Source organism: Balaenoptera acutorostrata, chromosome X (genome assembly GCF_949987535.1).
Source record: "Balaenoptera acutorostrata chromosome X, mBalAcu1.1, whole genome shotgun sequence".
Taxonomy (NCBI): Eukaryota; Metazoa; Chordata; class Mammalia; order Artiodactyla; family Balaenopteridae; genus Balaenoptera; species Balaenoptera acutorostrata.
Window position 1 is genome coordinate 128,785,612 of NC_080085.1, and position 288,358 is coordinate 129,073,969.

At 47.1% G+C, this 288,358-nt stretch overlaps 4 protein-coding genes and 1 long non-coding RNA gene across 25 annotated transcripts; 3 read left to right on the forward strand and 2 right to left on the reverse strand.

The window, feature by feature from the left end:
- Nucleotides 1-511: 511 nt before the first annotated feature.
- On the reverse strand, nucleotides 512-1,371 carry LOC130706326 (melanoma-associated antigen 8-like). Its single transcript, XM_057537716.1, is given in 2 exon segments — nucleotides 512-1,181; nucleotides 1,183-1,371. Coding segments are annotated over 2 exon segments (786 nt in total). The 5' UTR covers nucleotides 1,299-1,371.
- A 10,779-nt stretch (nucleotides 1,372-12,150) lies between these two features.
- Nucleotides 12,151-12,936, forward strand: LOC130706327 (melanoma-associated antigen 10-like). The gene has a single exon (XM_057537717.1). It carries the CDS (start codon nucleotides 12,151-12,153, stop codon nucleotides 12,934-12,936), a length of 786 nt encoding a protein of 261 aa, XP_057393700.1.
- On the reverse strand, nucleotides 12,825-24,246 carry EOLA2 (endothelium and lymphocyte associated ASCH domain 2). 15 transcript variants are annotated; one of them, XM_057537910.1, is made up of 8 exons: nucleotides 23,881-24,055; nucleotides 23,171-23,242; nucleotides 22,065-22,159; nucleotides 21,499-21,628; nucleotides 20,615-20,895; nucleotides 18,117-19,799; nucleotides 17,064-17,199; nucleotides 12,825-15,506 (listed from the first exon to the last, which is right to left on the reverse strand). In XM_057537910.1, exons 4-6 carry the CDS (start codon nucleotides 21,564-21,566, stop codon nucleotides 19,576-19,578), a joined length of 573 nt encoding a protein of 190 aa, XP_057393893.1. In that variant the 5' UTR covers nucleotides 21,567-21,628; nucleotides 22,065-22,159; nucleotides 23,171-23,242; nucleotides 23,881-24,055; the 3' UTR covers nucleotides 12,825-15,506; nucleotides 17,064-17,199; nucleotides 18,117-19,575. The 15 variants fall into 15 exon arrangements, with proteins under 15 accessions (XP_057393893.1, XP_057393896.1, XP_057393895.1 ...); XM_057537913.1 differs by lacking the exon at nucleotides 12,825-15,506 and having other exon boundaries at nucleotides 15,571-17,199; nucleotides 18,117-18,299; nucleotides 18,990-19,799; XM_057537912.1 differs by lacking the exons at nucleotides 12,825-15,506; nucleotides 23,881-24,055 and adding an exon at nucleotides 24,112-24,246 and having other exon boundaries at nucleotides 15,573-17,199.
- On the forward strand, nucleotides 16,786-18,287 carry LOC130706328 (heat shock transcription factor, X-linked member 3-like). Its single transcript, XM_057537718.1, has 2 exons — nucleotides 16,786-17,259; nucleotides 17,709-18,287. Exons 1-2 carry the CDS (start codon nucleotides 16,786-16,788, stop codon nucleotides 18,285-18,287), a joined length of 1,053 nt encoding a protein of 350 aa, XP_057393701.1.
- A 599-nt stretch (nucleotides 24,247-24,845) lies between the features above and the next one.
- LOC102999910 (uncharacterized) lies at nucleotides 24,846-212,209 on the forward strand. 7 transcript variants are annotated; one of them, XR_009006617.1, is made up of 14 exons: nucleotides 24,846-24,969; nucleotides 25,864-25,921; nucleotides 26,590-26,743; nucleotides 27,292-27,537; nucleotides 27,829-29,781; nucleotides 31,300-31,377; nucleotides 79,910-79,957; nucleotides 106,324-106,450; nucleotides 109,335-109,499; nucleotides 109,612-109,698; nucleotides 118,690-118,886; nucleotides 210,751-210,854; nucleotides 211,206-211,376; nucleotides 212,087-212,209. It is a non-coding gene; the product is annotated as an uncharacterized LOC102999910 (long non-coding RNA). The 7 variants fall into 7 exon arrangements; XR_009006616.1 differs by having other exon boundaries at nucleotides 24,852-25,921; nucleotides 27,829-27,881; nucleotides 28,371-29,781; XR_009006614.1 differs by having other exon boundaries at nucleotides 24,852-25,921; nucleotides 27,745-29,781.
- Nucleotides 212,210-288,358: the final 76,149 nt, after the last annotated feature.

Below are 288,358 nucleotides of genomic sequence, written 5' to 3' on the forward strand. Positions count from 1 at the left end.
TTTTACAGAATGACAGACAAGAAGGATAAGAAGCAAAAACTCACTACGATTACTTTTATTTTTCTAATTCTTCCCCCATCTATATTACTGCTAAGTACTTTCACATTACCAGAGCAGTTCTGATTCCAATTCCATGTTATCTGCCTCAGGGTCACAAAATGAAATGGGAGATTTCCCAATCTCTTTTACAAAACAGCAAAACTCTGGTTCTTAAACTGGGTAATTATAAACACATTCTAATCAAAGTCATTCACAAAGTTAGACACTGAAGCTTGTTTAGTCTTCCATTAATACGAATAACATTTGAAAAATTCCTAAAGAAAACAGATGATATTCCATGTCATCATACACAACAGGAACCCAAAGATGCTACACACCATGTTCCCCCCACTCGCAGGGGCCCTCACTACTTGGAAACTCGACCGCTCTCTCTTCAAACTCAGAGTGAAGGACCAACCTCACTTCCTACCACTGAACTTGGGCCTGGAAGGAGCCTGGCTGCTGCTCTGGCTCAGGCCCCCTCTTCCTCATCGCTCACACCCTCCGCAGACGTGGGATCCAAGGTATTGACCCTGAGCAGATGCTCCAGGACCTGCCACTTGCTGGTCTCCGCGTAGGCCCGGGGACCCCACAGGAACTCGTAGCGGGCGGGGTCGCTGTGGGGCACCTGCCAGTATTCCAGGTAGCCCTCCTGCACCCACACTTTGGTGAGGAGCTCCCTGGGCTCCCCGTAGATGGAGTGCTCCCTCCCTGCATACACCCCCATCACGCTAAGTGCTTCCCAGATCTCCTCCTCAGGGGCGCGTTCACAGTACAGGGCGATCAGGCACAGGACCATCACCAGGAGGCCGGCCTTGGGCATGCTCTGCCCATCGCTCAGCACTGCATCACAGGTGAGGCCCAGGGTGGGGACCAGGACGTACGTGCACTCGCGGGGGTCCACCTCCTTCACGTCCACACCAAACACCAGCTGCATGCACTCGCAAGCTTGGCTGAAGACCACGGGGAAGTGGTCCCGATGGTCACCGAGGACCATATTCAGCATCTCCGCCTTGCAGATCGGCTCCTTGGTGCGATACTTGAGGAGCAGGAACGCCACCAGGTCAGCCATCAGCACAGTAAGTGCCTCCTGGGGCAAGGACTCGGCATAGGCGGAGAAGGAGGGGGGCGACGGGGGAGGAGGAGGACGAGGGGGAGGCGGCCTCCTCGCCCGCAGCCCCGAACACCTGCGCCTCCACGGGGCCCTGGGCCTGGACTGGGGCCTGAAGGTCAGCCTCAGGCTGGCGCAGCTCGCTCATCTCGACCAGGGCCCTGATGACTGGGGTCGGGCCGCCGACGGGAGTCTGGGCAGGGGTGACAGGTGGGGACCACGGACCTGGGGGAGAGAGGGGGTGTGAGCGGCCTCGGCGGAGAAACGCACCCTGGGCAGCTCTGACAAAGGCCACTTACAGGGCTCGCCTGGAGGGGTTCCCTCGGGCATCACAGGGGCGCTCCTCCTGGGCGGCCTGTTCCCTGCCAACCTGAAGAAGGAAGCGAGGTGGCCCCTCAGGGTGCAGCCAGCACAGCCCCAGGTGCCGACCGGGACTGAGAGGGCTGTGGGGAGGTGCGGTGACTTGGGCCTTGTGGGGTCCCCTGTGTTCTGGGACGGGGAGCCCCTGGGTGCACACTCAGGGCACACACCTCACCTTGACTCCTGGCGCTGCCTGGGCCTCCTCTGCTCTGTGGCCTGAGGACATGTGCCTCAGACCTGGGCCTTCGCCTCCCGGTTCCTGGAGCCCCTGTAAGGGGAATGGAGGGCGCACCTCGGGTGTAGGTTGTGCCACAGCCCTGGGCCCCTCGGTGCTGGTAGGAGGGGTGGGCCGGACTCTGTGGGCCCCCCATTGTTCCGGGGATTGGGCTCTCCTCAGTCCTCTCCCGGGGTCCACACCTTGACCCCGGCAGATCCTGGGACTCCTCCCTCTGCTGACCTGATGTTTCCCCTCAGACCAAGGTCCTCGCATCCTTAGACGCCTCCATCCCCAACCACGTGGCAGAGGTGAGAGCCTGCAACGTCAAGTCAGCCCTGCCCGGGACCTCCCAGGGCTGACAGCATGGGCGAGCTCCTCTGAGGTCCCCTCTGTCCTCCCACAGGGTCCTCACCTTGACGCCCGGCAGGACCTCGGATACCCCCCTTTGCCCACCTGAAGCCCTGCCCCTTACCCCAAATCCGCACTCTCTCTGGGACCCGGATGTCAGGAAATGCTGCCTGGGGTCATCCCGCCCCGCTGTTGCCCAGGGCTGACCACACGGATGGGTTTCTGTGGGCTCCCCTCAGTCCTCCCTCAGGGCCCTCACCTTGATTCCACGCAGGACCTGGGATCCTTCCCTCCGCCCACCTGAGACACCGCCCCTTATACCCGCTCCCCAGTCTCTCCGCGGCCAGGATGTCAGGAAGTACTGCAAGCGCTCATCGCGCCCTATGGCCTCCAGTGCGACCTGGAGCTTCTCGATGCCTCATGCAGGGGGCCAGAGCCCCTCCCTGGACCCCCACAAATCCATCTGCCATGGCCAACAGCCTCCACCGGATCACAGCAGCCCCAGCGCCTGCCCCTCTCAGCATCACTTACGCCCCTCGTGGCCAGGCGGCTCCTCCCCGCACCCTCCCCCACTACATCCCCCCATACACCCTCCCCCACCCACCACCTGCTGGCGTTCCGCTCTGGGCCCTGCAAGCCGGGCGCCCCCCCATGCTGAGAGAATTTGGGAGAAGAATGGATGAACACAGCGAGACGCTTAACAAAGTGTTAGAAAATATAACAAAGAGCCATACAGAGCTGAAGAATACAAGAGCTGAAATGAAAAATACACTAGAAGGTACCAAGAGCATATTAGATGATGCCGAGGAACACGTCACCCAGCTGGAAGGCAGAGTAGTGGAAATCACTCAAGCTGAACAGATAAAAGAAAAAAGAATTTTAAAAAATGAGGACAGTTTAAGAGACCTCTGAGACAACATCCAACACACTAACAGTTGCATTATAGGGGTCCCAGAAGGAGAAGAGAGAGAGGAAGGGTCAGAGAACATAATGGAATATGAAATAGCTGAAAAGTTGCCTATCCTGGGAAAGGAAACAGACGTCCAGGTCCAGGAAGCAGCCAGAGTCCCAAGCAGGATCAACCCACAGAGGACCACATCCAGACCCACTGTAATTCAAATGGCCAAAATTAAAGATAAAGAGGGAATATTAAAGCATCAAGGGAAAAGCAATAAGTTACTGACAAGGGAAATTCCATTAGGCCATCAGCTGCCTTCTCAGCAGAAATGCTGCAGGCCAAAGGGAGGGGCACCATATTTCAAAAACGCTGAAAGGAAAAACCCTACACCCAAGAACGCTCTACCCCGAAAGCCTGCTGTTCACATGTGAAGGCGTGATCAAAAGTTCTGCAGAAAAGCACAACTAAAGGAGGGCAGCACCATGAAACCAGCTTTTCAAGAAATTTTAAAGGGACTTCTCGAAGCTGTAAAGAAAAGGCCACAGTTGGAAATATGAAAATTACGAGGGAAAATGTCATTGTTCAAACAAATGTACAGTAAACGTAGAGGAAGCATGCAGGAAGGGCACATGACAGAAGTAGTAAAACCATCTGTATCCCCAAAAAGTAGATGAGGGATATGCAAAGCAAAAGGATACATGATATCCAAACCGTTAAGCATGGGGGAGGAAGTACAAGGCAGTGTTGTGAAAAATGCATTTGAATTTAAGAAATCAGCAACTTAAAATAACCATATGTACAGAAACTATATATATATATATATATACACACACATATATATATATATACACACACACACACCCCATACGTACATACACATATATAAACATACAGCATATATATATATATACGCTTGTGTATGTATGCATACATATATCCACACATATTTAAACATACAGTAATGTGAAATATTAGAAGCATTCTTGTGAGGGACAAGTCTTAGAAATATTTTATCACCTCTAATTTTTGAAACTGCACTGCAATAGGGAGCCAGAGCTATGAATTTCAAAATAAAGAAGAAATACGTAAACGGAAAAGAACTAGTATTTCGTGTTACCACATGATCAACTATCTCGCAAATTCAAAGGAAGGTGCCCATGGAATACTCAAATGAATAAGGGATTTCAGAAAAATAGAGGATGGAAGGTCACCACCGCCAAATCAAGAGCCTTGCCGTGCAAGAGCAATAACTATTTAGAACATGTATTAGAAAATGCCTCATTTTAAAACGGCAATAAATTTTAAAAGTTACCTAAGAAGACGCCTAACAAATATGTAGACGAGGTCTTTATGGAGACATTATACAAGTTTACTGGAAGACTCAGGTTCAAGGGTTCCTAAATAAAAAAGCAGCATAGCATACCCAATGATGGGAAACGGTATACGGCGACCATGTCGATCCTCCTTGTTTATAGATTTACAGAATTAGTGCTATAACTTTATCTGCCAAGATGACAGTCAGTTTTGAGCTTCTGTCTTCTGTTCCCATGATAAATCCTAGAAAACTATAGGAGGGAGAATGAAAGAAACTATATCTATCTATATGTAGATATAAAATATATCTATATAGATATAGATATATAGATAGAAAACAGATATATAGATATAGACGGAAATAAAATGTTCTCTCACCTTGGCTCCTGAGGGGAGCCAAAGTGAGGAGCAGCGGGAGGACTGCGGGGCTCCTGGGACCCAGATCACGGTTGGAAGGTGGGTTGTCCCTGCCTTCAGCCCTGGGAGGCCCTAGGGCGGCATGAGCACACGTCCGGACTTCAACATCCGGGTCCCACAGAGACTGGGGACTTGTGGTGAGGGGTGGCGCCTCAGGTGGGCAGAAGAGAAGCCTAGGGCCTAGCAGGACAGAAACGGAGGACCCTGAGGGAAGACTAACGGGACCCTGGACCCCAGAACAAAGTCGGCCCTGGAAGGCCAAAGTGTGAGATGAGCTCTTGCAGCACTACCTGACATCCTGGACTCAGAAAGGCTGGGGAAGGGGTGTAAGGGGCGGGGTCTCAGAGAGGCTGGGGAGGGGGTGTAAGGGGCGGGGTCTCAGAGAGGCTGGGGAGGGGGTGTAAGGGGGGGAGATTCTGAGAGGCTGGGGAGGGGGTGTAAGGGGCGGGGATTCTGAGAGGCTGGAGAGGGGGTGTAAGGGGTGGGGTCTCAGGCGGGCACAGGAGAGAATCCCAGGTCCTGAAAGGAGTCAAGGTGAGAGCCCTGAGGGAGGACTGAGGGGAACATGGACCCCAGAACAGTGTGGGCCCTGTGAGGCCACAGGGCGGGATGAGGACGTGCAGCACTTCCTGACATCCGGGTCTCAGAGACGCTGGGGAGGGGGTGTAAGGGGCGGGGTCTCAGTGAGGCTACGGAGAGGGCATAAGGGGTGGGGTCTCAGGGGGGCACAGGAGAGAATTCCAGGTCCTGCAAGGAGTCAAGGTGAGGGCCCTGAGGGAAGACTGAGGGGAACATGGATCCCAGAACAGTGTGGGCCCAGGGAGGCCATAGGGTGGGATGAGCACGTGCAGCACCTCCTGACATCCGGGTCTTAGAGACGCTGGGGAGGGGGTGTAAGGGGCGGGGTCTCAGAGAGGCTGGGGAGGGGGTGTAAGTGGCGGGGTGTCTGGTGGGCCCGGGAGAGAATCCCAGGTCCTGCGTGGAGTCATGGTGAGAGCATTGAGGGAGGACTGAGGGGAAGCTAGGCCGCAGAACAGAGTGGGCCCTGGGAGGCCATAGGGAGGGATGAGCACGTGCAGCACTTCCTGACATCCGGGTCTTAGAGACGCTGGGGAGGGAGTGTAAGGGGCGGGGTCTCAGAGAGACTGGGGAGGGGGTGTAAGTGGCGGGGTGTCTGGTGGGCACGGGAGAGAATCCCAGGTCCTGCGTGGAGTCAAGGTGAGGGCCCTGAGGGAGGACTGAGGGGAACATGGACCCCAGAACCGAGTGGGCCCTGGGAGGCCATAGGGCGGGATTAACACAGGCAGCACTTCCTGGCATCCGGGCAGCACTTCCTGACATCCGGGTCTCAGAGACGCTGGGGAGGGGGTATAAGGGGCGGGGTCTCTGCTGGGGGGAGGGGAGAATCCCAGGTCCTGCAAGGAGTCAAGGTGAGGGCCCTGAGGGAGGACTGAGGGGAACCTGGACCCCAGAAGAGAATTGGCCGTTGGAGGCCATAGGGTGGGATGAGCACGGGCAGCACTTCCTGACATCCGGGTCTCAGAGACGCTGGGGAGGGGGTGTAAGGGGCCCGGCCTCAGAGAGGCTGGGGAGGGGGTGTAAGGGGCAGAGACTCAAGGAGCCTGGGGAGGGGGTGTAAGGGGTGGGGTGTCTGGTGGGCACCGGAGAGAATCCCAGGTCCTGCGTGGAGTCAAGGTGAGAGCCCTGAGGGAGGACTGAGGGGAACATGGACCCCAGAACAGAGTGGGCCCTGGGAGGCCACAGGGCGGGATGAGCACGTGCAGCACCTCCTGACATCCGGGTCTCAGAGAGGCTGGGGAGGGGGTGTAAGGGCCGGGGTGTCTGGTGGGCACGGGAGAGAATCCCAGGTCCTGCGTGGAGTCAAGGTGAGGGCCCTGAGGGAGGACTGAGGGGAAGCTAGGACCCAGAACAGAGTGGGCCCTGGGAGGCCATAGGGCGGGAAGAGCACGTGCAGCACTTCTTGACATCCGGGTCTCAGAGACGCTGGGAAGGGAGTGTAAGGGGCGGGGTCTCAGAGAGGCTGGGGAGAGGGCATAAGGGGTGGGGTCTCAGGCGGGCACAGGAGAGAATCCCAGGTCCTGCAAGGAGTCAAGGTGAGGGCCCTGAGGGAGGGCTGAGGGGAACATGGACCCCAGAACAGAGTGGGCCCTGGGAGGCCATAGGGCGGGATGAGCACTAGCAGCACTTCCTGACATCCGGGCCTCAGAGAGGCGGGGGAGGGGGTGTAAGGGCCGGGGTCTCAGAGAGGCTGGGGAGGGCGTGTAAGGGGCGGGGTCTCAGAGAGGCTGGGGACGGGGTGTAAGGGGTGGGGTCTCAGAGAGGCTGGGGAGGGGGTGTAAAGGGCGGGGTGTCTGGTGGGCACAGGAGAGAATCCCAGGTCCTGCATGGAGTCAAGGTGAGGGCCCTGAGGGAGGATTGAGGGGAACATGGACCCCAGAACAGAGTGGGCCCTGGGAGGCCATAGGGCGGGATGAGCACGTGCAGCACCTCCTGACATCCGGGTCTCAGAGACGCTGGGGAGGGGGTGAAAGGGGCGGTGACTCAGAGAGGCTGGGTAGGGGGCATAAGGGGTGGGGTCTCAGGCGGGCACAGGAGAGAATCCCAGGTCCTGCGTGGAGTCAAGGTGAGGGCCCTGAGGGAGGACTGAGGGGAACATGGATCCCAGAACCGAGTGGGCCCTGGGAGGCCATAGGGCGGGATTAACACGGGCAGCACTTCCTGACATCCGGGCAGCACTTCCTGACATCCGGGTCTCAGAGACGCTGGGGAGGGGGTATAAGGGGCGGGGTCTCTGCTGGGGGGAGGGGAGAATCCCAGGTCCTGCAAGGAGTCAAGGTGAGGGCCCTGAGGGAGGACTGAGGGGAACATGGACCCCAGAACAGAGTGTGCCCTGGGAGGCCACAGGGCGGGATGAGCACGTGCAGCACCTCCTGACATCCGGGTCTCAGAGAGGCTGGGGAGGGGGTGTAAGGGCCGGGGTGTCTGGTGGGCACGGGAGAGAATCCCAGGTCCTGCGAGGAGTCAAGGTGAGGGCCCTGAGGGAGGACTGAGGGGAAGCTAGGACCCAGAACAGAGTGGGCCCTGGGAGGCCATAGGGCGGGAAGAGCACGTGCAGCACTTCTTGACATCCAGGTCTCAGAGACGCTGGGAAGGGAGTGTAAGGGGCGGGGTCTCAGAGAGGCTGGGGAGAGGGCATAAGGGGTGGGGTCTCAGGCGGGCACAGGAGAGAATCCCAGGTCCTGCAAGGAGTCAAGGTGAGGGCCCTGAGGGAGGGCTGAGGGGAACATGGACCCCAGAACAGAGTGGGCCCTGGGAGGCCACAGGGCGGGATGAGCACATGCAGCACCTCCTGACATCCGGGTCTCAGAGACGCTGGGGAGGGAGTGTAAGGGGCGGGGACTCAGAGAGGCTGGGGAGGTTGTGGAAGGGGTGGGGTCTCAGGCAGGCACAGGAGAGAATCCCAGGTCCTGCAAGGAGTCAAGGTGAGGGCCCTGAGGGAGGGCTGAGGGGAACATGGACCCCAGAACACAGTGGGCCCTGGGAGGCCATAGGGCGGGATGAGCACTAGCAGCACTTCCTGACATCCGGGCCTCAGAGAGGCGGGGGAGGGGGTGTAAGGGCCGGGGTCTCAGAGAGGCTGGGGAGGGGGTGTAAGGGGTGGGGTCTCAGAGAGGCTGGGGACGGGGTGTAAGGGGTGGGGTCTCAGAGAGGCTGGGGAGGGGGTGTAAAGGGCGGGGTGTCTGGTGGGCACTGGAGAGAATCCCAGGTCCTGCATGGAGTCAAGGTGAGGGCCCTGAGGGAGGACTGAGGGGAACATGGACCCCAGAACAGAGTGGGCCCTGGGAGGCCATAGGGCGGGATGAGCACGTGCAGCACCTCCTGACATCCGGGTCTCAGAGACGCTGGGGAGGGGGTGAAAGGGGCGGTGACTCAGAGAGGCTGGGTAGGGGGCATAAGGGGTGGGGTCTCAGGCGGGCACAGGAGAGAATCCCAGGTCCTGCGTGGAGTCAAGGTGAGGGCCCTGAGGGAGGACTGAGGGGAACATGGACCCCAGAACCGAGTGGGCCCTGGGAGGCCATAGGGCGGGATTAACACGGGCAGCACTTCCTGACATCCGGGCAGCACTTCCTGACATCCGGGTCTCAGAGACGCTGGGGAGGGGGTATAAGGGGCGGGGTCTCTGCTGGGCGGAGGGGAGAATCCCAGGTCCTGCAAGGAGTCAAGGTGAGGGCCCTGAGGGAGGACTGAGGGGAAGCTAGGCCCCAGAACAGACTTGGCCTTTGGAGGCCACAGGGCGGGAATAGCACGTGCAGCACTTCTTGACATCCAGGTCTCAGAGTCGCTGGGGAGGGGGTGTAAGGGGCGGGACTCAGAGAGGCTGGGTAGGGGGCATAAGGGGTGGGGTCTCAGGCGGCACAGGAGAGAATCCCAGGTCCTGCGAGGAGTCAAGGTGAGGGCTCTGAAGGAGGACTGAGGGGAACATGGACCCCAGAACAGAGTGGGCCCTGGGAGGCCACAGGGCGGGATGAGCAAGTGCAGCACCTCCTGACATCCGGGTCTCAGAGACGCTGGGGAGGGTGTATAAGGGGCGGGGTCTCTGCTGGGGGGAGGGGAGAATCCCAGGTCCTGCAAGGAGTCAAGGTGAGGGCCCTGAGGGAGGACTGAGGGGAACCTGGACCCCAGAAGAGAATTGGCCGTTGGAGGCCATAGGGTGGGATGAGCACGGGCAGCACTTTCTGACATCCGGGTCTCAGAGACGCTGGGGAGGGGGTGTAAGGGGCCCGGCCTCAGAGAGGCTGGGGAGGGGGTGTAAGGGGCGGAGACTCAAGGAGCCTGGGGAGGGGGTGTAAGGGGTGGGGTGTCTGGTGGGCACCGGAGAGAATCCCAGGTCCTGCGTGGAGTCAAGGTGAGAGCCCTGAGGGAGGACTGAGGGGAACATGGGCCCCAGAACAGAGTGGGCCCTGGGAGGCCACAGGGCGGGATGAGCACGTGCAGCACCTCCTGACATCCGGGTCTCAGAGAGGCTGCGGAGGGGGTGTAAGGGCCGGGGTGCCTGGTGGGCACGGGAGAGAATCCCAGGTCCTGCAAGGAGTCAAGGTGAGGGCCCTGAGGGAGGGCTGAGGGGAACATGGACCCCAGAACAGAGTGGGGCCTGGGAGGCCACAGGGCGGGATGAGCACGTGCAGCACCTCCTGACATCCGGGTCTCAGAGACGCTGGGGAGGGAGTGTAAGGGGCGGGGACTCAGAGAGGCTGGGGAGGTTGTGGAAGGGGTGGGGTCTCAGGCAGGCACAGGAGAGAATCCCAGGTCCTGCGTGGAGTCAAGGTGAGGGCCCTGAGGGAGGACTGAGGGGAACATGGACCCCAGAACCGAGTGGGCCCTGGGAGGCCATAGGGCGGGATTAACACGGGCAGCACTTCCTGACATCCGGATCTCAGAGACGCTGGGGAGGGGGTATAAGGGGCGGGGTCTCTGCTGGGGGGAGGGGAGAATCCCAGGTCCTGCAAGGAGTCAAGGTGAGGGCCCTGAGGGAGGACTGAGGGGAACATGGACCCCAGAACAGAGTGTGCCCTGGGAGGCCACAGGGCGGGATGAGCACGGGCAGCACTTCCTGACATCCGGGTCTCAGAGACGCTGGGGAGGGGGTGTAAGGGGCGGGGTCTCAGAGATGCTGGGGAGGGGGTGTAAGGGGCGGGTACTCAGAGAGGCTGGGGAGGGGGTGTAAGGGCCGGGGTGTCTGGTGGGCACGGGAGAGGATCCCAGGTCCTGCGAGGAGTCAAGGTGAGGGCACTGAGGGAGGACTGAGGGGAACATGGACCCCAGAACAGAGTGGGTCCTGGGAGGCCATAGGGCGGGTTGAGCACGTGCAGCACCTCCTAACATCTGGGTCTCAGAGAGGCTGGGGAGGGGGTGTAAGGGCCGGGGTCTCAGAGAGGCTGGGGAGGGGGTGTAAAGGGCGGGGTGTCTGGTGGGCTCGGGAGAGAATCCCAGGTCCTGCGAGGAGTCAAGGTGAGGGCCCTGAGGGAGGACTGAGGGGAAGCTAGGCCCCAGAACAGAGTGGGCCCTGGGAGGCCATAGGGCGGGATGAGCATGGGCAGCACTTCCTGACATCCGGGTCTCAGAGACGCTGGCGAGGGGGTGTAAGGGGCGGGGTCTCTCCTGGGGGGAGGGGAGAATCCCAGGTCCTGCGAGCAGTCAAGGTGAGGACCCTGAGGGAGGGGTGAGGGGACCACACCCTCACCACAAAGAGGGGGCCCACAGGAATCCCTCCTGCCAGCCCTGGAAACCCCCGTGGGGCCCGCACGCCAGCCTCCTCATCCAGACGGCTGGTCTCGGCCAGGGGGCCTTGCTCCATGGGACTGGCCTCAGGCCCTGGCAGGGGGCATCGTGAGCACTGGGGAGACCCCTCCTCACACAGAGTACTTGGAGCCCAGCCGGCCCTGCCCCCTTTGTCACCCGTGGGTGTCCCAGAATAGGTGGGTACATTGCCCCTCACTTCCTCTTCTGGCGTCTTATGGAGGTGAGGCCTTGGCTGAAGGAGATGGGTCACAGTCAGCAGAGGGAGCTGTCCCAGGCCCTGCAGGGTGTCAAGGTGGAGACTGAGCCGACCGCCCATCGTCCCAGCACAGATGGACCCCACGGCGTTTGGTTGTCCCTTGTGAGCCCTGTTAGCCCCTGGGCACCATGGCCAGATGTGGAGGTCCTCACGCCCTTCTTTTCAGTGCAGGGAATGTGTCTTGAGAATTTTGCCTCAGGACAGCAGACAGAGGGCCCAGGCCCTGCCAGGGGGAAGGGGAGGCCCTGCCCTGAGTGAGCACACAGGGGGCCACCCACGCCAGGACAGTGGGAACCTCACAGAGTCCGGCCCACCCCTCCTGCCAGCACCGAGGGGCCCAGGGCTGTGGCACAATCTACACCCGAGGTGCGCCCTCCATTCCTCTTACAGGGGCTCCAGGAACCGGGAGGCGAAGGCCCAGGTCTGAGGCACGTGTCCTCAGGCCACAGAGCAGAGGAGACCCAGGCAGCGCCAGGAGTCAAGGTGAGGTGCGTGCCCTGAGTGTGCACCCAGGGGCTCCCCGTCCCAGAACACAGGGGACCCCACAAGGCCCAAGTCACCGCACCTCCCCACACCCCTCTCAGCCCCGGTCGGTACCTGGGGCTGCGCTGGCTACACACTGAGGAGCCACCTCGCTTCCTTCTTCAGGTTGGAGGGAACAGGCCGCCCAGGAGGAGCGCCCCTGTGATGCCCGAGGGAACTCCTCCAGACGAGCCCTGTAAGTGGCCTTTGTCAAAGCTGCCCAGGGTGCATTTCTCCGCCGAGGCCGCTCACACCCCCTCTCTCCCCCAGGTCCGTGGTCCGTATCTGTCACCCCTGCCCAGACTCCCATCGGCGGCCCGACCCCAGTCATCAGGGCCCTGGTCGAGATGAGCGAGCTGCGCCAGCCTGAGGCTGACCTTCAGGCCCCAGTCCAGGCCCAGGGCCCCGTGGAGGCGCAGGTGTTCGGGGCTGCGGGGGAGGAGGTCGCCTCCCCCTCGTCCTCCTCCTCCCCCGTCGCCCCCTCCTTCTCCGCCTATGCCGAGTCCTTGCCCCAGGAGGCACTTACTGTGCTGATGGCTGACCTGGTGGTATTCCTGCTCCTCAAGTATCGCACCAAGGAGCCGATCTGCAAGGCGGAGATGCTGAATATGGTCCTCGGTGACCATCGGGACCACTTCCCCGTGGTCTTCAGCCAAGCTTGCGAGTGCATGCGGCTGGTGTTTGGCGTGGACGTGAAGGAGGTGGACCCCCGCGAGTGCACCTACGTCCTGGTCCCCACCCTGGGCCTCACCTGTGATGCAGTGCTGAGCGATGGGCAGAGCATGCCCAAGGCCGGCCTCCTGGTGATGGTCCTGTGCCTGATCGCCCTGTACTGTGAACGCGCCCCTGAGGAGGAGATCTGGGAAGCACTTAGCGTGATGGGGGTGTATGCAGGGAGGGAGCACTCCATCTACGGGGAGCCCAGGGAGCTCCTCACCAAAGTGTGGGTGCAGGAGGGCTACCTGGAATACTGGCAGGTGCCCCACAGCGACCCCGCCCGCTACGAGTTCCTGTGGGGTCCCCGGGCCTACGCGGAGACCAGCAAGTGGCAGGTCCTGGAGCATCTGCTCAGGGTCAATACCTTGGATCCCACGTCTGCGGAGGGTGTGAGCGATGAGGAAGAGGGGGCCTGAGCCAGAGCAGCAGCCAGGCTCCTTCCAGGCCCAAGTTCAGTGGTAGGAAGTGAGGTTGGTCCTTCACTCTGAGTTTGAAGAGAGAGCGGTCGAGTTTCCAAGTAGTGAGGGCCCCTGCGAGTGGGGGGAACATGGTGTGTAGCATCTTTGGGTTCCTGTTGTGTATGATGACATGGAATATCATCTGTTTTCTTTAGGAATTTTTCAAATGTTATTCGTATTAATGGAAGACTAAACAAGCTTCAGTGTCTAACTTTGTGAATGACTTTGATTAGAATGTGTTTATAATTACCCAGTTTAAGAACCAGAGTTTTGCTGTTTTGTAAAAGAGATTGGGAAATCTCCCATTTCATTTTGTGACCCTGAGGCAGATAACATGGAATTGGAATCAGAACTGCTCTGGTAATGTGAAAGTACTTAGCAGTAATATAGATGGGGGAAGAATTAGAAAAATAAAAGTAATCGTAGTGAGTTTTTGCTTCTTATCCTTCTTGTCTGTCATTCTGTAAAACTAAGCTATCTCTGTTTAGTTGGATTTGCACGGTGATTTACGAAAGCATGAAAAACTTGATTTGAGTAAGTAAGCCCCCTGCTCTCCGGCTTATATATTCGGCAGACCTCCACGGAGCCTCGGCTCTCTGGAAGGGCCTGTGTTAGTAGCGGGAACGCTAGGAAAAGCAGGACACACCCACACCTAGGGGGATGGTCTAGGAGCCGCAGTCACATGAGGAAGGTGGTGAGACGTCCCCCAAGTCCCACAGAACAAGTCAACATGGGACGAGGCGGTGGGGCTCCAGGAGCGAGCCCTGGAGTGTAAGTGCCCTGAGCCAGGGCAGTTTGGGCCTTTGGGAAGCGGGGCTTCCTTCTGTGGGAGGTGATGGTGATGAAGCTGCATGTTCTCTGACATGACCGGGACAAGAAACCGCCCAACCAAAGGCCAGAGGAGAGAGGGGAAGGGTCTGTGATCCAAACAATATGAGAAATAACTGCCAGTCATCAACGTTCCCACAGACGCCAGGTCCTGTGAGCTGCTTTACGAAGCTCACGCGCATCCCTGCAGCCCCTACAAGACACGGCTCGTCACACCCACTCGCTTCACAGGTGAAGAACCTGAGGCCACGGGGCTTGGGAATCTTCCCAGGGTCACGTGCTGCTAAGTGACGGGGTGGGGACCAGAGCCCTGGTCTGACTTCCTCTCGAGCCCACGCTGCTCCCACCCACCCCCGGCCCGTGGCCGACCTTCTGACTGGCGACTCATTGCTCTTCTCGGTGCTACACGGTGTCTTTCAGTTGACGAAAAGCAGGCCCAAGAAAGGAAGGTGCCGAGGAGAAGCAGAGGCGGTGCGGGGCTGGTCTGTGGTTTGCTGAGACCCGCCGCTGCCAGGCGCCGGCATTTCTGTCCAGTGCCGGCTCCTTCCCGCGTGACGGCGCCCCGTCCCTGCTCCTGCCCTGGGGCCCTCCTGCCCAACGGGAGCCCGGCCTGCTGAGCTGCTCATGGCTGAGCCACGGGCAGGGAGGGACTGAGACTGCCTGGGACTGACTGTAAGGCCCCAGTGCCTACCGGGACAAGGCCCCTCCAGGAGCCTCCTCAGATACTGGAGGGAAGTGAACGCTGGCAGACACCCCGAGACCCTGGCGGCAGCGAGGGAGGGGAGCGGCTGGAGGGCCTCTGGGCTGGGGGCATCAGGGCGCGGAAGCCAAGGGCAGGGGCCGCAGGGCGAGGCTGGGAAAGGCAGGCCTTGGACGTCACCAGGGCTTGTGCCCGCCCAACTGAAGGGTCCCGAGACCCGGCTGAGAAAGACCCCCACGGTGCACACAAACCCACTGCCGGGGCCTGGCTGGCACCTGGGAGGGAGGGGGACCAGGAAGGAGGCAGCTCCTACGGGACCCAGGGGGCGAGGGAGGGCCCGAGGAGGGCGGCAGCAGGCAAGGCCACACAGGCGGGCCCGCCCAAGGAGGCCCCAGCCTTCGGGCCCCTTCCAAGGAGCCACCGACGGCCTCCACTGAAATTCGCAGCCTCCGAGGTCACGTCCCTACAGGAGGAACTGACCTGAAAGAATGCTTTGTAAACCACTTTAGATGCACAAAGACCAGGGAGCAGGCCCGAATCTAGGCCTGGGAGCTCCATCCAGGATGCCAGTCCTTAGGCTGAAAGGCACCTCGGGAGGTCCTCTTCCACACCCTCTTAGCTCTCCCCTTTCAGAAATAGGGCAGTGGCGCTCACAGAGGGCAGATGACCCTGCTTAGTGGCAGAGCTGGGACAGGGACCTAGGATCCTCGCAGACGGGCCTCTCCAAGGTGCCACTCTGTCCCCTCCATGGTGGCTATGAAGGACAAAGTCGCCCACAACGGACAGAGAACGCGCATCGCCAAACCCACCATCCTATCCTCCCACCTGCGGTGAAGACGGACGACTCTCATTCGGGTTTCGGTGCGTCTGACACCCAGACCCTCATCTATTTCCAAATGCACGTGGACAGGGGCTTCCTCCAGTCACGTCTAGGTCAGCAAGTAGGAAATTTCCTCGAGAGTGAGTCCGTGTCACTTAGGCCCGTTCAAAAGCGTCTAAGCTGAAAGCAAACAAAATCATTCTATGTATCCTCAAGGTAACAGCGAGACAGGGCCCTGGGGGTGGAGGTGGAGGGGGGGCAGGGGTGGGCGTGGGGAAGGAGAGCAGGGCTGGCCTGGGAGCGCACCAGTGAAATGCTCGCTTTCAATGGGACAGGCTACACGCTGAAGCCCCAAATCAAGTCCTTCAAAGGGCAAGTACCCACAGAGACCCAAGGTGGATGTGGGAGGCCAGGATCGGGGGCAGCAGAAGCCAAACCACCCTACTGCGGAAAGGAAACAGGGCTTTCGAGGCAGCCTCCAGGGAGGCTGGATCCGACGGTCTGGGAAGGCAATGGGAAAAGGACACACGCAGGTGTTCCAAAAGTGAGCACTCTTGGGCCACGAGAAGGGCTTCTACGGGAAGAAATGGACGCTGAAGACAATCCCTCTGTGATCCGCACAGGGATGAGGTCTGGGGCAGGCAGAGCTCAAAAGGAGGCTCGATGCCCAGCGGAGGGCACGTGGCTATGCCCTCCCACGCGGCATCAGCGGCATGGGCACGGCTGTGTCTGAGGTGCTTGGGGAACACTCGAGTTGAATGTGAGGTCACGCACAGCCCTACTCTGGGGACAGCTTGACCTGGGAGGCAGGAAATCAGGACTCTTTGTTTGGGCCCGTCTGAGCGGGACCGACCAGCTGGCAGGATCAGCTGCAAGCGACCAGAGCCAGAAGGGGGATGGGGGGGGTGGGCACCGGCTCAGGCTAGGCCAACCAGCCCACTAGGGACCCCCATCTTCTGGGAGGGACAGTCGCCAGGGGCCCACGTGATCCCTGTGGTCTCAGTGGCAGCCAAGCTATGCCTCGCCAGGGCCTGGCCCTTGAGCAAATCGGAAGCCAGCATCAAGGGATGGGAGTGGGGACAGGATCACGTTTCTCAACCCATCCGGGGCCTGGCCCCTTGAAACAAGGTGCCTGGCGGCAGACGGGAGGCTTTCCCGGGAACTTGAACCATACTTTTCGAGACTTTTAGAAAAAAAAGACAGATGCCGGGGATCCCCCACCCCGTCCCCATCCCCTCCCCCACACTTGGCCAGGGCTCCCTCTCCAGACCGCCTTTGTGACATCACGTGACCAATAAAGAAGACTGCGACTTAAGTGGCTGTTTGCCCCACTACCGAGATTCTAGAACCTGGCGGACAGTATTTACTGGGCATCCCCGCTCTGGTCCAAGGCATCTGTGCCCTGAGAGTTCAGTGATACGGTCTCGGGTGGAGAATGCTCCCAATCTAGACTGGCTCCATGGCTAGTCAGAGTAGCGACGAGCTGTGTACAGTCACGCTGGGCCCATCGGCTGACGCAGAGCCAGCAACGTGGGTCCCCTCTCGTGCGTCCCCGGATCCAAATGTGGACTCAAGGGAGAGTTCGGAGAAGCAGGGTGACCAAGCCGAGAGCCCAGATCCTGGCTCCCAAGACAACCCACCACCACAGGGCCCAAACAACGGTGTGGCCAACGAGAGTATTCTTGAGCTCTCCTTCCCAAGAAAGCTCTGGAGGATGGTGGAGGATCCCGCCTTCACCTCTGTGCGCTGGAATGACGAGGGAGACACGGTGATCATCGAGCAAGACCTCTTCCGCAGGGAGGTTCTTCGCCGCAGAGGCGCAGACAGGATTGTCAACAGGGACAGCTTGAAGACTTTCATCCACAAACTGAACCTGTACGGGTTCAGCAAAATACGCATGACCAGCCGCCCTCCAGGGAAGAAGAGGCTGATGGTAAAGTAGGAAGCCCTTCCGTTGCCCATGTTCTCTTGTTATTCGAACACATTCCGGGGAGGCCAGATGGGCCACGTGCCGAACGGGTTTCATTTCCGAGAATAACTTACTTCACGTGAGAAGGTAGTTAAGGAAAGATGAGAAGGTAGAGCCCGTGGCATTCAGCCACAGCCCCTTAGAGAGAACCTGCAGGTGTGCCTACAGACCCTCTCGAGAGGCCACGAGATGTCAGGTAGCCACCGTAACTCCTCGACCGAGGCTCGCCTCGGGGAGCTCTAGGGAGCGCACACTCTAGGGCCGAATAACCTGCCAGGAACTTAAAGAGACCTTTTCTCCATAGTCAGATAAGACCATTAATGGTGGACCAGGGTGGGGGTGGGGGGCGGCGTGGGGCGGGGGTGGGAAGGAATGGGTATTTTCTCCCAGAATGGCTAAAGTGATTCGTTTCATTTCCGATCTACCGCAACTCCAACTTTCAGAGAGACAAGTCTCTGCTCATCGAGAACACTGAGAGAAAAGGCAACCTGGGAGCAACTGCTCAGCCCGGGACCAGAGCAACAGCCCTAAAGAGAAAGAAGCCAGTGGCTGCTACCAGAAGCTCCCCACGAATCCATTCCAACGACTCCACCACCCAGAAGAAAGCCCCACGTGCTCAGGGGCCCAGCGGTACCCAGTCTTCGCTGTTCTCTAGCATGTGCTCTACGAGCGGTGGGGCGGGACGGGCCAGGGAAAACCATCCCCCCAGTGAGCAGGGAGGCCCGAGTGGGGAGGGCACTCCCTGGAATGTCACTTCTGTGCCCCTGGCTACCGCCGGAAGGGACGACGCCAGGGAGCTGCCCGCCAGCCCCACGGTTTACCCGGCTTATGGCTCGGAGATGCCTGTGGACAACGGCTGTTCCTCCCTCCTGCCGGCGGCCCTTTCTGCCTTGTCCCCGAACGAGGTCCCTGAGGTGGATGAGGAGCAGGAGGGCTCCTCAGATTGCAGGTGTGCTCTCCGAGAACAGTTCAAGGACAACTGCGATCCCTGAGCTCGCAGGCCCCTGGGAACACACGAAAAGCCCCATCTCATAACCAAGAATCTGTTTTTGTCTCTAATAAAGAAAAGCCAAAGTCCACAGGAGTAAATACAGAATCGAACGAGAATTGCGAGTCTTGTGTCCTTTCTAACTGTCTGTCCTATTCACACATCTCAGTGGACGGGCCCGACGAGGCTGGAAACCCACCCCCCCGGCAGGTTTGGTCCCCGCCGTCCCCTTTCATTTGAAGCAGGAGCATTTCCCACGCTCAGCCACGGACGTGGCTAGGGAGCGCTGAGGCCGGCCCAGGACAGGCTGGCCCCTGGGCCTTGCCTGCCAGTCAGGAGGCAGCACAGCCTGGCTCCTGACCTCAGGGGTGCCACCTTCCATTAGTCATGCATCCTGAAGCAGAAGGGGCTTCCTCCTGGGTCCCCCTATGATGCCAGAAGTTTCTGACCCGCAGCTGAGCGTGTGTCCAGCCCACCATCCAGGGGCCTCCCAAAGAGACCCGCCGGAAAGGAGGGCCACCCCACCCACCAAGGGAGGCGTGCACACTGCCGTCTGCCTCAGAAGAGACGGGCCGTTCCAGCCGACACCTGGGGGAAAGCCCAGCACCCTCAGAGGTAACAACCCCTAGAAAGCTTGCTAACAAATGACCCCAAACCCCACAGAGAAGTAAGAGATTTCCACAAAGTGAGCACCAGCCCTTCTCACTTGGCCATCAGAGCTGTGTCTAGGAGCCTGTCTTCGGACGTGAAGTGGCCAGGCAGCACGTCTAACACACACCCTTCGTGAGCCAAGGGACACTTTACAACAGGGCCAGGGTCACCTGCAAGGACAGACCGCGCCCTGTTTCTGGGCCTGCGGTCCTCTCCCGCGTGCACGAGGCCCGCCACCGGCCTTCCCGCATTGTTCGTTCCCCAGACGCGGTCCAAACATCTGGGAGTTCTGACCAGGACAAAGAGGGGAAAATGCTAACCGGTCCTCTCAAAACACATTTCTCTCAACCACCCAGAATCAGTAGGGCCAAAACGAGTGGCACTGCCATCTTTTCCTAAAGGTCAAAGTCCTCGAGACTCTCGCTGAGCCCAGAGCGGCATCCCACGAGGAGAGTCCCAAGCCCTGTCCCTGTACCAGGTGGGCACGTCTGCTTCCGTGAGTGGCACGGAGCGGGCAGCGCTCCCCAGGGCAGGGCCGATTCAGACCGAACCAGACGTGCACGTCCAGGGCGTGAAGGCGAGTGGACGGTGGCACGATGAGCTGCTCTCTCGGTCACCTTCCTCTCGAGAGCCCAGTCTGGTCAGGCCTCCTGCCCAAAGGGGATCAGGTGCTCGGGGATGTCCACCTGGAAGACGTCCTTCCCGCCTCTCCTGGGGACAGGCTGCAGCAGCCAGCGGGGGTTGGCAAGCGCGGTCAGGTACTTCTGCCGCAGGTTGGGCAGCAGGGCTTGATTCTCCAGCTCCGCAGCCTCGTTGGGACCTAAGTTTTCTGGGCACAGCGAAGTGTCCCCAATGTCAACCAGCCCTGTGCACAAAGACAGAAGCACACAGATGGAGAACAAGGTGATTCAAAGTCATGACCGCCAGAGACTAAGACCACATCGTCGAGGGGACCCGGGGTGAACTGGGTACCTCTGGCTGAGCATTTCCCACCTGCCAACCTCGGTTCAGGGAATTCGGGGCGAGGCCGAGGGAGGGAGAGAGAGCAATGCAAAGGAGAGGCCTGGTGCTCCACGACCCCACCAAGGCCCAGGCAGCTCCCAGCCCGACCGCTGCAGGCAGCAGGTACAGGTCAGGAGGGCCCCGGCCGCTGCTGCGGGGAGCCTACGGGCAATCAGGTCCCTGAGCGACTCACCGGGGGCCAGTGGTTGATGCGGGACCTCCACCCCCACCCTGGGGGGGTTTAGGGGACTTCCTCAGGATGCCGCGGGCAGCGGGGGTGAGGCAGGCGCGTGAAGCCGGGCGGGCAGCCCGAGTCCCCAGGTCCCCCTCACACGCAGCTCTGGCTGCCGTGCTGCCTCCCGCGGGCTCTGCCACGGCGCGCACACACACGCGTGTACACGTGCGCGCGCACACGTACACACACGGAGACGAGCACCACGGGCAGAGCCGTACCCGCCTCTGCCTCTCAGAGCACAAAGGGGGACTGAGGCCCAGAGTAGCGGGGAGGGGACCTGGGCCCGCCGACCCCCAGCCCAGGGACCTTCCCGGCCCCTCCGAAGGCGAGGTGCCTCAGGAAAACTAACCCTAACCCCACATCGACCGGTTCAAAAGAAAACGAGATGCCAAAGCCCCGGGTGAGACCCTGGGGGGCAGCCCCGGGAGGCGATCGTCACTTGCCGGCTATCACTCCGCGGCCGAACTTCTCCCCGTCCCGCAGCAAGGCCTGGATCTGCGCGGGGCTCATCCCCAGCCTCTCGGACAGCAGCTCCCTCCAGGCCGCGTCCTCCCAGTCCCTGCGTGCGATGTGGACGGCCAGGGTGCGGTGCCGGTGGCCGCTCAGCACGGGCCGCCACCGCGTCTCCAGCGTCTTCACCCCATTTAAGACGAAACCCGCATGAGGCTGCCGGAAGGACAGGCAGCCGAACTTCATCTCCCAGAGCTCCCAGGGCCTCACGCGGCTGCGGAAACACAGAACCGTAACGGTCAAGGAGCCTGGCGTGCCGGCCTCCGAGCTCATGACCCGTGGGCCTGACTTCAGCCCCGGGGGCCCCCCGGGCGCCAGCCCCTTCCATCCGTCTCCGTGCCGTCAGCTGACAGGGGGTGCCGACCGGGGGGATCTGTCCATCAGATGGACTCCGCGGGGAGCTCACAAGGGAGGCCCGGACGGCGAGAGAGAGGCGTGTGGGCAATTCCACGACAGAGGGCACTGGGCCCCGGGCGGCAGAGAGGAGGCAGGGCGGGCCCCTTGGCTTCACAGCCCAGTGGCCGGGCTCTGGCCCTCTCCCGGCTCAGACGGGGACAGTCCTGGGCCTGGCTTCTCCCCTGCCCCCGGCCCCGCAGCTCCCTGGCCCTGCCACTGCCCATGCTCTGCAGATCCCCCATCTTACCCCAGGGCTGCTGAGTGCAAATCCTTGGCAACCAACCTTGGCTCGGCCCTGGGGATGCCCTGGCTGTCACATGGCCCTGCCAGGTGTCTCTTCCCCGCGCCTTGGGAGACGCCCTCCTCCCACCCCTTCCTGCACCACTGCTTCCACCCCGGCCCGGAGCCCGAGAAAGGATACGTGACGGCAGGAACTACTGGCACTGGTGCACGCTCCGTCTCCACGCCAGGACCTGGGACGGGCACCATCCAGGGGACATAGACTTCAATCCTCAAATAATCCTGGAGGTTACCGTCACCCCGCTCTGCAGCTGAGGAGGCGCCGAGGGATAGAGAGACAGCGGGTGGTTCCAGGGGAGCTGACTCCACGCACCCCCGTCCTCGCCTGCTTTCCTTGTACCTGGGGGTGGGGGGGTGGGGGGGCGGGGGGAGGGTCCCTGCTCACTGAGGACAGAGGAGCAGGGGAGCCGCGGGCCTGAAAGTCAGCCAGGTCACGGCACCGCACGGAGCCTCCACTTCCACGTGGCTGTGAGGACGGGGGACGAGGCCGCAAAGGCAGCCAGCCCAGGACCTTCCAGGGCTTTCCTTCCCCGAGCAGAGCGGAGCCACGTTTCTCTCCAGGGCCCATGAGGCCCCGCATGCTCTGGCTCCTCCCCCTGGCTGCCTGCTCTCCTCGCCCCTGGATTCACCCCCTGCAGCCATGAAGGCCTTCCTTCCATCCCTGGAACGTTCCGCGTGTGCACCTACCTCAGAAGCCTTTGGAGGGTGTTAGGGGTCACACCGTGCCCCTGAAATTCACGTGCTGGAATCTCAACCCCAAGTACCTCAGAGCGTGAGCCTACCTACAAAGGAAAGGTCTTCACACAGGTGATCAAGGTCAGATGAGCTCATTAGGGTCGACCCTCCTCTAACAGGACTGATGTCCCCATAAAATGGGGCCAGTTAGAGACAGACCGGCACACAGGAGAGCCAGCAAAGCCCCGCGAGTGAGGGGGGGAGGGATGGGACAGATTCCCTCCACAGCCCTCACGAGAGCCACCATCAGCCGCACCTAGATCTCGGGCTTCTGGCCTCCAGAACCACAAGGCAATACATTCTGTAGTTTAAGCCACCCAGACTGTGGGACTCTGACACGACTGCCCGGGCAAGCGATCACAGAGGGTCAGCCCTGTCCTGGACACCTCTCCACGCGGGGGTGGGGGATGACTTCTCCGCTCACGAAACCTCGGGAACACTGCTTCACGTCTGTACGTCTTCATCTGTCCTATTTGCACCGCCCACACGGTACCCCGTCGTCGGCTGCCCCACAGGTTACTGACTCTTCCCCCTGCCGAGGGGGACTCACAGACTGCTTGGCGCTTTCTGCCCCTCTACACACTCAACACGACCACACACTCGCTAACTGAAGCCCCGGGTCGGAGGAGGCCCGCGTCACACGGCACACATCCCGAGACGCTGACACACGCCGGCAAACGGCCTTCCGCAAAGGCTCCCCCGTGTACACTCTGCCAGCCACGGGCGAGGCTGCCGTGCCCTCACGCACTGGCGGGCCCCCGAGCACCATCATCCCGCTTAACCTCTGCCAACCCGATGGGTGACAAAGGGTCGCCCTCCTCACTGCGTTCGGGTTAGTTACGAGGGAGGCTGGCCAGTCCCTGGGGCCTGGCCGTTTCTCTGGCTCCTACTGGGGTGTGTGACCGGACCCCAGGCTTGCCCGCGGTTTCCGCCACTCAGCTTCTCAGCCAGCCCCTTCCTCACGGGCGCCACCGGATCACAACCATGGGGCCCGAGCCGTGCGGGCGGAATCCCTGGGGAGAATCCCTCGGGAAGAAGGGGGCTGAGTGCCCTCCTACCTCTCGACGCAGAGGGTGCCTGCTTGGCGGCCAGAGGAGAAAACACTCTTCCACTTGTCTCGGCGTCTTCACCTGCACGAGGACCAGAGGGACAAGGAGAAAAGTCATCAGCCACACAGCAATGCTGGCCAAGGAACCACAACGCTCTTCTCCTCGGCAGGGACCGGAGACCACCAGGACCCAGGAGGGCCCAAACGATGAGAAGCACACGTGCCGGCTCCCTCAGGGTTGGTTCTGCTCATCAAGGCAACGACCCTGTCCCCGCCCGGCTGGGCCGGGGACCCCACGATGCCTCAGCCCGCAGCACAGAAGCCCATCCCACAGGAGTGACGGTGATCTTACAGCCCAGCAGCTCCCGCATCCAAAAGGGGAAAACGACACCTCCCCTCACACTGCCACGCGGGAAGGATCTGGGGAGCCCCACAGTCCTTGCCCCTCAATGGACTCCTGGGTGGGCCCCAGCGGGAGGGGAGCCGCGGACAAGCAGCTGAGCCCCGCAGGGCAGGGAGGCGGGTGGGGGGTGCCCGCGGGAGGCGGGAGGGCAGGACTGCGGGCGGCGGGTGCGTGTGGACCAGCGCGCATCGCGGGACACACACGTGGAAGGATGGCGGGCGGGGACGGTGGCGGTGGAGGGGACAGGAAGGTGCGGCCTTGGCCGCCCCGCGAGCGCGCCCCGACGCAGAACCCGGGAAACTCCCGCCCGGAGGTACCGTCCGCGAGCGCGGCGGGTCCTGGCTCCTTGCGGGCGGGGCGAGTCGCGGGCGCACTGGGACGGCCCGGCTGCGGCCACCGGGTAGGATGGTCGTTCGCCTCGGGGAACCGGGACCGGTGACACGTGGCCGCGTCCACAAGCGCTGACGCCCCTTATTTCCGTGGTGAACGCATGTACGTACACACGTACGCACGCACGCAGGCACGCAGGTACGTAGACACGCACTTACGAACAATCGCGCATTAGACGCAGGCCCCGGCCGCTAGGAGACAGAGTAGGAGCCGCCAGGCCGTGCGGCGGCGCGCGGAAGGCCGGGCCGCTCGGAGGCTCGAGACCGGCGGCGTGGAGCGGCACCCGGAGGAGGACCAGGAAGTGGGCGGGGGAGCGGGTCGGAAGAGAAGGGGCGGGGCTGTGGCGAATAGCTGGGGAGGAGCTGGGGGAGGGGCAGGGCGCAGGTGGGAGGAACTGGGGGAGGAGTATCTGGGGCTGACGTGTGGGAAAGAGCTGGGTGAGGAGGAGCTTCTGGAGGAGGAGGCAGAGCTGGGGAGGAGTGGGGCGGAGCTGGGGAAGTGCCGGGCAGGTGCGGGGCGGGGGCGGAGCTGACAGGGATGGAGCTTGGGCCCCTGGGAACCCATGGAGGGTGGGCGAGGCCAGCTCAGTGGAGGAGGCCAGGCGGTGTCCTTTTGAGTCCCTTACCTTAGGCGTCTAGTCCGCGCCGCAACAGTCGGCAAGGGCCAAAGTGGCAGCGACCCAGGGTCCTTAGCGACCGAATCCGAGCCTCAGAATGGACCCCAGGGGACAGGGAGCCGGGGGGGGGGGCGGGGGGGAGGGCAGGGGGACGGGGGAGGAAGGGGAGGGGGAGGGCAGGGGGACGGGGGGGGAGGGAGGGGAGGGGGAGGGAGGGCGAGGGCAGGCGGACGGGAGGGGAGGGAGGGGAGGGGGAGGGAGGGGGAGGGGGATAGGGCGGGGCCTCTGGGCTGAGTCTCGCACCTCTGGGCTGAATGCCCAGGCCAGCTCCCCTCCAAGCCACCCTGGGACTGCTGCTGGCCGAGTCCTGAGGGACAGTCTTTATCTGGCCTTTTCTGAGGTGAGAAGAAAATTTCTCACTCGGCTTCCTGTTGCCCCTGGGACCTGGCATGTCCCAAACAAAGCCAACTTCCCCTTCAGAGCTGTTTCCTGTCCTCTTCCTCCCAGTGGTGGGGGGGGCGGGGCCTCAGCCCACTCAGTGTCTCCCACCTGGCTCTGCTCCTCCTCGCGTTCCTTACCGCCGCCCTCCCTCCCATTTCCTTGGTGATCAAGTCCTGTGTCCCTGCCTCCCAAGTGCCTGATCAGAATAAATGCTCCTCTTTCTGTCCCCACTGCTACTGGCTGACTTCAGGCCTCATGACCTAGGGCCGGTGCTGTCACCTGAGTCTCCCCACCGGCCGGGACGCCTCCTGTCGCTCCTCCTCCAGTGGGTGCCCCACAGGCCATCGGTTCCGTGTCACACCGCACATCTGTCCTCGTCAACCCCGGACTGAAAACCCTGCCGAGCCCTCTCCTGTTTAAGCCCCAACACCTCCTTGGTGCCCTGGGAGGGCCTTCGAGTGGCCCCGGCTCTCCGTCCTTGTCGCCCAACACCCTGGGTGCCTGTGCTGTCCCTGCACGCTGCGGGCACGCACTCTGCGGGTCTCTACACTTTGGCACGTGCGGTCCCCGCTCCTGGACCCCTGGTTCCTCTTGTGCTGGCAAGCTCCTGTCCTCCTTCCAGGCACAACTGTAACGTCCCCTTCTCCACCCGCCGCGAGCGTCTGGGGTTCTGGCAGCGCCCTGTACCTTCCTGCTGCCTTCCTTCGCTGGGCTCTTCTTCCCGGGCTGGAGCTGCTCTCCAGGAGTCCTGGGAAGACAAGGACAGGGTCTTACTCGTTCCTGTAAGCCGGGCGCCTGACACAGCTGCTGCCGAGGGAACGTTGGCTCAACGGAGCACTGCTTTCTCTTCCAGCGAGCTGGCCTCCCCTCTCCTTGCAGAAGCCCGAGGGAACAGGAGTGCCGGCCCCGAGGTGAGGAGCGGAGGGTGCCTTCGTGGATTCGGGGCCTCGGGGCTGCGGGGGACCTGAGCGATCAGCAGCTCCAAGTCCCTCCATGCCGGTGTCCCCTCCTCGGCTCCTCGCCCCAAGAGTGGTTACCAGCTGCGTCCAGACACCCCAGAGCCTCGTCGTCGTGCTTTCAGATCATGAGGGAGGGTCCCGTGAGTGGTGGGTGTGGGCTGCTGGTGTTCCTCCCGAACCCCGTTTTTGAAGAACTAGAAGTTGCCCAGCGAGCTAGAGGCGCGTGATAGGTGGCTGCCGGTTGGGGGACAGCTGTGACGGCGCTCCATAAGGACTCCCTTCTCTGACCCTCCCGTGTGTGTGTGTGTGTGTGTGTGTGTGTGTGTGTGTGTGTGTGTGTGTGCTGAGAGGCGGGGAGCCCCAGGTCCCCGGGGCGGGGAGGGAGGTCCGGGGTAGTGGCTGCCAGGCCTGTTCACTGCCGGATGGGCGGGCCCAGGAGGAATGGCCTGGCCGTGTTGCAGGTGGGCGTGGGGTGGTGTTTGGCTGCCCCCGTGAGAGGGGCCCCTTTGCAACTCAGCCTTGATCTTCAGTACAAGTAAGTCAGCGCCGAGCCTTAGAACCATCTGATTTCTGACTTCCCGGTGACGTTTTCTCCACCTGCCGCTTCCCACCCCCTGCAGGAACAACGTCCTGGCAGGAAGGAACGGGCCTGCTCTCCTTTCCCTCTGCTCATCTGGGTGTCAGCCTTGGCCTCCAGCCTGGCCGCTCCCGCCTTCCGCGGCTCGGGGCTCCTGCTCCCTCCCAGCCCCTGTGACTGCACCCCACATCACAGGAGTGAGTCTCCTCCTCAAGCTCTGCTTCCTCCCCAGACGCGCTTCTGTCCCCGCGAGGCACCCCATCTTCCTTTCAGGAAGCCCTTGTCGTTGGCGCCACTGCTCTTTGGGGGACGGTGCCCCCAGGACATCGCCCCCTCTCGGAGCCCAGGGCACCTGGTCTGAGTCCACTTCCCTTTCTGGCCCCCCGCCCGTGGCCCCAGCAGACCTCACTGGCCCTGCGACCCATCTGGGCACTCGCCTTTGCGGCTGCGTCCCCTTCTCGTCCCCGGTGGCCTGGGCCCCTCCAGCCCCCCACCCCAACTGCGTCTTTGAGGCCCGGAGAGGGTTCCAGGTTGCTCCTGCCGCACGTTTTGGGGCGCCACCGGTGTGGGACGGGCTCGACCCAAAGTCTCAGTTTCCCTAGTGTCCTCCTTGGTAGGGCTGGTTTCCTCTCTGAAGCGCCTTTTGCCCATCTTTCCGCTGAGCTGCGTGTCCTTTTTGTGCCGAGTTGTGGGAGCTCCTTTCGGGGTCCGGGTACTAATCCCGCCCCGGTTGTTTGTGTTTCAGATGCCTCCTCCTGCCCCTTGGGGGCTGGTTTCCTCCTCTCTTTGAAGGCCAGCTTTGGACTCCGCATTCGCCTACACCCTCTCCGACCTGTGGAAGTGCCCCAAACGTCAGGGCGTGTCCCGCCGGCCCTCCCGCTGGAGGCTGCCGTCCACTCCCAGGCCCGCCCCCTGGGGCTAGTGGTCCCCGAGGAGACGGTGCCCTGGCGTCCAGCGCTCTGCCCGTGAGAAAGGGCTCCTTCTTGACTGGGTAAGTCACTCGGTCTCAGCCTGGCTTTAGTTCCATGCCCTGGACTCACGCAGGACAAGCCCCGGGGCAGCCGTGCAGCTGCAGGAAGACGGCCGGCGGCCTTGTTTTCTCTGCCCCAGCTCCCGGTTTACCTCCTGCCGCCCCACATCTGGCCTGTTTCTAAGACGTGCTCCCCTGCCCCCGCCTTCCCCTCTGTCCCCTGGGCAGCTCCTGCTGGCCGTGCCCCTCTCCACACGGCCCAGATCGAGGGGTCCAGCCTGAGAACCGCGGGTATTTCTGACTCTGTCTTAGTGACTGGCGCTGCAGGACCTCGGGAGGAAGCTGCACACAGGGGACCCGCAGACGTGAGCAGCCACTTTGCCGCCCCTGCTCGGGGTGGTGCCTGCGCAGGGAGCGTGGCACAGCACAGGGGGACTTCTGTGCGCTTCTGGCGATGCCCCCACTTGCCTTCGCGCTACAGACCGTTATGTCACCTTTGGCTGGGGGCGGGAGATGCTCGGCTCCACGTCTGCGGCACTCCTGAGCCCTCGGGTCTATGTCCTCTTTAGCGTCCTCAGTCTCTGGGCGGATCAGCAACGACCCGGGGCCCAGGCCCCCTCCGCAGCTGGAGGGGGCCTTCCCGACATCAGGCCATGGCCCAGTGAATGGGTCCAGCTTACTTGTTTGAGAGATTCAGGAGTGGGGCCTGGGTGCGGGGGTGGGGGTCTGGAGCGAGTGTTGCCATCCCGTAACCGGGGTTACAGGGCTCGGATGACAGGACTGATGGGCTCTGCGTGTAGGGCCCGTTCAGCCGCCTCTTGACTATCTGTGTGCTCTCTGTGGCGACTTTACAGAGTGCAGAGAGGATGTGAAGAGTCAGGAGCAAGGGACGCCCATAAGGCATCACCTGGAGGCAAGAAGGTTCACGAGTTCACGAGTGGGGCGTGTCTCCCCTGCTCTTTTTCTACACGTTTCTCCCTTACTCGCTGGAGTGCGTGCAGGGTTACCATTGGGCCTTACATCTTCTCACTCACGTTAAGCGTTACCCCAGGTTCTGAAGGATTCCTCGGCAGGCATCTCACTAAGCCCTGCACCTGGTTCTGGAGGATAGTGGATCGCAGCCTCTCCCTGCTCAAGACCAACTGACAGATCCTCGGGAACGGCCCTGCATACCTTGGACCAGTGACAGCCTCTGCTCAGAAACCCCAGCCCAGGGGTCCTCCTGAAGCAGCCGCAGAGACAGAGTTTATTGCGTCTCCCACATCAGGGTCAAGCTGGGCCCGGTGTCCAACAGCCTCCGGCTGTCTGGTTGTCCCGCTTCCCGGTGTTGGGTCTCGCCCAGCGCGGAGCCCGAGGTCCCTTTGGGAGGGGCTGGGGGGGTCATACGAGTGCCTGCTTGCCGTGGTGCTACAGCGTCCTTCCCCCTGGGGACCCGCCACGTCCCTGGTCCGTGGTTCCACGTCTGAGAACTGGCTCAGGGGCAGGACCTGGGCGAGGGATCATGACTTGTTCACTGGGGCGGCTGCCCTCGGCCTCCTGCCGCCCGTCCTTGCTCTTTTGAGTGTCCGTTTTAGACTGTATCTTGGTCGGTTGCCCATCCATCGAGCCCCCGGGAAGCCGTGTTGTACTGACCACCTGCCCCGCTCGGTGGGTCGGGCCTCCTGGTCAGTGGTGGCCATCGTCATAGCCCCTGGTTTCTGGCCGCTCAGTGGCGCCCCACGACCTCTGCTGCAGTCCCTGGGCGGCGGGGGAGGGCAGGGGGTCATCCCTTTCCTCCCTCACCAGGCCTGGCGCGCCCGGCCTGTGTTGTGAGGTGACTTCGCTCTGCTTGGGGGCCTGGCAGTGGGCTGACCACCTCGCCCCATTTTAACTGCATGCTGCTGCTTGTAGCGCTTCACGTCCCACCGCAAATTGGGGCGGCTGGCTACCCTGTCTCCTGGGACGGAGGGCACCTGTGGGGAAGGACTTGGGTCATGTTTGCTCCCTCGGGGGTGAGGCGGGGACACCAGCTCTTTAGGGGGAGGGGTGGGCCACTGCCACAGGCTCAGAAGTTCAGCGACATCTGGGGAGTCCCGGTCTTCTGGGGCTTCCTCCCAGTCTCCCTGGTCCTCGTGTCAAGGGTGCAGGTTTTCCCAAGTGGGCTTCCGATGCTGGCGGGACAGACGTGCCTCGGTTGAACATCCAGCGTCTTTGAGCTTCAGCCACTTCTCTCGAATCCTGGGTTGGACGATTGTCCGCTGCCTGAGATGGGGGCTCCTTTGTAAGGTACTGGGGAGACCCTGGGGCCCCCTTTTTTCTCACTTTGCTCTTCACCCTAAGCTGCTCATCCCCTGTGGTCGGCAAAGCAAAGAAGTCACCTCCCCCTGTGCCCCCCACGTTCCGCACGCCTGGATCTTCTCACCTGCCAGGAAATTCCTCTCCCCCTGCCAGCCCAGCGAAAGTTCTGGCATGAAAGTTCTAGCAGCTGGGCTGTGGCCTTGTGCCCGGGGCTGTCCGCACACCACCCATCCCCGGGATGGGGTCCTCATTGCCAGTGGGGCGGGTGATGACAATCCCGTACCAAGACCCCACGTCATCACCAGCTCCTTGGACCACTCCAGGGCCGGCCGGCTCGGGTTGCGTCCCTCGGGAAGCTGATCCCGGGAGAGAGTTAGTGCCAAAGGCTGGCTGGGGACTCACACCCACTAAGGGGACAGGGAGCAAGCAGGGTTGGGCAGGGTGTCCCTCCAACCTGCGATGTCGACCCGACAGTTTCTGCCAGCCCGTCGGGGAGCTGCAGAGCACGGACGGGCATTAGAGGTCCCCGCAGTGGGCCCCAGTGGTCAGGCCCTCGCAGTGCCTGAGGCCTTGCGATCCACATCGACTGACCGGGAGAACCAGCACCCAGAATTGGTGCCCGAGGGGTGGCTGCGTGCGCACACAGGGCGCCAGCTGCCTTGGCCCGGGCAGCACCTTGCTCTGCCCTGCGGCCGGCCTGGTGGGAGGTGCTTTGGCTTCTTGTGCATCAGACAACCGCTGGGTTGGGCAGGGGACGTGCTTCCAGGGCGTTGGCTAACTGGCCATCTGTTAGCAGCATCGGTGTCAGCGCAGCTTGATGGGAGAGGGCAGATCTGGATGCCAGACATCATAAGGCAAAGCCCACTTAAGTCCGCAGACGTCCGTCCTGTGAGAGGGTCCTCGACTGTGCAGGGACACGGGTGTCCACTCCCCCTTGTGTTACTCAGGGCTGGTGGGGGAGGGGCGTCTTCCAGGCAGACCTGTAAAGCACAGAGTCTGAAACGAGGCAGAAGGAGGGGAACGTGAAGAGCGGGGAACCCCTGACTCAGAGCAAGGGGCTGTGGAGGGCTTCAGAGAGGAGGGCCGTCTGGGCTGGGTCTTGAAGTGAGAAGGGTCTCCTTAGCTGGGAGATGGGGGACGGGACCCCTGGAAGGGCCAGACACATTCAGGGGACTGAGACCAGGTGCTTGTGGAACCAGTTCATGGGAGAGGAGGCTGGGAAACTAGACTGGGTTCGACTCAGAGGCCACCCTAAGGAGTCAGGCCTGTGCCCTGGGTACAGTAGATCGATGCCCTCACTTGCAGTTTTAAAGGCAAACCATTGTTTCTCTCCCTGAGAAGAATTCATCGATTCACTCATTTGGTTCGTCAGTGATCTGACAAACCTTTGTGTGCCTCCCAGGCCAGGCAGCAGTTAGAGAAGAGGGGCACACGGGTGAGTAAGGTGTCGCTCCGTGTGCGGGTGCCTGTCCTTGCCGATCTGTACACGTGCGCCTTTCTCTGCAGGCCGCTTCCTTCTCCCGGCTTGTGATGAGCTTTCCAATTCTTGTTCCTGACTTCAGAAAGAAGATTAGAGAGATGACGGTAGGTCTTTATGTTCTGAGGGTTATTGCTTGGGTGGGGGTGCAGGCATTGGGTCCAGATTCTCCTGGTCTGCACCAGAAGGTTGATTTGTCCCATGTGGCACCCAGAGTTGCCCAGGCTGAGCGGAGTGGCTGCTGCTGATGACCCAGAGAAAGAAGACGTGGTGCGGGTTTGCCCAGAGCAGCTCACCGATGGCCTGAACTGTGGCAGCCTCCAGTGCCAGGAGGAAGTAGCCGTGTGGGCCCCCTGCTTACTGCCTCTGGACCTACTGCACTTGAAGGAGGAGGGCGGGCGGTGAAGACAAGACGATGTGGGAGGGTGACCTTGGTGTGTTGCATCGCCCAACTAGAATGTTCCCAGATGATACTTTGAGGAGGCTTTGGGAAAGGGGCCAGCTTTGTGGCTGAAATGACACTAGGGTTTGACGCTAGCAATGTGCTGCTTGCTCATTGTGCCATCTGCTGGCCAGCTCTTCCAACTTCACCTTTTTTTTTTTAATTTTTTTTTTTAATTTTTTTATTTTATTTTATTTTATTTTTATTTATGGCTGTGTTGGGTCTTCGTTTCTGTGCGAGGGCTTTCTCTAGTTGCGGCAAGTGGGGGCCACTCTTCATCGCGGTGTGTGGGCCTCTCACTATCGCGGCCCCTCCCATTGCAGAGCACAGGCTCCAGACACGCAGGCTCAGCAATTGTGGCTCATGGGCTTAGTCGCTCCGCGGCATGTGGGATCTTCCCAGACCAGGGCTCGAACCCGGGTCCCCTGCATTGGCAGGCAGATTCTCAACCACTGCGCCACCAGGGAAGCCCTCACCTTTTTTTTGAAGTATAGTTGATTTACAATGTGTTAGTTTCTGGTGTACAGCAACTATTCTTTTTCAGAGTCTCTTCTATTGTAGTTTATTACAAGATAATGAATATAGTCCCCTATACTATACAGTAGGGCTTTGCTTATATAGTTTATACATAGTAGTGTGTATCTGTTAATCCCAAGCTCCTAATTTATCCCTCCCCCTGCTTTTCCCTTTTGGTAACTGTAAGTTTGTTCTCTATGTCTGTGAGTCTGTTTCTGTTTTGTAAATAATTTCATTTGTATCATCTTTTAAGTGATATCTTAGAATATTTGTCTTTCTCTGACTTACTTCACTTAGTATGATAATCTCTAGGTCCATCCATGTTGCTGCAAATGGTATTATTTCATTATTTTCTCATGGCTGAGTAGTAGTCCATTGTGTATATATACCACATCTTCTTTATCCATTCATCTGTCGATGGACATTTAGGTTGCTTCCATATCTTGGCTTTTGTGAATAGTGCTGCAATGAACATTGGGGTGCATGTATCTTTTCAAAATAGAGTTTTTGTCTTTTCCAGATGTATACTCAAGAGTGGGATTGCTGGATCATATGGTAGTTCTACTTTTAGTTTTTTAAGAAACCCTCCATACTGTTCCTGTTCTCCATAGTGGCTGCAGCAATTTACATTCCCACTAACAGTGTAGGAGGGTTCCCTTTTCTCCACACCCTCTCCAGTGTTTATTGTTTGCAGATTTTTTCATGATGGCCATTCTGACCTTTGTGAGGTGATACCTCATTGTAGTTTTGATTTGTATTTCTCTAATAATTAGCGACATTGAGCATCTTTTCATGTGCCCATTGGCCATCTGTATTTCTTTGGAGAAATGTCTATTCAGGTCTTCTGGCCATTTTTTGATTGGGTTGTTTGTTTTTTTTGCAACTTCAGTTTTAATTAAAGATGGTCGGTAATAAGAGCTTCCATGGCAGAAAGCTCTATGCAGTGCTTGGGAAGTGTGAATGTAAAAACGAGGTGCTGAAACTAATATGTCAGTACATTGTAAAGTATTTCTTCTCCTTTTCCTCCTCTGACCATTTCTGCCTTCTTGATCTTTCTACCTTTCCCAAGGCATAGAGATGTCAGATACATAACAATGTATATTAAAACAGATTCTTAATGCTTGTTACCATGAAGATATAGCAACTGAGTTTACATTTTCCGTGTGTAGGGTGTATGCCGGGAGCCCAGGCACTGGCAAGGGAGCCCATTGTTTGTATCCCATGGGTCCGTGAGGATGGATTGCCCCGTTTTTTGAGTGGATGTGTGTCCATGTAGCTCATAGGCTGGGCCAGTGCATGGGGCACACAGAGGGGCTGCCAGTGTGTGCTCACGATGTGAATGATGCGATCCAGAGCCTGGGCTTTGGGGCCTGGGGACCTGGGTTTGGATGTCAGCTCTTCTTTTCCTGTGTAGCCTTGGCACTTACTATCTCTGTGTGTCTCTCTCCTCTCCTGAAAACCAGGTGGCACAAAATGCCACTAATGTCACAGGGCTTTTCCAGGGCACAGCCTTGGACGTCATGTCCTCTTCCACTGGGGCTCGGGGTCTGTCTTTGCTTCTACTTTTGCAGGTTAGAGGTTATTCCGGCAACAATGACTATGAAGATTTTTCTTGATTCCCAGGCTTGGTAAATTTCAGAGTTCTCTAACAGTGTTCAAGGGACTATGATGTGTCTTGGTAAAATTCCTTTATGCTCTTTGGAAGATCTCAGCTGTGCCATGTAGAAAATGAGATGATTGGTCTAGAATAGTGATTCTCCAACCTTTGTGCCCATGGGATATCTTAGTCTGGCTGGGGGTTCAACCTCCCAAAGAGATAAGAGGCAGGCTGCTCAGCTGAAGTAAGGCCTGCTCCCCATACCCCTTCTTCTTCCCAATCTCTTCCTGGCCCACTCCTCTTAGAGGCCCATGAAGCATTCCACAGAACCGAGTTTGAAACCCAGTGATCTAGATCTCAAACTTCAGTGTGCTTTCAAATCCCTCGGTGATCTTGCCAAATGTGGCTTCTGATTCAGAAGTTCTGGCGTGGACCTGAGATTCTGCACTTCTCAGCAGATGCCAGTTTATGCCTAAGTGGTTGGTCCATGGATAGCATTTTGTAAAGCAAGGCTCTGATCACAGAATGCCTTTGATCTTTCACATCCTTTGATTCTGAGTTCTTTACTTACTGATACTCTGATTATATTACAAATTGAAAATTTGTGTAGAATGAGTGGTTTCTGTTGAGGGCAGAATTCTCAATTATACAGATGTGGAAACAGACCTAGGATGGAGGAGAAGGATGAAGGAGACAGAATGTATTTGTTTCCCAACTTTGAGTGACGGAAGCATCTGTAAAATATTTTGTAAAGAGCACAATTTGGGTTAAGAAGCTGTTGCACTTTGTTAAGAAGAGTTGCACTTTGGTTTGGTTGCAGTCTGGATCATAAGGAAGTCTCATTTTGACACTTGTCTAAGGGAACTTCTGTCAGAAACAAGTGACCTGCTTTCAGACCCTGGCCGAGGCCTGTCTCCACGCTCTAGGTCTAAGTGAAGGTTTAGAATTGTGGACAGCTGTCGGTGTGTCTGGCATCCATGTGCTTTCTTGATAATCTTAATGATGTGGCACCTAGAAAGAAGCTTTCATGTAAATGGCCTCCATCCTTTCTATCCAGTGCTGAGTTGAGTGCCCCAGGTTCAGTGTTGGTAGACTGCTCTGTCTTCTGCACTCCTTGCTGGGGCTCCTCCTGTGTGTGTCCAGTAGACCAGCTGCTTTACCAGACTATAAAGCTTTGCTTGTCAGTCTTTGTTTCAATTCAGTAAGGTCATGGCTAAGGTGGGGAACCCACTTTAGCAAGGAGACAAAAGCTCAACTGCTAGAGTAGCCAGTGTGTTTAAATGTCACATGTCCTATGTGGAATATGGCAGAAGACCAGAATGTTCTTTGTGGCTTTGCCTGAGCCCTTCGTTAAGAAGGATGAAAGCTTTCCCATGGGGGCAGAGGTGGCATGTGCACCATCTGAGGAAGCGAGGGGAGACTGAATCCCAGGGAGGCTGGATCCGAACACAGAGGTGTTCTTTTTGTGCTCAGTTGGTGAGGCGAACAGTCTAGTAGATGTGTGTTCCAAGGGCTTGTCAATGGGCTTCTTTAGCATCAGGCGGGTGGGAAACAAAGAGGGGGTGTGCCCAACTTCCCCTCCTCCAGAAGCTGACCGTCTGGTGACTGGTCCATCAATAGCTCTGTCAGCGGCCATCGGTCACCCTCATTCCTTCCTTCCTTCCTTCCTTCCTTGATCCCCTCACTCTCTGGTGTGTGAGCACCTCCTTGGCGCCAGGCATTGGGTCTACAAAGATGGAGAAGACAGGGAACTTGCTGACAAGCCACAGACAGGTGGAAAGCACAAGGGGCCTTAAGAAAGGTGTAGCTCATAGGTTCTGGAGTCTCTGAGGAGGGAGGCATAACTTGTGGCCAGGCATGGTGAGGCTGGGGCTGTGGACTCTTCCCCAGAACATTCAGTTCACCACGGTTACCTCTGGAGGGTCTGTGCCTGAGCCTTCCTCAGACACCTTTTACAAAGCACAAGAATCTCTTTTCCCCGTCACCCCTCTCCCACTCGGTTTCCCACCCTTACCCCCGTTACAAAAGTAGCAGTGAGGACTAGAGGAGCCGCAGATAGAATCCTTAAGGAGGAAAAGTTTCTGGAAGAACATCCTGTTCTGGTGTTTCCTGAGCTCTCTTAAAGCTGGGGCCTTTGCTCACATGACAGAAACAGATTTCTAATCCCTCTCCGGCCCCCTGTCACCCCAGCCTCCCCTGTAGCATAACCAGGCTTCCTAAAACACAGCTTTGCCCAGGGCAACCCCTGGCTCCCAAAGCTTGGCTTTCAAGTGCCTGCACCTCTCTGGCCTCAGCTTGCCCGTCTGTCAAATGAGGACAATAAAAATAGTCCTCAACTCGTGGGGTGACGATGAGCCCTCAGTGGGCCCGGGCTCAGCCATCGCTCTGTACACTTCACGAGGCTGTGACCCTAATGTGGCCTTCCTCACAGCGGCCCTCTCCTGCATCCTTGGTAGTGGCCGCGCTGTCCACTCCCGCAGCCTGACTCTCCCGGTCCCCAGCCCTCCACGCTGCTCACTCACGGCAGATGCCCTCCCTCCTCACTTTCTGCCTCCGCCTGAAGCCTCTGAGGCTGGCTTCAGGACCGTTCCTTCTCTACAACCTTCCAGAACCCTGTCTATTGTACTCTTTTTGCGCAAGGTTACCTTGGGCGGTTTCTGTTTTATGTGTGTGTGTGTGCCCTGTTACCCCAGCTAGACTGCAATCCCTCTGAGGATAAGGATCCCACCCAGGTCACCTTGGTGCTGTCCCCAGAGCCTGCCTCTGCCCGAGGAGACACTGACTAGATGCTGACAGATGGTGGCAATGAACCGTTCTGTTTATCGCCACGCGGCGCTCATAGGCTTGCTACCACGACACGCTGTTGTGCTGCTCTGGACTCAGCAGGTGATGAGATCGGCCCTGCCCCAGGGGTCAGCATGTGCGAGGTGGGTCAGCAAGGCGGGTATGTCAGTAATCTCATTGCAGGCAGGACCAGACCCTCTCCACAGAACCATCTGAAGTGCTGTGAGGCCTCAGGAGAGTCCGGGATGAATCTCCCTGGCAGATGAGGAAGGCTCCAGAGGGAGGCGGGCTATGAGCTGTGCACCGAGGAGTGGGCAGGGTTTGGAAGGTAGTGATATAGGAGTCCACTCCCGAGAGGCGAGCTTTCGGTTGGGAGGACAGGAGATCAGAGGCGGTGAGGAAGAAGAGCCCAGGCAGAGGAGTTGGGGCCAAGGTGCCACCCACATCTCATCTCCTTCAGTCCTGGAATCAGCCTGGCAAGACCGGTGCTGTTAGACCCACCGGGCAGATGAGGAAACCGAGAGCGCAGACGCCGAGGGACTCGGCTGAGCTCTCCCAGTTGGCCCGGGGAGAGTTGGGATTCAAACACAGGTGCAGCCAACCCAGGCTCTGTGTGGCCACCAAGCAGGGTGGGGACACAGGATGGACACTCCGAGCCTGGTGCCCAGGCTGTTGGCTGCTGCCCTGAGTTATGCTCCTGGAGTGCAGGGCCGTCCCTGGGCCCTGCGTGTGTTCTTGGCCAAGTCCCTTTGCTACACATCTCCAAGGCAAGGGGCTCAGCCTCACTGCTTTGACCACTTCACCTCCTTCCAGCTCCCATGCAGTGTGGCTTAGGAACTTGGAATCGTGTTGTTCGTGAGCAGGTCCACAGCTTCCTTCAGGTTGTGAGGCGGGCGGGGAGCTGTTGCGCGTGAATCAGGGGTATGCATTTCACAGGGTATACTTCCTGATGGCACCCAAAGAGTCAGCTCCGCTCACTCACCTGTGGCTGGTGCTCTCTTGAATGTAAGGGGAGGCCGAATCAGAGGGGAGGTTAAGGGCCTGCTGTGTGCCACAGCTGTCCAAAAGCACCATCCTTAAATTTTAATCTCTGGTACTGCAGTTGAGTACTGCCAAATCCAGCGGCTATATTTGTCCTCACACTTGAGGGTCCCATTGATGGATTCTCCAGAATGCCCAGGGTACCAGAGTTTTCATCAAGTCTGTCACTTGTTCCTGTGTGACTTCGAAAAAGGTATACTTTACTTTGCTGCCAATCCCTCCCATATACATCTTCCTGCCAGGATAGAGTAGGGCTTGGACCAGGGTCGGTGGGGACATAAGGGAGTGAAAGTGTCATCTGCCATCACAGCAAATCTGCCCTTGCTTTCCTCCCTCTCTTTCAGACATTTCGATGCTTCTCCCTCCTTCCTTCTCCCTTCTTAGCAAAACTACTTCTCAGAATACATCCTATTTGGAAAATGACTGTTATTCATATCAAATTAATCCCAAAGAAGTACTGTCAATTTCCCGCTAAATAGCACCAAGATCGCAGTTTTAAATTGCTTATCCGTTCAGGAGAGGGAAGAGTCAGTGAGAGGCGGCGTGTTCTGAGCCACCCAACTGTCTGCAGAGAGGTGGGCGGGCACAGCTCCTGTGCTGCTGTCTGCACTGGGGTAATGGCGAAGCTAACGGTCCTGCAAAGCTCTGCGCTTCACAGCAGGCTTGCCTGCCAGTCCTTGTGTTCCAGTTCAGGAAAATGCCTCTCCAGATCCTTTTCCTCATCCTAGTATCACGCTGGATTCTCCCTGGGCTCCTGGGAAGGCGTTATCATTCTCTTCGTTTTAGAGATGAGGCAGCTGAAAATCAGAGAGGGAAAGTGATTTACCTCGGCTGGCACAGTAAGCGACCGAGGCAGGACTCAACCAGTCCTTCTGACAACTACACCACTGACCTGCTCCCTGTCCCCGCAGAGGGCGGGGGGTGGAACGTGGGACCTAGAAGGCCCTTTCAAGCTCAGGAAACACTGGATGCTGTGACTGTACCATCTGGGAATTCAGTCTTGACCTATTCACAAGGTTGTCTTTCTCAGCCGTTTTGTTGGTTTCCGCGTTGCTCAATTCGATTGTGTGCTGGTCCAGCACAGTTCTCTGCTGGTGGTTCAAGAAGCCCACCTCCCCTGAACTGCTTCCTCGTCCTGCCCACTCAGTGTCTACCAAACCTCATGCTAGATTTCTTGCCTCAGCCGTGGAGGAAAGACAGCTCTGTAGTTTGGGTCCTTGTGTTGTGTCCCAGTTCAGGCTGTCTTTCCATCCCTTAGGTCACATGCTAATCACTCGTTCCCAGGTGCTTTTGCACGCTGGTTATCTGGAATTCATCCTGATTGCCTTATCTTTGCTTCTGGTTAGGTACCCTCCTCCCTTCTGCCGTGTTATCTGGGTCCCAAGCCTTTTCTCAGTGTTTGGTTCCCCTTCTGTAACTCTCTGGACCAGAGATGCACAGCGAAGCTAATGAAGTTCAAGATCAAGCTTCAGAGTCACTGGCATTGACAGGCCTGGAAGGGGCCCTAGCATTGTGGTATGCGCTAGTCGTATGGTTTGTAAATCTACAAAAGGTATTTCAGCCACAGTTGGTTCAGGGCATCTCTGTTTCCATTCTGCTGTCTCCATCACTCCTGCTCTTATGTTGGGTGACAATACAGTGGCCATGGGCATATTGGGAATCTGGCTAAGGGGACATTAAATTGGGATACACTTAGTTTGGATTTGGAGAGACATATTTAAGGGGCTCCCAACCAATTCTGTACATGTTCCAAGCTATTGCTAGCCGTCTTGTATTGAAATTGCTTCCAGGAATACTCCTGCTTACCGTGCCAATGCGCACGGTACCAGGACAAGAGGTGTGAGGCTGGAGGGAACGCTGTGATGTCACTGTGCTTTACAGCACTAGGTACCAGAAGTATGTTGACAGTGGAGGAGCATCAAGGTTCACAATATATGGAGCTAGAAGCTAGTCTGTGGGAAAGTCTTCCAGTCATGAATCAGATATGTAAAGTCAACGAACACAAGTTCTGTCCTGTCAGGAATATACTCAGTGTGCAGTGTATGCAATTATAAACACAAGATATGTTTATACTCCTGTTTGGATGGGGGTTGTGTGAAATCGCATTCTTCAGAATTCCTGAGATTGTGAGCACAGACGCGAAACAAGACTCCAGACATTGAGTGGTGTGCAGAAGTTAATGTAGCAGGCCTGGGACTGCTGTCCTCAGAAAGACCTGCTTGTAAGGGTGGCCTTCTTCTGGCATCTGGCATCATAGCTCTCAGAGTGTCCCCAGTTAATGGAAAACTGATGAGAATGGCTCACTGTGCTTAGACTGTTTATACATACAGTGTGCTTTAGGCTGGGCCCCTGCTTTCCTTCTGGCAGTCTGGAATTCTCCCAGAAGGTGCACGCCAGGCAGACGCTGCCTATGAGAACAGCCTCGAAGAAAAGCCGTGGGCACTGAATCTGGGCTGCCCTGGGCAGCAACGTCACACACATGTCGCCGCATTTTCTCTGCTGAGGGAAGAGTGTCCTCTGTGTGGCTGCACATGGGAAGGAGAGAGCATAAGGAAGTCCGCACGTGGATTCTTCCAGGCTCTGCCTGTGTCTTTCCCCCTTGTGATCCACCTTTGTGTCCTTGCTACATTGCTGTACTAAATCTTAGCTGTGAGGACAACTATATGCTGAGTCCTGTGAGTCTCCGACTATAACAGAAATGTGGGAATAATATATTACAGAGGTTTATCAGGCAGTTAATTAATAAAAATATGCTTTAGTTTATTGTCATTTTTCCTGAATTTTGAGATATGTCTAGCATTCGTCGACTTTTTCAAATGTGTACTCTATTGTATTTCTTTTCTCATTTTAAATATTTACTTTTGTTCCTGATTTTGTATTGGTAATTTTGTATTCTTATCCTTAACGAGGGCATCAAGTGTTATGAAGCTTCAGGTCCCACAAAACCTGGATCTACCTCTGTCATGGATCCAAGACTTGCTATCTCTTGTTGATTTTGTATTGTCACCTCCTATTTCACGGGTGGGGAAATTAAAACCCAAAGGGGGAAGTCAAACTTACTTGGCAAAACTGGGATAGGATCTAGATCTTTCAACTCCCAATTTAATGCTTTTTTCCCTCCATTCCTTAAAGGGTTTTGATGATTTGTCTGTAAACAATGGCCATGATGCACTGGACATACACTGGATGGCACTTAGGAGACTGAAGCTCTAGTCCCTTCTCTTTCAGTAGATGGATAATCTTGAATGACCCCTTTCTCTTCTGGAGCACATTTTCTCCTTTTGTGAAATAAAGAGGCTGGACTAGGTGCTCTTTAGAGGCCTTTCTCTCTCTGATGTTCCCAAAGATCATCATTCTAGAAATGCTGAATCACAGATCATAGTTGAAACCACTCATCTTCTTGTCCTTGGGTCTTCTCCATCTCTAAAAATGGAAATAAAATTCCCACCTCTACTGGTTGTTGTGAAGCCCCTGGCACCATTCATGATAGAGCAAGTAATCAAAAGTTGCTTCCATCCTTCTATCCAATCAGGAACAAAGGTTTTCTTGTTTGATTCTTGGTCCTTGCCTTTGGAATCAAATAATCTTTGATCAGCAAACCTAAATTTTAAAAAGGAAAGAAAATGAAATATACATACTCTGCTTTTAAAACTTTTTAAATGGAAGTATAGTATACTTTGCAAACAGGGAAAATGCACAAATATTAAGTGAACAGATTAATGAATATTCACAAAGTTAACACACCAATAAGCAGCATTTATATTAAGTAATAGAACATTGCTAGAACTCCCTTGTGATCCCTTCCAAGTCACTACTTCTGCCCAAGGGTAACCACTATTCTGACTTGTAACATCTTTGATTATATAAATGGAATCCTACATTATGTACTCTTATTATTGTCTGGATTCTCATACTTAATATTGTTTGAGATTCATTCAGGTTGTCATGTGAGCAGCATTTCCTTTATCCTCATTGCCATACAGTATTCCATTTTATGACTGTACTATGATTGATTTATCTATTCCACTGTTTGCAGATATTGGCGTAGTGTCCAGGTTTTTGCTAATCCAGATAAAGCTGCTATGAATAGCCTGGTATTTAATTTCTTTGGTAAATATATGCTTCTGTTGCATGTATGTCTAGAGGTGGAATTGATGATTTGTAGGATGTACGTGTGTAATTTTAGCAGATGGTGCCAAGTGGCTTTCCGTAGTGGCTGCAACAGTTTACACCACCACCAGCAGTGTGTGAGCTCCAGTTACTGCCCATCCTTGGTAGCACATGCTCTCACTTAGGTGGGTGTGCAGGGGGATCTTATTTTGGTTTATTTAGTTACATAGAGCAAACTTCTATGGTATACTTTTTCATGACTTCAGACTGAAGCACAAAGCAGTGTATCCATCACCACAGTCAAGGTACAGAAAGTTCCATCACCCCCCCAAATTGCCTGGTGCTGCCTCTTTGTATTCCACCCCTCCCTCATTCCTAAACCCTGGCAGCCACTGGTCTGATATCTATCCCTATGGTTTTACCTTTTCCAGATTGTCAAGTAAATGGAATCATATGGTATGTAGTCCTTTGGGTCTGGCTTCTGTCACTTAGCAAAATGCCTTTGAGATTCATCCATGTGGTTGTGTGTATCAGCAGGTCACTCGTTTTTATTGTTGGATAGTAGTCCACTGTACAGATGTACCACATTTTGTTTATCCATTCACCAGTTGAGGGGCATTTGGTTTGTTTCTGGTTTTTGTCTCTTATGAATTAAGTTGTTATACATATTTGTATACAGGTTTTTTGTTTTCATTTCTCTTGAGTAACTATCCAGGAGCAGGATTGCTGGGTTACATGGTAAGTGAATGTTTACCTTTATAAGAACCTGCCAAACTCTTGCAGAGTGGCTATACCATTTCGCGTTCCCACCAGCAGGGTGTGAGAGTGCCAGTTGTTCCACATCCTGCTGATGCCAGTTGCTCCAGCAGTCGGTATTGCTAATTTTTTTTCTTAGCCATTCTGAGGTATGTAGTGGTATTTCATTGTGGTTTTTAATTTGCATTTCTCTGATGATTACTTATGTTGGGCATCTTTCCATGTGCTTATTTGCCATCCATATAACTTCTTTGGTGAATTTTCTGTTCAGATCTTTTGCCCGTTTACAAAATAGTGGTCCTTTCCTTTCCTTTCCTTTTCTTTTTTTTTCTTTTCAGCAGCCATGAATGGGCATGGCTGTGTTCCAATAATACTTTGCTTACAAAAGCAAGCAGTGGGTCATATTTGGTCTGCAGAAGACCATAGTTTCCTGTTCCCTGTGCTGGACCCAGTACTTCTCAAACTTGAGTCTAAAGGTGCTTATTTTCTTATTGTTAAATTTATAAACTTTATTGTGAAATAATTATAGATTTAGTGGAAGTTGCAAAGAAATCTACAGGGACGTTCCTTCACTCAGCCTCCCCCAGTGTGAACATCTTGCATAACTAGAATATAATGTTAGACCAGGAAATTGACATTGGTGTAGTTCACAGAGCTTATTCAGATTTTATGAGTTACACATGCAAGTGTGTGTTTCTATACAATTGTATCACACATGTGACTTTGTGTAACTTCCACCACAATCAAGGTACAAAACTGAGACATCATTACCATCACTACATGATCATCACACCTCATACGCACCCCTTTATAGCCTCCAGCACTTCCTACCTCACATCCCTTACCTTTGGAATCCACTGTTTTGTTCTCTATCTGTATAATTCTATTTTTCCAAGAATGTTGTATACATGGAATCATACTGTAGTGTGCAACTTTTTGATATTGGATTTTTTTTTTTACTCAGCATAATTCCCTGGAAGTTCATTCAAGTTGCTGCCTGTATCAATAGTTCATTCCTTTTTAGTGCTAGATAGTATTTCATAGTACAGATGTACCATAATTTAACCATTCACACATTTTAATAGTTTACAGTTTTTGGCTATTATGAATAAAGTAGCTATGAACATTCATGTACAGGTTTCTGCACTAACATAAGTTTTGATTTCTCTGTGATAAATGCCCCAAAGTGCAATTGCTGGGACATCTGGTAAGTTCATTTTTAGTTTTTAAAGAAACTGCCAAACTATTTTCCAGAGTGGCCGTACCATTTTGTATTTCAACCATCAGTGTATGTAAGTGATCCATTTTCTCGGCATCCTCACTGGCATTTGGTATTGCCACAATTCTTTATTTTAGCCACTTTGAGACTTGTAGTAATATCTCATTGTGGTTTTCATTTGCATTTCCTGGATGGCTAACAATGTTGAATATCTTTTCATGTGCTTATTTGTCCTTTGTATATCCTCTTTGGTTAAATGTCTCTTCATGTCTTTTGCCTATGTTGTAATGGGATTGTTTTTTCGATGTTGAGTTCTGAGAGTTCTTTATATAATCTGGATACAGATCTTTTGTGGGATATATAATATGCAGAATTTTCTCCCAGTCTATAATTTGTCCTTACATCTCCTCTACAGGGTCTACAGAGCAAAATTTTCTAGATTTGATGAGGTACAGTTTATCAGTTTTTACTTTTTTGGGTAAAAAATCAATTGAGCATCTTCGTGTGGATCTATTTCTATGTCCTCTATTCTGTTCTACTGATCTGTGTGTCTACACCTCCTCTACTGCCACACTGTCTTGATTATTGTATTGTTGATTTTTGAGAGTTCTTTATCTATTTTGGATACAAGTCCTTCTTCAGGTATGTAATTTGCAGAGATTTTTTACCCCCCCCCCCAGTCTGTGATTAGTCTTTTCATTCTCTTAACAGTGACCTTTATTTTGTTTAATATCTTTATTGGAGTATAATTGCTTCACAACGCTGTGTTAATTTCTGCTGTACAACAAAGTGAATCAGCTATATGTATACATATACCTCATATCCCCTCCCTCTTGAGCCTCCCTCCCACCCTCCCTATCCCACCCCTCTAGGTGGTCACAAAGCACCGAGCTGATCTCCCTGTGCTATGCGGCTGCTTCCCACTAGCCATCCATTTTACATTTGGTAGTGTACATATGTCAATGCTACTCTTTCACTTCATCCCAGCTTCCCCTTACCCCGCTGTGTCCTCAAGTCTGTTCTCTACATCTGCGTCTTTATTCCTGCCCTGCCACTAAGTTCATCAGTACCGTTTTTTTTAGATTCCATATATATGCGTTAGCATACGGTATTTGTTTTTCTCTCTCTGACTTACTTCACTCTGTATGACAGACTCTAGGTCCATCCACCTCATTACAAACAACTCAGTTTTGTTCCTTTTTATGGCTGAGTAATGTTCCATTGTATATATGTGCCACATCTTCTTTATCCATTCATCTGTCGATGGACACTTAGGCTGCTTCCGTGTCCTGGCGATTGTAAATAGTGCTGCAATGAACATTGTAGTGCATGTCTCTTTTCTTTTTTTTTGAATTTTTGAATTTTATTTACTTTTTATACAGCAGGTTCTTATTAGTTATCTACTTTATACATATTAGTGTATATATGTCAATCCCAATCTCCCAATTCATCCCACCACCACCACCCACACCCCTGCTTTCCCCCCCTTGTTGTCCATACATTTGTTCTCTACATCTGTGTCTCTATTTCTGCCTTGCAAACCCGTTCATCTGTACTATTTTTCTAGGTTCCGCATATGTGCATTAATATACGATATTTGTTTCTCTCTTTCTGACTTACTTCACTCTGTATGACAGTCTCTAGATCCACCCACATCTCTACAAATGACCCAATTTCGTTCCTTTCTATGGCTGAGTAATATTCCATTGTATATATATGCCACATTTTCTTTATCCATTCATCTGTCATGGACATTTAGGTTGCTTCCATGTCCTGGCTATTGTAGATAGTGCTGCAGTGAACATTGTGGTGCATGTATCTTTTTTTGTTTTTTAATTAATTAATTTATTTATTTTTGGCTGCGTTGGGTCTTCGTTGCTGCGCGTGGGCTTTCTCTAGTTGCGGCGAGCGGGGGCTACTCTTCGTTGCAGTGCACGGGCTTCTCATTGCGGTGGCTTCTCTTGTTGCAGAGCACAAGCTCTAGGCATGTGGGTTTCAGTAGTTGTGGCTCACGGGCTCTAGGGCGCAGGCTCAGTAGTTGTGGCGCACGGGTTTAGTTGCTCCGCAGCATGTGGGATCTTCCCAGACCAGGGCTCAAACCCGTGTCCCCTGCATTGGCAGGCGGATTCTTAACCACTGCACCACCAGGGAAGCCCGCATGTGTCTGTCTGAATTATGGTTTTCTCAGGGTATATACCCAGTAGTGGGATTGCTGGGTCATATGGTAGTTCTGTTTTTAGCAGTATCCTTTATAGATATCTTTCTTCTATTGATTTCCAGTATGTTCTGAAAGCATACTTTTAATGATCACTATTCTTTAAAATTCATTGAGGTTTTTTTCTTTTAGTGGCCCATAATATGATTGATCTTTATGAATGTCCAATGTGCAATTGAGAATAATGTGTTGAGTGGCGTTTATACACACACACACACACACACACACACACACACACACATACACACACATATCACTTAGGTCAGATTGGTTGATAGTGCTGTTCGGGTAACCTATAGCTTTACTAATCTTCTGCCTACATGTTCTGTCAGTTGCTGAGAGAGGAGTGCTGAAGTCTCTGATTGTAATTGTGTATTTGTCCTTTTCTCCTTTCAGTAGTATCAGTTTTTGTCCAATTTTTTTTTTTTTGGCTGCGTTGGGTCTTCATTGCTGCACACAGGCTTTCTGTAGTTGCGACAAGCAGGGGCTGCTCTTTGTTGGGGTGTGCGGGCTTCTCATTGTGGTGGGTTCTCTTGTTGCAGAGCATAGACTCTAGGCACATGGGCTTCAGTAGTTGCAGCACGTGGGCTTCAGTAGTTGTGGTGCGCAGGCTCAGTAGTTGTGGTGCATGGGCTTAGTTGCTCCGCAGTATGTGGGATCTTCCCGGACCAGGGATCGAATCCATGTCCCCTGCGTTGGCAGGCGCGCCACCAGGGAGGTCCCTGTCCAATGTATTTTTAAGCTCTGTTATATATCTTATTTGAGAATTGACCTCTTTATTATGTAATGATCCTCTTTATTTCTAATAGTGTTCTTTGTCCTGAATTTTTTGCTTGTGTTATTATAGCTACTCTGGCACAGTATTTTACTACTATTTTTTCTTTAAACACCCAGTTATCTTTATTTATTTATTTATTTATTTATTTAATTTATTTATTTTTCGCTGCATTTGGTCTTCACTGCTGCGCGCGGGCTTTCTCCATTTGCGGTGAGTGGGAGCTACTCTTTGTTGCGGTGCCCGGGCTTCTCATTGCAGTGGCTTCTCTTGTTGTGGAGCGCAGGCTCTAGGAGTGTGGGCTTCAGTGGCTGTGGCACACAGGCTCTAGGGCGCAGGCTCAGTAGTTGTGGTGCACGGGCTTAGTTGCTCCTCGGCATGTGGGATCTTCCCGGACCAGGGCTCGAACCCATGTCCCCTGCATTGGCAGGCGGATTCTTAACCACTGCGCTGCCAGGGAAGCCCCCCAGTTATCTTTTAGGTCAATTAAATATAGGAAAAATCAATGTATTTTACCTTCATTTATTTCTTTTTAGCATTCTTGATTTATTTGTGGAGATCCACGTTTCAGCCTAATATATTTCTTCAGCCTGAAGAACTTCTTTAAGATTTCTTGTAGAGTAAGACTTCTGGCTATGATTTCCATCATTATTTTTGTTTTTCTGAGAAAGTCTTGATTTCTTTTTCATTTTAAAAGTTAGCCTTATGGAGATAAAATTTACATACTGTAAAATTAACCTTTTTTAAGTGTACAATTCAGTGATTTTTAGTGAATTTACAGAATCATACAACCATCACCCAAATCCACTTTTAGAATTCTGTCATCACCCCCAAAGATCCCCATACCGTAAGTCAATCACCTTTCCACCCCCAACCCCAGGCAACCAGTAATCTTTCTATGCCAATAGATTTGCCCTCTTTGGAATTTCATATAAATTGAATTATACAATACTGAGTGTTTTGCATCTGGCTTCTTTCACTTAGAATAATGTTTTTGAGGTTCATCCGTTTTGTAGCATGTATTGGTATTTTGTTCCAGTATTCCACTGCATGGATATAGCATATTTTATTTATCTGTTTACTAGTTGATGAACACTTGAACTATTTTCACTTTTTGGCTTTTATGAGTAATGCTTTTATGGACATTTGCTTACAAGTCTTTGTGTGGACATATGTTTTCATTTTACGTCATACCTAGGAGTAAAATTTCTGGTTTGTGTGGTAAACTTATATTTAACATTTAAAAAATGTTTCTTTCAGTAAATTAAACTGTTTTTAGAAGAGATTGAATAAACTATTTAAGATACAATATTTATATAATACTATTCATTCTCTATTTCGTTCAAGGTGATGATTTTTTAAAATGTGAAACTACTCCTGTGTCATCAGACTATTATACCTTTTACAGCAGAAGTAGAGTGCACTGTGTTTTACATTTTAAGGAACTAACTGCCAAGCTGTTTTCCAAAGTGGCTGTACCAGTTTACATTGGCACCAGCAATGGCACCTTACATTTTTTTAAAGATATTTTCTGGGTATAGACTTCTGAGTTGCATGGTTTCTGATGAGAAATTTGATGTAATTCTTATTTTTTTCTCTCTATGTAAAGTTTCTTTTTTCTCTGGCTGCTTTCAAGATTTTCTCTTTTGTTTTCAGTAGTTTGAATATATGGTGGTTTACTAGGGCTCTGAACCTCTTGCATTTGTGGTTTGGTGTGTGTCATTTAATTTTGGGAAATTCTTACCCATTATGTTGTCATAAAATACAAAATAAAATAATCTCCCATCCCTCTGTCTTCTGGGATTCCAATTAGACTCATACTAGACTGTTTTATATTATCTTGGATATTCTAAATTTTCTTTGTGTTTCAATTTGGGTAATTTTTGTTGACTGATCTTCAAGTTCACTGATTCTTTCTTTGGCTGTGTTGAGATTACTGGTGAGCCCATTGAAGGTATTCTTTATCTCTGCTACTGTGCTTTTCATTTCTAGTATTTCTATTTTGTTCTTTCTTAGTGTGTGTTTTTCTACTGCAGTTACCTGCTTATATTGCATAATGTCCACCATTTCCATTTGAGCCTTTAACATGTTAACCATAATTATTTAAAATTCCTTGTCTGATAGCTCCAGTGTCTGTGTCATATCAGATTCTGGTTCTGATGATCACTTTGTTTCTTGGGAGTGTGATTTTTCTTACCTTTTTGTGTGTTTTTATTTGTTTGTTTGAAGCCAAATATTGTGTAGGACAGTAGAGAATGAGGTATGAAGTTTTTATGCCTGGAAATGGGCACACATTTCCTTCTGCTGGGTCTTTAGAACAGAGTTTTGAGTTAACCTGGTTAGGAGTTGGATTGGGTTTGAGGTTGTTGTTGTTATGTCCACCCTCAGTGTATGACAGACTTCAGATTCCTATAGTGATTCCTTGTGCTTAACATGAGAGTTGGTTTTCCAGAGCAATGTCTTTTCGACACTGAACTTTAGGTCTTCCCTTTACACTGTGCCTCAGATGGTATCTTTGCATACTCTGTTTCCTCTTCTGTCCCTTTCCCGGTACTATTATGCTGTTACTAGTTACTTGAATTTATTTAGTTAGTGATGTGGGGAACTGGGAGGTGGGCATTTTCTGTTGTTCTGCCCAAGTCTCAGTCTTGGTTGCAAAGTCCACGGTATGGCCTCAGGAGTATGTGGTTCTGTGCCCAGTGTATATTTCTGCCCTTCCCCCAGTAGTAGTTTTTTTTCCCCATTTCCTTCTCCCAGCTGCAGTGAATTTCCACCATTGCCCTAGAGTGTGTTGTCCTTTCCCCACAGAGAAAGGCATTGTTTTCCCTGGGGGAGATGGGGGAAATGCATGGGGTTGAGATTCGTATCCCTCCTGCATGGCTAATGCTCCTCTCTTCAAGGACTGCATCGCAATGGTCCGTTCTTCGGGCTCTTTCTGAGCTTTTCTGAAAGCCCCCAGCAGGATTCGTGGAGAAAGCGCTTGCAACAGAGTGCAGACGCCCCCAGTCTCTGAGGCCCCCAGAGGCTTCCTACTATCCTGCCAGTTCATTAGTGTTTGTTTCTAGCGGAACTCTTCTTACTGGTTTTTGGTAAGCTTACCCCACATAAGTGAGTGCTCACGTCTCTTCTCCTCCGGTAGGGACTGTATCTCCTCAGATTTTGGGCAAGTGTGCTGCTCTGCAAACTCAGCTCTCCAATGCAATAGAAAAATTCATGAATTTGAAGTTAATCTGGCTTATTTTTTGTCTTAACTATGGGAGTGATGTTTCTTCCACCTTACTTCATCCCAGAGTAGAAGATGAAGTTTTAGATTTTCTCAAGCCCACGTTGCTCAGCCTCTCAAACTCCTTGTAGTTACTCATCCGTTGGCATGTACAGAACTCTTCTTTCCTGTGACTTTTGTTCCTAAAATGTTCTGCTGTGCTTTGCAGTAAATACGTGTTGACTATTTTGGGGTATTCCTATTTTCAGGTATTTCAGATGCCATTTTTGTCCCTTCCTCCTCTCAGCAGATGCTGATACTTTACTGTTTCATGGCTATTAGTGGATTATCTCTACCTGGTCATATTTTGGGTTTCATTGGGGTATGTTTTACCTAGTTTTGTTGTACATGTTGTTTATGGGTTTTTGTTCTATTATTCTAGCACTTTATCTGTTTTATGTGAGAGATTCAAATTTAGGGAGATTCAAAACTATGATGCCACGCTGCTTAAAATCTTGCCTTCCTTTTTGGAAAGACACTTTTCCTGGGTTTAAAATTCTAGTTTGACAGTCATTTTTTTTCTTTAGTTTTTCAGTTAATGCAGTTTCAGAGTTTGGTAAATATCTTGAGGGGAAAACTGGCAGAATATTGGGCTCAGTTTCCCCTCTTTCTTTCTACCCAGTGGTCTGCTGGTTTCTCTCCTCTTAGTAGAGGCTCTCAGTTCATGTTCTTACTCATATCCCCACCCGTTTAGCTCATGCCCAGAATCAGCAAACATTCTGAGGAAAAAAATGGCTGCCGAGTGTCATTGCCTCTCTTTTCCAAAGTCCTGGCTGCCTCGTCATGCTCTAGTGCCTTCAAACAGACATTTTAAAATTTTATCTGGATTTCTTAGTTATTCTCGGTGGAAGTATTAGTCTACTACAAGTTACTCCATCACATTCATAATCAGAAGTCCACCTGTTCCCTAAGTATTTGCAAACTAAATTTCTTCATGAACTGCAGTAATTGCTGAAGAGAGACATTTTAGGAGATTCCTTTTCAGATAGATTCATCACTGCTTTTCAAGAAGAAAGGCTCTTAAAGATGAACAAATATGACTGAGACTGAGGGAGACTGTTACATTAGTACATCATTTCCCTGACCTCTGTTTTAGCATGAAAAAGGTAAGGAGTTATTTAAGTTAGTACTGGATTAATTAGGTTAGAAACTAGTTTTTCATAGATACTGCAAAGACAGATATCAATCCTAACTTCTGTACTTTTGGGGTCTGAATGAATGAGGCAGTGCTACTTTCTGGTCATTAGAAGCCCACAGTAGTGCTGCTACTCAAAATTCTTTCCCCTTGGTGTATTAATTCTTCTAGTAAAACACAAATAATACTCGGTTTTCTTCTCAAGGACTCAGACATAGGCACTCGCAATAAATCACAGGGGCCATGTCCTTCTTTGGAGATAGAAGGCTTCATGCTGAGGAATCTACCAGAGAAGAGGAACTCCCTCAAGAATAGAATTTACTCTGCTAATTATTATGCTTTCTGCCACAGTGCCACAGATACCCTTGACTGTATGTTCCACAGCTGTGCAGAATGTTTCAAGAGAAAATTAGATTGTGTCTTCTGCAAGGTCTTCATCCTGGAGGCTCTCCAGAAAGGGTGATAGGGCTTCAGAAAAACAGAAAAATATCTTCTGTTCACAGGTGTTGTATTTCCATAAAAGGAGTGTTTGGATCTTAGCTCTACTATTCACCAGCTGCATGACCTTGGGCCACTGACTCACCTCTGCATAAATTTCCTCATCTCTAAAGTCATTCTAACTACATTGGCTTCATAAAGCTGTTGTGAAGATCAACTGTAATAGTGGGAGGGAAAGTCATTTGTAAATTTCAAAGTGCAGCATACCAGAGATTGGGGTGAGCCCTATTGTTTCACCCCTCCTTTAGTATTCCTCGAGTCCTGGGGCTGGAAGAGATCAATCCCACATTTCATCTAATACAGTAATCTTCTTTTCAGTGTCCCAGACAGATAGCTTTTTAGCTTCTGCATTCAGAGCTCTTTCAGAGATGGGATAGCTTTCCCTTACGCTTGTCTGCTAGCCCATACACTGAGTCCCGGGATACCTGGAACTTCTGATCTCCTGTGACCGAGGAGGGAAGAGCAATGAAGACTTCAGAAGCCCAGAGCTATGCTGTGTGTTTAGTTTTGCCCTGCTTCTGATCTGGGAAACTTGAAGCTTCCTGTTGGGATGTCTAGTCAGCTCTGAAAATGGGTTTGGTTTAATCTAGACCCCCTTCTCTAAACACATGGAAATTCCTAAGGGAAGGCAAGTGCTTGTCCACCCCTCCACAGTTTCTGTGGGTCTTTGGGATGGTTCTTCCCCTGAAAGGTCAAAATCACTTGTGTTTCTGGTAAGAACTGGAAGCATCTAGTGACCTAAGCAGTCACTCTACAGGATGGGGAAGAAGAACTACTTAAGAAGCAGGAGGAACTGTTTAGCACCTATCAGATGAGCTAACAGATTAATTTATGCTGGCCTTTTTTTTTTCATATGTTGTTACTATTCTTGCAAATTTTCGGAGGTTTCAAAGTAGGTTTTTTTGTTTGTTTGTTTGTTTTTTAACTTTTGGGTTTTATTTATTTATTTATTTATGGCCGTGTTGGGTCTTCGTTTCTGTGTGAGGGCTTTCTCTAGTTGCGGCAAGTGGGGGCCACTCTTAATCGCGGTGCGCGGGCCTCTCATTATCGCGGCCTCTCTTGTTGCGGGGCACAGGCTCCAGACGCGCAGGCTCAGTAATTGTGGCTCACGGGCCTAGTTGCTCCACGGCATGTGGGATCTTCCCAGACCAGGGCTCGAACCCGTGTCCCCTGCATTGGCAGGCAGATTCCCAACGACTGCGCCACCAGGGAAGCCCCCTTTTTTTTAAATGTAAAAAATAGTCATAGAACCTTAAAAAGTTATTTAATCTTATTGAGATTGTACATGTGTATTATTTATTTCACATTAGTTATTTTCATCTGAGGCTAAGTGATTTCTTCTTAACATTTGGCCTACATAAAATTAGCATAAACTTCTGCTCTCTGCAAAAAGGCTACAGCAGATGATATCTAGAGGTCTTTTCTGGCTCTAAGATAGGTCTACAATTCTTGGATTCCTTCCTGTGACCCTCTTAGAATGACTTGGACTCTTTTCCAATGTACTTGGGATGGGCTTCTTGTACAGCCTGGAGGCAGGGCAGTAGCCTGCATGGTCTGTCACCTTCCCTTTGGTCTGAGACTCTCTGGTGACTTGTAGGGCTCTTATTTATAGTCACAGTATTAAGTCTACTATTGGAATTCTCCACAGACTGCTACTTGCAGAAGTTCAACCTCTTCGAGACAGTTGCAATAAAAGAACTCTATCAAAAAGAATTTGCTGAATTGTGACTTCAAACAAAACTAGCTTTGTGGAGACAAAATGTACTCCTGACAAGGGAGCCTTATGTTTGTTTTCCATCCTCTTCTCCCAGCACTTCACTTCTAATCTCTCTGCAGAAAGAAACATTTCAACAGGGAACCAAGTTGAAATTGAGACATCTTCTCAGAGTCCTGAAACTCCCATCCTTACCTCAGAAGGAACTCCTCTGTTCACAAGCTAAAGCCAGCCTTAAGTCTGCTTCCTTCCCTGGGCAATTCTGTTTGGATGTTAGATGCACCGCCTTCCCAAGCATTGTGGTCTCTTAATTAAGTTCAATAACATAAATGTCTTTCTGCAGCCTGAAAGAATTTTATATTTTTGTGTTATCAAATAATGTGATAGTGTCTCATAGTTTATTGGTAACATTTAGAATGTTTACTATCATAAGGGGATTTTGGGGTCATGGTCAAATTGTTTTATTTGGGTTATATATGACTCCTTCATTCTGGGAAAACAAAGTTCTTTATATACAGCATGTGTTCTCATAATATACAGGCTGAGGGACTTGGGCGAGAGTAGGGGCATCATTAGTTCTCATTCTGTAGGTGGAAATAATAAAGCGTGGAGAGGCAAACATATTTGCCAAGACAGATTCTCAACTCCATTTTGGGGGCATTCCAGGGTGTCTCATAGGATCTCACAAAATTGCTCTAAAATTCTCAAAACCAAATTCATCTTAATTGGCTTTAATTTTTTAGAAAAAATTTCCAGCATTTTCAGGTAGGGTCAGTGAGTTTTACAAAAAAAAATTTTTAAAGTAGGACCAATGAAACGTCAAAACTACAAAATCATTTGGGAAGCAGTGGACTAGTGGGTACCAGAACAAGCATTAAAATAATCCAGGTCAGGTACTGAGATGTATAAACTCCTGACTCATCCTCCATGGATCTGTATTTCCAAAGGCAATGCGTTATGTGATGGCGCACCTAAAGATGCTTCTCTTCTGGGCAAGCTTTGCACAGCACTTGGGAAGGATCCTAATGGCCTTTTGTGGTGACCTGATTTTTTTCACTGCTAGAAAGGTGAGAAAATATATGTACACTTGAACAGTGAGAATTTTAATTTGGCTGGAGCACAGGCTCATTATGGGGGAATTATGTCAAATATGCTTGGAAAGGTAGGTTGGGGCCACATTTTGAGGGACCTTGAATACTAAACTGAGGTGTTTCAACATTTTTGATAGGCAGTTTGTAAGCAGTGAAGATTTTTAAGCACGGGTTGGAGGAGAAAAGGCCGTATGAAATGGCCAGAGTTAGACTCCAAGACTATTAATATGGCTAGAATGTGTAGGTTTGGCCAAATTGAGACAGTGAAGATGGAGAGATCCATCAGAAACTTGCAATGATCTGGATGAAAGGTGTTATGGAGGTTGTCCACCTTTATTATGAGCTTTGTCACTGCGCTGGTGTTTAAAAGCAGGTGATGGGAATTCCAGGGTGGTCCAGTGGTTAGGACTCCGCACTTTCACTGCCGGGCCCAGGTTCAATCCCTGGTCAGGGAACTAAGATCCTGCAAGCCGTGTGGCACGGCCTAAATAAATAAATAAAAACAGGTGAGGTGTCACCTCTTGAATTCCACAGACTTTCTTGTTATGCTGGCTAAGATTTTGCCTAAACTCTTAAGAAAAAAAACTAAAAAAAAAAAAAAAGCTTTGCCTTGCCTTTCAGAGGTTCAAAGGCACTTACTTGTTCAGAATGTGCTTCTCAAGCTGTGTATAGTACTCTTGGCATCATGAAGTGTATGTAGTTCCATGGAGCTCCACATCCAGTTTGACCATCTCCAGTTTACTGCATTGAAAGAGAGGGCATCACTTCACACAGACCCACTCTGATCAGTTTCACCCATGCATGCTCTCAGATGTGCTATGTGTGAGCTTGAACAGCGGGGCCTCAGTCCATTCTGATGTTGGGGGAAATGGAGAATTTCCCTGTGATGTTTGACAGCCACTATTTGGCTTATATTTGAAGAGGAAAATATAATAATTTTGACCTCAGTTTTTCTACCCCTGAAAGCTTTTTTCTAAGAACACTAGTCAGTGGCTTGGGATACCCAGCAAATATTTACAGGATTAATTTGTTTCAATGAAAAAAAGTTATTTTTCTATACCTTTCATTATATGAACTTTTGGCAAAGGAAATTTCTCACTTTACATACTTCTTATAATAGACAAATTCCATCATCTCCCCACTAAGAGAAACAATGCTGAAAATGGTAGAATAATTCTAAAGTTATGGGAGTAACATAGTATCCACAGAAACCTTGAGTAAGTACCATGAACCTTGACCCTTGTGGTTAATTTGTAAGCCCTTGGCAGTGAGATGAGATGTGTTTTTTCACTGTGAAGCAAAGGAAACCTATCGTGTAACAGGTAAGTTTGTATATCGATGCTATATTGACTTTGTTGCTACCCTGTCCTTACACAGACAGTTCATCTGGTCCCCACTGCTCCAGTTATTGTGATGAGTTGTGTATTTTTATTTCAAAGAAGATCTGTTTGAATTATTTTATTTCTATTTTGACCTACTTTAATCACTGCCCACGTCTGCCCCATTCCACTAGGTGACACTCATTACCCATGAAACTACTTTAGTCATATCATCACCAGTAGTGGGCTGGGTTGTGCTTTTCTGTGAGGATGAAACACTTCTGGGTTGCTGGTATCCTTGCTCTCTACTCCCAAACTAGGCATCAAGATTCTGTTTCATACCTGCCCGCAAAGTCTCGTAAATGTTCATTGGTGCTATGGTAGGCACATGGGCAAGATTTGAGCTAAACCACGGTCCCAGCCCTCCAGAAGCTCGCAGTGTAGTGGCAGGGGGCAGATTGCAGAAGAGCTAGAGAAGGGGGCCATGGCAGGGAAGGAAATGCTTCTGACTGGAAGCTCTGCATGACTAGAGGTTGTGAAGGCCTGGAGGTCCAAGACTCTGAATTGGGCGGCTGTTGGCATAGGGTGAGGGGCTCCCTGGCATGCAGTGGAATGGAGAGACTAGCATCGTTGCATTATTTCACTGGTAGTGCCCCTGGGTTCAACCCTGGAGGCCATGGAGGAAAGCAATGGCTGTGGATGCTTCCTCCCATCCCAGAACTGACTGGGCTCTCCCACAGTCTCAGAGACAGAAGATCAGAGGTTTCCCCACTGTTCCTGAACCAATGACTGGAAATATCTATAGCTCTCTCATTTGGTTTTATTTATCTTATTTTTTAGTTTTGGAAAATTTAAAAAAATACAGAAAATCACACCCACGAAAGTAACCACCACCTACGTTCCTACCAACAAGAATTAACCATTCTTATCATCTTGATGTATTGGTTTCCGAAGTTTTCTGTGTTTATACGTGATATTAATATATTGCCCCTATTCTCACTTATTTTAATCTATATTCTTCCCATTCATAACAGGACCAGTTCTTGGATTCAGTTATGGAATGCCAACATGCTTAGATATAAATGCCTCACAGCATGATGGCAGCAGAGAGTTGTTATGTTGTTCTACATTTTCTTCCCTTGCTCCTCAAATGCAAACAAATTTTTTCTGGAGTTTAAAATTACATTGTAGAAAAAGTGCAAAATGCAGAAAGATGAAAATAAATTACCTGTAGCCCTACCGCTTGGAGAGAACCAGAGTTGATGTTCATTTTGGTATATTTCCTTCGATTCTTTTTTCTATTTATACATAGTTTTTAAAAACTTAGCTTTGCATTGTATTTAATATTTTATAATCTGCCTTTTCACTGAATGTTTTATGATTTAAATGTTCTTCTACCTCATGATTTTTAATAGTTGCCCAGTATTCCATCCTATAGCTATAGCTAGAGTTATGTCATACTTTATAATTACTATTGCTAGACATTAAATTGGTCTCCCTTTTTGGTTATTATAGTAACGTATGTTTTTGTGTGAATGTACGACTATCAGAATAAATTTCTAGAAGTAGAACTTCTCAAAGAGTATGAACGTTAAAAGGCACTCTTTTATTGAACTTTTTTTAATCAAGGTAATATATGTTTATTATAGACCATGTAGAAATCACAGATATACAAAAAAGAGAATGAAAAAGGACGTAAACGTCACCCATATTTTTACCACTCAGATGTAATCACTATTAACATTTTATTATAATCCTTCAGTCTTCTTTTCTCTATATTCTACGTCCTCTTTCATGAGCTTTTTACTTAATATATTCTGAACATTCTTTCAAGTTCATTATTCTACACTTTCAGTGGTTAACTAGCATTTCATTGTATGAAAGTACAATTTATTTGACCAACTCGCTACTGTTAGACATTTAGGTTATTTTTTTCCCCTACTGTAAACAACGTAGAGATGAGTATTCTGTGGCTAAGTCTTTGCAAAAACCCCGATTGCTTCTTTTAAATAAATTCTTGGATGTGCAATTATTGGTTCCACATGTAGGCACATTTTTCAGGCTTTCGATGAGTATTGCTAAATCACCCTATAATAATTGTCATGTTAGAGGTAGAGTACGGGCATGCCCTTTTTGTCTGAATTCTTGAAATCACTGAATTTTTTGCCAATTTGACTGCAAAGAATTAATATACTATTTTTTTACTTTATTATTTTATTTTTTATTTTTTTAACATCTTTATTGGAGTATAATTGCTTTACAATGGTGTGTTAGTTTTTGCTTTATAACAAAGTGAATCAGCTATATGTATACATATATCCCCATATCCCCTCCCTCTTGCATCTCCCTCCCACCCTCCCTATCCCACCCCTCTAGGTGGTCACAAAGCACCGAGCTGATCTCCCTGTGCTATGCGGCTGCTTCCTACTAGCTATCTATTTTACATTTGGTAGTGTATATATGTCCATGCCACTCTCTCCCTTTGTCCCAGCTTACCCTTCCCCGTCCGCATATCCTCAAGTCCATTCTCTATGTCTGCCTCTTTGTTCCTGTCCTGCCCCCTAGGTTCTTCAGAACCTTTTTTTTTTTTTTTTTACATTCCATATATATGTGTTAGCATACGGTATTTGTTTTTCTCTTTCTGACTTACTTCACTCTGTATGGCAGACTCTAGGTCCATCCACCTCACTACAAATAACTCAATTTCGTTTCTTTTTATGGCTGAGTAATATTCCATTGTATATATGTGCCACATCTTCTTTATCCATTCATCTGTCGATGGACGCTTAGGTTGCTTCCATGTCCTGGCTCTTGTAAATACAGCTGCAATGAACATTGTGGTACATGACTCTTTTTGAATTATGGTTTTCTCAGTGTATATGCCCAGTAGTGGGATTGCTGGGTCGTAGGGTAGTTCTATTTTTAGTTTTTTAAGGAACCTCCATACTGTTCTCCATAGTGGCTGTATCAATTTACATTCCCACCAACAGTGCAAGAGGCTTCCCTTTTCTCCACACCCTCTCCAGCATTTATTGTTTGTAGATTTTTTGATGATGACCATGCTGATGGTGTGAGGTGATACCTCATTGTAGTTTTGATTTGCATTTCTCTAATTATTAGCGATGTTGAGCATCCTTTCATGTGTTTGTTGGAAATCTGTATATTTTCATCGCAAAAATGTCTATTTAGGGCTTCTGCCCATTTTTTGATTGGGTTGTTTGTTTTTTTGATATTGAGCTACATGAGCTGCTTGTATATTTTGGAGATCAATCCTTTGTTGCTTCATTTGCAAATATTTTCTCCCATTCTGAGGGTTGTCTTTTCGTCTACTTTATGGTTTCCTTTGCTGTGCAAAAGCTTTTAAGTTTCATTAGATCCCATTTGTTTATTTTTGTTTTTATTTCCATTTCTCTAGGAGGTGGATCAAAAAGGATCTTGCTGTGATTTATATCATAGAGTGTTCTGGCTAGGTTTTCCTCTGAGAGTTTTATAGTGTCTTTAATCCATTTTGCGTTTATTTTTGTGTATGGTGTTAGGGAGTGTTCTAATTTCATTCTTTTACATGTAGCTGTCCAGTTTTCCCAGCAGCACTTATTGAAGAGGCTGTCTTTTCTCCATTGTATATTCTTGCCTCCTTTATCAAAGATAAGGTGACCATATGTGCGTGCGTTTATCTCTGGGCTTTCTATCCTGTTCCATTGATCTATATTTCTGTTTTTGTGCCAGGACCATACTGTCTTGATTACTGTAGCTTTATAGTATAGTCTGAAGTCAGGGAGCCTGATTCCTCCAGCTCCGTTTTTCTTTCTCAGGACTGCTTTGGCTATTCGGGGTCTTGTGTGTTTCCATACAAATTGTGAAATTTTTTGTTCTAGTTCTGTGAAAAATTCCATTGGTAGTCTGATAGGGATTGCATTGAATCTATAGATTGTTTTGGGTAGTATAGTCATTTTCACAATGTTGATTCTTCCAATCCAAGAACATGGTATATCTCTCCATCTGTTTGTATCAACTTTAATTTCTTTCATCAGTGTCTTATAGTTTTCTGCATACAGATCTTTTGTCTCCTTGGGTAGGTTTATTCCTAGGTATTTTATTCTTTTTGTTGCAGTGGTTAATGGGAGTGTTTTTAAATTTCTCTTTCAGATTCTTCATCATTAGTGTATAGGAATGCGAGAGATTTCTGTGCATTAATTTTGTATCCTGCTACTTTACCAAATTCATTGATTAGCTCTAGTAGTTTTCTGGTGGCATCTTTAGGATTCTCTATGTATAGTATCATGTCATCTGCAAACAGTGACAGTTTTACTTCTTCTTTTCCAATTTGGATTCCTTTTATTTTTTTTTCTTCTCTGATTGCTGTGGCTAAAACTTCCAAAACTATGTTGAATAATAGTGATGAGAGTGGGCAACCTTGTCTTGTTCCTGATCTTAGTGGAAATGGTTTCAGTTTTTCACCACTGAGAACGATGTTGGCTGTGGGTTTGTCATATATGGCCTTTATTATGTTGAGGTAAGTTCCCTCTGTGCCTACTTTCTGTAGGGTTTTTATCATAAATGGGTGTTGAATTTTGTCGAAAGCTTTTTCTGCATCTATTGAGATGATCATATGGTTTTTATCCTTCAATTTGTTAATGTGGTGTATCACATTGATTGATTTGCATATATTGAAGAATCCTTGCATTTCTGGGATGGACCCCACTTGATCATGGTGTATGATCCTTTTAATGTGCTGTTGGATTCTGTTTGGTAGTATTTTTGTTGAGGATTTTTGCATCTATGTTCATCAGTGATATTGGCCTGTAGTTTTCTTTCTTTGTGACATCTTTGTCTGGTTTTGGTATCAGGGTGATGGTGGCCTCGTAGAATGAGTTTGGGGGTGTTCCTCCCTCTGCTATATTTTGGAAGAGTTTGAGAAGGATAGGTGTTAGCTCTTCTCTAAATGTTTGATAAAATTCACCTGTGAAGCCCTCTGGTGCTGGGCTTTTGTTTATTGGACGATTTTTAATCACAGTTTCAATTTCAGTGCTTGTGATTTGTCTGTTTATATTTTCTGTTTCTTCCTGGTTCAGTCTCAGAAGGTTGTGCTTTTCTAAGAATTTGTCCACTTCTTCCAGGTTGTCCATTTTATTGGCATAGAGTCGCTTGTAGTAATCTCTCATGATCCTTTGTATTTTTGCAGTGTCAGTTGTTACTTCTCCTTTTTCATTTCTAATTCTATTGATTTGAGTCTTCTCCCTTTTTTTCTTGATGAGTCTGGCTAATGGTTTATCAATTTTGTTTATCTTCTCAAAGAACCAGTTTTTAGTTTTATTGATCTTTGCTATTGTTTCCTTCATTTCTTTTTCATTTATTTCTGATCTGATCTTTATGATTTCTCTCCTGCTGACTTCAGGGTTTTTTTGTTTTGTTTTGTTCTTCTTTTTCTAATTGCTTTAGGTGTAAAGTTAGGTTGTTCATTTGAGATTTTTTTGTTTCTTGAGGTAGGATTGTATTGCTATAAACTTCCCTCTTAGAACTGCTTTTGCTGCATCCCATAGGTTTTGGGTCATTGTGTTTTCATTGTCATTTGTTTCTAGGTATTTTTTTATTTCCTCTTTGATTTCTTCAGTGGTCTCTTTGTTATTTAGTAGTGTATTGTTTAGCCTCCATGTGTTTGTATTTTTTACAGATTTTTTTCCTGTAATTGATATCTAGTCTCATAGCGTTGTGGTCAGAAAAGATACATGATATGATTTCAATTTTCTTAAATTTACCAAGGCTTGATTTGTGACCCAAGATATGATCTATCCTGGAGAATGTTTCATGAGCACCTGAGAAGAAAGTGTATTCTGTTGATTTTATCTGTTCTTCTGCCTCAGTTATTCTGCTATTGACTCCTTCTAGAGAATTTTTAATTTCATTTATTGTGTTGTTCATCTCTGTTTGTTTGCTCTTTAGTTCTTCTAGGTCCTTGTTAAACGTTTCTTGTGTTTTCTCCATTCTATTTCCAAGATTTTGGATCATCTTTACTATCATTACTCTGAATTCTTTTTCAGGTAGACTGCCTATTTCCTCCTCATTTGTTTGGTCTGGTGGGTTTTTACCTTGCTCCTTCATCTGCTGTGTCTTTCTCTGTCTTCTCATTTTGCTTAACTTACTGTGTTTGGGGTCTCCTTTTCACAGGCTGCAGGTTCGTTGTTCCCGTTGTTATTGGCGTCTGCCCTCAGTGGGTAAGGTTGGTTCAGTGGGTTGTGTAGGCTTCCTGGTGGAGGGGACTGGTGCCTGTGTTCTGGTAGATGAGGCTAGATCTTGTCTTTCTGGTGAGTAGGACCATGTCTGGTGGTGTGTTTTGGGGTGTGTGTGACCTTATTATGATTTTAGGCCTCCTCTCTGCTAATGGATGGGGTTGTGTTCCTGTCTTGATAGTTGTTTGCCATGGGGTGTCCAGCACTGTAGCTTGCTGGTTATTGTGTGGAGCTGGGTCTTAGCGTTGAGACGGAGATATCTGGGAGACCTCTTGCGGATTGATATTACATGGGGCCGGGAGGTCTCTGGTGGACCAATGTCCTGAACTTGGCTCTCCCACCTCAGAGGTTCAGGCCTGACACCCGTCTGGAGCACCAAGACCCTGTCAGCCACATGGCTCAGAAGAAAAGGGAGAAAAAAAAAAGAAATGAATAAAATAAAATAAAAGTTATTAAAATAAAAAATTTAAATAATTATTAAAATAAAAAATAATAAAAAAAGAAGAGAGCAACCAAACCAATAAACAAATCCACCAATGATAATACGTGCTAAAAATTATACTAAAAAAACAAAAAAACGGACAGACAGAACCCTAGGACAAATGGTAAAAGCAAACCTATACAGACAAAATCACACAAAGAAGCATACACATACACACTCACAAAAAGAGAAAAAGGAAGAAAAAAATATATATATATAAAAGAAGAGCAACCAAATCAATAAACAAATCTACCAATGATAATAAGCTCTAAATACTAAACTAAGCTAAACATAAAACCAGAAACAAATTAGATCCAGAAAGCAAACCCCAAGTCTACAGTTGCCCCCAAAGTCCACCTCCTCAATTTTGGGATGATTTATTGTCTATTCAGGTATTCCACAGATGCAAGGTACATCAAGTTGATTGTGGAGATTTAATCCGCTGCTCCTGAGGCTGCACAGAGAAATTTCCCTGTCTCTTCTTTATTCGCACAGCTCTTGGGGTTCAGCTTTGGATTTGGCCCGGCCTCTGCATGTAGGTCGCCCTCTGACGTCTGTTCTTTGCCCAGACAGGAGGGGGTTAATGGAGCAGCTGATTAGGGGTCTCTGGCTCACTCAGGCCGGGGGGAGGGAGGGAGGGGTGTGGAAAGTGGAGCGAGCCTGCGGTGGCAGACGCCGGCATGATGTTGCACCAGCCTGAGGCGCGCCGTGCATTCTCCCGGGGAAGTTGTCCCTGGATCACAGGACCCTGGCAGTGGCGGGCTGCACAGGCTCCCGGGAGGGGAGGTGTGGAGAGTGACCTGTGCTTGCACACAGGCTTCTTGGTGGCTACAGAAGCATTTCATGCCCGTCTCTGGTGTATGTGCTGATAGCCACAGCTTGCACCCGTCTCTGGAGCTTGTTTAGGCGGCGCTCTTAATCCCCTCTCCTCGCGCACCCCAAAACAATGGTCTCTTGCCTCTTAGGCAGGTCCAGACTCTTTCCTGGACTCCCTCCCGGCTAGCTGTGGCGCACTAGCTCCCTTCAGGCTGTGTTCACGCAGCCAACCCCAGTCCTCTCCCTGGGATCTCACTTCCGAAGCCCGAGCCTCAGCTCCCAGCCCCTGCCCGCCCCGGTGGGTGAGCAGACAAGCCTCTCGGGCTGGTGAGTGCTGCTCGGCACTGAGCCTCTGTGCGGGAATCTCTCCGCTTTGCCCTCCGCACCCCTGTGGCTGCGCTCTCCTCCGTGGCTCCAAAGCTTCCCCCTCCACAACCCGCAGTCTCCACCCGCGAAGGGGCTTCCTAGTGTGTGGGAACCTTTCCTCCTTCACAGCTCCCTCCCAGAGGTGCAGGTCCCGGCCCTATTCTTTTGTCTCTGTTTTTTCTTTTTTCTTGTGCCCTACCCAGGTACGTGGGGAGTTTCTTGCCTTTTGGGAAGTCTGAGGTCTTCTGCCAGCGTTCAGTGGGTGTTCTGTAGGAGTTGTTCCACATGTAGATGTATTTTTGATGTATCTGTGGGGAGGAAGGTGATCTCCACGTCTTACTCCTCCGCCATCTTGAAGGTCCCCTAATATTCTATTTTAAAATTTACATTTATTTGGTTACCAGTGAAGCTGCATTTTTTTTTTCTATTCTTTACTCTTTTGCCCAATTTTCTGTTCGGTTGTAGATATTTTTTCTTATTTTCTTAAGAAATTTAAAAAATAAATTTAAGAAATTCTTTGTCATTCATGCGGGTTTTCTCCTTTGGCTAGTTACTGTGATATACTGTGTGTCTAGATTTACTAATAAAATGTACTCCTGAAATAATTCCTCTTTCCTTATGGTGTAGTATTCTTTTTTAAAAAATGAATGAATGAATTAATTAATTTTATTTATTTATGTTTGGCTGTGTTGGGTCTTCATTGCTGCGCACGGACTTTCTCTAGCTGTGGTGAGCAGGGGCTACTCTTCATTGCGGTGCACGGGCTTCTCATTGTGGTGGCTTCTCGTTGCAGAGCATGGGCTCTAGGCACGCAGGCTTCAGTAGTTGTGGCACGGGGGCTCAGTAGTTGTGGCTTGCGGGCTCTAGAGCACAGGCTCAGTAGTTGTGGCGAACGAGCTCAGTTGCTCCACGGCATGTGGGATCTTCCCAGACCAGGGTTCGAACCTGTGTCTCCTGCATTAGTAGGCGGACTCCTAACCACTGTGCCACCAGGGAAGTCCTGGTGTAGTATTCTTTTTGTCTTGCTGAGTTTGGTTTGCTGGTATTTTATTTAGGATTTTTGCATCTATGTTCGTAAGTGACATTAATCTTCAGTCTTCTCTCTCTCTGTGTTTTGCGCATGTGTTCACCAGGTTTTGTGGGTAGGATAACTTTAGTTTTATAAAATAATGGGGCTTAGTTCCTTCTTTTCCTCTATGCTGGAAACTATATTTAGAGGACGGAAATTATCTGTTCCTTGTAAATTATAAAGAACTTGCTCATAAAACTATCTGGACACTATTATATTCATTGGAGGAAATGTTTTTAAACAGCACAGGTATTTTCCCCCATATTTTGTACATCTTTGTGATTCTAATTGGTTAAGTTTCCTAGAAAATCATCCATTTTTGAGATTTTCAAATTCATTAGCAATATAAATATTTATTGAGATATAATACACATACCATACAATTCATCCATTTAAAGTGGTTTTTAGTATATTCACAGAGCTGTATATTCACAACCATCACCATGATTATAACAATAAATTTTTATAACAGTTTCAAAACCCCCAAAAGAAACCCCATAGCCATTAGCAATCACTCTCTGTTTCCCCTTAATTCTCCCTAGCCCTAGGCAACTACTAATCTGCTTTCTGTCTCCATAGATTTGCCTCCTCTAGACCTTTCATATAAATAGAATCATATATTGTAATATGGAGTCTTTTGTGTGACTGGATTCTCTCACTTAAGGTAATGTTTCCAAGGCTCGCCCATGTATTAATATGGACTAGTACTTTGTTCTTTCTTTAATTTTTTTAAATTAATAGACTTTTATTTTTAGAAGTTTTAGTTTTACAGACAGTGAACAGATATTACAGAGTTCCCACATACTCCCCTCTTCCCACTCCTCTGACCATAGTTTTTCCCACCAACATCTTGCATTGGTGTGGTTCGTTTGTTACAAGTGATGAACCAATATTGAAACATTATTATTAACTAAAGTTCATAATTTACATTAGGGTTCACTCTTTGTGTTGTACAGTTCTGTGGGTTTTGACAAATGCGTAATGTCATGTATCCGCCATTGCATATAGAATAGTTTTGATGAATAGTTGGAGCACAGGGGATTTTTGGTGCAGTGCAGTCCTTCTCTCCCCCAGAACCTCTAGCAAACCACTGCTTCCATGGCTTTATCTTTTCCAGAATGTCATGTAGTTGGAATCATACAGTATGTAGCCTTTTCAGATTGTCTTCTCTTAGTAATATGCATTTGAGTTTCCTCCATGTCTTGTCAAGGTTTGATAGTTCATTTCTTTTTAGCACTGAATAATATTCCTTTGTCTGGATGGACAACAGTTTATTTATCCATACACTAACCAAAAGACATTTTGCTTGCCTCCAAGTTTTGGCAATTATGAATAAAGCTGCTATACATGTCTGTATAGAGGTTTTTGTGTGGACATAAGTTTTCAACATGTTTGGGTAAATACCAAGGAGCATGATTGCTGGATCATATAGTAAGAGTATGCTTGGTTTTGTAAGAAAGTGCCAAACTGTCCTCCAAATTGGCTGTACCATTTTGTATTCCCATCAGTGATGAACAAGAGCTCTAGTTGCTCTCCAGCCTTCCTAACATTTGGTGTTGTCAGTTGTTTAGATTTTAGCCATCCTAGTAGTGCATGGTAATATTTCATTATTGTTTTAATTTGTAATTCCTTAATTATATTTGATGTGGAGCATCTTTTCATATGCTTATTTGCCATCCATATGTCTTTTTTTGTGAAGTGTCCAGATCCTTTGCCCATTTTTAAATTGATTGTTTTGTTTTCTTACTGTTGAGTTTTAAGGATTCTTTGTATATTTTAGGTACAAGTCCTTTATCCTACATATTTTGCAAATGTTTCTCCCAATCTGTGATTTCTCTTTTCATTCTTTTAACAATGCCCTTCACAAAGCATAATTTAAAAAAAAAAAGTATAATTCTTTTTTTACAGCTAAATAATATTCCATTGTATGGATATACCAGATTTTCTTTATGCGTTTACTAGTTGGTGGACACTTGGGTTGTTCCCTTTTGGCTATTATAAATAGTGCTACTATGAATATTTGTGTACAAAATTTTGTTTGGACATAACATTTTTCATTTCTCTTGGATAGATATCTAGGAGTGGAATTGCTGGATCATATGGCTACTCTATGTTTAGCTTTTTGAGGAACTGCCAAACTGTTTTCCATAGAAACCGCCTGACTTCTCCAAAGCAACTGCACCACTTTACATTCCCACTAGCAATGTAGGAGGGGCTCCATTTTCTCCATATCCTCACCAACACTTGTTATTGTCAGTCTTTTTGATTACAGCCATAGTAGTGGGTATGAAGTAGTATCTCTTTGTGTTTTGATTTGCATTTCCCTAATGACTCGATGCTGAGCATATTTTCATGTGCTTCTTGGCCATTTGCATACCTTCTTTTCCTCTTCACTTTGATATTCTCTTCCATGAGAATTTCACTGATTCCACTGATACCTTCATACAGGTGATTTTCAAATATTAACTTCCACATCTGAGCTTTCTCCTGAGATTGTCTCGGATTCCCATCTGCTTACTAGAGATTAATGTCCCGATTGCATCTGAGAATTAGTATATCCCAACTGAAACTCATCAGCTTTCCTCCCAAGCTATTTATTCTTTCTGTGTTTCTAATTCTGTTATTTATACCATTATTCTTCTAATCACCCAAACTTGAAACTTGGCATCATATCTGGATGTAAGAGAAATGGGATAGGGAAGAGTCGATTCATTACCAAGTTCTATGTTACTTTCATAATGTTTTGCATCTGTTTTCTCTTTATTCTCTCCTTCTTGATCTCTAACCTCTTTTGACTTTCTCAGTCTCTTATTCTCCTGGTTCTCTTACGTCTGATTATTTTATCTCAGGTTATTTTTACCTTAAATGACCTTAACTTTTACCTTAAATGTTATTTTTACCTTAAATGATCTGCCCGTTTCTTGACCATCTTCTGTGATCATTATAAATCTTCTGCCTTGGTTATTTTTATGTACTCCCAAGATGTGAACTATCGTTTATACACTTATAACTCCCAAATATATATTTCTATCTCTGAAATATCTTGACAACTTCAGACACATGTATCCAACCATCTACAGGACATCTCTATTTCACAGACTTCTCAAACTCAGAACAGTAATCCTTTGGTATCCACGGGGGATTGGTTCCTGCACTCCCGTGGATACCAAAATCTGAGGATGCTGAAGTACCTTATATAAAATGACACAGTATTTGCGTATAACCTACGCACATCCTCCTGTGTACTTTAAGTAATCTCTAGATTACTTATAATACCTAATACACTGTAAACGCTATGTAAATATTTGTAAATACAATGTAAATGCTATGTAAATGTTTACCGAAGCATGGAAAATTCAAGTTTTGCTTTGGGGAACTTTCTGAAATTTATTTTTCAAATATTGTTGACACGTACTTTGTTGAATCCGTGGATGTGGAACCTGTGGCTCTGCCAGCTGTATGGTTAAACTGAATTAGTCCCATCCCAGCTGCCCCCAAACTTGCTCTGCCTCTCAGTCGATGGCAATGCCATTCATCTGGGGTCCTTAGGATAGAAATCTGGCCATCATTCCTTTTCTCTCCCTCTCCCCAAAAGCCACACATTTACCAAATCTATTCTATCAGAAAATTGCCCTGAATCCGCTGTTTGTACCCCATGCTGCTTCTTCGTTCTAGCTTTTATCAGCTCTCACGTAGACGGTTTCAGTGACCTGTAATCTGGTCTCTCACCGCTCTCCACAACCCCTTCCACCAACGCGAAGTTATTTTCCAAACTGAAAATTTAGTCATGACCATTTCACTGCAAAGAACAAACAGAAACAAGAACACCAATAGTAACAACAAAATAAAAACGTGAAAACATTTAGAGTTGCCCTGGTGGCTCCGCACTCTCCTGAAGCAGATAGCTCAAGCTCCTCAGCCTGGCATATTCATGTGCTTCCTGCCTACTTCTTTAGCTTCATTTCTCATGATGCCCCACCTCCATCTTATCTCAGGCTCCAGCAATATTCTTCTGGGATGTTTAACAAGTTCCCTCTGCTCAGACTCTTCTTCCTGCCTTGTCTGCCTTCTTCATCCTTCAAAAGCCCTGTCTGGGTGTCCCCTCTTCTGGAGAGCCTTTTCTGAGGCTTCCAGCTCTGGGTTTCTTCTGGACTTCATACAATGTCATATTGCAACTCTTTTGTTTATATGTCTGTCTTCCCCACTAGGCTGTGAGCTCTGCAGGGACAGATTTTGGCTGATTTTCCAGCTATGGAGTAGATGCTCAGTAAATATTTATTGAATGAGTGATTGAGAAGGTCCATGGGCCGAATGTGATCCTGGAAGTCTAACTCCATATGTCAAGTGTGCAATAATATGATAGCACAGGTCTCATCTTTTATTTTCTCTTAGTCAAAGAGCTCAAACCTTGCAATTTCTTGGAGGTAGGCATGATCACCTGGCTGGTATCCAGAGGGAATGCTTGATAAGAACCTGCTTCAGTGAAAGTGGACTTATGCTTTCCGGGGGTCTGTACATAAAGGAAATGCTTCTGTCTCCTCTTTGCCTGGCTCTTGGCATAACTTCTGATAGCTCCCCCATGCTAGGAGTTACTTCTGAGCCAATGAGAGATCAGATTGCATTAAGGGATTGGGCATTATATCACATGCTGTCATTGCTAGATGCCTGCATAGTTTTGGGTTCTAAGAAGCAATTGTTGACTGGAATTTCCCCGTAGAGGATGAACAACTATATGGGAGCGAGTGGGAGATTAGAACAGGTCCAAGACTCTTTAGTCCAAGGATTTTAGTGAGTTTGTGACCCCCTCTGGGCCTGCAGGATACAAGCCCTCAAGAACAGCAGTGTAATTTGGTAGAGAATAGCCCAGAGCTGCTCTAGGATCAAATTCTTCAAGTCTAGCAAATCAATTTGGTTTCCCTGGGCTTTGTGGGACTGAACTTTAAGACTGTTGCCTCTGGAAGTGACGTCGCCAGAAATATCTCAGGGAACCCAGTACTCATCTGAGTAGACAAGCTTCAGGAAGTCCTGGATAAGCCTCAGGAAGTCAGGTTGTTGAGCCCAGTGTAACCTGCTGCATCAGGCTCCACACCCTTTCCCATGGAAACCTGAGCGCAGGTCAGGCAGAGGTCAGTAGGGAGAAGGATTGGGGCTCAGTGACCTTTCTTCAGCGGTGCTCAGCTGTGACTCCTGTGTCCCTGGAGGGTTAGCACTGCCCCTGCCAGAGCAGGTTCTCTGTATGTTATGCTTTCCCGGGCTGCACCTCCAATCTCAGTTAGGCCAGCGCCCTTCCCTCTGGGCTGAGTGACTTTACCCTGACACCTTGGTGAGCCTAATGGAAACTACAGCTTAGTAGACTTTGGTTTTATGGAATGAAATTGTTATTTCTGGTCCAGAGAGACTAAGCAAAAGCTAAAATTGCAGAAATATTTTTGCAATATTGTGTAACAGTTTACAAAAATCTAACTGATTGGTTCAACCTTCACATAACCCAGTACCTGGCACTTAGTGGACATTCACATGTTTGGCGTATGAATGAAACTGGGGATTTATTATCCTATTTTATGGATGTGGGAGCTGAGGCCCAAGCAGGTGAACTGAGTTTCCTAAAATCCAAATCTCCAGTTAGTCAGTGTAGAGCCTCGCTTGAAATCAAGCTCATTTCAGGTTGACATTTACTGAGCACCTGTCACATGACAGGCATTTGCCAGTGATGGATAAACATGGTCCTTGGTTTTGAGGAGCTTTTAGGCTTGCCAGGGAGTCAGACACACAGGAAATAATTTCAACACAATGTGCTAAGTGCTATGATAGAGAACTCTGTGCAGTGTGATGGGGGTTACAGAGGAGGCACGGCTAATCCACTCTGATGAGGTCACGAAAGACTTCTTGAAGAATTGACACCTCAGTTCAGTTTTGAAGGTTCACTAGAGGTTGGCCAAAGGTAGAAAGAACATTATAGGCTGAGAGATCAGTTTCAATGGGGGACAGAGGTATGAGCCAGCATGGTATGTTTCTGAGATCACTGGAATGTTCATTGCTGAGGGTAAAGTGGCAGGAATGGTGACTAGAGAGGTAGGCAGGAATCAGATCATTGAGGGTGTCAACTTTGCCTCTCACGCCATTACTTCCCAACTTTGCTGACTCATTCAAATCACCTGGGGAACTTAAAAAATATAAAGATGTCCCATCTACATTCCCAGTGATCTTCTTGATCAGCTGGGTTTGACAGTCCCTTCTGGAGGCAACAGGAAGCCATTGGCAGGTTGGTAGCAGGGGAGGGACGTAGATCGTCATATTGGATCCCTCTGGTGGTGATCTACCTGGAGGCGGGCGGATTTGAGAGGGCTGCTACTGGAAGCACAGAGACCATTAGGAGTCTGTTGAATTTGTCGAACTGAAATTTCATGGTGAATGGAATAGGGCAGTAGCAGTGGGGATAGAGAGGAAGAGGCAGATCAAAAGAGATTTCAAAGTCTTGGAATCCTTATGATGTTGGGGCAAGGGTGCTGGCGAGGGAGAAAGAAGTGTCTAGTATAATTCTCCAGGTTTCTGGCATGGCTGCCTGGGCAGAGTGTGCTATTTCTGACCAAGATCAGGAGTGGAGGGCGGAGAGACAATGAGGAGCAGTTGATCAGTTCAGCTTGGAACCTGCTGGATTTGAGGTGCTGTGAGACATCCAGATGGGAGGGCCGCTACTGTGTCCTGGAACTCAGGGCTAGAAGCGGATCAGGGCCCCTCTGTATGGGGGATTTAAAGCCACGTGAGTAGCAGAGATCTCTCAGGGAGACTGCATGGAGAGTACACCTTCAATTATTCTACCCCTTTCTGCCTTCAAGGGTTGTTCTCATGGGGAAGCAGAAGCTTTTTTTTTTTTTAACTGTTTCAGCAAGACAAGGCAGAGTAATGAAAATGGCATAAAAGGTGGATTTAGGGAAGCTGAGTTGAAGCCCTGCCCCTGCCACTTCGCCACTCTGTGCAGAATTGAGTCTCTCTCAGCCTCTAGGTCTTCACCTATAAGACAAGAGTCGTAGGGACTTCCCTGATGGTCCAGTGGTTAAGACTCCACGCTCCCAACTCAGGGGGCCCAGGTTCGATCCCTGGTTGGGGAACTAGATCCCGCATGCCACAACGAAGATCCCGCACGCCGCAATGAAGACCCAGCACAGCCAAAAAAATAAATGAATAAATATTTTTTTTAAAAAACACAAAAACCAAACAAAAAAACCCAAAACACTGCTATGCATCACATAGTTTAAAAAAAAAAGATAAAAGTCGTAGGAATGTCTGCCTCACAGGATTATTGAGAAGGTCCACTGAGAACATGTATGTGAAAAATGCCATGTAGAGAACCATAGAAAACATTAGTCCCCCCCCCCCAAGATATTTGGACCAATGTGTAGGAATTACAGGGAGGCAGATTTTGGCCCAATGTAAGGAAAGGCGGTCTAATGCCTTGAGCCTTTGGATGATGGGAAGAGCTTTGGGAGGTGGGAAGCTCTGAGGCTCTGGAGGTCTTTAAAGAGAAGCTGGGTTGCTAGGGCTTCCGTTGAGAGTTTTGTCGCCAGGGGTGCTGTTGCTCAGGTAGTGTTTGAGTTACGAATATACTTCTTTACCCTTCCTCCGAAAACTTTTACACGACTTAGATTGTTTTCTAATTGTAAGAGTAACACAGGTACACATGGTTGTTTCTTTTTCTTTAAAATCTCTTAAAGCCCTGGGTGTTTTGGCTCCTAAGTGGAGTCTTGGTTTATATACCCCTAATAACCAGGTAAACTGCTTCAGGTCTTATCGCATGGGGCATTTATAGACATTTTTATTCTAATGCTCTTTAATGAGGGTTTGGTGGACGCTGAAGTGTGTCTGTGTAGTGTCGTTGGGCCTCCCTAACGTAGACAGGGCGGGCGAGGGGCGGAGGGCGGAGGGGGGAGGGGTGGGCATTCTGATGTCGAGACAATTCCGAATTATACGTTCCTTTAAAATGATTGATCTTTATTACTTGCAAGCAGAAATGATATTATAAACAGCAAGCAAAACATTGCCAAGTAGAGGTCTTGATGGAGTATGCTCCAATGAATAGGTAAAGATCATTTGAAATCAGCACACTAATTATTTATATGCAAATGAATGTTGTCAGAGAGCTTGGAAACAAGTTGTTCTCTGAACTGGGTTAAACATCCCCTAAGAGCTCATGTTTATACTCTTAATTTACTCAGAAACCCATTGTTGCTGTTTTTTTTAATAGATAGAGGAAAGGTAAAATATGCCAACCCATGATTAAATTATCACAAATTTAGCAATAGTTTGACCTGAATTATAGTTTTATGTATTTATTTTATTGCCAGTCACTAGTGTAACACACATTTGCTAATGAGGCCGAATTTTCTTGCTAACTTTCTCTACACAGAGATTATTTCTCTAAATGAAAGGTCTCCACCCAAGCCGTTTGATGAGGAGTTATCTTTCTGATAGTTTAGGTGACTTCCTGGCTCTTTTAAAAACATCACCAAAACAATTGTCCCAAATAATAGTAATTTCACACCTAGCAAATATTCTAGCTAGGAAAATGCTACTATAAACCATATAGAGGTGAACAATTTAAAAAAACCAAGAATGTAAGAAAATGCATTCAGTCCTAATTGTGGGTGGATCCTAATTTCATCTTTTCATTCGGCAGGGCCTTCATGATCTTTGCAAGGCCCTGGGTCAGCTTTCGATTACCCTTTTTCGTTGCACTGTAGCTATGCCAAGGGGTGGTGGAGAGAAGCTTCTAGTTGATCTTTTGAAAAAGTGAGTGTTCAAATAACCCTTGCCTCCGCCACCTCACTCCCTGCCCGCAGTGCTCATCCACGGGGACTGCTGGGCCAAGAGAGAGGGAGGACTCTGTCTGTGGTGGCCTGGACTTCAAATCCTGAGATGACAGGGCCAGGCGGGGCAGCAGGAGGGGTGGAGGATTGAAGAACGGAATATGGTGGGATGGAAGTTGGGAGAAAGAGAGAAAATCTATGAACAAGCCAAAGTGGGGAGCCAAGGAGTATTAGGTCACAAGCCAAACCACAAGAAGATGGGTCAGAGTTAGGGGTAACAGATACGAGGAACAGTGGAGCATAGTTCAAGTCTAAGCCAGTCAAACCCTGCTTGGGCCATGGTGACCCAGCAAGGTGTTAAGCTTTGGTCTGACCACAGATGGAGGCTGAGCAGCTCAATAGCCAGGCTGTTCTGTAAGAGCCTTAGAGTTTACGTTCACTCACCCCTCATAGATACCCCTCTATTCCAGTAAATTACTGCACATGACACACTGCCTGGACACTTTCTCGCAGGCTGGCTTTAGGGGGTGATGGAGTGTGCTGGCAAGAGGCCCGCCGGGAGAGGACAAAGCTCAGGTTTTAGCCAGTCCTCTGCCACTAATTGGCCAGGAAACCTTAGGCAAGTCATCTAATCTTTCAGAGCCTCAGTTTCCCTGTATATAAAGTGAGGCTCAAGGAGGTAGAGACGTACAGTTCACCCATCACTTCTGAGTTCTAAAGCACGGAAAACAATTCTGTGGCCTTTGGCATTCAGCTTGTTTGACTTGAGGGAAAGAAACACACCCTCAGCACTACATCTGAGCTGAACCTCTGGAAACCCCAAGAGTCAAAATCGAACTCTATATAGTCAAATCCTTTCCCCAGCTTGTTTGCCAGAGCCAGGAGTGTTGAAGAAAGTCTGTGTTCTGTTGGGCTATTTAGCATTTGTGGAAATAGCACAAAGCAAGCTGCACAGAGTTCTGCAGATGCAATAGCTTATGTATTGTGTTACAGCAGAGGGCCGCTGTGTTCCAGGGACTCTGATGGGGCTGATAGCCCCCTAGTGACGCAAACACCACCAGCAGGCTGGAGCCCTTTAGTCTTTTGCCAGAATCACACATGGCTCCTTTGCTGAGGGCTGGGGTTAGATTGAGGGCCTTTTCTGAACGGCCCACCCTGTCGATCCCACCCTCGTGAGACAAAAGACATGAGGGCTGCCAGTGGACTTTAAAATGTAAATTTAAAAATAGCCCTTAATTACAAAGAATAGCTTTAGTTATACCTTACTGCAGGCAGACCACACATTTCTGAATGGTTTTACAAACGAGGGAATGGTGAGTAGTTGATGAGCACCGGTGAGTTCTTCACTGGCATGCTGTCCCGCACCTAAATTGTAATACTGAAGCACCGCAGTTTTCAGCCAAATCACAAGCAAAACACATTAACACAGTTTGTTTCCCTTTTAATTGCACTACAAAGAGGAGTCCATCTTTTGCCTTTTTTGACATCTCATCTTAAAAGCAAAAAGACTTGAGCTAAATCTATGTCTATACCCAATAAAGCTTGTTTTCATTTTCTTACCCAGCCAGCTAAGATTTATACATTAATTATTCATCTGATGCATCTTAAACATCCTAGTTAAAACACACACTGCTGGCCAGGCACTGTTCACCCCCCAGCACACTTTTGCTTGCCTGCAAGGAATGAATACTTGAACTGTAAATGGGTAAACTCAGACTTTCCATATGGCGAGGTCAACAGAACTCATGGTGAACATACAAAGGATAGAAAACTAATTATTACTGAGGTTCAGGTAAGCGATTTCTTAGGCATTTTAGCTGTCATGCTGTGGAATAATTGTAAACCCACCAGGAAGGAATTGCAAAACACAGCCTACTTATCCCTTCCCCAGTGGCTATATCGAATCTTTTTTTTTTTCTGTTCTGTAGTTTGTGCCAACCCTCTATTTAATCATTAAAAGGAACGTTATTTTAAGTATTGCTTCCTCAATAACAGTGTTTGACTGAAATCATACAGAATGGTGACTTTGCCCAGAGCGCGACTTCCACATGCTGGCATGATTTGAGGCAATCAGAGCTATTAGTAATGGAATACAGAGTTCCGTGACAATTTTATTTAAAGTTTTGTTTAAGTTAATATTACATCTGACTAATGTAACCATCTGTATCCAGCCAGTCCCATCAGTGACGACATCAAATCGTTAAACACCATGTCACAGGCATCAAGTGCTTTGGCTTTGGTATAATTTTATGAGCATGCCTTCTTGTACTACTTTATTACTATCTTTGAGACATCAGTAACAGCAGCAAATATTCCAGGCATACCACAGAACCCAAGCTAGGTGGGTGTCCTAGCTTTGCGACTAAATTCTTGCTGCTTCTAGGTCTTGGCATGTGCTATTACCTTGTCCAGGAATGTCCTTCAAGTGTTGGTTTAAAGGCCTTCTCGAGAGGTCCCCCCTCTTCCCTCTGGTATTTTTGATCACTGTACCCATTTGTTTCCTTCATAATATTTATCACAACTTAAAATGATAACTATATATTTTTTCTTGTTAATTGTCTCTACTGCGAGACTACAAGCTAGATGAGAGCAGAGACCATGTCTGTTTTTATTCACCCATATATCCCCTTGCCTAGCAAAGTAAGTAGGGACTCTGGATATTTGGGGGAGGGGACTCTAAACATTTTAATGAATAAACGAGACAATGTGGCAAAATTACAAGGAGGCAGGGACCCCGTATGCTGAGGACTTCCAGAACAATCTCGTGGTTGCGGTCGATCCTGCGGAGACCTGTAGGACTTTACAACAGTATACTCACGGGCATGCTGGACATTTCCACCTGACGATCCACAGGCATTTCACAGTCAACGTTCCAACCTTTAACTCATCAGCTTGCCTCTCAAATCTCTTTTTCCTTCTCAGCGTCATAGCTTGGATAATGGCACTGTCCTGCGTGTCATCACCCAAGTAAAATACTTGGCATTCATTCTCCCTCTCTCTCCTCAACCCCAGCACCCAGTCCTGTGAGTGTATCCTCCTGAATGCCACTTGGACCTGTGCTGTCCTTTCCACCTCCATTGACATGACTTTGGTTCGGGTCCTCTCTATCGCTTATTTAGACTCCTGCAAATGCTTCCTGATGGGCTCGCTGCCTCCCTGGTCTTATACCCTAAAGACCACCTCCCTCCCTGCAAAGACTCAAACACTATCTTCTGTCCCTCTTTCCAGAAGTCAGTAAGGACTGGCAATGTGCAGAAGTAGCTGGAGCCTTACTAAGAGATAGTCAAAGATTGCAGATATATGATATCTTCAAGATTAATTTCCTTTTTGTTTTTCTGCTGTGGTTCCAACAGAATAAGCTATTCAAATGCTTTGCGCTTCCGAACGAAAGCACAGAACTGTGCCAGCGGAACACCATAAAGGTTTCCTTTATTTTCTGCTAGCATCTATCTGTGATGGATGATATGACCGTGAATCTTCACTTAAATATGGAATCCTGAAATAATCACAAAATCCCAGAGTGTCAGAGCTGGACAAAGGCCATCTGGGTCCTATGTCTTGAGGCTCAGAGAAGGGAAGGGCCTTATTTAAGGTCACGAAGTGAGTTAACTGCAGAATTAGGACTCAAACCCAGCTCTCTGTATTCCTCAAGTGAGCATTTGGCAGCTCTGTGATCCACTCCCCGGACCAGTGTACTGTGCTGTAACTTCTTTCATCTGAAATTTTTTTTTTTTTTTTGCTTCTCTTGTGCCTGAGTGCTAATCGGTGAGATTAGGAAGAAAGTCTGATCTGATCTTAATAAAATGACTTATGCTTCAGTGATCATTTCCAAAGGGAGCACTTGGGAGCACTAGACGTTTTAGGAGCTGCCCTGGGTGCCTCCATGTGTATCTGTCAATGGGTCCCAAGTAAACAGGGCTCTGGGCTGCCCATCCCCATTTCATACTCCATATGAAGTTTTGTTTTCATCTGTTTTATACGGGCTACCACTACCATTGGAGTGAAGTGACTTCGCGTTGAAAAAGTTTTGAAAACTGTGCCTCAGGAATGCATTGGTGGTTTGCTCCCCCATTTGCATATTCCAATTAAACAATATTTCTGTGGTTTTGTGTTTATTTTTGTTTTTACCTGTCTCTTTACAATGATAAAGGACAGGAAAAACTCCAGGCTTGCTCATGTGGGTGCGGTAATGTGAATATAGATTGTCTGTAACTTGTTGGTGGACCAGTGCCTGAGGCTGAGGTTTTATGATTTCTTGACTACGTGTTAGTGTGGATGGGTCAGGTCTACCTAAAGTGTCCTGCCCTCCCTCTCAGCCAGGGAGTACGTGGGACTGCTTGGTAGAAGATGTGTTGTCTTTAAGAATCTAGTATTTTGTTTCCAGCTTACTTGAATTCCACACCTTCAGTCTTTGACACCGACCACTGGTAAGCAAAGTGGAAGGTCGGACTTCTGAGAGCCAGACATTATGGTGGCATAGTAAAACACTACGTGACCATCCATGGAAGGGGGCGGTTGATATTGAAAATTGATGACATGTGTCACTGTGACAGGTCCCAGGAGATGGCCTCCCAGTTTCTGGCATGGGAGGGGATGGTGGGAAGGATGTAGGGGCTTTGGAGGAGGGACAAATGGTATGTCTCACTTAACTGTTTTCCTTTGGTGCTCAGAGATGTTGACATACTCTTGATACTTCTTGACATGGTGAAAGGCAAGGCCACCCCTAACTTTGGTGGGCCTGGGGCAAGGGCGCAAAATACAGGCTCACTGCAAACTCCCCCTTCTCTCCAACCTCTTGGCTCTGTCTCTTACCCTGAGGGGCCCTCCACACAGGCCTATAGACACCAACCTTGCTCCTCAAAGTGTGGACCCCAGCCCAGAGCATCAGCATTACCCAAGCACTCATTGGAACTGTCAACTCTCAGGGCCTACTCTAGGCCTACTTAACCAAGGGGTGGACTTTAATAAGATCCCAGATGATTCACAAGCACATTAAAGTTTGAGAAGTACTGTTGTAGCCCACATGGTCAAGCTTCATCATCACCGGGTAGAAGGGTAACAGCTGCTCAGTGGCCAGCCCTCGTTCACCTCTCAGGCCTAGGGTTGTGTCCATCTGTGGTTTGGTCCATCCTCAGGAAAGCAAAACTAGGGAAGAGGATTGCCAGGCCATGAACACAGGCTTGGGGCACACGGGCAGGGAATTTCAAGGTCTTGGGTTGTTTGAGAGTGGCATAGAGGAGGGAAGCATAGACGTTGGGTGGGCAAGTCCCCTTGGCCCCATAGATTCCTTGCTCTATGGGCAGTGGTGAGGCTGGAGTGGGGCCAACGCAAGGCCCTGTAAAGTGTGAGGCCTCGGGCAGGGACCTTGTTGCCCCAGTGTAAGAGCGATGCTGTTGAAGGTTTTCCTAAATGTCCATGTGGATGGGGGTAGGGTGGGAGTGGTTCATGAGTCCTCAGGGTACTAAGCCTTGCTGGCTCTTTGTGGTGTGGGGGAGTAGTAGTGGTGGGGCCATTATTGCTTTAAAAGGGAATCCAAGCGAACTGTTCCAAGCACACTCTTGAGTAGCTAGGGAGACACATCTGTTGACTTCTGTGTCGAAGGTATACGGTGGAGGTGCTGCCTCTAGTGCCTAATGACAATTCAATTAGACCAGCTGTCGGCCTCCAGTGGGAGCCAGTTGGATGTGGGTGTAAAGGGCTTTGAACAGCTGCCTCCACACCTAGGATACAGGCAGTTTCCTCAGTGAATTAAGAGCTGGTGTGGTTGGGGTGAGGTGGCCAGTGGAGGGATGAGGATGCCATTTTGTATCCACTGCCACCTAGGTGATGCCACGGTTGTGGGACAGAAGCAGGTCTGAAGTGAAGTCCATTAAATTGCTATCACACCTCAGCTTCTTCATCTGTAAAATGGGTCTAACAGTCCTTTCCCCGCCTGCCTTGCAGAGATGTTGGGTGGCTCTAGTGAGATAATGAACGCGAAAGTGATCTTTTGTCTGTCAAGTGGAGTCCACATGAAAAAAATGATGGTCATCCTACCATTTGCTGTCTTTCCTTTGTGAGTGTGCTTTCCATTGCATATGAGTTTTAGATTTAAGTTGTGCTCCCCTTAGCAATGCACAAGGCTCCATGTAAAGCCATCTTTGCCCCTCTGCCCAATGCCTTCCAGCCCCTTCCAGTGGTGAAGATGCCCTCCTGTGGTTCTCGTCTTTGGAGTTCCACAGGCGGGGGAGGAGGGTTTTGTATTGGCAAACATTTCTGAAAAGACAAATAATTGCCTCTGGAAAGAGAATTCTTTTCCCTTCCAAAAATTCATATTTACTGGTTTAAATTGATGTGACTTTATTTTTTGGCTAGCGCTGTACAGTATTCCACTGAGCAGTAATTACTCCTTTGCTGTTGCAGGAGTTTGCCGAGAGAAGGGAACTAAATCTAAAAGAGTGAATCCATCTGGTACGTATGTTGGAGCTCTCTCTGAGGCCACTGACACTGAAATGTTAATGCTAGATTTTATCTACTGGTATCATTTAGACATTGATATAATGGGAGCTAATGCCCTGGATTGCTGAATCAAAGGCTGAATTCCATTCCCTTACATGGCACTGGATGCCCTGCACAGTGGATTGATGACCTTGGCAGAGCGCAGTGGTGAAATAGACCTTGCATTCCAGACCTGCCATCTGATTGTCAGACTCTAGTTGCCCCGGGCCCGATCACGGGTAGGTGCTAAAGGTCGCAGCCAGAAGACTCAGTGACGTCCAGTGCCTGAAGCATTAAGGACTGACCTTGGCAGGCCAGTAGTAATCCAGCCCACCCCCACCGCTGCCCAGTAGATAACATCTGGAAGTAGTCTGATGACTCAAGTACTAAGTGCGCCTGGGAAGAGCCCCTGAGGCCCGTGGGCGCTAATTAGTCTGCAGTCACCCTTTTTACATTAGGGTGTGGGTGAAGCTGGGACAAGCTCCAGGAACCCACTGAAGGCTGTCCTGCTTGGTTGGGGCTCTGACATCCAGCCTAGGCTTTGCTAGGCCTTTTTCTGGGGTGCTGGGCTCTGTCTCGCTACCTGGCTGCCAGCTAGGGTCCAGTTCAAGTAAACTCTTGTGGGAACACGGTGCTTCTACCTGCCTGATGACTAGTACTGCCACTGCTGCCCAGCCTTTCCTAACCAGACTGCCATCTGAAATAGCCAGCTTGCATTTGTCGTAGTTTTTTGATCTTTGTAACTTGGCGGGCCGCTCAGCCCCCTTGGGGACAGCTCGGTGGCTCTCCAAGTTCTGCCTGCATCTGACCTGTGCTCGTTCTCCTTTTCCTGCTCTCCTGGCATTGAAATCTTTGGAGTCCCCACTATTGCTATGAAAGTTTTGCTGCAGAATATGGGCAATAGTCTATCTTATCCCATAGTCTGGTTATACATCCATGGGACACTCTGGACACCCCCCAGTTCACTTGGGGTGAGCCCACTCACAGTTCTTGCCTCCTCTCTCCAGGAAGCATTAACTGAAGAAGCCACAAGGGGATCTGCCAGCCTCCTATGAAATAAAATGCTATGCGATACCAAACAGCTAACTGTCCAGATTTATTAGCAAAATCTGGCTGCCCTAGCTTTTTGACAATTTTCTCTTTCCTCTGTGGTCCAGCGTGAAAATAGACTCTCCAGGGTGAATTGTCATTGGGAGGAATTTGAAACTGCCGTATGTCACTGGTGCATGGCTGAAGAGAAGCCAACAAAAGGATTACCACCATTTCCCCCCGAAAAAACTATTAGGGAAGGTTATTGATTATTTTCCAAATACCTTCCACCTTCATCAGAGGACATTACGATCATTAAAGAGGTACTGTCATGTATCTTTTTAAAAATAGTTTTCTCTTTTTTGTTTTCTTAATAGTGACTGTGCCCAAGTCCCTCTTTACAGCCCAAAGGTGATGTTTTTTCTTTGCCCATAGAATTTCTGGCAAATGGACTCGAATTGCTATTGCTTCTGTCAGCTGGTGCCTGGGTTTACGTCAAGGTCTTTAGGAAGGCCAGACAAGTTCAATTACACAAATCATTGACTGCTACCAACACGCTGCCCCTCTCTCCTATACTTCTTTCTCTACCCCTGCCTCCCGCCGCTTTCCATATAGGCTTGGAGGTGTCATTTTTCTTTCAGAACTCCAGGTTTTTGGTTAAAAATTACGCTACATGTACATGTTACCAAACTTTTTGGTGACGTCTGAAATCGAGTGGCATTTGATCTATACAGTAACCAGATCTCCATCCTATGTAGATTATCCACAGCATATCTACTTTAAAAGTCCTTAATGACATGTATTGTGCTTAAGCCCTCAAACCAATTCATGGGGGTAAGAGGGAACCGTTGTAGCATTTCTGCCTTGTGCATGTAGTGAATGTTGGTGTTTGGTCTTTTAGTTGACTCCTGGACTATCCTTCGCTGTTGTCATGGACCACCTGGACTTCTGGGCCACTCTTTTGTGTTGAGGGGAGAGGGGAAGTTTTGTTTCCTCTTGTTCTGCATCTGTTTCAACACCATGAGCATCAGAGATCTATTAATTAAGAAAACTATGGCTCTGTTCTCCTGCCAGACTTCTGATTTCTCAGTGCCCAGGTGAGAAACAGAATCCTATCTGGAGTAGTCATTTGCTGCAAGCTCAGAACACATGGAGGGCCCAGGAACATACACTGCACCTTTTTTTTTTTGGAGTTGAAAGGCTTCCTCCTGTCTTCTGGCCACACTGAAGTAGTATTTTGAGAAGTGAGGTTTTCCTTTTTTTTTTTTTCTCTTGAGATCTGAGGTCACTGTTTGTTAGTTTGTTTGTTTAGGCTCTTTAGCTCATATATGGGGTATGTAAGCCTTGATATCGGCTGTTCTGAAGCATCATGTGGAGTAGTATGCTTCAGTTGGTACATTTGTTACTTTAAGAAATCAGCGAATGGTTTGTGGTGCCTTTTAAGATTTGTTTAACACGTATTTATCGAGTACCTCTTATGGGCTACGTGCTATGCTGGGTGCCAGGAATGCACAGATGAGAAGGGCACAGTCCCTACTCTCAGATTGTCTCATAGTCTAGTGGGAGAGAAAGACATACATCAACAAATGGCTGTAGCACTCTGAGTGGGGTAGAAAATTCCTGGTCAAGGCACTGGCATGAGCAGAGGTTGACAGCAGAGAAATACATGGGTTGTTCGCTGAGCCACAAGTAATCTAGCGTAGTGGAATGAGGTGTGGATGTTGGCAGGAAGCTACTGGAGAAAAGACTGGAAGGTAGATTTGGGTCAGATTTTGAAGAGTTGAGATTTTTAGCGTTCAGAACATGTTAGAATCCCCTGAACTCAAGATGTTGGATCAAAGTAACAAGTTTGTCGACATTCTTAGAACTTTTGTTTAGTTTAGCAGGAGGTGGAAGAGAAAGCTATTAACGCTGAAAAACTGGTCCTAAGCCCTAGGGACCATGTGAGTCAGAGGTTAGAGCATCCAGTATGGCTTGGAGCTACAGCTCTGCATCAGTCAGAGATGTATGTGATGTATCTTTAGTTTAGGGAGGGGAGAGAAGATTTGGTCTTGGAAGAAGGATTGGGAAGGAAGGATAGTAGAGCTGGATACTTTTGCACCTACTCCCCAGTCAGAAATTTATAGTTTGATTTCATTATCATCTTGAAATATTGTCATGTCCCAGAACATATGGAAGTCCATACTTAAAAGTCAGTGTGAACATCTCACATCCAATTCAGGTATAAAGGACCAATTTGGTTCATTTATGTGATTCCAGTTCACAAGCAGCCATGACATGATCAAATGACTAGGCTTGCAAGAGCAGCCAAAGATGGAGCCATTTACGAATGCATTGGGCATGATAGGAGCTGTTGTTGACAGTACACCCTGATCCAGGCATATATAACTTACTCTCTGGTCCAAAGCTACAAGTACTATCCCTGTTCCCAACACACCATCTTCCAAATGGGTGCCATGTTATAACAGGCAGTACGGTTGGATTGATGTGGCAGTACACATAGAAACACAGCTTTCACTAGAGGTTTCTCTCTCCTGATGTTTTGGATGAGTTGGATATTTTGGGTGAGTCTCCTGACTCTTCTGGATGATGAAAAGGGCTTCACCATGAGCCATCATTCATCTTGCTTCATCTCTGTGTTACTTTGCTGTGAGATGCACAGGTCTTTCCTAGGCTGCACTGCCTTATTCACTATTGGAGTGTAAGAGGTATTGCTCCTTTACAGAAGCACAGTACAAATTCCTCTAAACATGAGCAGGGAAACTCTCTGAGGAAGAAATATCTCTAGGACGAGGTATCAGGGTCCACTTGGGCAGGTGTCCTATTGTGACAGAGATGCTCCTAGGGAGCCCTTTTCCCCTCAGCCCTTGGAGAAACGTGTACTTTCATGATGATTTTATAATACAGTCTCCAAGTCCTTCTGACGACTTATTCTAAGTATCCCTGATTACTTAGAATCAAAACTCTTCATTCATCCATATCTACTGTTTTTATCATTGCTTCTTTTGGAATTATGATCCTGGGCGTAAAAGTCCTACAAAATATCTAGAGTCAGTGTTCAATCTAGAGGGACCTGTCTTAAGGGTCTCATGGTAATTGAGTTTCTCTATTAAAAACAATGTAGGCTAGACCCTGTTTTCTTCGTTAGGAATTCTAAGCACTGGAGAGGAAATTCACATACAACCCTGCTGCTACCAGTATCTTGTTCCTTATACTGGATCCCCACTCGAATATGCATATATAGAATGGTTTAAAATTATTTTTATCAAGGTAATAGTACAAATATTTTTTTTTAAAAAATCAGGCTTGTAACAACACAGACAACAAAATCAATCCGGCCAGCACTGCTCCCTCTTAAGCCTGCTCCTTTGGAGCAACCACTTTTTAACCGTTTTAGTTATTGCCTGTGGTATTTACCTTCATATTTTATATGTTTTTACTGCGATTACTTGATTCATTATTTTAGATGTTGTTTGTTGACTTCCTGTAATGGTAGATGAGAATCTAGTTGTCTCGTAGTCATGCTTGGCTAGTTTATGCTGCAAACAAACCACTCCTAATTACTGGTGGCTTTATACAACAAAAGTTTATTTCTTGCTCCTGCTACATGTTCACCCTAGGTGGTTAGGGAACCTCTGGCTTACGCTGGTCCTCTAGGCTGATGGAGTCTCCATCACAACACCTGATTCCATGATCTCTGCAAATAACAGGGTGACTACATACCGGCTCTCAAAGCTTCTGCCCAGTTATGTCACAAGTCAGTTTCCCTCATGTTTTATTGATTGAAGGAAACCATAGCGCCACAGTTAATTTTAAAGAAGGCCAGAAAGGGCAGTCCTACCACATGCCTGGAAGGAGATGCCCTGGAATATTTGTGAACAGCCCTAACGACTGCCCCAGAATCCCTCCATCTTCCCTCCCCTATTGCCCTAATATAAGTAAATCGCATATTTCTTCAAAATCGGTATTCAATGTTTATATTATTATAGCTTTGTAAATATTGTCCACTGGTAAGCCAATGCATTAAGCTTACCTGTCCTTTTTTAAATAATATTTTATTTTCCCTAGGGTCAATAATTGCTTAATTTTTATTTGCCTAGTTTTCTTTGTATTTATTCCTTAGTTTCTCTACAACATCCATCAGATTTGTCAAATGGTTCTCAGTATTATTTTCTAAATACTAAAAACTATCAGATAATATATCAATTTTAATGTTTCCTGGAGTGTTCCAGCCTCCTGCTTCAGTCTGGGCTAGTTGCTCTCTAGGCTTGCTGCACAGGTATCATCCTAGGACTTTCCGTCACCAGTTTCATGTGTTTGAGTCCTCATTTTCTGGGTCCAAAGTCTCCCTCTGTTTTGGTTTACTCACTTGTTTTGTTGAGGCACATGCTCTAGTAGATTCCTAAGTAAAGGCGTATGGGAAGTGTATTAGTCAGCTTTTTACTGACTAATGGTTATGCTGTGGTGGTAAATTATTCTAAAACCTCAATGGTTTACACAACAAGTTCTTTCTTACTCATGTCTTCTGTTCTTCATGGGTCAGCCGCAGCTCTCTCTTGGTATTTTTCATTCTTGGACCCAGGCTGAGGAAGAAGCCCCTTTCTGGGAAAAGCAGTTCTCACAGCAGAAGAAAAAGAGCACTGACAAAACCAGTGATGACTCTCAGTGCTGCTGCTCAGAATTGGCACGTGTCACTTCTGTTCACATTTCATTGGCCAAAGCAAATCTTATGGCCAAGCCAGGTGTCAATGAGCATGGAAATATAATTCTCCTAAAGGCAAAATTATATAATTCATCATATGAAGTAGATAGTTTAGCTACATATAAAATTATAGGTTGATTTTTCCCCCCAGAATTTTGAAGACATTGTCTCCTAGTTTTCAATGTTGTTATTTAAAAGTCTGCTGCCGGGCTTCCCTGGTGGCGCAGTGGTTGAGAATCTGCCTGCCGATGCAGGGGACACGGGTTCGAGCCCTGGTCTGGGAAGATCCCACATGCCACAGAGCAGCTGGGCCCGTGAGCCATAATTACTGAGCCTGCGCGTCTGGAGCCTGTGCTCCGCAACAAGAGAGGCCACGACAGTGAGAGGCCCGCGCACCGCGATGAAGAGTGGCCCCCGCTTGCCACAACTAGAGGAAGCCCTCGCACAGAAACTAAGACCCAACACAGCCATAAATAAATAAATAAAATTAATTAATTAAAAAAAAAAAAAAAAAAGTCTGCTGCCAGTCTGTCTCCTAATCTTCTGTATAGGATTTTTTTTTTTCTTATACAGCTCTAGAAGCTTTTAGGATTTTCTTTTAACCCATATTATTCAGAAATTTTATGATGATGTGAGTTGGTGTAGATCTTTATGCATTCATCTTTTCTGGCCCTTCCTTTTGCCCTTTCAATGTGGAAATTCATGTCCTTAGTATCTGAGAAATTTTCCTGTATTATTACTTTAATAATTTTCTCCCCTCTTTCTTCTTTCTGAAATTTCAATTATTTGGATGTTAGACCTCCGTGATTATTCCTCTACTTTTCTTATCTTTTTCTCTCTTGGTCTTTATTATGTTCTACTTTTGGAGAGATTTCCCTATTTTAATCTTCCTACTCTTTTTTTCATTTTGATTATCATATGTTCAATATCCATCAATGCCTTGTTTTCTATCTCTTTCTCATAGCGTCCTTTCATGCTTTATATATATATATATATATATATGAAATACATAAAAATACACATTTGTATATATAAATATATATAAATACATATAAACTTTTCTTCTATTCTCTCATTTTAGAGGCTCTCCTCAAATGTCTTGTGATCTTTGGCTGTCAATTCATATTTAAGAGTTGAGCCCTCAAAAGCTGAGTGGAAGTGTTGGATGGAAAGGCAGAGCTTGCCAACTAGTGGCTTCACTGTAGAGTGATTGGGCAGCGACTGCCTTTTTGTGGGAGGACATCCAAATGTCAGTATACAGGGGAATTTCCTCTAGTGACCTTTACTTATTCAAGGATAGAATCCTTTAGCCTGCCTGCACGTATTTTGGGATTGGGGGTAGGCTGGCTGGGTTCCTGCCATTCCATATATAGACTTTCACTTAATCCCTCCATTTTCTGTCATGTGCCTCATCCCACCCTCTACTATACCCAGTGTTCCTAGTGCCCCGAGTGTGTCTGATCCAGTGTCTTCAGAGACTACAGCTTTTGTTTCCCGGGCACAAAAAGGGTGGATGGAACAGTTGCCTGGCTAGCTGCATGGGATGAAGGAAATGTGGGAACCTACTCCTCCACGTACATATTTTCAATTCCTGTTTTCCTGTATCTTACCCCTAACGTCTGTGGTACCTGGTATTTTTAAGTCCTAAGGCTTCCCAGAATTCTCTTGGGGCTAACTGGCTCACTTTTCTTTGGCATTTCCTTCACTCTTCTAAACTGATACACACTCCTCCACTGACTTCCCATCTTCAAAAAATGTGTTGACAGTTCTCATCCACTAAGGTCTCCTTTCCTGTTTTCTTAGTTTGTGTGGACTTGTACACCTCTCTCTCTTCTCTTTTCTCTCTCTCTCATTGTTTTGTTTTAATTTCTTTACTGTTGTTTTAATGGGGCTTCGAGAGAGAGAGAGAGAGAGAGATAATCACACGTGGTCAATCTGCCATGTTTAACGAGAAGTCAAGCTGTGGTTAAAATGTAGTTTTCTTTACCTCATGCTGAACTAAACATGGCCTTAAAATATACCCTTGATCTTCTAAATAAAAATAGCATTATACTTGGATAGGTGACATGCTTTCACTGCCAGATTTCAAAGACAAACTTGAATTTTGACGGGAATTAAAATGTATTTAGCACTTTCTGACACTGAACATGGTAAATAAGTAAACAAATGAATCGATAAATAAAAAGGAAAGTTGCTATAATGTATAGTCTCAGTTTAACACTTCAGATCCCCTTTTTACCCTTATCTCCCCTGCTCTGGGCCCCTGGAAATGGACTTCTATGGACTGTATCACCCAGGCTTCCTTGACCTTTGGCTTCCAGTGGATTTGGCCAATGGGAAGTATCAGTGGGGGAGGGAGGAGGATTAGAGAGTTGGGAGGAAAGAGAGGTCTGGATATTTATTTCTCCAGCTCCCTCTCTGCCAGGTCACATTTGGCAATGATGGTGTTCCTCTATTTTGTGCCACACCTTCTGTTGGGTTGTCCCTTTCCAACAGCCTCAGTTTTTACCAGATTCTGTTCTCCTTCCCGCTTCAGGACTAGGATGGTAACAGCTTTTCCCTGCTGCTGGTTCGGGCCTGCTGCACAATCCCTTGGTCCCCTTTGCCCTGCCCACACCTTCAGTTATACTTTTTGAATGTGTCCTCTGATTGCTGCCAGGACCCTGGCTGACACAAATGCTATAGTAGACCTATCTCGTCATAGTCCAGGTACTTGTGGACAAAGTACTTCACTTGATGGGTCACAGTTTCTGTATCTGAAAAAGTGCTGATGCGGCGAAAGGTGGTCTGGTCTCTTGCCTGAGAGCCCCTTCCAGTGCTGACATCTGCACTTCTGTATGATGCAGTGGTGGTCCATAGCCAGCTTTAGCTCCAGTTCTCTCTTCTGACTTTGTGGACCACTGTGGATAACCCTGAGTGGTAGATGATCATGAAACATTTTCTTTCTTCCTTTGTGAGGCAGTTTGCTGGAGTAAAAACAATACAGACTTTTGGAGTCAAACCAGGGTTCAAATTCAGGCTGTTACTTTCTTGTTGAATGACCTTGTGTGCGTTACTAAACGTCTCTAAGTCTCGGGTTCTTCATCTTAAGATGAGGGTGTATGATGAACACTGTTGGTTACCTGTCCAATAGCCATTTTCTTCTTCTCTGTTATAAGAATGCTGGTTTCCATAAGGTATGGAGTGGAACTTTTAGTTGGGTGTTGTGATACCTGCAGCTTGTGGTAGACACTACTAGTGTTTACTAACATCTGCTTCTTCCCTTCTGGGAGTGTGAAAGACTAACTTCCAAGTCCTCTTGTAGTTAGGTGGGACTGTGTGAGCACCTTCCCTGCTTAATTAAGGCTTTGCTGCCATTTCAATATCTTCTTTACCTTGTATTCAGAAATGTCCTTTGAAATCCACATACTTAATGACTATGAGGGAAAACGACCTGTGTCACTTCTCGGCTGAAGCAGAGAAGAGCACGTGTGCCATCTCCGTGTGCTCTCTTCTCCCTGCTGTGGCAGCTGGCGGCACTACTTGTGGCAGAGCCTTCCTCAGTCAGAGTCCCTAAGTGCCCATGAAGAGCATAGAGCCTCTCCATGAGAACGAACTGTTGTAATGTTAAGCCAGTGGAGTTTTGAGGTTAATTTGTCAGTTAATGGACAGCTGAAAGCCTCCCTATGGGCATAGGACATTATCTTCCTTGAAGGGTTGTATGAATTAGACTTTCTGGATTTGGTTCCTAGCTCTGTTACTTATTAACTTCTGTGGCCTTGGTCAAGTTACTTAAACGTTCTGTGCCTTGGTTTCCTCATCTGTAGCACAAGGTTAAGAATATCTCCTCCCGTGTGGAGTTGGTGTGAGTATTGAAGAAATTAATATACGTGGAGCACTTAGAACAGGGCCTGGCAGGCAGTACGTGCTATGTAGTGTTTGCTGTCAGAAAGTATATATTTCAGAGTGTCCAGCACAGCATGTGGCCCTCATCAACAACTGTCGCTGGTACCTTTATTGCTGTCGTAAGCATTAGAATGATCCATGTAAAGTCTTGGCACATAGTGGCCATTTTAATATGCAGTCCCTATTATTTGGTGATTGTGCTTTTGTGCTTACATTTGAATATATGCTCCTCATCTGTTAGGTCTCTTAGAATGAGATAAGCATTGCTCTCTAAGACTTCCTTTACAACATAGGAGTCATTAAGTGTGTGGATTTCAAAGGACATTTCCGAATACAAAGTAAAGAAGATATTGAAATGGCAGCAGAGCCTTAATTAAGCGGGGAAGGTACTCATCAGAAGTGGCACTATCCATAAGGTTGAAGGCAAAGTGACCCACAGAGAATCCACACTCATGAGAATCTGGTCTTGGATAATGAACATTTGACTGCGTTTTTCACTTCCAGTCCGTAAATACTGTCTGTCCATGCTCTTTGTTTTGCAGATGAGGGAACTTACGCCCAGGAGAGGGGAAGGGGCTGGTCTGGAAAAACAGAGTCAGTCAATAGCATAGGCAGGACTAGAGCCCAGGTTTCTTGACTCCGAGTTCACTGGTAGGTAGAAAAAGCCAGGTTTGATCTTTTAACATGTGTGCCATTTGGAAACTAACGCTGAGCAGGCAAAACTCTGGACTTGATGAGAAAATTAAATTAAAATAAGGCTGCTTTCTAGTCTGCCCTTTGCACAGCTCCTCATCTGTTTTGTTGGTGCCGGATAGCTCATGCCTTTGACTACATCAGAAGAAGCTTAATATTCTCTCTTAATGTGTCGTCATTGGCTGTAAGAGCGTCCTGTCCATTCTGGCTTTGGGGTGGGCTGCCCAGAATCACCACAGGCTTTGCTTCTCAGCCAACTAGAGGAAGGCAGAAATGAAAGCGGCCTGCCAGTGTGTTTTCTTTGTGTGCCTCTCCTTGGACACAAACACAGGAGGGGGGTTTCTGTGGAGCAGCTAGTCTCCCCCCCCCATTTCGGATTTTGCTGAAGCAGGTAGTTGAACTCTTTAAGGAAGTCTGGGTTTTCTCTGTCTCGGGAAATGACTGATAACATCAGAGCCAGAAAGAGGTGAGTAAAATGGGCAAGAAAATTCATAAAAGTCACGCCAAGATTCAGATTTATAACCCCACCCAGTTCTCCCCCAGCAGTCCTTTCAGCTGTGACTTGCTTCCCAGGAAGCAGAAAACAATAGTCTACTGATTGAATTTCAGGCTAAACTTCAGGCAATTAAAAGTAAGGGAAGTAAAACCTAGTTACATTTAGAATCAAAGTCCAGATATCTCCAATGGGAGGCATAGTCTGTGTGTACACTTTGCAAGGTGGGCCTAGTTCTGAAGCCAAACTTGGAAGTGTGTTCATTTTGGTAATTAATCTCTTGCTCCAAGTTTCTAGCTTGTCTTTTTGGAGTTAATCACTTCCAGGAAAGTGCAAAGGTCTTATAAGTGAAGAGAAGGAAAAGCATATTAATTGTAACTGGACTAGGTCCGTATCATGAGAACTGGAAAAACCTGAGATCTGGGGATAAAGGGAAAGCCACTGGACAGCTGGATTTTAAGGTAGGGAACATGGGATAAAGTCTCCGTTGTTACTTCCTGATCGCCCCTGCCACCCCAGGAGAATTTAACTGTCTATTTTGCTTAGCTTCCCGGAGTAGGCGCCATATTATTTAGAAAAGTATACTCGTTTATCTGAAGTTCTCTAAACGCATAATAACTGCCACTTGTAAGTCATTTTTATCTTCCTCTGGTATCCCTTTCTCTTATTCTTCTCTCTAGCACTCATTCCTTTGGTCAACGAATATGCACCAGAGGGCTAGAGGTCGACTATGTGCCAGACGCAGTGCCAGCACCACGGATATCATGGTGACTGAGACAGTGTCCCTCTTGTGTATTGCTATGCAATAAACCAACCTCAAAACTTAGTGGCTCGATGCAGTAACCATTTTACAATATTCCATAATTCAGGAATTCATTCAGGGCTCAGCTGGGTGATTCTTGTCATTGACAGAGATCACTCAACAGTATTTAGCTGGAAGATGGGCTGGTCTCGTGAGCCCATCACCACAGCTTTACTCATATGTCTGGTGCCTTGGTGGATGGCTGGAAGGCTAGGCTCAGCTGGTCCTGCCAGCCAGAGCACCTACACCCAGCATGGGGTCTCAGTGCGATTGGTGTTCTCACGTGGAAGCTCTGGGCTCTAAGAGCAAGTGTTCTAGTGATCCAGGTGGAAGATTCATGGCTTTTTATGACCCAGCCTCTGATGTCCCAGAAAGTCATTTCCACCGTGTTCTCTTGGTCAAGTAAGACACTAAGGGCCAACCCAGATTCAAGGGGAGGTGATTACATTCCACTTCTCAATGAAAGAAATAGCAATGACTTGGCAGATATCTTTAACACCACAGACAGAGCTGCTCTCCTTGAGAAGATTATATGCCATTGGAGCAGGAAGCAAACTGGTCAACAAACAATCCAGGCCACCTTGAAGAAATGACTAGAAAGCCTGTTGAGTTGTATAGGACTGCCGTTTCATGACTAAGCGGCAGAGAGCCTAGGGTTGTTCCCCTGTGTTCTCCTGGAGAGTTCCTGTGACGCCCCCTACCCCTTGCTCAGTGTTCCATATTGCACCAGAAAAACCAGCCAACTCTGCTGGCTAGCACATGCTCACAGGGCGTGGTGCACAGCCTCGTGTCCACCGCAGCGGCCTCCAGCATTCTGATTGGCTAAAATCCAATTGTTTGACTGAGATGAGGGTTTGCTAAGTGATTACTAATTATTAGGCTTGTTCAGTCAGAATACTGGCATTGCTGTTCCATCCACTGGGACAGTTCCCCCTCTTCTTTATTTTGCTAACTTCTACTTACTCTTCAGAATTCAGTGTGAGGAGCCCCTCCTTCCTGGAAAACTTTTCTTGACCGTCCTTATCCCAGTTGGATTTAGATGTCTTCCTCTGATCTCCCTTAGCCACCCCTACCCCTGGCTTATCTCCATCATTATTATACTTATCATATTTTACCGTAATCTTTGATTTTCCAACTGCCTTCCCGCTCCCAGATACATGTCTCTCCCGACATACATGGCTCTCCCAGGTGAAGGCAGATATTGAAAGAATCATTCCAAATGCACTGAGTGTTCCAAAAATGCCCAACTCTGAGCCACACAGGTGGTGATAGGGACTGTGCCATTGTCCCTGTTGTTGGCATGGTGCCTAGTATATAATAGCACCTCCATAAATGTTTAGTAAGTACATGAATGAATGGTGGTGGTGTATTAGTTGAACATGTGGATAAACTTACGTCACCAGAATGTCATTTTTTTTTTATTGTTAGAGCCCTCCCTAAGACTTTACCAAGCCGGGCCATGATCCTGTTCCATAAGGAACAATGGGGGCAGAGCCAACATCTGGGCCCAGTCCAACCCCTTTCTTGCCAGCCAGATTATGCTTGCCTCTGTTTATCCCTGGGTCAGTCTGATGTCTGGAGCTGCAAGATGGTACCTCTCACATCAAGGTTTGGTCTTCTCCCTTGTTAACCTTTGATTTCAGCTATCATGACCCTCTTGATGGATGAATTTCAGTATCCTGCTGCCCAGGTCCCGTCCTTTGGAATAATTTTTGGCAGCCCTTGACTGGGGACCTTGTCCTAGACCTGTCCTGAGCAGACACGCCTTGCCCTCTACCACCTTCTGGTGGACCTAGCTGACAGCTCTATTGATCGGTTCTGGTAGATTCTCCTTCCAGTATTGGCTTTTCCTGCACAGAATGTGATTTCTAGATCCTGGTTTCTTAGAACAAAAAAGGCATAGTCTTTGGAATCAGACATAATTGGCTTTGAAGGGACTCTTCTACTTGCTAGTTTTATCTCTCTGCGCGTAATTTTCTCAGCTGTAAAAATGGGGGTAATAATCACAACTTGGTAGAGTGTTTTAACTATAGTGCCTGCCATGTAATTGCTAAGAAAAAGGCAGTTCCCTCACATGTTCCATAATGGTGTATTGACTTTTGTATTCAAAGCAGACATTGATGCCTTTCCCTTCAGTACATCATTTTCTTTTAGGGTGTTTTTGTAGATGGTGATGGTGATTTTCTTCTAGGGCTGGCCTTGACCACACCATTACCAGAGCTTCTGGACTCTGGTCACATGGCATGTATTGTATCTGTCACTAAGATGGGATTGAGTCAACATATAGGGCATAAGTAGCCATCATTGTTTAAGTGACCATTGTCGCAATAGATTTTTAGAAAATTTTATCAGACCTTTTTCAAGAGCATATGCAAGAACATAATGTACACTGAAGAACCCAATTATCAAAGCAGTCTGTAGTACGGTTTTCCAGAGAAACAGAATCAATAGGAGAAGTTCCACAATCTGCCACGTTCAAGCTGGAGACCTGGATAAAGCCGGAGGTGTAGTATGAAGGCCTGAGAACCAGAAAGCCAATGGTGTAGATTTCAGTCTGAGTCTGAATGCCTGAGAACCAGGAGAACCAAAGGCAGGAGAAGACTGATGCCCCAGCTCAATCAGTCAGGCAGAGATTGAATTCAACCTCCCTCTGCCTTTTTGTTCTATTCAGGCCCTCATTGGCTTGGATGATGTCCACCCACATTGGGGAGGGCCGTCTTCTTTACTCAGTCTACCCATTCAAATGCTAATACCTTCCAAAAACACGCTCACAGATACACCCAGAAATCATGTTTAATCAGATATCTGGTCATCTGATAGCCCAGTCAATTTGACACATAAAATTAACCATCACACTGCCAGGAAACTCCATTTGCTCCCTCCCTCATGTTCTGCCCAGCAAGGTATTTTCAGCTAGACCTGTAGGCATCTAGATCAGGCTTGCTCGGAATTAATTTGCAGCAAGGTAGGAAGTGAATAAATACAGGTACCTGCAGTTTGGGCAGCACTGCCCTTAGGGTCAGGGTCAAGGGCAGGGGCCTTGACTTGTTCTCTGGCCTGCCTTGTTTGCTTAGGTAGGACAGCCTTGCTGGTTTATCTGGCCTGTGAGTATCTTGTGCTGTTCCTTCAACATTTTCACTATTCACAGTCGCTGACGTCTATCCTTATTATATGCTTTTTTGTTGTAAAAGAAAACACATGATAAAAATGCAAATAAAATAAGCATATTAAGTGAAATGTAAGTCCCCTTCTCCTAGTGATCCTATGTCCCCTAGTTCCCTCCTCCAGAGGCAACTGGTACAGCCACCTTCTTGGGGTTCCCTCCAGAGTGAGTCTTACACACATAAGCATAAATGTAGATATTTGCAAGGTCTTGGGGCTTATCATCTGACTCTGCTCACCAGTTTGCGTCCTTTTGCTTTCTGTTCATTTCTCTGGAATCATCTCTCTCTGCTCCCCTGTTGTGGCTTCATCATTCTCTACTTCTCACCTGCTCTCAACCTGCTGCCCTGACCTAGGAAGACCCTTATCTGGAACAGGAAGAAGTAGAATTCATCGTTTAGAAAGAGAAAAGCATTTCTAGTTTCTATTTCCATTCTGTGTTGTCTAACCCTGCAAAATTAAATTACGCCTGTTCATCTGCCACTGACTCACTGCATTCCATGAGCAAGCCATTTGCATTTTTCTTCACAACAACATCTTTCTCCTCAGGATGCTCTGGCAACTAATGTTTTAAAATTCTCAGAAAAAGTCATAATAATAAAGCCTTTCCATCCTCAGCGTCTAGAAATTGAATTGAAACCAAAGCATAAAGAAGTATTATTGAAGAAGCTAAATAGTTTACAAACTCAGCAGTGCCACATAGAAGATTAAATCCAGTCGATTGGGAATTCATTTAGGGCACATCTGCATTCTTTGTTTCTAGACGTGGCCACATGCACAGTTCACCAAATGCATCTTCAGAGAGTAAGACGTGTTGAGGTATTTAGAAAATGGTAGCATCATACCGATAAAGGAGCAATTAGTTCTATCTGGGGAGGTGATAAATCCCTACAGAACACTGGGCTAGACTTTGAAGGTTGTATGGGAGTTTCTCAGATAGGCAAGAGAGGGAAGGGCATTCGAAGCAGAGGGAAAAAAATATCAGAAGAGTGCAGAATTGCAAAAGTGCCCTGGCGTATTCTGACAAAGGTGAAGAGTCCATTTTGACTAAGGCATGAAGTGTGTGGCTGGAAAAGTAGGCGAAAGACAGGCTTTGAAAGACACATTCTATGCTAAGAAATTTGGGTTTTTTTTTTCCTGTAAGATAACAGGAGGGCCCTGGAGAGCTTTAAGTATGGAAGTGATGTTGCCAATTTTAAAAATTTTAGATTATCATGGCAGCAGTGTGGAAATCCGACGGAGGGAGAGGGACTGCAAGCTGGGGTACCAGTTACCAGCTGTTTCTTTTGTTAGGTCCCAAGTGAGAAAGGATGGGGGCTTGAGCCTGGGCAGGGACAGTGGGGATAGAGAGGAGGAGTGCACTTAGATGACCTGACTGACTACTTGGGGTGGCTGGGGAGGGAAGTGGAGGAAATGAGAGGGTGGAAGATGGAGGAGGGGGGTGAGGGTGGAAATGAGCCCACAGAATTTCAGAGTTGGAAGGGGCTGCAAAGGTCAGCTATCCTAGGCTAACTAAGTACCTTCGGTTTCATCCCTACATGTGATGGTCTGGCTCTTCTTTGAATACGTCCAGTGACAGGGTGCCCATTATATCTCATGGCAGCTTGCTTCATCTACAGGTTGTTCTATTAAAAGTTCTTCTTTAGGCTGCACCAAAATCCATCAACTAGTATCTTCTACTACTTGGTCCTAGACTAAATTCCTTGGGGCCACACGGGCCAAGGCTAATCCTTTGCCAATGTGAAAGCTCTTCACATACTTAAAAACAGCTTTCATATACTTCTATGTCTTCTCTTGTCTAGAGTAAACATTTAAAGTTCCTTCAGCTGGTTGACATTGTTTTCTACCCATCTATCATCCCAGAGGGCACAAAAGGCTTCCTGTGGAGTAAAGTGTGTCAGTTTCTTCCCTTGTGATTTTTTATTGGTCCAGATAAGCTCAATGAAAGGAACCTCGTATTAAAGTCAACTTGGAAAGGAATAATATGGAAGTATTTGAGAAAGAGGTAATAAAGACCAGTCTGGTAACACGATTTCAGAAGCTTAAGCCTTGAATCGGTTAGGGTTGGTAGTGATACCATTAGCATGGATATCAGAAAACGGGAGATAACTCTCACTATGACTTGCAGAATGAAAATGTTAGGAAAGCACAGACTCTGGAGTAGGAAAGGCCTTTAGAGATGAGCCGTTCCAAGTCCATCATTTTACAGATGGGAGGAGTGAGGTTTGAAGGGGCAGGAGACATGCCCAATGTCCCACAGCTGGTCGTTGGCAGAGCCAAGACTAACTTAGGACTTCTGATTTCTAGTTCAGTGCTTTTCTTCTCTACCATGTGTTCCCTTAATTTGGAAGACAAGCAAGGGCCAGCTAATAAAGGATACTCTCTTACTATCTTCTCTCTAATCATTGTCAACAAATTATATTTCACTCTGAAATATATTTCAAAGGGTGTGTAATTACATGAGAAAGTTTTTGAGATTCTTGTATTGCTCTCCAAAGCACCCCTGCCACATTCACCAAAGACTTAGCAGTTCATGTCACTTTGAGTTTTGAATTGATGTGAACATCAGTGAGGATAAGTCCCCATTAGGGCAAGAATTTGTACACTGAATGTTTTAATAACATGGGAATGTTGGTAAGACATTTAGAAATAGGAATGGAAAAATTGGCCAATAGTGCATATTATTGTGTGATGAAACTACTGAGGCCCTGTAATCATACTGTTGCAATATCAGTATAAATAGAAATTCAAAATGGTAGAATGCCTCCTGACGTGTGAGCAGTGTACATGAATTTTCAAGTGTTGACAATCGGGAGCTATTGCTAAGATTCCGTGGATATTTTTTATTTGAAAAAAAAAATAAAGGGTGCCAGTCTCCAGATTTCATATTTATGTAGTCCCCCAAAAGTTCACAGTAGCAGACCTCCCATGAATCTAGGTCCCTCTCAAGCTGAGGGCTTCCAGGTGGAAGCTACAGTAACTGAGACGAGCCACTGGCCTTGTGTGAAGATGTCCTGCCCCTGGTTCTGTCTCTGTGACGGACTTTCAGAGCCAAGTGAGGGCTTACCAGCGTGACCAGATGATAATCTTCAATCTCAAAGGCAGAGTCATTTATCATAGTTGTGTCTGCCAGCCCAGACGAAATGAATGTAGCACAGTGCATAAGCTCTATAGTCATTTTACCAGAAACCAGTGCATGTTGGTCCATCAAGAGGGCATCCCACTCCAAGATAGTCAGAGAAAGGAGGGACCATTTTGAAAACATGCTTCTGTAGGGTTATTCAAGAGTCTGCTATCAGAACTTCTTCACAAGTATCCATCACCAATATGTTTAGACATCAGTAGAATAATCTCAGTATCTGTGTATGAATGGTTTTTTGAAAAGTCCATTTAAACTCAGATACAGATTATAGTTTCCAGAAAATATGTACCCGTGAAACGTACACGGGAAAATTAACATCTGCGAGAAAGGATTATAAAAAACCTGCTAAATGCCCTTTTAAAAAATGGGCCTAACTCTATGTTTCAATCCTAAAGGATGGCCTGCCATTTCAAATCCATGCCATAATTTATATGATATTGATTTTATTGTCACACTTTGGAAATACTCTGTCACGTGTGTTTATGATGGCCGTAAATGTTCAGAATAACATTTGGAGACCAAGTCACTATTCAGAGTAAGGGAAACAGAGACCTATGTAGAGAGGTTAGAGCCCATTAATGGGCCCAGTGTTTAGACCTAAGAAACCTACGTAAGACAACTTGTCTTGAAAAGCAAGCAAAAGAAGCTCTCAAATAATAGGAGTTCAAAATGAAAATTCAAAAATGGAAGGCTGTGTGGCTCAAAGTGATGACTCTATTTAAAAGCCCACATTTTGTCCTGTCCAGGAATCCTCAAATGGTATATGTTTGTAAAAGGAATTGACACTCAAACATCCAGCCACAGTCAGCCCTCCGTGTATGCTGAGGATGTGGAACCCATGGATACAAGTGGCAGACTGTACTTCACCATTTTATATAAGGGACTTGAGCATCCCCGGATTTGGGTATCTGCGGGTGGGGGTGGATACCGGGGGACAACTGTATACTAGGCATCAAAATTCTCTGGGTGAGCAGATTATAGCTTTGGCATATTAGCACGTCCAGAGCACAGTAACTCCCCACTATAGACCTGGAGCTGCTTGCATCATCAAATCAGTGCCTGGGGACTCACTGGTTCCAGTTGTATTGGTGCTAGCTGGGGAGTCAATATGTTGCTTAACCCAGACTAGCTAAGGGGCTTTGCTCCTGGGAAGGGGTAGGAGAGAAAGTGAGTGTTTTGCTCCCATTTTCCTCATAGTACATTAGAAACAAAGCACAAAGTTGGCTGGAATCAGTGTTAGCATTGCCCAAAGCAGCTGAACTCTGATTTAACCAGATGCCATAACTATAGCAACAGGGAAATACTGGAATTTTGAGATTAACATGCTACTGAAATTTACTAAATATAGCACACTTTGTGGTGAGGTGCATATTGTAGGTATTTCCTTTATTTTTCAAATGACAGTGTAAGTCAGGCTATGGAAGGAAAGTTAATTTATTATATATAATGGCTGCTGAAGTCTCCCTACTCCCTATTGATCTACATCTATAAATGTGTGTTTTGAAACCAAATGAGATAAATCAGCTTGATTGTCCAAGGCATGGATGGAAATTGGGCTACCATAAAGCTATCTTCGGATTTGTACCGGTGTTGGAATATTCATCTTTGGGATTTAATGGAAATAACTTCGGGCAGAGTTAGGAGACCTGAGTCCCAGCCTCTTTTATTAAATCACTATGCGATCTTGGGCAGGTCTCTAAAGGGACTCTGGGTCTCAGGTTCCCCATATTTTTAGTGCTGGAAGCTGAACTGTTCCAGCTCTCCCATTCTAGGCTTCTGGAATATTTAGGGTTAAGTTTCTCCCTGCTTTGGCTCTGGAGGGTACTTACTGACACCCTGTGGAATGAGAAAGAGAGAGTCACATCACGAGATCCCTGGATCAGGGAGGTGGTGACATGTACGAGTGGGGGTTTTCTTACAGGTTTTCCTCTGGTCAGGGAAGTGCTGTCTCCACTCCCCCAGCCCTATAAGGAGATCGGTTATTGGCTTCATGCTCTTTCAGTTCTCCTTTACCTCCTTTACCCACAGCTGGGCCTATGTGGCCTCCAGAGGTAGGCCATCGCCGCACTCAGCAAGGCTCTGAGCCCCATCCTGTCTGTATTCAAGGGAGACATAAAGGGCCCAGGGTCATTGAGGCAGCGTAGCTGTAAGTTCTTCTCAGACTCTGTGCCTCAGTCCTAATAAATCGATTCTTGATATCTTCCCGTGGCCAACCCCTTGCCTTCTCCTCCACGCCCAGGAGCTCATTGTTTGTCTGTTACCCACTCTTCTTTTACCAGAGAGCCTAGGCCCCTGCCTTAGCTTCATACTAGGTGTCCTTGTCCTTTGAAAACTGGAATTCTGCTGCTCTTTTCAGTCTTCAGGTCTGAGCCTGGCCACTGCCAGACCTCTCTGGATTTGCGCATCAGCCTGCAGAGATCTTTGTCTATAGCTTGTGTCTGAGACTCCACAATGCCTCCTCCGTACTGTCCAGCACAGCCCCTTGTTGCTTGCTACTGGCTCTCACTGAAGCTGCTGCCCGCCTTGCTTGGACCTCTGTCTACTGCTTATTACAAGACCCTCTTAAGGTGTCTCCATCTGCTCTGTGGGGACATTGCCCTGTTACTCACTTCCAGGCCTTCCTGATGCTGCCTATTAGCCTCTACTTCTCGTATGTCATTGGAGATCCTACCCTTAGAGCCTTCCTGGGCCTATCTGGTCTCTGGGTCCTGGATCTCCCCAGCTTGGTCTATCCCAACCCCAGCCAATTTCCAGTTAGAGCCTACAAAGTCTTTGTGGGCATTTCTTGGGCCAGGTTTTCCTACCTGGGCCCATCCCTCAGTATGGAAACTGCTGTGTCCAGACTCACCCACTGTGTGCCAGTTAACAAACAGCCTTATAAAACTTTGCAGTCAATGACTTTGTAGGATAAATTCAAGTTAAAATTATGAGATGGACAGTGAGGGAGAAGAGATGCTGTTGCGAATTTTTGAGCCAGAAAGAGATAATTAGGCGAAAGGTGAAAAATGTCCTTGAGATCTTTTGAGAAGCAAAGCTGCATGTGAATCTAAGGTGAGATTGTTATTGTTATTAGTAGTCAGCCTAGTAGTATTCAGTTCCTTGCAAACGTGCATCTGGCTTGATGAAATAACCCAGAATCCCAGCCCCCATAGCAGGGGCATGCGTGGTGGCTAGCTATATGCCCTTGTGCCGAGGACTTATTCTTTCTGAACCTGTTTCCTCATCTGCCAAATGAGGCTTTGTGGAGATAATATCTTTGCTCATTTATAAGCTCTCAGGGTGGTGTCAAGAATGCCAGTTAGTGGACAGTGGACATGAAAGTGTTCTAAGAACTGTAATGCATCATACAGATAATTCGGTCTTCCTTCCCAGTTGGGTGGGAGCCATAGACATGGAACCTCTTGCCCAGTGTTGGGGGACAGCAAAGATTGGGATCACTGAGGGAATAGCAGGTCAGAAATAAGGCAAGTGGCCTGACACGGAGCCAGAGAAGGCTGGGGAGATAGAATACAAAGCCAAGTGCTTTAGGGAGCCAGCAGAGCCGACGCACAGGGAAGTTTGAAGGAGAGGAATTTCCTGAGTGGAGAGGAATTTCCTGAGCTAGAGTACAGGGGCTACTGCCTTCTTTTTGTTTGGCACTTGCTGTTGCTGGTCTAGCAGCTCAGACTGAAGCTATTTTGGAAGCAGTTAATAGCAGTTAAAAGAAGAGTGGAACGAATGTGAGGGATTATTCTTATAAGGTCTGGCAGGATTTGGGGACCAGGGAAAGGGTACAAGGCCAGTATCAGCTAGCCCAAGGTAAACCCAATTCAAAGGAGAGTGGTAAGTGGCCTAGGTGAGCAGCAAAGGCAGGCTGCATTTGGACACTGTGATGATTAACTTTATGTGTCAACTTGGCTAGGCTGTGGTGCCCAGTTGTTTGGTCAAACACTAGTCTGGATGTTGCTGTGAAAATATTTTTTTATATGTGATTAACATTTAAATCAGTTGACTTTGAGTAAAGCAAATTGCCCTCCATGATGTGGGTGGGCCTCATCCAATCAGTTGAAGGCCTTAGGATGAAAGACCGAGGTTTCCCAAAGAAGGAGGAATTCGGCTTCAAGATTGTAACATAGAAACCCTTCCTGAGTTTCCAACCTGCCTGGCCTGCCCCCACAGATTTTGAACTCAAGACTGCAGCATGAATTCTTACCTGAATTTCTTACCTGTCAGCCTGCACTACGAACTTCAGGCTTGTTAGCCCCTACAGCTATGTGAAACAAGTCCTTCAAATACTGCCCTGCTCTCCCTCTCTCCATATATATATATGTGTGCGTGTGTGTGTATTTATATATACATGTATATGTGTAGATATGTATTTATATGTGTATATTTATATATTATCGGTATGTGTATATACACATCTGTATCTATCTATCTTATTGGTCTGTTTCTCTGGAGAACCCTGACTGAGACAGACACATAAAGATGGCAGTGTAGCTTAGGGCAGAGACAGTTGCAGGATCATTGAGAGCCTTAAGTGTGTGGTCATTGTGAGTTCTTTTACTGAAGTTGTCGGTCAGTCACAAAGTATTAATTGAGTCTCTGCTCTGTCTACCAAGTGAGTATCTATTGTGCCACAGAAGCTGGTTGGTACAACCTCTATCGACACAGATTCCTGAGAGGTCAACCCAAAGCCTCAGTGGAAGGCTCTCACTTTTACACCAGAGAAGTTTTACTCCCCTGGGAGAACATTGAAGGCTGGGTATCCTCCACCAGGGGTTGGGGATCTGACTAGAGAGGGCTTCCAGCTCTTTCCGGCTGATAATGGGGTCAAGAAGGACTTCTGAGAGTCCTCTCACTCAGACTTAATCGAGTCAATGCCATCGAAAGTGACTGCTCGTTTGGTCTAGCTCCTCATTGTACAGATGAGCCCTAGAGAGGAGAAGCCGCTTCTCCAGGCCACACAGCAAGTTGGTGGTACAGCCAGGCTGATCGTTCAGATGGCCAGACAATAAGTAAGGAAGAAAAGAAAGGAGAAGGAAAAAGAAGTCTGAATTCCCCTTGTGGTTTTACTATAGGTCATTTGTTGAGTAATTGTCCCAAAGTTAGGAAACGTTCCTATTTTTCCCAGCTGGATCACAAGGAAGGAAAAGAGAAGAGTCTGAAAAGTAAAGTAAAAGAAAATTTTAAAACATATTTATAAGGGCCCTCACTGCTAAATCACAGAGTTGAAGCTGATCAGTGTAAGTGAGTTTCACTGGAGAGCTAATTAGCTTTCCTAGGGAATTCTCTAATGGCAAGAAAGCCATAGCACTGTCCAGCCACCTTACCACCTTGACCAAAGAGTATTTGCCCTTGTTCAAATAAAGGCACACTTGGATTGCTGTTCACCAGATCTCCCTATTTCTCCCCATATTTGCTGAGGAATTTAGTTGTCTCCCATGAGCATACTAAATTGAATTGATCAATGAAAATGCCATATGTGTTCATTTGTTTTAACTTGACTCTGATAGCTCCATCCATTAAACCTACAATGAAGTTGTAATTCTTTGAAAAAATATAAATTAAAAAACATCCTGGCAGTTCAGAGTTCAGGATGAATCAGTAAAGGTAACTCTCTTTCCTTTGCAGTCAGTATTGCCGCTTTGTGCCTGTGTTTTCCATTTAGGATGTTAGTGTAAATCCTCCTCATACATCATTGAAAGCGTTAAGATTTATATGGCAGAATATCGTCTGCATTAGGCCTTTAGGAGAAAGTGGATGACCTAATAGGGTTTTCTACCTTTAATTTGTACTGTTCTTTGCGGGAGGACTTTTTAAAATAAACTCTCATATTTGGGAGCGTAGTGTTCTGCAAATGGCATATATCATTACCAATATGGGATGTTTTACTGCACTTTCCATGGAGTCCCTGGGCTCCTTACTGAGATGCATCCTCATGGCAAAGCATCTTTTGTGGCCAGGAGGAGGACATTAACTTCTGACCCGCTCCTTCCCTGTTTGGAGCACAGCCCAGCTTTGATCAGCTCCTTAAAGAGCCTTCTGTTTACACCCTCTCATAGGTCTGTGGACAGTATTTGCCAAGTACATTGGAATCTTGGCCAACAGGTGCCACTGGGGCAGGGAAGGTATTCATCAGCTCCTTCCTTTGGTAGCTTTCCTTCTAGTTTTCCTCTTTTGAGGTAGTGAAAACTGCTCCAGGCTGCTTCTGTGATCTCTATATTCTCCCCCTTTTATTTCTTTTCTTTTTATATCCTTTTCTCCCTTCTCATATACCAACTGATGGGACAATTGAGTGACCTTCATCCATTCATTCAAGCATTTACTGGGTTCTACTTCATGCAAAGCACCGTACAATAGTCTGAGGTTTTAGTTATTCTCTTCTGTCTTGTTCCTTCTTAAATTATAAATGTAATACATATTCATAGTAAAAATGCAAACAGTACAAAAGGATATGAAATGAAGAGCCCCTTCACGCCCCTAGTCTCACTCCTTAGGCATAATCATCAGTAACAATTTCTTGTGTATCCTTCCAGAACTTTTCTATGCATACAGAAGTGTATGTATGTATACATTTATGCAACTATATACATATAGGTTCATACATACACATATATGCTTTTTCAGGAAACACTGACTAGAGCTAGAAACAGTTTTGTAGATTCACTTCTACGTATATATATCTTGGCGCACTTGCCACGTCAGTACATGCAGTCCTGCTGATTCCCTTTAAGGCTGCGTGGTTAAACGTGACTTTAGGAAAGCCCTGAGGTTTTGATGAGTTTTCTATAGAGGGCACTAAATATGGCCGATTTTTTTAATGTATAAACTCAATTTTCATTCACTGTCCTCAGGTTTCTTTTACCTTTTCTCTATATTGAGGGTGTTACCCAGTTATGCATTCCAACACTTGAAGGATTCCAATGGCTTGCAGATGCTTCAGGGAAATCAAAATTAGCTTGATCAGTTTCCCTGCCTGCACACCATTTATCCACTCTGGCCTTGGACCACTCTCAAGAGAGCTGCCAATCCAGCCTCCAGGGCTTGTCTCAACACTTGATGACAGTTTCTTTCCTCCTTTTCATAAGAGTTTCTCCTTCAGCTTCAGCCTATATTTTCATTTTTTAAAAATAAATTTATTTATTTATTTATTTAGGCTGCACTGGGTCTTCGTTGCTGCGTGTGGACTTTCTCTTTGTGGCAAGCGGGGGCTACTCTTCGTTGCGGTGCACGGGCATTGAGGTAGCTTCTCTTGTTGCGGAGCGTTGGCTCTAGGCACGTGGGCTTCAGTAGCTGTGGCACTCAGGCTCAGTAGTTGTGGCACGTGGGCTCTAGAGCGCAGGCTCGGCAGCTGGGGCGCACGGGCTTAGTTGCTCCGTGGCATGTGGGATCTTCCCGGACCAGGGCTCGAACCCGTGTCCCCTGCATTGGCAGGCGGATTCTTAACCACTGTGCCACCAGGGAAGTCCAGCCTATATTTTCTGGTCTAGCCTCATTGACTATAAAGTTCTTGCTTATTTGGACATGTTCTGTCCTTACTAGTTTTCATTTGGCCATGTACAATTGGAGTCCTCCCTCAAAGAACTGTTAATTTTAGCACACCCTTATTTGAACACTTATTGTACATCAGACTTGTATGTGTCATTTCCTTTAATCCTCACAACAAACTCATGAGGGATGTGCAATAATTATACCCAAATGATAGATGAGGCACAGAAAAGTTAAGGACATTGTCCAAGGTCACACAGCTAGTAGGTGGAAGAGCTGGTATTTGAACCCAGGTTCATCTGACCCTAGAAGCTGTGCTTTTAACCAGCACATGTACTGTCTCCCTAAGTCAGCAAGTACTTCTTGGCTAGCCAGTCATTACAGAGCAACCCTAGTTTATCTGTGAGCCTGTGCTTCTCTAAGGACAGGCCGCAACATCCACTTCCTGAGTATGTGCTGCATGCCAGGCTCTGTGCAAGAGGGTGGCGCTGAATTCTTGCATGCTGGAATAGCATATTCTTAGGAGCTAAACCATGGAGGGGATCTTGGGTGGGAGGAAGCACTTCCTGCTTACAATTCGCTGAAAAGGGATTCCCACATTATGAAGCCCCACAGTCCTTCCTGTGTAATACTGTTAGAAGACCTCAGGCAGAATCAGCAGCTATTAGGCATTTTTGTTTAATCTCTTCATGCTCCACCTCAGTTAAAGACCCAGGCTTACAACCCCTACTTTGACCAAAAACGCCAATCTACAAGAGGGAAGTGGTCTTTCATTTTATTTTCCAGATCAGAGTTCTCCACTTTCCCTACCAATGCTGCCTTCCCTGGGTGTTGCCTCTTGGAATTCAGATTGATCTGACTGAGGTGTCCAAGATAAAGTACGTGGTAACTAGGAGATGATTTCTATTCTGGTCTCTCTCTCTCTCTTTTTTTTTTTTTTTTTTTTTCCGTTGATCTCCAGTCCTAATTCTCCAACTGCCTTGCCTTCATGTTTTGGGGATTCAGAATCTGGACGTCATGGCCCACTCACTGAATTGGGAATTTCTAAGTCCCTTGGAGTCCAAAAGAAAGACCATTCCAGATGTCAGGTAAATGCCTTTCATTTCTTAACTGTCTGATAGAAATTGAATAGTTGGAAGAGTATTTATTTATTTACTTACTTATTTTCAGGTTTTCAGTCTTATTTTATTCCAAGCATGGGAAAATAAACCTGAAAATCTGGAAAGGGAAAGGTCAAACCAATAGCAGTTGCCCTGGAATTGTGGGACTTTCTCAATAATAAATGTCTAGATGATGTGTTTATTCCAGTTCCAATCCAATTCAATTCAACAAATACTTGTTGAATACCTGCTGTGAAAAAGATAAAGAATGACTAAGACATGGCTCTCACCCTCCAGGAGTTCACAGTCTAACAGGGAAGTCAACATGTACACTGTTCATTCTCATACAAGGAAGATAATAATCAAGGTATATACAGAAGTTTCAACAAGGTGCTGTGGGAGTATTGGAGGAGTGAAAAATTAAATTTAATTAGGGAATCTGGAAATATTATGTTTGAAAGAAGATTTTGAGCTTGGTTTTAAAGGGTTGATGAGACTATTACAGGAAGACATTTTAATGGCACTTTAAAAAAGATAGTTTAGGCTGAGGAACCACACAGCCTTCAGGTGTGAAAACCTAGGGGAATGGCGACTGGTCTGGAAATACAACTGGAGAGGTAAGTCTGACCATTTATGGACTTGCTCTGCAGACAAAAGAAGTCTTGGATTACCACCCTCCCCTAAACAAAGAGGAATCTCTTCCCTATCATCACAGTCTCTGTGGGCTTCTCAGTGGCCTCTTTGTACAGACAGATACCTTCCAGTTACATTCGTATTCATTTGATGAAGATTCTCTATATGGGAAATACTTGACTTTATAATACACAACACATGCGATTGATTTAAACAGCTCCAATGTATCAATAATGCATTTAATTTATTTCTCTCCCCAACAGTGTATGTAGCTATATGTACTTTGATTATATTGACTAAGATTACAATCCATGTTGATATAACCCGAGAGTAGTTGTTCATGATCTGGGTGGTATTGCGTTTGAAATTTATCCTACCCTGTCATTGGTTTCACTCACTTTGAGTTTATACTAAACCAGTTCTAGCTGTTACATCAGGTTTCTCTTTTACTAGCTCTATTTATTGTCTTTCTCTGGTATTCCTATAAGAACGTCAGATGAAATTATATCAGATGCTTCTCTCTCTAAGATATGTTAACTTCGTTCCATCCTCTTTCACCATTCAGCTTGTCATCCTATCATGAACAGGAATTAGCTTTGTTTGGTATGATTTGTGTTTGAAGAATCCGTATTGACTACTGTTTATCACTTGGGTTTCCCCTAGGTACTCACAAATGACTGCCTTAATAATTGTCCTCACAGCTTACCAGATATTGAAATTAAATTTATGAGTTTAATTCCCTGAGTTCCCTGGGGATTTTTTTTTTAAAGAAAAATGGAACAAGGCAGTTTCATGACTCACAGCAACTCTTCCATAATAAACCGGTGTGATAAAGAAAAACATTTTGCAGGAAAACAAATTTTAGTTTTAGCCTTCCAAATGATTATTATAAAAACTAACAAATATGATTTTTTGGAAATACTAAAAGACATCCTGTATCCTTTAAAACTATTTATTGTGCTCACACATATTTTTAAGAGCCATAACAGATGCCTAGAAAATGTTAATCCACTAGTTTATAGACTTTACTTTGTGCTGGCAATTGGAAATTTGGTCTTTTTATATTCAAATTGTTGTATGCTTGAAAAATAGCCCAATAATGGCACTTTTTAGAAGGTTATTTTGTAAGTACTGTCGGTCAGACATATGCTAAAGTACTGTTTCAGGTTGCTGAGGCAACCTGCCTGCCACAATTGTGGTTACTATTTATCATTTAATGATAATGCATTGACCTGAAACCCGAGTCTTACCTTCACTGAATGCAGTGCAGGCACACTGTAGGTAGGCTGTAGGTAGACCATAGCTACCTCTAAATCTCAGTGAATGACTAGCAAGGGATTGATGCACATGGGTTAGCAAACAGTAGGATCCCTTGAAGGGGATGGATGTGTAGAACATTGAACAACACCAAGAGCTTTGGTAGAGTTTAGATTTCTATACTTCCCCAGCGAAGACTCTGTTAACTGAAGCTAGGAATATGTGGAATGACTAGTTTACATCAGTCTTGGTAGAGAAGTAATCAATTTTCTCCGACGAAAGCAGTTTGGACCCAGTAAATGAACAACATGCTGATGCTATAGTCCCTTTTCTTAATGTTCCATTGAAAAGTGGTAAGGCACATTTCTTTTCTGAGCCAGTACCAGCCCCTTTCCAGTGGCTTGGTCTAGAGGCAAATGATGTTCAAGAGCACCTTTTTTGTGTAATCTTTTTCAATAGGTATGACAGGTATTCCGAAATTTGTATCACAGTGCCTTATGCTTTGGTGCCTGTTAAAACTATAATGCATAGGTTTGTTTTGTTTTGTTTTGTTTTGTTTTGTTTTTACTTGTTTGTGTGAATGTTTTTATTTCAAAGACTGCCATCCAGGGCTGTGCAGCAACTGAGCAATGAGAAAATAACCCACTATGCGATCCTGGTGTGGGATAATATTTAGGGTGACAGAACATGCATAAATCGTCTTACCAATTTGACAGGAATGGTTTCAAACCTGGCACACTGTGGCCTCACTCCTCACCAGTGTGCTCCTGGAAGAGCAAGCCCATGGTGAGCTCCTCAGAGTTTGTTAATGGGAGGAAAGCCTTGGGTTTAGGGAGAAAGTATTTGGATAGCATTTTAAGAAGCCCTTCCATTTTTAGTAGAGTAGAAAGATCTGCCTCTGAGTCTGCACTACGGTCTTTTCTCTGGATGAGTACAATGACTGTCTCTCTCACATTTTTCTGATATTTATTCTTCAAATCAGCTGCATGAGTCCCTGCCACTCTCCTGAATAAGCTTCCAGGCATTACCTACATGTTGTGTTCCTGTGGAGGGATGGCAGTAATCTCTGCTAAGATAAACCGGAGCTTCTGTGGATAAAGCGTAAATGCAGTGAAGTGTGTGGCTGTAAGATTTAATGCCTCTACAGGTAATTTTTTTTGAAGGGGGGATCTGGCATTTAATCAAATCCAGAGTCATTATGTAAATTTAATCACCTTGTAACACACTAGTAATTTTATTATCTCCTTTTCATTTGACAGTGCTTAGATGCAAGTTGAGCTTGGAATTCCAGAGGTAGAGCATTGCTGATTGGAGGCATATTAAGAAAAATGTACTGTGGAAATGAGGTAAAACCTTTATTCTTGCTATTGACTGTTGTCTTTGTATGTGTACAGGTATCCGACAAAGAGTTTTTAGAATAAAGTGTGCCTGTTTAAAGTTTTCCACCTTTCTTAAAGCCCCCAATGAATTGCAATGAGACTGTTTTGAATGGACTGTGTTAAATCTATTTCTGTCAAATGGAAAACCTTCACACAAATGCGATGTGATTCAAACTCTCCCTAATACAGGGGACGCCTTTATACTTGTGTAGCCCATTTGGCTTGGCCTCTGCTTACTAGAATCATGTCTAGTGTTAGATTATTTATGCCATAAGGTCTATTTAAAATTGAAGACATTCAATGCAAATGAAATATTTGCATTCGTCAACACCAGTTTTTTTTTTTTTTTTTTTTTTTTTTAATGTATGTATGTATGTATGTATGTATGTATGTATGTATGGCTGTGTTGGGTCTTCGCCTCTGTGCGAGGGCCTTCTCTAGCCGCGGCAAGCGGGGGCCACTCTTCATCGCAGCGCGGGGGCCACTCTTCATCGCGATGCGCGGGCCTCTCACCATCGCGGCCCCTCCCGCTGCAGAGCACAGGCTCCAGACGCGCAGGCTCAGTAATTGTGGCTCACGGGCCGAGTTGCTCCGCGGCATGTGGGATCCTCCCAGACCAGGGCTCGAACCCGCGTCCCCCGCATTGGCAGGCAGACTCCCAACCACTGCGCCACCAGGGAAGCCCCGTCAACACCAGTTTTGATAGGTGTTTAAAAGGTGCAATGGGGTCGATGATCTTGGATAGACAAATTATCCATCACCACATCACTGTTCATATTATGAGACTGAGGAAGAAAAAACCTGGTTAAGTTGAATTTCCCAAAAGGCACTTGAGCTTTTTGATCCTATGATTCACACTAATGATTGTATCTAATGAAAATAATGAAGCTAAATACTTTATCTGTGATTTAAAGAATGAAATTAGAAAGGAGGCAAGAGGGAAGGCATGATAACCTGTTGAACTGACCTTGCTAAGGCAGAAGAAATGGCATTTTGGATACATTTTCTTTCTTTGACTTCTCTGTTTTACTTTCCCCATTCTCCTTCATCTCTTAATCTGAAAGAAACTCTTGAGAACATCTCTTCTCCTGAAGACAAATATTCTATGAGCTCACCCATCCATATATTGGAACATGGAAGCCCCTGGTCAGCCAGGAAGTCTTTCCTTTAATCACCTGATGTCTCTCCTGCTGTATCTTGCAGGCATGAAAGCCAACAACTTGGGCAAATGCCCCTAACTTGGGCTCAGTTTAGATGACCGGGTTTCTCTTACCTAGAGTGCTACGTATTTCAGTGAAAACTCTTCTTTCTAAAAACCCTTACTAACTCTATGAATCATAACATGGCCTCAGTATGGGAAATCAAAATGGTATAATCTGGGATTAAGATTGAAGTGCCTTACTATCCAGTTTCCCATCAATCTTATTATTTTTTCTCTGTTTATCACTGATGCCTCAGTTTTCTCATCCTAAAATGGCGATAATAATCACTACCTAAATTGTGGTTGGTATAAGGAACCAGTGAGACACTGGATGTGAAAGTATCCAGCACTAGGTCTGGCCTAGAGCACACGCTCAGTGAGGGCAGGTTGAATTGGAATGATCTTATGGTTAGGAGGATAAAGAGTTGACTTTTGAAAGATCTTTATATATTAAATACAAGTCCTTTGTCAGATATGTGGTTGGAAAATATTTCCTCCCAGCCTGTGGCTTGTCTTTTCATTCTCTTAACAGTGTCTTTCACAGAGCAAAACTTTAAAATTTTGAAGTCCAGTTTATCATGCTTTTGGTATCATATCTAAGAACTCTTTACCTAACCCAAGGTCATGAAGAGTTTCTTCTATGTTCTTTTTTTCTAAAAGTTTTATAGCTTTATGTTTTACGTTTGGATCAATTATCCACCTTGAGTTAATTTTTGTGTGAAGTGTGAGGTTTAGGTCAAGGTTATATTTTTGCATATGGGTGTAAAAATGTTTCAGCACCATTTGTTGAAAATACTTTTTTCCCATTGAATTGCTTTTGCAACTTTGTCAAAAATCAATTGGCCATATTCATGTGAGTCTATTTCTGGACTCCCTGTTCCATTGATCTATGGCTCCTTCCCTTTGCCAGTACCACACTGTCTTGATTAGTGTGGATTTACAGTAAGTCTTGAAGTCAGATAGTGTTATTCTTTCAATTTATTCTTCTTTTTCAAAATTATTTTAGCTCTTCTAGTTCCTTTGCTTTTCAAATAAATTTTACTTATCTAAAAAAAGTTATGTTGGAATATTGACTGGAATTGCATTAAATTTATAGATCAGTTTGGCATGAATTAACATTTTTACTATGTTGTTTCTTTAAATCCATTAACACAGTGTATCTATCTGTATATTTAGATCTTTTAAAAATTTCTTCTATCAGTGTTCTATGGTTTTTAGCATACAGAGTCTGTGCATATTCTGTTAGATTTACACATAAGTATATTTCATTTTGTTCGAGCTACAGTAAATGGTGTGTGTGTGTATGTGTATATTTTTAAATTTTAGTTTCCAGTGGTAACATTGGGAGTATATAGAAATATGATTGATTTTTGTATGTTGACCTTGTATCCTACCACCTTAGTAAACTCACTTATTATTTCTAGAAAATTTTTTGGTCAATTCCTTGGGATTTTCTGTCTAGACAGTTATGTTGCCTGCAAATAGAATTTTATTTATTTCCAATATTTATGCTTCTTGTTTATTTTTCTTGCTTTGTTGCATTGGCTAAGACTTCCAGTGTGATGTTGAATTGGTGGCAAGAGGCAATGTTTTGCATTGTTCCCGGTCATAAGGAGAAAACATTCAGTCTTTTTACCATGAAGTATGATGTTATCTGTAGATTTTTTGGAGACACTTTATTAGGTTGAGGAAGTTTTCTTCTATTCCTATTTGCTGAGAATTTATATTACTAATATATATTGACTTTTTTCCAAATGCTTTTGCTGCATTGATTGATATACAGGCATATCTCATTTTATTGCTCTTTGCTTTACTGTGCTTTGCAGATATTGCATTTTTTTTACAAATTGAAGATTTGTGGCAATCCTGCATTGAGCATGTCTATCAGTGCCATTTTTCCAACAGCATTTGGGACGCTTGTGTCTCTGTGTCACATTTTGGCAATTTTTGCAATATTTCAATCTTTTTCTTTATTATTATATTTGTTATGATGATCTGTGATCAGTGATTGATGTTATTATTACAAAAAGATTACAACTCGCTGAAGGTTCAGATGATGGTTAGTATTTTTTAGCAATAAAGTATTTTTAAATTAAGGTATGCACATTTTTTTAAACATAATGCTGTTGCACACTTAATAGACTACAGTATAGTATAAATATAACTTTTATATGCACTGGGAAACCAAAAAAATCATGTGACTTGCTTTATTGTGATATTTGCTTTATTGCAGTGGTCTGGAACCAAACCCACAATATCTCCAAGGTGTGCCTCTAATCATGTAGTTTTTCTTCTTTAGACTGCTAATATGGTGGATACATTGACTGATTTTTCTGTTATTGAACCAACCTTGTAATTTTGTGATAAACCCCACTTGATTGTGGTGTATTATTTCTTTATATATTGCTAGGTTTGATATGATAATATTTTTTGAGGATGTCTATGTCTATATTCATGAGGGATATTGGTCTGTAGCTTGCTTTTTTGGAACTGTGTTTGTCTGATTTTGGTATCAGTATTAGGCTTGCCTCATTAAATCAGTTGGGAAACATTTCCTCCTTTTCTATTTTTTGGAAGATTGTATAGAACTGGTGTTATTTCTGCTTTAAATTTTGTATAGAATTTGCTAGTGAAATCATCTGAGCCTAAAGATTTCTTTTTCAGAAGGTTTCAACTACAGATTCAATTTCTTTAATGATAATAGGACTGTTCATCTATTTCATCTTGGGTGAGTTTTGGAAGTTTGTAGTATTTAAGGACTCATTGCTTTTTTGATCTTTACAATAATTCTGTGACATAGGCAAGACAGATAGTCTTAAATCACTGCTCAGAACAGTTCCTGTTACATAGTAGAAGCTTTGTTAATTTTCGTAGGATGAATTTGTTAAATGAACTCCATTTTACAAATGTGGAAACTAAGGTTCAGATTGGTGAAAGCACTTGTTGAAAATTATTTAGCTCATAAGTCACAATGTTAGGACTCAAACCCAAAAATAAAAAATAGCTTTTGAAGAAGAAAGAAAAAATGAGGAGGGAGCTAATTCAGCATCTATTTTGTGCCAGACATTGCTGGATACTTTTATTTGACTTGTCTCATTTAAATTCTGACAGCAATCCTGTGATATAGGTGTTGCTATCTCCATTTTAAAGGCAATGGAAATAAGGCTCTGCATTAGTCAGGGTCCTAACAGGAAATATGGCGCACTTCAGTCAGGATAGTTTGAGAAGGGTTTACTAAAGCGACTATTTACAAGACATAGGCAGGGTGTAGGGAAGCCATAAGGGCTAGCGAAATACCCTATGGCTAGTATAGTGGGGCTGTTACTCCACCACTATCACCCAGGCCCAAAGAAATGAAGGAAAGGAGAGTCTAGAAAGAGTGTCTGGAAGGAGAGACCTCTAGAGCAGGTAGCCTTCAGATGAGCAGTGGTATTTGGTCAAGGGACATAGTTAACTCCCCACAGGGTGACTTCAGAGGCAGGAAGCTAGGAGGAAACTACACTCTTCTCCCAATCTTTGATCAATGGCCAGAGTTCCTTTCTGACCAAGTCCAACCAGAAGCCAGGGACCAGTCAAGCCTGTTGATATAATCCATACCAGTTTCCTGGGGAGGAAAGCAGGACAGAGAGTGAATCCAGAGGACAAAGATGTTAAGTAACTTGTCCAGGGTCACACGGCAACCTGGTAAGAGGCAGATTTAGGATTCAAATTCCAGAGCTCTGGTTCTTGACACTGCGCTTGTCCATCTTCCCCAGGGGACTGACTTTCAGGACCAAAGTGGCAGAAAGGGCCTGTGATTAGTCCCCCAGTATGTATATTTTCTCATTTTATTTCTCTTTGCCCTGTAATGTAAATACAGATACTTCGGTATTATAAAGCACCATTAGGGTACCAGAGAGAGGTTAGAAAGAGAACGCTAGGAGGTGGAAGGAGTTTTGCCTGAGTGAGGAACCAAGAAAGGCGATGGAAGTTAAGGGAAAGACTCTAAGAACTGGGCTATGAGCAGGCCAGAAGCAAGCAAATTAGGCTACAAATATTAAGTGAGTGCTTGCTATGCTAACTACAGAAGGTGACAGAGGCTAAAATGTTCTAAAAAGAATCAAGGTTGAGCAGAGTTCCCTGTGCTATACAGTAGGTCCTTGTTGGTTATCTATTTTAAATATAGCAATAGATACATGTATATGTATAACTGAATCACTTTGCTATACACCTGAAACTAACACAATGTTGTTAATCAACCATACTCCAATATAAATAAAAATTAAAAAATAATGTTTTTAATTTTAAAAAAAGAATCAAGGTTGAATAAAAAGGAAAGAAACCCCTTGAGGAGCTTATGTCATGCTAGGGGCTAGAGGTGAGAGGATTTGTATATTCTGACTCTGGAATTCAGCTGATAAGCTGTGGACCCAGGCTAAGATGGCTGCCTGGAGCAGCCTCACGGTTCCGTGCTAAGAGCCTAACCTGCTGGTGGGTAAAATAGGTAAGAAAATAAGTTGCTGAGAAGGGTGGCCTCCATGACTTAGCTGGCACCTGCACTATGCTTAGATGTATATAACCTGTACCTTAAAACCCCTCACATTGGGCAAGGCAGGCCAACATGCAACCAGCAGGTACTGAGGTAAGGCTGTGGGCTCTGAGAGAGAGAGAGGAATGAGAGCCTCTCTTTAAAACTGAGTGTTTGACCTCCCTGCTTCCTTACTGTGATCTCTGTAATGACAGCCTCAGGCAGTGATACACAGTCTGGTCTCCTCCTCTCAGCTACTGTTGGGTCAGTCTCTCCATCCATGGTTTTCTGAGGGGCTCTGGTAGCCTGGGAACTGGTTTGAGCAAGACCATCTTGACCACCAACCCTTGCAGTATCTGGCTCAGTAGTTCTCAACCTTGGCTGAACATTAGAGTCACAGCAGGTGGAGGGGGAGAGGGGGCACGGACATCTTCAGAGTCATATGACCAGCACAATTATACAGGGCCCCATGCTCAGAAGGGGGCTCCATGCTGGGGGTTTAATGCCTTGCGGTTGCCATTTGAAATTCTTAATAATTTTATTTTTGAATCTGTGTTTTGTAAGTAAAGTCCAGTGGGACAGTAGAGAATGTACTGGGGGCTTAGAAGCTCAATTCACATATGGTTCCACCCCCCCATTACCTCCCCATATCTTCAGGATGGGTTCTTGACTGCCACTCCCTTCGTTCCAGGTGCCCGAGTCTCCCTTACCCTTCCGCACCCGCATCCATGTCCATCCATCTCCAGCGGGAGCCTCGATGTGGGGAGGGTCAAGTCAGGTGCATGCACCCTGCAGCCCCTCAAGGTGGGGCATGGCAGTGACCATCCTTGCACTTGGTTCACAGCACCAAGCACATTCAGTGGGGGTGAATCTCTTGCCCATCCCTGATCCAGGTACCTAGTGCATCCTTGTGAGGAGGTGGTAATACCCTTGAGAGGTGCCTATATGCTGTCGGATGGGGTGGCAGACATCTGCCTCGGGAAGGGAGATGCCCGGGTCAACTTCCCTGCCCTCTGATAAGGCACAGCATGTCAGGCCAGCAGCTAGAAGAAGGATGAAACCAAACAGTTGTCAGGCCCGAGCACACACATGTGACACAAGTCATGGGGTAGGGTTCCCAGGTGCCTATAAGGGTCTACACTTGCCTCATGAGTGCCTTCCCATGCCCTAGAGAGTGTCCTTTGGGCCTACTCCACATCTAGGTGACCCTCTCTTCCTCCTTATAACTAACTTTCTTGAGTCTGGCTTTGTGTTCATCTCTTTTGGCCAGCTCAAGGCACCTTCCAGGGCTGGGGCATGCAATACAAATTGTGCAATTTTGGTGATTCTGCATATGAATTAAATGCTCTGGTATTTTTATTTAAAACTGGTATTGTACAATGTAAAGATGAATGGTAAGATACATGTTAATAATTGAAATTTTTACTTTTTCTTGACTTAGAATAGTATTGAGTAGCAAATAGAAAATACCATGACAAGTTGAATGAAAGGCTGCAGAAGAAAGGAAAAATCTGTACATTGTAGTACCTTAGTGACACTTTTACCCCGCTTTTTGAACAAGGAGCCCCGCGTTTGCATTTTGCACTGGGCCCCACAAATGATGTATTTGGTCTTGCCTGGGTGTATATTTAAAACATATGGATGCATCCAACTTAATTGATACTGGATAGGGCTCCAGGCATCTGTATTTTTAAAGGTACCTCAGAGAGTCTGTCATAGAAAGAAATTACAAATCAGCAAGGAGGGAAAGCTAGAATAAACTCTGTGGTACTAGATTAGAATCAGAGATATCCATATAAAAACGTAAGCTTATCTATATCCATATATAAATATATACATGTAAAGGTAAGTAGGTGCAGGCATTAATATTTATATGTGTGTATACATGGATTATTTTACATGCCTGTGTTCCCTCGCTCTCTCTACTGGCAGGGCCTAAAAGCAGCAACATTCAAATAGAATTGAGCTTACCTAGAACCACATCTTGTTTTCTAAATACCATTCTCAAAAAAAAGAACTAGGCCTAGTAATAATTTTGGAGGGCAAGATATTTGCATAGCTTCAAATTGTCACCCCCCAAAATATTTATTAATTGCTCTGGTGGTTTCAACATGTGTCCACAAACTCTTTGATACTCCTCCCTACAGGTGGTGGAGATGAATTCCCTTCCATTGAGTGTGGGCTGGACTTAGTAATTCAGTTCTAATAAAGTATGGAAAGGGACAGATAGTAGTTTTACTATTTACTATTTATATTTTCTAGTTAATATATAAGTAAGTTGAAAGTGAAAGCAGAAAAAGATATGCTATGCAAATATTATTCAAAGGAAAGTGGGAATGGCTATATTACTATCAGATAAAGTAGACTTCAGAGCAAAGAAAATTACTCCCTTGCTCTTTTTCCCGCCTTCCCTGGTTTTAACTGAGATTTTCTGTGATTCCATTTCATCTCCTCTCTTAGGATATCAATTATACTTCTTTAAAAATTTTTAGTGGTTGCCCTAGAGTTTGCAATATACATTTTTAACTGAGTTCATCTTCAAATAACACTTTAAATGTAGTGCAGGTACCTTATAACAGAGTATTATTAAATCTTCCTTTCCATCTCTTGTGACATTGTTGTAATTTACTTCACTTATTCATATGCTATAATCAATCAGTATATTGTTACTATTTTTACTTTAAACAGTTATCTTTAAACCAATTAAGAATCAGAAAAATAAAAGATTTTACCGTACCTTCATTTATTCCTTCTCTGACACTCTTCCTTTCTTTATGAAGATCCAAGTTTCTGACCTCTATCATCATTTTCCTTCCCCCTGAAGAACTTCTTTTAACATTTTGTGCAGGACAAGTCTTCTTTTATTTCCCTCCATTTTTGTTTTTTCTGAGAAAGACTTCGTTTCATTTCTATAGGATAATTTTGCCAGATATAGAATCTGGATTGGTGTTTTTATTCTTTCAACACTTTAAATATTTCATTCCACTCTCTTCTTGTTTGCATGGTTTCTGACAAGAAGTCTGATATAATTCTTATGCTTGTTCCCTTGTAAGGTGTTCCCCCCACTCTGTCTTCCTTAAAGATGTTGCCTTTGTATGTGGTTTTCTAACGTTGGCTAGAGGGAGGCTGGAGTGGGAGGAATGCCGTTCCCCAGTTAGGATAAGGTGTGGCAAAGTCTTTTTCCTTGTAGAGTTATGGAGAAGGCTCTAGGCATATTTCACAATGATTCTTCTTTCCCTCCCCCTGCCAGATTCACAAGAGGATCTTATTCACATCTTTATTGTGAGAATTTGGTGGATTTCCTGAAATTTGGGGGCTGCCCCTGTGCCTTCAGTCCTCAGAAGTTTCTCACTCTTACAGTAGTCCACACTCTTCCTCCAGCAATTTGTCAAAATTACCAGTTTTGGTGTTCCTACCAGTTTATGATTCCAGAGCCTTCTTTTCCGGGTAAGTAAATTACAGCTGTATCTCTCTGGATGTTCCTAAATCTTTAGATTTTGGGGTGGTGGTTTGCCCTGCAACCTCGGTTCTCTGATGGGTCCAAGAAAAGTCATTGATTTTTTTGGTTGCCCAGTTTTCTTGAAAGGATGGGAGTGGTCACTTCCAAGTTCTTATCAGAAGACTATTTCAAAATGTATATGAAAAGGCACAGGTCCTAGAATGGCTAAACAATTTTGAAAAAGAAGAAGGAAGTGGAAGGAATCAGTCTACCTGGTTTCAAGACATTATATGGTTACATTAATCAAGACAGTGGGGTTTGGCAGAGGGATAAACACACACATCAGTGGAACAGGATAGAGAACCCAGAAATAAACCCACACAAATATGGTCAACTGATTTTTGACAAAGTTGCAAAAACAAGTCAATGGAGGAAGGATAGCCTTTTTAACAAATGGTATGGGAGCAACTGAACATCCATAGGCAAAAAAAAAGAACCTTAACCTAAACTTCACACCTTATGCAGACACTATCCAAAAATGGATGATGTAAGTTTGCAAAATGTAAACTATAAATCTTTCAGAAAACAGACATAGGAGAAAATCTTTTGGATCTAGGGCCAGGCAAAGAGGTCTTAGACTTGACACCAAAAGCATGATCCATATAAAGAAAAAAAAATGGTAAATTGGAACTCACCAAAGTTAAGCACTTTTGCTCTGTGAAAGACCCTGTTAAAGAGGATGAAAATACAAGCTACAGACTGGGACAGAATATCAGTAAGCCACATATTCAACAAAGAATAAAGAACTCTCAAAACTAAACAGAATAAAGAACAATCCAATTAGAAAATAAGCAAAAAATGGCAATGGGCATTTTACTGAAGAAGATATGTAGATGACATATAGACACTTGAAAAGATGTTTAACATCACTAGCCATTACAGAAATGCAAATTAATACCATTATTTGATATCACTATATGTCTATTCAAACAGCTAAAATTAAAATAGCGATAATACCAAATGCTGGTGAGGATATGAAGAAACTAGATCTCTTATACATTGCTGGTGGGAAAGTAAAAATAATACAGCCACTCTGGAAAATAGTTTAGTGGTTTCTTACAAGACTAAGCATAAACTTACCATACAACTCAGCAGTCGCACTCCTGGGCATGTATCCCAGAGAAATGAAAACTTCCATCCATACAAAAACCTGTCCATGAATGTTCATAGCAGAGCTATTTGCAATAATGAAAAGATAAAAATAACCCAAATGTCCCTCAATATGTGAGTGGTTAAACAAACTATGGTACATCCATTCCATGGAATACTACTCAGCAATAAAAAGAGTAAACTTCAGACACACACAACAACTTGGATGGATATCATGGGCATTATGCTGAGTAGAAAAAGTCAGTCTCAAAAGGTCACATACTGATTGATTACATTTATATAATATTCTCTAAAATGATAAAATTTAAAAACTGGAGAACAGATCGGTGGTGTCCAGGGGTTAGGTAGGTTGGGAGGAGGGTTGTGACTATAAAGAGGTAGCATGAGGAAGATCTTTGTGGTAATAGAATTGTTCTGTTTCTGATTGTAGAAATTGTTCTGATTGTAGTGGTATTTACAAGAATATACACATGTAACATTGAGGGAAACTGGGTAAAGGGTACACAGAACTTCTCTGTATCACCTTTTCAACTTCATGTGAATCTACAACTATATCAACATAATCGTTTTTTAAAATAGTAGCTTTACAGTGGAGAAAACTGGAAGAAATCTCCTTAACCAAGTCATCAAGGCTGACATCACCAGTATGTCATATTGATACCATGTACTTCCTGATACTATGTGATGAGAAAGGTACTTCACTTCTGTGCTATCCTTTCCCAAGATACATAATCCCAATTTAATCATGAGAAAACATCAGACAAACCCGAACTGGGGGACATTCTACAAAGTACGTGGCGATCTTTAAAATTGTGAAGGTCGTGAAACACAAGGAAACATTGAGAAATTGCCATAAATTGGAGGCAACTAGGAAGATAGGATGACTAAATGCAGCATAATATTCTGGATTCAATCCTGGAACAGAAAAAGGACATTAGTGGAAAGATTTGTGAGGCACATTATACAAAATAACTGCTCAGTGCTCTTCAAGATCATGAAAGATGTGGAAGGACTGATAAACTGTCATACATTGGAGGAAACTAAAGAGATATGACAACTAAATGCAACATGGTATCCTGAATTTGATCCTGGAACAGAAAGTGGACATTACTGGAAAAACTAGTGAAATCCAAATAAAATCTATAGTTTAGTTAATAGTATTGTACCTAGGTTAATTTCTTAGTTTTGATAACTGCACTATGGTTATGTAAAATTTTGACGTGAGAAATGCTAAATGAAATGTGTGTGGCAGCTGTCTGTGCTGTTTTTACAACTTTTCTGTAATTTTAAAATTATTTCAAGATAAACTTAAAAACTAACACCCCCCCTCCCCCCCAGAGATTCTAACGTGTAGTCAGGGCTGAGAACCACTGCTATCTCATCCATTAGGTCCTGCCTCATGGGTTTCCACTGTGTTCTACTCTCCTCCATCAAAATTGCCCTGCTCTGGAGGGATTTGTTCTCAACTGGCTGCTGGTCTAAATAGAATGAGGGAAAAATATTTCTACCACTATCCCAGTGGGAAACTCATTTCAAAGGTACTAGTATGGGTAGTATCCTATCTGCTCTAGCCAGGTGCCATTGTATAGTAAGAATTTCCACCTCAGAGATTCATTCCTTTGTGTAAAGCATCATTACATCATCATTTTTCAAGCAGCACTTATGGATACTGGGACGTAAATTCAATAAGAATTACGAGTCATGTGAATTGGTATATCAGGGCATTTTCTACAACACCACAAAACACTGGGCATCTGTGGAGGAGAGAGCTAAATTTGTCTAGAGTTCCCCACCATCCATTTTAACTCTCTAAACAGAGAAGGCCAGTCCTTGGTGGGAGGCAGGAGGCTGGCACTGTGGGTAATTAGAGCCAGGTGATTCAAGACAGCGCTCAGAGCATGATTCTCAGGTCTTAAGAGAACTGCCTAAGGTAGAGAGATGGTCAACATCTTGGATAGCGAACTCCTGTTGCTATGACAGCGTCCAGGAGCACACTTGTCTCTGATATCAGAGTCTGGGGTTTATTCAGTTGGCTCCGCCCTCTCCTGGAGTGCTCTGTTTCTTAAAAGGGCCCTGCCCTTTATTTTGCTAGGATTAGTCATTATGGGTTGGTGAATTGCCCTTTCCCCGCCTCCACCCCAGCTTTTCATCTGCACCCTGGAAGGGAGGGATTGTGTCTTTGGGCCTGCTGAGAGTCCTCCAAGAGAGCTGAGCTGAGAGAAAATTAAGAACAGCTGGGGGTAGACACAATGACATCATGTGCCTCTAGCATAAAAAGCAGCTCACAAACTCTGATTCAAGGAGAGAAAAATAATGGGAACTGGAGAAAGGGGCTGAGACTTGGGAACTATGCAAAGGCTGATTACTGGGGAAGACAAGAGAGATTAAGCTGGGAGCACAAGAGCTAGCTGAGCTATTGGAACTCTTAGTAAGGACCTATTAATCTAGTATTTAGCACTTGGAGTCTATAGATTTAGCAGCTAAAACTAAATGGGAACAGTTTGATGAAAGCTGTGAAAATGCCCTGAGGTAGTCTATAGCTAGGAGTAAGATTAATAAAGGAAATGGTTAGAAACTGAGCTTTATTGCAGAGTAAGCTGCAAATTGGACTCTTTGCATATAGACTTTCCTCTTTTCTCAATTATTCTATAGGAGGTTGCATGGTTTACACATAAAAGTAAATTTATTGGTGTGCATGTATCTTTTCAAATTAGTGTTTTTGTTTTGTTCGAATAAATACCCAGGAGTGGAATTGCTGAGTCATATGGTAACTCTATTTTTAGTTTTTTTGAGAGACTTCCATACTGTTTTCCACAGTGGCTGCACCAATTTACAGTCCCACCAACAATGTACGAGGGTTCCTTTTTCTCCATATCCTTGCCAACATTTGTTATTTGTGTTCTTTTTGATAATAGCCATTCTGACAGGTGTGAGGTGATATCTCATCATGGTTTTGAGTTGCATTTCCCTGATGATTAACGATGTTGAGCATCTTTTTATGTGCCTGTTGGCCATCTGTATATAGCAGTATTATTTACAATAGCCAGGACATGGAAGCAACCTAAGTGTCCATCAACAGATGAATGGATAAAGAAGATGTGGCACATATATACAATGGAATATTACTCAGCCGTAAAAAGAGTAGAATTTTGCCATTTGCAACAACATGGATGGACTTGGAGGGTATTATGGTAAGTGAAATAAGTTAGAGAAAGACAAATAACTGTATGGTCTCTCTTATATGTGGAATCTAAAAAATACAACAAACTAGTGAATATAACAAAAATGAAGCAGAGTCACAGATATAGAGAGCAAACTAGTAGTTACCAGTGGGGAGGGGAGACAGGCAATGGATGGGGAAATGAGAGGTACAAACTAGGTGTAAGATGGGCTCAAGGATGTATTGTACACCACGGGGAATATAGCCAATATTTTGTAATAACTGTAAATGGAAAGTAACCTGTAAAATTGTATAAAAAGTAAAAAAAAATTCTTTTAAATAGCTTCACAACTGATTATTATAGTGTTTCTAATTCTCATATTTACATGATTCAAACATTTCCAAACAGGTTTAAGGGCACAAGGTGGGTGTGGAGTGTTGGATCAATAGTTTGGAATAAAAAGAACTGTTTTTTGGTTGTCTTTTTACAAAAGTAAATTTATGTACTTTTTTTTTTTTCTAAAGCAGTAGATTCCTCTACATAAAATACTGATGTTTCTTTGGAATGGTATATCCGTATGAAACTGAATGATAGACTTGTACAGTTTGAAGGGACCTTAGAGATGATGTAGTTCAACCCTAATTTTACAAATGAAGAAATTGAAGCCTAGAGAGTTAAGTGATGTGTCCAAGATCACACAGCTATTATGTGACAGAATTGTGGTTGGAGCTTAGGTCTACTAATTCCCAGGAAAGTGCTATTTTCACCCCACTTTTTTAACTTAGTGTAGCCATGCCCAAAGAGAGTCCAAACTTCTGTCAGTGGTTATCATAGGTGAAAAGCAGAGCCCCTCAGATGAATTCTGCCTCTACTGAATTTTCTCAGAAACCTTAATGTATTAAGCATGATGTGGAAAAGATTGTTTCTTTGGATGGGTGAATAAACCCCTGGAAGGATGAATGTATAACCTAAACCTAACAGAATGAGAGTGGAGTCACTAACATTAATCTGAGAAATCTGATTGAAACTTATAACAAAGGTGGTCTGCCCAATCAAAAAAAAAACTGCTGTGGTAACCTTAGGAGTTACTGGGCATTGATCCTCTTAAGTAACATAACTATTCCAAAAGAAAGACAACAAACTTAACAGACCTTACCAGACAAAGCAAACTTAATAAACTAGTCAAAACAATAATTGAAAACAAACTAGTGTATCATTGAAGAGCCAAGGGAGCGTATTGGTAACATGAAGCAAATATAAACAGTTACAAAGAAGAATCATCTAGAAATATCAGCTATGAAAAATATGAGTTGAAATAAAGAACTTGATGGTGGGGGGGGAGGTTAATAACAAGATGGGTACAAATGAAGAATACATTAATGAGCTAAAATAATAATTGAAAAATACGAAAAAAATAACCCTTCAGAAACACGGAAGATGTAGAAGATGGAAAGAGAAGTGTCACGTCAGTTTAATAAGAACCCAAGAATGAGAGAAAAAAGAGCTGGAGAGGAGTTAAGCATTTGAAGAAATAAAGACCAAGAATTCCCCAGTCTTAGTGGAATATGGATGACTTCAGTTTGAAAAGATTCAGAGTTTGCTAAACAGGATATATAAGGTAAACCTATATCTAGATACATACTAGTAAATTTTTTTAAATATCAAAGACAGAGAGAAGGAACTTCCCTGGTGGTGCAGTGGTTGAGAATCCGCCTGCCAGTGCAGGGGACATGGGTTCAATCCCTCATCTAGGAAGATCCCACATGCTGCAGAGCAACTAAGCCCGAGCACCACAACTACTGAGCCTGCGCTCTAGAGCCCATGAGCCACAACTACTGAGCCCACGTACCACAACTACTGAAGCCTGTGCGCCTAGAGCCCGTGCTCCGCAACAAGAGAAGCCACCGCAATAAGCCCACGCACTGCAACTAGAGAAAGCCCACGCACAGCAACAAAGACCCAACACAGCCAAAAATAAATAAATAAGTAAATTTATTTAAAAAAAAAAAAGACAAAGAGAAGACTTCCTAGCAAGAAAAAGCAGATCATCTACAAAGGAACAAAATCATACTGATGTCTCAGTACTCAAAATACAAGAAGACAGGGGAGTGTTAATTTTCAAAGTATTGTGGGGAAAGAACTTGGAACCTAGAATATTATACCCAGCTAAATATTATTTAAATGTAAGAATGAAACATTGTCAGGCATTCAGGGCCTCAGAAAGTTTACCCCACAAAGACTCTCTTTGAAATAAGTCCAATACGACAGTACCTATAATAAATATAAATGGGCAGACTCCCCCAGAACCCTCTCACAAAGTTCCCTTTAATTTCTCAGATCCATCAACACTCCTCTTACTTTGGTCACATCTCCAGGATTGAGTTTATTTGGAGGGAGCCAGTGTCTGAGGTTTGTGGGCTATTCTGTGGGATCCTCAAGTGGCTCATTTCTGCTTTTGTTACAGTCTTTTCTTCCCTGTTAAGCTTGCAAATTACCGAGGACACAACATTATTCATTTCTGTATTTCCAGTAGTACTTGTCACAGGGCTCTGTATATGGTAGGTATTCATTAAATGTCTATGCCAGGAAGGAAGGGAGAAGAGAGGGAGGGAGAGAATTTTGAGGCTGGAACATGAAGCTAGGGTTGTTTCTATTCAAGAGAATAGCTGTTCTGTCCCATTTTTGTGACATCCTAATGTGTGTCAATATATTGCACTGCTGTGGACCATGTTTCCCGTGTTAAGTCTGACTGTGAAAGACTCAAAGATAATTGAGCATTATTCATTTCACTAACAAAATATTAAAGGCAACCTGCTTACTTTGACTCCACTTGAATTGACCATTTACTTGGTTTTCCATGGCCCTCAAAACTCCCTCTGAGTCATTAACGATGGAGAGTGATATACTCGCACGCCAGTAAACATTCCCAAGTCAGGAATAAGAAGGGAAAATAACCCACAAAGCTTTGTTTGGTCTGGAATCTGTCAGTGCATCTCCACAGAGCTGGTGGAGATCTCTCTTCCTCCCTCTTCAGGGAGGCAGTTCTTTTTGCTCATCTGTGACTGTATGACGAGTGCCCACTGAGGCCATATGGGTAATGCACACCTGTCGGCATCCAAACCCTAAGAACTCAGCATTGACTCAGATACCTTTAACTTTCAGGGAAGAGTTGGGTGAGTGTTTTTCACACTTTTCTTTCCCTTGGCATTACTTGCTGGTGTTTGGAGGCAGGCAGAGCAAGAGATACCAGGGCTGAGAGGGGCATCAGAGTTATTCCTTTATTCCTTCAATAGGCAAATATCATCTTTCCCACCTACCTAAAAAGCATTTGCATATGTTTGCTTGTGAACTGTTTTTCAAGCTCTCCATAGTTAACAAACCCCAAAGAAAGGGATCTGGACAGACAGAAAATGACAGTAGCAGGCCCCCAAAACACATATATGACACATGCACATCTTGGAGGCCAACATTGTCATTGGCAGCAAATGTCAGCAGAGTTCCTCCCCACCATCCTCTGCTCTGTGCTTTCTTACCCCGATTCAGTTCTTGGTCATGTTGAGTTGAGGTTGTTAGCAGAAACTTGGCACCTAGAATTAATCGAGTTATTGCTCAGATACTTGGAATTCTTACTAAAAATTCTAGAAAATCATGTAACGTTTGGGCATTACGTGGATTTAATTCAGTAAATAGTCATGGAGTACCTGCTCAGTTCAGGCTCAGGCTTGAGCAGTGCCCAGGTACACTTATCAGTGTGAAGGAGGTGCCAGGGGAGGAGTGCAAATGAACTGGACATTCAAAGCAGGGATAGAATATGTCCTGGTGGAACAAAAGGAAAGACTTCCTGAGAAGGTGGCTTTGGGGACTGGCCTTAAAGAACAGATAGAATTTCTACAGGCAGAGGCATTCCAGGAGGCAAGAACAGCTTGAGTAAAAGTAACAAGGTGAGAATCATAGGATCCACTTAGGACTTGTAGTAGTCTCCATGTATTGAGTCATTACTTTGTACCAAGCGTAACGTTAAGTGCTTTGCATGCACTCTCTTGTTTAATTGCCACTCACGGCAATCACATTAGTTACAGACAGTATCATCCCTACTGTACAAATCAGGAGACTTAGGCTCACAGCAATTAAGTAACTTGGTCACCAGCTAAGAGATGGCAGAACAGGAATTCAGACCAGGTCTGTTGGGCTCCAAAGCCTAAGTTCTTTTTTCCTTTCCTCCCTCCCTCTCTCCTTTCCTTCCTTCCTTCCTTCCTTTTTCAAGTTTTACTGAGATATAATTGGTATATAACATTGTATTGATTTAAGGTGTACAACATGGTGATTCAATATATGTATATACTGCAAAATGATTACCAGAATAAGTTTAGTTAACATCCATCACTTCACCACTAAGCTCTATGCCTCAGAAATAAACATGTGACTGGAGAGAAAGGTTAGGGCCATGCTATGGAGAGCTTTAGATGTTAAATGAAGGATCCTGAACTTAAGATGGCAGATTGTAAAATTAAAGGGAAAGGGATTTTTCGGTAACAAGAAATGAATGGTCAGTAAGGGATCAACAGATAAGAGACCAATGAACAGCTTCAAAACCTCACTTCTTTCCTCATTTGTTCTTTCCCTTCCCGGGAGGGGAATGGGCTAAGTAGGAAAGGAACCTCTCTGTTCCTCTTAGGGCTCTTGTGTAGAATTTCCTTTTTTTTTTAATTTTTATTTTTGGTCCTTTTCGTTCTGCCCAAATTTTTGCCACTGCATATAGTCTTACCGCTGAGAAAGGAGGGTCAGAATTTGAACTTCTTTGTCTAACTGGAAAATTGGATTGCTTAAATTTCATTTTTTTTTTTTTTTTGGCTGCACCACATGGCTTGTGGGATCTTAGTTCCCCGACCAGGGATCAAACCTGGGCCCTTGGCAGTGAAAGCGTGGAGTCCTAACCACTGGACCACCAAGGAATTCCTTGGAGTGCTTAAATTTCAGTTCCAATTGTGTTACATTGGATAACTGAAGCCCCTCTTATCTTTTTTAAATTAATTCTTAAGATTAGTTTGGGTGTTTTATGTAATTTATCCTCAGTCATAAAAAGAGGCTTCATTAATTGCCCATGGATATAATCTTCCTTTTCACTCTCATCCAGAAACTAGAAGGGCCTCCTGCCCTCACTTGGTTATTAGTTACCTCTTTTACCCACCTTGCTTTGGGATCCTAAAGGAGCAAGGTCTTGAGGTCTTTAGACCTTGCAAGCTGCAGTCCAATTCTTGACCTTCCACATGAAAGATAACCTGAGGAACCCTTAATGAATTTGGTGCTGGTTCAGGCAGAAACTTAAAAAAAGATTTTATTTTGAAATAATTTTAGACTTCCAAAAACTTCCAAAAATAGTACATAGAGTTCACTTCATCCAGCTTCACCAAATGTTAACACCTTATATAATCATAGTAAAACTTCAAAACCAGGAAATTAACATTAATAAAATATTATTAACTAACTTACAGACCTTATTCAAATTTCACCAGTCCTTTTTCTGTTTGGGGATCTAATCCATGATCCCACTCTAATCTGGGAAGAGTTCCTCAGTCTTTCTTTGTCTTTCATGCCCTTGACACTTTTGAAAAGTACTCATCAGTTATTTCATAGATTGCTCTTCAATTTGGGTTTGTCTGATGTTATCTTATGATTATATTGAGTTTACGCTTTTCTGGCCAGAATACCACAGAAGTATGGGTGCCCTTCTCAGTGCATCGTATCTGGAGGTTCATGATATCTATGGTATTGGTGATATTAACTTTGATCATTTGGTTAAGGGGGTGTCTGCCTGGTTTCTCCACCCTAAAGTTACTGTTTTTCCCTTTGTAACTAATAAGAATCTTGTGGAGAGATACCTTGAGACTATGCAGATATCCTATTTATCATTATGCATTTGCCCACTAATTTTTGCATCTCTCCTCTTTCTTAAACACTATGAGTTCACACTGATATCTCTAATTCCAACCTAACAGCACAGGGCTCATCCTAACCTCTCTCCTTCCCTTATTTTTTTTTAAATTTTTATTGGAGTATAGTTGCTTTACAATGTTGTGTTAGTTTCTGCTGTACAGCAAAGTGAGTCAGTTATACGTATACATATATCCCCTCTTTTTTAGATTCTTTTCCCATATAGGTCACCACAGAGTACTGAGTAGAGTTCCCTGTGCTATACAGTAGGTTCTCATTAGTTATCTATTTTATACATAGTAGTGTATATATATCAATCCCAATCTCCCAATTCATCCCACCCCGCCCTTCCCCCTTGGTATCCATACGTTTGTTCTCTACATCTGTGTCTCTATTTCTACTTTGCAAATAAGTTCATCTGTACCACTTTTCTAGATTCCAGATATAAGCCATATTATACAATATTTATTTTTCTCTTTCTGAGTTTCTTCACTCTGTATGACAGTCTCTAGGTCCATCCACGTCTCTGCAAATGGCACTATTTTGTTCCTTTTTATGGCTGAGTAGTATTCCATTGTATATATGTACCACATCTTCTTTATGCATTCCTCTGTCAATGGACATTTAGGTTGCTTCCATGACCTGGCTATTGTAAATAGTGCTGCAATGAACATTGGGGTGCATGGATCTTTGTGAATTATGGTTTTCTCTGGGTATATGCCCAGGAGTGGGATTGCTGGGTCATATGGTAGTTCTATTTTTAGTTTTTTGAGGAACCTCCATACTGTTCTCCATAGTGACTGCACCAATTTACATTCCCACTGACAGTGTAGGAGGGTTCTCTTTTCTCCACATCCTCTCGAGCATTTATTGTTTGTAGATTTTTTGATGATAGCCATTTTGACCGGTGTGAGGTGATATCTCATTGTAGTTTTGATTTGCATTCCTCTAATAATTAGTGATGTTGAACATCTTTTCATGTGTTTGTTGGCCATCTGTATGTCTTCTTTGGAGAAATGTCTATTTAGGTCATCCACCCATTTTTTCATTGGGTTATTTATAGTACAAAGCTACAGTAATCAAGACAGTATGGTACTGGCACAAAAACAGAAATGCAGATCAGTGGAACAGGATAGAAAGCCCAGAGATAAACTCACACACCTATGGTCACCTAATCTATGACAGAGGAGGCAAGAATATACAGTGGAGAAGAGACAGTCTCTTCAGTAAGTGGTGCTGGGAACACTGGACAGCTACGTGTAAAAGAATGAAATTAGAACACTCCCTAACACCATACACAAAAATAAACTCAAAGTGGATTAAAGACCTAAATGTAAGACCGGACACTATAAAACTCTTAGAGGAAAACATAGGCAGAACACTCTATGACATAAATCACAGCAGGATCCTTTTTGACCCATCTCCTAGAGTAATGAAAATAAGAATAAAAATAAACAAACGGGACCTAATTAAACCTAAAAGCTTTTGCACAGCAAAGGAAACCATAAACAAAATGAAAAGACAACCCTCAGAATGGGAGAAAATATTTGCAAACGAAGCAACCGACAAGGGATTAATCTCCAAAATATACAAACAGCTCATGCAGCTCAATATCCTTCCCTTATTTTTTAACTCCTCCCTCCAGCAGTGAGAAAGCTGACACTCATTATCTAAAATACATTCACATATTTGATCAACCCTAATATATAGTGTTCTCACCTCCCTGATTTTCACCCTGTTCCTGCCTACCCCCCATAGGTAAGCAAGCTCATTCACTTCTGGTTTACCATTTCTGTATTTCTTTTTGTGCAAATGAGCAGATACCTGTAAATTTTCTTATATCCCATACTTTCCTACATGAAGGATAACATACTATAGAAACTCTTTTACAATTTGCTTTTCCTCACTTATTCTGGAAATCACTCAATTTCAGTTCATAGAAATCCTTCTTATTCTTTTATTACAGCTGCATTGGAACTCCACTGTGTGGACATAGCATAGCTTATTCAAACATTCTTCTATGTATGGGCATTAGGGTTTTTTCAACATTTTGAAATAACAAACAATGCTGCAATAAAAAACCTGGTATGTATGTATTTTTGTATTGTCAGAGGTGTAGCTTCATGGATAATTCTTAGAAGTAGGATTGCTGGGTCAAAAGGTAGATGCATGTTAGTTTTGTTTGTTAGCTATTGGCAAATTCTCCTCCATGAGAATTGTACCAATGCACATTCCCATCAGCAATGGTTGAAAGTGCCTGTTTCTCTGCAGTCTCACAAATAAAATTGTTCTCATACTTTTAAATTTTCATCAATCTGATAGGTGAGAAATGGTACCTTGGTGTTGTTTTAATTTGCATTTCTCTAATTTTGAGTGAGTTGAAACATCTTTTCATGTGTTAAGGGATATATATTTGTGAATTATCTATTCATGCCACACCCCCTTTTACTGCCAGGTTTTTGGTCCTTTGTCCCTCAGTTGTTGAATATTTTTCGTATTTTAGGAAACTAGCCTTTTGTGATATATGCTACAAATATTTTCTCCCAGTTTATCAATTTTCCTTTTAATTCATTTTTAGTGCTTTCTGTTGTGCAAAGATTATTTGCTTTTATGCAGTCCAATTTGTCAGTCTTTTGTTTTCACTGGATTTTTAGTCATAGTTATAAAGCCTTTCCCTGCATCATAGATAAAGAGGAATTTACACATGTTTTCTTCTAGTACTTGTATGGTTTCATTGTTTACATTTAGATTCCCCCCCCCTTTTTTTTTAGTTTATTCTCATGTATGGTGTGAGGTATGGATCTTATTTTTTTTTTAATTTATTTATTTATTTATTTTGGCTGTGCTGGGTCTTCGTTTCTGTGAGAGGGCTTTCTCTAGTTGCGGCAAGCGGGGGCCACTCTTCATTGCAGTGCGCGGGCCTCTCACTATCGTGGCCTCTCTTGTTGCGGAGCACAGGCTCCAGATGCGCAGGCTCAGTAGTTGTGGCTCACGGGCCTAGTTGCTCCGCGGCATGTGGGATCTTCCCAGACCAGGGCTCGAACCCGTGTGCCCTGCATTGGCAGGCGGATTCCCAACCACTGCGCCACCAGGGAAGCCCCTGGATCTTATTTTATAGTTTTCCAATTGTCCCTGCACCGTTTATTTAAAAAGTGACTTGAAATGCCATCTTCATCACTGAGATTGATGATTTGGGATGCCAGTTTTATACTAAATTTCCATATATGCTTGAGTCTATTTCTCAATATCTCTTAAATAAGTTGATGTTTATACCCAGCCTCTCTCATTGCCTGGCATGTAGCAAGTGTCCTGCAACTAGGAATTTCCATAAGAAGGAGAATATGTAAGAACTGGAAAGCCAGAATATAGGGAAGGGACAGTCATTGTTAAATCTGATAGTCTGATGGTGGGAGCTTCAATACCATGCAGTTCAGGGCTTAATCCAGAATCTCTCTAGTCAGGAGACTGGGCCAGAAGCAGATGGTACTTTGGAGACTTTTGGGAAATTGAGGAAAGCTCACTTTTGGTATGCTTGGCCTGAGATTCCTGTAGTCTGCCCAACTACTGTTGTTGGTTGGCTTTCTTTTCCTTTAAAAACACTGTCTTTTGGTACATTGGAATCAGTAAATCCTACAAATGGACCACTATGGGAGGATATTCAGTTCTGTATTTATCGTCTTTGGGAAAACTCATGATGCAGTAACTGCAAAGACATATACTAGTCACTCCATTACCAAAACTCCCACCTCCACAACACCATGTGTATCTCATGTTTTTTATTTTCTATATTTATGATGCTTTGATATTGTGGACCCTTGTGGACCCAGGGCAGGACTGTCCCTACCAGAATTAGCTAATCTGGGATAAACAACTTACCTACAGCACATCTTTGATATGCAAACCAACTAATCTTGAGTCCATACCCCATCCTTCTCCTTTTCTCAGGCTTCCACAGTCCAGGACACTATCTCTATGCCCTAAATCATCCCAGAGCCAGGCGCTAGACAACTAAGGACCACCCCTATAGCCCAGAGCCTGCCAAAATTACTCAAACTATCCAATCCTAAAGCTGCCCTTCTTGCTTGACCTGTTTCTCCCATCCATCTCTTGGAAAACCACAGTAAAGGTTTTTGCCCATACTTTTCCCTTACTTCTTTTGCCTGCTGGCTGACCTTGGTGGTTCCCTGTGTGGCCCTGTGTGGTGTGCCGTGTCCCCTTCTTGGGAACTGTGAGTGACAAACTATCTTTTCAGTGGCAGTTGCCTCCTGATCTGTTGGCCTAGCTATACCTGAATAATAATAAAACCTACATTTTAAAACACCATAAGAATGTAATCAACCAAACCCAGAGTGTGGGGAATTTTACAGAACAAATTGCTTAAATTTTTACTAATTTAATTAGTTTAAAATATGTTTTGTTATTGTTGCAATTTTGCATTCTTTGGTTACTAGTGAGACTGAATTTCCCATACTTGTTTAGTAGTTCTGGTTCTTCCTGTGAAGAAGTAAATTGTCTCTTCTTGTCCTTTGACCATTTTATTCAGAGTGTGTTTTAAAGCAAACTGGATCAAAATGATTCACAGATTTAAACGTAAAATATTAAACTTTTAGAGGAAAAGAATGTACAGATCTGGGATTTGGTGAAAAATTCTGAGACTTGATACCAAAACCATGATCCATTAAAGGAAATATTTATAAATTGTAACCCATCAAAATTAAACTTAAAAAGTTAAAACAAAACAAAATTTAAAACTTTTGCTCTGTGAAAAACAATGCTAAGAAAACAAAAGACAAGCTACAGACTGGGAGAAAATATTTGCAAACTACATATCCAACAGAGGACTAGAATCTAGGATATATAAAGACCTCTCAGAACTCAACAGGAATAAAACAAATAATCCAATTAGAAAATGGGCAAAATATATGAAGAGACATTTCACTGAAGAGGATCCACAGATGGCAGATAAGCACATGAAAATACATTAAACATCGTTAGGTGTCAGGGAATGCAAATTAAAACCATAATGAGATAACACACTCTTACCATTTGCTCATGCCAGGTTCCTATTATATTATAGTATGTTATATTACATTATATTATATCATATCATATTATATATTCACTCATAAAAAAAACCATAATGAGATATCACTACCTACCTATTAGTATGGCTATAATAAAAAATAGTGATAACACCAAATGCTGATGAGGATATAGAGAAACTACAATTCTCATACATTGCTTGTGGGAATGTAAAATGATAGTCACTCTAGAAAAAAAGTATGACAATTTCTTATAAAACTAAATATGTAAGTACTATATAACCTGGCAATTGTACTTGGGTATTTATCCCAGATAAATGAAAACTCATGCTCATGTAAAAATGTGTATGCAGATATTCATAGTAGCTTTATTTGTAATAACCCCAAACTGGAAACAACCCAAATGCCCTTCAGTGGGTGATGAATAAACAAACCATGGTACATCCATACCATGGGATACTACTCAGCAATTAGAAAAATGACTTACTGATATACACAAAATCCTTGATTGATACTGAGGACTTGATGGTTAGTGAAGAAACCCAAGCTCAGAAGGTCAATACTGTATGATTCCAACTGTGTAAGCTTCTTGAAATGACAGAATATACAGATGGAGGATAGATTAGTGGTTGCCAAGGGACAGGGTCAGGGATGAGGGGTATAAAGGAGTAGCATCAATGAGTACCTCTGTGGTGAGGCAACGATCTTTTATCTTAATTATGATTATGATTGCATGAGTCTGCACATGTGATTAAATTGCATAGAACCTCTCACACATGTGAGCACATATATAAACTGGTAACAACTGAATAGCTCTGTGATCTAGTTAACTGTATTTTACTACAATCATACAAGGTGTCACTACTGAGGAAAACTGGGGGAAACAGTCAGTGGACTCCAAGAACTATATTGCAGCCTCCTGCAAGTCTATAATTATTTCAAAGAAAAGTTTAAAAAGCCACACTAGATTTTTAATTGGAATAGCATTGAATTACACATTAATCTGGGGGGTCACTGGGGGTCACTGACACCTTTACAATATTAAGTATTCCCATGTTCACTTATTCATTGCCTTTAAAAAATGTTTAAGTCATTTAGCACTTTTATCAACCAAAATAGGACAAGGGAGTTTAATGTTAGCTTATTTCAAGTTTAGGGCAAACAAAGTTACTTTATTTTTAAACATTTTACTCCAAATATTCTGCATGACGTAAGAGTTTCTGGCTTTTTACGATCTTGAGAAAGAAAAATGGAGCAGGAGGAATCAGGTTTCCTGACTTCAGACTATACTACAAAGCTACAGTCATCAAAACAGTGTGGTACTGGCACAAAAACAGAAATATAGATCAATGGAACAGCATAGAAAGCCCAGAAATAAACTCACACACCTATGGTCAATTAATCTATGACAAAGGAGGCAAGAATATACAATGGAGAAAAGATGGTCTCTTCAGTAAGTGGTGCTGGGAAAACTGAACAGCTACATGTAAAAAAATGAAATTAGAACAGTCTTAAACACCATGCACAAAAGTAAACTCAAAATGGATTAAAGACCTAAATGTAAGGTCGAATACTGTACAACTCTTAGAGGAAAACATAGGCAGGACACTCTTTGACATAAATCACAGCAAAATCTTTTTTGATCTGTCCCCTAGAGTATTGGAAATAAAACAAAAATAAACAAATGGGACCTAATTAAGCTCAAAAGCTTTTGCACAGCAAAGGAAACCATAAACAAAATGAAAAGACAGCCCATAGAATTATTTGCAAATGATGTGACCAACAAGGGATTAATCTCCGAAATTTACAAACAGCTCATGTGGCTCAATATCAGAAGAACAAACAACCCAATCAAAAAAATTGGCAGAAGACCTAAATAGACATTTCTCCAAAAAAGACATACAGATGGCCAACAGGCGCATGGAAAAAATGCTCAACATCTCTAATTATTAGAGAAATGCAAATCTAAACTACAATGAGGTATCACCTCACACTGGTCAGAATGACCATCATTAAAAAGTCTACAAATAACAAATGCTGGAGAGGGTGTGGAGAAAAGGGAACCCTCCTGCACTGTTGGTGGGAATGTAAATTGGTGCAGCCACTATGGAGAACAGTGTGTGGAGATTCCTTAAAAAACTAAAGATAGAGCTACCATATGATCCTGCAATCCCACTCCTGGGTATATATCTGGAGAAAAGCATAATTTGAAAAGATACATGTACCCCTATGTTCACTGCAGCACTATTTACAATAGCCAAGACATGGAAGCAACCTAAATGTCCATCGATAGATGAATAGATAAAGAAGATGTGGTACATGTATACAATGGACTATTACTCAGCCATTAAGAAGAAGGAAATAATGCCATTTGCAGCAACATGGGTGGATCTGGAGATTATCATACTAAGTGAAGTAAGTCAGACAGAGAAAGGCAAATATCATATGGTATCACTTATATGTGGAATCTTAAAAAAAATGATACAAATGAACTTAGTTACAAAACAGAAACAGACTCACTGACTTAGAGAATGAACTTATGGTTACCAGGTGGGGAGGGGTTCGAGGGAAGGATAGATTGGGAGTTTGGAATTGACATGTACACACTGCTATATTTAAAATAGATAACCAACAAGAACCTACTGTATAGCACAGGAAACTCTGCTCAATATTCTGTAATAACCTAAATGGGAAAAGAATTTGAAAAAGAATAGATACATGTATATGTATAACTGAATCACTTTGCAGTACACCTGAAACTAACACAGCATTGTAAATCAACTATACTCCAATATAAAATAAAAATTTTAAATAAATAAATAAATAGAAGGAAAAAAGTTACTGGCTTTTTAGATATTCCTCTTTATAGTAATTTTTAGAGTGTGCACTCCAGATTACTACATATATCTCTAACTTTTCACAGTCTAAGTAAAGATAATATTATAACACTTTATATAAAATATAGAAACCTTCCAACATTAGAGGTCAATTTAGCCCTTCTCTGTCCTTTATTCTGTAGTTGTCATATGTATTACATCTGCATATAGAGCCTATGAGACAACATCATCATTTTTGCTTTAAATAGTCATATGTATTTTAAGAAATTAAGAGGAACACAAATAGCTTTCAGTATTTAGCAAGATATTTGCCACTTCCATTTTTTAAAGGAGTAACTCATTTCCATTTGGTTAATTTCCCTTCAGTCTGATAAAGAACTTCCTTTTGTCAAGAGGTCAAGTAGTATCTAGGCAGCTGCTCAGTTGGCTTGTCACACTTACATAGATTCAGCTGGTAAAGAGACAACAAGTCCAAATGGATTCAGTTTATTACTTAGGCAACAAGAGCAAGATCAGTATGGCACTAGTACCCCATATCTCTAGTCCCACAGGATGATACTGAACCAGAGGGGCCAGGTGACAGGTGGCATGAACAATGGATTGCTCTGCCATTGAGGAGTCAACTTTAAACAGCAGTAGATATTTTTATAGCATGCAGCTAGCTGTACCCTAAGGAGGGGGTGGGACATGGTGGAAAGTCCTGTGGTCAACTGACATTAGGGAGATGGATGAGAACAGCCCTGTGATAGATCCTCACCAGGCTGCTTATTTCCTTTGCTCCAGGAGGAATTGCAGAGTGTTCTTCCAAGACCCAGGTTAGATTGTGGTCACGCCTTGACTAAGTGGTCCATATAGAGCCAAAAGCGTCACTGGGGCACCATGTTGTGGAGCTGTTCTCCTACACCTTTAGTACTTCTTGTAGTTCAGGTCTGCTGGCAAAGATTTTTTTTTTTTTTTACTTTTGTTTTATCTGAAAATGTCTTTGTTTTTCCTTTATTCTTGAAGAATATATTTGCTGAGTATAGAATTCTGGGTTGGCTTTTGTTCCATCATTTTAAAGACGTTGCTCTTTTCTGGCCTCCATTGTTTCGGATGTCACCCATATTTGAAACTTTTCCCCCTCTGTATATAAAGCATTGTTTTTCTCTGGCTGCTTTTATGATTTTCTAATTATGTTTGGTTTTCAGTGGTTTGACTGTGATATTCCCAGAGTTTTCTTTTCTACCTTCTTGGGGTTTGCTGAGCTTCTTGAATCTTTAAAGTTATGCCTTTCTCTAAATTGGGGGAAACAAGCCATTACACATTCATTATTTTTTTCTACCTCATTCTCCCCCACCTCTCCCTCTAGAACTGTAATTTCATGTATGTTAGACCTTTGGATATTGTTCCATATGTGCTAGAGGCTCTGTTCGTGTTTTTGTTGCCTAAAATATTTTTCTCTCTGTTCTTAAGATTGGATATTTCTATTGTTCTATCTTAAGATTACTGAAACTTTGCCTCTTCCATTTCCATTCTGTTGTTAAGCCCATCCTGTGATGTTTTTAAATTTTTTTTCAGGTATTATATTTTTCCAATTTTGGAACTTTTATTTGGTTCTCTCTTTTTTTTAATGGTTCCTATTTCTCTGATGTGATTTTCTATCTTTTCATTCATTGTGAGCATATTTTCTCTTACTCCCTTGAGCATAGTTATAATAATCACTTTAAAATTCTTTTTTGCTAATTCCAGCATCTGGGTCATTTCAGGTTTGTTTTCTGTTGATTGTTTTAGCGCTTGCAAATGGATCACAATTTCCTGGTTCTTTATATGTTGAATAATTTTGGATTGTAGCCTGGTTATTTTCGGTGTTATCTTATGGATACTCTGGATCCTGATTTATTCCTTCAAAAAATATTGATTTTATTGTTTTGGTGGACAGTTGATGTGGTTAGATTTTAAACTCTAAACTTTGCTTCTTGGCGATAGTTGAAATCTTAGTTCAGGGCTTTGATCTTTAGCTAAATCCTTTCCCACTTATGTGTGGTTCAGGAGTCAGCTGAGATTGGGAGGGTCTATAGACAGAAGTTGGAGCTCCCTCTGTCTCTGGCTCTCTTCTTTCCAGGATTCGCCCCTTACTTTGCAATGGTTGTGGTCCTGAACTCTGTCCTATAGTTCTTCATACCAGCAAGATTGTTAATTTACTGTTGGTGTCTTATTCTTGGTGTCCTAGCCACTTAGCAGTTTTAGTTTGCCCTCAGTCTAAAAGCTGTAAAAATGGGCAACTCACCTTGTGTCAACTCCCCTTCAGAATATACCTGCTTCTGTTCATCCTCCAGTCTCTTCATGTTGTGGTTTCTTTATATTTTTCCCAGAGTATATAGTTGCTCTCTACAGGAGGATCAGGATCAAGAGGGGTTTACTCAGCCGTATCAGGAGAAGAAACTATGCTGCCCCATTTTGATTTCACTCTCGCCAATTTGTCCTTAATGTGGGATTCTGTCACAGAAGGGAGCCTTGGCAGGTCAGCTTTGAGAATGCATAGGGGCCACATTCCTTCAGCTGCTTCAGTCCTTTTTGCCACAGGCCCCTTGCACTCACTTGGTATTAGTACAAGCGGTACAACCCCTCCCAGTTTCACCTGCTATTCTCAATTGTCCCACCATACTTTCCAGGGAATACCCATTGGCTGTTTTTCCTAGTGAGATTCTATTCCACTAGAGTTGTTGGCTATCTTGGGTTGTAATATGTAACTCTGAGGAGAAACTAAACCTTAAGCCTTGCCTGGTGCCCCTCAGTGAGTTTGATAGGGAAGATATGCCTCCGGGGAGAAAACCTCTAGTGTTACCAATGGTGACTGGGCCTCGGCATTCCTTTCTTTCAAGAGAAGCCTCTCCCAGCTGTACTCCTGGAGCTTTCAGGGTTACTGTTGTGCGGATGCAGGTAGGGAAGAACTCTTAAGGGACAGCCAGTCTATATGCACATGTTACCTAGGACCCATCATTCCAGCCAGCCCTGAATTCCACCCTGAAGTTACCCTGCCACCCCTGGTGGGTACAGGTCTATGGCTTACATGCCTTCCGGTGGCAAAGGGGCAGAAAATGGTCTTCTCAGGGCAAAGATAAGGAGAGAAAAAGGAGCACATTAAAAAAAAGTTTCCCACCTTAACCTCTGTCCACTGTTCCTGTCCTTCTTTTGCAGGCTGCCTTCCCACCCTCCACCCCCCGCCCCAAGTCCTACCCAACTCAGCTCCCTGACCCATCCACCCTTTGTTTTCCTAGAGGTTTCCTCCCTGCTTTTATGCTACTTTTATAGAACCATTCATCTCTGGATTCTGTGATGTGTCCTGGGTTGGGTTCTGGCCAGTTTGTAATTTTGCAAGTTTACTAAGAACTGGGATAAATACCTCTTTTTATTTAAAACAATGAAAATACCTAGAATTCTTTAGGTATATATTTCAGGACATTGGAACTTAACAATGAGAGATTCCTTCTGAACCCTAGAAGACCTTCGAGAATTTCAAACAATGAAGAATAATTGATCCTCAGCTTTGGGTGCTTCCCCAGTTAATGACATAGACATAATATTACCATCCATGGTGTAGATGTAAAATGTACCTTTACAGATGTATGTTCTAACAGTATAGGAGACGATTTTTATTTTCATAAAATGTCTCACCAGTAGGCTAGAAAGTAATGAATGACGTTTCCTGTGGCATTATTGACCAGACATAGGACTGTGGTTGCAATATTTGTTATCTAATAAAACTAACAATATCTGATTAATTTTTTTCCCTGTACTTATGGGCTTTGTTTATAATCTTATGAGGGTAAGTTATAATTTATAGCTTCTAAAGAGATGAGGATTATAGAAAGTTTGAATGAAAAACAAGCCATATCAAATTCCTCTAGCTCTTAATTTTGTCTGAGCTATTAAAACCCAATTAGACAAGACCAAATTCCTGTTGATTAGAAGCTTCAGAAATCTGATAAATGAATGCTAACATAGTTATGGGAGTCCATTGCTTTCTACTCCATGTAGTCTTTTGCAAAAAGGCATTGTGTCCTATTAATAACAAGTGTGTGTTCCATGAATACACTCATTCACTTTGAGAAGACAGCCCCAACCATTTACAATCCAATGATTCCAACTGTTTAAGCAAATGAGTGCATGAGCCATTAGCCAGCTTCTTTCCTTCTTACATCTTCTCTCATTAGTACTCCATCCCCATCCCCATGTCTGTCAAAGCTCTGTTCATGTTCTACATGACCAGCTCAAAAAATATCGAGCCCAATCCCTCCTCCATAAGACAGAATTGATTGTTTCCTCCTTTATTCTTCTCTTCTTCTCTAACACCTAGCCCAGAACCTGGCCTGCAGTAAGTGGCAGGTGAATGCAGTAAGAGTAAAACCAACTGCAAAATGTTATCATTTTTAGAGATTGTCCACAAAGATGGTGCTTTCCAAAGGCCTCTCTCCTTTACTGCCAAGACCCAAGCAAGTGTGCTAACTAAGACAGACCACTTGTCTAAGATTTGCTATGGCTGTTTATATCGGAAGCAGAGGGAACCAAGAAGCATGGCATTTACTGAGCCTGTGGATGCCTGCATTAGCTTGCCTGTGCTTGAGGATGTAGGGCAAGGTACTCCTGATTTGTGTACTTGGTCAGGGCATGCCATGAGCACGGAGACAGGCCTCTTCCATCAATCACAGGCTTCTGTACTCACCGTGGCCCAACTACAAGGAAGTGTGTAACAGATGTGTTTGGTGATATTTTCAAGGGGAAAAAAAGTGCCATTAGAATACAAGGTGTTGACTTTCTTCTACAGAAAACATCCCCTCGTGTTTCAGCTGAAACCCTTCGAATTTTGAAACCTTTCAAAGAGTAGTGGATATCCCTTTTTTGTTACATTGATGAATGAGTTATTCACCTCTGCCCCCTCCTCATGTGTTCTTCATTTGAGGCAAACATGATGCTCGTTTGACTTTTGCATCCTCAGATTAATTCCAAGTGGAACAACCTAATACATCTCCCCAGGGTTGGAGCTTAAATTCTGAGGACATCATTTTTTGTTTTCAAATGAAGCTGACTTCAAGAAGGAACAGCAGACCAAGAAGCATTGCTGGCCTTCTCTGTTTTGCCAAGCATCTCTCGCGAGAAAAGAGCTTGTGGAATTTGGCTCCATTTCCCACAGCCCTGGGATAAGGGTCGCATGTAAACAATAATATCCTGTGCTACTTGGGGCTCATTTAACTGTCTTTGTTGCTTTAGAAGGACCTGCCAAGCAGGGTGTTTCTCAGAGCTCATGCTTGACATTCCAGAAATGTTGTAGGGTCCACTTCAAACATGGTACTCCATACCACCGAGCTTGTGACTGTTGGTGCACTCTTGATTGCCACTGAGCTTCGCGTTGACACGTTTTTTCAAATCACATGGGAAGTGTACCCTCTGTGAAGAATGAATCTGGTCCTCTGAAGGCGGGCCTGTCATTGCAGGAGGCCTCTGCACTTACCACTTGGGTGTTTCCTTAGAAAGCTGTGGTAGCCTGGAGCCTAGGATGACCATGTTTGCTGAACTAGGAACAGTGAGGTGATCTTTGCAAGGTAAGCTGTTATGTTGTTGGTAGATCAGTAAGCTGGCAGTCAGGAGACCTGGGCTCTACTCCCCAGCTGACTAGCTCTTTGGTCTTGTGAAACGTCCTTGGTCTCTCTGGCCTCAGTTTTCACATTCTCAGCTGATAGGATATGCTAGGTAATCTCTACATTCCTTTCTGGGAGTCAGGAAACAGAAGCTCCCAGTCTAGGCTCTCCTGCTTACTAACTCTGACTTGGGACAAGTCGCTTAGCCACCCAGCCTCAGCTCTCCATCCCTGGAGAGGCCAGGGTCTCCTCTACCTGCCTCACCTGGTGGTTGGGATGGTGAGGTCAGGAAACATCTTTCACTCAGCACTTACTGAGCAACTGCCCTGGGGCACCAGCTTGACGGATGGCGAAGATGTAAAGGTTGTTACATCATCTGTTATTACTCCTAATGTTAGTTAGAATTTAGTGAGCTCTTCCTACTGCCAGGCGCTTAGGTACGGTATCCCATTTAGTTTCCATTTTATGGATAAAGAAACTGATGTTCGGAGAGGTTGAATAACTTGCTCAGGATCGTGTAGCTAGGCAGAGCTGAAACTGAGATTTGTACTAGGATTCTGTTCTTTATTTTAAAAGTTAAAAACATCTCACCTGCTGCCAAGGAGCTTGTGTTGCTATTATTATGCTTTTCTGGGCCACAGTGCCCGAATCCCATGACCCGGAAGCTGTGTGCACGTGAGGAGAGGCAGAGGAGGGGACCAGTCTGGCTGGGGCTGAAGGAGAGGGTCTCTGTGCAGACACTGCCTGGAGCAGCGCAGTCAGTGAAAAGCCCTGAGGTGCAGCCCAGGTCCACAAGCTAGAGGAAGTCCAAGTGTATTGCTCAGGCTGAGGGACCAGATGGACCAGGCATTAAGGTGGTAGATGGGGAAGATGTGGAACACAGCAGTGAGGATAAGAGCGACGCTGTGGGTCACAGGCCAGCAAGAAGTGCTTGGGTCCAGTTGCCAAGACGAGCCATTCCTTGAGGCTAGTTTTGAAGCTGCTCATGGGATGGCATGTGAATAGGCCAACTGCATCTGAAGAGCCAGGCAGAGGGCAAAACAAGCCCTCAGTGTCCTTACCTGTAGGAGAAAGGCAGGGGGCTAAATGAGTTCTGAGGGCACCCCCGTGTCAGACGTTGCCCACGTCAGCAGGTCTGCAGAGCCTCCAGGGCTCTGAGCAGCAAAGAAGTGATCTTGCTGGGCCACTGTCCTCTGTTAGAGGGTGACCCTGAGTCCCTGAGATGCTAGGATTCTCTTCTGATTATGTCAGGAGCTGCACTGGCAGGACCCCTACCCCCCACGAAGCAATAGCCCCGCTGCCTTCCTGCTTTTTGACAGACTCTCCCCAGGGTGGCTCTGCCGTCAGGGGGAGTGGTCTTTCCGGCCTGCAGAGGGTTGTCCAGCCACACCTAGCTCCCAGGGACGTGGCCCAGCTTTTTGTGCTGCTGCTTTACTCCTCTAAGCCCGCTGCTTCTCCGGACCACACTGGTGCTTTCTCCCACCTCTGCTCACCCTAGGGATGGCCCGGCCCCGAGAGAATGGTCTGCTTACCCGAACTTTGGTTGTTAGAAAGATGGTGTTCATCCTGCTAAGGCTTGTGCGTCTGGAATGATGGGCTTAATGGCAGAAGCAGGCCAGGCAGTGGGGGAGAGGGAATCGAGCCCTGGTGCTGGATACAGACACTGGGCCAGAACACATGCTTGGGGAAGTGGCCTTGGTACAGGCAGAGGCAGGCAAGTGGGTGCGGAGCAAGGTAGCAGGCCCGGGGGCCGCAATGACATTCTGGGAAATGGTCAACATTGAGGGGTCCACAGTAACTAACTCAACAGTAATAGCAATGGCAGGAGCAGATACTTATATGGATGGACGCTGTACCAAGCATTTAACATAGCTTTAATCTTCTGATCTTCACACCAGTCCCATTAGGTAGCAATGCTCTTTCCCCGCTTTACGAATGAGGAAACCGAGACACCGAGAGGTTCAGTAACCTGCTCAAAATCACACAGCTAAAGAGTGGGTATGTGAGTATTGCTTGTATCTTCAGCCAATTGGGCAATCGTCATCTAGAAGGCCCCTCCTTAGTGGCCAGACCCATCAGTGGGCCAAGGTTCCAGCTCCAGAGAAAAGGGTGGGCAAGACCAAGGCAGGAGGGAAGGGCTCATCCACCCAGCAGGCATGCATTGAGGACCATCCTCTGTGCCACGTGTTGTGGGAAGAGACAAGTAAGATATTCTCATCTGCCAGGGCGCTAGTTCTAAAGGGGGCTGAGATAGTTGGTAGGACAACACGTAGGACTTGGGGATAGGAATCGAGGCAAGAGGCTAGTTGTTAAGACTGTGTCAGTGTAAGAGGGGGGCTTGGGGAGAGTTCTGGTCCGGGGGCATCACGGCTTCTCAGGCAGCTGTCCTGGGGGCACCAGACCCAGGAAAGCAGCCTATTCCTAATGCCCCAGCCTCAGGGCTAAGGCCAGGCATTGGCTCCTATGCCTGTGAATGGGTTGGTCTGGGAACTGGGTTGGGCTTGAGCCTCTAGTTGTAAGTGAGTCTAGCTGTGGGGATCTGAGTAGAGTGGGGGAATTGAATTGGGGGCTAATGGAACAGAAACCAGGAATGAAGCCTCAGCTCCTGCGCAGCCTGTTTCCCCTCTACTATTCCCGTGGAAGCATTGGCCCCAGCTGGGGTAGAAAGCGAAGTTAATTTGACACCAGGAGATCTGGGCTCCATATGTTAGTAGAAACTGTGATGTCTGAAGATTCTTGTTGGGATCGCTGAAATTCTTAATAGAAATTCCAGGAAGACCAGAGACATCTGGGAAATATATGTGGATTGAAGTGGAGAGGAATACACAATCTTTTGGGGAAAGTTTCCAGGATCAAGAACCAGCTTTTTTTTTTTTTTTCCAATTGTTTTCTCCAAAGTGACACGTTAAGTAATGTACGTGAAAGGCTTTGTAAACTACAGGGCATGACCCTGGTGCAAGGCCTTGTTAACATCTTCATTGTTACAGATCAAGGGATTGGCAACCTCAGGAGTTCACAGGAGGAGATGGAAGCATTTCCGCTCCCCGCCCCAGCACCTTCTCTCTGCAACTCAAAAGAAATATTTGGAGCAGATTCTTAATTCTCTGCTGTGCTGACTAGTCACATGTACATCATCAGCCAGGGCCACTGCTACCTGCCGGCAGGGCTCGGATAGGTGCAGGAAGAGGCGGGCAGAGCCCCTTGCCCCTAGCAAGCTTAACCCATCTCAGTAAGACCTGTAAGACCCAGGAAAGTTCAATGGATTAGAACCCTGCCTGGGGGTCAAGCTGCCGGAGTTCAAATTCTGGCTTTGTAACGTCAAGTAGGTTACTTAATGCCTCATCTATAAAATGGAGAGTTAAATGTTCGTTTCTGCCTCACGGGATGGTTGGGAGGGTTACCTGACTGTCTGTAAAGCTCTCAGCCCAGCCCCTGGCCCACCCTCAGCACTGGGTAAACGTCAGCTGCCATTATTCTCCTTTCCCCCTCCTCCACCCGCCTCTTCTTTGTCCTTCTCTGCCTCCTCCCCCTTCTGTTTCCCCTCTTTTTCCTCCTCCTTCACCATCAGAGGGCTTTCTAGTGGCTTGGCGGACTAGGGACCAGGTCAGCCTGGCAGGCTGTCGCCTCTCTGTGCTGCTGGCCTAGTTTGAGGAACTAGATCTGGGCCCCTGAGCCCCTGCATTCAGAGCATAAGCCCTCCAGGGCTGTGACTGTGCCTAGCCCTTGCCCCTTTCCGTCCCTGTCCCTGTGACTGAGGTCCTGCCCCCCAGTCTCAAAGCTCCCCGATGCCTATCACTAGCTATCCAGACACACTGGTTACCTGGCTGCTCTTTTTGGTAGTAGTGGCCCACCCAGCAGAGAGCCTCTGGGTGTGGGGTCTTTATATCCTCACCTGCCACCCTACACTGTGACTCCTCACGTGACCTCAGATGACCTAGTGCTTATCTCAGTGAACCTTCCCAACAGCCCTGTGAGGTTGCATAGTTCACTTATTCATTCAGCAGACACTCATTGATCACCTGCTCTGTGCCCTTGGAGGTGTGACCAGCGTGGCACAGTGGAAAGGGAATGGGGGTATTGGAAGAGGCCCTCAGGCAGGATGACAGAGTGGGTAACCTGAACTCCTGAGTCTCACAGACCCACACTTGAACCCTGGCTCTGCCACTCACAGCTGTCACCCCACTTCCCTGTACCTCAGTTTCCTTGTGTGTGAAATGGACATATGAATAGTCCCTATTTCACAGACTGCCTTACAAGCTTCATTTTCTGCTCTGCGCTCTCGCATAATCTGTACATTCCTCGTATTTCTAGTCCGTATTGCAACATATTCTAATTCCGTCTGCCTTCCCAGCTGTTTTTCTGAGCCCCGGAGGCAGGAACCTCTTGTTTGTGTTTGTATATCTAGTGCCTCCCAGAGTGCCTGGCCCAGAATATACGTTCAATAAGTCGATGCTGAAATTTTAGCACTATGTGGTCATTATTTTTCCAGGTCTGTCTTCCTCGTTAAGCTGGAGGGCAGATACTGTATTTGTTTCAGTATCTGCAGAACGCGGCAGGGGTTTGGCCTGGAGCAGGAACTCAGTAATGCTGATTAAATGAGTGGCTGGACGAGTGGGTGCGTGAGGGAAGGAATGAATGAAGGAACAGATGGAGGCTGATGATTAAGATGGTTTCTTAGAGGCTCACTATTATTAGCGAGGTCACTGTCAGCTTGAGATTAATTTGGATGGATAGCAGGAATGTAAGGTAAGGGCTAGTCTACTTGCTGAGGCCTGATCCTCCTCAGTCTTGTTCGAGGATTTAACACCGTTGACCACCATTTCCTTGAAATCCTTTCCTTGTTTAGTCTCCATGAGATTGAACTATCTGGGGTTTTCTCACGCTTTTCTGACCCCTTCCTTGTTCCTCGTTTTGTTTTGTTGGTGTTGAGTCTTCCTTTTGCTCTTCCACCTCCACCACACACCTCACTGTGATCTAAGTATTCTCTAGGGTTTGGACTGGGCCCTTTCTTCTTTCCCAGTGAAATTAATCGAATCCCAAGGTTTCATTCCTTAGAGGCATCTATATGAACGACTCCCAAATCTCTCTCCAGCTCTGACATTTCTTCTGAGCTTCAAGTGTGCATTTTTAAGCTCCTGCTGCACATCTATACCTGGTTCTTTGGCTGTCTTCCTGAACTTCATGTTTAAAATTCTCATCCCGGGACTTCCCTGGTGGCGCAGTGGTTAAGAATCCGCCTGCCAGTGCAGGGGACGCGGGTTCGAGCCCTGGTCTGGGAAGATCCCACATGCCGCGGAGCAACTAAGCCCGTGTGCCACAACTACTGAGCCCGCGTGCTGCAACTACTGAAGCCCGTGCGCCTAGAGCCCGTGCTCCGCGGCACCGCAATGAGAAGCCCGCGCACCACAACAAAGAGCAGCCCCGCTCACTGCAACTAGAGAAAGCCCGCACGGCAACGAAGACCCAGCACAGCCAAAAATAAATAAAATTTTAAAAAAAATAGCATCAAAAAAAAAGTGTTATTAAAAAAGTGAAGCACAGAGAGGTTAAGTAACTTGCCCAGAGTCACACAGCTAGCAACTGGCAGAGAAAGGACTTAAAAAATATAAATAAATAAAAATAAAAATAAAATTCTCATCCCTTTTTCCCTAAACTAACCTCTTTCCCCATCTTCTCTTTTCTCATTAGCAGTAGTGCCTTTCAATTTTTTTTAGCTCATATATATATATATATATGGCATAGTCGTTATAATACATCATCATATATATTATATGTAGTTATAATACATTACATATGTTATATGTAATGTAATAACCACTATGCCATTATTACATCTAACAAAATTAACAATAATTCTTTAATATCATTTAATACCCAATCCATATTCAAATTTCCCTGATTTTCCCAAGGATATCATTTTATAGTTAATTTGCTGGAGTTAGCATCCAAACAAAGCCCACACATTGCACTTGGTTATGTCTCGTTAAGTCTTTTATTGCTTTTGAGTTGTTGGAGAAACCAGGTCATTTGCCCTGAAGAATGTCTCACATTCTCAATTGCTTGATTATTTCCTCATATTGTCCTTGAACTTGTTTCTCTATCCCCTGTGAACTGGTAGTTACTTCTAGAGGCTTTGATTAGATCTAGGTTGAAATTCTGGGGAAAGAATACTTCACAGTCAGGGCTGTGTACCTTCTATCCCGTTATTTCATGAGGCAAATAATGTCTGATTGCCCCACTTTTTAGCTATACTAACATTGATCAGTGGGCTCAGATAGTATCACCTGGAGTCCTTCATTATAAAGATCCCATCACCCCTTCCCCTAATGGCTTTAACAACCAGTGATGATTACTGCTTAGGTCCATTATTTCATTAAGAGTTGCAAAATGGCATTTTTCTAATTGTTATTCCTTCTTCATTTATTAGTTGGGGCTTTTCTATAAAGAAGAATTTTACTTATCAGCCATTTAGTTACCTTGAATTACAGTGTAAACAAAAAAAGAAAGGCAGGATAAATGTTTGATACCTTCCTTTTAAAAACATCAATTTTCGGAATGAGTTGGTATCCTAGCAACCTCCAATGGTGACCAACCAAGTCTTTTAAGTACTGTTATGAACCAATGGATTTTTAATGTGTTTCGATCCATTTTAGTCATTCATTTGGTTGCTAAAGTTGTCTCATCTTAGGTCAGTGAGAGTCCTTTCAAGTTGGCTTCTGTTTCCTTTTGTCATGATAGATTTCTTGATTTTGGGTTTGATGAGATGTTTCAGGCTCATCTTGTACAATTCCAAACCCAGTCCTGGAGTCAGCCATTTCTCCAAGGAGCTCTAGTGCCTCTTGATGTAAAATGTATGCACAGTCTGGGAATTCCCTGGCGGTCCAGTGGTTAAGACTTGGAACTTTCACTGTGGTGTGCAGGTTAAATCCCTTCTGAGGGCTGGGTTTCCTCACCGCTGCTAGGCTGTCAGGTCTTTTCTTTTTAGTTAAAAGAGTTTAGAAAATGCGTATTTTTTAAAAAGGGAAAGTGATGAGTTCCTACTGATAGTTCAAAGTTGAATTTAAGAGTATAAGCTTTTACTTAACATCTTTGATTTTGTAACTGTCTCTTCTCTCCCACTCTGAAAGTCTTGGTTCCTAATGATGTTAATATAATTACTTGCATTCCCCTATATTATATCTGTGACAATTTCAAAGGAACAATTCTAGTGTTACTACCAAGACCAGCGAATGCAATTTAAGATGTCTTTGCTCTTCCTTTTGCCTTTAGAATAAATCCTGCTAGGGAAGTAGTCAAAGTATTGTGTTTTAAAGTCACTTGAAGTAATTTTTCTCTGTGTGGTTATGTTACCAAGTTGATACACAGTTTGATTCATTTGCTTCATTTTTTTCCTGGGTTTTGGGGATTGTTTTTCCTTCCCCTGTTAAATTTAATTTGTATAAAACATTTACATAGTTCCAAAGTCAAAACCGTATAACAGGAGATATTCTAAAAATCCTGCTTCCATTCCTGCCTCCAATCTTTATCCTCCCTCCCTCTACAGCAATCATGTTTATTAGGTTTTGGTTTGTGCATCCATTGTATGTTTGAATATTAAACAAGTGAGCATAAGTAGTTTTCCACCCCCTATTTCTTACACAAATGTAGCATGTACTACAAACATTGCTCTGCTCCCCCTTTTCCACTTAACATGTCCTAGAGATTGTTCCATGTCACTGTATGGGGATCTTCCTTGCTCCTTTTTTTTTAACTGTATAGCATGCCATCCCAAAGAGGAACCATAGTTTGTTCAACCAGTCAGTCCATATTGACAGATATTTGGGTTGGTTCTAGTCTTTTGTTACTACAAAGGATGCCACCACATGCGGTAGAGGTGTCTGTCCCATGGTTCTCCTGGCTCCAAGCCTCAGTGGCATTCTCAACTCTCCCTTCTGCCTCCTTCTGTACATCTAATCACTTCTGAACCCTGGTGATTATTCCTTTGTACTCTTCTTGTTTCTGCCTTTCTGTCTCTGTTGCTCTCTCCCAACTTCAGGCACTAGTTGTCTTTGCCTGGATAATAGCAATAGCAGTAGAATCTCTACTCATTTTCTCCCCCCAAGCCAGTCTGTGCTGCACATCACAGCCAAATTCATCTCCTGAAATAATTCTTCCGTCGTGATCTCTTCTCAGCCTACTCAAAAATCTTCAATAATTGCATAAAATCTAAATTCCTTTGTTTGGCATTCAAGGCCTCGTGAACTGACCCAAATTTCCTTTCCTGATATTCATTCCCTTTACTTTGGTCTGTAGGCATATTGCTCTGCATATGTGATTTACCAAATATCAGGTTTATTATTACCTTTATACCTTATCTATTTTTCAAAGTTCCATTCAAATTCCAGATCTTTGGAAACCCTACTGGAACCTCAGCCCAGGCTCTCTTTCTCCCTTGAGCTCCTATTCTTTGTGATATCCATTTGAAACTGAGCATAGACTTAGCCCCGAGCCAAATGGAAAGCTCTTATTAAGACCATCTGGTCACTACTGTGAGATCTAAGAAATTCATTGATACATTCATGAAGCATTAACTGAATATCAGAGCAGCATCCAAAGGTGAGGAAAGTGGACCTCTGGATTGGCTAGGGTTCATTCTGACAGTGACCAAGAGGGATGTGGGATTCTATCTGCCTGGAAGCACAGCTAGGAAGATGTTCCAAGGCGGCAATACTTGACTGAGAAATGTGGTAGTAGATTGTGTGTCCCTTCCAAATGGGGATTTAATTCCAATTCAAGGAGAAGAAATTGAACTTTTGTCTGGGGAGAGGGTCTTGTCCAAAGGCTATTGAGTCAAAAATTCCCAAATCCTGGGAGAGCACTACTTTTGCCACCTTTCTCCCATCAAGATAAAACACGGCATTTTGTTTGGTGAGAACCTAGGACTCATACAAGCCTGACGTTGCCTAGGCCACCAGCCATGTGACAGGGTGATTGGCCAATCACAAATTACAGAACACTGCATCTATACTGCTTCTTTTCTGTACTTTTCTTGTTGGGGTTGCATTGGCCTTAGTTTCCTAAATTTTGTTTTAAAACTTCACCATCTGGGACTAGAACTATTTTTGCTTTATTTATTTACAATTTAGCCTTTCCCCTTTATTTCCAAAAGGATTTGCAGAAGCTTACTAGTTTAAACATAATGCAAAGTAAGACATAGAACAGAATTGTCTATTTGAAAAAGAAAGAGTCGATATCACCAAATACTTTGGATGAGTGGAATGCTATAGCTGTTGAACACTTGACATTGACTCCGGATTTCTTGGCAGTCAAGGTTAAGGGTTACAGTGGTATGTATTATCTGAGGACCAGAAAGCAGCTATATTCCTCTTTTAAGATCATCTTCTCCCTGACATGAAACTCAAATGAGGATTTGTCACAAGAACCTTGCATAAGCACATGTGGTAACATAGTGACCCATGTCTTTAACTTTTACAAGTGAAACACAGAATATAACACAGAAATACCAATCAAATCAACAATGCTTATATGAATTGAATTAGGGTTTTGTTTTTGTTCTTGTTCTTGTTTGTTTGAAAAGTTAATTCAACTTGCATACACTGCTAGCTGAAGGCTGAACTGATACAACCACTTTGGAAAGCTGTTTGGCAGTATCTACTAAAGCTAAACAAACATCGACCCTATGACCCAGCAATCTACCCTGTAATTCCACTGCATGTATTCACCAAAAGACATAGACAAGGATGTCCATTAGAGCATTATTTAGTACCAGCCAAATAACAGAAACACCCCAAATGTCCATCAGCAGTGAATGTATAAATAAATTGTGGTGCATGTATACAATGTGATACTGTACAAATTAACAAGAACATGGAAAACTCTTACAAACATCATGTTGATCAAAATAAGTCAGACCCTAAAGAATGCACGCACTGTGTGACTCAATTTCTATAAAATTCGGAAAGAGACAAAATTAAACGATTGTGTTAGAAATCAGGAATAGTGCTAACTTTCAGGAGGAAGGGGAGGAAAATGATGGGCCTGACTGGGCTTCTGGCGACTGGTAACGTTCTATCTGGGGGCCCGGGTAGTGGTTACTTGGGTGTGTTCACTTTATGCTCATTCATTGAGCTGTACAGGTATGAACTATGCACTTTGCTGTACGTGTGTTATACTTCAGCAAAAGTTTCAGTATTGATACATGAACGTGATAAGATTTCAAACTATATAGAAGAGTGTACAGTGCAAGGGAAGTAACTCTCCCACTCTAAACTCCCATCCCCTCTCATCAGAGTCTATTACTATTGCCAGCTTCTTGTGTATTCTTGAAATGTCCTGTGATAAACAATGGTGTGTACGTATCCATTGGTATATCTTTATTCCTTTTGTTATTTACAAAAAGGGAAGCACACCATATGCATTGTCCTGCCACATGCTTTTTCCATGAACACTGTGTCTTGGACATCTTTTCCTATCAGTGGTTGGGAAATATCTACCTTCTTCTCTGTAAAGGCTCCGTAAAGTATTCCATTGTGGGGATACACTGTGTTTAACCAATCCTCTATTAGTGAACATTTGGGATTTCTCGTTTTTAATATATGACAATGATATATTAAATATTAAAAATATTTTACACATATCCTTGCACACCCGTGTGGGGTACAGTGGACGTTGGCATCTTTTGTTAGATTATTTAACTACCACATATAGTGAAAATCCCATATAGTCAAAAACACCCTTAAAATTCCCTTAGGAAGGCTGGCATACCATATCTTGATCATTCCAGCAGTCTGTTTGCCTGTTTGTCCTCCAGTATTGAAGTAGATCTCTGAGTCTTTGGCTCAGCACCTGATGAGGAGATGAGCTTGTAGTTATGAGCCGTGTTGAATGACATGTATGCATCTTGAAATACCAGCATCACAATGAGATGCTCACTCTGTGAGAGGCACATGGGGATTGAGACTTACTGAGGGATTAACAGAATCACAGCGTCTACCTTACATTCTCTCTAGGGCAGAGCAGGGTCATTGAGAAGAATGGTGGGCACAACTTGCTACACCATTTCAACTGTTGTCTTCTGTCTCTCTCAACTCTCTTTCCTCTATCTTTCTGTCTCTGTCTCTTTCTGTCTCTCTCACACCTTTCTCCCCTCTCCCTCTCTGTATGCTGAGTGCCTACTTTTGAATCTGTATGACTTGCATATGCATATGGTGTGATTCCACTGTATATCTGTAGGATCAATTCCAAGATGTGGGATTTTGTATGTGTGTCTCTTCAAATCATATATATGTTTTATATCATTTCATTATGAAAAAGACATACAAAAGCAGATAGAATTATATAAGGACACCCCTATCCCATCACCAAACCTCAAAAATGATCAACCCGTGGCCACTCTTTCATCTATACCACATTCACTTTCCCTCTTTCTGTAATATCTTGAAGCAAATTGCAGACCTCAGCTGTAAATAGTTCACTATGTATTTCTAAAGTGTTAGGACTCTTAAAAAAATATCCACTATGCAATTATCACAGCTCAAAATGAACAAAACTTCATTAAAATCAACAAATATCCAGCCAGTGTTCCAGTTTCCAGTTATCTTACAGTTGGGGTAAAAGGATTCTTGTTTGTTTGAATAAAGCTCTAAATAAGAATAGATACTGTAATTGATTGATATAGCCTTTTAGTCTCTTTTAACCTACAGGTTCCCCCCTTGATCTTTCTTCATCTTGCAATTTATTTTTTGAAGAAAATGTATTCTTTTCCCTGTAGCATTTCCCACACTCTGAATTTTGCTGATTGCATCCCCATCGTTACATTGAATAGGTATGCTAAGTATCCTCAGACTACGTGTTTTCTCTAAATTGGTAGTCGATTTTAGAGGCTTAATCAGATTCATGTTTAAGCTTTTTGCTTTTTGTTTTGTTTTTGGTGAGACTATGTCAGACATGGTTTTGTGCTCTCCATTAAGAGACACATATTATCTGGTTGTCTCTTTTTATGTCAGCCACTGATGATCAAGTCTAGATTCATTCATTCATGAAGGATTGCAAAATTGTTATATTCTTATTTTATATTTCCTTCTTTATTTGTTAGCTGGCATATGTCTGTTTATCTACTACTTGGTTATCTGAGGGCACAGCTTATATAAGAAGGTAAGATAAATGCCTGATTCAAAATACTGAGCTAGTTCGCCAGCATCTGCAAGTAAAGTCAGTGAGTGATTTTTTTTAAAGTATAATGATGAATTTATGGATTTAAACATATTTGATGTGTTTTAATCCATTGTTCTTATTCGTATTGAGGCTTGCATTGGCCATTGGGAGCCTCTTTAAACTGGCTCCTTAAGTCCTTTTTACATGACTTTAGTAGTCTTTGCTTCCTTGCTAGGTACGGTAAGATAATCCAGGATCATCATGGACATTTCCTGCCCCAGATCTGAAGAACCATATTTTTAGATATCAACGCAGTATAGTAAAAAGAACACAGTCATTGGAGTCAGATAGACTGGGATTGAATCCTGCCTGTATCTCATACTGCTTGTATGGCCATGTATAACCTGCTTAATATCTACCCACTTCAACTTTCTTCATTATTAAAAGGAGCTAATAACACCTATTTTCTATGGTTCTTAAGAAAATTAAAGTTATAGACATGTAACTATAAATACGTGTGTGTGTGTGTGTGTGTGTGTGTATATATATATATATATAGAGAGAGAGAGAGAGAGAGAGAGAGGGAATCTAGCATAGAGCTTGGCACATAGTAGGTACACAGAAATTCAAGTTCCCTCTCCATTTCTTGTACTCTTCTTACTCAAGTGACAGCATCACGTCTTCTATGATTACTTAAGCTTCTGTGTTTAAAGTGTGGAATGTTCTCTTTCACATATGGCAGATACTCAATACATACTTACAAATTGATTTTAAGTATAGATGCCAGCAAATAGATGATGGCAACACGTGTTAAGCTCTGTGAAAGTAGGCATTGTCTCAATGCAGTTGTTTTTTTAAAAAGCATTTCCTTTATTTTTAGAGTACCCATTCACAGATATTAATAAAAATTCCTTCTAACCATCTCTGCCCAAGTCCCCAGAATGAGGTGTGATGGTGATGCCAGCCTTCCATTGTGTTAAAGGAAGGAGCATGGATAATTCAAAAGGGTAATCCAAGACAGTGTCACTCCAAAGACACTCATTTCAGTTTGAAAAACATCATTTAATATATGTATAGCAGATCCCCCTTCTTAAGTGAGCTATACTTACACTACAATTCAGATGGCTTTTCCTCAAGGTCACAGCAGCTAAAGAGGATAATAAATCCAGAATGTACTGAACAAGCCACAGAAGTCAACGTGGCATGACACGGTTACCCTAGATATTCTGCCACTCATATGTTGCTCTGGCACTGTCCTCAACTTAGGATCAGAATTAGGAAATTGTCAGGCAGCCTCAACGTCCCACCGTAGCAGCCACAGGAACAGCAGGTGCTGCAAAGAGCACAACTTTTTGACAATTAACTAAAAGAGACCGGATGAAGGTGGAAAGAGTGGTGAGGAAAAGAATCACCTCAATTAAGCAGTATCCTGCAGTGGCCATGCATAGCATCTATTCTAGGTTGAATTGGGATTTTGAGAGGACTTGCTGGATGATTCTTTTGCCCGGTGGCTGCTTCCCCCAAAGTACCCAGTGAACATGTTGTCATATGGCCCTGTGCACTCAGAAGATGCTGACTTTCAACTAGGGCAAGCTGTGTGACCACCCACCCATGGGGCCCGTTCTCCAAGCTGTCATCCTGTGTGGCGTGGAGGTAGCTGTGCTGACTGAGGGCTCAGCTCTGGAGCTATTTCCTGTCTTGGGCTGGCTACCCAGGATCCCCTTCCCATAAGCCCCAGGGTCGACTCTTAATCAACATAAGGGCTGCCTCTGTGCCAGAGCTTTTAGGGGCTCTTTCTATGCATTCTGACACTGAATCCTCATATCCGGTGTGGCAGGGTGGGTATGAGATGCACATTTGATAGACGAGGAATTGAAGGTTCAGAGAGACTCAGTGCCATGTCACAGATGCTTGTCCTCCCGGGCTTTGTCCTGGCTACCTTTACCCCAGACTCCACTTCCTAGCCGACTTTTCTTTCATCTTAGGGACTTCACTGCCAATCAGCCCCTAATGGGAAGTAGGCAGGGGAGAGCAAGTATACCAAATAAGGAAAGGTGATTCTGGCTGGATCTGAGATCTCCTAGCCCTGAAGTTAAAATTCTAGACCATAGTCTGATAAGAACAAATGTATTTAGAGCCGGGTCAATGAAGCCAACTATTGGAAGTGCTCCTGTCCTAGGAAATCTGGTGTTCTTGGTTAACATAGCTTTGGGTCCTCACTGACTCCTTTCCTGCTCTCTTGTCATTTACTCCAGTGGCCTTCCAGGAGTGGTGAGGTGGCCCCCGGGACACACAGGTACAGTGATTGATGCTGGAACAAAAAACTGTCTCACCATGTAAGGCTGTGGTCAAATAGAGAAGGAAGCCAAATTTGGGTATGAGATATTTAATCTGAGCCAATCAGACCCAGGGAAGCATCATGTCAATGCCAAGTAACTGTCAGGAGTAGGAATTATTTGAACACGTGCTCAGTAGATTTAGTATTTTTCTTGTTTGTTTTACTTTGTGATTAAGGATTGCAGATAAATGAGAAAAAAAATGAGAAGGAGAGATACTATTGAGGTTTTTACCTCATCTCAAAAGATTATTTTCGTCACAGGGCATCTGTATCATAGGTGATAACCATTATTAAATAGAACAAATTTTTTTGACAGGAGAGTTCAGTTAGGAAATATTTTCTTTGGGAATAACATTAAACATTGTATTTTTAAAATTGAAGTATAGTTAATTTATAATGTGTTAGTTTCAAGTGTACAGCAAAGCGATTCGGTTATATATATATATATACATATATACACACACACATATATACATATATATATATATATATATATATATATATATATATATATATTCTTTTTCAGATTCTTTTCCATTATAGGTTATTACAGGATATTGAGTAGAGTTCCCTGTGCTACTTACCTAACAAGTAGGTCCTTGTTGTTTATCTATTTTATATATAGTAGTGTGTATCTGTTAATCCCAAGCTCCTAATTTATCTCTCCCCCACCCCCTGCTGTCTCCTTTGGTAACTGTAGGTTTGTTTTCTATGTCTGTGAGTCTATTTCTGTTTTGTAAATAAGTCCATTTGTGTCATATTTTAGATTCCACATATAAGTGATATCATATGATATTTGTCTTTCTCTGTCTGACTTCACTTAGTATGGTAATCTCCAGGTCCATCCATGTTGCTGCAAATGGCATTATTTCATTCTTTTTTATGGCTGAGTAATATTCCATCGCGTATATAGACCACATCTTCTTTATCTACTCATCTGTCGACGGACACTTAGGTTGCTTCCATGTCTTGGCTATTGTAAATAGTGCTGCAATGAACATTGGGGTGCATGTATCTTTTCGAATTAGAGTTTTCTCCTAAACATTGTATTTTTTAAAATACTCTTTCTCTTGCTTTCAGGCTGCTCCTGCATGCCTGCTTTCTGTCAATACTAAACAGATTTATAATAAATCATGCTCTCTTAATGTAATTATTATTTTTATTCTGTCATTTTTTCTAACCATTTTAGATCACAACACTTTATTCCTCTATGTGTGTGTGTATGTTTTAGCATAAAGACCAACTATTTTGAAATTACATTTAATTCATTGTCTTTGAAACCTGAAAGCTCCACAGCTCTAGGTGGTTTTATAGCAAACCCCCCCCCACGACTTTGCCAGAAGGACATAATGAAATGTCAAAGGGATGACTGTTCATCTTTCCATTTGTGGGTTATTGTCTTTGACATTCTTTATACTACTTGATCATCCTCTGCTTGGGCCAACGTAACACAAAGAGACAAAGAGACCTTATCACTATTGTGATTCTTTCTTCATTTTAGAAGATCTCACCATCACGACCTCCACTCCAATACTGTTGCCCAGGTGAGAACACTCACATATCTCCTATTCACTGTACTACACGAGATGCATCTTGGGTGCATGGCCCTAAGCTAACAAAGATCATCTTTTTTAGCAAAGATCTAGTGCAGAGGTTGGCAAACGATGGCCCCCAGGTCAAATCTGGCCCACCGCCTGCTTTTGTAAAGTTTTGTTAGCACATGGCCACACCCACTTGTTTCCATACTGCCTGTGACTGCTTTTGTGCTACAACAGCAGAGTTGAGTAGTTGTCACAGAAACCAAATGTCTTGCAAAAACTAAAATATTTACTATGTGGCTCTTTACCGAAAATGTTTACTGACCCCTGCTCTAGAGAACAGATGTCCAGCATAACCATCACACAATTATAGAACATTTTTATCACCTCAAGAAAAAACTTTGTATCCTTTAGCTATCACCCCTCTCTCTCCCCACCCCACCCAGGCCTAAGCAAGCACTAATCTAATTTCTGTCTCTATAGATTTCTCTATTCTGGACTTTCATATAAATAGAATTATGTAGTATGTAGTTTTTCGTGACTGGTTTCTTTCACTTAGCATAATGTTTTCAGGGTTCATCTGTATTGTAGGATGTATCAGTGCTTTATTCCTTTTTTATGGCCAAATAATATTCATTATATAGATATACTATGTTTTGTTTATCCATTCATCCATTGATGGTTATTTGAATTGTTTTTACCTTTTGGCTAATGAATAATGCTGCTATGATCATTCATGTACAAGTTTCTGTGTGGACATATATTCTAATTTTTATTGAGTATATACATAAGAGTGAAATTAACTGGGTCTTATTGTAACTCTTTGTTTAGTTGTTTTTCCAAAGCAGCTGCACCATTTCACATTCACACCAACAGTGTATGAGGGTTCTGATTTGTCTACATCCTCTCTAACACATGTTGTTGCCTGACTTTTTGATTCTAGCCATCCTAGTGGGTATGAAGTGATATCTTGTTATGGTTTTGATTTACATTTTCCTGATAACTAATGATATTGAACATCATTTCATGTGCTCTTGGCCATTTGCATATCTTCTTTGGAGCAATGTCTGTTCAGATCCTTTGTCCATTTTTAATATGGTTGTTTGTCTTTTTATTGTTGAGTTGTAAGAGTTCTTATGAGAAGATGTGGTATATATGTACAATGGAATATTACTCAGCCATTAGAAGAAGGAAATAATGCCTTTTGCAGCAACATGGATGGACCTAGAGATTATCATACAAAGTGAAGTAAGTCAGACAGAGAAAGACAAATGCCATATGATATCACTTAAATGTGGAATCTAAAATGCAACACAAATGAACCTATCTATGAAACAAAAACAGACTCACAGATATAGAGAGCAGACTTGTGGTTGCCAAGGGGGAGGGAGGGTGGGGGAGGGATGTAGTGGGAGTTTGGGATTAGCAGATGCAAACTATTATATATAGAAGGGATAACCAACAAGGTCCTACTGTATAGCACAGGGAACTCTATTCAATATCCTGTGATAAACCATAATGGAAAAGAATATGAATGGAATATATATATATATATATATATATATATATATATATATATAACTGAGTCACTTTGCTGTACAGCAGAAATTAGACACAACATTGTAAATCGACTATACTTCGATAAAAATTTTTTAAAAAGAGTTCTTTATATATATCTAGATACAAGTCCCTTATCAGGTGTATGGTTTGCAAATATTTTCTCCCATTCTGTGAGTCATCTTCTCATTTTCTTGATTATTTCAATATATGGTTATTAAACAACCCATTTCTAAATAACCCATTTCAAGATAAATTAGAAAATGTTTTGAACTAAATGGAAATGAAGACACGACATTACAAAATTTGTGGGGTGCAGCTAAAACAGTGCTTATAGAGAAATGTTTAGTGTTCAGTACTTAATTTAGAAAAGAGCAAAGGTCCAAAGTGAGCTATCTGAGCTCCACTGTAAGTAATCGTTTAAGCAACTGTCTCCAAAGCAGTCAGGCCAAGCTTGTGCTTGCAGCAACAGTGTATGTCCACATCATCAACAACATTCCTGATACTGCTAGACTTTACTATTTTGCCAAATAGATGGGCATGAAAGGTGTCTTCTTGCTTTAGTTTGTATTTCCCTGATAGCTAGGGAGTTGACTAGCTTTTCATATCTTGAATGGTCTTTCAGGTCTCATCCTCTATGCAGTGCCGGATCATGGTTTTTTTGTTTGTTTGTTTTGTTTTTCTCCATTTTAATTGGGTTGTTTGTCTTTTACTTTTTGACCTGAGAATGTTTTACGATGTTATAAATGCGAATATTTGCCACTTATATCTGTTGAAAATGTCTTCTCTCAGTCTGTAGGTATCTTTGAACTTCATGTTGTCTTTGTTCTATAAATGTTTTAATTAAAAGAAGTCAAATTTGTTAATATTTTATGGTATGGCTTGTGTTTTTCTCTTAAGGAGTCCTACCTTATCATAAATATAGTCTCCTTTATTTTCTTTTAGTGTTTTAATGTTTTATTTTTACATATTGCTTTATAATTCACCTGGAACTTATTTTTGTATAGGGATTTCCTTTTTTTTCATATGGCTATCCAATCATCTAAGCACCGTTTATTAAATAGTCTATCCATTCCCTGCCTCTCTGCTGTTCTATCATTGTCATATACCAAGGTTCCCTACATCTGAGCTTTCTGTTCTGTTTCAATGGTCTGATTTACTTTGCCCCTATGCTCATACCACATAGTTTTATTACTGTAGGCTCATAAGAAATGTTGCTCTCTGAAGCGTGATCCCCTGCTTATTCTTTTCTTCTTCTTCGTGAGTGTTTTTTTCATATCCTTGCCCCTTTGCTCTTCCATGTAAATTTTATTGTCAGCCTGTCAAGTTTGATGAAAAAATCTATTAGAAGTTTTATTGAAATTGAAATGAATTTATGGATCAATTTTGGAAGAATTGCCGTCTCTATAATACCAAGTCTTCTCTCTTGTGAAAAGAATGTGTTTTAGAGGGATCTCTTGAACTATCTGAAAGTGGTCCCACCTCCAGGGATCTCACTCAACAAAAGCCAGAGCTAATGATACTTATGCTGAAGTACCTTGAACTGTGTGTAGAATTTAGTGTAAGTGCTATGTTCCATAATTGTCAATTGTACATATAAGGTCAACCCAGTAGTGTTTGTCTCCTGTGTTCTTTTATGTTTTTATTGCCATATCTGTTTATTTGCTCCAGGTCTTAGGCACTCAAGGACTTAGCACAAAAACCAAGGCTGGAGAAGAACAATGAGAGGCTAAAGAGTTCCACTTCTTGGTATAGACCCACATTCTCTGCCTTCAGTGAGAAAATCATAGGATGTAATGCAGTTGGTCTAGATTGAAAGGGAAAATTTTGAAGTCTTTTCATATAAAAAATGACAACTATCCTCTGAGTTTCTAGTTTGTTTTGCTTTTTCCATTTTCATATGCTCTGGGGCTATTGTTCAGCTACATACAGCATATCACCAAAGACCATGACTACATAATGCCTATAAAAAGTTATTCCTAAGTACTTAGATACAGGACCAAATTGTCCAGTGTTTACCCTCATGTGTTGGTGAAGACTTTTAGCCACGGTTTCAGAGTCTACCAGGCATTTGCCTATTTGTCTGCTATGGAACAGAAGCTTTCCAGCCCTGCACTGCTTCCTCCCATATCTGGACACTTAGGCCTATTCTATCAATGTTTATTTTTTTAATTAATAGACTTTTTGGGGAGTTTTAGGTTTACAGAGAAATGGAACAGAAAATACAGAGAGTTCCCATATACTCCCTCAGTTTCCCCTATTATTAACATCTTGCATTGGTGTGGTGCATTTGTTACAATTGATGAATCAATATTGATATGGTATCATTAACTCAAATCCATAGTTTACATTCGGGTCACTGTTTGTGTTGTACAATTTTATGGTTTTCAGCAAATGCATAATGTCATGCATCCACCATTACAGTACCACATGGAGTAGTTTCTCTGCCCTAAATATCCCCTGTGTTCCACCCCCGTCACTCCCCACTTACCCTCAAACTCCTGGCAACCGTGGATCTTTCTTTTTTTTTTTGTCTTCATAGTTTTACCTTTTCCAGAATGTCATATATATTGAACCATACAACATGTAGCCTTTTCAGACTGGCTTCTTTCACTTAGCAATATGCATTTAAGTTTCCTCCATGTGTTTCCATGGCTTGATAGCTCATTTCTTTTTATTCCTGAATAGTATTCCGTTGTCTGGATGGACCAGTTAGGCCTATTCTTAATCTGTTGCTCTTTGATGTACCGTTAACTGTGACAGACAACCCCGGCTTCTAAATCACAAAGCCCTCTATGCCCAACCATAGTCAAGGACCTATTTGAACAACCAGTCCATTTAAACTCATTTCCTGGCCAATGCAAACAACTGATCATTGGGATCAGAAAAGAAATTAGCCAAATTAATGGCCATTGACTTGACCAGACAATTCTATCAAGATGGTCAGACTGGTGGGACTTGTGGGTCTAGCCTGAGAAGTAGGCCGGATGGTCCAGTGCGAGGAGCCTGGGCCCAGGAGTCAAGCTCTCTGCGTTGTACTCGCAGCCCTACCACCAACCTGTGCTAACCACTCCCCCCTGTGGACCCCAGTCTTGGAAGGTCTTGCCAGCTTTACTGAGGACAAATTCCAGAAGAGCTGCAAGTCCTCTCTTACTGATCAGCCATCTCACCTGTGGCATGGGATGTCATTTGTATGTCAGAGTATATATACCCAGGCAGCAGGACCAAGGACTCACAGACAAGCCCTTTGTTCTTGCCAGGAGATGGGGCTCATCCTGCATGCCCCTGAGGGCTTTGCAGAACTTTCACAGAAAGGAGCTCGAGGATAAACAAAGGGTGACACTGAACGCAGCATTTTCTTTGACCCCGGAAAGGCCTTTTCTTCCTATATTGTTAGACCAAAACAGATGCAAAAGCATCATTGATGATTAATGCTGCTGGATGGAGCTGGTTCACTGTAGATCTGGACTCTCCTCTTCTGCGTGTCTGTGGAAATCACAGAGGGCTACTGCCCTTTGGAAGTTGCAGCTCCCCTTTGCTCTCAGGAATTGACTTCCGTGAGTGCCTCTGAAGTTTTGAGTTTAAATATTAGCTGGTTTTCACAATGAAGTCTCCCCACTTTTCATTCGCTGCATCTTTTGGGGGGCAGAAGGTCGTTCTACAGGGTTAAAACAGAAACTTAGCATTCGTTCCTTCTTCTGCAAATTAATTTGGTCCACAAACCTCTCCTGAGAGACTCTTGATTCTATGCTGGGCCCTCGGATTGAGCTTGGCAGTGGACTCTGTGGAGACAATGGAAGTTCCTCTGACCTTGGGGAGCACACAGGGCTGGACAGTTTCAGGTCATGGCCAGGAAGCCTACCATAGCCCCAGCTGCCCAGTTAGAAACGCCTCACTTCCTCAGCCATCACTCACCGTTTGGCTTCTGGGGTTCAGACTACTTACATCGCACATGGGTGCTGGCAAAGCCCACTCTCTTGTCTCCCTTGCTCCAGGCTGTCCCCAGTGTGAAGGACATTCCTCCCACTGTGAAGTTGTGCCTCCCGCTCCGAAGGCCTGGCTCTCCCCTGGCTTCAGAACGAAGTCCCAGCCGAGGCCTGGTGTTCAAGGCCCTCCTCACCCCAACATTCTACTTCCTACTTAACTTTCCAAGATCTCGACCACCCCTTTCCCCAGATCGTCATGCTTCAGCCATCCCAGACTTACGGGTACACGGGATGCTCAGGTACCAGAACCTGATTGTCAAGGCCCTCACCCCATGCTGTATGGAGAAGAGAACCAGCACAGAGTATTTCCCAGAGCAACCTGGAGTCTACAGGAACACGGGCTACCAGGCTTCTTGCTGCAGCTGCTCACACCGTCTTCCATGAAGAAGGAGGCCCCCTCTGACTGCAAAAGATCAAGGGAGGGAGGGGCCAGCAGGCAGGCCCCCCCAGACCTGTCCTGAGAGGAATGGGGAGCCTGCCCATCCTCCCGCCCACCCCAGGTAAGGTCGCCTTCAGCGACTCTTTTTTTTTTAAATTTATTTATTTATTATTTATTTTTGGCTGCATTGGGTCTTTGTTGCTGTGCGTGGGCTTTCTTTAGCTGCGGCGAGCAGGGGCTGCTCTTTGTTGCGGTGCGCGGGCTTCTCATTGCGGTGGCTTCTCTTGCTGTGGAGCATGGGCTCCAGGTGCACGGGCTTCAGTAGTTGTGGCACACGGGCTCAGTAGTTGTGGCTCGCGGGTTCTAGAGTGCAGGCTCAGTAGTTGTGGCGCACGGGCTTAGTTGCTCCGCGGCATGTGGGATCCTCCCGGACCAGGGCTCAAACCCGTGTCCCCTGCATTGGCAGGCGGGTTCTTAAGCACTGCGCCACCAGGGAAGCCCCTTCAGCAGCTCTTAACTGACCATCCACTGGGCACCAGGCACTGGGCTGGTGCTGGGCTCCTGCCTTCAAGGAGCTCGTGATCCAGCAGGGAGGATAGATCTCTATAAGTGGGTACATTCATTTGCTAGGATTGCCGTAATAAAGTACCATAGACTGGGTGGCTTGAACAACAGAAATTTATTGTCTCCTACTTCTGGAGGCTGGAAGTCCAAAATCAAGGTGCTTGCAGAGTTGGTTCCCTCTGAGGTCTGTCAGGAAAAGATCTGTTCTAGCCCTCTCTCCTTGGCTCATAGATGGCCTTCTCCCCATGTCTTCACGTGATCTTTCCTCTACATGTCTGTGTCTTAATCTCTTCTTTTTATAAGGACACCAGTCATATTGGATTAGGGCTCCCCCTAATGACTTCATTTTGACCTAATTGCCCTTTTAAACACCCTGTCTCCAAATCCAGTCACATTCTGAGGTATTGGACTTCAACGTATGAAAAGTGGGGAAAACAGTTCAGCCCATAACAATGGGTAATGGGAGTTTAGGATAGTAAGGGCCATAAGGGGCTGGAGGTTCTGCACAGAACGGTGTTGGGACACAGAGCAGGGGTGCCCATTCTGGCCCATGCTCTCTTGACCACACTGCACACTGCCAGCCAGGACTACCACTGCCAAGGCCTACCTTGAACTGAGCAGACTGCTAGTAAGAGGCAGTCACGGATTTAACCTCACAGCCATGTGGTTACACGTAGCTCTTTTGTCAGCTCAGCCACGGAGTCTTCCAGTTGTGAAGCCCAGGCCCCTTGCTTCCTCTGGTCTGGCCCAGATCCCCTTTGGGAGAAAAAGACATCCTTATAAACCTCTTCCTGTCTCGCCCCTTTCCTGTCCAGCCCCTGGAGAGCCAAAGGAACATAGGCTTAGGGCACAGAGAGACCTGAATTCAAATCCCAGCTGGGCTACTTACGGCCCTGTGAGTATGGACAGACAGATCATATCTCTCCAAGAGCCTCCTTTCCTTCTTCTATAAAATGGGGTGATAACTCTTGCCAGGCATGATTATGGAACTAAAATGAGAATATCCAGGGGAAAGCTGTGGAGCCAGCCAAGCCGGGAATGTCTTCCTCTCCGTGTCCTGGCAGAGCCTGGTATCGGGGCTCGCCTGCAATCACACTCACTCGATGAGGGTGGACCGAATGATGTGCGGGTGACTGAGTGCATGGGCGGGGTGGGGGCGGTGTCCCTCCACGGCAAGTGCTTCTGCCCTCTGTGCCCACGAGCTCAGAGGGAGGGTCCGAGTGTTCTTTTTACACCCAGGGCTGAGGAGAGGGGGGAAGAGTTCCCTCCATTATGAAAGGCACAGAAAAGAAAAACAAAAGGTTGGATGTGGATGCTGAGTAGAGAGGCCCAGTGTCCACGTGGACTGGCCCAAGCAGGGTCAGGCAAAGGTGCTGAGAGCTGTGCCGCCCTCCCCCCCCGCCAGCTCGTGGTCTAGCACAGAGTAGCCAGGCTTCCTGTTGCCTTTCGAGGCGAGAAGGGTCTTTGGGGACTGTGTTAAGCATGGGCTATGACCATATATTGGCTCATTTAATGGTCACAGTCACCATATCAGGTCAGTAAACTAGTAGAACTGGGATTTGAACCCAGGTCTCTGATTCTAGGTCTGGCCTCCTATCCCCTAGGCTATACTGTTTATAATGAAAAGACAAGGGGATAAGAGAGGCTGAAGGCCTGGTTTTGAGTCCTAGTTCTGCCACATGCTGGCTGTGCGACCGTGGGCAGCCCTCTGAGTCCCGGTTTCCTCATTAGTTAGATGGGGGTGGCGGGAGTGATAGCCCTGTGCACACGCACACACAGCCACGTCCATTCAGGCTCACTGGGCAAGTTAAATGAGGGAGCTTGTCAAGAAGCGCTTTGTAAAGTGTCCATTCCCCAAGGTAACCCACAGCCCTGGTGTCATGCTTGGTACACAGGCCAGCCTTCAGAGCTTCTGTCAGGTTTTCACTTCAAAGCTCCCTTTGGGGTTATCAGCAGCTGCTTCCACCTCTCTTTCTGTCTCTCAGTCTCTCTCTCTCTCTGTCTGTCTCACACACACACACACACCGGGATGATAGGCCCAGTTTGTCAGTCACTCACTCAAAAACCACGTTCTAAGTGCAACTCGTCTGCCCTGTCCTCTAGAAGATTGCTGCCTTCTATGTCCATCAGACCCACAGAAAAGCCTGGCTGAGCTGGGCCCCAGGAGTCATGTGCAGAGTTGGTGAACTTTGAACGGAGCACATCTGAGAAGGAGGGTCCAGTCCAGTGGGAAAGGGCTTGTAGGGAGGTGGCCCTTCTCCTGTTTCTATTGCAAACAGGTCCTAGATCTACTCAAAGCTCCTCTTTGCTGGGGACATTGTCATCCATGCCATCACTTTCTTTCTCCTAAGCCCTGGGAGGGGGCTCCCCTCGGGACAAGCAGCAAGAGAGAAAGAAGGTAGCTTGTCCACCCCTGAGCTCTGTGGCCCACATGGTGGGAGGTGGCCTGGAGCATGAGAAGCACCGTGGCCCCGGGTCTGGAAGCCTGAGCGCTGGCCCCAGCTTTGCTCTTGGTTTTGCACAAGTCCCCTCCCCTCTCTGGCCTCAGATTGAGGGCGTTGACTCATCCCATCCCTGAGCTCCCTTCTCACGCAAAACCTCCCTGCCTCCAGGCCTGTGTTCCAGCTCTGTGATCAGGGAGCTGACAGGCCTTCTGGTCAGGGTAGGAAGTGGCCTCCTGCCAGCCCAGTTGAGGGTTTCATGCGGGTCCTGCCCGCGCCGGCCTCACGCGTACTGCTGGTCAGCCTTTTCACAAGTCCTAAGCAGACACCCGTTCACCGTCCTTCGAGACGAATTCCACGTAGGAAAAGTATCGCGCTTTTAAGCAGCCAAGCAGCAACTAGGCACAAACCTATTTCTTCACAAAGCGTGTCCACCTCTTGGCCCATCTGCCTCTGAGTAGCCTGAAGCACAACAAAGATGATATGTGTCCCAGCCGTGGATTTGGGACTAAGCCTGCCTTAAAAATCGCGCCTACATTTCCCCTCCAGTGATACCTCGATCCTGAACGACCCCAACTCCTTCCCACAGATACTTGGCCCAATGAAAGCAAATATTTCAACAGTTAACTCTGACTCCAGTCCTTCTCTCTTCATGCTAAATGCCAGTTTAGGAAGGAAAAAATATTTATCACATTCTTGCATGGCTGTTTTACACCAGATTGAATGGGTGACAGGCAGGAAAACTGGAAAGGAAATGCCTGGAATATTTAGTGGATGTGGTCATCATGTTTGATTTGGCTGCATCTCCCCCAGTGCAAATACGAATGTCCCACTTCATTTGCATGTGAGTCTTTTCTGCCACAGAGGGCAGGGTGGAAGAGCCAGCTCAAGTCCTCAGGTGATCTTGGATCGGAGTGAGGCCTTAGCTGGGACTTAGAGCGGTTGTGCTGGGCCCCGGGTGGCTGGGGGTGTGATCTCTAGGGGCTGCTGAGGGGACAAGGTCACATGCAAATACTTTATCTCAACTGAGCGCAGCTTGGGAAAGACCACGATTTGGTTTTGCAGAAAACCGCTTCACTGAGACCGCTCCCGGAGAAGGCCATGGGAGGGGAGAGAGCACGGGGCTTGGAATAGAATTACTTGATTCAAGTCTCAGCTCCACCACTTGACTTGGATGAGTTTCTGAACTCCTTGGAGCCTCAGTTTTCTCCTTGGTGTAAACGGGCTTAAAAATCTCCGCTCTGTCAACCTCATAGAGCTGTTGTGAAGAGTCCAAGGGAAAATGCATATGCAAGCTGCTGTCAACTGTCTTACTATTATTGTTTATGTTATTAGGTGAGGAAGCCAAAGAAAGTCAAAAGAGCAAATAGGCAGCAGTTCCGTTTTGAGGTGATTTGAACTCAAAACAACTCATCCGAAAGAAGTCTTTTGGAACTTGTCAAATTGTTCTTAAGAACTTCTGAGCCCTGGGCTTTAGGCCAGAGAGCAGCTTGAACACACTCTGTGGCCTGGGGGAGCCTGCCGCCCTGCCCAGATGCTCTCACTTTCCGCATCTGTACCATGTGGCCTAGACACCCTCTGCAGCCCCTTCTAGTGTGAGGCAGCCTGCTGTGTGGTGCACATTGATCACGCTTTCCAGAGGTTTTTCACACGGCACTGGGCCTTTGCCAGTAGGAACTTCCGCGTTGCTGTAGGCCCAGCCTTTTGAACAGCAGGCCCATCTGCAGCTCAGGTCTACTCTAGCCTAGCCTTTGCTAGAGAACAGGCCAGTGTTGTGGTCAAATAGCATGAGTTCTGGAGGGAGAGCCATGGGCTCCTATGCAACAGTCCTCTAGGCCTCGGCGGAGACAATTCTAGGGGCAGTCTCCCCAGCCCAGCCAGCCCAGAGATCAAATAAACAGAAGGCCACAGACTCAGGACAGTTTCCCAAAGAACCTCCCAATCGGAAGGATCAAGGTATTTTGATGAAAATTTACATATTTCCAATGGGCCTGATTTAAATACACAGGAAACTCATTGTTGACCATTGCAAAACATTTATGAAAGGCTTATGTTTTTTTCTCCATTTGGCTGCTACCAGACCATGAAAGAAACAGGTCTACAGAAACTTCACCTTGACTCCTATTAGCCTTGCTGCGGGGTTTGACTTCCTAGAAGGCTTCCTCACATCCTCTTCATCCTCATGAAACCCAGGATCCAAGATGCTGCCCAAGTGGAAGCCATTTTGATAGAGCAGTTAGAATAGTTGCCACCACGGAAAGCTGAGAGTCTTCCCCTTCTCAGATTTCACTCTTTCAACCTACTGCCCTGCCTTCCATCACCTCCCAGAAGCAGGCCCTCCTCCACCTGACATTCAAAGCCTTCCCTAGTTCATCTGTTCACTGGAGAACAGGGGAGAAGATGCTGGGCTTTAGATCTAAGCAGATCTGACTTCGAATGCCAGCTCTATCTTATACGTGACCTTACTATACTTTTCTTTCTGAGCCTCTGTTTTTTCATATGTCAAAGGGAGATAATAATGCATTATGGAGCTGTTGTAAGGATCGAAGAGAATCTAAAAGAGAGTGGATATATGTGTATGTATAACTGATACACTTTGCTGTACAGCAGAAAGTAACTCAACATTGTAGATCAACTGTTCTCTAATAAAAATGTAAATAATAATAATAATAAATACAGAGCATCTGGCCCAGCACTTGACCCATCGCGGCTGCTCCGTCGTCAGTGGCTGTGAACACTGTGACTCTGTCGTGCGCAGTTTGGCCCCAACCTGCCCTCCAACTTTTCATCTCATCCCTTGCACACTCCCTGTGCTCCAGCCAGATTTCGTCTTTGCTGTTACCCTAAGACTCTCTGAGCCTCTGCTTTGACTTCATGACTTAGCTTATGCCCATCCCTTTACCTGACACATCTTCCCCCTTAGATTCACCTGTCTAAAATCAAACATTTATTTCAATAGACTCACCGACCATAGAAAACAAACTTATGTTTACCAAAGGGGAAAGGGGGGAGGGATACATTAGGAGTTAGGGAGCTAGCCCTTCAGCCCTTTCATGGTGCCGATCATGGATCCCGCCCAAACCACCACTCTATCTCAAGCTTCGTACTCGGTGCTACAGTGTTTCGTGGCTCAGACTCTGTAGCTACCTTCAAGGAGCTCAGTCTGTTGAGGAAGCTGAGAAACGGGGCCCCTGCTAGCAGCGTATCTAGGTTTGGATCCTAAGTAGCTGCCTCATGCTCGCCTACCTACAGACAGACCCAAAGGTTGCTCATCAAGGACCCCATCTTCCCATGTTGCTTTGAAGCTTCTGATTCAGACAGGTCGAGCCGGGCCAAGGACGGGAAGATAATCGAGGTGGCAATGAGAGCTAAGACTTCCGAGTGAGAGAGACCTGGGTCATAACCCTGATTCTTCCCCCCTTACTAGTGACTTGTGACCCTGGGCCAATCACTTCACCCCTCCGTGGAGTGTTTCTGGGGCGTGAATGGGAAGGGCCAGGCCCAGGGTGGGACACATGGTGGGTACTCCATAAAGGCTCATTAGCGGGCTAGTGGTATTTGTCCTACCACCACAGAAAGTACTGCGGCACAGATGGGCTTTTCTTGGGTCCCATTCAAGGGAACTTGTATCTAGAAGTGCCAAAGTACGCTTTCACAGTGAAGCCGTGCCCACGAGGCTACCCTGAGATGCGGGCCCTGAGAAAAGCAGTTCAGAGAGGCCCCAGTGGCTAGACGTAGTGGCTGTTCCTCAGGATGTGTTGACATGAGGTCAGTTTGTGATGATCTCACTTAGTGTTCTGGTGAAAGCTGGCCACTGGGATGTCATTGGTGTGTAAGGAAAACTGTGTCTCTTCCGGGAAGAGCTGCCTGTGACCAATGTGATTGGGTGGTGATGGGGGCCAAGGAGGAAGATTTGGTGACAGGTGCCCCGTTGCATCTGACGCAGGGATGAACTCGGCAGAGCTCCCATTTAACACTTAGTGCTTTGTCCTCTGTGGGTCTGGGGGACCAGTTTCCAGTCCCTGGGCAGAATCCTGGGTGGGGCTCAGTGGCGGGCTAGGCCGTGTCCTTAGCAGGGTAGCCTGCTGGAGACAAGGAGACAGCTGGGGCTGAGAAGGCCCGGCAGTCAGAGTGGTGAGGCAATGTGGGTATGGCTTCCGCAGGTACTGGCCTCTGAGGCGGGGCTCATCTTGCGGGTCAGCATGGCAGTGGGAGCCTGGCGACCCTCGAAGTCTGGGCTTGGAGGTATATTGCCAGAGGCGGAAACTTTGGCAGCAAAAGTCGGCCGGCAGCTGGTGGGGAGAGGGGCTGTCTGTCACCTCTGTGGAGGGACCAGACAGAAGCCAGGCAGAGAGACAGGACCCGATCCCGGCACACTGGGGCTCAGTGCAGGGCTCCAGGTCCAGCGAGGGCTGACGTACTCAGCAGAGAACCTGAGGCAGAAGCTCATCTGTGTGGACTGAGCCAGCGTGGCTGGGATGCGGACAGGCTGGGGCTGTGCGGAGAGGCCCAGAGCCTGGCTGTGAGGGCCACGTGCTGGCAGAGACTGATAGACCGGCTGACCCAATTCCCTCTTAGCTCTTTGTTTATTTTCACTTGGACACCCTTTTAAATGTTACTTGGCTACATTTTTCCTCATTCGTTCAACCAATATTTACTTACTGGGCAGCCGCTCCCATGAGGCCCTCTCCTGTATTCTGAGCAGACCAGTGACACTGAGACCGTGGCTGTCTCCTCAGAGGCCTGCCTCTGTCCCCCGGGGCTGGCAAGGACGGTGAGAGTCTGCACCGGGCAACACGGGAGTCCAGCAGTCTTCTCAAACACAAAGTGTAGGAAATTCTAGACTCCTCACAAGGACTGGTTTGATTTGATTCTCACAGCTGAGACCAGAGCCTCGGGGGAAAAAGAGCAGAAATGGCCAAATTCATTTGGGGCCCAGGAGTTTTCTCCAAGTTAGCAGCAAAGCCTCATGGGAAAATGAAACTCCCAGGGAGGCTTAGGCACCTTCTCCCTCTGGGATGAGGCAGAGTTTTCCTGCAGAGAAGGATATGCGAAGGCCCTAGATCCTCCTGGGACCAAAGATTTCCCTTCTGATGATCCAGGGACTCAGATTTTATTTTGAAATGGGGTGAAGAATGGCAGGCATGGCTTGCCGGGGAGTGAGGACTTCAGCCCCTGGAAATTCAGGCGAGGACAGTAATGCCCTGCGGCTGGGGCCCCCTGGGGGAACAGCATCCAGGGAAAGGCACCGCCATCCCCTCCCAGAGAGGATGGTTCCAGCGCAGAAAATTCACCAAAGGCAATAATAGGAGTCACTAGTGGGAACGGCTGTTTTGCTTTTAAAAATGTTTCGACAGATGTCGGGAGGAAAATTATACTGCGCCAGAGCTCAGGGCTCAGAAAAGAGGAGGCAGCTCTCAGTGCGCTTTCTGGCCTCCTTCCATCTTAAAATGTCCTATTTTTCTACATAGAATAAGAAAATGCCCTTGTCCCCCACTCGCCTCCCTCCCTCTCTCATTTTGTTCCAGTTTCGTACAGCCGTTGTGAGGAGCAGCCTTGGTGCGGCCTCAGGAATCACGTGTCCACCCCTACAGCCACCTGCTCTTAGCATCTTCTGCTAGCGACCCATCCAGGCCCATTTACTTGGCTGGCAGGACTCTGAGTGCCACCTCATTCCTGGGCCAGTGCTGTTATTTGTAGGACATCTCAAAGGTACCCCTGCATAGCCCCAGTGGAGAACACTTCCAATCACTAATCCTAGGAAAGACCGGGGTTCACAAAATCCCTCTGAGGCCAACGTTCTCTCTTCTGTTATCACTATGGGTTTTTTTTTGTTTTTTGCAAAACGGATTTTTTTTTTTCAAAATGTAACAGTAATTCTTTAATACCAAGTTTTTTTGTTTGTTTGTTTGTTTTTTTTACACATGAACAGAGGGGCACCTGGGACCGCAAAGACTAGGACGTCTTAAAGGCCAGTTGCACCAGACTGCGCCAGCATCTCGATATGTGCACACACGGTTGTTGATTGCAAAGAAAAGTGCCAGGCTCAGCCCGCAGCACAGAGCAGACCGATCCCCGTTTTCCCCAAATTCAGACTGGGAATAAGGACAAAGTAGACAATCAGAAGATTATTTTAAACATGTAAGAAATGCCTCTAAAGTAATGTGACTCATCTGTGTTCATCCTGGGGTGATGGAAAGATTGATAAATTTGGAGGCAGAAAGTCTATGTTCAACTCTCCCCTTTGCCATGGACTAGCTGTGTGACCTTGGGAAAGCTGGTCACCCTCTCCAGTCCTCCATTACGTCATTAGTAAAGGGATGGTAAAGCGTCTAGCCACAGGCTTGTTGAGGATAAAATGAGGTAAGGGATGTGGCAGTACTAGAAAGTGGCCACAGGCTCCCATCATCAAAACCCCCATGGGGACCTGTAAGTGGGCACTGCGTGCTCATAGCATCTGTGGACTTGTCTTGAGAGTCTGCCTTTAGAGCTGACCAGCCAGTCCCAGAGCACCTCTGTATCACTGGAGGGTAGGTTTGATTATCAGTAACCCAAAAGGCTTTCTGAGAGAATATGGAGAAAGGTGGATGGTTAAACCAGGAAAGGCTGGATTGGGCTACAAAGGATGGTATAATTCACAGTCTCCAAGGGCCACCTCTACAGCCCCACAGGGTTTGAACAACAGCAGCTGTGAGAAAACGTGTAGAGCTTCTCAAGGGAGAACTTTGAAGGGAGACATTTCCTTGATGGCATAAATCCTGGCTCCTTTGCTTTAAAAAAAAAAAAGTCTCATTATCATGATTTCCAGTATAAAAGAGCATCCATGTAAATGTCTAGTCAGTTGCATCCTGTGAGCCTCCATTTTTCAATTGACTGAGGCTACTGGAGAATCGATAGTCTGTAGGTCTGTAGGACTGCTTCCGGTTCTATGTTGCAGTTATGATTCTGCTTCTGGGAACATGGGTGTGATGATAGGAGCTTGCCTCGGTAGCGCTCACAGCAGGATACTGGGAATAAGAGCAAACACTTATAGAGCCTTAATCTTCCCACGAGGTAGGCACTGTCAATCATCCCTATTTTACAGATGAGGAAATTAAGGAACAGAGAGGTAAAGTGATTTGCCTAGGGTCACACAGCAGCTAGGAAGTGGTAGAGCCAGGATGCAAACTCAGGGAGACTGACGCTAGAGTCCATGCTTTACTCTATTGGAAGGGGTCTTGTGAGCTGAGTCTTCCAGAATGCTCTTATCCAACAGAACTGATGAGAGCACCAGTTGCCCAGGGCAGAGTCTCTCTTTGTCTGAGTGCTGCCACTTGGCTCTCAAAAACACAAGAGCTCTGAGGGGGTATAGTGCATTGAGTGCTGTCCCCCCAAAAAAGATATGTCTGCCCAGAACCTGTGACTGTGATCTCATTTGCAAAAAGTGTCTTTGCAGATGTAATTAGTTTAAGGATCTCAACATGAGACCATCCTGGATTTAGGATGGGGCCTACGTCCAATGACAAGGGTCTTTATGAGACAGCAGAGGAGAGACACACAGAGAAGAAGGCAATGTGAAAACGGAGGCAGAAATTGGAGCAATGCGGCTACAGCCAAGGAAAGCCAAGGACTGCTGACAGCTGCCCAAAGCTAGGAGAGTGCCATGGGGCAGATTCTACCCCAGAGCCTTTGGAAGGAGCGTGGTCCCGCTGACACCTCGATTTGGGACTTTTGCCTCCATAACATGAGAGAATACATTTCTGTCGCTTTAAGGCACCTAGTTTGCAGCAATTTGTATGGCAGCACTAGGAAATGAATACAGGGAGTGAGCCCCCAGGAGGAGTCTAGATGCACCATTGCTCCTTAAATTGATTTGAGGGTCAAGGTCAGTATGGGGGTGGGTAGCAATACTACCTACCCTTTGGAAGTGTCCACAAGAGTGGTAGAAGGTGAAAGCGGCTCCTTCCGGGTCCACAGCCCTCTCCACTCAGAGGCTTCCAGCCCAGTGCTCAGAGCTGCTCAAGAGGGGCCTTGGTTCCCGGTGGTATCCAGGAAACCCCAAGAGTGGCCAGTCATAATGGCCCTCAAGAGGGCTCCTGCATTCCGCTTAATTTACCTTTCAGCTCGCTTGAGCTGTATTTCATCCCTTCTGGCGTATTTTGTTTTGTACCTTGTAAAGGGGATGGGAAGGGAGAGAGGACAGAAGAGAAGTGTATTTGTTTGTTTGCTGGACATTTTGACATTATTGGCATTGGTATCGCTCTTGCCTGGAGACATTTTGGGAACACGGGTCTTCCATTAATGTTCTCAAGATCTGAGGGCAACAGAAAGTAGAATGGCCACCTACTAAGTTCAGCCATCCTTCCCAGGCTGCATGGTTCCCACTCAGAGACTGAGCAGATGGGCGCTGCTGGGCGGTTGGAAATAACAAAAAGATGGCGGAAGGGCCAGGGACTGAAGCCCAGACGTCTGGGACTCAGCTCGGGCTCCTCACCCTGGACGCGCCTCTAGGTTCTTGTGAGGTCCAAAGCTCTTAGGTCACACTTGAGAAAACCGGCCCAGAGGGAAGCAGGGACTCGCCCCAGGCTGCACACCGTGCTGTCTGCCAAGCTGAGGCTGAGAAGCAGGCTCTTTCGGGCCTGTGTTGCCAGGCAGGCTTAGATCCGCTTCCTGGTCATCATAGAATCCAGGAGTGCAGCAAGCCTCCTGAATTATTTTTCTAGCCGTAAGTTCTCTGTCCCTCTCCAGATCCTCCGGCCTAGTGCCCTGCTGTTCCCGGGGCACTGTGACCACATTCCACTGAATTATTTAGGTCCCTGCCTTGTCTCCTCTGCTAGACCACAAGGCTCAAGGTCAGGTCCTGAGCCTGATGTGCGTCTGTTTTCTTCCTGCTCCTTCGGGGGCCCAGCCAAGGCCTGGCATAGAATAGGAGTTCAGCGCATGTTTATTGAATGAATGAAAGAATGAATGAATGAATAAATGAATGAAAATGGATATGGTAACAGTAAAAAGTCTTCTGTGCTAAACTACATACTAAGAGTGAATTAGAATGGATTCATTTTTATATTAAATTACATTAGCATTTCAGATTTTAGCAGAGAAGAAATTGCAGACAAATTCATGCATTCTCATTCCTCAGTGATGGCTAACCCCCGAAGATTTAAAGGAGAAACAGTAACCTAATGTCATTCTCTTTTTCTCTCCTTCTCCTTCGCTGCTTAACGGAGCTGTGATACTACGCATGCTATGAAATGCATTTTCTATCATTTCAAACCTCATACACGAATCCATAAAATTAACTGCTAACCTTCTCCCCTTCTTTCTTCCTTGCTCTGGCATCGCGTGGTTAATGCACCCTTTACCATATTTGAAAAGCAAAGTGCACTCAGTGGCATGAACCCACCTGGGGCTACCTAGCTGGCCTCATGGCTGTGTGTGCTTAGGCAGCTCTACTGCGGGCAGGGTGCGCAGGGCCCGGGGCGGACCTGGGCTCCGGGCCTGGCAGCTGTGGGTGTGGCAGGCTGGACGTGGGAGGCCCTCAGTGAGGCCTCAGAGCAGGAAGAGGTGGTGACCGTGGGGGACTGGCTTGCCTCATGAAAAGGCCTCTCTCAGGGAGGCCAGGCAGGAGAGAGGCCCCCGTCCAGGAAGCTCCACTGGGGCCAGGCCAGTGGGGGCCACGTGCGGGGACTCATCCCTGGGTTTCTGCGTGACCATGGTCTTTGGTAAAGCAGGTTCAAGGCAAGTCTGCCATTCGGGAGGCGGTAGTGGAGAGCAGTGCAGCAGCAGCGCTTAGGACGGTGGGCCCTGGGCTCCCCCATTGCGAGGCTCTGAGATCTTGGGCGGGTTACTCCATGTCTCTGAGCTCAGTTGCCTCTTCTGTAAATGCAGGCAGTAGCACCCCGTCCCACAGGAGGCTGACCTCTGCGTACCTGCCGCAGACCGTGGCCCATGCGAGGCGCCCTACGTGTGAGTCCTGGGGTGCGGACAGTGGAAGACGGTGGAGGTGTCATCGTAGTGTGCTGACAACAGCTTCGTGTGGATGACTGCCCTTCTCTCACCCTGGAAACGGGCTCTGAGAGGTGAGGGGCCTTGCTCAGGGCCCAGTGAAGTGACAGAGGCCGCGGAAGCCAGGTCCCCAACGCTTCCTCACTTGCCCCTGCCTCGTCCAGGCCATTGAGAAGAGCAGATCTGAAGTCAAGCCAGGGCTCCAGCCCGCTGTGGAGGGCAGGTTTTCCTCAGAAGGGGCTCTCTGCAGGCTGTCAGTGAAGTACGTGGACCGTCAGCCAGCAAGATGTCATGGCTGGGACTGTAAATCGTGTTTGCTTGAAGAAGGGGAAAAAAGAAAGGGAAAATTATACCTCGCAGACCTTCGATGTCAGATTGACTTAAACCAGCCAAGCAGCTGGCTTATCACGTTTTTCGGCCATGCTGGCCTTCCTGGGGAAGGGGGTTTGGAAGCATTTTCTAGGTGAGGAGAAATCAGGAGGGGGGTCTAGAAGGGGAGGGGAGACACGCAGCCCTCGGGCAAGGAGACGCGGCGTTTTGTGACTTCCAAATCTCCATCAGGTTACACGTGCATCTTCCAGAAGCGCGCCAGGCTTTGTCTGGTATTTAAGGTGGGGTTGTTTTAAGGAGATCAGTCAGGGCAGGTTGAAAGTGGGGGAGGGAAAGGCCAAGCAGGAGGGAGGCCATGCTGTCAGCCCGGTGAGAGAGACTTGGCCTGTGCACCCAGAGGGCAAGGGCTGGCTCCTCCCAGGCCCCTCCTCTCTCAGGAGGCGTGATTTCGTGGGCTGTTCAAGGTCATGGCCTGAGCAGCGTAGTCGCCTTCTCTTGACTCTGGTACGTTCTCCAGCCTCCCTGCCTCAGTTTCCTCATCTGCACAGGCGTCTAAATCAAGCGCCTGTGGTTCTCAGTAAGGCAACTAGACAGAGGTGTGGGAACACAAGGAAGGCCCTGGCCTCAGGCTGACCCTCTCGGCTGTGAACTTAACTTGGGGAAAAGGAGGTGACCCTGGCTGGTGACCCAAATGTGTTGAAATGAGGGGGAAGCCGGCCCAGGGCTGGCATCTGGCTTGTCCCACTGGCGCACCAGCCTTGAAGTTCCCTGGTCCTCCATGCTCACCACGGGGAAGCTCCTCTGGCCTTGGCGTTCACCTGCCCTCCCAGAATGCGGTGGCCAATCCATATGTCTTGGTGCCACAGCCTGTAAGGCACATGGTTAACGTTTGCTTTTAATTCCCCTGAGCGCTGAGGACTGGCTTGGGAGTGAGACCCATGGACACACTTCAGGCTTCGTGCGTTCTGTGTGTCCTCTCTGATACTGCAGGTGTCAGGGAGCTGAGAGGAATCGGTCCCTGGATGGACGCTACTTTCTGTCTTTCTGTCAAATCCAGACAGAAGAGCACTGATTGCCCTGATCTTCACAAAGCTGCAGAAGGCGCCTGACACCTCCAGGATCACGGAGGGGCCCATCAGTTCCCAAGTCCTCTGCTCGGCGCGGTGCAGGAACCCCCTCTCCAGGTTGGGTTCTATCGGAATACCTCTAAGGACGTGCTCCCCCGGCTTCCAGCGGCAACCTGCTCCGGGCTCAGGCAGTGCCAGTTGTGTGGACGTTTCCCTTTGTGCTGAACTTCTCTCTGAAATGTCTATCCACCAGCCCCGGTCCTGTCCTCTGCGTGCACTTGCCCATGACAGCTCTGGCCTAAGCTGGAGGTGGCAGCTGTGGACTCTTATCTTCTTTTCTTCAGGTTGATCGTTCATTCCTCTTCCGTCATGATTCCTGGACCCTTCACCAGCCTGTTCTCCCTTCTGTTCACTTCTAGTTTCTCTCCACACAGCTAATTCTGTAACCTGTCTGGAATAAATTGGATTGTTCAAGGAGAGGTAAAGATCTAAGTGGATTTCCCCTTGTATTCGCATCCGGGTTCTCCTGGAGCACTTGCTAAATAAACTTTCATTTCCCCGAGGCTCTCTTTCACCTGGTTTGGTACTCTTTCTAAAATAGGTTTCATCCATGGCTTTACTTTCCCTTTTTTCCTTCAGATTCTGTATCACTTTCCTATTGCTACTGTAACTAAGTACCACACACTTTGTGGCTTAAAACAGTACACGTTTATTATCTAACCGTTTCCAAGGCCAGAAGTCCAAAATGGGCCTCACTTGGTTAAAATCACGGTGTGGGCAGGGCTGCTTTCCTCCAGAAGGTTCTAGGGGAGAGTTGGCCTCCTGGCCTTTTCCAGTTTCTAGAGGCCTCCCCCATCCCTTGGCTCATGGCCCCTTCCTCTGTCTTCAAGGCCAGCGACAGAGCATCTTCAAATTTCAATCTCTCCCAGCCCTCTCTTCCTGACTCTGCTTCCATTATGACATCTTACTCTGACCCATTTTTCTGACTCCCTCTTTCACTTACTAGGAACCTTGTGATTCCATTGAACACACCCAGATAATCCAGAAACATCTCCCCATCTTTTTTTTTTTTTTTTTTTTTGGCTGCGTTGAGTCTTTGTTGCTGTGTGCGGGCTTTCTCTAGTTGCGGCGAGCGGGGGCTACTCTTCATTGCGGTGTGAGGGCTTCTTATTGCGGTGGCTTCTCTTGTTGTGGAGCATGGGCTCTAGGCACGTGGGCTTCAGTAGTTGTGGCACGTGGGCTCAGTAGTTGTGGCGCACGGGCTTAGTTGCTCCGCGGCATGTGGGATCTTCCCGGACCAGGGCTCGAACCCGTGTCCCCTGCATTGGCAGGCGGATTCTCAACCACTGCGCCGCCAGGGAAGCCCCAAAGATCTTTAATTTAATCACATCTGCAAAGTACATTTTTCCATTTAAGGTAACATATTTGCAGGTTCCAGGGATTGGGGCATGGACAACTTTGGGGGGCAGTCATCATTCTGCTACCACAGACTCCTGCTGCAAAGCCATGGCGTCGGCAGTTAGCAGGATGAGCTTCGTTGAGTGTGGATAGAGTCATGTGGGGCTCCAATCCCTTTGTGCCCACCCAGGCCCCGGCCTCCACTCACAGAGGGGCGCTGCACTACCAGGGGGGAGGGGCGAAGTGCACGCAGCTCCACCGCACAGAACAGCCCCACGTGTGGTATTGGAAGCATCTAGTTCCCAGAAACTCTTCTTTTAGGTCCCCTATGGGCCTGGCATGAATAAGAATTTAGTGAATGAATGACTGGCTGAAGAATGACCTGCTGCTCCGCCCACCGTGTTCACAGGACCTTCATACAGCATCCGTCAGCACGTGGCAGCGGTCTGTTCAGAAACAGTTAGTGGCGGCCCTGAGTGCATGTATTCAAGCCCAGGCTCCTCAGGCCAGCCTGCGTGAGCCCGGCTTACAGGTGTCTCACCGGACTTATCCACAAGCCCTAACGGCAGTTGCGGGCCCAGTTCTGAGGGCTCTCCCTGCCCAAACTCAGTCCGCGCAACAGCCCTGCACGCAGCTACTCTGACTGTCTCCATTTTACGAGGAAGGAAACAGGCGTGGAGCAGGGCAGTAATTTACCAGGTCCACGGTGAGTTAGCAGCGAGCAGGGCCCACGGTTTTCACCACTGTGTTATACCACCTCTCAGAATACCCTGTGCTGCTCTGTCCTGTGTCCTCTGGGCCTTTGTCCTTGCTGCTCTGACCTGAGCCGGTTTCTCGTTGAAGACTGGCTCCTGCCCTCATCACCCCTCCCCCACCCCCACTCTTCTCATCTGTTATCTCCACAGTCAGTGCACTTTGCAGGGCTCTGGACGGCAGCGTGGGCCGCTCCTGTGTCAGGGTGTCTGGGCTCAGCTCAGGGGCCCCATGGATGCTTCGGTTCTCACATCTCAGAGCCCCATGACCTGCTGGGCTGGCTCAGTGCAGGCCCCACATGACAGGGGGTAGCTGATTCTCGACTAAGCTCCACGCACTCCGCACCCGAGAGGGGACACTCTAGATTAGAGGTTCTTAACCTTTGGTGTGTCACGGAACCGCTTTGAGGCTCCCATGAAAGCCATGGGAGCTTCTCCCCAGAAAAAGACTCATGCACACACATGTGGGTCATCTATGGGGGTTCCTGGCACTCCTGGAAATCCATCTGGGGTCCCTGGTTAAGAAGCCCTCCCCATGGAAGGAAAGCCGGCCTCACAGAGCCGATTGTGGGTACCAGTCGTATTGCCAGGGCCTTGCAAATCCATTGTCTCATTGAGCCCTCCCAGCTGCCTGGGAAGCAGGCCTTTCACCACCTACCCTAAGCCACACAGCTGGGAAGGGGGTGTGGGCACAGTCAACCTGGCCCCCAGGCTCTAGAACCCTTGGTTCCCCCAGGCTTTGCATCAGAAGCTGACAAGCCATAGGCACGGGCCCTTCAGGTGAGGAATTGGCTACAACAGGCCGGTAGTGACCCCCGGCTGTCTCCTCAGAACTCTGGGAAGGAATCTGGGAAGCAACCCTCTTTGCTGACCAGGACCCTGGGGACCCTGAGCCTGAGCTTTGGCCTGAGGGTAGAGCGGCTGGGGGATGGGCTGGCGTCAAGCCTGTCAGAGCAGAGGGGCCCGGATGCTGGGAGGAAGCAGATAGTGGCCAGAATGGGATTTCCTGAGGTGCCTGCAAGGTCAGGGGGAGGGCTTGAAGCCAGGGCGGAGCCTGGGGCCTCACCGGGAAGCAGCTCTGCTCCTCTTCCAGCCCCACGCCCAGCACACGACTGCCGGAGGGACGCTGCAGTGTGGTCCGCCGGGGCCCCTGTGGACTCTGGAGGTACTGGAGCCAGCTTGGCTGCGTCAGAGGAGGTCAGAGGACTGGACGGGCTGCAGGGTCCCCCAGGCTCAAGAGGTGTGAGGTCTGGGTCAGGCTCTGTCGCCAGCTTGTTGCTGACTTGGGGTCATCCCTTCCTGGCACTGGCTGCGAGCCTCTATCTGTCCAATAACTAGGCCATCTCCTGGGGCCCCTCCCTAGTTGTGACGTCTGAAATTCTAGGATGTCTGTCCTTGCTTCTGCCGGGGACCTGGGACCATCCTAACTTTCCTGAGCCACCAAGGAAGTTACCTGTGACAGAGCAAGAGTACATCATTGTCAATTCGGCATACATCTACCGAGGCGGCCCGTGTGCCGGCCCTGGGCTGGGTGCTGAGGCTTCAGTGGGGAGGCCCGCCCTGCCCCTGTCCTGGGGGCTCCCAGTTGGGCTGGGACAACTGGCCTGTGAAACAAGCATCAAGCAGCTGCCTGTGCACCTTGATCATCTCTGTAACGCGCCCAGGAGCTGGCCGTTCCTGATCTGAGTGAGGAAACAGCCTGTTCCTCCATCGCGAGTGGCACGGAGAGGCGGCATGAGGAGACAGGGTGAGGAGGTGCCGCGTGACTGTCATTCCTGCTAGGGACTCTCGGGCCCTGAGGCTGGCGTGAGAACAGCGCAACTTGCAAAGCTCTTGTGGGGCTGGAATGAGAATTTCTTTACATGCCCAGAGCCTGGCCAAAGCAGATGCTCCACAAATGGTAGCTCTTACAGCTCCATTTTACAGACAAGACAACAGAGGCCCAGTGAGGTGTACAATTACTTGTCTAAGATCGCAAAGGCACTTTTGATCACTTTTGACAAGTTCGCAAAGGCAGAACTTGGATTCTCACCCAGGGTGGACCGGCTTCCAACCCACACATTTTTCCTCATGCCACTTGACTCTGCATTAGTTTTGGCTGGTTCTGAAATCAAAAATCTCTCATTTGAATGAAAAATTTGCCAGAACCATTAATTGTCACAAATATATGTGGGTCGTGAGCAGTTCCCCAAGACACACTTGTCTTTGCCAGCCCTTGCCTCTGAAAGCCCTTGTCTATGCCCAGCTTGAAGCTGGTGCCAGGCTTCTGGGTAGGATGGACTTCCACTGCACGCGTACGTGTGCGCACGCACACACACACACGTCACCCTGCTCCCTACCTTCTCTCCTTGGCAGAGTGAGATGCTTATTAGCTGCAGTGCTCTGCCCACAGCCAAGGTGGCTGGCTTGGGATGGGGGCGCCGATTCCCATCTGGCGCCTTCCTTTCTGTCCTCCGTGGTACCCGAGGCCCACGGGCTCCCTCATTCCTTAGGGACATCACTGATGGCCCTAACCCCAGCCACAGCGCTTGTCGGGCAGCCCCAGGTGAGGGTTGGGAGAAGCCTCTGCGGAGCATGGAGGGGAGGAGTACGGGCCCAGCCCTCAGCCCCAGCTCTGTTCCCAACTCATGGCCTGACCTTGGGCAAGGCCTTTCTCTATCCTGGGCCTTGGAGTGTGCCTGTGTAAACCCGGGGGCTTGGACGGGAGCAGTGGCACCCAAACCGCGTTCTCTGGCATTCCCAGGGTGGTACCTTGGGGGAACAAGGATGAGGCCAAGGATGGGGCTTCTCCAAAGAAGACTCTTCTTTAGAAGATTGGAAGCCACTGGACTGCATGACTTCCAAGGGCCTTTCCATCCCTGACAGCGCATGATCGTGTGTGTGTGTGTGTGTGTGTGTGTGTGTGTGTGTGTGTAAGAGGGAGAGGGCGTGACTTGTTCTGGCATGTTTGTAGATTACCCGTGTGCTGGGGGTGTGCCAGTGTGTCTTCTTCCCTGAACCTCCTGACTAGGATTGCCAGCCCCCAAACCCCCCACGGTCACCAGCACATTACCGTGGATCTTATCTTCGTAACACTTATTATGAAACTATCGTTCATAACATTTATTATGAAATCATTATGTACTCATGGACTGTTTTTCTCTTCCCCACCTGGAATGTCTGTTCTCAGAGCACAGGGCCTGTGGCTGCCTTGCCCGCCAGTTTGTCCCTAGTGCCCTGCAGGCCGGCTACTCTGGAGTTGCTGTTGATTCAATGACCGTATGAGTCAGGTGTGCCTGTCTGAGTTTGGGAGGGATGGAGGGATCCTGCGTAAAAGGGTAATCAGGGGGCTGCTCTCAAGCTAGTAAACTTGAACTCGGCCTCAGTCTGAATCCTGAGCCAATCCCTAGTCCTGTTGCTGCCTGCTCCCTCAGGGGAAGCTTCCATTGGCTGAGAGAGCAACGGGCAGAGGTAGCAAGCAGGAAGGCAGAGGAGGGAGGTAAAGGGGAGAAACTTTGCCCACTCACCCCCCTGCCATTACTTAGCTAGGAGTCCGCCATTGGACTTTCTTCTGTGCTCTACTTTAGCCAGTCTCAAAAGCTGTGATGAGTTCGGGGGTCCTGTGGCTTCAGCTTGTGGGGAGTGCGAATGGGGTTTGTAATAAAGAAAAAGTCCTCCGATGTGCTGCTACGTTGGTTCCTCCACCTCACACCCGGCATGTCTGGGCACCAGCTCCCAGGCCATTGTCCCAAGGGGTGGCCTTCCTGGCTTTAGAAGAGCCTTCATCGTGCTGCCTGGGTGGGCACTGCGAGGCCAGCACTGCCGAGTTGAGATCCCGTTAACGAATGCAGCGTGGGCTTCTGACTTGCCGCTGTTTCCGTTCAGACTAACACGGCCTCCACAAATAAGTGATCAGACTGCTAGACGTGTGCAGGGCCTAGGGAAGGTCCCAGACAAGCATCCTTTCCAAGCTTCCTGCTGGCAGCCCTGGAAAGGGCAGGAGAACACTGTGCTTCCAGTGCTTTCTCTAAAGATGGTATCAATGAGTGAGTGGGTAGAATTTGGGCCCTTTGGGTCACAAGCTGTGAGGCCAACCAAGCTCATCTTGTTTGCCTTCCCCAGAGCGTATTCACATAGGCTGCCTTGTGTAGGAGAAGGTGCACTGGCTCTACACTCCAGAGAGAGACCAGGATGGGCATGCAAGTTCAAGTCCTGGCCCCGACACTGGCCAGCTCTGTGAACTTGGGCCACTCCCTTCACCTCCCCAAGCCTCCATTTCCTCATTTTATGAGTGAGAATGATAAGGCCTGCCTCTTGGGGCTGTATTTGAGGAGTGACTCATACATGTGAGATGCACGTAACCCAGTGTAGTCCTGGACTAGGCCGGAGTTGATGTGTTGGGCCAGTCTGATTACAGCAACAGGTCCCAAACTCAGAGATGGCACTAGTGCAGCTGTGCCAGCTGTTGTTACAGTCAGGTGTTAATGAGTGTCACAAGCACAAGGAAGTGTCTTCAAGGAAGATGCTCCCAACCCTGGTCAGAGAACAGAATTCGACAACTTGGGGAGCTCATCTGCCAACTGGTGGGGTGATAGAGGCTCCTTCATAATATGGTCATGGGCTTTGTGTATATCAAATCACTTGTATATGTGTCTATCAAGCCCTTCTAGAGTCACCCATCAATAAAGCCATCTGAGGACTTCTAGCTTACCAATCTCTCATGACCTACAATTTTCACTCTGTGTACATGACAGTGCGTCATTACCTGGGGGTGGGAGGAGCTGGTGACAGTTTTTTGTTGATGATATAATTTTCATTGTTAAGAAAGCAGAGTGAGTGACTTTAGGTTTGATCATCACAATGGCTTCTCTAAGTAGATGGCATTCCATCTTAGCAGCCACTGGGAGCTAAATCAGAGGATCTCCTCCGAGGGCAGTGGTGCTACAGAGGGTGTTAGAATCTTGGGCTTGAGTCCCAGTTCTGTCATTTGCTGCTTTTTTTTTTTTTTTTTCATTGCATTTCACTGTTGCGTGGCCATAACCCGAGCATCAATTACAGCAGAAGAATGAGGGTCAGATCTTCCAGTGCTAGTACTGAAATGTGGCCAATTCCTGGGCACCAACCTAGGAGAGCAGTTGGAAAAAAATTATTTTGATTGAGATATAGTTGATGTACAATAATATTGACCATATTCCCTGTTCTGTACATTACATCCCTGTGATTCACTTATTTTGTAACTGGTAGTTTGTACCTCATAATCCCCTTCACCTATTTCACCCACCCATCCACGCCCCCTCCCCTCTGGCAACCACCTGTTTGTCCTCTGTATCTATGAGTCTGGTTTCATTTTATTTTGTTTTTCTGGTTGTTTTGACTTTTAGATTCCACATGTAAGTGAGATCATGTGGTATTTGTCTTTCTCTGTCTGACTTACGTCACTTAGCATAATGCCCTCTAGGTCCATCCATGTTGTCATAAATGGCAAGATTTCCTTTTTCATTATGGCTAATACTCCACTGTATATACGTACCACATCTTCTTTATCCATTCATCTGTCGATGGACATTTAGGTTGCTTCCATGTCTTGGCTATTGTAAATAGTGCTGCAATGAACATGGGGGTACATGTATCTTTTCAAATTATGTTTTTCTCCAGATATATGCCCAATAGAGGGATTGCAGAATCATATGGTAACTCTATTTTTAGTTCTTTAAGGAACCTCCACACTGTTCTCCATAGTGGCTGCACCAATTTACAGTCCCACCAACAGTGCAGGAGGATTCCCTTTTCTCCATACCCTCTCCAGCATTTATGTTTGTAGACTTTTTAATGATGGCCATTCTGACCAGTGTGAGGTGATACCTCATTGTAGTTTAGATTTGCATTTCTCTAATAATTAACAATGTTGAGCATTTTTCCATGCGCCTGTTGGCCATCTGTATGTCTTTTTTGGAGAAATGTCTATTTAGATCTTCTGCCCATTTTGCGACTGGGTTGTTTGTTTTTTTGATATTGAGCTGTATGAGCTGTTTGTATATTTTGGAGATTAATCCCTTGTTGGTCACATCGTTTGCAAATATTTTCTCCCATTCTGTAGGTTGTCTTTTTGTTTTGTTTATGGTTTCCTTTGCTGTGCAAAAGCTTTGAAGTTTAATTAGGTTCCATTTGTTTATTTTTGTTTTTATTTCCATTACACTGAGAAACGGATCTGAAAAGATATTGCTGCAATTTATGTCAAAGAGTGTTCTGCTTGTGTTTTCCTCTAAGAGTTTTATAGTCTGGCCTTACATTTAGGTCTTTAATCCATTTTGAGTTTATTTTTGTGTATGGTGTTAGGGAGTGTTCTAATTTCATTCTTTTACATGTAGCTGTCCAGTTTTCCCAGCACCACTTATTGAAGAGGCTGTCTTTTCTCCATTGTATATTCTTGCCTCCTTTGTCAAAGATAAGGTGACCATAGGTGCGGGCGTTTCTCTCTGGGCTTTCTATCCTGTTCCATTGATCTATATTTCTGTTTTTGTGCCAAGTGGTGTTAGAGAATTGAATTCATTGTTGTTTAGGAAAGACACCATATTTGGTATCAGAAAAAACACACGCTAGACTTCTTGAAGTCTATCCCGTACACGCATGATTTGAGGTCAACAGAGAGTTGGGTGTAGTTTACACATAGGATTTGAGGCTCTTTCTTTCTGGCTCTCAGTTGGGGGGACTTTCTCCCTACTATTCAGCTGCTGTGGTTGCTCTGAACTCCATGCTCAAGTTCTTCAATCTCAAAAGGCTGCAAGTTTTCCAGCAGAGTTTTAGTTGCCCTGCCTCGTGCCGAGTAGGTCCTGTCCTCAAAGCTAAACATCATAAAAAATGGGGAAGTGACCCAGTGTCATCTTCTTCTTCCAAGTGTTTGCTCCCCTCTAGTATCTGCCTGCTTTCAATCTCTCCCTACTGTCTTCAGGTAATGTGTCTTTATTTTTTTGTTTATTTGTTTATTCTCCACGTTTTTGGTTTTATCTGCAGTAGGATTGGTTCAACAAGAATTTACTTGTCCATTGGTGGAAGTAGAATCTGTGGCTTTTTTTCTTTACTCTTTTAATCACGTTTTTGGTGAATTGTCTATCCTTTAAATCCCCTCAGCACCTTGTATTTCTGTTCTGGGAGCATTCCTTGCCTGGAGGAGGTGCAATTTGAGAGGAACGTCAGAGAAGGGTAAGGTCGAGATGGTGAGCTCTTTGGAGGCTCCTTGAGGCCCCGGCCCATTGCCTTTCCTCCCTCTACAGGTTCTCCCTGGGCCATTTCTTCCATTCTTGTGCTTCAAGTTCCATCTGTCTGCAGTTATCTCCCCGATGGAGGTCTCTAGCCTGAACCTCTCCCCACAAAGCCAAATGCTTGTTGGATGTCCACACTGAGCATTCCACAGCCACTGGGATGGAAGTCTCTAACACCCTCTAACCGCAGGCAGCCAGCTCTTTCTCCAGCACACGGCACCAACGTCTACCCGGTCACCCAGGCAAGACTTCTCAGCATCACCCTTAAGTCCTCCCTCTCCCCCACCTAGTCAGCCACCACGTCCTGCCAATTTACTTTCTAACTGTTTCTAGAATGTATCTCCTCCTGGAAAACACTCCCACCACTGCCCTACTTTAGGTCTTCAGCACGTCTCGCCTGTATTACTATAATCGTCCTCTCACTGGCACCCTCTGCATCCTCCTCTACACATCAGTCAGAGCGATTTGCCTAAAATGCTCATTCAACCCTACCAACCCCACGCTTAAAACCCTCTAATGGCTCCACCCTCTGAAAAACGGGGTGGGGGAGGTGGAGGGTAGAGACAGCCAGCCCTCTTGAAGGTGCTACAAGCTGAGCTAGTTCAGACCCCCGGCTGAGCTCAGGCAAGCCCCATTTCTTCTCTGGGCCTTAGTCTCTTCATTGAACAAATAAGGCACTGGGAATAGTTCTGTGTGTCCCAGCAGGTGTTGGCTGCCTGCGAATCTCCTGCAGTGCTTTTGCCACGTGGGCCTGGTGTCCAATATGCTTGGGTGATGCTGCGTTCTCCATGGGAGAGTCACAATGCACCTTGGCCTATCACAGGCCCTGGGAAGCTGGGCAATCAAGAAAGCTCGCTGACTTTCCTCCACTCAGCTTTACTCAAACTTCTGTCACCACGCCACCTTTTTGGAGCTGAGCGTCTCTTAGAATATTGTAAAGCCCCTAAGTGTGGCACATGCTTTGGGAAACGCTGGAGGGGATGATTACCCGGGGCCTGCGCTGCTTTGCTAGGTGGTGATTCCGCTGAAGTTACTGTCTGAGGGAAGAGGATGACGTCTGTCTCAGGTCTGCATCTGCCACGGTAGTGCTCAGATAATGGGCGATAAAGACAGGGTGTAATAAGAAATGGATGAACTGGAGTGAAAGAGAGGCTACTTTGGATGCAGACAATAGATTCCCAGCCACAAGAGGAGAGTAGATTGTTCCCAGAAAGAAGCGAGTACGAGGCTTGATGGGAAGAGGACGCTAACCACAGTGGCGATGGGGACTTCTGTGGTCTACGCGCCTGCGCGGCCAGCTGTGTGGTTCAAGGCCATTCCCAATCGACATCTCCTCTGGGAAACCTTACCCCGGGACTCAGGGGTGGTGGGGAGAGAAGCTGCCCCACTCATGTTCCTTTCATTGCATATAAGGCATTGCTGGCACTCGTAAATGTCGACTCTAAGTAGCTCTGCTATTAAATCAGCTCTTTTATATCTCTGGCCCATGTCCTGGACGAGGCAAAAGGCTTCGTGGCACTGGGCGTGGGCCTGGCCGGCTGTATGCCTCAGCTGGGCCTTGCATTAACACTGATGGCTGGCCAGGCGGTCCGCCCAGGGCTGTGTTTTTCTAATCAAGTAGGGCAATTTAGCGCTTGGGAAAGACTAGTCAGCTGGGCCAAGTTGCTCTCCCCTCCTGGTAGAAATCACATAGGCAGGGACAGGGGAAGCTTCCGTGAATGGCTTTCCAGGCAGCCCCAAGTCACTGAGGCCCTCTCCTCTCCAGCCACTGCAGGGCTGCTCACTGGGGTTCACCCTCACGCCTTCCTGACCTGGAGCTGGTGGCAGTGACCGGACCCTCTGGCCTGCTGGGGTCTCTCAGCACCTCTCACTGCCGGGGCTGGGACGAGGGCAAAAAGCATTTCCTCATCCCCCAGGCAGGAAGACCGGGGTTTCGTCTACTCCATCAGTCCCTCTCAGGAAATATTTCACTCACTGGACTACGTGGCAGGTGCAGTGCTGCAGGCTTTCCATGCCCTGACTCACTAACTCCTCATAACAACCCCACAGGACTCAGTACTGACATTACGCCTATTTTGTAGTCAGAGAAACCAAGGCCAAAAACAGTATGGAAATTAACTTGCTCGAGGCCATGCAACAAGCGGGTGGCAAAGGTGGGCTCCCGACGCAAGTCGGCCTGGTTTGCGATGCACCTACTCTTGACCTTGACACCACATTGCATCCCCGTCAGTTGTTCACTCGTTTGGCTCTACCAGAGGTGGCGGGCTCTTTGAGGGCGAGGGCCATTTCCGGTTCATGGCAGGACCTGGCACACAGTGGGTGCTGAGGGCAGCCTGGTAGTCAGCGCAAGGCTGCCTGTGTCAGAGCACCGTGGTTCACTCGTCAGGGTGCGGGGAAAGGTTCTCTGCCGTGTAGGCTCAGAGAAACAAGCGCATCTGCTCCTTACTTCCCGAGGCTGGCATCCCCCAAAGATAATTATTGTGAAGTCTCAGCTGTTGAAGCTCAGCGCGTATTCCACATCGGCTCACTCTGTTTCCCCAAACAAGTTTGCATTGTTTTGAAACCATGGTGCAGGGCACCCGGAGAGCAAATAGAAGTTTATCCCCGCACAACAGGCAGTAACCAAGGCGCCAAGAGTGCGTGGGACAACTTTGGGGGGCTGAAGGGGAAGGCCGGCTAGTATGGAGGGTATGTGCATTTCAGAAAGGGGCCCAGCCCGGTGGAAGGCAGCCCAGGCAACTGAAGCAGGGGCCCCGGGGCTGTTCCTACCCTTTAACCCAATAATTCTCCCTCCTGAGATTTGATTCCTCAGGAAGCATTTCAACAGAATTGAGAAGATATGTGCATGAAGATGTTCATGACGAGAGTGGCTGTAGCCCTGTAACACTGGGAACAAATGAATCGCCCAACAATAAGGGGTGGCTAATTAAATTATGGCATATCCATTCCATTGCATATTATGAGGCCATTTAATATGCTCATTCTGAAACTTGCAGCAGGCCGAGGAGTACGTGGAACAGAAGAAGGTTTTGTAAAGAAGTAGGTGCCATTGTATTTACGTTGTGATCTTGCAACTTACAAACACCTTCTGCACGGTAAACGCTTAAGTATAAAGAGCTCTGTTAGGGTGATGGGATTTGAGTGATTTCTTTTTTTAAAAAATGTCTTAATCATAGTTATATTGTTTTCACATTTCCAAATGGAATAGTGTGTGTCGGCGGGAAGGGGGAATCAGCAAATAATTTCTCCCCAAAGCTAAATCTGTTTGCAGTGGATTTCTACATCTACTTGAGAATAAAAGTATATATACGAGGAACAGGGACAAGAAGAAAACAGGTGCTGGCACCGCTTGATGCCTGATCAGGACCATGTCATGTTATTAAAAAGAAGCCTGGCTCCTTCCGTGGTACAGCTGGCTATTCATGAACCTTTGAAATGGATAAGGCTGTAGCATCTGGTCCATTGTTGCCATTCCTACATTGCCAGCCAGCCCTCATCTTAAGTCTTTAATTTGCAAAACGTTCCTGCCTATCAGTGAACAGGGGTGAACCCAGAGCTTCTCTCTCAGACGAACCAAAGGAAGTGGGCATTCCTTCCCCAACAGGATAAGGAAGCTGGTCCCAAGTTCCCAGCTTGAATGTCTTGTCGGGGACCAGAGCGGTTTTTGGAGGCAACAGTGGTGACCCCCACCTCATGCACCCCCCTTGGGTGCAGTGAACTCGGCCGAGGCTCAGAGCATTTGGCTTTCCTACCTTCCTGCTTCCCCATTCCTGCTACCCCTTTCAGAACTGGCACCCTTTGAGATATTCAGCTTGGAATAGCTGGCGCGCAGTCCCTCACGTCGCCATGCTAACTCACACCCAGAGGCATTTAAACCCAGGGGTGACGAGATGTGGGGGACCAGTTGGCTGCCTTGGGTTGAGGCTTTTGGTGTTCCCGCTTCGAGACACTGCACTGGCCATTCCTAAAGGCCGGATTTGGGTGCAGAAGGATACAGATATATAGATATATACTGACACTCTTAGCCAGGACTAGTAATAAGGAAAGTAATACTAAGAGGTGAAATGACCTGTCCAAGGTCATGTAGCTAGAAGTGACATTGCTGGTGCCTTAGCCCAGGTCCCTTGCCTTCAAGTCTGGTGCTTTATGGTAGGTGGCCCCTGGGGAATATGCTCTGACTTAGGCGTGTCTTAACCGCACACCCTAATACCACCAATGTATGCACAAGCCTCAGGTGAGTGTACCGTATGCCCATCCCTGTGCTGAGTATGCGATGGGACAGCAGTTAGGAAGATGCATTGTCCATCTGCCCCCAGCAAGTTCAAGGGTAGCCCTAGAAATACTTCACAGGCTTAGTCCCACAGCCCTTGCTGCTTGTTCTGTGCAGCTTTCAACTCTCGTGACCTCCCCTGTCCCAGCCTCGGCCTGCCTCTCAGTTACCATTTTTGCTCTTCTTTTTATTTTAATGTCTTTATTTGTAAAATATAATGGACAAACAAAAAGGTACATAGTCAAAACAATACAGATTAACAAATTGCTCTAGAGTAAACACTCATGTAACTGCCATCCAGATCACAAAGATAACATTGCTAGCATCCCGGACGCTGTGCACATGTCCCTTCCCAAGCATGACACCTCCGATCCCTGCTGTAGGAAACCATTAGCTTGACTTTTCCCGCAATCACTTCCTCGCTTACCTTCTTAGTTTGGTTAAGTGGTAACTGAAGTATGGATCCCTAAGCACTATACTTTAGCTTTGCCTATTTCTTTGAACTTAATATAAATGAAATCATGCAATATGTATTCTTTTGTGTGTGGCTTCCTTCTATTGTTTGCAAGATTGATCCATGTTTTTGGTATAGAACATTTATATTACCTCAGAAAGCTCCCTGGTGCCCTCTTGCAGTTGAATCCCTCCTGCCCCAGCCCCAGGCAAGAACTCTTCTGCTTTCTGTCACTGTAGATCAGTCTTGCCTTTTGTAGAATTTCATATAAATGGAACAATGTAGTATGTACTCTTTTGCCCTATGTTTCTTTTGCCCACCACAATTTTTTTGAGCACATTCATGCTGTTGCATGTATAGGAAGTTTGGTTTTCTCCAATGCTGCGTAATATTCCATATTGTGCATATACTACAACTTGTTTATCCATTTATCTGTCGATCGCATTTGGGTTGTTTCCAGTTTTTGTCTACTACAAATGAAGCTGTTATGAACATTTGTATACAAATATGTGTGAACATATGTTTTCGTTTCTCTTGGCTAATATTTAGTAATGGAATTTCTGAGCTGTATGGTTACTATATGTTAAACTTTACAAGAAAGTGCCAAAGGGTTTTCCAAAGTGATCATGCCATTCTGTGTTCGCACAATGCAAAGCTTAAGAGATCCAGTTGCTCCACGTCCTTGCCAACACTTGTTATTATCCAGCTGTTAAATTTTTGCCATTCAAGTGAGTGTGAAGTGATCTCTCTTTGTGTTTTAATTTGTATTTCCTTGATAACAAATGATAGTGAGTATATTCTTGTGTATTTTTTGGACATTCGTATGTCTTCTTTTGTGAAGTGTCCTATTTAAATTGTTTGCCCATTTTTAAATTGGGTTCCTTGTCTCATTATTAAATTGTAAGTGTAATTTGTATATTCTCTATACAAGTCTTTTTTCAGATATATAGTTGGCAAATATATCATTTAATTTTCTTAGTGGTTCTTTCACAGAGCAAAATTTGATGAGACCCAACGTATCATTTTTTTAATATGGTAAATCCTTTTTGTGTCCTATCAAGAAAATGTTTGCCTATCCCATATTTGCAAATATTTTTCTATTTTTCTTCTGAATTTTTAAATAGATTTAGCTTTTATATTTAGATTTATGACCCATTACAAGTTAATTTTTATATATGGTATATGATAAGGGTTCAGGTTCATTTTTCCCCATATGAATATTCAGTTGTAATTGCAACATTTTTTTTGAAGTTTGTGTTATCGCCCATTGAATTACCTTGGCACCTTTGTTGAAAATCAATTGGCCAAATGTGCGTGAGGCTATTTCTGGACTTTCTATTCTTTTCCATTGATTTATTTGTCTATTCTTACACCAATACCACACTTTTCTGATTATTCAGTCTTTATAATGAGTCTTTAAAAGTCTGTCAATATAACTCCTACAATTTTGCTCTTCATTTTTAAATTTTTATTTGTAAATTGACATTTTCATATATATCTCTGTGAATTTTACACAAAGATAGATTGATGTATTGATAACTACCATGACAATAAAAATACAGAACAGCTCAATCTAGGGGAAGCCTAGAGGAAGATGCAGAGAAACTGGATCACTCATATGTTGTTGCTGAGAACATAAAATGGTACAGACATTCTGGAAAATAGTTTGGCAGTTTCCTAAAAAGCTAAACATGCAACTACCATGCAATCTAGCAAATGCACTCTTGGCATTTATCCCAGAGAAATAAAAACTTATGTCCACACAAAACCTGTACACAAATGTTACAGCAGCTTTATTCATAATAGCCTAAAATTGGAAATGATCCAGATGTCCTTCAACAAGCGAGTGGTTAAACAAACTGTGATACATCTATACCATGAAATACTATTCAGCAATAAAAGGAAAGTACTATCAATGCATGCAACAACCTGAATAAATCTCCAGAGTATTCTGCTAAATGAAAATTGCCAATCCCATTTATGATTGGCTTTTTTATATGTATGATTCCATTTATATAACATTCTTGAAATGAAAAAATTATGGAAATAGAGAACAGATTGCTGGTTAATAGGGTGAAGGACAGGTAGGGGAAGGAAAGGCTATGAAAGGGCAACATGAGGGATCCATGTGGTGATTTTTTCTTTTTTCTTTTTTTTTTGCCGGTGGCTATCCAATTGCTCCAGCACAGTGTGTATCATTGTTCCCTTGTGTGTGATGTATATGTTTTTCTCCTGACTTCTTTTGAGACTCTCTCTTACCTTTTGTTTCCAATGGTTTGGCTATGATATGGCTAGGCATGGTTTTCTTTGTATCTATTCTGCTTGAGGTTCACTGCACTCCTTGGTTCTATAAGTCATAATTGTCCTCAAACTTTAGGACAACCTTGTCCATTATTTCTTAACGTATTTCTTTTGCCTCATTCTCACTCTCTTCTCCTTCTGAGACTACAATTTGCATGCATATTATACTATTCGATTTCTCAAGGTCCCTGAGGTTCTGTTCATTTTTTTCAAAATTTTTTTCTCTGTCCTTCACATTGGATAAATTCTGTTCATTTGTCTTCAAAGTTACTGAGTCTGGGGCTTCCCTGGTGGCGCAGTGGTTAAGAATCCGTCTGCTAATGCAGGGGACACGGGTTCGTGCCCCGGTCTGGGAAGATCCCACATGCCGCGGAGCGGCTAGGCCCGTGAGCCACAACTACTGAGCCTGCGCATCTGGAGCCTGTGCTCCGCAACAAGAGAGGCTGTGATAGTGAGAGGCCCGCGCACCGCGATGAAGAGTGGCCCCTGCCTGCCACAACTGGAGAAAGCCCTCGCACAGAAACGAAGACCCAACACAGTCATAAATAAATTAAATAAATAAATAAACCCAAAAAACAATAGCAACATATCAAAGTTACTGAGTCTGTCTTCTGTCTTTTTCAAACTAATATTAATCCCACTCAGTGAATTATTCATTTCAGTTATTGTCCTTTTTCAATTCTAGACTTACATTTGGTTATTTTGGGTAGTTCATTCATCAATACTGTATTTGCCTTTTATTTTTAGAACATATTTTTTTCATGGTTGCTTTAAAGTCTTTGCTAAATCCAACATCTGGACCGTCTCAAGGTTGATTTCAATTGACTGCTCTTTTCACAATTTCATGGTTCCTTGTAGGTTTAGGAAGTTTCTATTGCATACTTAACATCAGGGATGATATCTTGTTCGGCCTATTTATAGCCCAGATTCAGCCAAAGACTTTCAGGGGATCCCACATGGACTCTTATATGTTGAATTATGTTCCTTCCAAATTCATATGTTGAAGTCCTAACCACCAGTACCTCAGAGTGTGACCATATTTGGAGAGAAGGTCTTTATGGAAGTAATCAAATTAAAGTGAGGTCATGAAGGTGGGCCCTCATCCGATATGACTGGTGTCCTTATAAGAAGAGGAAATTTGGACACAGAGATACCTATAGGTGGAAGGTGATGTGAAGAGATATAAGGATGAGATGGCCATCTACAAGCCCAGGAGAGAGGCCTGGAACGTATCCTTCCCTCATAGCCCTCAGAAGGAACCAACTCTGCCCACACCTTCATTTTGGACTTCTCGCCTCCAGAACTGTGAAACAATATATTTGTTTAAGCCACCCAGTTTGTGGTAGTTTATTATGACATCTCTAGCAAACTGATACATGGACTTTTTGTGCTTATTCCCACTTGTAGCTCTCTCCTATCCAGTACCCTATCCCAAAGATCACAACCATTTTAGCTTCCCCTAACTCTGATCGCTGCTTTCTCACCTCAGTAGGACCACCATTCTCTGCTGGGATTCCAGATTGCTTCCCTGCAGTTGGAGAATTTTCCCCACGCAGAGAACTGGAGCAATTGTGGAGCTCGTCCTTTGCTTTCAGGGATTGAAGTCTTGTGCTATCTGTTGCCTAAGGTCTAATGTCAAATTTATAATGCCTGAAAGCAATTGCCTCAAATATTTTGTCCAGTTTTACCGTTGTTTACTGTTGGAGGACTCCTCTGCTACATAATTGGTAACACTTCTGGAAGTGAAAGTTCCCCATATATTTTCATCTATAACCCTGCCCACTTCTTCTAGTACTATTGCATCATTTCAAAGTAAATCCCAAACATCATATAATTTAATTATGGCTGTGTTTGATATTTTCTGTTTGTCTTTTATTTCAGCAGTTTTACTGTGATATGCCTCAGTATATGATTCTTGTTTAGGTCTGTAGGCCTCTTGAATCTGTGGTTTGATGCCTTTTATCAGTTTTGGAAAGTCTTTAACCACTAACTCTTCAAATACTTCTTCTGCTCCCATTTTCTTTTTCCTTTCCTTTTTCTTCCTTGGTTACCAATTACACATAGGTTAGATCTTCTCATTCTATCCTCTCTGTCCCTTTCTGTTCAGTTGTTTCTCTGTGCATCTTCTATTTTCTTATTTTCCAGTTCATTAATTCTTTCTTCAGAAAATCATCCAGAGTCAGTTTCTGTTGCTTACAATGAAGAACCCTGATTGATAGAGGACCCATAAATCCTTGTTGAGAACTTGGAATATATCCTTCCCTATTCTCTCCACAACCTAGCCATCCTTTGAGGTCCAACACAAATCTCTCTTCTAAGAACCACAGCCTAAGTACTCCATTCATCCTAACAGCATTTCCTGCATATTTGTTTTGAGCCAGGTGCTGTGCTAAGTGCCGAGGATGTAGAAATAAATTGGACTTTGTTCATTTACTCAAAGAGTTCCTGTTATGATGATAAATGGATGATCAAAAAAAATGTGATAAGGGTCGTACTAGAGGCTTGGTGAATCCCTGGCTCATGGCTGCCTGACCCTGATGGGGAAATCAGAGTTGAAATGTTGAGGCTTCCAGTTTTGATAGTGGAGGATTAGCCCTCCCACTGAAGAGAAATAAAAATTCTAGTTAAAACATTAAAAAACAGTCCCTCCAAAGTATTAAAGATCTAATAAAATACTAGGGATTAGGGAGGTAACATCTGAAAGAACACAGAATCAGAAAAATTAATGAACATGTGGAGGCTTTAGATAAAGGAATTTATAGGAAGGATATTGGGTAGCTCACAGAATTGCTGGGAGAATTAGAGAATCAGGCTTGTTGGCCATGTGGCTAGATCCACAGACAAAATCATGGCACAGAATTAGTCTGATAAGGACACCTGTGTTGGCACCACTGAGCAGTAGACCTTGTAGTTTGTCCACTAGCATCACCATGGATGGCCTCTGGCATCCCTGGTACAGCTGCTCCAGGAAATGGGATGCTGTGGCAGATTCTCTGCTGGCCCTGCTTGTCTTCAGTATTAGCACTGACCCCAAATCTAATGGCCTAAGCCTCAGTCATGCACCCCACTCTAGCTTCAACAGGAAGCTAGGAGAGTAACAGGTGCTTTCAGCTTCCTCGAACCTGCAAATGGAGTTAAGATGCTTGGCAGGCAAAAAGAGATAGATATCTACCTCAGGCCCACATCAGGATTGTGTGGCCTCCGTGCAACTGGCCCATCTATGGCTATCTGTCCAGCAGGCCAAAGCTGGGCACAGGCGTGGATGGGAGCAGCCACTCACGCCTATGTCCTCCCATGCTGTACACAAGGACCTGTCCTCTTGTGTGTGGGGCTCATGTGGAGAGGCTGTCCTCTTTAGGTCCCCTCTCCCCACCAATGTCCTACCACATCTGAAGGTCTGTGTGCCCCTTGGGGTTAGGAAGCCAACTTGCCTCAAGACTTAAATACAGAGCTCCTTGCCCGTAATATGAATCCCAGCTCACGTCCTTGCTGTTGTGCGTTTAGTGCTTGCAGTGCCTTCCTAGGGCTTCTCCCCCGTGTCAAGGGCTGAGGCCAGGAGTTTCTCATATAGAGCGTCAAGTCCCAGGGCAGTTGTCTTTTGTGAAGGTTTGGAAGGCTGCTGAGCAGGGCAGACAGTCAAAATCCTCTATTCCTTCCATAGCAAATGATTGCAGCCAACTCTGGGGCTTTGGTGTTTACGTGATGTTTATGTCATTATTTGATTTCTTGGCGTTCAGAATCCTTATTAATATACATTTGTGTCTCCCTGTGGAAATAAAGAAGCGTGTTCTCTGTGTATGGCCTCACATGTCTTTATTTAGCCTGGCACCTGCCTTCCTCCCCAGCATGTTAGTTTAACATCCGCGCTGTTCCCTTGCAAATCTCCAGAGCTTACAATTCTTAGAGGAAATGATTTCTCTCTCTCTAGGAAGATTTCCCTTTGTCCCCTTAACTATCCTCTGGGGCTAATTTCTTACATCACAGACGGGTGAGCTGCGCCAACAGCTCCAGCAGGTGGGGCCACTGAGCACCCCTCCCCTCGGCAGAGGGAATGTCCCAGGCCAGAGGGACTGCTGCTTCCAGGGACCCTCTAGCGCAGAAAGGTTCCAAGGGTAACTCACTTGCCAGGGTTCCTGTCACCTGCACTGGGCCATGGTTTCCGCCAGCTGGGCTCCAGGCCAGCTCTGGGCGAGCGGGAATGTGTCACCGGAGCATTCCTGGGTGGTTGCTGCTCACCAGCACCCAAGAGAGCTGGCCCTCGGGTTTCAGGAGTTACAAGGAAGGAATGAGACTGTCTCTAAACAGCCCTTGGGAGCTGGGCCCCTAGCCAGAGGACTTCCTGCGTGGAGTACTGGTCTACCAGCTGGGTGCTGGGCATTTGGGGTCATTCCTCACAAACATCTCCTGGGGCCTGGGAACAAGGTGTCAGCCTGGCCACTTGTTCAAGCGTTCCTCTCTGGAGGTTGCCCAGAGGGGACAGCGTTGAGGGATTGTGTCCAGCCAGGCCACAGAGTCAGCGAGACCTGCAGATGCCTCCCGGCTTCCCCAGGAGAGCGTCCACAAAGCCCCTGGGGCGGGGCCTGGCTCATAGTAGGTGCTCAATAATCCATACTCATTGTTATAAAAATAACACTGAACTTGAAGACCGGAATTTGAGCCCCGGCTACCTCAGGAATGAACGACAAATCACTCCTCCTTTCTTTGCCTCCCTCCTTAGAACTGAGTTGACAATGAGATAAACAACGTGAAAGAGCTTTGATTCCTGTCAAGTGCTGCCCCAGAGGGAGAGGGGATTGTCCCAGTGGAAAGGAAGCCGCATCATAATGAGCAGAGCGCACCGCGCGCCATGCTGGCCTGGTGGACACTCGGGGAGACGTGCAAAGAAGTCAAGTGGTCTTTTCCTTTTCTATCTATCTATCTATCTATCTATCTATTTATTTATTTATTTATTTATTTTTGGCTGCGTTGGGTCTTCGTTGCTGTGCGCGGGCTTTCTCTAGCTGCGGCGAGCGGGGGCTACTCTTTGTTGCGGTGCGCGGGCTTCTCATTGAGGTGGCTTCTCTTGTTGCGGAGCATGGGCTCTAGGCGCGTGGGCTTCAGTAGTTGCAGCACGCGGGCTCAGTAGTTGTGGCTCGTGGGCTCTAGAGCGCTGGCTCAGTAGCTGTGGCGCATGGGCTTTGTTGCTCCGCGGCATGTGAGATCTTCCCGGACCAGGGCTCAAACCCGTGTCCCCTGCATTGGCAGGCGGATTCTTAACCACTGCACCACCAGGGAAGCCCCAAGTGGTCTTTTCTTAAACAACGGCCCTGCGCTCTCCCAGTCACTGCCGCTACCTCTGCGCCCACACGCACCGGGGCAGGAATATTCACACGCTAGGCTGCCCCACCCTCCCCCCGCGGGCGGCGCCCACCTTTCAGGCTCCGGCTTTCTTCATCTGCACCCGCTCTGTGCTGATGGGGCTTAAGTGATGTTGTGAATGTAGAAGTACCCTTGCGTCTAGAGAGCAGCATGGAAAGGACGGGTTTGTTTTCATCCTGCACCTGCATCAGCGTCAACTAGAAATGGGAAGTTGATTTAAACCTGCTAATGTTTTGCACACACATGGCCCTGGTTGGGCCCTGCTTCTCCGGGAAATGTGCCTCTCTGTGTCGCAGGCCTCGAAAAGCGCATTTGTACCTACAGGGAAGGGGTGGTGTGTGTGTCTGTGCGTGTGTGCGCACACACACATGTGTATTAGTTTGCTGGGGCTGCTGTAATAAAGTACCACAAGCTGGGAGGGTTAAACAACAGAAGTGTATTGTCTCCCAGTTCTGGGAGCTGGAGTCCAAGATGAAGGTATGGGCAGGGTTGGTTCCTTCTAAGGGCCGTGAGGGAGAACGTGTTCCAGGCCTCTCTCCCAGCTTCTAATTGTTTACCGGCCATCTTGAGTGTTCCTTGACTTGTAGAAGCATCACCCTGATCTCTGTCTTCATCTTCACATGGTGTTCTCTCTCTGTATGTCTGTGCTTTAATTTCCTCTTTGTATAAGGACACAGTCATAGTGGATGAGGGCCTGCCTACCCCAGTACGACCTCAACTTAACTAATTACATCTGCAATGACTCTATTTCCAAATAAGGTCGCATTCTGAGGTCCTGGGTGTCAGGACTTTACCATATGAATTTTAGGGGGATACAATTCAACCCCAAACAGTATATATGTATGTTTTGATGAAGCACTGTCTTTAAAGGGTACCTGAGTTCCAAGCCACTGGGGCCTGTCTACTCTCCCAGCTCTTCAGCGTTTCCTCATTCCCGGTGCCCCAGCCCTGACACAGGTGGAAGGAAGCCTGGGCTCCACCCAGGGGCCAGGTGGCTGACAGAAGAGGTGTGTGGAGGGGCAGAGAACTGCCCAGCCCTGCAGCCCTGCACGCCCGCCTGCCTGGACCAGGGCGGAGCTCCCGACGCTCTTTGAACTAACTCCATTCTCTTCCCTGCTGGGGCCGATAGCCTCCTTCTCTGCGCTGCTGCGGCCTCACCATCTCCTGAAGGAGCACTTTTCAGCTCCTAGACCTCTGCAGCCCTCCTGCACCTGGCCTGTCACATGCCTCCCCTAAAAAGTGTTCCTGCCGGGGACAGCTGGTGTGACCAAATTGCCTCTGAGGTCTGTAGCCTGGATCTGCTTCCCTTTCCCTTGTGTCTGTGCAGCCCAGCCATGGGGCAGGCTTAGCGGTGATGCAGCACGGCCTTCCCACCCCCTGCCATCCCTGGTCACTTCTTAACCCAGAAGCTTTCCTATTGACAGTACTGGTCAGAATCTGGCCCCATCACTCCTGTTCTCTGGATGCCAAGAAGCTCGGAGCCAAGCAGATTTTGGTCCCAATGATCTCAGCCCCGGGTCTCAGTGAAATGACTTCTCTCTTTTCTCTGAACGTTTCTGACTTCTCTCTCAAAGGTTTAGTTCCACTGCCCTCTTTAATCTGTGTCTTCATTGTAGGCCACCTCAGATCTTTAGAGAAGTATTAAAAAAAAAAAAAGGTGTTTCCTTGACTTATTTATAAGTTAGGTGGGTGAGCAAGCTGGAAGGGTTGTCACAGGATTTGGCTGGTCTGGTGGAAAGGGCCCCAGGGTGTCGAGTCTAGAGATCTGGGATTGATTCCTGGCTTGACCACTGACTAGCTATATAAAATCAAGCAAATCAGTGTATCTCCCCGAGCCTCAATTTTATGATCTGTCAAATGGAATAATAATCTAGCTCTTCCCACTTCAGGAGGCTTTTGTGGATCCTGATAAGATTTTTTTAAAAAGCAGTAGCTGACACCTTCATAGTCCATAGTATGAGGCGGGCGCTGTTCTAAACACGTTGTATGTATTATTTCATTGAACCCTGACAACAACCCTAAGAATTAGGTTCTATTATCATCCCCATGAGGTTCAGAGATTCAGAGACTTGCCCCAGCTCACACAATGAGTAAGTTTCCAACTCCGAGGGTCTGGCTCCTAATTACCGACTCTTATCCACTGCATAGCCCGCCTCTCACAGTGCGAGTGAAAGTTCAAGAGATGGTGAAAAGTTTCGTAAATGTTAAGGTACAACCGCAGTTCAGAGGATGCTGCCTGTGTTTTCATTTGTTCTGGGACTCAGCTTCCCCATCACGAGAGTGCAGAGGTCGGCCTCAAGGCCCCTTAGGTCTCCGCCCTCTCTGACAAGCTCTCATCTTTGTGTGTCTCGTGGAATAGGCAAAAACCAGATACACGAATGTGTTCTTTATCCTACTTCTTAAATGATCATATTTGTTACCAGGGTAAAGTGATACTCATGTTAGAAGTTGGAACGCTGTTTGTATTTTTGGCTGCATGATTTGATCATGAGACAAAAATCAAAAAATAGCTTGGCACCAACCAGAACATTCTAGATGTGTGTGAGGCCCATTCCCCAGCGACCTATCAAAAGTCTTGGCTCTCTCAGCCCATAAAAGCATGTGTTGCTACCAGAGAATAAGAGCTTATGCCATGTCGGCCTCTTGAGGATACCAGCTCCTGTGGGCTAGCTCCAGGGGGCCGGTGCTGGCCGGCGAATGCCCTCCCGTCACGCGGGAGTGTGCAGGGGGGGCAATTCCCCACAAGGGCCTGTCTGAGCTTCTCAATGGGAGTGCCTGGGAGGGGGACTCATTTTTTAAAAATTGGCCTTTTCAGGGAAGGGAATGAGGTGAAAGGCCCTTCGGATTCATCCTCAGTATTTTCTAGAGCCTCCCACTTATGCTGAGGCCTCTTCAGCTCCACCAACAGGCTGCTCCCTGTGCCGGGGCCCAGGCTCTCAAACCCTCCTCCGTCACTTGCACGGGGCACTGAGCACGGTGCCCGACGGGGCTCCCAGTCGTGAGGCCGTGGGGCAGACCAGCAGCCTGCCACTCAGGAAGTCGGTACCCAGGAGGCAGAGGTTTGGGTGCTAAGCAATGGCAGAGAGCCTCTGATGGGAGATGTGGCAGGAAGGGGGGCAGACACCCGGCGTGGGACCCAGTTCTTCAACTTGCTCCCTGCTTCCCTGCCTGCCCGACACTGGGCTCCGGCCGCCGCTCACCCCGAGTCCCCCTCCAGCGCCAGGGCCCCTTCTGCTGGGATCCCACCTCCAAGGAACGTGGCCCTAGAGCTATCTCCTCCCGAGGCGGGTTCTCTGGAGTGTCCAGAGGAGCTAGGGCTGCAGAGAGTGTTCATTCAGTTCGCCCCGGGCAGCAGCCCAGCTCAGGTGCGAGAGGAAGCCTGGAGTCGGAGTGAGAGCTCAGGCCCTTCCGTTCGGTGCTCGGAAGGGGCAGGCAGCTCCCTGGTGCCCCCTTTCTGCCAACAGAGGCTCGGCTGTGCCAGCGTCCTCCTCCGCCGATCACGCAGCCTCCAAGGCGGGCTCCACTGGGCTCCTCTTCCCTGGGAGTCCTGCAGGGCTCTGAATTCCCAGGGCTTCTCCCCCAGCGGCCCCGCGAAATGAGCCATTCAAACCTCTCCGTGATTTTCCACTGTCTGTATTGTTCCAGCCCAGCTCGCCCCTTGTTACTTCCTTGCTCAGAGGGTTCCGTGACCCCCGCACCCCGGAGGCTGTAGTCCAAAGCCAGGTGCAGCTTCCGAAGCCCTCTGCGATCTGGGTCCAGCCTGCGGGCCCGGCCTCCCCTCTCATGACATAACCTGCTCCCCTGGCCTGCTTGAGACCCCCTAGTGGCGGCCTCAACTTGTCTCTGAACGGCCCTGGCCCAAACTGCCCTTCTCTTCCCAGGTCTGACGCAGCCTACCCTTCTCTTATGCTTAGAAGAAACTCTACTTCGTAGTGAGGGCCTCGTATATCCAAGTATGAATTAAGTGCTTTACATGTAACTTTTTATTTGGCCAGTTCCCCGTGTCAGCCCTAAAACATGGGGACAGTTATTATACTTGTTCTGCAGATGAGGAAGCCGAGGCACAGAAAGGTAAGCTGCATACCCCCGGCTAACACAGGGCTGAGCTGAGATTCGTACTCACACCCATCTGACTCTGACCCCTCTCCCTTGCACTCGGTACCACTTTCGCTCGCTAGGGCCCACCTCCAAGCCTCCCTCTGGGACCACTGTTCCCCCTCCTTTTTTCCCTTCTCCCCCACTGCACTGGATCGGAGTCCTTGGATGCCAGCGTTCCTGGCCTCTCTTTCCCTCACTCATTCCTCCAGCACCCAGCCCAGGCTTGGCACGGTCCAGGCCAAAGTCAGGTGCCCTGGTGGGAGCTAGGAGTCCACCTTGGCGGGTTTGGGGGTGATGAGCAAAGCTCCCCAGGCCACGCTGGGAGAGGCCATATGGATTGTAACTTAAGGTCACCAAAGACCAAACCTCAGAGGAAAGCCATGCCCTCGGACCCCAGGGCAGGACCCCCCCAGCAGTCATGGGTGTGCCCCACGCTCAGTGGGGCTCCCGGTGCCCAGAAAGGGCAGCTCGGCAAGGCTGGGCTGTGCCTTTTGCTCAGCCTATGAGAAGGGAGCTGTGCTTAGGGCCTGACCAAATCTTTGGCAAGAAAAAGCAACGTTTACAGAAAGGAAGCACCCACTGCGGGGGGCTGGGGAGGCACGGGGTGAGGGCAGGGATGGGAAAGTTCCTAGGGGTCTGTTCTGGGCTCGTGTAGACTTTACGTCTGCTCTCATGCAACGGTACCCACACTATAGGTAGGGTGCCTGTTTTTGACTTAAATTCAAATTAAATATAATTAAAAATCCGGTTCCTCCGTTGCACCAGCCTCATTCTGAGGGCTCCAGAGGCACATGTGTCTGGTGCCTACCATATGATACAGCACAGATCTAGAACATTTCCATGAGCGCAGAACGTTCCACCGGACAGCACCGCCCTGGCCTGTGGCAGCCAGGGGAGCGAGCGGAGCTGGGGTCCCGCTCCGGGGGCCCATCCGCCTGCTCCCCATCCGTCCCGCCCCGGTTGCTGGGCTCTCTCTCTGGCACCACCCGGGAGTGTGGGAGTGACAGCACCTCCCTCCACCCTCTCCAGCGCTCGGGTTTTCTTGCCCATCTTGCTTTGCCCGGGAGCTCACGTTCAGCTTTCCCGGTAGCTAGCGAGTAAAAAGCTTTACTAGAGGATCATTTACACCAACTAGGTGAACTCGTTAGAACCCCTTTGGGGGGCTCGCTCTTGACAGTGGTTTATACAAAAGTTGGGTGGAAGCAACTGCCCACGACTCTGAGAAGCAAATCAAAATATCATCAGGGCTTCCCTGGTGGCTCAGTGGTTGAGAATCCGCCCGCCAATGCAGGGGACACGGGTTCGAGCCCTGGTCCGGGAAGATCCCACATGCCGCGGAGCAGCTAAGCCCGTGCGCCACAACTACTGAGCCTGCGCTCTAGAGCCCGTGAGCCACAACTACTGAGCCCGCGTGCCACAACTACTGAAGCCCATGCGCCTAGATCCCGTGTTCTGCAACAAGAGAAGCCTCCTCAATGAGAAGCCCGCACAATGAAGAGTAGCCCCCACTCGCTGCAACTAGAGAAAGCAAAGACCCAATGCAGCCAAAAATAAATAAAAATAAAATAAATTTATATTAAAAAAATCATCAGTACTCAAGAGGCTATCAAAGGGACTCCGTTTGTCCACCCCAAAGAGGGTCACAGCTTTTTTTTTTTTTTTTTAGCTAAAAATGTTTCTTAAGTGCTGTTGTCTGTCAAGATGAACTCAAACCCCTTGCTGGTATTTAGGAATCTGAGAGGAAATAAAGATGAGACTTGACCATTGAGGCCTGACAGTCGAGAGCCCGTCCTCCTGATAAATGACAGGTGGCGGAAATCGCGGGTGTCTGCAGGCGCTTGGGAGAGGGCGGGGGTCTAGGACAGAATCGAGGTTTCCGCAGAAAGCTGGTGATTCCCGAGGCCCACGTTGCAGCCGTGTGGACATCTCCGGCTGCCTGCTTGGGGGCTGCGGGAAGGTCTCCGATGCAGGGGGCTGCTGGGCTGTCCAGCGAGCCCCCATTCTTCAAATGCAGAGCAGTGGGCACAGGAGCAGGGGTGGCACAGGAGAAGGCCTGGGAGGAACCAAATGGGCAAATGGGCAACACGGGTTACTCAGAATTCACTTTCTCCATTGCTTTGGATGCTGCAAAAAGAGAAGGATTCTTTTTGCAGTTTCAGCTTGGGATCAAGCATATCAGACCTGGCTTTGAGTGAACAATAGCCTTTTCTATCTTCCTTGTTCCCTTGTCCCTTGTACTAGCGCACGTATGTACCCCACCCCCAGCTCAGACTCACTTTCAAAAATGAGATCTCTCTCACTGGGGGTAAAGGGTGCACGCTGTCTCTGTATTATGTCTTACAACAGCATGTGAATCTACTATTAAATCAAAATTAAAAGCTTCATTTTAAAAAAGAGAGAGAGATGAGAGGAAGTCGGTTCCCGGCTGGGGGCACCTCAGGCCAATCCCATCCTACTCTGAGCCTCAGTTTCCTTCTCTGTAAAATGGGACTGATGGAGCAGCCGGTCTCTGCCAGGACCAGAACACCAGCCAACAAGAACCTAGGAGGGCCCTGGGCAACAGCTCTTCTGGGGGCAGCCACGGGGTGGTCTGACCAGGAGCTGCATCTCCATTTGACAGCAGGGAAGAAGAGGCCAGAAAAATCATCAGGTTTGTCCGGGGTCACTCTGCCTGTAGGCGCAGGGGTTGAGTCTGGAAGTCAGGTCCCACCGCTCTGGGTCCAGGCTCCCGGCTCCCACGTGATGTCCCATTCTACTGGCCGGGGGCGGGGGAGACGTCATGCCGCAGGCGTTTTCTCCTGGGGCTTCTCTCCTGCCTCATCCTTGGAGACACAAGGAAGCCCAGAAAGTTGGGAGGTGAGCAGGGCAGACACACTGAAAGGTGGGATAGCAGGACACAGCACCAGGGCTGTCCTTTGGGCACCAGAAACCGCCACACTGGGGACCGGGGCTTCAGCTCAGGGCCAAGCTCCCTGGTCCCACTGTGTGCCTGCCGCTGGCAGTCCCAGGGCAGCAGGCTCGCTTTCCTGTCTCTCCTGCAAAGATTGTTTAGTCTGCTGCCTCCCGTTCACTTCACGGGAGATGACTGCCGGGGATTGATTAATCTGGGAAAAGAAGTTCAAGCCAGCCAGGTCTATTGGAAGTGGCAGAGCAGGTGCATTTTAAGCCCTTTGTTGAGGGAGGAAAATAGAGCAGCCTCACGTCCCCTATCACAACCAAGTTTCTTTTAAAGCAGAGGCCTCGCCCTGTGCCTACTGACTGCAGTGGAGCTGGAGCCGGCATTCGGCGAGGCTCTCTGAGACGGTCCTTCCCTGCCTGTCTCTGCAGCAGTTTGCAGAGGGGCTCGGAGATGCATTTGTGAAGATGCTTGAGCGTCAGGCTGCTCAGAAGGCCCCGAAGGAGAGCTTCTTCCCTTCTGCCCCGAGAGTAGATGGATGTGGAGCCCCATTGGTACCAGCAGGGCCATGGCATAGGGCCTGGGAGCCAGAGGCCCCCCTACTGCCTTCAGAGGCCCCAGGACTGGGACGGATGGCAGAGGATCTGGTGCTTGCTCCTTGCCAGTGGGACCTGCAGCCTCTGGGACCTGGGCCGGTGGGAAGATGCAGGCTGGCCTTTCACCAAGGACCCTTTCCTCCACATAGTCAAAATAGCTAATAACAATGTAACTTCCCCCCCAAAAGCAGCCGACTTCACAGAGGCTAGCATGATGTCATCCATCCCTAGGGGGCCTCCACACATTTGGGCTATTTTTGTAATCGACAGTAAAAAAGCCCCTGCATTAGTCATGCCATGGATAGAAATCTGTCTCATTTCACTCCTGAATCCTTGCCTATGAATGCGACAAATGAAAGGTGGCCCTGGAGAGAACTCCTGAATCGGGCTTCTGCAGTGGCCGGGGCTCCACGCTTCCTCAGCCCCCCGAACCCCGCACACACACTCGCTCGCTCCCTCGTCCACTTCACCACCATTTCCTGTGCCAGGAGCTGGGGGCGGAGGCTTGGGCTGTGTTCTCGAGGAACCCACCACCTATGGGGAGGCAGGTCTTCAAACAATCTTAGTCCAGCATGCTGAGTGCCGGAGGGGACAGGAGTCCCCTGAGCAGGGCCAGCCCACTCGGCCTGAGGCAGGTGACTTTGGAGGATACCCGGGAGGAGTGGCATGTTGCCAGATGGAAAGGCCACGTGTGCCTGTGTTTGGAAGGATGGGACAGGGGATTGGTGATGGCCAAATGTGCCTGGGAGGGTGAAGAACAGTAAGGTTAGAGGGCCTGGAAGCGAGGCCTGGTGGGGTGACAGGGCAGGGCCAGCTCGGGTGGGACCTTGTCAGCCCCACTGGGGACCTGGGCCCCAGCCCTCCTCTGGGCATTCCTCTCTCAGTCTGAATGAAGGGGACAAGGAGGCCTGCCTTAGGCCTGTGCTTTCTGAACACTGGGAACCCCTGCTACCTGAGGGCCTGGTCGACAGGGCTCGAGCTGCCTGGGAGGCTGCCGAATGCCTTCCGGTCCGCGGAGTTCTTCCTAGATTGGGAGGCGCACGTCTAGACTGAGGCAGTCTGTTCCCAGTTTAAGGGCCCTGAATGCACAATGGGGCTTTTAAAAGCAAAGAATCTTGGTGAAAGAGCAAATATCCCTCCAGGTCCTGGGAGCTGCATGATAAACTGCTTATGTTAAGAAAGAAAAGGCCAACAAGAGTCTGTGGACAAAGAATGTTCAAAGAAACCTGCGGGATCACCTCTGGCCAAGATGCAGCCTGCGAGGGCCAAGTGGTTGGGAGCAAGGGCTGCGCTGCTCCAGTGGGGTGATGACTTTCCCTACCCCAGGCCAGCCCAGTTGGATAGCGGGCCAGACCGGTGGCAGAAAGGCTCCCCCAGAACGGAATGCCCCATGAGCACCCAGCTCTCTTCACCTGAGCTGTGTCTGACACCAACTAGTTCAATTCCAACCCAGACCTGGCAAGGATCTCATACAGTACTGTATCCTTTCTTCCCTGCTTATATGGTATTTTTGATGGGTTCACCCATGAAGAAAGTGCTTTTTCTGTAATGATTCTGAAGGCAGCCTGTCATCTAACAGCAATGGCAGGCATTAGTCGCAGCTGGTACTGTTTGTTCATTCTACTAAGAACTTAACTACCACCCTGACAATATCCCTAAGGATTGTGATTTTAAAGTTTTTAAAATAATTTTAATTCAAATTGGTAAATATATTCAAATTGGACATTATTTTAGAGAAGTTGCAAAAGCAGTACAGAGAGTTCACACATACCCTTTGCCCAGCTGCCCTAGTGGTAACATCTTATGTTACCTTGGTACAGTTATCAAAAGCAGGTAATCAGTGTTGGTACAATGCTATTAACTCAACTACACACTTGCAAATTGTGATTTTATTTTGCCATTTTACAGATGAGAAAACTGAGGCTCGAGAAGTGAAGTGACTTTACCCAAGGCCCCACTCCCAGGAAGCAGAGGAGTTGGGATTTGAACTCGGGGTTGCCTGCCTACCCTGTCCACTATAGCACATTAGTTTCAACCAGCGACAGCTGCTGGCTGTGTGTCTGGTCGGCGTTTGAACACCGTTAGCCACTGTATCCGTTTCCTACTGCTGCTGTAGCAAATTAGCGCATGTTTAGTGGCTTAAAAACAACACTCATTTATTATCTTATAGTCTCAGAGGTCAGAAGTCCTAAATGAGTTGCACTGGGCCAAAATCAAGGTGTGGGCAGGATGGTGCCCAGGCTAGCGGCCCTAGGGGAATATCATTTCCTGGCCCTTTCCAGCTTCCAGAGGCCACTGCATTCATTGGCTTGTGGCCCCGTCCTCCACTTTCAAAGCCAGCGAGACCTCATTCTGACCTCTGCTTCCATTATCACATCTCCTTCTCTGACTCTTCTGCCTCTCTCTTTCCTCTTTTAGGGACCCCTGTGATTCCACTGAGCCCACCCAGATCATCCAGGATCACTCTCCATCTTTTAAGATCCTTAACTTATCACATCTGCAAATTACCTTTGGCATGTAAGGTAACGTATTCACAGATTCTGGGGATTAGGATGGGGACATCTTGGCGGGGGGTCATTATTCAGCCTCCCTGAGCCATACATGAACTCAAAGTCAAGGAGGAGGAGGTCAGAGAAAAAGGCATCTCATGCCAGGTTCAGGCTGGCCACTGAGGCATATTGGAACCCTTGATGGCACAGGCTGGCAAGAGAGGAAGAAAGAAGAAGTTTATCTTATGGCTGCTAAGGACAGAAGTTCTTTGTGAAGGGAGTACTGAAGCCAAAATGTGTGAACTGAAAAGAAAGTGAGAAAGCAAGCAAGAAACTGCCTTTCCACAATGGCAGACTTACTTTACTTAGTATGATGATCCCTAGGTCCATCCATGTTGTCATCAGCACGTCCCCAGTGGGGCATAGATTCCAGACCAATCTGACAACTGCAAGGCCTTGGTGTCCCAAGCCTCCACTGTGGCTAGGAACATCAAGACTGCCCCAGGCTTGTGGAGCCCTTTGGAGCCTGTTCCAGTTCTTATTACACGTCATAAGGTAGGCCTAGACCACCTTCCCCGGGGGCCTGGGATGGAACCCCCCACCCCCTCTCTGGACTGGATCAGGTAGAGCCACCACGCCCACAGGGAGCCCTGGGGAAGACGACTTGCAGAAATCCATGGCAACCCAGACTCATGCTGGGGGCTGCAGAGCTGCAAAATGGTGACTGGCCAGGGAGCTGCGCGTTCTCACCATCCCAGGGAGGGGCCCCCAAGCACCTGGCCTTCGGCCTCCTACCCCTGGGAGGCATTCCCTGGCACACGGTGGTTTAGTCCTCGCTTGAACCCTCCCCTATGATGAGACATTCTCTCCTCTCTGAGATGTGTGATGAGAAACAGGCCTCCCTGGCTGCGGCTTCCATCAGCCGGCGAGGGGCCCCTAAAATCACTCAGATGCAATCGACTCCCTGTGTCTTCACGTGAAAGGCCTCTGGCTGCTCCAAGCCAGTTTCTGTGCCTGTCCCCACCCCTCCCCACCCCGCCAAATACACACACATTTTCTGAGCTGAAGCATTGGGGCAAATAGGGAGAGGGCCCATCCACAGAAGGCTTGCGGGGCCCCGGGCAGGCAGGAGGATGGGCAGCTCTGGGGGCCTCTGCAGCCACGCCTTGCGGGCAGATCACAGGCACCACCCTGACTGGCATCCAGCGGAATGATGCGCTTCTTTCTCCTGCTTCCTGTCTCCCCCGAATCCCCTCCCTTTCCAGATGGGCATCTATGATTGGAATCCACCAATTGCAGTGAACTGACACTGAAGGAAGAAGAAACTGCTAACCTAGCTCATCTTCTCCAACACTTTGAGACAAGAGAGGTATCAGTCCCCACAACGCGGCTTGAGATGCCTTAGGGTGAGGGCAAGCAGAGTTGCCAATGCTTTCCTATTCCTGCCAGGCTGGTGGGCCTGAGGGGTGCAGTCTGCTCTCTGCCTGCTGGGTACAAGCTGCCTGATTTGCCCCAAACCTGATGTTAGCTGGGACCTTTGGCCGTGGCACTCCCAGCCTTAACTTCACCGAGGTTCTGCTTTGCCCAAGCGTGCCCCAGAGCCCTGGATGGTCTTTGAAACGAGCACGTGGTCTGGGAGAACTAACTCCCATCAGCTTCATGGATATGATTACCAGGAAGCGGGGGGGGGGTGTCAAATAGAGCAACTTGACCCTGGAACGAGTCCCATAGGCTTGGGTTGCTCACCCCAGGTCTGCCTGCAGAAATCTCCAGGTAGAGGCCACTGCTTGGCTCGTCAGGAAAGCCTAAGGGGCTGGTATGGTGCTGCCTTCATGTTTCTGTTGGGGAAGGAGCCCTCAGTTGGGGCTGTCAGTCTCTGGAGAGAGTCAGAAAAATGTGTGTTGACCTGACCTGATTCTCTCAACCTCAGTAGGCACGTTTGTAATATAAAAGTTGAGGGGATGATTAGGTTTGATGGTTTCCAAACTTTTGATGGTCTATGTCTAGAGCCATGTTTCCAAAGGGCATGTCCTCATCTGGGAGTATCTTTTTGTTTTAATTGAAGTATAGTTGATTTACAAGGTTGTGTTAATTTCTGCTGTACAGCAAAGTGATTCAGTTATACATATATACATTCTTTTTTTATATGCTTTTCCGTTGTGGTTTATCACAGGATATTGAATATAGTTCCCTGCGCTATACAGTAGGGCCTTGTTGTTTATCCATGCTATATATGGTAGTTTGCTAACCCCAAACTCCCAATCCATCCCTCCCCCACCCCTCTCCCTCTCAGCAACCACAAATCTGTTCTCTATGTCTATGAGTCTCTCTGTTGCATGGATAAGTTCATTTATGTCACATTTTAGATTCCACGTATAAGTGATATCATATGGTATTTGTCTTTCTCTGTCTGACTTACTTCACTCAGTATGATAATCTCTAGGTCCATCCACGTTGCTGCAAGTGGCATTGTTTCGTTCTTTTTTATGGCTGAGTAGTATTCCATTGTGTATATGTACTGCAGCTTCTTTATCCATTCATCTGTCAAAGGTTGACAACAAATTTAGCTTGTTTCCATGTCTTGGCTATTGTGAATAGTGCTGCTATGAATGTTGGGGTGTGTGTATCTTTTCGAATTATGCTTTCCTCTGGATATACGCCCAGGAGTGGGATTGCTGGCTCATATGGCAACTCTATTTTTAGTTTTTTAGTTTTTTGGGTTTTTTATAAATTTATTTATTTATTTTTGGCTGCATTGGGTCTTCACCGGGGCCGCGCTGGCCTCTCACTGCGGTGGCCTCTCCTGTTGCGGAGCATGGGCTCCAGGTGCGCGGGCCCCAGCAGTTGTGACACGCAGGCCCAGCAGCTGCAGTTCACGGACTCCAGAGTGCAGGCTCTGCATCCGTGGGCATAGGCCCAGCTGCTCCGCGGCATGTGGGATCCTCCCGGACCAGGGCTCGAACCCGCGTCCCCCACACTGGCAGGCGGATTCTCAACCACTGCGCCACCAGGGAAACCCCTCGTTTTAGTTTTTTGAGGAACCTCCATACTGTTCTCCATAGTGGCTGCACCAGTTTCCATTCCCAGCAACAGGGCAGGCAGATTGCACCGCGAGTATCTTTTGACCGGTCAGGTGAGTAGCGTCCCAGTTGCCAGGCCCAAGGCCCCAAGGCCCAGGCCTAGAAGTCACGGTTGGCAAAGGAGCCAGGCCTCCTGTCCCCTGCTCCACTCCCTCCCTTGCGTTCTCTTTTCACGACTGTGCAGCTAACACTATATTAGAATGAGTTCCTCAATTTAGAAGGAGAGTGAGAGCTCTGCATCCAAATGCCTGAGGAGTCTATTTTTATGGCAGCGAAGATTTCTGTGGAAGTCACAGGGGAGTTCTGTGGGCCAAAGGAGGAACGGGCGGGTGGTTGGAAAGATCCAGCATTTTGTGCAGGATTAGGTATTCAGCTTAAAAGCGTGTGTGTGTGTGTGTATGTGTGCGTGTCCCCATCCCCAGCCAGGGCGCAGGACGGCCGCACCCGTAGGGGACAGAGGCTCAAGCTGTACGGCGTGTGTGGAGTTATGTCGAGATTAGGTTTTCCTGTGGGAATTAGATACTGGCTTGGAAGACAGCCCTCCTTGGCCATTGAGGAGGGGACCCCCATTCAGGGTGGCAAATGCAGCCCGTGCTGTGGGGTGCAGACCCTTGGCAATTTGCCTCTGTCCTCAAAGCTTCAGTTTCCCCAGCCATAAAATAAGGGAGGCCAAGAAACGCCTAAGGTCCCACAGCCAGGCCAAGCTGGGAGCCCATCTTTAGGGCTTGTTCATCAGCTATCTGTACCCTGCCCACTGGCTGCACACTGCCCAGGGAAGTGACCAAGTGAGGCCACACACAACTCCATTTCCAGAAATACCTGGCCAGGCCCCAGGCCTTCTCTAGGAGAGAGTCCTAGCCTGTGGCCTCGGGGGCTAAGAGCAAAGCAGGAGCCTGGGCCAAAGGCACGGCTTCTAAGCCCTGCTCACCTTAGCCCAGGAAGGTCTTTGAAACAGAGGTCCTTGTAGCCTGGCTACAGTGAAGAGGGCCTGTTACCACCCTCAGGGGGCCTCTTGTGTATCCTGTCCGGAGATCACCGAAGGGGAGGGCGGTCCCAGGGTGCCAGTCTCGGTCTGGGGAATAGCTGCATTTTCACTAAAGGAGCAGGGGTGATGCTGTGGGCGCTGCCTGCCTTCAGAATGAACCTACAGGAAAAAAAAACAAAAAAACCCAAAAAAACTGTCTTTGCTACCAGAAGGTTAAGCTAGATATTTGGTGCTGATAACTCACTTTCTCAAATTCGGAGTTTCTTTATTTCTTTCCAAGTAAAAGCTTCACTCCTTTTTAATGACTTCATGACCTCTAGGCTCTGGGAGAAGGAAGCACCCCTCAGGCCCCAGTGCGTGGGGCTCACCCAGGAACCAGCAGGCAGCGCAGTCAGCAGACACACATTTCCCCCGTTAAACTCGCCAGGATTAAGAGTGACAAAGGCCCAGAGACAGAAACCTCCCTGCTGGGAGGGCTTGCCCATCAGCCAAGCTGACATCCCCCAGGAAACCCCCGGGGGCTTGGTGAGGCATTTCTGGAAATGGAGTTGTATGTGACCTCATTTGGCCACTTTTCCTGGAGGGCATTTACCCCTCTCTGAACTCCAGTTGACAAGTCTGTCACCTCTTGGAATAATCTCCAAGGTGCTGCCACGGCACTCCCCACCCCTGTGAGCTGGGGCCAGTAACCTCTGCCCCCTAGGGAGGCTGACCTGTTACCTGGGATGTGGCAGACCCCTTCCCCTGCGTTGCTTTCGTCTAGCCTCACAGCACAGTGAGGATGGAAGAGAATCGTCCTCGTCCTGCAGGTGAGAAACGGAGGCAGATGTTCAGAGGCAGAGCCAGGGTTCAAGTTCCAATCTGTGGGGTCCCACGTAGGAAATCTGCTCCCACGCCTCTTGGCTAGCCTGGGGGGCTGCCCCAGAAGCCTGGGTAGCCTTCTCCTCGTCCTTGTTCTGATTTTCCCAAGCTTGCCAAGGTCTTGGTCTTCACAGAGAGCATCTCTCTGGTCTCCCCACACTTGGGAAGTGCTGAGGGGCAGGGGCTGGGAGCTCGGCCAGCCTCCGGCAGCAGGGGCTCGGGGAGGGGGGCGGCCGGGGGTATGGTGGTGAAGGAATGGGAGGGCGGAGCCAGCCCTGACGAGTGGCAATAGGGAAGGAGGAGATGGGGCTCAGATGAGATACTTTAAGGAAGCAGAATCTGTGGAGCTCGGAAATAATTGGCTGTGGAAGCGAAGTAAATGGGAGATATGGGATGACCCTGGGATGACTCATGGGTTTCTGACGCAGGCCTTGGGGAGGCTGGTGGTGCCGTTTTGTAAACCAGGGAGCCCAGAAGGAGCAGTAGTGGGGGGTGAGGGTGGACATGATGAATCCAGTTTTGGAAAGTTGGTTGAGTTGGAGGTGCCCATTACGCAGTTGGGTATCCAGGACTGGGGCTCCGGGCAGAGGGGAGGTCTAGGCAGGAGATGTCGATTTGGAGCTCGTTGGCTTCTAGATTTGTCCTGTCCAATATGGTGGCTACTAGCCACATGGGACTATTTAAATTTAAACTAATTTTAATTGTAAAAAACTGAAAACAGAGTTTCTGTGTGGGATGATGAAAAAGCTTTGGGAATAGGTAGCGGTGACGGTTGCACAACACTGTGAATGTAATTAATATCATTGAAATGTGCACAAACAATGGCTAAAATGGCAAATTATATATATATATATATATATATATTTACCACAACTTTACAATAGAAAAGAAAAAAGATTCATTATGATTTAAAATTCAGGTCCTCGCTCACATGAGCCATAGATCCAGTAGCTCAACAGCCACGTGTGACTCGGGGCTAGTGTGTTGGACAGAAAGCTCTGTTGGGCAGTGCTACTGGAGCGAGTGACCAGAAGCCTGGGGCTTTCTGGGATTGCTGGGGAGCATGGAGGGAGAGGAAAAGGGAAGAGGGTGGGGCAGCCCTGTGAGGAGCTCGACCTCTGAGGGTGGGGCAGCAGAGGAGGAGATTGCGATGGGGTCCCGGGGGACAAGTGCTGACGGGGAGCTCTGCAAAGTGCTGAGGGAGCCCAAGAGACAGCAGCCAATCACATTCCAGGAAATATGCCTGACTTGCTGTTTCCTCAAATAGTCCATGCTTTCCTACCCCCGGGCCTTTCTTCATGAAGCCTCTTCTGCTGGGAACGCTCACTGCCAACCCCGCCAACCCCTGTCCAAATGCTGCCCAGGGTCTATGAATCCCGAATCTCCCAACCAGAGAGAAACAGAATCAGGCGCTGGTGGTTTTGCAGATTTATTAGGAAGCCTTTTTACAGATTAAGACCTGCGGAAGGATTTGCATGAGGGAATCAGTCTGTACCTTGGTGCGTGGTATGGGAGTCTGTCCAAATCTGGGGACACCAGGCTTCTGGAACCCAGGAGAGAGGACCTGCACAGCAGCCTCAGGGACGCTCAGAGAGAGTCGGGGGATGCGATGAAATGGTGCGGGGGGAGAATCCTGCAGGCAGTGGTAGAGAAGCAAACGCTGACTGGGAGGGCTGGATCCAGCCCTGGGAAGGCTGCTTCCAGCTGCCTGGTGCTGGGGGTGGGAGGGACCGGGACGGAGGACGCCGGCTGCGCTGTGTGTCGGTGCGTCCCGGCCTGGGCTTGGAGCTCAGCTCTGGTGAGGCTCTGCCAGCGGCCCCACACAGAGGCTCGTTCGGCAGCGCTGATCCAGGCGATGTTTCTTAGCAGCGCTGTGCTGGGCATGGAGGCGGGCCGGTCCTGCACGTGGCCCTCCGCTCCCTTAAGAGGCAGCCTGCACTCCGTGGGAGAGGCCACCCTGAGCCAGCATTCAGCTCCTTGCCGAGCCAGGCTCAGTGTAGACCTGGGCTGAGCCTCCAGCTGGTGCCCTGGTTCAGTGAGAATTAGCCAGCGCCCCCTGGCACACCCGCTCTGCTCTGCCAACCCAGGCTGCACCTCCGGGAGAGCAGTGCGCTTGGGTCAGGCGGACGCAGCCAGCGGCCCTCTGCAGCAGCTGTCTCTGCTTCCCTCACCTGAGCTGCAGTTCCTCAAGGAGCTGCCCGTGGTGTGGACGCAGGACAAGTGTCCACAAAGGTCCCCAGTTGAGATCAGTGCAACCGAATTTCCCTTGCACTGGCTAGTTCTGAATTCATCCATGTGCTGGCTGTAGAGACAGGTCACACTGGCAGACAGAGCCCGGGTTCATCCGTGACAGGTTGCAAAGCCTTGCTCCCTGCTGACCCAGCCTGGAACCAACCACGCACACTCGGTGTAGACACAGGCTGCAGATCCTCCAGCAGCCCTGGATCAGCCACATACTGGCTGTGATTAGGTGCAGATCTAGGTGGCAGTGCTCAGCAGGGCCGTGCACCCTCTCAATGTGGGCCACGTCTCCACGAGACGGCCCCGTGCGTTTATGCAGGCAGGGGCTTGGCTGTGCCGGTGCAGGTTGCAGTTCCTTGAGAAGCCTTGTTTTCTGTGGAATCTGCACGGTTCCGCGTAGACACCGGCTGGTTCTCTGCCGTCGCAACCTCATTCTGAGTAGACAGAGCCTTGTTCTCTGCAGACATAACCGTATTCAGGACGGATGCAACTTCATCCGGGACAGAGAGTCTCGTTTTGGGCAGATGCAGCCTCCTCTGGGGCCGCCCCACCTTGCCCTGGGCAGCCGAGGTCTGGCTCTGCACAGACCCAGCCTGTGTCTCCACCCAGAGCTCTGGGCTCATATAGACACAGCTTCTGTCCGCTGGCAGAGCAGCTGGCCGCACAGCCCACATCTTCTTGTGGAGTCTTGTCCTGTACAGATGTAGCTTGAGTTGGAGACACAGTTTGTGCCCGAGGATAGAGCCACCTCCTTCGTGGCTGTGCCGCCCCAGCCGCCGAGGCTCGCCTTGCACGCACGTCTCTCCACTGAGGCTTCACGCAGCGCTGACCCAGCCGCCGGCACCAACAGGCAGAGCCGTGCGCCCAGGGCAGCCGCATCCACGGGTGACACAACCTCCGACGCCGTGCGCTGCCTTGTCCACAGATGGACCAGCCATCAGTTCTCTGCATCGCCCAGAAGAGCCGCAGTCCCTGGTGTTGGCTCCGCCTGTGTCTCCAGGGTGAGCGCCGTTCGTTCTCCATTGGTTCCATCTGTGTCTTCTGGCCAATCTGGGCCCTGTGCAGATACAGACCGCATCTTATAGAGTCTTGTGCTTTGGGGATACAGCCCTCCTTTTCTCGGGGAGCCTCCTCCTGCGTGGACGCCATCTGCATCTCCTTAGAGAGCCCAGCTCCATGCAGACGCAGGCTGTGTCCCCCGGCAGAACCTCGTATCAGGTAGACGCAACCCTCATCGCCACACGGAGGTTTGCTTTACAGAGACGCGGTCTTGTGGAGTGGGGCTGCCTGTGGATCCGGGCTGCTTCCGGCCGGCTGCCCTGCCTGCGGTCCCGGCTCGCTCAGGAGGCCCGGTTCCGACAGCTCGGGCTCCACCCCGCCAGGCCGCCCTCTGCGGCAACATGTGATCAGGCAGCTGTGGGCTCAGCTCAGCGCCAGGACCCAAGTCCCCCGCTCAGGGCCTCTGCCCCCTGGGATGCGCAGAGCCTCGAAGGTTTGCCAAGTGTGCCAGGGGGAGTGGGCAGCTGAGTGAGGCGGGGGGTGGGCGAGGAGGAGGAGACAGAGTAGAGGAGCAGGGTCGGGGGAGGGCTGGGAGTAGCACGGGCCGCTGAGAGGAGGACCGTGGCAGCCAGTCTGAAGAGGGTGTGAGTCTCCAGGGAGAAGGGAGGGGGCCGTCCTCTGCAACGCCCTGATCAGCTCCAGCCCCAGTCAGAGTGAAGCCTGGAGAGTTCCGTGTAAGCCACCCCGATTCCCCAGACTGCCTACTTCCAGGACAGCTTTAAGGCAGCCCTGGGCGTTTGTGTCTGAGGAATAGACCCCATCTAAGCAGCGACCCTGTCCGGGGCAGCTGGAGGCAGGACCCCGCAGACAGCAAGCAGGCAGTAGCTGCCCGGTGGAGTCTTCAGGGTTTCCAGCTGGAAGGGTCCTTAGAGGAAGTGGAGCCTGGCACGGCCAGGCAGGGAGTCGAGACACAGCCCAGAGCCCGGGTCTCATTCAACCACCTGTGCCTGTCAGTGACAGGTTCCATGACTGCCATCACTTTCTAGGACTGGTGAGGCTCTTTCCTTCTCCCTCTTGCTCTGCAGATGCACAGCTGAGCCCCGGGGAGCGGCCGGCTCAGACTCACCCAGGGTCCACCTGAGTTGGTGGTACCAGGGCAGGAACCCAATGCCCTGACTCTGAGACTGGGCCCTTTTCTTGTCCTGGTCCTTTCCTAGGGCAGGCAGGGCCGCCGTGCTAGAAGATGGAGCCCAGTCTCTAGGAGAGAGGCCTAGGAAGTGCTCACCTCTGTGGACTTAGAATCCTTTTACTGCTGAATGCTCCCCCGTCACACCAAGAAGACGCTGGCCTTCTGGCAGATTGAGTGGGAGGTGAGCTCAGAGCAGCCTTAGCACAGGGACCATCCCCATCCCATGCTCAGGATCCAGGAACATCCCCCGCTGACTCCCTGGTACCCAGCCAGCCAACTTGAGGAGGAGACAGGGCCCAGGGCAAAGCTGAGGAGCTGAAGGCAGGAAAGGAAAAGGACTGACGGACCTGTGTGTTGACGGAGAATTCCTGGGTGAGGGAAGACAAACAGCGGCTTCTCACCTCCTTGGCCCAGACCACTTGATGGGCAGTGGCCACCCCAGAGGGGGGATGCCACCCCATGCCCCTCAGCCCCTTTGAAAAGTGGGTCCTAGGACAGAGCCCTCCCACTGCCCAGACATAAGCACCACTCTATTCACACTACCCAGCAGGCCATGGGGCATCTGTACCATTACAGTATTGATAAACCACCTAGCTCTTCCATGAACACGTGCCATGAGGGCTTTACTGCCCCCTCTTTTCTCTGACAGCTAGATATTTAGTATCTCTGTCTTTATCTGAAAACATTGTCAGAAGTACGTAGAGGTTTTCCTGTCAGCAGGTCACCAAAGAACCAAGGCAAACATCATGTACCTTTCTTGGAGAAATGTCTTGACAGTCTTCACCAATTCCTAGAAGCTGCTCACTGCCGTCCCACAGTCTTCAAGTCCTTCTGAATCCTAGACCTGGCTTTCAAATGGGCTTAAATTAATGAAGATCCGGTTTCCAGCCTGAGTTTTTCATGCATTTGGCGTGTCACATTATACAGGCTCTTCTCGCTCCCTGCGCTCCAGGTTCCACAGAGGTGGCATGAAGGGCATTCTCCCCTAGATGGGGATGACTAACCTGTGCTCTGAGGATGAAGCCATTTTTGGTGGCCTGGGAAGTTGTCATAAAACATATCAGCAGCCAAAAGAACTCCCAATATTAAGCAACTGCTAAACAGTGAACAAACACAGAAGTCCCATTAGGCAGATTATATTAATTATCAGCACCCTAACATTTTTAGATTGATGTTTCATTAATGATTAAAATCTTTTATCATGGATTATTGATCATAGCTAACTCTCTGTGCCGGATACTATTCTCTGTATCATAAGTATATTAACCCATTTCATCCTTATAACACCCACTAAGGTTAATGAGGTGGATACTATTGTTATCCCCTTTTACAAATGACAGGTGTGCTCAGGGTCACACAGCTAGTGAGTGGTGGGGCTAGTTTCAGACAGGCCACACATTTAACCACTGTTCTCTTCTGCCTCCTATTCAAATACAGTTGACCCTTGAACAATGTGGGGGTTAGGGGGGCCCTCCCTGCAGTTGAAAATTTGCATATAACTTATAGTCAGCCCTCCATATCCATGGTTCCTCTGTATCTGTGGTTGCACATCCGCTGATTCAACCAACCACAGATCGTATGTACTGTAGTATTTACTATTGAAACATATCCGCATATCAGTGGACCTGCGCAGTTCAAACCCATGTTGTTCAAAGGTCAACAGTACCTGGCAATTTCTATTGTCCCCATTACTTTGTAGCTTGACAAGTTACATCGTCTAACCTCTGAATCTCAATTTATTTATCTACATGAGGGGAAACCAACAGGACCTACCTCATAGTTGTTGCAGGGATTAAATTTGTGAGAAGAGCCCGTTACACAGAGCATGGTCCATACATTCTTACTGTTGTAAATAGTGTACATGACAGTATTTACATCCTATTCTTGCATGTGTGGTATGTGGAGGAATATGGATGGTTTATACACATTTAAACTGGCTATTTGGGGATGTCACAGTAATGACTCTACCAGGAGTTTCAGACACAAATGCAATCAACAAGCATTGTCAAGCACTTTCACATACATCTTCTGGGGCAATACACAGACAACATTGCAAACGTCATTATTCCTATTTTGCAGATGAGAAAAACGAGGTTGGAGGGGCTGTGTGAATTCCCCAAGTTCACCCAGCTGGGAAGTGGCGGAGCTGGAACTCGAACCAAAGTCCAGTACTCACTCTCCTCTCTGCAGGTTGGTCACCGCCCCCTGTACTGAACAACCTCTCAGGTTTTCTGATAGACTTGGATGTTTTCATTGGATGATGGACAAGCTGAGCAAAAGCAGGGGAAATATGGCTCCAAACCCCATCCTGTTCCCCTTGTTCCTTCCCCAGCCAAGGGCCAAAGCTGCTTTCACCTGGGCACACAGTTCACACTATCCAACCAGTGTGAGTTGAACCCATGTATTGCCAATGCATTCGCATCTTCCACAGCGCTCAGACATATTGCTATGACTTTTCTGAACCCATTCCAATAAGGCCTGCCTCAGCCTCCTTGTTTTAATAAAAGGTCTCTTTTAGAGATTAAAAACAAATAAGTGAAACACTACATCTTAACTCCATAAGGTCACTCCGCACAGTAAGTGTGGATTTGTACTGTCCTTCTTCCCTCCCACTTCCCATTGTCCAGAGATTCTATGTAATAAAAAATAAATGATACAAAGGGCTAAACAAAAATGGAAATAACTCAGAATCTTTTTTTCTTTTTTAAATAATGGCTTTAATGAGACATAATTCACATACCATAAAACTCACCCTTTAAAAGTATACGGTTCAGTGACTTTAGTATATTCACGAAGTTGTGCAACCATCACCACTATCTAATTCCACATATTTTCATCACTCCAAAAAGAAACTCCATACCAATTAAGCAGTCACTCCCTATTTCTATTTCCACTACCACCCCGCCCCTGGTAACCACTAATCCACTTTCTGTCTCTATGGATATGCCTTATTCTGGACATTTAATGTAAGTGGAATCATACAATGTGTGGGCTTTTATTTTTTTATTATTTATTTTTGGCTGCGTTCGGTCTTCGTTGCTGTGTTGGGTCTTCGTTGCTGCACGCGGGCTTTCTCTAGTTGAGGTGCGCCGGGGCTACTCTTCGTTGTGGTGCGCGGGCTTCTTATTGTGGTGGCTTCTCTTGTTGTGGAGCACGGGCTCTAGGCGCATGGGCTTCAGTAGTTGTGGCTCGCGGGCTCTAGAGCTCAGGCTCAGTAGTTGTGACGCTCGGGCTTAGTTGCTCCGCGGCATGTGGGATCTTCCCGGACCAGGGCTCGAACCCGTGTCCCCAGCATTGGCAGGCAGAGTCCTAACCACCGCACCACCAGGGAAGTCCCGATGTGTGGGCTTTTGTGACTGGTTTCTTTCACTTAGCTTGATGTTTTCAGGGTTCATCTATGTTGTAGTATGTACCAGTACTTCATTCCTTTTTATGGCTGGATAATATTCCAGTGTATGGCTATCCCACATTTTGTTTATCCATATATCAGTTCATGAACATCTGGGTTGTTTCCGTCTTTTGGTTATTATGAATAATGCTGCTGTGGACATTCATGTACAAGTTTTTGTGTAAACATATGTTTTCATTTCTCTTGGGCATATGCCTAGGAGTGGAATTGCTAGGTCATATGGTGACATTTAACCTTTTGAGGAACTGTCAGACTGATTTTACATTCCCACCAGCAATGTACGAGGGTTCCAGTTTCTCCACATTCTTGCCAATGCTTGTCGTTGTCCATCATTTTGATTGTAGCCATTGTAGTGACTATAAAGTGGTGTCTCATTGTGGTTTTGATTTGCATTTCCCTGATGGCTAATGATGTTGAGCATCTTTCCTGTGCTTGTTGGTCATTTGTATATCCTCTTTGGGGAAAGGACTATTCAAATCTTTCATCCTTTTAAAAATTGTGTTGTCTTTTTATTGGTGAGTTGTAAGAGTTCTTTACATACACTAGTTATAAGTCTCTTACAGGATATATGATTTACACATTTCTTCTCATGGTCTTCTGTCTTCATTCTCTTAACACTATCTTTTGAAGAGTAGATATTTAAAATTGTGGATGAAGTCCAATTTATCAACTTTTTTCCTTTATAGATTGTGCTTTTGGTGGCTAAGAAATCTTTACCTAACCAAGGTTGCAAAGGTTTTCTCCAATGTTTCCTTCTAGAAGTTTTACAGTTTTAGGTTTTATATTTAAGTTTATGACACATTTTGAGTTGATTTTTTATATGTCATGTAGTATGGATCAAAATTCATTTTTTGCACATGTATATCTAATCATTCCAGCATAATTTATGGAAAAGACTATCATTTCTCCACTGAATTGCTTTTACTCCTTTGTCAAAAATCAGTTTTCCACATATGTGTGAGTCTATTTCTAAACTCTATTCTGTTCCATCGATCTATTTGTCTTTCTTAACACCAACACCATTCTGTCTTGGTTATTATAGCTTTATAATAAGTGTTTATAATCAAGTAGTGTAAGTTTTCCAACTCTGCCTTTCTTTTTTCAGAGTTGACTTAGCTATGCTAGGTCCTTTGCATTTCCGTATGAATTTTAGAATCAGTTTGTTAATTTCTATGCAAACACCTCCTAGAATTTTGATTGGTATTGAATTAAATCTATAAATCAATTTGGGGGGAATTGACGTTTTAACATAGTAACCCTTCTGCCCCATAAACACTGTATATGTCTCTGTTTATTTGGTCTTTTTATTTTCTCTTAGTAGTATTTCATAGTTTTTACTGTGGAGGTCTCTCACATATTTTCACAGGTTTATCCCCAAGTATTTCATATCTCTTATGCTGCTTTTTAGAGTAATTTTTAATTTCAATTTCAGATTGTTCATTGGTAATAAATAGGAATAAAACTGAATTTTGTATATTGATCTTGTATCCTATAACCTTGCTAAACTCACTTATTAGTTTTACTAGCTTTTCTGTAGATTCCATCAGATTTTCTACATAGACAATTCATTGGTTGTGAATAGACAGTCATATTGGTTGTGAATGTAGCCAGTTTTAATTCTTCCTGTCCAATCTCTATTGCCCTCCCCCCCCTTCCTGTCTTGCTTTCTTTTCTTTCTTTCTTTTTTGATTGCCCTAGCTGGAACCTTCAGTACAATATTGGGTGGAAGTGGTGAGAGTGGGCATTCTTTCAGAGTTCCCAATTTTAGGGAGAAAGCTTTCGTTTTTTTTTTGTTTTTGTTTCTTTACCATTAAGTTTTAAGTTAGCTGAAGGCTTTTTGTAGCTGCCCATCATCAGGTTGAAGTTCCATTCTATTCAAAGTTTGTTGAGAATTTTTATCAATACGTGTTAGATTTTGTCAAACGCTTTTTTGACATCCATTGCAATGATAATGCAATTTTCCTTTTTTTAATTTGTTAATATGGTAAAATAAATTGATTGGTTTTAAAACTTTAGACCAACCTTGAATTCTTGAGATAAATCCTGCTTGGTCATGATGTATTATCCATTTTATGTATTGTTGGATTTGATTTGGTAAACTTTTGTTCAGAATTTTTGCATTTACATTTATGAGGCATATTGGTCTGTAATTTTCGTTTCTTATAGAATGTTATATTCTGGCTTTGGTATCAGGATAATGTTGGCCTCATAGAATGCCTTGGAAAGCATTCCCTCTGCTTTCATTTTCTAGGAGTGTTTTTTTGTAGGGTTACTTTTATTCAATCCTTAAATGTTTGATGGAATTCACCAGTGAGGCCATCTGGTCCTGGAGTTTTCTGTGTGGGAAAGTTTTTAACTAAAAATTCAGTTTCTTTAATAGATATAGAGCTATTCAGTTTTCTATTTCTCCAGGAGTCAGCTTTAGTAGTTTATGTTTTTTAATAAATGGGTCCATTTCATCTAAGTCACCAAATGTATTGTCATAAAGTTGTTTATGATATTATCTTATCTTTTTAATATCTGTAGAATCTGTAGTGATGTCACCTCTCAATTTCTGATATTAGTAATCTGTGTCTTATCTCTTTTTTCCCTGATCAGTGTGGCTAAATGTTTATCAATCTTATTTATAAGATTGGTTGCAATGACTCTTTATTGTTTTTATTTTCTATTCCATTGATTTCTGCTCTGGTCTTTATTATTTCCTTTATTCCACTTACTTTGAGTTTAACCTGCTTCCTTTTTCTCATTCCTTAAGATAGAAGCTGAGGTCATTGATTTGAGATGTTTCTTCTTTTCTAGTATAGGCATTTAGTCCTATAAAATTTCCCCTAAGTACTACTTTAGCAGCACATCCACCAAATTTTTATACGTTGTCTTTTCATTTTTATTCAATTCAAAATACTTTCTAATTTCCTTTATTTCCTGTTTCATGTGTGGATTATTTAGGACTATATTATTTAATTTCCAAGTAATTGGGGATTTTCCAGAGATCTTTCTGCTATGGATTTTTAATTTAACTCCATTGTGGTCAGAGAACATACCTGATATGGCTTGAATCCTTTTAATTCTATTGGAACTTGTTTTATAGCCCCAAATGTTGTCTATCTTGGTAAATGTTCTATGTAGATTTAAAAAGAATGTGTATTCTTCTCTGAATGGGTGAGATATTCTATAAATGTCAAATAGATCAATTTTGTTTATAGTGTTGTTCAGATCTATATCTTTAATGATTTTTTTGTATACTTGTTCTATCAATTATTGAGAGAAGAGCATTGAAATCTCCAATTTTAATTATGTATCTGTCTATTAATCCTTATGTTGTGTCAGTTTTTGCCTCGTGTAATGTTAAGCTCTCTTATTACGTTTATAAACTCATATTCTTAGTGAATCGACCCCTTTATCATTATGGAATGACCTTCTTTATTTCTGATAACATTCTTTATTCTGAAATCTACTTTGATATTAATATTCCCGCTCCAGATTTCTTTTTTTTTTTAATTTTATTTATTTATTTATTTATGGCTGTGTTGGGTCTTCGTTTCTGTGCGAGGGCTTTCTCTAGTTGCGGCAAGCGGGGGCCACTCTTCATCACGGTGTGCGGGCCCCTCACTATCGCGGCCTCTCTTGTTGCAGAGTACAGGCTCCAGACGCGCAGGCTCAGCAATTGTGGCTCACGGGCCTAGTCGCTCCGCGGCATGTGAGATCTTCCCAGACCAGGGCTCAAACCCGTGTCCCCTGCATTGGCAGGCAGATTCTCAACCACTGCGCCACCAGGGAAACCCCAGATTTCTTTTGATTAGTGTTGGCATCATGTTTTTCATCCTTTTATTTTTAATCTACTTGTGTCATTATATTTGAAATGCATTTCTTGCAGGGAGTATACAGTCAGGTATTGTTTTTTTAATGCTATCTGATGATCTCTGCCTTTTTAATTTAATGTGGTGTTTAGATTATTTATACTTAATATGATTATTGGTATTATTAGATTTAAGTCTACTATCGTGCTATTTGCCTATTATTTGTCCCATATATTATGTGTGTACCCTTTCCTCTATTTTTAAATCTTCTTTGGGATTAACTGAATATTTCCTAGATCCTGTGTTACCTCCTTTGTTGATTTTTTAGCTTTTACTCTTTGTTTTGTTATTTTAGTGGTCAATTTAGGATTTACAGTATACACCATTAACTTATCACAATCTGCCTTTAAGTAATATTAGATAATAGTATACCATTTCATATATAATATAAGAATGTCTTTACAGTATACTTCCATTTATCCCCTCCTGTCTTTTGTACTATTAAATAATTTACTTATGTTGCAAACCCTACACTCAATTGTTATTATTTTTGTTTAATTAGGCATTTATCTTTTAAAAAATATAAATAATAAGAAAAATCTTATATATTTACCCAAGTAGTTACCATTTCCAGTGCTCTCCTTTCCTTTGTATAAATCCATATTTCCATCTGGTATACTTTTCTTCTGTCTGAATGACTTCCATTAAAATTTCTTATAGTGCAGGTCTCCTGCTGATGAATTCTTTTAGCTTCAGTTTGCCTGAAAAAGTCTTTATTTCACCTTCATTTTTGAAAGATATTTTCACAGAGTATAGACTATGAGATCAATGAGTTTTTTTGTTTGTTTTTTGATCCAGTACTTTGAAGATGTTGATCCACCATCTCCTTATTTGTATTGTTTCTGACAAGAAATCTGCTTTGATCTGTATCTTTGTTTCTCTGTACATAATATATCTTTTTCCTCTGGTTGCTTTTAAGCTTTTTATAATTACCACTACTTTTGAGCAATTTGATTTTAACATGCCTTGGTATATTTCCTTCATGTTTCTTGTGCTTGGGGTTCATTGAAATTCTTGAATCTATGTGTTTATAATATTCATCAAATATGGGAAAATTTTATCCATTATGTCTTCAAATGTATTTTCTGCCCCTTACTGTTCTTCAGGGACTCCAATTACACATATATTAAGCCTTCCAAATTGTCCCACAGCTCAGTAATGCTTTGTTCTTTTTTATGTACTCTTTTCTTTGTTTCATTTGGATGGTTTCTATTACTGTGTCTTCAAATTCACTAATCTCTTATCCTACAATGTCCAATCTTCCATTATTCCCATCTACTGTATTTTTCGTCTCAGATATTATTGTTCTCATCTCTAGAAGCAATTAATTTGGGTCTTTGTATATCTCACATGTTTCTACTTAACTTTTGAACATAATGGAATACTGTTATAATGACTGCTTTAGTGTTCTACTAATTCTAACACCTGTTTCAATTCTGGACTGGTTCCAATTGATTTATTTCCTCATTATGGGTCATATTTTCCTGCTTTTCTGCATGCTTGGTAATTTTCTATTGGATGCCAAACACTGTGCATTTTACCTTATTAGGTGCCAGATATTTTTGTATTCCTATAAATATTCTTGAACTTTCTTATGGGATACAGTTCAGTTGAAAATAGTTTGAACTGTTCAGGTTTGCTTTTATGACTTGTTAGGCAGGACTGTAGCAGTTATCAGCCTAGGGCTAATTATCCCCCAATACTGAAATACAAACCACTTGTATGCTCTACCCAATGCCCTGTAAATCTGAGATTTTTCAGACTGGCAGGTGGGAGCAGGTATAATCCCCATAGTTGCGTAAGTGCCAGGCACTGTTTTCTTGTAATTGCTCTGGATGTTCCTTTTCTAGGCATCAGGTAGTTCCCTCACATGCATGCACCAATGAATACTCTACTGAATACTTTCAATACAGCAGATTTCTGGAGCACTTTCTATGTTCAGCTCTCTAGCACTCTGTCCTGTGAAATTAAGCTTCCTTGGACTTCCTGGATTCCCCACTCTGTTTCCTCAACTAAGGGAAAACACTGAGTTCCTTGCCTGGGTTTTCCCTCCCTGTTCTACAGCCTGGAATCTCTCTCTAGGCAACAAATTGGGGCACTGTAGCACTCACCTCATTTGTTTCCCATCCCTGTCTTTCATTCCCTGATGTCCAGCATCTTGCAAAGTACTGGCTTTTTAAAAAAATATTTTGTCTATTGATTGTTTCAAGAAGGAGGGTAAATTCATTCCCTGTTACTCCATCTTGGCCAGAAGCAGAAGACTACAACCCTTTTTAAAAATCCTAGGCCTGGGTCTTCCCTGGTGGCACAGTGGTTAAGAATCCGCCTGCCAGTGCAGGGGACACAGGTTCGTAGCCCTGGTCCGGGAAGATCCCACATGCCGCAGAGCTACGAAGCCACAACTACTGAGCCGCTGCTCTAGAGCCCATGAGCCACAATTACTGAAGCCCGCGTGCCTAGAGCCCGTGCTCTGCAACAAGAGAAGCCACCGCAATGAGAAGCCCACGTACCGCAACAAAGACCCAACGCAGGCGTAAATAAATTAAATAAATTAAAAAAACAAATCCTAGGCCTTATCTTTATATAGACTTGAAATTTAAACCTTTTTTAAAAAAATTTTTACTAGGGTATAATTGATTTACAATATTATGTTAGTTTCGGGTGTACAGCAAAGTGGATCTGTTATACAAATACATATATCCACTCTTTTTTAGATTCTTTTCCCATATAGGCCATTACAGAATACTGAGTAGAGTTCCCTGTGCTATACAGTAGGTCCTTATGAAATTTAAACCTTTATCTATTTTTAAAATACCCTTTTTATCCTTGATAAAATATCTTTTAAATACCTCCAAAGGAGCCCAGATGAATGCGGGAAAATAGCGTCTTGGGAACATTCAGGAAGGGGAAGGAAAGAGGCCTAATTCTACATGAGTGTTTGTCATCAGGACAAAGTATCAGGTCTGTATATGTTCTTGGTGGCCCCCAGGTTGAGAACAGCAGTGGTGACTTGCTTGGGTGGGAAGATCACTTCTCTCCCTGGCATATGGCCTGCTGACTCCCTCACTTCAAAATGAATATACAAACAAACAACCTGCCCACCTGCTGCCCCTTCAATGCCAACTCCATATACACATATGGTTGCCAAATAAAATACAGGATGCCTGGTTAAATTTGAATTTTAGATAAAAACACAAATAATATTTTCATATAACTGTGTATAAGTGTATATATATATTTATATTTATTTTTTTCATTATTTACCTAAAATTCAAGTTTAACTTGAGTCTTTTTTAAACGTGTTAATGCTAACAACCTTATGCACACAGCAATATGATCTCCAGCTCTCTGAGACTGATCAGAAAAGGCTCTCATCTCATTTCTGTCACTGAACAGCTGTGTATTAATGGATAAGACAAGTGACTTGGGGTGTTTCACATACTATGCCTAACTCGGCACCTGTCTTCCAGTAGCTGCTCCATGAATAGGATTGAGTAGCAAAGTCAGATGCAGATGCTACTTCACAGATTACAGATCACACACTTATACCCGATCACCTCTGAGCCTCCTAACATCCTCTATAGTGTGGTTGATGAGGATGTTATGTCCACTTTACCGATGAGGAAAGTGAAGCTCAAAAAGGCAACTACAGCTTGGCAGAATATGTAAGTGCTCTTTGAGTGACCCAGAGAAAGAGAGGGTTTGGCTTCTCACCCCAGCTCTTCCCCTGGTAACCTCTCCAGGCCCACTCTCCACACGTGGCCAGTGAGCTGGGCCCAGGAAATGTACTCTCTGAAGGTCTAGAGCTTAAGTGGCAAAACCATGATGAGAACATTAGTCCCCCATAATCCCGGCAAGCCCTTTGCTTAGAGGGGAGCCCCATGTTCCTGGAGTCTCCAAGGAAGCTCAGGCTGGCTACTTAAGGGGTAGTGGACACGCTTGTCACCATCCTCAGAATATTTCACTCCCAATTAATGTGGCCCACATGGTATGGAAAGAACTCAAAGAAGCGAGAGACCAGGGCTCTGGCCCTACTTCAACTGCTGACTCACACAGGGATCCTCTTCCTTCTCTGCCTCAGTCACTGCCTTAGTTTCTTCACCTCTAAAATGGGGATCATATTTTTAAAAGTCAGGAAATGACTTTGAAAACGTCAAAAGTGCTGTGGAAATGGGTGCCAAAATCTGAACAGCAATATGGTTCCAATATCAGAACCCTCATGTTTGCCCTTTTGTAGCAGTAGCTGCTTATCCATCTGTTTGCTCAGACCCTGACTGGGGTGGTGAGTGGGCAAGGGGAAGATGTGGAGAGGCAGGAGAGAAGGGAATAAGACTGCCCTTCTTTTTCTTAAGATCTTTAAGAAGCTCTTCAAAGGGCAGAGAAGACAGTTATTCCCAGCTCTTCCCAGTACTTGTGAGATGCTGAGCTTGGGGACTTCTTGCTGCCTGGGCCTACTGAGGAGTGAGCTACCAATTTGGGCTTGCTGCCTACAGCCTCGAGAGACTTAGAAGTTGGATAAAGGGGGCCAGGAGCAGAGTCAGGAAGGGCTAGTCACATATGTCTACTGTCATAAACACTGCAGCTGTATTACTGACTCATTTTGCATCACATGGAGCTAAGAACTAGTGCTTATTAGCAATCTCTCAGCAGGAACAGAAGACATGTTTGTTTCTTATGCTACTGTGTCTGGAAAGTGGGGGAAAAGACAGGAAACTACAAGCATTTTTTGATGCTGAGTAAATGGGTGAGCAGAAGGCTAATAGCCAGACTAACATCAGTAAGATAATGGAGTAAGAAGCCCTGAACCCTCCTTCCCCTCACAAACACACCAATTCAGCGACAATTCATGGGCAAATTCCCTTTGTGAGAAACCAATTTAAATACTCTTGCAGTCCAGGTGAACATAATACAAGACTCACCAAGAAAGGCATAGGCTGAGAACTATAAAACATTAATAAAGGAAACTGAAGATGATTCAAAGAAATGGAAAGATATCCCATGCTTTTGGATTGGAAGAATTAATATTGTTAAAATGGCCATACTACCCAAAGCAATCTATAGCTTTAATGCAATCCCTATCAAATTACCCATGACACTTTTCACAGAACTGGAACAAAAAAATCCTAAAATGTATATGGAACAAAAAAAGACCCAAAATTGCCAAAGCCATCCTAAGGAAAAAGAGCAAAGCTGGAGGCATAACCCTCCCAGACTTCAGACAATACTACAAAGCTACAGTAATCAAAACAGCATGGTATTGGCACAAAAACAGACACATAGATCAATGGAACAGAATAGAGAGCCCAGAAATAAACCCACGCACCTATGGTCAACTAATCTATGACAAAGGAGGCAAGAATATACAATGGAGAAAAGATAGTGTCTTCAGCAAGTGGTGTTGGGAAAGCTGGACAGCCACATGTAAATCAATGAACTTAGAACACACCCTCACACCATACACAAAAATAAACTCAAGATGGCTTAAAGACTTAAATATAAGACATGACACCATAAAACTCCTAGAAGAGAACATACACAAAACATTCCCTGACATAAATTGTACCAATGTTTTCTTAGGTCAGTCTCCCAAGGCAATAGAAATAAAAGCAAAAATAAACAAATGGAACCTAATCAAACTTATAAGCTTTTGCACAGCAAAGGAAACCCTAAACAAAATGAAAAGACAACCTACAGACTAGGAAACTAACACAACATTGTAAATCAACTATATTTCAATTTAAAAAAAAACAAACAAAAAAGACTCATCAAGGCCAGTAGGGAGATTTGGGACACCCTTTTGCCAGAGTCCCTGCCCCCAGTGGAGTGCCATGTGATCAGAAAGAGACATCCCCCCCCCCCAGGTATCTGGGAGGAAACCACTGAGTAAGGCAGGAAGAAGGAAGATGGAGCAGCAGGAAAAGCCCAAGCTGTGGGCTGGCCTCAGCCACACAGCTCTGACATTTCCAGGCCTCCAGTGGCACAAACGGGTGCATGGGTCCAAACTTAAAGTCCAACTCCTACAGATTTCAAAGATCAGGGTCTACAGAGTATAGTGACACTTTAGTTATTCCAAGGTCACTTAGCTGGTGACCTAACAGAATCAGAAAGTCATCAACCTCAGAAAGACCTCTGAAGAGCTGACATTGTCCTAAGTCTCCTGCCCTTCCTTTACCAGAGAGCTCTGCAGGATTTGCACACAGTCTGTGGCTCTTACACCCACATGTCTATCAAGTTCTGCTGCCAAGCCTCTCAGCCTGTAGCACATAGAAGCAGCAAATTAGAAAGAGAGGACCAGAGCTGCTAGAAATGAGGCTGACAGACATCAGAAATGGCCTCTGACAGTGAGGAAGGAGGCAGCAATACTGTACAAAGCAGATTCCAAAGAAAAGGTTTGGCCACTTGGGATCATTTATCATAAGAAAAAATTGTCCAGTGATGGTAGATAAATGAAGTGTTACTGGACTTCCTTTGCTAACTGTGAATTCCCAGGTTACCTCTTGAAGAACTAAGCTTGACCTTCTGGACCTGAGCACCTTGCTCAAGACTCAAGAGTATTAGGGTTCAAGGAGCAGAAATCATTTGCTATCCTTTATACATGGAGATTATGCTACTGATCTACTATTAGAAAGACCATGAACTCCAGTGTTTTGAGTGAAGCAACGTTGGATGAATGCTTCATATTCTTTAATCCAGTCCCACTTTTGAATACAGCATTTAATGGGGGAGCCAAATGGCCTCAGCTAAAGCTGGGAACCAGGAGGTGAGCCAAGTATCTCCTTGCCTCAATCAGGAGCCTGGCTTGCCACTGGGCCCATAGCCTAGTGTACTCAGTTGAATAGTTCCCCCCACCCCAAATGCATGCCTGCCCTAAACTGGTGAATGTTTCCTTATTTGGAATAGGGTCTTTGCCAATGTAATTACTTAAATTAAGATGGGTAGGCCCTATTCCAATAACTGGTGTCCATCTAAGAAGAGAAAACAGAGACACAGACACAGGGAGAATGTCATGTGAAGATGGAGGCAGAGATTGGAACACCAAGGATTGCCAGAAAACACCAGAAACCAGGAAGAGGAAAGGAAAAATCCTCCTCTAGAGCCTTCAAAGAGAGCATTGCCCAGTGAACACCTTGATCCCAGACTTCTAGTCTCCAGAAATGTGAGAGAAGAAATTTCTGTTGTTTTAAACCACCTCACTTGTGGCATTATGCAATGGCAGCCATAGGCAACTACTGCAGTCTGCATTTTTTAAAATCAGTGCAAGGTCCAAAAAACACCAGTGAAGGACTCCTGAGAGCTAAACCAATCTGGACCACTAGTTAAGTTAGGTTTACAGGTTTACAGTTTGAGACACTGCCACCAAAACATGACGAGTATATACTATAAAGAGACAATTTAAAAGGCATAGCAGCACGAAAAAAATAAAATGTATATCTCAGTGGACCAAAAATGGAGGCTAGACACACATGCTAAGCAGGGATAAAGCCACAGGCCAGCTGAGGTCTGGATCTAGAAGCAGACTGAGACAACCAGGCATTCTGCTCCTATGGGGTAATGAAAAGGGACTGGATTTTACTGCTTGAAATCAGATCCTAGGGTGGGGCTTCCCCTTTCATAAAAGCATTTATAAATACTACAACCAACCCCCTGACAGGGACTATGGTTTACATCAAGCTGCAAACCTAGTGATGTAGGATGAACCAAACACAAGCTGGCAGCCAGGACCTGGCTCAAGCTGCCTGTAAATTTAGCGACATTCCCCAAATCACAGAAGAATGGAGGCCTTGAGCCACCAGCTTACGACCTGGTTCTTGACTGGGGGCTCTAGAGTGCTAAGTGGAGACATTAGCAAGACTGCTCAACAGGAAGGGATATGGGCAGAGAAAAGATGAAAATGCACTACTACATGAGATGAGCCAAAATTTCAAAACACATCACGAACACTAATACTAGGAATGTCAGCTTAAAAAATCAACACTCAGGAGATGAATTTAATCCTGATAAAATGAAAATAATACTGCAATCTGAAAATGACTTAATAAAAGATATGTTTAGCATCCTCAAAGAAATAACATCTATTAAAAAAAAAAACAACTAAGAAATCCTGTACCAAACCAGGCATAAATGAAACAAGAACAAGTAGACATGAAAAAGAACCATTTGGACATCATGGATATTTCTGCTTATCTTTGCTCCTCCCCACATTATCAGGTCTCTAGGATGCTAGGTCTAGCTCACCTAATCCAACAACCCTATATGTCACTTTCTTACTAGCATTTATCTTTTTCTTGCCTAGACCCACTTCTGCTCTGCAGAGTCCTTAATTTGTGGCTAGAGATGGATTAAGGAGCAGGTAAGCAAGCAGCTAATCTATGAGTTGGCCAAACATCACTGGATACATTGGATATAGGATGTCAACTGATTCACACACAACCAGACCCCCAGTGTCTTGTCCATTAGCCTGCCCTTCTTTCTCTATGCATTCCCCCTCAGCCTCCCTGTCCTGTGTGCATTCCTCAAAATCCCATTCTCTACCACATGAGCACCTCCCACTTCCAGCATCCATGTGTATTCTCCTGGACTAAAAGGAGTTCTATAGTTCCCATGGTACAGTGACTAATTTCACAAGTTCCCTTTTGTATACTCATTCACACTCTTTCCAAAGACCAGTATTTCTCAATACGTGGTCCCTGGACCAACAGCATCTCCATCACCTAGAAACTTGTTAGAAATGCAAATTCTTGGGCCCCACCCTAGACTTACTGAATCAGAATCTCTGGGGGTGGCACCCAGCAGTTTGTGTTTTAACAAGCCCTAGGATGATTCTGATGCGTGCTCACATTTGAGAACTGCCCGCATAGACATTTGTGTAATAAGTTCTTACAACGCACCAGGTGCAGCATTCAGTGCTGGGCATACTCTCTCTTGGTGTTATAGCTGGTTTTCTAAAAGGATCCATGGGGCCACATGAGAGATTCAGGGGCTCCCAGACTGGTGAAAAAATAATCCGTACAGCATGGACTAAGCAAAGAAAAAGAAAGAGCAACATATATGTGGTTGACAGGGCTGAAGCAAAGGATACAAGAGAGGAAAGAGAAGGACTATTAATGGTACTTGTCCAGAACTGGGTAACAGATGTAATGATTGTAGCCTGACTAAGATCAATAAACAGGGTCACACAGGGGCTGGGAATCTTCTCAGATAAATCCATCAGCCCCTGAAGCCTGGTGCTGGAGAGACAATAGAAGAGACAGAAAGGGTGTAATACATTTGCTGATGCCAAGTGAAGTTGAATTGTATCAGGACTCAATCCATGCTAAGTAATTCGTCTTGATAAACACTAGTTCACCAGTGGGCCAGTGCAGAAGGCATTTGCTGAGCTCCTGCTATAGGGAAGCAGCCACAATCCCTTCCCACCGATAGCTCATGGTCACTTGGGGGCAGACACAGAACCAGTGCCTGTGGTACAATCCAGACCCACTCCAAGAGAGAGTCGTGGGGGCCCCAGGGGAAGGCTTTTGCGGGAAGATGAGGTTTGAAGGATGGCTGAGAATGGCCAGGCAGAGAGGATGCAAGAGTTTGCCAAGCAGAGAGGACAGCTTGTGTGATGATATGGAGAGTGAAAGGGAAGAGCAAGAGGTTTGGGATGGCTGATGTGTGAAAGTAGGTGTCAGTGAATAGCAACAGAAAAGGCAGAAGAGATATATGGGGTTGGAATGGGTTGTGGCACTGGGTTTCATCCTATAGGTGATGGGGAGTCACTAAATATTAAAGAGCAGAGGGGTGACATGGCAGACTTGATGTGTTAGAGAGATCATGTTGAGGGCTTTGGAGACAATGACCCTGAAATTGGAGGCAGTGAGGCCACGAAGCCCATGAGGAGGCTGTGTGAATAGTCCTGGAGAAAGCTGATATGGGCCTGAGCAGGGTCATTGGCCCCAGCATAGAATGAAGAGAACGGATTGGAGAGCTCCTGTCAGGACCAGGTTCTGTGCGGGGCTCTGGGGCACATAAGATGAACCAAATACAGCCCCTTCCCTCAAGAGCTTAGCATGTGGAAGGAAGCCTAAGACAAGGACGTAGTGCAAAGGAAATTGACTTCCTTCTCCTTGTATCATGTATGAGTTTCCTGTGGCTGCTGTAACAAATTACCACCAACTTAGTGGCTTAAAACAACACAAATGTATTATCTTACAGTTCTGGAGGGTAGAAGACTGACATAGATTGTCAGGGCTGTGTTCCTTATGGAGGCTCGAGGGGAGAATCCAGTTATTTGCCTTTCCCAGCCCCACATCATTGCTACCTCTGCTTCTTTCATCACATCTCTTTCTCTAACTCTGACCCTCCTGCATCCCTCTTATAAGGACCCCTGGGTGATTTAGGGCCAATCCAGAAAATCCAGGATGATCTCCCCATCTCAAGATCCTTAAGTCAATCACATTTGCAAAGTCCCTTTTGCCATGCCAGGTAACGTATTCACAGGTTCTGAGTATTAGGACGTGGACATCATTGGGGAGCCATTATTTAGCCAACCACATATGAGAAGGATTCTTATGTTTTCATGAATAACTAATGATGAAGACAATAACACGTTCCTTTTGGGTGCTTACTATCTGCCATATATTTTCACATTTAAGTCTTGCAGGGACTCTAAGAGGGCATGTTCCATGCCTATCTTTTCAGTTACCACATGGCAGGCCTTGAGGGAGCACCTATTCTTGGGGCTATACCTTCCGCCTCCATATCTGTTCCTAAACAGCCAACCACTTTTGTTACAAAGCTCTATGCTAATGTTTCATCTCCTACATTTCTTTTTTTGAAAATAGCTTTATTGTTTTTGCAGAAAAAAAGATACATGCTATTTAAAACCAGCAAACAATATTGAAAGTACAAAGAAAATGAAAATCACATCCAAATCTCATTTTCCAAGGATAACTATTCTTAACATTTGGTGTACATACTCCAGACAGCTGTCTATGAATCATAAATACTGTTCTATAAAGCACTTTATCTCCACTCTACACCATGAGTATCTTCCTATATCAATATTTGTAGATTCCTCAAAATGGGCTTGCTGGGTCAAAGGCTGTGCACATTATACATGCTGATACACATTGCCAAACAGCCCTCAAAAATATACTAATTTACACTACCAAAAGTGCAAGAAAATCACCAGTTTAGTCAAGCTTTTAAACCTTTGGCAATTTGATAAGTGAAAAATAAGATTTTTTTCTTGGCATTGCTTTGATTATTGGTGATAGTATCTTTCCACATATTTATTGGCCATCTGTACTTATTCTCTTGGGGAATGATCTCTTCAGGGCCTACTGCCTATTTTTCTATTGGGATGTTTGTTCTCTTCCTTATGGATTTGTAAGAGCTCATTGTAGAGAGGGTTATAAAACCTGTGTCATATCTGTTAGAAATATTTTTCTCACATTGAGATATAACATATGTATTTAATATATGTAATACTCTATATAATATATAGCATTGAGATATATACTTAAAATATAATATGCTTTATATGTAATATATTACATATTGTATATAATATTTATATTTTATATAATATATACCATTTATAATAAATATTATAAACTAAAAATATTATAAATATTGTAAATATTATATAGTATATATTGTTTATGGCATTTTTCCATCTAAAAGTTTTTCATTTATATGCAGTCAAATTAATAACCTTTTTCTGTATGACTTCAAGTTTTTATGTCCTGTTTGGAAGAACCTTCCCAAACCCCCAATTATAACTTATATAATGAGAAAAACTCCATGTGTTTATTCTTCTTGTACTTTTATGGTTTCATATTTAATATTTAAATCTTTGACACAGCTGGCATTTATTTTAGTGTAAGGAGTGAGGTAGAGATCTGACTCTATTGTTTTCTAAGTAGCCATTTTGAAATAGCCATCACCACTTATGGAATAATGCAGCCTTTCAACACTGATTTGAAATATCAACTTTATCATATACTAAATTTGCATATATACTTGGGTATACTGGTGGGCTTTGTGCTTTAATCAGTTGATCTGTTGGGGTTTTTTCCCTGTGCAAGAACTTTACAATATGCTTCTCTATCCAGTAGGGAGAGTTTGTCCTCATTGCTTTTCTTTCTGAATGTTCTTGCCATGTGCTTATTCTTCTAGGTGATCTTTTGAATAGTTTTATCCAGTTCCAAGAATCCTTTTGAGATTTTATTGAATCTATAGGTCAATCTACAGACAAATGATGTATTTTTAATATTGAATCTTCATATCTAAGAACAAGGCATGTTTCTCCATTTACCAGGTCTCCCATTATGCCCCCTAATAGACCTCTGTATTTCCTGTGGTTGGTTACTGTAACAAATTATCACAAACTGGGTGCTTTAAAACAACAGAAATTTATTCTGTCATAGTTCTGGAAGCCAGAAGTCCAAAATTTCTATCATTAGGCCAAAATCAAAGTGTCATCAGGGCTGCACTTCCTCCAGGGGAGAATCTGCTCTTTGCCTCTCCCAGTGCCTAAGCTTCCAGCATTCCTTGGCTTGTGGCCACATCCCTCCAATCTCTGCTTCCATGGTCACACTGCCTTCTCCTCTGCGTGTCTGTGACAAATCTCCTGCCACTCTCTTAAAAAGGATACATGCAGATTGTATAGGATAATCTCCCCATCTCAAGATCCTTAACTTAATCATACCTGCAAAGATGCTCGTCCCATATAAGGTCACATCTACAGGTTCCACATTGGGAGCCATTATTCAGCCTACAACAGTAGTTTTGGGCACCACTTAAGACTTGCAATTGTGTATTCCCATGGCTGTAACTCTCCTTTAAATACCCCATAATCTCACTTTTATTAGAGTATGGAGGGGCTACTTGGACTAAAAACGGGCAAAAGAAAAGAATCCTGGAGGGGTACTGGGGAGCAGAGGAAAGTTAAAACGACACCAGGACTCACCATCAAGGTCTGACCCTTTGATTCCTGAATTCATAAACCCAGAAGTCTCATCCTCTGCTGTAATTTTGAGGGCCAATTTCTTAATTGCCTATGAAAGTGATATATTAACTGATATGCCTTGAACATAAATTCATGTTTACATATGAAGAGTGAATAGGGAATTGTGAAAACAGATTCCCCAACCTGTGCCCTTGCCCTAAGATGACCTCGGAAAACAGTGTTAACTGCCAGCTTGGGTGGCAGCAGGCAGAACCGCCAGGTGGCTGAGCTTGGAGTCAAGAAAGCTGAGTTTTGGGTGTGACCAACCATTTACCTCTCTGGGCCTCAGTTTCTTTGTCTTTGAAATGGGACTATGGATATCGTTGTTGCCTACCTCACAGGGCAGAGGCCACGCGTGCATGCTTTTTATCCACCTGTAGAGGTGAACACTGATGGCCAGCCAAGCATGTACTCCTGGGCAGCAAGTGATGACATGGCCTGAAGCCTGGGCAGTCCCTATAGGAGGAATCAGGCCCCTGGGAGCCATCATGTATCACCCCTGCCTCTCAACCGCCCAGACCTGGGACCTGGAGGCTAAAAGATTTGCTGCTTACACCGAGTTTTGTAAATGAATAAAGCAGGTAATTTAATATTGATGCGACAGCTACGGGAGAGATTTTGCACATGTTTGCTTTGTAGCCTGAGATTTCCTTGGTGCCAGCTTTAGGGCTACATACAATTTCTATCTTCTTTCCCACCTCTACCTCCCCAGAGAGGTGATGGTGGCGGGTGGAAATTAAGAAAAGCCTAAATTCCTTGGGAAGATGAGTGAGTTTGGTTTGGGGGGAATAAATCTGAGTCCTGAATGAACATTTTGTCACTGCAGTGTCTAGGGGAGAGTAGAAAGAGAAATGACATACTCAGCATTATCTTGCATCCCAGGGAAGAGAAAGCCAGTCTGAGTGCTGAGGCCTCTTGCCTATCGGCTCTCCTACTCCAAAGCATCCCTGTGGTTCCCTCCTCTGCCCGATCCAAAGCAGATCTAAAAGCCTTTCCTCATCTGGATAGGTCATCCAGGACCTCCAGCCCATCTTTCTCCAGCTGGCTCCTGGCTGCATCCTCCCTCCCTCCCATGCTGGCCATTGCACTCACGGCCCAGCCACCACTATGGCTTCAGCATCTTTGGAGTACATCAGTGGGGATCATTGGATCGGGTGCCTGGGACTGATACCCACAGGCATTCAGAACCCAAGGGCCCTGGAGCATGCAGTATGTCGAGGACCCAGTCTATATTATCCCCAGGCTAAGTCTTCAGAGGCCCCTAAGACTACCCAATAAACCGCCCCAGGCCCTTGACTGAGGTACATTCCCAGTTGCCCACCCTACTACGCTCACCTGCTGCCATCTGCCATCAATAGATATACCGATCTGGGCTTCCCTGGTGGCGCAGCGGTTGAGAATCTGCCTGCCAATGCAGGGGACACGGGTTCGAGTCCTGGTCCGGGAAGATCCCACATGCCACGGAGCAACTGGGCCCGTGAGCCACAATTACTGAGCCTGCGCGTCTGGAGCCTGTGCTCCGCAACAAGGGAGGCCGCGATAGTGAGAGGCCCGCGCACCGCGATGAAGAATGGCCCCCACTTGCCACAACGGGAGGAAGCCCTCGCACAGAAACGAAGACCCAACACAGCCATAAGTAAAATAAAAAAAAAAAAAAAAAAAAAATAGATATACCGATCTGCCTTTGGCTCACTGCCCCCATGGGTTCTCTGTCTGTGCACAGAGCAGGAAGATACCCCCTTCCCATTTGGGTGAAGCTTGGGGCTGGCCAGCTTGCTCTGTGACATGTGATGACTTCTGTTACCCACCCAGTGTAGAACTGTCCCTTTCCTGTCTTATTCAGGTCCTCGGGACCAGAGCAAGCCTCTCCAGGGCAAAGTGAATCAGGTAGAATGTCCTCGAGGGCTCAGGACAGTGAATACTCAGTGGTCGTTGCTCCCTAAAATCCAAGAAGCCGGAGCTAGTCCGACCTTGTCATCCTTCAGGTGGGGAACCCAAGGCCCAGGGACGTCTCCAGTCATCAGCAGGGATGAATCCACATCTCCTGATTCCGTGCGCCCTCCACCCCACCGGCCTTCCTCAGCTTCCCACTCTCAAAATCACTTCCACAAGAACTCAGGTTTCGGGACTTCCCTGGTGGTCCAGTGGTTAAGAATCCTCCTTCCAACGCAGGGAACTTGGGTTCTATCCCTGGTAGGGGAACTAAGATCCCACATGCCTCCGGGCCAAAAACACCAAAACATAAAACAGAAGCAATATTGTAACAAATTCAATAAATACCTTAAAAATGGTCCACATCAAAAAAAAAAAAAAAAAAAAGAACTCAGGTTTCAAGTAACAGCCCCGTTAGTGGCATGAACGTGGCAGTGAAGGGGGGCTGACGGGCGGCATCTCTAGCTTGACAGGCGTCAGCCCGTAACTGTGAGGCTCAGAGCCAACCGCAGAGGAGACAGATTTACCCCAGGGAGCCCTGCACCGTTGGCATGGACTCCAGTAGGAGAGCATGTTTCTTTCCTTTGAGAAGAGAAGGGGTGTTGCAGAGGTGGCCATGGGGAGCTGCCAGGCATGTTTAAGAGCAGCTCTCAAGTTTGAGCCCCTGGGGCCTTTCCAGAACTGGGGGACTGGAGTGTCTTCTGGGGCTGGAGCTAAAGTATGGCTCTAGCAGGAAAGCTTAGTGCAAACTTATTTGCTCTTCTAAAGCCCAAGCAGCCTGTGCACAAGACGAAGGCCCCTGGGGCACTAGGCACTAGGGAGAGTGGCGGCTACTGAGCTGCACACAGGGCGTGAGAGCCTAGAGGATGGTGTCAGCACTTTCCCATTTCCATCAATGTCGTTGCCATCACTGCAAACCAAAGCCCCCCATGACTGCCTGCCATTGAGCGCCTCCTATGTGCTGAGAATGTTGTAAGCATTCACTCCCACACTGGTTCTCACAGCTACCCTGCAAGATGGGGATTATATTAGTTCCACTTTATAGATGAGGAAAGCAATGCTCAGAGAGGTGAAGTTACTCATCAAAGTCTCACGGCTGGTAAGCAAAACTGATACCTGGCTCTTATTCTTGAGATATTGCCCGTCACATCTAGAGACAGAGTGTACGGAAATGGAATCAATGCTCCCTCCCAGGGGTTGATGTGAACTCGCGCTTATTGAGTATCTACTATGTTCCAGGAACTTTAAGTGCCTTTTCCCACTGAATCCTCACAATAGCCCCATGAAGATGGTACTATTATTATCTCCATTTTAGGGGTAAGGAAAATGAGTCTTCGAGAAATTACCCAACTTGACCAAGGTATCACAGCTAAAAAAAGCAGAGCTGGGATTTGAAACAGTAAGCTAGTGGTTCTCAGACTACTTGGTCTCAGACCCTTTTATACTCTTAGAACTTATTGAGAGTAAATCCGCAGAGACAGAAAGCAGATGAGTGGTTGCCAGGGGCCAGTGGGAGGGTGAAAAGGCAAGTGAGTGTTTAATGCGTATGGAGTTTCCTTTCGGGGAGAAGAAAACGTTCTGGAACTAGATAGAGGTGATGGTTACACAACGCTGTGAATGTACAAAACGCCAAAGAATTGTATGCTTTAAAATAATTAATTTTATGTCACATGAATTTCACCTCAATTTTTTTTTAAAAGCAGGGTACAAGGAGGTAAATCAACAACAACAACAAAATTTGTTGAGTACTCCAAAGAGCTTTTTTGTTTATGTGGGTTTTATCTCTTCATGTTAACCATATTAGAAATAAGATTGTTAAAATATTTATTTATTAATAGGAAATTAAAATAATAAACTGATTTCATGTAAATATAAATAATGGAATGGAAAGAAGCGTACTTTTCAAAACAAAAAGTTGTGTTGAAAAAGAGTTGCATTATTTTACATTTTTTCGAATTTCTCCAGTATCTAGCTTGAGAAAAGACAGCCAAAGTCTCACACGTACTTCTCTATTCAGTTACGCTGCATTGTTATGGTTGAAGTATAGGAAGGAAATCTGGCCTCATGTAGACATGCAACTAGAAAAAGGAGGACTAGGGACTTCCCTGGTGGTCCAGTGGTTAAGACTGTGCACTTCCATTGCACGGGGCACGGGTTCCATCCCTGGTCGGGGAACTAAGATCCCACAGGCCGTGTAGTGCGGCCAAGAAAAAAAAAAAGAAAAGAAAAGAAAAAAGAGGAATATTTCAATCTACTTTTCATGTAATTGTGGGCAATCTTCTTTGATACAAGACAAAAATTCAGCCATTGGTTGGTTGTTTCTTACAGGTTAAGGGCAGTGTGGAGTATGAAACCGTATTAATGAATCTTCCATCCTTGACCCCAGTGAACCCGCCTCTCTTATCCTTTGAGTGGATCTTTTACTGGTCGTGGTTTGGGAGCATCGTGCACTGGTCCCTGGGAAAATGTCGGTGCCCTGCCTTATGCAGACCTTCCCGGTGTTGACGCATTTCATTCTACATCAGAACATCACATTTGTTACTATCACCACCCATCTCATTGGAAAAAGTCTTTAAGTATCGGGAAGCTGTCAAGCTCACAGTAGTAGTTTTTCAAAATTCTTAATGTTGCTTGAAATCTTAAATTTTATCATTGGCAAAAATACTGTCAGTTGTTTTCCTTGAATTGATGGGCTCACTTTGTTCATTTACAAGAAAATGACTGCCAGATCTCCAAATCAGAATAACATTAGTTAGTCATTCTTTCAAGTAAATATGATGTTCTGTGAAAAATCAGCCAGCTCAACTCACAACTCAGAACCATCACATGAGTGTTCTGCCTTGACTCGAACTTGTACTTGGGTTGCTAGCAGAAGGGCTCTAAGCATATTTCCCATTTTGCCACACAGAATTTTTAAAATATGGGTACTCAAGGGTCAATATTTAACGAAGTTCATTATTACTGCTTCGCTTACAACATTCTAAGGAGAAGACGGCTTTTTGGTTTTTAACTGCAAGCTCATGATGACGGAGAATCCAATGATGACTAGGACGATTTGATGCCACCGCTGTGACTCGTGCTCAGGCCCCTGCTGTTTCACCCACCACTGCTTTTGCACCATCGGTGCCAATGTCAAGCTGGTGGGAAAGTCAAAGAACATTTTAGCGTTGCTGTGAAAATCACTTTGACGTCATGGACCTCCTAAGAGAGTGTTAGGGACCTCCAGGATTCCTCAGATCTCACTCTGAGAACAGCTGTAAGAGGCTCTGCATACACCTTCTTGTGCCACCTCCCTTAATAAGGACTTTTGGTGGCTTCCAGTTGTCTGCAGAATCGGGCCTGACCTCGGCCCAGGCTGATGGCCCAGGACACGGGGTTCCAGCCAAGTGGGTCACTCGCCATTTTCCAAGGATGTCCTTCCATGCCCTTGCCCATGCTCTCTCCTCATGGACAATGCCCTCCTCGTCAGCTCAGACCACTGAGATACTCTTTATTCTCCAAGGTCCAGACCAACTACTGCCTCTTCTAGGAAGACTTCCAGGTTTTTAAGTGGAAACCGCCCTGTTTTCCTCTGAGCTTCCTGAGCCCACTCTTGGAGCATCTTCTTTAGCACTTAGCAGGCTGGCTGTTCTATTAGAAGGAGGAGTTTCCTTGTCTGTGAGCTCCCCAAAGGTAGGCACCGAGTCTTTCCTCTCCATTTCCCTGCAGTGCAACCTTGTTCATCCCCGGGGTTGGGGGGCGTTTGTTGAATTGCACTGGATCGCGAGGCCAGCGCCCGCAACGTCAAACTGGAAAATGCCAGTGGCTGCAGCTGCGCCTTCTCAGAGCTCAAGGAGCATCTTCTGACTTTGGTGCGTCCCCAAGAAACGTCTCCGTTGGTATCGGTATTTGTCCGTGCTTCTTACAAATGATCTTATTTCAGGGATAAGGAAAAGGGGTAACACTTCTGAACCACTCGAACCCCAGGAATCTCAGCTCGTAGGGCTGGAAGAATTCTCGAGAGGGAGAAAACCCCCTGGCACGAGGCTCCACTAAAAGTGCTATGTCTCCTGCCCCCCATTTTTCAGATGACACAGTTCATGCCCCTGCAGGGAGGTTGGGTGCTGTGCCACAGGAAAGACCTGAGGCCCTGATGCTTCTCCTAGTTTCCATCAGTGGCTCGCAGTTCAAACTAGATCATGCTAATGGCTTCCATAGATCACCCAGCCCTCTGCGCCCACGTGCCCGGTCCAACCTGAGCTGGAAGACTTTATCTCATTTAAGGACTCATTTTGGAAACTTGCAGAATCATAGTTGATGCCTGCGGAGATGCACTTGTTTCAAAGGCCGATTTAATTTTGGTGCCTTTGGCCTCAATAGTTGTTTCCTGATTTCCAGGAATTGTTCTCAATTTAGTGGTTGCCAGCTCACAGCTCTGTGCACAGGCCTCGGCCCGCCTGCTGTGCTCTAACTTTACTCAGTGATCACGTTAGCTGGCAGGGGCGTGGAGCAGGGAGACGGAGGGGCCTGCACAGGCCGGAGGAGGGGACGTGGGCAGTGGAGACCGGGGAACTCTGAACCAGGGCCCGGAGAACACAGGGCAAGGCATGGAGATGGGCGAGAAGACTCAACGCTCAGCATGAGTTGGTGCCACAATGGAGGGGCCAGAGAAGCAGTCAGGGCCCTGGGCTGTATCAACAGAGGCAAAGTATTCAGAGCAAGGGAGGTGAGTGAGCTGCTCTCTTCTGCAGTTCAGTGTGTAAGGCATGGGCTCTGGAACCACGTTGTCTGATTAGACTTTTGACTCTACCACTTACTGTCTCTGTGACTTTGGGCAAATGACTTAACCCCTCTGAGACGTAGATGGTCTTTTTCATCTTTTCAATGGGTAGAAACTACTTAAAAGTGCTCTTAGGAGGATTCAATGAGATACTAGGTGTCAAATGTTTGGCAGCGTCTGCTGTGCATGGCTTGCCTCGGCTCTGCTCTGCCCACACACCAACCAGATATTCTGGCTAGTTCTGGAACTCACACTCAGAAGGACCCTGACAAACTGGAGCATATCTGGCGGAGGGAAGGCTGGGGGCAGGGAGAAGAATTACCGTTTGCCCACTGGGAGAGAGGGCATCTCCTGATGTGGCCGGTAGCTTCCTTGAAGATTGGGATGTGGGTGGTGGAAGTGACTGAGTTGCAGCTTCCGGTGCAACAGAGGGAATGACTTCTCCAGGTTCCTTCTGGCGGAGGCATACCGGGGGGATGAGGCGGCCACAGGTCAGACGAGTTACAGGACAGGGGGGCAGGGAGCGGCAGTCAGGCCAGGCCCCTGGGCTGTCTGAAGCTCAGCTTTGTCCTGTCCCCACCCCGGGCTGTCACTCCAAAGGCTTTCTGCTCTGGCTTGGCTCACAGTGAGGGGAACGGCCGTTCCTAGGGACCCCCAAGCCCCAGGCCAACCAAAGGCATCCCTGTTGGAATTGCCAAGGGGACTTTCTTTTATTTTTGCAAAGGGGACTTTCTACGTAAGTGCTTTGGAAGGTGAGGTAAGCGTATGAAACCTGTGAATAGACAATAATTTGATTAATAAAAACAAACCTGCCCAGCACTGGAGCCCGCAGAGAAAGGCACATGGGGTTTGGAGCTCTCGGCCTCTGCCTGAGCTGCTCCATCCCCTGCTGCTGGACCAGGGCCTTGGGGTCATTTGTGTTTGAGGAGAGGAAATTCACCAGGGTTAGGATTAGTAATTTACCTTCGTCTCCACTCTCCCTGGCTGATACGGGTTGAATGTTTGCGTCCCCCCAACAAATTCATATGTTGAAGCCTTCCCCCCTCCCCCCCAATGTGATGGTATTTGGAGGTGGGGCCTTTGGGAAGTGAGGGTTAGAAGAGGTCATGAGGGTGGGGTCCCCATGATGGCATTAGTGTCCTTATAAGAAGAGACACCAGAGCTGCTTCTCTGTGCACACGCACCAAGGAAAAGCCATGTGAGGACACAGCAGGGAGGTAGCTGTTACAAGCCAGGAAGCAGCCATCACCTGGAACCAGATCTGCTGGCACCTTGATCTTGGACTTCTAGCCTCCAGAACTGTGAGAAATAAATGTCTATTGTTTAAGCCAGCAGGGCAAGCCCAGTGGACCAAGACACTGGCCCAGTGGCTGCTGCGGGACAGCCAATTGAGTCTGAAAAGGAGGCATTGCAATCACTGGGTAGCCATTCAGGGTCCCCAGGAGCAGAAAGCAAGCCTGGGCTGGGGGTGGGGGTGGGATTGACAAGGCTGTGCTCTATGGTCTTGGGTTCTCAGAGTGGCCCTTCTCCTATCTGGGCCTCAGCCTCCTCCTTTTCAAATGGGATGACGACCCTTCTCCAGGGTGGTTGGAGTTCAAGCATGTGCACGCATTCTATAAGCCCAAATACTCTGGACAGGGCAGGGCTCTTGGCCCGGAGGGAAGGGTGCTGAGGAGGAGGAGACAGAAGAAGGATGATCACCCTCCTGGGCCTTTGGGAGCAAAGTGATTCTCTCTTGAGAGGGGTAATTCCAGCAGTCCAGGGAATTTTGATTTGGGTGAAGAATCCCTGGATCCCAGGCCACCTCCCAAGAAGCCATTGACAGCAGTGGCATGTCCCAGCAAGACAAAGGATAGCTCAGGTGCCACACCAGCTCATTGGCAACGGCTGGCAGCAGCCCATGCTCACACCTCCGGCTTTGCACCTCAGCGTCCTGGCTTCTGCTTTGCTTTGCCACAATGCCAGCCCAAGACATAGTGATAGCAGAGAGGTGCTATCCAGGGACCCTTGCCTGGCCACACTGATGTCCTCTGCTTGAGACCAGCTACCCAGCGTGTAGCAGGGAGTACCCAGCAGGTAAGACCAGGCCTTGGCTGAGATAGCCACACCCACCGCCATGGTGTCCATGGGCCACTGATGTCCTGGGTGTCCCTTGTAGGGGGAAGAAAGCCAGGGAGGGCCAGACCACAGGCAGCAGGTGGCAAGCCAGAGCTGCCAAAGAGCCAGGGACTCCTGGGACGCCTTTGTACCAGCTGGGCTCTGAAAATGACAGCTCTGATCCCTGTTGGCCCAGACACACTGGTGCCTGGGATTCCATTTGAGAGGAGGGAGCTCTTACCACCTCTTCTCATATACTTTTGGAATTCTGATTATATTATTTACAGTTCTTCATCTGCTCTTTATTCCTGAGCCTTCAGAGGCTCCTGCAGAGGCAGAGGTGGCAGAAAGGTGCATGCGGGGAGGTTATTCTTTGTGTTAGAGGAATAACATCCTGCATAGGGTCACCTTGAGTGAGGCCCAAGTAAGAATCACATTTTGACGACGTTCACCAGTTCCTATTGTGTTGTCTAGACACATTCCAGGAAGTGTCTTCATTTACTCGAGGGTGGAGGGAGAAGGAGGCCAAAGCCACCTTTCTGATCTCTCAGGTCAGCTGCCTCTGGCTTTTGTGGGGCTCAGGACTGACATGTGCGGGTTCCCAGGAGAGCTGACGGGTTGTCTAGAACATGAGCAGCATCGAGCTCCCGGACCACAAGGATCCCCAGGGGCAGGAAGTCATCTTGTAAAGCTGCTGGGCGTCTGGGCTCCTAGCCTTCGAGTGGGCCCGTCAGGCGGTGGAGTGCAACGTTAGACCAGGGACACCTTTTCCGGCCCGCTCACCAAAGAGCAGGGCCCGAGTGTGAGGACACGGAGGGGGACTCCAGCTGCCACTTCCCCAAGGAGACAAGGCTGCATTTTCCTGCCTCATATGTGATCGCTCTTGCCGCCATCCTCTAAATATCTTTGTCACATAACAAGACGCTGGGGTTCAAAGGGAGCTCTGAAAGGAGCTTTTGTCCGTCAGTTTTAGACTTTTATGAGTCACAAGCCGCAATGAGCTTCCCTCCACCAGCCCAGACGCACATCAAGCCAGGCAAGGCTCCAGGGGAGATGGTTCACCCCGAAAGCATGGTGAGTACAGCCCGCAGGTGTCCAGCAGGCAGGGGCGGCCCGACTTTGGGGGTCAAAGTCCAAAGTTAAGGCAGGAGTGAGGCGCGGGTGCAGACGAGCCCTCCGCAGCTCCCTCACTCCACAGAAGCCGGGGAAGCCCTATTTGGACAGCTTGACAAGTTGACCTACTGTATACGATTCCCTTCGGCACAAAGCAATCTGCTGCTGTAAAACATTTACAAGCAACTACTTTCATCCGGCTCTGCTGTTGAGCAACGGGGACACTGAGGCCCAGGGAGGGGAAGGACCTTGCCCAGGGTCGGAACACAGCCCTTCTCACCAGAGGCCAGTGGCCTCTGCAGACCATGCCTGTGCGGCCTGCACCAGCCGGGTGCGGAAGGGGCTTGAGTCCACGGGGGGTGGGGGAGGGGCTGGGTGCAGGCCGGGAACGTGGTCCACAGACGTGGGCTCCCCAAGGGTGTTCACATTCCCCATGCGTGGCAGTGGCTGCCACGTGCCAGTCAGCCGACTCACTTCCCTCTCTTGTCCACCACATTCAGCAAGAGGAGGCAGAAACGGACCCAGAGGGGGGCAGAGGGAGATTGATTTTAAGGAAGCGGCTTGTGCTATTCTGGGGACTGGCCAGTCTGAACTCTGCAGGGCAGGCCAGCGGGCTGCAGTCTTGAGTCTGACAGCTGGAAATTCAAGCGGGGCTTGTCCGCTGCAGTCTGGGGGCGGAATTCCTCCTTTGGGGAAGCTCGGTCTTTGCTGTTAAGACCTTCAACTGATTGGATGAGGCCCACCCACGTTATGGAGGATAATCTGCTTTCCTCAGAGTCTACTGATTATAAACGTCAATCACATCTAAAAAATACTTTCACAGCAACATCTAGACTGGTGTTTGACCAAACAATTGGGCAACCGTGGCCTGACCAAATTGACAACATAGAATTCACCATCACGTCCACCATCCCCTCTGCACCAGCTCAGGTTGGCTTTGGCCCAGCAGACTGTGAGCCAGGGCCGGGAGTGGGGAGAGGGCGGCAGTGCCGGGAGGGCTGAGGAGCAGGAGGTCAGCTGATGGCGACTGGAGGTGCAGCAAGAGGCTGGGCCCCCTGGGGTGGGAAGAGGAAGCAGGTGCCCTGTGTTCAGGGGACAGGGCCCGTTGGCAGTGGGTCTAGCCAGTTCTCAGCAGTGTGACATGGGGGAGGAGTCCTGAAGCCTGAAATTTAGGGCTGCCCAAGGAACCAAGACTCTTCCTGGGGCTGGGGGAGGCGGGGAGGAGGCATGGCGGATCCTGACAGCAGATGACTTGGTCCACACTTAGTTTGGAGGGATTCGCTGGAGGACGTCCAGGAGGCCTATAGACAAGGGCCTGGAGCCGCCGAAGGCCCTGGGTGTAGGTCATAAATCAGAGACCCAGAAAAGTAAAAGGTGCCGCTGGGTGGTGGCCTGCTGGGGAGGGGAGGGGAGGGGAGATGGCCTTGACTAGGGCCTGGGCAGCTTGAGGCCCTCTGGCGGCTGCTTCCCCACCTCCTGCAGCTGCCCTCGGCCTAAGAGGCTGGCCTCCGTCCAGGGCTCAGCCCCCCATGAGCCGAGCTAGGTGTCGGCAAATTCTCCGTTGGAGTCCGGGCCTGGCTCGGGGCTTGGCCTAACTCTGCCTTCTCCCCTGGGGACACCCATCCTTGCATCTCCCCTCCCCCACCCAGTCCATAGTGGCCACACCCTTGGATTCCAGCTCCCAACCCGACCTTGCATGAAGAGGACAGAACAGGCCAAGGCCAGGCACGAGGAGATTTGTGCAAACGCCCCCCCTCCCCCCCCTGCTGTCAGCCCGGTCAGCCCCGCCCCCCGATCTGCCCCCTTCTAGCTGTCCCCTGGCTTTCTGTCCCAAGCAATGGCGCTCTCTTTGGTGTTCCCTGCTCTTCTGTGTGTCCCCTCTGCACCAGCTGAGGATGGTTCTCCGCAAGCTGCTCTGGCCGCCTCGTGCCTGCGCCTGGGAACGTGCGTTCTCTCCAGCCTTTCTCTGGGCTCCTCTAGGTGGAGTTCTCTTCCCGGGAGCCTGGCCGCAGGCCGGCAGGTCTAGTGGGGTTTCTCTTCCGCCGCGGAGGACGGGAGGAGGGTTACAGAGTCTCCTTGGGAGAGGCCCGGCCCCAGGATCTCTGTGCGGCCTCCCGTTTAATGTCATGGAAATCCTAAGGCAGGTGCCAATCATATCCCCATTTCACGGAGGAGCAGACTGAGCCTTCGAGAGCGTGAGTGGCTTGCCGGAGGTGGTGAGAGGGGAGAGATGGTCGGGGAATCCAGAGCCCTGCGCCAACCGCTTCAGGGCGGAGCTAGCCAGCCCCGCTCCGGGCACACAGCCCAGCAGAGAACGGGCCCCTTCCCTGCCCTGAGCAGAAACCCAGCAGAGGGGGAAGCAGCCTCCCGGAAGCCCCAGCTCAGGCCTCAAGCCACTGAGACCATCCCCGATGGGGAGGCAGTGTCTTTGGGTGCAGACTGCTGACTGGGGGCAATGCAAAGAGGAGGGTCTCAGAGGGATCCCAGACCGTCCCCAGTGCTGCAGCCTCGAGCTCCCAGAGCTCGGCTCCCGGTAGCCCATGCTCCTGGGCCCATGGCTCCCCAGGGACGACAGAGTCTAGGGCCGGCTCCTTAGCTGCTCCAGTACTTGAGGTCCTCCAGGATATGGCCATGACCACCTCTCCCACCTCATATTCTAGAACCTTCCTTTTCCCTCCACAGTGCAACTCCTACCAGGCTTTTCATGCTTCCCTGTACCTCCTGCTCCTGCCCTCCCCAGAGCAGGGCCATAAGTTGCCACCTTCTCCCCAGTAACTTTCCCAGGGTATTGCTCAAAGCCCAGCAGCGCCGCCACCCAGGCCTCCCCCATGTGCCCATCTGGAGGGGTTTTGCCGCATCCCCCTGCCTGCCGGACACCCTGGGTTTGCACTTCGGGATTCCAGCCCTTGTCGCAGAGTGTGTGTGGCTTAGAAGGGAAGTGTCGCAGGTGGCGGAGTGTCTCAGGCAGCAACAAAGTAGGCCTGGGTCATTGTGTCCCCCACTGCTGCCTACCCCCGGGGCCTGGAATTAAGTGCTCAAGGAAAAGAAAGTGAGCTGGCCCTTCCTTCAAGGAACTTCTTGGAACATGTGATGGAAAGATATTCTAGAATACTAGAACCAAAAGACTGGGACAGTGGGCAGGGCCCCCAGAGTGGCTCTAGTGGAGCCTCCAAGCCAGGTTGGGCATTCTGGGCACTGGGGCTGCTGATAAGAATGCAGATTTCCCGGGCCCTGCGCCAGAATCCCTGTGTGGGTGGGAGAGGGGGACAGCCAGCTGCATTTTTAAAGGGCTCTTCAGGTGCTTCTGATGAATTCTACAGACTGGGGAGGCCAGGGCCAGCTCACACGGCGAGTCATCACAGACCGGGACCGGAACTGTGGCTCACGCCTCGCACGGCGGGCCTCTCTCCCCTGTGTCATCAGGCCCCGCCGCTGCCAAGGCTGCGGAGCTGCATCCGTGACATCTTCAGAGTTGCCCATCGTCAGCTGTGGTCTGTTATGACTCATGCCCTCAGGCAGGATGGCCTTTGCCTGCCAGTGACTCACGGATGCGGCTTCTCAGTCTGTGGGTGGGATGTACTGTCTGTGCCCCTGGGGCGGGAGTGCCCGTCTGTTGGCAAGAAGCCTGCACACCCTTCAGTCCTTCAGTCCAGCCTTCTGTGCGCCGCTTCAGACCCAAATGTACTGCTTGTCCAGCACTCAGCTGGGAGCTAGAGCTGCGGTGGTGAACACACAGTGGTGGACAGGAAACTGCAAGGAGCAAGAAGCCCATCACCTGGCTAAGGTGCGAGGAGGGAGGGGCTGTGTGCAGGGCCCACGGAAGTCACAGTGCGGCCCTGGGGGCCCCAGCAGCACGATGCCTCCTACGGATGGATGTGCTGCCCTCTCCCAAGGCTCTTTCCCACTTGTCGTCTCTTTTCCAATTTTTTTTTTAACATTTTTATTGGAGTATAATTGCTTTACAGTGTTGTGTTAGTTTCTGCTTTATAACAAAGTGAATCAGCTATACGTATACATATGTTCCCATATCTCTTCCCTCTTGCATCTCCCTCCCTCCCACCCTCCCTATCCCACCCCTCTAGGTGGTCACAAAGCACTGAGCTGGTCTCCCTGTGCTATGCGGCTGCTTCCCACTAGCTATCGATTTTACATTTGGTAGTGTGTATATGTCTATGCCTCTTTTCCAATTCTGATCGCAAAGGTAGCCAGGGTGGTGAATTTTGTCCCATTTTCCACACCAAAGGGCCAAGGTTTGGAAATAAGTGACTTGGCTGATGTCAGCCAGTCCTGAACTTTCTGCTGCCTCTCATTGCCCTTTCAGGGTCCTTTTCTGCGATGGGAACCTCAGGCAGAGGATCCCCTACTCCTAAGAGGAAAGCCCCCTCCACCTGCCCCCAGGCCTCACCTGGCGGCTTCCCCAGCTACCTCCAGGCCCCTGGCAAGAGAGCTGCAGGGTCAGAGCAGCACGGGTAAGTGTTAACCACTAATTCTGGTCAGGACCATGGTGGCCAAAGCCTCCATAAAGCTGTGAAAATGTGGTCAAGGGGTTATAATCAGTGCCCTAGGAATGCTCACAGAGTAATCTCCTGGCTCAGTCAGGGTTCTCCAGAGAAACAGACCAATAGGAGATGAGATAGATGGCTGGCTGGCTGGCTGGCTGGATAGATAGATAGATAGATGATAGAGTCATCAATACATAGATGATAGATAGATAATGACAAATAGATAGATGGGATTAGTGCCCTTATAAGAAGAGGAAGGGGCCAGAGCTTTCTCTCTACCATTGAGGACACAGCAAGATGGCGGCTGTCTGTCAACCAGGAAGGGGTTCTCCCCAGGAACTGAATCTGCCAAAGAAATGTTTATTGTTTAAGCCACCCAGTCTGTGATATTTTGTTATAGCACCCCCATTGACTAATACACCCCTCAAGTATTTCTGGGAATCCCCAAAGCTCTTGTTAGTGTTCACAATCGTGTCTGTCCACTTCTTACCTTCTTCCTTTCCAGAATCCATTCCCATTTGCTGACATCTGCTGCCCAGGAAGCCCCTTACAGAAACCACAATGCTAGTTGGCCAAAGGCCTTGCCAAAGGGTCTGGCCCTGATACTGCCCCAACTGCCCAAGCCTCCTCGTGACACAGCAGAGGGAGGTTCTAGCGGGGAAAGGAAAAACAGCCTTGACTCTCATCTTGGGCATATTTTGTGCTCTGAGCCCTGAGAAGCAAGACACTTTGGCCCCAGAGGCTGCAGGTCTCTCAACAGAGCTGTAACTCAGGCTGCTTTGGATGAAGTGGTTGCTCTGGGATTCCCAGTCCAAGCCACCTAACTCCTCTACCTTCTTCCACCACCTGCGACTCAGGCCTCCAGGGTGCCTTCAAGCATGTCTGGAAAGCTCTGTGGGCTGCTTGCAAGTCCCCAGGCTGAGGCCCTCAGCAATTAACTGGGAGTTTGAGTGTTAACCTATCCACTTATCCCCCTTTCCTGGTCTCAACCCCCAGTAGATAAAATGTCTCTGTGCTCCATCCTCGAAAGGAAAGTGGTCCTGATCCCCTCCCAGCATCTTCTCAGTTAAGATGGAAGCTCAGCGCAGGCTCTCAAGAGGACCACACCCCTCCCAACACTGTTCATTCTTTACCAGATTAGGGAACATAGACGTTCCAGCTAGGTCTTTATGTCCCAACCATGGGCCTGGCTGTCCTTATAATCTTCCGAAAACTTCCATTTAGAAGAAGAAAAATCTGCCAGGATAATGCAAACTGTGTTGAGTGGTGAACACAGTTTGGCCCAATTTGAGCATCCCATATGTAGCAAGATGAGGGTCGTGCAGCTTACTTTGGGGCCCTGGTGTCAGGGCCTCACGAGAGGTCATCGATAGGAGAGTGGAGCAGTTCACAAAACAGCAGCCCTTCTTGGAATAGCGTTTCCTTGGAGTTTAGGGAAATGAGGATGCCTCTTTCCATCACAAGTAAATGTTACTGAGACACATACTTATCAATGCAGCCCATCTCTTGTGCCCTCTGCATCCCATTGCACATTGCCATTGGCCGTCACGGTCATCCCTTTTAAACTTGACCTCAGTTCAGAAGGGAGAAGGGACCTGGTTTCAGGTCCCCACTAGAAAATTCAGCAAGATCTCTCCCTTCATTGCCAGATGCTCTCTTGGGCCCCTTCTGGCCCAGCAGGCTGAGGCCTGAGAACAGTAATGGTGGTCATTGTAACAGTAGCCCAAGTTGCTTACGTATATGGGTGTGGCCAGGGGCCACGTGGGTAATCCGTAGAAGGTGCCAGGGTAGGCTGCAGCCCCGGCCTGCAGCCACAGCTTGTCCTCTCCTGGAGGACTCAGTGGTGGAAGGAGTGGCACTACCACATACATATAAACTTCTCCAGGGCTGCTCTGTCACACAACTCTAGCCGGCGACACCCACATTGTACCCTAGGCCTAGCTGTGGGCAGCGATCACCCTGCGACCAACCAGGGCCAAGCTGTACTCTCAGCAGGGTCCCCAGAGGTACTGTCTGAGGCTTGGGGGCTACATAGCCACCACAAGCTGCAAATGGCAGCCCCTAAAACACAACACTTGGGGTCAGATGACAAAATGGCTCCGGAACCAACAGTCCCGGTTTTCGTGCCCTGCTTGCTCTGCCCTCTAAAGCGGATTAAGGGCAACGTTTCTTGAGAGAGTCCCTCTAACTCCAGCAACCAGACCTCCCCTGAGTGCCTGCTCTGAGGTGGACCTTGTGCTAGGGTTTTTTCCCCAGTTTTATTGAAGCATAATTGACAAATAAAATTGTAATATATTTAAAGTGTACAATTTGATGTTTTGATATACATATGCATTGTGAAAGGGTTCCCACAATGGAGTTAATTAACACATCCGTCACCTCACATATTTACTTTTTTTCTCTGAGAACACAATTTCTACTCCCCCAGCAATTTCCAATTCTACCATACAGTGTTATCAACTATAGTCACCATGTTATACATTAGAACCTCAGACCGCATTCATCTTATAACTGAAAGTTTGTACCCTTTTACCAACCTCTTCCTATTTCCCCTACCCCTCAGCCCCTGGCAACCATCTTTCTGTTTCAATGAGTCTGACTTTTTTTTTTCAGATTCCACATGTAAGTGAGATCTGGCTTCTTTCACTTAGCATAATGCCCTCCAAGTCCGTCCGCGTTGTCTCAAATGGCAGGATTTCCTTCCTTTTTAAGGCTTTATAATGTGTGTGTGTGTGTGTGTGTGTGTGTATCACATTTTCTTCATCCCTTCATCCATCAGCTGAAACATGTTTCCATGTTGACTACTGTGAATAATGCTGCAATGAACATGGAAGTACAGATACCTCTTCAAGATCCTGATTACATTTATTTTGGATATATGTATACCCAGAAGTGAGATTGCTGGATCATACGGTAGTTCTATTTTTAATTTCTTGAGGAAACTCCATAGTGTTTTCCACAGTGACTGCACCAATTTACATTCCCACCAACAGTGTAGGAGGGCTCCCTTTTCTCCACACCCTCGCCGGCACTTGTTATCTCTTGTCTTTTTGATGATAGCCATATCCTAACAGGTGTGAGGTGATGTCTCATTGTGATTTTGATTTGCATTTCCCTGATGATTACTGATGTTGAGCATCTATTCATGTGCCTCTTGGCCATCTGTATATCTTCTTCAGAAAAATGAATATTCAGAGCCTTTGCCCATTTTTTAATCAGGTGTTTTTTTTTTGATGTTGACTTGTATGAGTTCCTTTTATATTTGTATATTAACCCCTTGTTGGATATGCTATTTGCAAATATTCTTTCCTATTCCATAGGTTGCCTTTTCATTTTGTTAATGGTTTTCTCAGCTGTGCAGAAGCTTTTTAGCTTTATGCCATTCCACTTCTTTATTTTTGCTTCTGTTGCCTTTGCTTTTGGCGTCAAATCCAAAAACTCCTTACCAAGACCGATGTCAAGACGCTTATCCCCTACGTTTTCTTCCAGAATTTTTATGGTTTCAGGTCTTACGTTCAAGTCTTTAATCCATTTTGAGTTGATTTTTGTGTATGGTGTAAGGTGGGGTCGGTCTCATTGTTTTTCATGTGGATATCCAGTTTTCCCACCACCATTTATTGAAGAGACTATCCTTTCCCTTAATGGGGATACTTTTAACGGTTCAAAATGATCCCTAAGGAGCCCTCACATAGATGGCTGTAATTGAACCTTTTTTATTGTGTAATATAGCGCACAAAGAAAAGTGCTTAACACATAAATGTACAGCTTAACAAATTGTTGTCAACTCTTGTGTAACCATCACCCGGATCAAAACATATAACTTAAAAAAACTTAAAAAAAAACAAACAAACATATAACTTTGCCAGCTCCCCAGAAGCCCCACATGCCCTTCCACTCACAATCACAACCCCCAGTCATATCCCTGACTTCTGTGGTGATTACATCCTTGCTATTCTTTATACATTATCCTCTAAGGGTGCATTGTGGAACCCCATGGATTACATTTGCCTATTTTGCAGTTTATAGAAATGGAATAATGCCATACATAATTTTTAACTCATATTGTTAAACTTTTTGTTTTGAAATCATTATAAATTTACAGTAAGTTGCAAAAACAGTACATGGAGGTCCTCTGCACCCTTCACCTAGTTTCTCCCAGTGGTACTGTCCTGCAACACTAGAGCACAGTATCACACAGGACATTGACACTGGTACAGTCAACTGACCTTATTCAGGGTTCAGCACTCATTTGTGTGTATATATGTGTGTATACTTTTATGCCCCATCCACATTCTTTTTTATCTGACCTCTTTCACGTTAAAATTGTACTCTTGAGTTTCCTCAATATTTATTTTCATAGCCTACTTTTCCTATGAATGCACCACCTCTATTTACTCATTCTACTGCCACTGTACACTCCCCCCAGCGGGGCATGCGTGTTCCAGGGCTCCACATCCTCACTGACACTTGTTCATTTTAGCCATTCGGGTGGGTAAGCAGTGGGTCTCATTGTGGGTTTCATTTGCATTTCCCTTGTTACTAGGAAATCAAGCAGCATTTCACACATGTATTGGCCATTTGGATTTCCTGATTTGTAAATGACTCAAGTCGTTTGCCAGTTTTTCTATTGGGTCATCTGCCTTTTTGTTAATAACTTGTAGGAATTGTAAAAAAAAATATTCTGGCTACAAGCCCTGTGTCAGTTTTATATGTTCCAGATACTTTTTCCCAATTTGAGGTTTGTTTCTTCACTCTGTTCATCGGTCTGTTTATCCAGCCTTATACCAAAACCACAGCAGGCAGATGTCTCTCAACAATTACTGACCCAGGCTGTGCTCATTAGGGATTAGAAGGCTAAAAGTTAGGTATAGCCAGATTAGTAAGGATCTTGAAAATCAACTGGAAAGGCTTGGACTTGACCCACGGAGCAAAGGAGTTCCCCAGCATGTCAGGGAGCATAAGAGAGAGATTATGAATAAGCATCCTAGGAAGATAACTCTGGGAGTCGAGTCTCAGCATGAGAGCACAGAGCCAAGAAAAGAATGTGGAGGTTATTGGAGTGGCTGAAGGTTGAGATCACGGGGGCCCGGATGAAGGAGGTGGCAGTGGAAAGAGAAAGGAAGGGATGCATCCAAGAGACATTTAGAAGAGAAAGCTGAAATGATGGCACTTTGTTATGAGTCAGTGGAAGAGGGAGGGAGGGAGTTGGAGACTGAAAAATGATGCCAAGCTTTCCAGCCCGGAAACTGAGGGATGCTTCTGGTTTGATGAAAGAGGCTCATAAAGTAGTTGGGGGAGTGTATTTTCCACCACTCGATCCTGAAAGTTCAATTCATGTTCCAGAGAATCAGGCAGAGGAGTCCTGACTGTACACAGATTCGCTCAGCCGGGCTGTTGAGTGGTCACCCATGGCTTTGGACTTTGGGGAGTTGAAGCAGGACTTTGAGCCCTATTCAGTCCCCCCTTGCGCCTTGTTGATTGAATCTGCTTTGCAGTCTAAACCCAGTTGAATCATAAGAACATCTTCATGCACACTATTTGATAATTCCGATGGCAAAAGTCACCCAGACTAAAACCACAGCAGCAGCAAAAATAGAGACCAAAACTCAAGGGAAAACTCACTTAAAAAAAACAACAGGTAGCTCTAGGCTATTTCATGGGCGACTATGAAACATGTGTAAAAGGTACATTGAATCCTTGTGAGTCGTACATGTGCTCTTTCCTGTTGGCCTTGTATGTTTAAATGCACGTAGCAACAGCCCTCTCAATCTCCTTCCCCTGCCGAAGCATTCAGCTCTAATATTATTACTGAAAAGCCAAAAGTATATTTACAGAGACTGAATGTGTCTAAAGAGAAGATAAGTCAAATCTCTTGAGAAAATAAAGTCCCGGAGCAGATTATGCTGTGAAAAGACGAAAAGAGTGTTCGCAACTCCATAACGCCATCAGTTGGGTTTTTAAAAAGAAGCCATTCACATTTTAGGTCATAAAATCATTCCCTTAATCCCTTAAACATCAAATAAAATTAAGATTTAAGATAAATTCACTTGATTAGAAATGATATGAAAATCTTCAGCAAATAATTAAAAGGGATTTGGTACCATAATAACAGCTAATTCCAGCACATATTTAATAAAGAATGGATATGGGAGGTGTTGGTGTTTACAGCTTTCTTCGGCTATCAGAAAATAGAAAAGCCTCTCCTTTGTAGTACTACTAATGTTTGCAGATGAAATCAGAGGTGCTGGGAAAGCATGCCCTGGGCGCGAGGGGCCGAGTCAGGAAGGCTAGGCCCCTGGAGGTGCCTTCCCCTAGCCAGAGCCCACAGTCAGATGAGGCTGAAACGTGGTGTGAGAGCCAGTGCTGACTCTTCTCCTGGGTCTCTGAAACCTCATGGTCAAGCCACTCAACCTTCAACTGTAGAAGACTTGTTTCAGAAAAGCCAAAACGCACAAGTGTTCTGAGCCTAGAAACTCATCCCTGTCACTCACTCCCTCATCCATCCACTCACTCAGTCATTCATTTACTCACTTCACAAGCATTTCTTTTTTTTTAAATTAATTTATTTATTTTATTTATGTATTTTTGGCTGCGTTGGGTCTTCGTTGCTGCGCGCTGGCTTTCTCTAGTTGTGGCGAGCAGGGGCTGCTCTTCATTGCGGTGTGCGGGCTTCTCATTGCGGTGGCTTCTCTTGTTGCGGAGCACGGGCTCTAGGCACGCGGGCTTCAGTAGTTGTGGCACACGGGCTCAGTAGTTGTGGCTCGCGGGCTCGACAGCTCAGGCTCAGTAGCTGTGGCGCACTGGCTTAGTTACTCTGCGGTATGTGGGATCTTCCCGGACCAGGGCTCGAACCCGTGTCCCCTGCATTGGCAGGTGGAATCTTAACCACTGCTCCACCAGGCAAGTCCCTACAAGCATTTCTTGAGTGTTTGCTGTATGCCTGGTGCTGAGGGGCCTGCAGAACAGGCCAGGCCTTGGTCCCTACTCGCAAGGAGCTCACCTTCTAGTGAGCGACAGAAGTACAGACAAAGTCACCACAGCACAGGGCAAAGGAAAATAAGGGCAACGTGGAGAAAAGAGGACCCAGGCAGTGCAGAAGAAGTTCTACTGCTAAATTCTGCATCGTTTACTTGTCTTTGTTTTTGTCTCTCTTCCCCACTAGAAGGTCAGCTCCGTGAGGGCAGAGGTTTTTATCTGTCTTGTTCACTCCTGGATTCCCCGGTGCCTAGAACAGTGCCTGGTACTCGGTGGGTGCCCATTAAAATATCTGTTGAATAAATGAGTGAATCATGGGAGAAGGAGGGAGCAACTTGATGGAGCTCTCTTTGGAAAAGCTTCACAGGGGAGAGAATCCTGGAGACGGGCTTTGCCAAAAGAGAAGGCTCTCGGAGAACAGCCAGAATTAAATAGCATCTTGGTTGGAGCGAACAGCTGGAGTAAGAGCCTGGGGGTGGGAAGTTGCCTGGTGTGTTCAAGGGACAGAGCTGTCCAGCAGAGACGAATGTAGGACACCAGGTGAGAAGGACGCCAGATAAGCTCAGGGCCAGATCTCCGAGAGCACTGAAAGCCAGTTGGAAGTGCTGTGTGCTCTCCTGCAGGTGCTGGGGGCTCTAGAGAAAGAAATTGGATGTGCATTTACTGAAATGGCTGACAGCCTGGCTTGCACCCTAAGAGACAACAGAAGCGCTCCGATTCCCTATACCCGGGACCTAGTGAGCACCTCCTGTGTCTGCGAGAAAAGACTAACACTGCGGAAGGAATTAGCGGCAGGAAGTGGAGCAGGAAGAGCCCTGGCAGGGAGAGAGGTAAGGGGTGGGCCTCAAGCTGGGCCTCCCGTCCTGGCTGTCAGTCCCGTGATGGGGAGAGGCCAGCTGATCCCAAGGGCCCCTGCAGCCCTGACATTCTGGCACTCTAATTATAGAAGTGAAAGCTTCATTTCAGTTAGCTGGGGAAATCCTTGGGTTCCATGTCACCTCCCAGGGCTGGTAGTACAGCTGGCACTGAGGCAGTTAAAAAGGAATGGAATGGAAATCTGGAGAGCCTGCATCAGCCTGATGGTCGCTCAGCAGACTTTTTGCTTCTAGATGTCAGCAGCTCTTTCAGGAATGCAAAACAGCAGTCTCTGCACAGGCCAGGGTCTGGGGGCTGGTTTCTGATCTTTTCTTTTTGCTTCGTGAAGAGGATGGCTCCTCTAGGCCAAGAAGAAATCAAAGACCAGGTTCCTTCCAAACTTTGCTTCCAAAAAAAGTCAGTAAGAGAGGTAGAGCTGTAGCCCAAAGGACCACAGGGACATTCTTGCCATAAACAAGTCTCAGTTTTCACAGAAGTCCATCCCACAGGCAGCTGGGAGGGAAGCCCCCATTCCAAAATGCTCAGCTGGGCTGCCCTGCCTAGGTCTGTGCAAGTGGGGCCCGTGGGAGGCCAGCAGCGTTGGGCGTCATTCCTGACACAGAAGCTGGGCCTCCGCAAGGAAACCAGCTTAGGGAAAAAAGCTATGACCCATCAAACAACTGGTTACTACACAATCACCAGAACCAGTCATGAAAAACAAAATAAATACATATCTCAAATAAGCTCTAATTGGTTATTTCTCTGGTTTGACTGAATTCCACTGTCTGGAAAGTGTGAGTGTAGCATGATCTGAGCTGGACCCCAACCCCACGAAGCCCAGCAAAGCCACTCAATGTATTTCAGGTTGAAAAGCAAAGGTTTCCCGTCAGTGCAGAGGGATAGGATGTGAGTGGGTCAGGAGGCCAAGACCCAAGAGGGGTTTGGCCTTGGCACCTGGCGCCGGTGGCATCGTTGCTAGATGGGGAGCAGCAGTGGGGTCTGGGGTGAAAGATGAAAGGTCCAGCTGGAGCCCAATAAGATCCAGGAGCCCACGGGTCATCCTGGAGGAGGGGCAGGGAAGGAGGTGGGAATCCAGATGGAGACTGGGGAACTCCCTTCAGGCACCTCCTCAGTGGTCTGGAGCCGGGGGGGAGTGCGCTGAAGTTCAAGTTTGGACACAGTCGGTTACAGGAGCTTAAGGAATCTGCAGGGGGACAAGTCCAGCAATCTTTTGGATACACAACCCTGGCGCGGAGGGGAGAGGGAGGGCAGGGGAGCCCGCGCTGGGAGCCCGACGGAGTGACGGTCCCCTCACCCATAAATAAAACCCTCACCCTCTCCCTTGTCACCATGGCCACCAGGTTCCCACAGCGGGGTTTCTGGTTCAATGCAACCTCTCTGGATCCCTGGAGCCCCGTGCCTGGCCCTTCGGGTCCCTCGCTGCCCTGGGTGGGGCTTCTCTGGGGGCCTCAGCTGCCGGCCCCGGGGGGCCCAGGGCTCCTGCCAGGCTGGCCTCTCTCCGCCCTCCCGCCTTCATCCTCATGCTTGTCCTGGGGGCGTCTCATGCCCCCAAGCCTGTCCTCTGCCCCGCGGCTGCCACTCCCGCTGGCCCTCTGTGGGTGGCCAGGTGGGAGCCTGTGGGGAGGAGAGGCCACCTCTGCAGGCTGTGTCACTGTGTCCTGCTCCGCCTTGCGGGGACAGACACCCAGCCGTCCCTGTGCCGTGGGGCGGGCGCCCCTGAGAAAGCCCATCAGCCAGCAGCAGGACCAAAGCGGGGCCAGGGCGCTGCTTCGGAGACGCATCCCGTCCCTTTAGGGACTGTGTGCTCAGCAGATGCCACCTGTAGCAGGCGACCAGAGTTGCCCAGACCCGGCCGACAGAGTCTCCGAGGAGAAAATCCCCACCGGGCCCCAGTGTTAGACCAGCTACTCCTGGGGATGGGGCTGCCTGCCAAAGCTTCCGGAGCCCACGGGCACCTGGGGAGGCCCTGCCAAGGCCCTGGCCCGGGACACAGGGACCGCGTGGTGGCCCTGACTTGCATGTGACCTTGGGCACAGCCCTGGTCCCTGTGGGCCTCGTCTTCCCATCTGTCAGCAGCTTGCGGGGGCGGGGCGGCTGGCTGACCGGAAGGGCCCTGCCTGTCCCTCCCATAGGCCCCCGGGGACTGGGACCAAGCTGCCCAGGGCTCCAGGTGTGCCAGGGCCTGTCCCCTGGGCCACACTGGGTCGGCTCGGGCTGCCTGCCGCCCCAGGACGGGAGGCCACGCCAGCCGTGCGCCCCTCTGTGTCCCCCTGCCCCGGTCCCATCGCAGCTCTAGGGACGGGGTGCTCCTTTCCACCGTGGCGGTGATCAAGAGTACTACCCCCAGCTTCTCCCCCCACCAGGTGACAGCAGTCTGGGCACGCCTCAGAGAGCCCAAGGAGACCAAGGCCCTTCCAGACCACCCCACGTGGGCTCCTGGGGCTGAGGGTTGGTCCTCGGGCAGACGGCGTCCCTGGCTTGGGTGGTGGCTGTTTGCTTTCTGCCTCTTGTTCATTTTATAAAATATTTATATTTTAACCCTCCAGGGACAGCCGTGGTTCTCTGGATAAAAAAAAAAAGTTGGTGTATGTCCAGCCCTGAAAGTAAGAAATACTCAGTAGTTACAGACCTCACCAAGGCTGCCAGGGGTCAGAGGCTGTGAGACTGCAGCCCTGAGATGCCCTGGGAGTAGCTGCCAGGGACGCGGACATCACCATCGCCACGCCCACACCCCTCCGCGTGCAGGGTCCGCGTTCTCAGATGTGAATTGGGGCTGTAGGTGGTAAGGATCAATACAAGCAAAGGACAGAAAAAGCCTGCGGAAAATGTGGCAGGCGATCGAGAAAGGGTTTCACACCTGGGAAAACGGAGACTCCTCTCCCACCTCTACCCCGCAGCCGTGGAAGGTGCTGGAGACCCCACAAGGAGCGCAGTGGCCAGGTTGGGGCCAGAGCTGGGGCCCAGGGTTCCTTCCCGCTATTCAGGAAGGTGGCATTCGAGGTTTGCAAGCCCCCTCCCCCTTTGCCCAGGCCCTGTAAGCATCCGAGGGGAACCCTGCACCCCGCCTCTGAGCAGGTGCAGACCACCCCAGCCCAGCTTCCTCTGCGCAGCTGCCAAGCCAAGGCCGGCTGGGTCTCTGGGCCTTAGAGGCCCCTGTGGTGCAGGCGTGGGAAGGGGGATTGAAAGGGCCTCTCTTTGAGGGAGGACCATTGCAGCTCAGATCCACCCTGATTCTGCCACTACCTGGCAGAGGGGCTGACAGGTGGGAGGGAGCCCCCCGAGGGGCAGGCTGGGGACGGGTGGTAGGCTCGGGGCTGGCATCAAATGTCTGAATCTAGTCTTCTGAAGCAAACGGAGAAACTTCCTAATATAATATTAAAGCTGTTTCCACTGTGAGCTGTTTGCGTCTCAGATGCCCTGTATTTAGTCTGCTATAATGGCGAGGTTTGGGGACGCTTATCAATAAGCATTTTAGCAATTTGCCACGCCTCCTTGTGGTTTTCGGAGCAAGGGCTGCCATCTGGGCCGCTTCCTAATGGGAGACAGTTTCAGGACAGGTGTAGACGCCTTACAACTTCGCCAGAGAAAAGTCCCTCAGATCTGGTGCTCCTCCCAGGAGATCTCTTTGCCTTGATAATGGGACCCAGCAATAGCGAATTTCAATTCCTGACAGAGTTGGGGGCGGGGGTGTCAATTTCTGTGGAGTCTGACAGCTCCGACGGTGGCAATTGCCATGCATATGGCATCAGGAGCCCCACCTACTCCGTCTAGTCCTCGAGGGCCCTGGGAGGTGACAGAGGCTCCTAAAAGCCACCGCAGCCCGGGGTTACCCTGGCCCGTCAGGCCCTGGCGCCCGGTCTGAGAGCTCTCAGTTTAGCTCAATTAACATCTCAAACCCACAGTTTAGGGCTAAATCTACATAAAACATAATCTAAAAGCAAACATTTGCCTTTGCTAGCTCTAATTTATGCACACAATTTGTTTACTGTTCGCGTCTAAATTATTATTTTTTCGAATTGCTTCGCGGCAGAAAATCAAAGCCTGCTGAGTTGTTGGGTTTTTTTTTAAATCACACTCGACAACTTATTTTCTTGTGTATGTGTGTGTGTTTTTACATAAAACATCTAATTAATCCATGCAATCTGGAAACTTTATGTTTAAACCTTTCATGCTCAGAAAACAAACTGAATGAAAATGTAGCTAATTTGTATAGAAGCTTTTTTTTTTCTTGTCGCCTCAGATACATCAGCAAATACGTGGTGAGAACAGGAAGACTTCGAGACAAGAAAATGAATGAAATTCCAATCCGCAATGTATTCAAGGAGCTTTACTGCCCTAGGAAAAGGTTCATATTCCAAGAAAGAAGTTCAGGAGGGGCACCTTTCTTCCTGCAGCCTTAATTTCAGAAAGCGTTTCTCTGAGGAGGCCCCTTCGGCCCAGCATGGCCGGGTGAGAGCCCTGCAGCCAGGCGGCCCCGGTTCCAGGTCCCAGGCGCCGCAGAACAAGTGCCTCCTGCCCACCTTTCTCCTTGGCATCCCTGCCTTGACAGACCAGACCACTGAGCCAAGACAGGGCTTGTCTGTGCCCCTCGTTTGGCCCCGTGAAGAAGCCAGGAGACAATCTGAGAGATGCCTGACTCCAGATCCTTGGCTTTTGGCTTCTGTGGCCCAAGGAAAACCCCTCAGACCTCAGTCTTTTGTTTTTTTCAGTCTTGAGCTTAAAAATCCTTGAGATGCCTCAGAGGGCGCATCTTCGTCTTTACGGACACATCTCAATTTGGCAAACTTTGCCGCCCTTCCCTCCCTCCTGAGCCCCAGCTCTGTCAGTCCCCACTCCCAGCCTTGGCCCGGGACCCAGAATCCCAAGAGACAAAGAGGCTATTTAGGTGCAAATATCCCTAATGAGTAAAGGAGAGTCACTGGTCTAAGCCATTTCTCCGCCGCCAGCACAGCAGCCCAGGGGCCTGCAAGGGATGCATGTGCCCAAAAACCTGTCTTTGGAATCCCTCCTGGAACTGGTATCTGTAAGGAAGAACTGACGAGCAAATTACAAATTATTACCCTGGGCAGAGCGCAAAGACGCCTCCAGACAGGATATGGGGAAAGGTCCGGGGAACGGGCTTATTTGACTAGACTCTTCTCGACAGACAGATTATAAATCGGCCTTGTCCCCAGGGGACTGAGGGTGAGAAAGTGGCGGAATGGGACTGGAGGCTCCTTGGACATTTCCTGACTGCCTGTTCTCTGCTGGCGGGCGTCCGCAGAAGGGCCGCTTGCAATGCCCTGTCACCGCCATGGCTACCACTGCCGGCCCCATGCTCCACCCTTAGCTAAGAGTGGCTGGTCAGGGTCCAGGTTGATTAGAAGCTGCACTGGACTTGAAGTCTTGATACTTTTCCAGGCTGGCTTAGAAAAAGGCTGTGGTGGAAAGGAAGAATCCCAGGGCTTCAATTGCTCATCTGCCATTCTCACCTCTTCTCCAGTATCAAAACGTTTTTCAGAGTCCACGTGACAGCAGCTAGCAATTCTTTTATCATCTCTCAAGGAACAGAAAAGGACAGTCTTACAGATATGGAAGGCACATCCGTCTGTAGACAGCGCTTGGTGTACACATGGATCTGTGAACTCCCAGCGATCACGCCTCCACTCATTCACTCAGCCAACGTTGACCGAGGACTCAGGCATGGTCTTTGAGAAAGGCAGTATCACTGGCCTGAAATCAAGGTGTCAGCAGGGTCTCGCTCCCTCTTAAGGCTCTAGGGGAGGAGCCTCCCTTACCTCCTCCAGCTTCTGGGGGCTCCAGGTGTTTCTTGGTTCTTGGCCGTGTCACTCCAATCTCTGCTTCTGTCTTCATGTGGCCTTCTCTGCATTTCTCCTCTTCTTAGGACACTTGTCATTGGATTTAGGGCCCACCCAGATGAATCAGGATGATCTGATCTTGAAATCCTTAAGTTGATGACATCTGCAAAGACCCTGGTTCCTAATAAGGTCACATTCGCAGGTTCCAGAGGGACACATCTTTGGGGGCCACCATGCAACACCCTACAGCATGAACATCAGGAATATTGGGAAGCACGCATGGTCTTCAAGACCTTTTCCAGTGCTAAGTCTCCCCAGAACTTGCTGCCACTGCTGTGGCGTTCGACCAGGCCCTCCTGCTTCCGGACTGGTGTGTAGCCGGCAATCTGTATGTCACCGGAATTCTAGTGTGTTAGATTCTGGAACCTGCATTTCCTCTGAGTTGGTTATTTTTCTCTCCCAACCAGAAAACTTCTCTGGGGGGGAAAAAAAAAGGAGAAGAGAGAGAAGGAAAAGAAAAACGCCCCATGCAAAGGGAATATATATATATATATATTCTTCCATTTGGCCATTAGAGTTGTTTTCCCCAAGGCCAGCTTCGCTCCAGCCTTGCTCAAAAGCCTTTGATGGCTCCCTGGTGCCTGTGAGATGCTATTTGAGCTGCTCAGTCCGGCCCTCAGTGTTCCCCAGGTGGACGCCAGCCTACGTCTGCAGCCAGTCTCTCCCCACTACCTCCCATCCTCACACACATCCCTAACCCAGCCTGGCCCCTTTCCCCCCAGAATCTCCTGCCCTCTTCTGCTCCCAGGAAGTATCCTGCTTCTTCGCCTAGGATACTTTTCCACACCTGCCCACCTTCTTTCCATCTTGCCCGGCTCAGTTCCAACCCCACCACTTCCTAGAAGTCTTCCCGGCCTCGAAAAGCTGACAATGACTCTCTCTCTCTGCTCTAGTCCCTTCCCGAGGGTCCATATCAAGATTATGATCGGCGTTGTGGCTCACTCACCTAACCAGGAATCTCTTTCTCCCTCTAGGGGATGGCGTTGAACTTGCCCTTGGCTCCCTGACACCTCGCACATGGTAAGCTATGCAATGGATTCTTGTTGAATGGAATTGAAGGTGATGTATGCATCTTATTGCTTCCTCCAGGGCTTAGCTGGCAAGGAAATTAACCAATTCCAAGAGGGGGAAAAAAGGTAGGAAAACCAGCTGAGAGAGAGACGGGATCCAGAGACATCCAGGATAGCAGATGGCGTCCACAGAGCCTGAGTCCTGCCCGGGCCTCTCCTGTCGCCCCCAGTCCAGAGTCCCTCAGGCACCCCCATTGCCTACTCTTTGAAGGCCCGCAGGTGTCTTGGCCCAGGGACTTGGGGTTCATTCTGTTGACACCTCAGATGAATGCGGAGGTTGCTGAGATTGCCTCAGCCTTTGCCAATGTCCCCAAAGTCCTCTTCCTGTGTCCTCCTTGCTTAGAGCCAAGGTCAAACCTCTTCCTTCCAGCTCTTCTGGCTTTTGGGAAAGTAAGGCCCCCAGGCCCCTGGCTAGATGTCCTACCCAAACCCCAGCTAAACAGCACCCCTGGAGTCTGTGCCTAGAACCTCCCCTCTCAGGGACCTGCCGTCTGTGTCCACAGCTTCTTCTCGGTGCCTCAGGCTCTGCACACCTGCTCCCTTGGGGACATCAGCTCAAGGACTCCATCCTGCCATCACTATGGTGTGGGGGGAAGATGGACCATGAACTCTGACGTCAGCCCTGGGTTTGCATCCCAGATCTGCACTTTCCTAGTCTGTGACCTGCTCTGAGCCTCAGTTCCCAGGAATTCATTCATTCACCTACTCAGTAAAACAACAACAACAAACTGTCGTGGTCCTAATGCGGGTTGGAAAAGAATTTCCAGACACAAGGCAGAATGTAAAGAAGATAGAAATTATTAGAGGAAAGGGTTGCTGCCAGAATAGTGGGCCGACTTCCTAGTAGTCTAGGAGAGTCAAGCCTGAACATGTGCTATTGATCAATTTTTATAGCCAGGAAACAAAGGAATGGTCTGAGGTGAAAATTTCGTTTACTGATTGGTCGAGACACATATACCTTCCTTCTATAGGGTGGGAGTGGGGCAGGGCAGATGCCTTTCCTTAATTGGGACAGGTCCCGTCGCCCAGGTGGGCTCAGGAATATCGTAACCATCACAACATGGCAGGGAGGGCGATTAAGAGTCTGGTAGGGGGTGTAACGCTGAAACTTTTTCAGGCAGGGTTGTCCTTTGTCCTTGAAGCACCATTGTTTACACCACAAAAACCACTTTGTGGAGCACCTACTGGGTGCCAGGCCTACTATGTGCTAACCATTGGGGTACAGTGGTGAAAAGGACAGCATCCCTGCCCTCAAGGAGCTCACCATCCTGATCTCGTGAGGCACTAGCCATGTGAATAATCATAATAGAAGGAGACCAAGGTTATAATGTTGGGGTCCCGTTCTGTGACTACTGAGCTCCTAGCAATGTCCCCCTCTGAAGCATTATATTATAAAACACAGCAAAGGGCTAGGGGCTAGAGAATTCTGGACTTGTGATAAAAATCCACTTTTCCTGCAAGAATTTCAATCAGAGATATGTTTTTTACATTGCTGTGGGTGTATCTGGCTATCGCAAGCTAAGGTAATCAGCTGCTCCAAATGGACGGAACAGACGTGAACACCACGGAGCCTTTTCTGAACAGCACAGAAAGGCAAAGTCAGGCTTATCAAACACCCAAAAACGGTGCACCCTCAATTTTAAGATGGTGTGAGTGATAAGATGCAAATAATTGAATAACAGTTTTGCAGGAAGAAGCAACACTGCATTGAGTTGCCCATGGATAACGACAGCATGGCAACATTGACATGTGAGAAAGCAGAAAGTTCGAGCTTCCAGAAGCTCGTTCAGCAGCCTACTCCCAGCCGCCCGAGGCCTGCTGCACAGCCAGCCATGCTGCCAGCACAGCCCGCTTCACCCGTCAGTCACAGGTGACACTTCCTCCCCCTCCCCCTCCCCCCATAGCCCTAGCTCCCAACTCTGAGCCTGTCATTACCAAGAGCCAGCTGCAGATTCTAGTGATGCTTTTCTGTCCCACAGGAGTCCCGGCAGGAGGAGTCCTAGGCCTGGACCTCAGCGGTACCTGACACGTGGCGGCGGGAAAGTGATGGTAAGAGAGAAATATGTAGGCAGTGGATAGACAGGATTGGCTGTTGAGAGGCTGTGGAGAGAAAAGGGGCCGGGGGAGTCAGGGGAGGGCCCAAGTTTCTGGCCAATGACTGAGACGTGGGCCCCAGGAGAGAAAAACAGGTGTCAGGTAGACCCCAGGGCTGGATCCACCAGAGGTTCCCGCTTTCCGAATCCTCGTGAGGCCATCTCTGCACTGTTTGGGGAGGGACCAGGGAGACTTGGAGGAGGTGGGTTAAGCTGGCCGTGTCCCATCCCTGAAAGGCCAGCTCCAGGGTCACTTTCCCAGGTCAGAAATGCATCCTTCCTCTCCTGAACGCACGGTTCGTGATCCGTAGCGGGCAGTTCACGCAGGCTGCAGGCTGGGTCGTCAGCAGCCTTGCAAACGGCCCCCCAACCTCGCCCTTCACGTGGGCAGGTCTGCAGTCCCACTGCTGGGGTGCCCACCCTGGTTCCCCCCCTCCCTGTGCACTGGGGCCGAGCGAAGTGCCTGCTTTGTAAGGTTGAGGTAGCGATAAATGGGATCGTGCTCTGGCATCTGAGCCGCGCCTGCCGGGGCCCTGATAGATGTTACGCACGTGTTAGCTTCGCTGCTGCTGGTGGGCTGTCTCCCTCCTCCTTCTCCCTCCTTCCTCTCCCTGACACTGTTGCTATGGTCCGTCTGCTGGTTTCCTGTGGCTGCTCTGACAAAATCACCACAAACTTGGTGGCTTTAAACAACAGAAATGTATTCATTTATACAGAAATTTATGTATAGATGTATGTATTTCTTCTCTCATAGTTCTGGAGGCCAGAGTCTGGAAACAAGGTGTCAGCAGGGCCGCGCCACCTCTGAATGCTCCAGCAGCTGCCTCTCCCAGCTTCTGGGCTCCCAGGTGTTCCTTGGCTTGTGGTTGCCTCACACTCCTGTCTGCCTCTGTGTTCACACGGCCTCCTTCCCTGTGTGTCTCAAAACTTCCTCTGCCTCTGTCGTATAAGAACCCCTGTTACTGGATGTAGCGCCCACTCGGATAATCCAGAATATCCCATCTTGAGATTCTTAACTTCATGCATCTGCAAAGACCCTTTTTCAAATAAGGTCACATTCATAGGTTCCCAGTGGACCCATCTTTTGGTGAGGGAGCACCGTTTAACACACTCCAGGCTGAACGTTAAGATTTCTCATCATTCCCAAGATCACAGGCCACGCCACTCGCATGTTCCCTGGGCTGGGCCCCTGGAGGACGCTCACAGAGCTAAGTGCCCACAGCCACGGGAGGCAAGGCCGCAGTTTGTATCAGCTCTCCAGAGCTCAAGGGGAAAGGGGCCCTGGAGGTCAGATCAGCCAAGGCGTCACCAGCCTGGCAGAGGAAAGGGAGGCCCCCAGAGGACGCCCTCCTGCTTACCTCGTCTGTGTGCCCGGCCTGGGCCTGCTGCTGGGACAGTGTTAAGTAAAGCCCGAGGTGGGGCCCAGACTTTGCTCAGGGACGCAAACGGGCTCTCCCATCGCCCCGAGGACTGCAGACACACGCCAGCTGGGTTCCAGCCTTAACTGCCACGTCTGTCACTTTAGGCCACTTCAAAGAGGTAAAATGGCAGCAGTGAGCCTGATGTGAAGCCAACACAGCGAAGGCAGTGGAAGCTTTTAGCAACCTGCAAAGGGCCCCGCAGGAGGTCTTGATGGAGATGCCAGCTGCCCTGCCGCTGCGCGGCCTGGGGGCTGGTGGGGCTGATCTGAGTCCCGCGTTAGATGGGAAGCACTGAGGCCTCCACGCTGGGAAAAGCAAGGACCAGCGAGGAAAAGAGGGCGGGGAGGGCGGAGGTGGAGGGGCTGCTCAGGCAGAACTCAGTCCCCTCGCACATTTCGAAGAACGCAGTGATGGAACAGAACCAGAGAAAGACCATGTCTTTCACCAAAGGGGGGAGGGGACAACCCAGTGACCAATTTCGGTGATTAGCTGCAAGAAGAGGGCCCTTTATTCCGGGCGTGTGTATGCCTTTTAATTTCCTCTTGTGGGCTCCTGAGGGGGCCCGGTAACCGTGCAATTGGTATTCCTGGCCAGCCTCGGCAGATGCGGGCACTCGCTCCGAGAAGGTCCAGGTGTCGCGGGGTGCCACCTGCGCTGCCGGCTTCCCGATTAACTGCGCCGCACAACCTGCCAGGGGCGGGCGGGCGGGCAGCAGCGGGGCCGTGTCGCACCGGGGCCCAGGCTGGTCTCCTCTGGTCGGTGAGAGGCGGTAGCGGCGAGGTCCGAGTGGACCTTGGCGCCTTCCCTGCTTTGTGCGAAACATAATAAAACCTTACTGTCGGTGACGAGGGGACTTGGCTCCCTCAGGCAATTGAAGGCACAGAAGTTACAAAGCAGCCAACTGGGGGTGGGGGGGGGGGATGATTTGTATCACAAGAAGACCCTCGGCTTCGTAAGAGGAGTTCTCCTGTGGCTGCTATCGATGGTGCCCCAGGGGCGTTAAAGATTCAATTTAGAAAACAGTGACTCGCCCCCAACTCTTGCACAGCAGACTCCGCCTTGTAAAACCAGCACGTCTGGACTGACTTTGGACCAGCCTCCCAGCCCCGAGATATGTGGCATTGCCAAAGACCCCAGCTGTCCGTGTACTAGCACACACGGAGCCCTGGCAATTTCTCAGAAACAGAAGATATGGCTCCTTCCCAGGCTGGCACCTGGCTTTGGAGGTGAACGCAGTGGCCAAGTGCCGGGGCCCAGGAAGGGAGGGACGTTGGGGGCAGTGGTGTGGGCAAGACCCGAGTCTCCGTCCTGCTGGGCCCCCAGCAAGTTGCCGGGGCCTGTTCCCTCTTTGGGGCCTTAGTGTCCACGTGCAGAGAACAAGGGAGTCTTGACGCCCTTCCGGTTTCACCATTCCGGGAGCTCCACCCTGGGCTGGCGGAGTGACCCTGGAGATGCCCTTGACCTACCTATGAAGTGGGATAGGGACATTGCCCTGAATCATGCCCAGAATGATGGCGATGGTAAAAATGAAATATGTTTGTGAAAGTACTTTAGAAATTGTGCCTTTTACAGAGCGGCGGTGGCCCGCGTCCCTGTAAAAAGAGCATCTTAGAAGTCACCTCTTTCTCATCTGAGGGCTCAGGTGGTCTGAAACCTGTTCAGTGGGTGCATGTGCTCCAGGTGGGGAGTTATTCCAGGGATCAGCTTCCAATGAACGCTCGATGCAAGTAAACTCTTGCCCCTACATTGTGACATTTCGAGAAAAGTAGGTTCCCAAAATGCAAAGTTGGCGTTTCACAGAACTTAACTGGCCCGAAGCTTGGAATACAGTAGGAGCTTATGTAAATGACTAGGAAGTGCCCATTAGATATAGAGTTTTGAAATTAAAACTAATTTTTCGAACTTGCCCAGGGTCCATGAAGGGAGTGGGGGCGGGCTGGGAGCAGTTCCTGCGTAACTTGGTGGTGGAAGCCGAGATCTTTGCCTGCATCCCACCTCCCACCCCAGCCATTGCTCAAATTGAGGAGAAGTTTGTAGACTTCGTAAGGATCCAAAGTGGTTTCTAAACATTCTGAAATCCAAGCTCCAACCAGAGAATTGTTCTAAGAGCTAGGAAGTTTGAGAGACTTAAAATGAACCGGGACAAAAGGCAGCAGAGGTAGGAGAGAGAAAGAGAGAGAGAGAGGGAGGGAGGGAGAGAGAGAGAGGCTGAGAGGAAGGGAGATAGGAGGGGAGAGAAGAGAACGAATGCCAACGTTTCCTGGTGCGTTTAATTTTCACATCACAAAGCACCCGGCGGCAGGCAACCATTATACCGCCTACTGGGGCCACAGGGAGGGACCTCTGGGCGGGGAGGATGTGGAACTCATTCCTTCCTGCCCCAGCCAGATCTGCCTGCTGCTGTTTGGACGCAAAGGACGATGGAAGAGCCCGTGAAAGTTGCCAAGGGTCTCCTCTCTCCAACGGAGATGAGCGCTGCCCCACACTCCCCTCCCAGACAGCACTCACCACACTGCCAGGAGCCTGGAGTCAGACAGAGGCTGCCTCAGGTCCGCAGGGGCACCAAGGAGTCAGGGAAGGAGGCAGTGAGAGAATCCAGACATCACCGGTCCAGGCTCGGTCAGCAGGACCCTCACCCGGTCAGCGATGGACTAACTGCCCTAGCCTCTCCAGCCAAGGCCGGGCCGCAGCCTCCGTGCTCCTAGTCGACGAGCCTCAAGTAAGGGACTTGGAGCCGGTGGCTCCCAGCAGCTTCCTGCTCCTGAAGCATCATCTTCTTTTCCTGAAGTCTTCCCATCCTCCAGCCCCCACCCATGCAGGCCCTGGGGAGGCTCTGCCTCTGTCTGGGTGACGAGAAGACTGGTTTCTGTCCCAGTTTTGCCACTAGGCAATTGTATTCGTTTCCTATGGCTGCTGTAACAAATCACCACCAAGTCAGCGGCTTAAAACAACTCTCTTATAGTTCAGTCTCGCAATTTACTCACTTATACTTTTGGAAGGCGGAAGCCCAAAGTCACTTTCACTTGGTTAAAGTCAAGGTGTCAGCAGAGCTGGTTGTTTTTGGAAGCTCTGAGGGGAGAATCTCTTTCCTGGCCCTTTCCAGCTTCCACTGGACGCCTGCATCCCTTGGCTTGTGACCCCTTCCTCCATCTTCAGAGGGCATCCCTCCAATCTCTGCTTCCGGCATCACATTGCCTGGTCCTCTTCTGTCTGCGTCAAGTGTCCCTCTGCCTCTCTCTTATACCGACACTTGTGATTGCATTTAGGGCCCACCCAGAAAATCCAGGCTAATCTCTCCTTCTTGGGATCCCTAATTTAATCACATCTGCGAGGTCCCTTTGCACAGGTTCTAGGCACTAGGGCATGAACATCTTTGGGGCCAGGATTCAGTCTCCCACACCAGGTATCCGTCTTTGGATGACTAAGTCTCCTCACTTCTCTGAACCTTAATTTTCTTATTTGTACAGAAGATATGAGGCCCCTCCTCTTCACCGCTTGGGCTTAATGGGAGTTTCCAGGGAGACAATAGATGTCGTGGCATTTTGTAAACTGTCGAGTGAAAAGCAGCATTAGTGCTTAGGCTAGTTCTTGTTTCCCTTCCTAAAAAGCTGAGGTCCCCTCAGTTTAGTCACCCACAGCCCAGGAACTCTGCCTTCATAACCCTCTCCAGGTATGTCTCGATAAACGTTCTTGAAGTTGAACTTGTTCCTAAGCCGGCTTTGGTCCCAGGCACTAGCAAGTGATCATTTCAATTGGCCAAAATTTCCCTTCCCACCCTGCTTCGTGCCGGTTCCAATGAGATCCACGGGTGCAGAAATAGGATCCTGGGTGTGCAGCCCTAAGCACACTGCTCGGCACACAGGAAGGGGCACACGGTCGTCGTTCTCCAAGTAGCAGCTAAGGCAGTCTGTGCCTGTCAGCTCTTTGCTGCCTCAGGACCCATCCTTAACTGCCTCCTCTGCAGGATACCATCAGGTCACGGCCAGCAGCTGCAGCAGCAGAAGCGCGCACCCCGCGCCACTGGAGCCGTCCCCGTCCTCTGCCACTGGCTGTCCACAGTCACTGCGGGGCATCAGGTCCTGTTGTCAGGCTCAGCTGGCCAGCCTGCCTGAGGACAGGTCACAGTTTGTCCAGCAGCTGATAGGAGGTTGGCAAGGGGCAGCAAAGGCTCCGAATGCAGAGACTGGCAAAACCTCCTGGGTGCACGGCCACAACTGGCTCCCGGGCGGGGCAGAGAGCATGGAGATTACCAGCAACATTTCAAAGGGGAACAGGTGTCTCTCTACCCTAAACCCAGGAAAGTCACATCTGCTACCACCTTGAGGGGAAGCAGGGAGTGGGGTTTCAGCTAAGTCAGTGAGAAACTGAGACCAGAAAGACCCTTTCTGAACATGGCCCTCCCTTCCCCCCGCATCATGCCGGTGTGGAGACGGGATCCACGGGGAGTGGTGGTCGGTGGGGTAGGAAACTGCTAGGGGTACCTTGGCCATTATTCCCCGAGACAGCCAGGCTGGCAGCTTTCACTCTGGGAGCTGCCCTCCCCAGTCCGGGCCTGCGGCCTCTTCCCAAGGGCTCTGACAACTTCAGAGCACATCACCTTTTCCCGGGGCATTCTCCAGACCTTTCCACTTGCTGGGATGCCCTACAGCCCCGAAAAGGTACAGGGCACTGACACTCTTTCCATTTTACAGACTGAGGGAAGGAGCCAGGGGAAATTAACTCTCCCGGGTCATACACACGCGGACCTGGCAGCAGACTCCCTGCTGCCCAAACCCACGTCTTTGTGTTACACTCCAGCGCTTATAAGTGCATTCTGAGTGCAAGTCCACAGCGTAGTCATTTCCACTCGAAAGCAGGCCCACTCCACACAGTGTGCCAAACGACCCTGATGTGTGAATTAGCAGTGGTGGTTCTCTTACAGGAAACTATACTTTTGCACACTTGCTTGCTTGTTTCTCTTGGTTTTTGGTTTGTTTGGTTGTGTGCACTGTGTAAGGCCACTTGGCACCAGTTACTGACCCCAGGTTGATCGGTGGACACAGTCATCTCTGTGGCCAGACCCCAATGCAGGTAAGGATTCTGGAAACAAAAGGACTCACTTCTCTCAGGATTTCGGGGTGGGGATGTTGCCCCCTCCTGATAAAAGCTGTAGCATCAATGCGTAGACACCTTCTGGAGAGCGGGACACCTGGTCCTGGATTTGATCTGGAGCATGTAGGGGGCGGGCTTCACACAGTGTGGTCCAGGGGCCCCCAAGGGTCCCGGAGACCCTTTCTGGGGCCCACAAGATCAAAACCTTTTCCACAATAATATCAACAATAAGATCAAGATGTGTTTGCCTTTTCTGCTCTCCTTCTCTCGCAGCTGCACAGTGAATTTTTCTAGAGACAACACGACACGTGATATCACAACAGATTGAACTCAGAAGCAGATACCAGAATCCAGCTGTCTTCTATTAAGCCTGACGTTAAAGAGATTTGCAAAACTGTAAAACAATGTCACTCTTCTCATTGATCACTTTTGTTCCGGAAAATATAGTTATTTATGTTAACACGCAATGGGTTTATTAGTGTTATTTTTAAATGAGTTAATAAATAAATGGTTTAAAGTTTTCTTAGTTTAAATTCCTGAAACTGTAAATATCAGTAGATAGAGAATGCCTATAGAACCAAAAACTCTTTTGGGGTCTTTGATAATTTGTTTGGTCCCATCCAATGGGGGGACCCTCCCATTGGACATTTGGGAACACTGTGTGGGGCAGGAAATAGCCCAAGGTCACCCAGTGATTTATTGGCAGAAACAGGGCTTCAACCCGGGTCTTCTGAGTGTCGAAGCCTTGATTTCCAGAGTATTTTTGTTAAAAGCTTCAGTGACTGGGCTCTGGGGCAAAGGCCAAAATGAACCCACAGTGTCATACTTTCCCCAGCTACCAAATCAAGGCACCGCCAGTGAGTCTCAGCTCTTTACCCACCAGGGGATTTTACCCACCTACCACCTTGAAGAATTATGGTAAAGGAGAGAAACTCATCCGGACCAGGCAACAAGCCAGTGGCCCAGTAGAACCAGGATCTGGGCTTCCAAACCCCCTGTCAGTTGCTGTTGTACTGGGGACCCTGGCCAGGAGAAAAGCCCTCCCTGGGCCAATCAAAAGTGTTAAAACTGGCCAGGGCTTGTCAACTCTTGAAAAGGCTGAGTGCCCCTCCATCAGCCCTCTCCCCAACTCTGTCCACAGGAGATTCCCATCCCATCTTACCTCACTGCTCTGACACCCTCCTGCACCCTAGGAGTGAGAGGTTTTCAAAGGTCAGCACCTACACAGATTACCTCATGGCGCTGAGAGCGTCTGAAATCAGTAGACACCAGGCAGTTCCCTTAAACGCCTTTGTTCTTTCATCAATTTCCACACCACGACCAGGTACCTGTGTGTACAGATTGTTCATAAATGCTGTCTCCGTGCTCTGTGGGCCCTTCCATCAAACCCCATTTGATTTTAATAGCACCGGTGCCCTTGTGTTATTCCAGACATCAGACTGTCTGAGCTGCAGAATTGACATGCACTTTCTCTATGAATTGTTACCGAAAGATGAGAGGGGAGGGATTGTGACTTGGGTACCACTGACGGTTCGTGTTAGTAATGAGACCCCAGCCGCGTATTCATTAAACACTGTGGCTTTTAAACAAGCTTGACATTGCAGCATCCTTGCTGGCTCTCTTCCAGCCCATTTGCAAGTTGCGAAAGGAGCTGTTGAATCTTGCTTTGCGATAGACTTCTGTGGCCTCCTGGCCTGGAGTTTTCAATTTCCCAGTCTTGGCGGTGGGTCAGGTAGAGCTCCGCATTGCTGGGAGGGTTGCGCAGAAGGGAAACGGGAGAGCACACTCTGGAGGAGGAGAAACGCAATATCTCTACGCCCCCTGACATGTATCATTAACTATTAATCGAGAATCATTCTTTTTGTGGATTTGTCACAATTGCCTTCTACAACTGGCTTCTTCAGTGCTGTGCTAATTATCCATATGTGCTCAGAGGCAATTTGTGAATGCCAATCATTTATTTCCAATTTACATAATCACGGAGGGCTGTTGATAACATGGAAATGCTTGAGAGTCAATGCATCAGCATTTGCCTCCATATCATTTTATGCTCTGATTTGACAAGTCCATTCCTATCATAAATAAAGTTAACCTTTTGTAGCCCTGGACCCGGCAGGGAAACTGGCTGCATCTCTGCAAGGGTCATTTATCTCATATGATAGCTCAAGTTAGGTGCTCTCTTGTGCTTAGAGGTTTCTTTTTCTTATATCCAAAAAACAAAATAGATACAGCTTCCAAAGCTGACAGAAGAAGAAACAGAAATTTTGAGTAGTCTAATATCTATCAAAGAAATTGAATATTAGTTAAAAACCATCCCACAAAGAACCCCCAGGCCCAGATTGATTCATTTGTGAATCCTTCCAAACATTTAAGGAAGAAATAATACTTACCTTACATAAATTCTTGCAGAGAGTGGAAAAAGTGGGAACACTTCTCTTTGTGATGAGCCCACTATAGCCTTGATTCCCAAACCTAACAAGGATATTACATGAAAGGAACATTATAGACCAATTTCTCTCATGAACATAGGTTCACAAATCCTTAGCAAAATGTAACCAATCAAATCCTGTATATATATATACATATATATATACACATATAATATTTATTGATATATTTATTTATATAGGCATCATATATAAATATACACATATAGACATATCCCTGTTCAAATTCCATTCATATATATGCCCATTCATATATATATATATATATATATATATATATATGTGTGTGTGTGTGTGTGTGTGTGTTTAGAAAGAGAGGGAAAAGAAGCACTTCATATTTCCTCTGGTGTTTTCAGGAATCACCTCCTTGTACTTCAATTCTTGACCCAGTATCTGCTTTAGGGGGAAACACAACCTAATTCAACAACTAACTGAGGTTTATTCCAGGCATGCAAGGGTGGTTTAATATTAGAAAATCAATTAATGTGATTAATCATATCAACAGAGAAAAAGGAGAAAATTATACAATTATTTAAATAGTTGCAGAAAAGCATTTGACAACATTCAACAGCCACCCATGATACAACAAACAAACAAGAATCTCTTAGCACACTAGGAATAGAAGGTAAGTTTCTGCTCCAATAAAGGAAAGCTACAAAAAACTATAGCAGCCATCATAATCAACAGTAAAATATTAGAATCTTTCCGCATAGATTGGGAATGAGAACAAGTTGCCCACTATCACCACTTCTGTTCCACATTGTACCAGAGGTCCAACCTAGTTCAATAGAAAATAAATAAATCCTTTATTCAAAAACCACATGATTGGGTACATAATAAATCCAAAAGAATCTACAAACTATAAGGATTCATAAAGTAGCAAGATACAAAGTCGATATATAAGAACCAGTTATATTTTTATATATCAGCAACAAATAAATAGAAAATAAAGTTAGAAAATATACCATTTACAGTATCAGAAAACATGAAATAACTAGAAATAAACGAAAGATGTAAGGCCAGATTGGAAGGCCAAATACTGTAAATATATCCATCTTCCTCATACTAATCCATAGATTCGCCACAATCCCAATAAAAATCCAAGCAGGCTTTAAAAAACTTTTTTTTACACTGGTAGGTAGCTAGATATCAAGAATGCTATAATAAATAAGACAATGTGATACTGGTGCAAGGACAGTAAAAGTCAATTTGACAATGTAACAGCATAAAAAGTCCAGAAACAAAGCCACACATATATCATTACCTGATTTATGAAAAACATTACCTCTTCAATAAATTACTATGGAACTTCCCTGGTGGCACGGTGGTTAGGATTCCTCCTGCCAATGCAGGGGACATGGGTTCGAGCCCTGGTCCGGGAAGATCCCACATGCCGCAGAGCAACTAAGCCCGTGTGCCACAACTACTGAAGCCCGTGCGCCTAGAGCCCATGCTCCACAACAAGAGAAGCCACCGCAATGAGAAGCCCGGGCACTGCAACAAAGAGCAGCCCCTGCTTGCCGCGACTAGAGAAAGCCCGCGAGCAGCAATGAAGACCCAACACGGCCAAAAAATAAATAAATAAATGAATAAAATAAATTTAAATAAATAAATAAATTACTATGGGTCAACTGAATATAATATGGAAAAAGATACACTGAGACTCCTACCTCATGTCATAGGTCAAGTTTAAAAGGTTGAATATATATATATATATATATATATATATATATATATATATATATATATATTTTAGGGGAACATAAGAGAACATCTTCATGACTTTAGAGTAGGCAAAGATAGCTTTGATGAGACACTAAATGCACTGACCATATTAAAGATAGACTACATTAAAATTAACAACTTTTGGTTATCAAAAAAAACAGTAAGACTAACACAACATTGTAAAGCAACTATACTCCAATAAAAATTAAATAAATAAATAGATAAATAAATAAATAAACAAACAGGAAGAGTGTAAAAAGCCAACCTCAGAGAGTGGAGAAGATATTTGCAATATATAATCTATTCAGGTCCATTGTCACATTTTCTATTGATGTATCTGTCTTTTTCCTATTGATTTGTAGGAATTCTTTATATGTTTCATATTCTGGATGGTTCTTTGAGATTTATGTCCAGAATATAAATCCAAAGAACTATCTTGAATATATGAAGAATTCTTACCAATCAACAAGAAAAAGACAATAGAAAACTTGACGGAGGACCTGAATAAACATTTCATCAAAGAGGCTATCCAAATGGCCAAAGGATGTGCAACCTCAGGTGTCATCAGAAAAATGCACATGACAACTACCATGCGGTACCACTACTGTAGTGGACTCTGTTGTGTGTTTCCCAGATTCACCCTTCAGGACTGAAGCACCCATCTCCCCCTTGCTGAGAGTGGTAGCTGACAGCCCACAGCTGAGTTCCCCCTCCTGGTGATTGCCCTTAGCTGAAGAGAGCCACCTAGCCTGAAGTCACCTCCTCTCCCCAGGGGAAGCCTGCATCCAATGACTGGTTGAAAGGAGGTGTAAAAGCTCAGTCCCCAGCCTTAATTTGAAACAATTCTGAAGGGTCATTCCAGCTCCAGAGTTCTCCACGGGATTGGCTGAGGTCTTTGGTGTGACTGCATCTCAACTGTCAACCCAACCTCTCCCCTGCCTAATCCTGTTTCCTCCACTCCCTCAAAGATATTGTTCCTGAGAGCACACCTCAATATACTTCCCGCACAGTAACATGTACCTTAGAGTCTGCTTCCCGAGGAAGCCAACCTGGGACAACTACACACCCACCAGAATGGCTAAAATGGAAAAGACAGATAATACGGTGTGTTGATGAGACTGTGGACCAACCAAAACTCTCGTAGACAGATGTCGGCCAATCAAATTGCTCATATACCGCTGGTGGGAGTGTAAATTGTGCAGCCACCTTGGAGAATGGCAATCTGGCAGTATCTACTACAGCAAAACATACACGCATGACCCAACTATTCCACTACTAAGTATTCTAACCGACAGAAATGCACGTATATGTTCAACAGCAGACATGAACATAAATGGTCATAACAGCATTCTTCATACTGTCCCAACTGGAAACAACCCAAATATTCACCAAGTGTAGAGTGGGTAAATAAATTGTGGCATATTCACATACAAATCTTACAAACATAATGTTGAGTAAAAGAGAAAAACTGGACACGAAAAGAGCAAGTTCTGTATGATTCCATTTAAGTAAAGTACATAAGTAAGCAAACACTGGTAGAACTCAGGACACTGATTACCACTGGCTGGGAGATTAGTGACCATCAGGGTAATATGGTGGTTTGGGACCCTTAATGTTCTGTTTCTTGACTTGGGTTCTGGTTACACAAGTGCATTCACATTGTGAAACGTAACTAGTTGTACATACATGACCTGGGTGCTTTTCTGTATATAATACTTCAATAAAGCAGTCTTGAAAAACTGAAAGGACACACGTACACACACATACATCCGGAAACTAGCGAACATTCAGGCTCCCTGCTCTATGTACCCTGACTCCTGAGGCTTGGACTGGGATTTGGTAGAGGGGCCACCTCACCAGTTGAGGGCTGGGAGAGACACTGGAACCAAATCAGATTTCATACTCACCTGCCTTGGCCTATTGATGGGCAATATGGGGACGGGCGTGGCTTTGTCGTTACTATGTGGGTGGCAGCTTGGGAGGGGTGGCAATTCTCCCTGATGAGTCAATGGAGATACTGTACAAGCAGGGCACTTGGTGCTGATGAAAATAAAAAGCCTTCTTCCCTGTCTGTTGCAAAGGTTCAGCAGGTACGCTCTTTGATAAATGGTCACAGTAATGAAATTTACACTCTTTAATCACAAGGGCTATAACTTAATTAAAACCACACCGAGGATTGATTTGGGTTGGAGAGCTCTCCTGGTTTCTGGGCTTTATTAAATTTTGTGTTTCTTTGCTCAGCCTCATCTGACAGGCTCAAGTGTGGAAGTCGGTGGCCAAGGAGCTGTCACGGTCCTGATGGGATGAACCCAGTCTGGGACTCCGGGCAGACCAGGGTGAAGGGAGATGGGGGCCACGGTACCCAGAAAAGGGGGCCCAGGCCTGCAGCCTCTCACTGCCTTTGCCTGCAGCATTTTCCAGGCAGCCTATAAGAAGTCAGAGTCTTCATGATTCTGAGTAGGAGGCAGGGATCTCTTTGAGCCCACTGACTGGGGTCCCTCAAGAGAGATCTGATGTTGGGGAAGCCGATTTAATGCTCAAAGCCAACTTGTGAGATTGGAACTGTAGCTGTTCCCATTTTCTACACATGGAAACCTCAGAAGAAGAAAGAGGGGTGATGACTTGCCCAGATGGCTGTGGAACATAAGTGCCCGGGCAGGTACCATCCACACAGCCCTTCCAAACAAACACACACACACACACACGAACTGCCTTCACATCTACACCTGTGCAGATAGAGCTAGATACAGATACACATCCACACGCCCATTTGCACTCTCAATGTACACTTACATACACACAAACACACACACACCCCTGTGCAGATACACTCAGGTATAGACACACATCTGCACACTCAACTGTACTCCCAACACACATGGGTGTACACACACATATTGATACACATACACCTACACACAAATATGCATACACACACCTATGACAAACATACTTGTGCAGATACACCTGGATTTGGAGACACACCTGTACACTGAACTACACTCCCAACACACATGCACACATACATGAACAGAAAAACATACACCTAGTCAAAAATACATACACATACCTGTACCTATAGACCTAGATACAGGCACACACCCACACACCCAAACATATGCCCTACAGCCACACATGCAGATGCACCCCGTCACAGGTGTACATCTACACACCCATCCACACTCACAGCCCCCACACACAGAGGGACACAAACGTCAACACTTGTGCGGATACACTCAGATCCCTGAATATACATACACATCTGCATCCAACACACACATGATGTGTGCCCCATACCCACATCCAGGAAGATATACTTGATATAGACACACATTCATATACCCGTACACATCCACACCTGGACACATAGATACGTCTCCTCCACACATCCACACCAGTGCAGGTACACCCAGATAGAGGGTCACACACATGCATAGCCATACACGTCCACACGCCCCACACTCATATACATGTACCTACACACACACACACTCACACCTGTGCAGATACACCCTGATACAGACACATACCCATCGAACCGAAGCCATCTGCACCCCCAAACACACACTCATATGTAGCTGCACACACCTAAACACATACACACACATACATACACACCTGTGCACATACACTGTTTTTATAGATACACACTCACAGACATCCACAATATACACACCCACCCACCCACATCCACATATGTACATACGCACATGCCTATACACACATGAATATGCACACACATTTCTACACACATACACACCCATGAATATACATCATGTATGCACATACGTCCACGCCCAGACATGAACACATACACATACATAAACAAAGACACGTATACATGCACATACACCCATACATGTCAATGCACTCGAAGGTAAACATATACACACACATATACGCCAACACACCTACACATGTACATGAACACACAACAAATATATGTGCACGTGGAGGGTGGATGTACATATCCAAGCGTTGAATACACATAGTCACGCTCACACACCCAGACACACACGGAGAGTGAACACTGCATACTCGTGAGCATGTACACACTCACACCCATTCACTCCCACAGGCCGTCTGTTAATGCCAAGCACAGGGAGTACTTTCTGGAAGCTGGGGCTGGAGGGCAGAGCTGAGAAGCCGGGCCTAAGTAGCGTGATCCGTGCTCCCCACCCTGCCCTCAGCCCTGGAGACCCTGGTGGCGGCCTGGCGGGGCCTCCCCTCCTCCCCGAGAAAGTAGCGGCGTCAGCGGCTCCTTGGCTACCCAGGCCCCCGCCACACCAGCACACCTCTGCTACCTCGGAAGAACCCAGGCCACCGTTGCAGGGGACCCTGGGAGCTGTCCTAGATCAACGACAGCAAGTGGCAGGAGACTAGAAAACGACGCCAGAGGGATGACAGGGCTGCAGGCAGATAGCGCGCTGCGGCCTTGCCAGGGAGCCGGGCCTTCGTGCTCGGTGCCACCCACATGCTAGAAGTAGGCGACGGACGTGGAGGATCCCTCTGGTGCCCCGGAGAGAATGGCGAGAGGCGTGCAGTCTGGCAGCGGTGCGGCCAGCGTGGAAGCCAGCACAGCCATACAGGCGGGGACGGGGGAGCTGAGGCCGGAGTGGGCGGCGGCGGGCGGTGAGCTGGCTGGAAGCGAGTCTGGCCGCGCTTGGTCATGGGTTGCGTAGGGGCGTGGGGGAGAGGGAGGGAGGGAGGAACGATGACATCCAGATTCCTGGGGTGGGTACGGCTGTTGAGGGGGGCAGGGCCCCGGCCAGGCAGGCTCCGCTGGCGTGGGGGAGGGCTGGGGCCAGGGCTTTATCTGGGGGCCGTGAGGAGCCATCGAAGGGTTGGCAGCTGAGGAGGGACTTGGTTGCATTCACGAGCATCAGAAGGTTGCTGGGAGGGACCACGTGGATGAAACAGAAAGGCAGGCAGGGCCCTCAGGAACAACGTGGGCCAGCTTCAGGGCGGGATCGCGCTGTCAGACCAGAGCCAGCAGAGCGGGTCCCTACCCAGCACCTCAAGGTAGCTCACCAGGAGGGCACAGGCGAGATGGCCCTGCAAGGCTCCACCTGGTGGCCAGAAGCCCGAAATCAAGGTGTCGGTAGGGCCCACTCTAAACACCTCAACTTATTACCTCTGTGAAGACCGTATGTCCAAATGAGGTCACATTCCCAGGCTCTGGAGATTAGGACTTCAGCACCTTTGGGGGGGACAAACCGTAACACTCATCTAGGCTCAGATGTGAACAGGAGCGCATGGGGCCCCTCCTGGGCCGGGGCAGCAGGAGAGGAAGGGAAGCTAGCTGCTGGATCCGGACTGGGCCTGGGAAAGAGAGGAGCCCGGGTTCAGGGAGCACCGTGCTGCCTGGGACAGACCGACGCCTGGGGCCCCAGCGCGCGGCAGGCCTCGCATGGGAGAGCGTGACCGGGGAGCGGAGGCAGCAGGCGGCCTGGGTGGAAGCCCGCAGGGGCTGGCTTCCTGAGGAGGGGGACCCAGCAGCAGGGAGGGCTGAATGAGTGGCGGCAGGGGGCTTGTGAGGAGCAGGAGAGAGGAAGCCTTTCGGACTCCCCAGCTCTGGGGCCCGGGTGATGCACTGACACCCCCTCCCTGGGTCTTTCCAAAAGGCGATCAGGGCACTTGTGCTAGGAATGGGCATTTCTAGGCCAGCGGGCTAAGGGCTGCAGCAGAGGGAGGCCGGAGCTGTAAGGGAACAGAGGAGAGGCGCCTGGCACGGCTGGCCTGTGGGAGTGTGCGCGTGGCTCTGTGTGTCCCTGTACGTGTGCGTGTGAAAGGGGCGTCTCTGGGCGCCTGGGTCTGCACGTGCATCACCACGTACAGAACCGCGCATGCCTGCGAGCGTGTCTGTGCGCACATGCGTGCAGAGGGCGGTGGTAGGGGCACAGGTGGTCAGGGAAAGTGTACCGTGTAGCCGCTACCCGATCTGCAGCTAAGCCTGGCTTTAA

Coding starts and splice junctions, on each gene's coding strand:
- LOC130706327 (XM_057537717.1), top strand. CDS start 12,151: ATGAGCGAGCTGCGCCAGCCTGAGGCTGACCTTCAGGCCCCAGTCCAG.
- LOC130706328 (XM_057537718.1), top strand. CDS start 16,786: ATGGCTAGTCAGAGTAGCGACGAGCTGTGTACAGTCACGCTGGGCCCA. Junction 17,260..17,708: donor CAGGGAAGAAGAGGCTGATG/GTAAAGTAGGAA, acceptor TGATTCGTTTCA/TTTCCGATCTACCGCAACTC.
- EOLA2 (XM_057537910.1), bottom strand. CDS start 21,566: ATGGTGCCCGTCCCAGGTCCTGGCGTGGAGACGGAGCGTGCACCAGTG. Junction 20,896..21,498: donor CCAGTAGTTCCTGCCGTCAC/GTATCCTTTCTC, acceptor GTGTTTCCGCAG/CCGCGTGAGGCCCTGGGAGC. Junction 19,800..20,614: donor CGGCCGCGGAGTGATAGCCG/GCAAGTGACGAT, acceptor CTTTGTGCACAG/GGCTGGTTGACATTGGGGAC.